At 37.5% G+C, this 245393-nt stretch overlaps 6 protein-coding genes and 1 non-coding gene across 23 annotated transcripts; 4 read left to right on the forward strand and 3 right to left on the reverse strand.

The window, feature by feature from the left end:
- The first annotated feature begins 88187 nt into the window (after positions 1-88187).
- TRNAT-UGU lies at positions 88188-88260 on the forward strand. The gene has a single exon. It is a non-coding gene; the product is annotated as a tRNA-Thr (tRNA).
- A 1055-nt stretch (positions 88261-89315) lies between these two features.
- Positions 89316-112187, reverse strand: HHIPL2 (HHIP like 2). 2 transcript variants are annotated; one of them, XM_039341576.1, is made up of 10 exons: positions 111742-112187; positions 106127-106779; positions 103335-103478; positions 102047-102378; positions 99426-99552; positions 97613-97758; positions 96275-96356; positions 92238-92320; positions 90363-90746; positions 89316-89640 (listed from the first exon to the last, which is right to left on the reverse strand). In XM_039341576.1, the coding sequence occupies exons 1-10, from the start codon at positions 112111-112113 to the stop codon at positions 89636-89638; spliced, it is 2328 nt and encodes a 775-aa protein (XP_039197510.1). In that variant the 5' UTR covers positions 112114-112187; the 3' UTR covers positions 89316-89635. The 2 variants fall into 2 exon arrangements, with proteins under 2 accessions (XP_039197510.1, XP_039197509.1); XM_039341575.1 differs by having other exon boundaries at positions 89316-90746.
- Positions 112188-115593: 3406 nt separating this feature from the next.
- Positions 115594-134712, reverse strand: TAF1A (TATA-box binding protein associated factor, RNA polymerase I subunit A). 7 transcript variants are annotated; one of them, XM_039341647.1, is made up of 13 exons: positions 134399-134712; positions 132084-132227; positions 129578-129747; positions 128121-128234; positions 127143-127341; positions 125492-125622; positions 123543-123701; positions 121749-121892; positions 120133-120199; positions 119000-119123; positions 117701-117861; positions 117528-117596; positions 115594-116609 (listed from the first exon to the last, which is right to left on the reverse strand). In XM_039341647.1, exons 2-13 carry the CDS (start codon positions 132217-132219, stop codon positions 116488-116490), a joined length of 1596 nt encoding a protein of 531 aa, XP_039197581.1. In that variant the 5' UTR covers positions 132220-132227; positions 134399-134712; the 3' UTR covers positions 115594-116487. The 7 variants fall into 7 exon arrangements, with proteins under 7 accessions (XP_039197581.1, XP_039197583.1, XP_039197582.1 ...); XM_039341649.1 differs by having other exon boundaries at positions 129578-129723; positions 134399-134700; XM_039341648.1 differs by lacking the exon at positions 134399-134712 and adding an exon at positions 134252-134386.
- A 2794-nt stretch (positions 134713-137506) lies between these two features.
- Positions 137507-170175, forward strand: MIA3 (MIA SH3 domain ER export factor 3). Of its 3 annotated transcripts, none has more exons than XM_039341644.1 (29): positions 137507-137822; positions 139762-139895; positions 142923-143009; positions 143740-146563; positions 147966-148238; positions 149488-149627; positions 152359-152490; positions 153389-153410; positions 154209-154297; positions 154564-154644; positions 154733-154822; positions 156005-156076; positions 156237-156341; positions 156953-157075; positions 157257-157359; positions 158217-158272; positions 158362-158452; positions 159366-159504; positions 162463-162564; positions 162649-162709; positions 162801-162836; positions 163008-163075; positions 163180-163277; positions 163373-163495; positions 166428-166496; positions 166590-166669; positions 166823-166894; positions 167471-167615; positions 168097-168416. In XM_039341644.1, exons 1-29 carry the CDS (start codon positions 137678-137680, stop codon positions 168414-168416), a joined length of 5880 nt encoding a protein of 1959 aa, XP_039197578.1. In that variant the 5' UTR covers positions 137507-137677. The 3 variants fall into 3 exon arrangements, with proteins under 3 accessions (XP_039197578.1, XP_039197577.1, XP_039197580.1); XM_039341643.1 differs by having other exon boundaries at positions 137509-137822; positions 163373-163504; positions 168097-170175; XM_039341646.1 differs by lacking the exon at positions 166823-166894 and having other exon boundaries at positions 137511-137822; positions 163373-163504; positions 168097-170175.
- Positions 170176-180376: 10201 nt separating this feature from the next.
- Positions 180377-204123, reverse strand: AIDA (axin interactor, dorsalization associated). Of its 5 annotated transcripts, none has more exons than XM_039341654.1 (12): positions 203817-204117; positions 195557-195626; positions 192908-192961; positions 190969-191023; positions 188584-188647; positions 187994-188100; positions 185504-185515; positions 184269-184391; positions 182351-182473; positions 181863-181980; positions 181428-181614; positions 180377-180831 (listed from the first exon to the last, which is right to left on the reverse strand). In XM_039341654.1, the coding sequence occupies exons 1-11, from the start codon at positions 203924-203926 to the stop codon at positions 181473-181475; spliced, it is 978 nt and encodes a 325-aa protein (XP_039197588.1). In that variant the 5' UTR covers positions 203927-204117; the 3' UTR covers positions 180377-180831; positions 181428-181472. The 5 variants fall into 5 exon arrangements, with proteins under 5 accessions (XP_039197588.1, XP_039197593.1, XP_039197590.1 ...); XM_039341659.1 differs by having other exon boundaries at positions 181428-181494; positions 203817-204115; XM_039341656.1 differs by lacking the exon at positions 185504-185515 and having other exon boundaries at positions 203817-204123.
- A 1027-nt stretch (positions 204124-205150) lies between these two features.
- BROX (BRO1 domain and CAAX motif containing) lies at positions 205151-228896 on the forward strand. 4 transcript variants are annotated; one of them, XM_039341660.1, is made up of 13 exons: positions 205151-205293; positions 213095-213225; positions 213318-213424; positions 216141-216237; positions 217173-217268; positions 218389-218461; positions 219060-219165; positions 220888-220977; positions 221327-221412; positions 222665-222746; positions 223421-223571; positions 225853-226012; positions 226230-228896. In XM_039341660.1, exons 2-13 carry the CDS (start codon positions 213125-213127, stop codon positions 226314-226316), a joined length of 1236 nt encoding a protein of 411 aa, XP_039197594.1. In that variant the 5' UTR covers positions 205151-205293; positions 213095-213124; the 3' UTR covers positions 226317-228896. The 4 variants fall into 4 exon arrangements, with proteins under 4 accessions (XP_039197594.1, XP_039197595.1, XP_039197597.1 ...); XM_039341661.1 differs by having other exon boundaries at positions 205157-205297; XM_039341663.1 differs by lacking the exon at positions 205151-205293 and adding an exon at positions 206310-206675.
- A 2906-nt stretch (positions 228897-231802) lies between these two features.
- Positions 231803-239754, forward strand: FAM177B (family with sequence similarity 177 member B). The gene is made up of 5 exons (XM_039341664.1): positions 231803-232165; positions 233592-233747; positions 234730-234796; positions 235128-235225; positions 239139-239754. Exons 1-5 carry the CDS (start codon positions 232136-232138, stop codon positions 239334-239336), a joined length of 549 nt encoding a protein of 182 aa, XP_039197598.1. The 5' UTR covers positions 231803-232135; the 3' UTR covers positions 239337-239754.
- Positions 239755-245393: the final 5639 nt, after the last annotated feature.

Consider the following 245393-nt stretch of genomic DNA (forward strand, 5'->3'; position numbering starts at 1 on the left):
GGGGTGCCATTGTCACAGGGCAAGGTGAGGTAGGGGCCAGGGCGGCTGCTGCCTGACATCATCACCCCCCGCACACAGAGGCCAGTGAGTGCATGGGGGCCAACAGTGTCTGTCAGCAGCCATAGCCTGCCGGTCCCTCGACCAGTGCACTCTGGGGTTCTGTGGCCCGTCGCCAGCAGTTCAGAGAAGCTACCTCTGAGCTGGATGGACGGCCTACAGCTGAGGAGGCAATGGAGTGGGTCGTGCCCGGGAAAAGGAGAGCATGCGAGGCCAGGAGGGATGGGATGGGGGGGAGGGAAACCAGCTGTGCTGGGATGCATCCAGCCATGTGGGACCTCGGTGAGTTAGCGGGTGGCTGGTTGAAGAGAGATGGTTGCCATCTCCGGGGCATGGCACACGTGCCCACAGAGAGGACTCTGAGTGCCGCCTCTGGCATGCGTGCCATAGGTTTGCCACCACTGCCCTATACCATTCCATACAAGTGGCTGTCCAATCTCTTCCTAAAAACATCTGGTGATGGAGCACTGACAACCTCTGAATTTAATTTTAATTTTTTAAAGTTTAATTTTAAAATTTCCTAAAAATCTGTTTTAAACACTTCCCCTCTTTAAGGTTATCACATCAAGGCTTCTTGTGTTCTACCATATATTTTAATAGCCTGTGGATCAATCTTAAATAGTTTTAAATTTTTCAGATTATCTGGATGAAAGCTGATACATTATATCAAAAAAGAAGCACGTTCATCTTGGTCTATTCATCTCCTTATCTCCTTGCAAAGTAAACCAATCAGCATGAAATTTAAACATCATTTAAACCGCTAACATTTAATCCCAGAGTTGATAAGAGATTACTTTGCTATTCGGGAGGAAGAAACAACCCAACTGGCTTTACTCATCTATCTTTCAGTATAGTTAAATTAGCCCAGTAGATACTTCTCAGCAATTTAGTCATTTAAAATGCATCTCTAAAGATGCAAAGAAATCCATCCTCACCTATCAGTCCAACCAAAACTAAATCCACAATTTTAAAATTAAAACAAAATCTTACACCAAAATGTTCTTCCAGTTAGATCAATATATTGATGTAAATTACTCTAGACTTACTAAGAGCTTCTTAGTCATTGCTCCCAGAATAACAAAGAACCAAAACAAACAAGATTATATTAGGATTGATATACTTTGATGTCATTTTATGCTGTTTAAAATGCTATGCAAAGCATTATGCTGGGATAACTTTGAATGACATTAGCCAATTTTCTAGCCAATCATCAACAGTCAGCAGGAAAAGAACCACAGTGGAACAAATATTGAACTCTTCTGAGCAGTTAAGAATAAGCAGCAAACTATCTGTCAATCTTGTATGTTTGCAAAGAGCATATTGGCTCAGTTGTGACTAGAGGAAGAAAAACAGTGGAGCAGTTATCCCAGCTAACTTAGAGATTATAAATTGGTAGAGCAGTCAGTTCAGGTTTTATCATAGTGAGTTTGTAAATTTCTAAATCTTCACAATTATCAGTGCATACTAATTTTAAAATGGCATGTCAAAAGAGCTATGCAATTTTAATCAGATTAGTGCATTCCAGATGAAAAACAATTTGCAACTTATATAATGACTACTAGGACAAAGCCACAATGTTGGCTGCCCATCATCCCCATCACTGTGGTATTCTTTCTTTTTCTTTTTTCTTTTTTCTTTTCCTTCTTTCTTTCCTTCTTTCTTTCTTTCGGGGAGGGAAGGCTGAAGATAGAAATGCCTTAAGTTGCTTAGATTTGTTTCTATATATGATTCCTGAAGTGATCATTGCCAGAGCATGTTTCAAGGGAAATCAGAGGCTTTTCAGCTATGCCCTTTACCTTTCCATAGTGATGAAGATAGTGTGGTGGTATATTGAAGTGCATGGAAGATAAGAGAGAAAACCATCCATACTGGGAAAAGGTCCTCCTCATCGTATTGCAACTCTTCATCCTATAAGGGAAAAACAAGTATTTAGTACTTTTATCATCCTTTTAAGATCTTGGTCATTTAATACTTCTTTTGAAGGCTCTACTCACCAACCCAACATGCACAAGAACTTTTCAAAGCATTAGAAACTTTACTATTAAACATCAGCAAATCTCTTCCTTTTGATAATTTCATTTTCACATTCTGCAGAGGAATGTGGTCAGATAACATTCTAAAAATGGTCCTAGCAAGTTGAGGCAGCTTAAATATGCAGTAAATGTAGCCTTTCCCTATCCAGCACCTCCATATGTGTTTGGATAAAGCTGTTCTATAATTTTTCTTCATCCATAATAAGTCACCACTACTGGAAAACTTCCCAGGTCTATTAGAGGTACAAAATTTCATTGTTTCCAAATCAAACTGAATTTGTCAGCATCTGGTTCCCATTTAAATTGTTGGCTTTAACAGCGCTGTGTTATTAATCTCAGTAATGTACAGCTGTGAATGTTTCAAAGCTGATTCAAAAGAGGTTTTTCACCATATCTGAGAGTATGAACACAGGACACAGCAACTCTTTAAAACAGCATATTTCTTTTCACACTTCTGAGTTACTATTTAAAGCTGCCACATCTTTGATTTTTTAAGTCAACCATATCTGTCTTCAGACTGGCATGGAAGCAGGAAAAAAAAGAAATTGCTTTTAAAAGATGTTGCTGTGCTTGTGCTTTCACAGAAATTGATACACCTTTTCTGAAACAGTTTTGGTACATGAACAACCGTAATATCTTTACTAATGAATAATATTGAAAAGTAAACTGTTTCCATACAAAGGAAAACACCTCATCTATATAAATCTATAATTTCATCCTAAAATATATATGAATTAGTTCCCATTTCAACTTTAAAGTCTTTTGCCATTTTTAAGAAGTTGGAAATATTTTTAAGTGAATACCGCATTAATAGTTGTACATTACTTTTTACAGTAGTGGACATGCATATAAAATGTTAATGCCTCATGAAACCTCTCAGGTTAGTAGATCCAACATTCTGATATGAAATTTTGTAACTTTAAGCTTTCTCACACAAGCTCTGGTGACAATAGTACTTTGGGGTGAAAGTTCATTAAATTTAAATGTCTCAAGAGATCTCATGCACTCTTATATAGCTTATGAAATTTCCATTTGTTCAACTATTTATATTTCAGGAAGCCATGAACCTCTTGAAACTGCTTTCAGTTATTACAAGCAATTGCTGTATCTAGTATTATTCAGTATTTGAGTTTTTTAAACTTATGTTGTGATTATGTTTATTGTTTGCCTCCCAGAATCATTGTGGAGGGGCAGCCTTATACATTGCAAAATAAATGAAATCTTGACAGTCAAAAACTTTCTCGGATTTCATGCTGAAGTCCTTTCTTATGGAGAGTAGAACTTGGCAATTTTTGCATTCAGATAATGGCCTCTACCACCAAGCTAAGCTCCACAAAGGCAGAATTCAGTAAATATAGTGGTGTGAAGTGAAGGGCAGTAAATTATTCCAATGCTCATTTCAAGTTGTTTAAAAATACATCATTAAAGTGCTTTCTTGTCCAGAAACTTGCTGGATAATATACTTCATTATTAAGACCTCTCAATGTATATATATTGCAGCTTCAAGCACAGCAGAACTGAGGAAAGTGCAAGAAATGTAGGCGCTTCATTCCTTTTTTTTTTCCTTTGAAAGAAGGAAACAAATGTTAACAAGAAGTTTAGCAATCCAACTAGAGCATGGAGGCATTAAAGGATAATTAACAAATGGATCCTTTCAAGCTAGGATATAGATAACTTATCTATTTTTAAAGTAAAAAATAGTAAATGTATTTTAAAGTATTTTAAAAAATACTTTAAAGTATTTTTAAAGTAAAATTAAAGTATTTTAAAAGTAAAATTAATTAATTAATAAAATAGAACTATAAACAGCCATCATGCACAAAGTGATTCTGGGCAGCATACAACAAAGGTTATAAAATAGTAAATCCTCCCATGCTTTTGTTTCCCAGCCAGGAAGAGTTGTGCCAAAATCACACTATTCCAAAGTTGGGATGTTATGCTAGTTAGAATGTTCAGTTGTTTCAGCCTAATTATACACCCATTTTCCACTCAGGTCACATCCATCTCCTTGATACCTGCTAGTGATCTCCCTCAAGGTAATCCAACCTAGCAGAAAAGCTAATTCAGAGACTGGGGATCAGACAGCAAAAGAGTTATGTGACTTAGGATGGATAGTTGATGTCCAATAAGGTATTACACAGTCCAAGCACCTTCGTATTTTTACCCCTCCAAGCTCCTCTACTTAACAATCGCATATTCACTAAAACTGAACCCTGTTTAATGCATTATTATGGCAACGCATAAACACTATTTCTCGGAGCATAAAATTATGCTTAGCATAGTGATTTCATATAGTTTCCAGAAATGATTAATATTAATTCTGCTGATATCCTTTTTTTAATCATGCTTTTTAAGAACAGAGTTGATTATAAAAGCATGAGAATTACTCAGCTGATCCCTCAGACATAATTTGTGACACCACCACTACCCTTAAACTTACCAAAGCTTTATTTTAGTTCCATTTGACAAGCAAACTTGCAAAATATTCCTATGGAAAGAGATGCAATTGACAGACATGAACACAACAAAATTCCATCATTTAATAATGAGTTCAGTTTCAGAGGAAAACACTGTTTTAGAATTGGGAGGGAGAGAGAACATTCCGCTCTTCACATTTCCACAACTGTAATATGCTCTTTCATGTACTATACTATATTCTTTTTCAATGGCAAAACATCTCAGATATTGTAACTTTTTATCTGATATTTACTTCACTCACAAGACTCCTTTCTTGATCAGGCTTCATCTGCATCTATCTGTTGTCAGCATAGCTCTCCTTTAACCCAAAATAAATACTGAGGACTTTTCATACCAGCCTTTTGAACAGAGTCAGACAGCGGTAGCAGCATCTGTTTAATTTCAATGTGTGTCAGTTGTTATGCATGGGAGTATATGGGGAAATGCCTGAACTTGCTTTACAAAATTTATTAATGAGGGACAAGCCATAGAGGGCAGAGCAAATGCTCCCTTACCTCCTGTTACCATCAGAAATGGGGTGATGTCTTCTGATTCCCATTCAGACACTTGTAGATTATTAATTACAGCACAACTGGGATGGGGTGCATATTTGGTGGTGTTTTGGGATTAATGCCATGTTAAAATCTACCTCAACAGTTTTCACCACCTGTAAAAAAAATACTTTATTTCCCCCACATACACACACACATACACACACACACACACACTTCAGCCTTATATTTAAGATGTTAGAGCATTACTTTCAAATCTGTTGTTGGTAGTGGGATAGGAATTTGTTGGAGTTGGTATAGGATACTACTACAGTGGATGCTGTTGTTTGTTCATATGAACGATTGAAATTTCTGCTCATATTGCTGCCCATTGCTCTGAAGCTCTCCTGGATGTCTATTTTTCCCCACACAATGAGTTCTCTCCTAATGCCTTCCCTTGGGGTTTAATTAAGATATGGGAAATCAGGCAAGCTGTACTCACTGGAGAGAAAATTGTACAAGAAAGTCACAGCTGTCACCTAAATCCTCTCAGAACATCTATTGACTAAATAGTAGAACACATTTTTCATGAGTGCTTCCCTCAAATTTACTTCTTCTCTAAAAGAAATTTCATCAACAGAATGGGATCTATCTTCACCAGAACTATTCCCTCATTATTAACTATTTATTGAGCATGATTAGTTCAAGACTTGGGCAAAAGTCTTCCTATGCAGCCTTGCAGGCAAAATTAGTCATGTCCATCTGATGGTCTGGGCCTGAGGGACACATTACTCCTTTCCTCTATTCAAAATAAGAGCAATATGATGATTTCCTCAGCTGCCATGAGCATAGTCACAAGGTTGAATCTAATTGATTATAATGCCCAGTGACATTTTTTCATTTATTCTCATATATCTGACTGGCTGGGATCATTCAGTGGTAAGTTCTACAAATGGTGGCCAAATATATGTATGTATATAAGAATATTACAAAAGGATATCTAAGATAGAGTGGTGAAATTTCTTCTAACAACTATTAAAATCCCATGTGTTCACTCACTGAACTATGAATGAATAAACTTTTGCCAGAGACTTATGTATCTCAAGCACGGTGTTATTATAAATCAAACCTCATATTAAATTTAATGTAGGGATTTGAATCCAATCAAGTATTTTCTCTAGGGAAAGGCTTCTTCCTATTTCATTTTCCAAAGAGTTGTCATTATCTCAGGCTATCAGAACAACACTAATTGTTATTTTACTCCAAACACAAAATTGAAATTGTATATCATTATTACTACTACGTTGTAATTCTTTGCCCATCATGCCTTATCTCTTGATATGAGAATGATATGGGAATTCATTTGCTCAAAAAAAATTGATAGTTTATTGTCATAATTTTTTTTAAATGAATGATTCCCAATATGTTATGTAGCAGCACATTACATCAAAATAATTAATGGCTATTTAATTTTAGTGTAACTAACTGGGATGCCATAGAAAGACAATGCATATTTGGCTCTAAATGGAAAAACAAATTGAATATTTTAACTCAATGTCATTTTCAATACTCTGCTTGTACTTTACTGTTCAAATGCAGGCAAAATAAGATAGCAAGCAGACTCATCAAATTTGAGACATGATTCATTTGCTTTGCTGGAATGATTTGTCAAATATGGTTTATTTCTCCATGCTGCATTAGTGGGAGGTCTTAATCTGAGAGTGTACTCATCAGCTTCTCTGATTACAATACCTGTTTTCAGTTCTAGGTTATACGGTAATTATGGGCTACATAACAATAGATTAAAATTGGTTGATATGTTCATTCAATAGAATGAAGACATGAAATGCACAGAATAGTAGCATTTGTCATATGAAACCATGGAATCATTCATAAATATTTAAACATTGCCAGTAATTCATCTTTTACTAATCTAAGTGTGCATGCAAATTTTCATCTTCTAATTTATGTTTTGGTTATGAAAAGCTTTCTATTAAGATATAACTTTTGAATGGATTTACACATTGATATCTTCTGGTGTTTTGTTTTGGAAGTATATCACTTTAAATTCCTTTATTGTTTTTCAAATTCTTTGCTATTCCCTGAAAAACTTTCTAGCATGCACCAGAGATTAATTTCTGACTGTCTCGACTGGAACATGACATGGTTAAACCTAATGCCAAATTCCTCAATTCCAGTTTGGTCCAATGAATTCTAGCCCAATGAATTCTGCCTAGACCTGGACTCTCAAAACAAACTAGCAGTGACATCATAAAGGAAAGGTTAAATTTTGCTCAGCACCTATCAGTTTACCATGTAAAAGATAAGCTCACAACATAGACAGGAGTTAAATAAGTTAGCTTTCATGAGGGCATGATGATACATGCAACCTGAAATTGAATGGGTGACAGTGCTATTACTAGGATGGGAAAGAAATTTTGTTGTTGTTGTTAGTTGCGAAGTCGTGTCCGACCCATTGTGACCCCATGGACAACGTTCCTTCAGGCCTTCCTGTCCTCGGGAAAGAAAGAAAAACATCCTTTTTCTCCTTCTTTCTGATTTACTTTCAAGTCTATTATCTTTGCATAATAAACCTTATTTTGGGACATGTCAACACATTTTTGAAAAGGTCAGTCACGTGATGGTCCAGTCATTGCAATCTTAGAAGCAACAGAGGTGAAATTGTTTTTTCTTGGAAATAATAATTAGTGGGCTTTCTTTGCAAAGAAACATATGTCAGAGGAAGGGGGACAGTGCTCTTGGTAATAAAGGGCTTCAATTAGACAGTGAATAGATTTTTCATACAACTTAAATCTTTCAGGGAGATATTTAAGAGCAGGTGACAGCTGGGGCCAAGTTGGCCTTTGCACAGTTCTATCTGATGCCCCAAATGCATGCTTTCCTGTGGCCTGAGCACTGATAAGCTTGCCTTGGCTTGCCCATGTGACACCTCTGCTTAGCAAGCTGCCCTGGTTGCCATTAGGCTTCCAGATGCCATTCTTGTTGATTATTACCTAGAAATCTATTAGTGGCATATGGCACAGTTATTTCAGGGATACCTTTGAGGATTACCTTCTCTCCCACACTTCTTACCAAGCCATCATGATCCAGCAGAGTGGGCATGCTCTGTGTCTCCTCAATTAATGTCATCTTTCAGTGTCCAGGAAGTGTGCCTCTCTGTAGCAGCATCTGCCCTCTCAGATAAGGTCCTCCCTTTGATCCATGTGGTCCCATCCTGATAGGATTCCAGAGAACCTCGCTTTGGGGTAGGGTAGATGGGACTATCCTGTTTGTGAAGTTTTATTTCACAATAACTATATACATCTACATATAAACACAAATATATACAAAATATAATATGCAATAACCATCTTGTATATTAATTTTCTAATTTGGTGTAATTTATTGTATTCTGTTGTTTTTATATTCTTTACTCTGTGAGCCTGCCAAAGTCAGTTGAGTCAGTATCAAAAATCAAATAAATAAATATCTGATAAAACCTCTGTCTCTCCCTCTCTCTCTCTCCCTCTCTCTGTCTCTCCCTCTCTCTCTTTCTCCCCCCCCCGTGTGTGTGTGTGTGTGTGTGTGTGTGTGTGTGTGTGTGTGTCCACAGCGAAATATCCACAGCTTTAATGGAAAAACTTTACAGGAAGAGAAAAAAGGGGAATGAAATATTGCTGATTCTCCCTGATCTTTTGGTGCCTATTGATATTATTAACCATGACATCCTTCTGGACACCTATATAAGTTGGGAGTTGAGAACATGGTCTAATGATGGTTTTGCTTCCTGCTCCCTACAGAGCTATATTCAGAGGGAAACACTAAGTTACCATGCCAAGGTCCCATGGAAATTTTAATAATAATAATAATAATAATAACAACAACAACAACAATAATAATAATAATAATAAAGTTGGAAGGGACCTTGGAAGTCATCTAGTTCAACCCCTGCTCAGGCAGGAAACCCTATACCATTTCAGACAAATGGCTGTCCAGTCTCTTCTTAAAAACTTCCAGTGTTGGAGCATTCACCACTTCTGGAGGCAGGTTGTTCCACTGGTTATTGTTCTAAATGTGGAATTCCACAGATTTCTATCTGGTTTCCAGTGCTATTAAACATTTATAGAGTCGTTTGGGGGCAGTCATAGAATATGATACCCAACTCTAGGACTATTCTGAATCAAGAGAGTCTGTACAGCATTCAGAGGTATGTCTGGATACAGAGTTGGTTGGATGAGGCTCAAAATCCTGTGATTGAATCCTAAACAAGTGGGGCATTTATAGATAAGCAGATTTCTTGTCCAGAAATTAGTGGAGCTAACCAGTGGTGGGATTCAAATATGTGAACAACTGGTTCTCTGTGCAGATGCTGTTTCTGGAAGTCCATTCTGGGCCTGGGCAACAAAAAATTAACTACCAGTTCTGCTGAAGTAGTGCGAACCGACTGAATCCCACCACTGGACCTAACTATCTTTCTCTTGATGGAGGCATTTTTTTCAAGTTTGGTTATTTTGTCAGCTGTGACTATTTCTTGGTGGAAAACTTCTGCTGGGACTGGAGTCCTTGTATTAAAAAATACATCAAATAGCTTTTATGTAGAGTTACAGCCTTCTAAAGACCTTCCTTGTCATCAGTTTTTAAAAAATCTTCGGTGATGAGATTTACATTATCAAATATCTAAAGAAATAAATATCTTATTGGATTTCTTAGAATCTTCCATCACTATTTGTAATGAAATCGATTCCTTCCTCTTACAATTCATCTGCGATGTAGCAATAATAGTAATATTTTTATAATATCACACATCCTTTGTTTATCTCATAAAGGCCCAAGTTTGACAAATCACTGAAAAACTGACACATAAACAATTATTTCTTGACGGGGTGGTGTTGAGTCAAACAGGGTGTGGGTGAATGTGCTTACTCTGAGTAATTTCAAGAGACAAATGTCTACATGTGTCATTTTCACAATCAAAGGGATGGAGTCATCCTAGATTTCTTTTTCACATAAGAAAACACAAAACTTTAAGCAGAGATAGTTACTATAAATATTAGAAGAACCCAACAGATGAGAGTCTGTTACTGCTTACGCATTAAAATATCCATATTTTATCAGCAGTTCAGTCTTCTAATTATATTCTAAAATATAGGTCACAGTAAATCCCCCATTGGGAGACCAGGGACTCTATTCTAGCACTTACTGTTGCCTGCTGCAGTTAAACCCTTCCATTAGGTATTCAAAAAACAAAATCAATCTAATCCTGGCTGAGGAAGCCCTTTTTAAGAAGAAATTGAAATTCTGATTAACTCAAGCAATTGATAAGAAAAAGGAAGTGAAGGAAGAAAACTATATCTGACAGATATCTGTTCCCTTATGAGCTCAAATCTTTGTGCTTCTAATCCAGAGTTTTGGGAATCAGCTACCCTAAGTAATTGATGTCAGAATAATAAAAGATAAAGAGTTCAACACTGAATCACAGGAAATGTGTTTTTTTCAATATTGAAATGCAGCAATTCTATCCCCAGTATATCTATTTTATCAGCTGCCAACAAGGAGCTTAGCAAAAATATTCAATATTAATATTATTTTTAGTAGCATAAGTTCTAATAAAAGTTGTTCTTAATTTATCTCCCATAATATTTCTAAGTTTATGGGCAAGGTTTGAAAATTCAGAAACTGTTCTGAAATGGCTTCTGATCATTGCTGTTCCCCATTTGCAAAGCTGCTTTGTTATTAGATGGCTGCTAGTAACCAAGAACAAATAAGTTGCAGAGAACTGAATACAAGGTTCTTATTACATCTTGGTCAAGAAGCTGATCACAAGACAGAGGCAGGGCTTGATCCCCAAATTGCATGGGTCTATATAACCCATACAAATCTCCCAAAAGCAAAACATACACAAAACATGGGCAACATCAATAAAATCTATATAAAAAAAAGACATGGCAACATCTGGTTTGCTCATGTTGTCTCCATGTCTTCTGCAGTCATTTTCTGATGCTGTTCCCAACCCTTCATGAGTGTTCCTCACAAGTAGACATTTCTTAACAATTTCATTAGTTAAAAATGGAGCTGGACCCATGCTTATTCTGAGATAATCTGAGAGGAATAAGGATATCCCCAAAGGTTACCAATAATATCTTAAGGCAGAATTTTCCAAACAGTTTCTCTCCAGCTGTGAACTTCAATTCCCATCATCTTCAGTATAGCCTTTGATGTTGCCAGATGAGTAGACTGAGACTTGAAATGCAGAATAACAATGAATTTGAGAAACTTCAATGGAACTAATAGGTTATCACATTCCAGTATACATTTTTTTGGAAAAAATAACAATATTCCACTGTTTATAATCTTATTGACAAAACTGTATAACATATATAATTCCCAACATTGCAAGAATGGTGGAAAAGATTCCTTTCTAACCAGATGGGAAACTATTACCCAACTATGTTTGCAATATTATATTTGGTGGACTGAGGATCATTATAAAACAGCCTCTTTTCATCTGAACAGTTATCCTATTTTCTTTATCACATAAATGTTTATTCAATATGATAAAGGAGTGAAAATGCCACAGACAAATAAACTAATCAATTTATTGTAGAAGAATGCAGAAAATATGATGTCATCCAAATTAGTGGGAGAAAATTGCATATTTATATATCCCTTTGGGAATAGTTATAATCTCCTCCAATGAATGAGGTTCAACATTTTTTGTTAAGGGATACTTATTTCACAGATTTTTTTTAAAAAAAAGAACATTCTAGGTTAAAAGTTCAATGATTGTTAATATCACTTGTGTCTATGCTCAGCAGCACAATCAAGAGAACTGGGGAGAAGCATGTAAAGATATTTTAAGAAGTATCTATCCCTATTTGTCCTTTGCCTCTAAATAATAAACATATCAAGGAAAAATCGCTTTAGTTTATAAAACAGCCAAGAACCAATTGATACACTTTGCTGCTTCCTTGTGAATATTGTTATGATCTTCTCTTCATAAATGTCCTGCTATGAACCCATTCCACTGAGCAATAACTGGCAGGAACCTAACACAATTCCCTTATGGAATAAATAAATGAATAGGCCATTATTTTCACCTCTCTGCATACTTTTCATTGTAAATGAAATAATTGAGGAGAAAACAGTTCCAATTTTTTTTTAATGCCATGCTTTTTTCAAGCTACAATGAAGAGAAATATAAACTATATTGATTTCTTAGCTAACCAACAGAAGCTCCAGTGTTTCCCACTATCATTTCTGCCAGTGCTTTTGAGAATGCTTTCTAGAATAAAGATGTCAAATAAAAATGAAGGCAAATATAACTGTCAAGCTATGAAGATTGCTTGCGCTAGGACAGCCATGCCGCTTCTAGCTTGCCAACAGTTCTGAGGTGGGAGAGAAATGTATGGAATGCACAGGAATCCGCTGGGAAGCAAGTTTGTGGAAGAGATGTTATGGTGAGCGGAGACTTTTTTTTCATAACAACGGCCTGAAGATTAATTGGATAATGTGACCTGAAGTGTCAGAGAGGGAAGGATTTACTCTGTTAACTATCTTTCTGGTGCCATAATACCAGAGCTGGTTTAGTGCCAAGGTTTCGGCTGGTTTTCCGTTCATTAGTGCTGGTATGCTGTGCTCAATAAAGTTTTGCATTAGAGATTGTAATGTCTCAAGTGTACTTACTTTGTTGGAATCATCAGCCGGAACCTTGACAATAACTAAACAGCTAAAAAGGGAGACACACAGTTAAGATATCTGTTGGTCATTGCAAAGTGAATGTTGTTGATGTAAGATGGATGGGGATGGATACAGACAGACAGACAGACAGATAGATAGAAAAAAAATTCTATGTGTGAAACATAAAGAGAATACTAAGCCACATGGGGGATTGGAAAGGAAGAGTAGGGTTCACAATAAGCACCTTTGAATGAAGGACAGGAAAGAAAAAGAGTAATAGAAATTAAATGAGTACTCATGAAACAATATGAGAGGGGGGGGAGGGGGAGAGGAAGAGGGAGAGGGAGAGGGAGAAGTAGGGAGGGAGTCACCTGGTACAAATCAGAAATAGGCAATATATAAATTAGTGAAAACTAATCTCACACTTTTCCAAGTCTAAAATTCTTCTTCCTAACTGAGCTGTGTGCTTTATGTGCATATGTGTTCATGCATGAATGTGCATTTCTATTCATTCTTTTTCAAAAGCTTGCTCTGGTATCACAACTACTGCAAAAAAAATATTTTAATGCATCGGTGTATATCGTTTCTGTCCATACTTTCCAATTAGCAGGCAGAAGAGGCAAAATGTTAGAAACTGGAAGATAATTAAAAATACACAGAAGAAAAAAAATACTTATGTTAAAAAATACCGTTCAATAAAATGATGTTCAGAATTAGGATCCTCTTCTGAAAGAAAGCAGCCTACATTGGCTTCCCCAGATGCACTGGGACTGCCTTTGGCAGCCCACATGTTAACTTGAAATCTTGGGAATGGCAGTCCCAGAACATCGGAAGGATGCCAAATTCAGATGCATTGGAAAGCAGAAGAAATGTGTATAATGAATAAACAAATATACAACAAGAAATAAAAAGTAGAACAGCATATTTTATTTAGTGTCAAAATTGTTTTCCGCCCAAGAATTTTTTTAAAGTTACAATGTGGAGAGTTGAAGAGCTCAGTTACTATCTTCCCAAACTTTCATCACAGTGTTTCTCAACCTTGGCAACTTTAAAATGTGTGGACTTCAACTCCCATGCTGGCTGGGGAATTCTAAGAGCTGATGTCCACATATCTTAAAATTGTCAAGGCTGAGAAACGTTGATCTAACATCTAGCTTTAGTTTCCTGTTTTTTCAGTGTTAATTTTAGTTAATTATGGTTCTAGAATTGGCTTTTTTGTTTGCTTACATGAACATTTATACATATTTTTGCATAAATGTTTGTGTATCTTTCCGTGTATCACCTGCAGTTTTATCAATAATTTTCTTAATATATTATCACTGCTTTCCAGATTGTAATCCATATAGGGCCCCAAACCAATGCAGGATTTTCCATCCCTCGAGCACTTCCAAAACTAACTCTCCAAACCCACAGGTAAAAACTAGGTACCCACTGGGATACCCCCATATCATCTGATAACCACTGGTAATACTTTGTTATAATACCATATTGAAGGTAGGTACAAGAATACATCACTACAGAAAAATCCAAATTAAGTAGGGGACCTGCTGTCCTTCAGAGTACAGAGTACAGAGTGCAGAGCACATAGAATCCGGCAGGCCACTGGACAAGGCCAGGTAGTGTAAAATGTAAGCCCTTACAAAAGGATCCTTCATTTTCCTGTCTCACAGATGATGATGAAAACCAGATGAGGGCCTTTCAGTAGGCCAACCAGCTCCTTTAGATGGAGTACAGCCGATAGAACTTCAGTCATGACTACTGTCCACTTACAATTTTGATGTACCTGAGATACCAATTAACACCATATCCTCCTACTGTTCCAGTGAAGAATGATTCCAACCAGGAAAACATTTGGATTTATCCATAATCCTGTTTTTTTATTGCCTTTTACACAAGAGGGCTCCTTTCTCAACATAGATAGCTTAGCACATTTGACTTGGCTGATTTCTGCCATTATTGTTCTACCCAGATTGGCCAGTTTCTACCAGGATGAAATAAAAAAGGCTTTTTACTGGGCCATCTTTCTGAATATGCTGGAATTTATAACTCAGGCAAAGTTACCATTTGTTCCTGCTGAATATATAAACCTAGGGGGCACAACGTACTTTTAAAGGGTAAGATGTACTTGCCCTTCAAATAGTATGTTGTGAGCTACACCAAAATATAAATAAATCAAGACAAAAAGCAAACTTAATTTAATTTGATTTTGTTTAAATTAAATTTAAACTAAATGCAATTAATAGGATTCCCTATGTAATCAATAACTTTCCATTTCCATGACATTAGAATTTACAATTTGGTGACAACTTTTCAAGAAGCTCTGGAGATTGCAGCCAAGACTTAGAAGTGAAAAGACTGTGTGGAACCCTGGGATTGCTGGATGTATAACCTATGTATAAGCTATCTCTCAATAATTTGAATTTGTATTAATAGAAGGAACACATGCGCACAATGGATATTATTCAATTAGGTTATTTAATCTGAAATCAATGAAACTGCATCTACAAAGCACCTGAGTGCAGGACAAGAAGCAATGGATGGAAACTACTCAAGGAGAGAAGCCACCTAGAACTAACAAGACATTTCCTGACAGTTAGAACAATTAACCAATGGAACAACTTGCCTCCAGAAATTGTGAATGCTCCAACACTGGAAGTTTTAAAGAAGAGATTGGATAACCATTTGTCTGAAATGTATAGGGTTTCCTGCCTGAGCAGGGGGTTGAACTAGATGACCTCCAAGGTCCCTTTCAACTCTTCTATTCTATTCTATTCTATTCTATTCTATTCTATTCTATTCTATTCAACTTTCTTTAACTCTGTACCACATATATGTATTGGCTATGTTGCCTACAATAACATACCTAGCATGTTTGAAACCTGGAATGGATCTTTTTTCTTTAACCCCCCCCCCCTTCCTTCACTGCCAAGAACCATTCTGGAGAGTACATGCCTTAGCTATAAGGCCAGCTGGTACAGGCTGGTATGGACTACCCCTCCTGCCCCCTATCTTGGTTTGCCACTGGCTGTTTGTGATGTAATGTATCTGGCCGGCCTCTGCTTCAGGAAAGCTAATGTTATCAGCTAATGTACATCACCTTAAAGCACAATTTCATATTGGATTTATGAACTTTATTCCATAGGTCCAGGTGCCACTTCTCATACATTAACTCCCTCTTCAGTGCGAGACAAAGAAGTTGTGTAAGTCCTGGTAGATATTTACAAATATATCTGCCCCTGAGTCAGTATTGCCAGAATAAATTAGCATTGAACAAAAGGACAGAAAACAAAGCACCAACCGCTGTAACCAAGAATCTTATAGCAAGGAAGTGCTCAAATTTAAGAACTTAGTATATTCAATTTTCAAGGATTTTTTTAAAGGTCTGACTCATTTGCCAAAGTGGCACACAATACTCTTAGCAGCCATTCTTTCAACTTTGGAGACAATTTTTGCAAATAAAGTATATAATGGGGAAATGTCTTTATTCCTTCATTCCCTTTGTTAGCTACAGTGGATTTTGTTTATCAGCCATTTTGTTTCATGTTTAATATATTATAGAGGTTAATAACACAGGCCTTCAGCATCAAAACAATTACCCAAGGCAAAGTTTACTACAGGGAATTGGGTCAGTATCCTAATTAAGGAACATTAGGGAATGGCCTACTGAAAAGACTGACAAAAAGATTAAGTCATTGGATTTTTCAGCTATATAGTGAGGCTCTGGGTGTCCTGTTAAAGTCAAGTCACTCACTGATTGTTCAAGAGTAGTAAAGAAATAATATTAGTATAATTTTATATATTATTATAAAGTAACACAACAGAGAAAGTTTTACAATACTGGACCATTAAACTTATCTATGTCGTGCAATTATGTGGGATGCTTGATTAATTCTGCACTGCAGATTCTAAGATTAGATAACCACCAAAATCCCTTCTGAGTTTATTATTCTAATGCTATATTTATTCTTCATTCATATCACACTTCAGCAGAGGGCAATTCATCACAACAATCTTTTGAAGGAGAGAAATCTTATATATAAAGGGCTTCATACAAATAAAGAACACAGTGAGTGCCAATTTGGCCTCTTCTTCCTAAGCTCTACATATTGAGCTGGATGTTTGAAGGGAAGATATACTGAGGACCAGCCAACAATCAATTTAGATGCTCTTCATCCTCTTCATTGCTTTCAATTTAGATATCTGTGTGCATTTCAGTTGTCACAAGGTTTCACAGCCCTACCTTTTAATCAAATTCTTGTATGTTCAGGTACTGCACTATGGGAAAAAAATCATTTATGTAGGAATGATAGTTCTTTCTATTAAGCCACCAGATAGCTGATGTCATCACTGCAGTGACCGGTGCCCCTGACAAATATCGTACTGGATGTCATGGTTCCGACAGATGAAACCTTTCAAAAGAACTTTTGTTTACCTTAAAGAATCTTTTAGCATTGTTTACCTTAAAGAATCTTTTATTCGAGCAACAAAGTATCGGCACTACATAGTTGAACCCAAAAACTAAATTCCCTTCCCTTGGATACAAAGTAACAAAGTACAGTTCCCTCCTCCAATAAACAGTCATAAATCCCATTCCCCAATTAGCTTGAAGTGCAGGCTTTCTCCCCAGCTCTCCAGCCCGCCAAAACACTATCAGCTCTGGGCCCAATGTCCTTGGGTTCCCACGGCTGAGTTATTATTGTTATGACTAGCTGGAATCTCATCCCTATTCCCCCTCCCAGCATCGACTAATTCTAAAAGCATAGAGAAAATGGCTGCATTTCCATCTGTTGTCAAAGCAAGAACATCCAATGTTAGCAGAGTTTTAGAATTAGTACTTTTTACTTCGTTACTTTGTATCCAGGGAAGGGGAATTTAGGTTTGGGTTCAACTATGTAGTGCCGATACTTTGTTTCTCTAATAAAAGATTCTTTAAAGTAAACAATGCCTTTAACTCCCTAGGAATTGTCAGGGGAGGGTTCTTCTAGAGAAGGCATAGTGAACTGAATATGTCTCTGCAAAAACAGAACCAGCAGCTGGGCAAATACCAAAAACCAAACAGTGAGTAATTTCTCCAGATAGGGATAGAATAGGAGAACATCCACACATTCTCCAGAGACTGCAAGTCAATGCTTTTGCATTTTTTGAGTGATAGAAGACAAAGAGTGATAGAAGACAAAGGGAATGGCCATTTTGCTTGCAACCACAGTACAGCCTTCTAAAGGACACTAAGTATGCAAGCCACAATTTCCAATCACTTTCAGAAATTGTCTATTTACAATCTTAAAGCTATTAGAGACCTTCAAAATGATAAGTTTGCAAAGTCCTCAGGTATATTTCTGAACAATTCTGAACAAAAGAAAAATTAATTACAAGCTTAAAATTTTTAATAATATTGAAATAATCAGCAAAACACTAGATAAGATTTTGATCTTTAAAAATTATAAATGAATTAAGGATCCAGTTAAATTTGGAATACTGATGTTTACCATAAAATTTTGTATTTAGGTATAAAAAATAGCTTGTCATGGGAACCAGAATTATTTTGGCTATCTTGATTCATAACAAGATAAGCAACTTTATGATTTTAGAAACTGGACACAGGAGAAATTAAAGACCCTAAATCAATGGAAAAAGTACAGCTCAGCTTTAAAAGTCAGTTAACAGGGATTTTAAAATGATATAAAACTTCATAACATTATTATTACAGGAGTTCTTCATTCCCACTTTTTGAACCTTACACATTAGACTGAAATAATCTGTCTGATAATCATAGTTAGAGACATACAGTTCCCAATTTTCTTCTAATAAAGGGAACATTTAATTACATGGTTGCCTGATTGTTTGGCATAATTGTTTTCTTCTATCCTATGGTTTCTTATATTTTGCTTCCAGTCAAGAAGTATATGAGCTGGTGACTGTATTTCTGTAATGGATGCATAAAATGACATATGTTTGATATTACTGGTTGGAAAGCAATTGTCTTTTCTGTATTTAGACAGATAAAACCTTTTTGTGAGAAACTTTGTGTCAGTTGAGATATGCAGTGAACTCAAATTTTGTTTCAAATGGGCTATGGGAGCTAATGCAATTTTAGCCCAGCAAAAATGAAGATACAGCTTACCAAAGTCATTGCTGGTAACTAAAGAAGCTAGAGTGATGCAGACCATAAACAGTTTGATATAAGCAGCTTAACCAGAGCCAGCAACACTTTAACAATAAACAGAAATATAGTGACTATTGCTGTATTTTTTCAGGACCACTGATAAAAATGACATCGCCATAACACAACTCTTGTCCCTGTCTTAAAGTAGTATATAAAACAATTTCCTTTCTACATCATTGTCATCATGTTAAGGGTTAACCAATCTAGTCCAGGGGTCCCTGACCCCTGGTCCATGGACCAGAACTGGGCCGCACCATGCCAGAAACGAGGCTGTGCTATTAAGCAAAGCCCCATCCATGAGATGCAGGCAGCACACAAAACCAGACCCCCTCCGGTCCATGGAAAAACCTCTCTCCATGGAACTAGTCCCTGGTGCCCAAAAGGTTGGGGGCCACTGATCTAGTCAACAAAAGGAACCAAAACTACGCTAATCACACACACCTTTTTCATGCAAACTGAACTAGAGTCAATCATTGTCATTACCTGTTATGTATTGATGTGAATTACTTAGAAACTGTTGGAAACGGCCATTCGGCTGAGTCTGTTTAAACTCCAGAATGTCTGTCTACATACTTATTAGCATGTGTTTACGCTGGAAAGACTGCTTTAATTCTATTGGCCGCCGTCTACCAGTGATCAGTATAAATAGAGGTTGAGCAGCGGTTAGTGCTGCTTCTGTATTAACCTAATAAAAGAATTGTTGTTTGCACCTGCTGCCTCGTCAATGCCTCACCGATCCAGAAACACAACATCACCCATACAAAGTGCCAGATAGCAAGTGATGGAGAAGGCCTCCAATAAAAACCCACAGAGAACTGCTTCTAATTGGAACTGACAATAACTGATTAGATGAATATGCAGGTTTCTGTTTATTTTACATAGTTATCACACATTTCAGCTACTAAGAAACCTTAAACAGAAGGCCAATAGGAATAAACCACAAAATCCCAAACATAATTATTGGGCATGAAATACAGTAATCACGCTTTTCTGATGCAGAATTGAAAAATTGTTTGGAAATATAAATCTCCTGAGAAATCACATAAAATATTGCGGATTTGGGCCTTTATCAATGTCTTTTTGAAATCATTTTATAATTGTCTACCCATTTATTTATGAGATCATTTTCAAAATAGAGCATTCCATGATTTGATTTGTAACTTAAAGCAAACCCAAAATCATTCCTTTTAATGTTACCAGCAAAGGCAGTAATGGTCACAGAGAGCATCACTGAGCCTCCCAACTAACAAGCTAAAGCAAAGCATTGTAAGTTGCAAGAATTAACCCCACCCACTACTAGCACTATGAATATGAATATAGTGCTAGTATAGTGCTTGATGTGAATATATTAAGTCATCTATGCACAAAGGGATTACAGTTGGAGAATGGTTGCACATAAAGAGGAACTTGGATGGAGCAGGCTCCTGCCATCCATCAAGTAGCTCTGTGTGCCTATTTCTGCATGTGCAAAGCAATCTTTACAACAAACATCAAACAGACAAGTTTCTCTGAGGAGTACAGTGATCAAAATCAAAATCCTCTCCCCTCATTCATTCTACATGTAGAGGAAATCCCAACTCTCTCTCCAGAAAAGTTTCATGGCCTGCCATAAATGTAGCAGCAGGCTTGAGCTACCTGACAGACCTAGAAGAAGAAGACCAGAGCAGCCAAAAGGTGCCTCCATGGTCACCAGTTTGACTGCATGGCATGGCCTTTCCTTTTATCATTTCTAGATAACCTGGCCAATTAAAAGAAGAGAAAACTGGTAGCCATGGTGGTAAGTCGGCCATTACTGACTGAGGCAATGTCTGACTCAGGCTGGCAATCTCATCTCTTCCTACTTTCCATCCTATTTCTCTGTTATAGGCTGCTTGAGAATGAAGAGGCAGCTCTTGTGCGGGTAGACCCCAAAATAGCTAGCTTGCCTTCCCCTTTGATATGCTCTAGATATCAACCTTGGCAAGTTTAAGACTTGTGGACTTCAACTCCCAGAATTCCTCAGCCAGCTTTGCTAAATTGTACTTTTTCAAATGTTGCTATTCCATTGCTGTCTGCAATTGTCAAATCAAAAGTACCAACTGTCAGACTGTTGAAATGTTTCATAGTGGAGTAATAATCTGTGGAAGTGAGAGAAACCCTCAACATCTTGAGATTGTGAGATGCAAACAGTTATGACAGTGGAGAGATAGGCTCTGGAGTTCTCCAGCTTGTTATGTTGTGTATAGGAGGAGATGTTCTTATGATCTCCCAGCTTGTCTTACTGTTAGGCAGAGGATGTCAACTATTAAAACTGTTAAAACAAGAGGCCATGAGTTCAAGACTCTCCTTTGCCATGAAAGCCAGCTGGCTGCTTTTAATATTTCTTTATCTTAACCACTCTTTCTTTGCCCCTTTCCCTTGTTTTCTCTTGCAAATATTTGGACCTGAATGTATTTTTCATATCTACCACAGTTCACCTATAGCATCAAAAAGGATATGCAAGATTATTCATAGTTTCTTTCTTAATATCTTACCAAATAAAGAGCTGTAATTTCAAATGAAAATAATGAAGCAAGATGTCTATGGAGCTTCTCAGTCATCCAAGTCATAGTTATCCCAAAGATGTTTTTTTTTTTTCATGAAGCAACTGGACTTCCTTGTTTTTTTCTTTGAAGACATTTCACTTCTCATCCAAGAAGCTTCTTCAGCTCTGACTGGATGGTGGGGAATGGAAAGATTTATACTCCTTGCAGACAGTTGTTCATTTGCATTCTTTTTAGCGAGTTGTTAATGCTACCTGGAGGCTTACCTCAGGGTCACCTGAGTGGTGCAAATGTGTGTGGAGCCTTCTTGGAACTGTTAAAAGGACTGTATTGTAGACTGGAGATAAATGTTGTTGTATATCTCCCCCTCTGTTGAGAGAGGGCTGTTCAATTTTGACATAGATGACCCCTCTTTCAAACCAGCAGTCCTCACTATCCAAAATGTGAACTTTGCTGTCTTCAAAAGAGTGGCCTTTGTCTTTTAAATGCAGATGGACTGGTGAATCTGGTCCTGATGGGTTTGTTCTCCTATGTTGTGCCTATGTTATCCTATGTGTTTATGAAGTTGTTTCGTTTACCCAATAAATAGATCTGCACATGGCTCACTGCACTGTACTGCATATACCACATTGCTCAGTTTGTGTCTGGGTGTTTTATCCTTGGGGTGGACAAGCTTTTGCCTTAGTGTATTTTGGGTTTGAAGTGTGCACCACTCAGGTGACCTCGGGGACACAGATAAGCCTCCAGGTAGCATTAACGACTCGCTAAAAGAATGTAAATGAACAGTTGACTGCAAGGAGTATAAATCTTTCCATTCCCCACCATCCAGTCAGAGCTGAAGAAGCTTCTGAGATGAGAAGTGAAATGTGTTCAAAGAAAAAAACAAGAAAGTTCAGTTGCCTTGTGAAAACAAACATCTTTGGGATAAGAAATGCAAGGCTTTTCTTAGGTTATATTATATTATTATACTATTATAATAATCATTATTTTTTCTATTTACAGCAGCCAAATGGAACCGACTTTCTGAATGTTTTTTTTGCATTACATGATGCCTTGTGCTGGATGTAAACCTAGACAATAACTTACGAATCAGTCAGTCCCACTTCAGTGAACAAGAGGCTTCAATTAAGGTATTCACTCAGGTAAGGACAGATCAGCAGCTGCTGCATTCTGTACATATGAACAATGCTCAAAATATTGAAACAAGTGCAATTTCTCTGACATTTTCCATAATTAACTGTAACTTAAATGGAATGAGACAGCAGGCTGCAATTGTATACTTTCAGAAAAGATTGGACTGAATAGAACTATAATTCTACTCTTGAAGTGTAGGGGATGGAGCCAGCTGTCAGAATGGGCGGCGGTGTGAATGGTCTCTCCACACCGCCAAACGCTCATCCTAGGTCTGTGGGGTTCATCCGAGCCGAAAGAAGCCTTGTGGGGGTGACGGAAGGTGTGGGCGATTTGCTGCTCTGCCATGGGTGGCGTCTGGCGAAGGGTAGCAGATAAACCCAGTACTGAGTGGATCAGGAAGAAGACGGCCCAAAATGGCTACTGAAGCTGGCAGCTGGACAGAGTAAGTGAGGAAATAGCAGAACGACGGTAAATTGGATTTGACTAAATTGACTTTTTCCCAAAGCTTTGTGAGCAGTTTTGGTAGACGCATCAAAAAAGAAAGCAGAAAGGGGAAGCCTGGAAAAAGAGAAGCTGAAGGAGTGGAAAGATAGTGGCGAGTGAAAGTGGCAGGAAGAACGCCCAGAAGTTACACATATTATTAATGTCTATAACTGCATAACCCAGAAACTGCTTTAAAAGTTGCACTTGGCCTACCCTATTATAAGCACTTTGTGAAATTGAGTTGAAAATTTTATTTTATCTACTAGCATTAGACAAGTGTTAAATGTACATAACAAAATTTATTATTTATTACTCTTTCAGTCTCCCTTTCATCTAAGCAACAGCTCCTCATGGATTTTGATCCACAGCTCTATGAGCCAGGTTTGCTTGAGAAGTGATATCTGTTTGTGAGTTACAGGACTGGGTGAACTGGGTCATTCAGGTCCTAGATCAATCTTCCATAATCTGGTGCCTCCTAGATTTATAGACTATAACCAACTGGCTTGGACTATCATCTAACATCCACAGGACATCTGTTGGCAAAGTCTGCTCATGCCCATTCACCTCTTCATAAAGACAATGGAATTATAGTGGAAGTCACATTCTTGAAAAGAGGACTGATGTTTTAAGGAAATCCTTAAGGAACACTTTATATTTGGAATGACTCAAAACTATATTACTCTTTACATAATTTCTTGGACTAGATTTAGAGAAAGAAAAGAGCATATGGCATGCTGGGACATAAGTGCCGCTTGGATAATAAGCCAACCTTTGAACACCTGTTACCTTCTTAAATTACAGTGATGCTATACAGAATGTAACCCACACAAGCATACCCACACACATGCACATAGCAGATTGCTGCTTTTCTCTTTCAGGATTGGTTTTAGTAAACCAAAACTAGATATTGTTATTATTTATAACAGAAACAGATTGAATTACATAGGGATACCTTTGATTTGTCAGAAACGTAGGCTATAACAGTACAGATTGAATTATGAATTGCCAAGATCAGATTCATATGAACTGCTACTTCCTTCATCTGATTGTATCACTCTCTCCAGAAACTCACAATTGGCTTCTAGGAGCACTTTAGACCATTTTCAAGATTCATTAACTCTTAAAACACTGCATTGATCTATTCTCAGAATATCCTTCACTTTCCCTCCTTCTGATTCCTTATTTTGCTCTAATCACTGTCTAATTCATGTCTTTGGCTGAACCATCCTATTGGAGAAGACGCTACAACAGACACATTTCTATACCCCTAAAATGCTTATTGGCTTCCATTTACTGGCAATCTCAATCTCAATGAATAATCACTGATTTTAATAATTAGTTAGATACTGTTACATATCTCTGCCTGTGATAAATCATAAATTACCTGACACACTGATAATTTTCTTTTCTGTATGTAAGAACTTTGTACATTCACAAACATTTAAGTCCCATATTTAAATATTGGCAATGCATTTAATGTGATTTTGGACAATCTATTGATTGACTCTAAAGGCCAGATTAGATGTGTTGTCAAATGCATCTCTGGGTGTATCTCTGTTTTAAGCAATTTAATGTTTTCTTCTTTTGTTATGTTTCTGATGCAATTGATTTTTTGAAGATATTGTTTGATTTGAGAGATTTTTCCAATTGTTTTGCCATATCAGAAGTTACTAGAACCTGGAGCTTACACTCTGTAATGAGTCTCAAACTCCATGTCTACTACTGAACACCTATATTAAAAGAATACATTCAGTATAAAATCATCATCCTCACCATTGCCGTCATCATTGTATATTTATATTTTATTCACATAAAAATAATGTAACGCCCAATATGACAATGATAGCTTTCTTTTATTTGTTGAAAACTCTTAAAAATCCATGTTTTTTATGTTTGTTTTATGTGACCACTTTCATGCCTCATGCAAACTCAGTGCTGATCAGTCTCAAAAAAGAAAAAAAAATGTTTGTAGGTTGAACTAAAAAGCCTTTTCCATCAAATTATTTCCAGGCCATATAACATGAGTGCAAAATGTGAAATGATCGCTCTAATGTGTAACTGGATTACATAACTAGCACCCTCCTGTATTTAACAAAAATTATTTGCCAGAAAATTAAATCAGCTGAAGAGTTTTCTTCTCTGAAGAAAAAACTCCTCCAGTTCTTTAGTAAGGAAACTGTCACTCTTAAAAATGAATGGTTTCCTCTTGGCATCAAGGACAAACTTTATAAAACAGAATCCTAAGAATTAAATATGGCCTTAAGTGTTTTTTTTTAAGCATCTCTTAAGGTTCTTATGGAATTGTAATTTTAAATACAACAAAGGGCTAAATTTTTAAACACACATTGATATGTAACATTAGCTTAACTTAAATTGAAATCGAATCCAATAATTTGCAGTCCTAGCAGTCCGGGGTGGGGGGAGTATCTGTTTCTTCTAAGGATATATCTTTTCCATCAGGTTCCTGTTGGTGGATCTTTGACTGCTTTTTTTAAAAACCACCTTATGTACATATTGTTCATTCTATATTGTTGATAAATTAGTTTCTTTTATATATAAATCAAAAGCTGTTCCTTTTTTCTTACCCTATATTCCAGTGTAAAACACATTGGAAGATATGTCTATTTTAGTTTTGAACATTGCTTTTGCTTCCTGTTAGGAAACAGATTAATAATAATAATAATAATAATAATAATAATAATAATAATAATAATAATAATACAAAGTTGGAAGGGACCTTGGAGGTCATCTAGTCCAACCCCCTGCTCAGGAAGGAAAACCTATACCATTTCAGACAAATGGCTGTCCAGTCTCTTCTTTAAAACTTCCAGTGTTGGAGCATTCACCATTTCTGGGGGCAGGTTGTTCCACTGGTTAATTGTTCTAACTGTCAGGAAGTTTCTCCATAATTCTAGGTTGCTTCTCTCCTTGATTAATTTCCATCTGTTGCTTCTTGTCCTGCCTTCAGGCACCTTGGAAAATAGCTTGACTCCCTCTTCTTTGTGGCAGCCCCTGAGATATTGGAATACTGCTATCATGTTCCCTCTCGTCCTTCTCTTCATTAAACTAGACATACCCAATTCCAGCAGCCTTTCCTTATATGCTTTAGCCTCCAGTCCTCTAATCATCTTTGTTGCTCTTCTCTGTATCCTTTCTAGAGTCTTTTTTTTACATCGTGAAGGTCTTCTCACGCTCAATAAATCAATTAAGCCTCTGATTTATTATTCCAATCATTCCAGTGGAGCATTCAGTTCCTTACAGTTTAACAGAGCTAAAGTCTTCTAGAACATCATGTGTTTAGTTTAGTAAACAGATGTCTACACATGCATAAAATATTTTGAAGACTGAAGACTAAATGTTTATAAATGAATCTGATCCAACTTGATATAATCTTCTCAGCTTGCTAAATACAATATTCACAGATGTATCTTTTTTTTAGATTCTGCTTTTTGATGAAGGAGGGAGGGAGGAAGGGAGAGAGAGAGAGAGAGAGAGAGAGAGAGAGAGAGAGAGAGAGAGAGAGAGAGAGAGAGAGAGAGAGAGAGAGAGAGATATGGATGTATCATATATGCAAAAAATCTTCTATGAACACACCAAAGCTGCTGCCCAGAAACACCAGCTATCTTTGTGACACAATCCAATCATCCAAACATGTTAGTTTTAAAAGGTAAAAAGGTAAGGGATAAATGCTCAGTTCCTAGTTACTATGTGGACATATCCATATAGCTTTCTTGGAAATTATACAAGTGATTTGTCATTACCTTTTTCCAGAATGCTTTCCCCCCCCCCCAATTCCCCAGTCTCACCTACAGTTCTCATATTCCCTGATGGAATGCCATCCAAGAAATGTTTAGGTCTGGCATTAGCTTTTTAAAGATCATTCAACATCAGCTAGCTAATTGCCTTATTATAAGAGATGAAAATATCTGCATTTCCTGAAAATGAAAATGATTAAACTTAGGTAGATATTTCTCTATATCATATTCTTCCCTTCCTCCAAATGTTTGATGGAAATTGAGATACTGATATGCAAATACATAAAGCTAACTATCTTAAAACTATTCCTGCTAACACGTGGCTTTACTCAATTTAGAAAAAGAAGCCTGAAACTGAACCAGAATATCCTGAGCATCTTGTTCATCATCATGGTAATGATATATTGTCAGTTGACTGCATGCTGGAGATAAAAAGAGGATTGTTCAATTCCAGTACATGTCCATCATTTGGAACAGCAATGGCCTCTTCCCAAATTAAACTTTTGGGTATTTGCATAGTATCAGCATTTGATTACTACTAAGGAAAGGGCCAGATTCTAGCCTCAGTGTCCCCTTACTTGTTTAAGGGCCTTTAGAATGCATTTAACGTGGTAGTTTAAAAAGAACTGAAAATAAAAAATGACCAAAGTATTATGGATCTTAAAATATATGAGTAATTAAAGCTGCCTTCAATTGTGAGCAAACCACAATGACAACAAAATGATGAAAAGTGTGTCCCAACATCACAGAACAAACATCGGCCTTCTGTGGTGGAGTTTTGACCAAAAAAAAACCAACAACACACCAAGCAGTCAGCACAAAAAAAAAAAGCAAGTCCAAGTTAAGATGCCAGATGTTCTGACTGATTTCAAACAGTTAACTTATGACAGGGCCCTCAAATGAAGGTCTTTATTATTAATTTAACAAATAAGCAGATTCATGTGGGACACCTGTGACATTTAGATATAAGCCCCTGCCTTGAATAGGACTGTTTCATTAATCCACTGGAAGCATTGGCTTGACTCACTGCACCACAATACCTCAGGCTTAAACTCAGAAGCAGGCTGACTTCATTCCACCAGCCACTTGAGTACAATAGGAAAAGAGGAAACCAATTTGAATAGGGCAAATGCTTAGATCTGGCACTTCAAAAGAAAAGTGCCACTCCTAAGCTTTATACAGTCCTAAATTCTACATCAAGTTTTGCTTTAAAGTTCAAAAGTAATAATTGACAAAATAACATTTATTATGTATCTGTGGAGATTTTCAATCAACCAGGTCATGGTTGTCCCAAAGGTGTTTTTTTCCAAAAGGGAACTGGACTTTCTTGATGTTTTCTTTGAAAACATTTCGCTTCTTATCCAAGAAACTTCTTCATTTCTAACTGACTGGTAGGGAATGGAATTATTTCTATTCTTTTCAGTCATCGGAAAAGTAGACCACAGCCTACTACTTGATAAGATAGAAAAATGTGGGTTAGACAGCATCACCATAGTTGGCTGATCGGCCGTACTCAGTGTGTGGTCCTCAATGGAACTGCATCTACATGGAGGAAAGTGTGTAGTGGGTGCCCCAGGGCTCTGTTCTGGGCACAGTACTCTTCAATATATTCATCAATTATTTGGATGAGGGGATAGATGGGAAATTCTTCAAATTTGCAGACGACACCAAGCTGACAGGAATAGCCAACACTCCAGAAGATAGGCTTAAGATACAGGAGGATCTTGACAGACTTGAACATTGGGCACTATCTAGCAAAATGAAATTTAGTGGTGAAAAAAGTAAGGTTCTACAGTTAGGGAAGAAAAATCAAATGCACAGATATAGTATAGGTGGTACCTGGCTCAATAGTAATAACTGTGAGAGGGATCTCGAAATCCTGGTGGACAATCACTTAAATATGAGTCAACAGTGTGCTGCAGCTGCCAAAAAAGCCAACACAATGCTAGGCTGCATTAACAGAGGGGTACAATCAATATCATGGGAAGTATTAATACCACTTTATAACACCTTGGTAAGGTCATACTTGGAATACTACATTCCGTTTTGGTCACCATGATGTAAAAAAGATGTTGAGACTCTAGAAAGAATACATAGAAGAGCAACAAAGATGATTAGAGGTCTGGAGGCTAAAACATTTAAAGAACGGTTGCAGAAATTGGGTATATCTAGTTTAATGAAGAGAAGGATTAGCGGTAACCTGATAGCAGTGTTCCAATATCTCAGGGGTTGCCACAAAGAAGAGGGAGTCAAGCTATTCTCCAAAGCACCTGAAGGCAGGACAAGGAGCAACAGATGGAAACTAACCAAAGAGAGAAGCAACCTAGAACTGACAGTTAGAACAATTAATCAGTGGAACAACCTCCAGAAGCTGTGAATGCTCCAACACTGGAAGTTTTTAAGAAGAGATTAGACAACCATTTGTGTGAAATGGTATAGGGTTTCCTGCCTGAGTAGGGGGTTGGACTAGAAGACCTCCAAGGTCCCGTCCAACTCTATTATTATTATTGTTGTTGTTGTTGTTGTTGTTGTTGTTGTTATTTAGCTCTTTGAGAGTTGTTGAAGCAACTTGAGGATTCATCTGTATCCTCAAAATCACCAGAATTGAGGAGGTATGGAACTTGTAAATCTCTTTTGTTTTATTTTTTACTTCTTTTCTTTTTTTTCCTCTTTCTTACTTTGTTGTGCTTTTAAATAGCTATCAAAATAACATAATTAAAGACAAATTTGTAGCAATCATGCTGCAAAGTACCATTGTAAATATCATTTTGTCAGCAGCAAAGCAAGCAAAAAAGTCAATCATAAGACTTAAGGAAAAAACTGATTCCTTAAAAGATTAACTTGCTATGAAAAGATTCGAGTGGGTCTACCTCTGACTTAATAAGATAAGAAATAAGGAAAGTATAAAGAATGGTGTGTGCCAAGAAAGAATTTGTACTATATAATGAGGTATTTCTTAAAGCTGCATTAAAATTCACCTTGCCCTTTATTCAGATTAAGAGTTTTATCAAATCCTCACACTGCTAGAATTTATATTAAGCTATAATGTTTGTGGCAAATGACTAGTTTGCTGCTGCAATGTTAAATCTTATCTGACACTGTGAAAAATTTTTTTTTCCTTCTTAAATGTCACAGATGAAACTACTTAAAGCATCTGTGAGTTAGATTGTAAAACAAGCAGCAGAGATTTGGCTCCCTGGGCCCAAACCAGTAGATCTCCTCTTCATGAACAATGATGGCAAAAATTCTGGGCCAGTTCATCCAGATTGCCAACTAGATTAAATGACCTGATATAAGGCAGCTTCTCACATGATAGGTAGTGGCAGCAAAGGAAATATCTCCTCACCCTCTCTCCTTGCTGTTTATTCCTTTAGTATACATCAAGGCTTGCGACCAAAGTCAAAAATAACAAAAAAAGCTTCTTTCAACATGTAAAAAACAAGAAAAAAGTGAAGGAAATGATTGGTCCATTAGTGGGTGGAAGTGGCAAGAAGGTGACAAGCAACAGGGAGAAAGCAGAACTATTTAACTCATTTTTTGCATCTGTCTTTACACAAAGGGAAAAAACAGACCAACCTATCAAAAATAGTGCCATAAAAAACAAAACAGAAACACAAGTTAAGATAGGCAAGAAAATGGTTAGGGAGCACCTGTCCAGCCTAGATGAGTTCAAATCGCCAGGACCAGATGGATTACACCCCAGAGTTCTCAAGGAACTGGCAGATGTGATATCAGAGCCACTGAACTATATTTTTCAAAGATCCTGGAACACAGGGGAACTACCAGAGGATTGGAAAAGAGCTGATGTAGTTCCCATCCTCAAAAAAGGAAAAAAAATGGATCCAGGAAATTACAGACCTATCAGCCTGACCTCAATACCTGGGAAGATCCTGGAAAAGATAATCAAACAACGAATCAACGAACACCTAGAGGCAAACAAAGTCATTACTAAAAGCCAACATGGGTTTGTCAAAAATAGATCATGCCAGACAAATCTTATTGCATTCTTTGACCAAGTGACAAAATTAGTGGATCAGAGGAATGCTGTGGACATAATTTACTTGGACTTCAGTAAGGCATTTGATAAAGTAGATCACAACCTACTACTTGACAAGATAGAAAAATGTGGGGTAGACAGAACCACCACCAGATGGATCCGTAGCTGGCTGACCGGCCGTACTCAGCGAGTGGTCCTCAATGGAACTGCATCTATATGGAGGGAACTGTGTAGTGGGGTGCCCCAGGGCTCTGTTCTGGGCCCAGTACTCTTCAACATCTTCATCAACGATTTGGATGAAGGGATAGATGGGGAACTCATCAAATTTGCAGACGACACCAAGCTGCAGGAATAGCCAACACTCCAGAAGACAGGCTTAGATACAGAAGGATCTGGACAGACTTGAACACTGGGCACTAACTAACAAAATGAAATTCAATGGTGAAAAAAGCAAGGTTCTACATTTAGGCAAGAAAAACCAAATGCACAAGAACAGCATAGGTGGCACCATGCTCAATAGTAGTAACTGTGAGAGGGACCTCGGAGTCCTAGTAGACAATCACTTAAATATGAGCCAGCAGTGTGCTGCAGCTGCCAAAAAGGCCAACACAGTGCTAGGCTGCATTAACAGAGGGATAGAATCAAGATCACGTGAAGTATTAATACCACTCTTCAATGCCTTGGTAAGGCCACACTTGGAATACTGCATCCAGTTTTGGTCACCACGATGTAAAAAAGATGTTGAGACTCTAGAAAGAGTACAGAGAAGAGCAACAAAGATGATTAGGGGACTGGAGGCTAAAACATATAAGGAACGGTTGCTAGAATTGGGTATGTCTAGTTTAACGAAGAGAAGGACAAGGGGGGACATGATAGCAGTATTCCAATATCTCAGGGGCTGCCATAAAGAAGAGGGAATTAAGCTATTTTCCAAAGCACCTGAAGGCAGGACAAGAAGCAACGGGTGGAAACTAATCAAGCAGAGAAGCAACCTAGAACTAAGGAGAAACTTCCTGACAGTTAGAACAATTAACCAGTGGAACAACCTGCCTCCAGAAGCGGTGAATGCTCTGACACTGGAACTTTTTAAGAAGAGACTGGACAGCCATTTGTCCGAAATGGTGTAGGGTTTCCTGCCTGAGCAGGGGGTTGGACTAGATGACCTCCAAGGTCTCTTCCAACTTTACTACTATTATTATTATTATCTCAAAGAGTCCTAAATGAGTGGACATAGCTACTCCTCACATCTTTCAGTGTACGTCAAGTTGTAAGTGACAAACTCAAATAAATTCATATCAAAATTAGCTCTATCTTGACCCAGATTAAAATGGCTTTCAGAGACCCTTGCCTGATGATGTTGATGTATTGGACTATATATTATTCTGAGACCTCTGGTTAGACTGTTCCTCTGAGGTAGAAGAACCTGACCTGTCACCAATACTGGATGGGGAGGGAAATCAATGCTGAGCTACTTTTGAAATTAAAGAGTATACTATTCTTTTATTCCAGCAATGAACTTTCTTAGCTAAGTTACCTTTATTTTAACATGATTCTCTGTCCACTAACATCTCATTGGCTCTTTTAGTAAGTGAATAAAGCCTAAACCTAGCAAATAGTGCACTCTAATCATTTTTCTATTACAACTCTGTTTAATCATTAGCTATGCCAGCTGTGATTGATGCAAGTTTGCCAAAAGCCCTGAAAGGCACCAGGCAGCCTACATAGGTGGTCCTCAACCTACAACAATTCATTTAGTGACCGTTCAAAGTTACAATGGCACTGAAAAATGAGTTATGACCATTTTTCAGACTTACATGGTCATAAATTGAGAATTACCTGTTATCAGGTCTAAATAGATGTTCTCGTCTATTCTTTACTGAGTACAGATACTGAGTACAGATATGTTCACAGACCTGGAACATATACATCAACAATTAAATAATTTCTGAAGAATTTTCTAGAGAGGGGAAAGGATAGCAACAACAGTAGACAATTACAAAAAATAAGAAAACTTTCATATTAAAACAGTAACTATAAGGGTAAGGAGGTACAGCTAAGTGTAGCCTTAATGAAGAGTCTTTGTCTATCACACTGAAAGTAAATTAATAAACTGCATGCAGTTTCACTGAACCCTTTTTATTCAAAGGCAATGTTTGCCACTAAAGCAAATTATATAGATTTTACAACCCATGAAGAACAATTAGAATGTCAGGAAAGACATTGGATTAGAGAAAAAATGAAAAAATTAAATTCTCATTCCAGGTGATTGACAAATTATCAAGAATAAATGATACTCCAAAAAAACAACAAATGAGAATCCAGTTTGGATGAGTTCCATTTGCTAAACCTGGAATGTTTTAGTTCAGGCAATAAAAAAAAAGTTATTGTATCAGTCAATCTATTGAAGCAAGCAAGACATTACTGAAGTTTTTAAAGCAGCCACATCTTTTACTGGCTGTTTCATAAAACTGTGTAATGGTTTTTCAAGAACAGAGAAATGCTGTGTTTATACTCCCATAAGTTCCAGAGCATTTTTTCTGGATAATTTTCAAAGCATGTATAGCTTTGAAATCAAGAGCCCATCACTGATTTTATCTTTAATGCCAGTTGATAAACAGGGATACAGACATACATAGGATAGGATGAGGAGGTAAGTAGGGTTACAGTAGAGTATGAGTGCTAATCTTTTTAAGCTCAATGTCACACTTGGTCTTTCAATGAATGTAGGAGGCCACACTCCAAAAAGTAGGCAAAAACAGGGCAAAAATGGAGCAAGGATAACTAAATTTTATTCCTTTTATTTTCAGTATAAACAGAATTAAAATTCAATTAAAAACATATAATACTTCTTTCTGTCATATCAAAATTATAATTTGGCAACTTTTTTTTTAGAGAACCTTTAGTCCCCAGTGCTGAAAATGCAGCCCTGAAACTGCATACAGTTTTGGTAAGGAATCAGGACAGGACATGTTTGATTAAAAACTTAGATACCATAATTCAAGATATTACCCCATGTCTAAATGCCCTTGTTAAAAAAAAAAGCCATGGATGCTTAGGCAAAGGGAGACAAGTGCACATGTACACGTGGTGATGATGAGGCAAACCATTGTATTTTGAGGAGTTGAGTGACATATTTTGATTTTTCCTTCACATTAAGTTTAAAAGTTTAGAACTCATTCTGAGCTAACCTGCCTGTTTTACACTCTTGCTTGCTGAATAAAGGGGAGGGGGCGGAAATCTTCACATAGCTGCAAGGTTTTTCTTATGTGTGAAAGTCTTAGACTTTCAGTTCCCATCCCAGAGTGAAGCAGACCATGAAATCATGGTGCCAGGTTTTAATACAAACCTTAGTATTGACCTTTAAACTGCACCAAATCTAGCACTGGATACTGTGGAAATTGGCCACCCTTGGGGTATCTCTATTGTCATTATTGAGGGGTTCCTGACAGCTTATAAAAGATTTGGGTATCATTTTGCCTAGATTGTATGCTTTTTATATCATGCTTTTAAATCTGTTTGTTGAGTTAGTAATTAAGTTTCAAACCTCTTTATTCACTGGTGTGCTCATTGTCTCTGAATCCAAAAGAACAACTTGCCTGGGCACCTGATCACTGCCCTGACTCTAGGCAAAATAGTACACTCACTTTGTTCCCACATATAAGAACAGTAGAAATTCTGAGACTTCTAGTTTTAATTCCATCTTTCATTGGTGGCCAAGATTTGCTTTTTTTCTGTTTTATAACTGAAGTATTCAAGAAGTGAGAAGTATTTTCTTTCCCACCAATCTTGTATTTCTCTATTTTACGTTATGTCTAGAATTCTTAGCTGCAGACATGAATCATGTATCCCATATTTGTGTAGCTTTCGTGGCTAAGCCATACCACGGGAAAACCTACCAACCCCTGCACAAATTTTCAGCTGAAAGTTTTCCCTCTTTTGTAATAGGTTTGTGGTCTTCCATTTGTGGGCAGAGTTCTCTTGACTCAGCGCTGGCAGCAGACAGAAACCCTAGATTAGAAAATAGCTCTTCAAGAGAAACCTCATAGTGTAATTGAAAACCCTTTATAGCTGCTTTGATTGATATTACAATCTTGTGCTAATCTGTACCAAAATCATATCACTTATGGGCAATGAACAATATTCAGGGAAATTGGGATGTTGCTAAGACACCCATTTATCAATAGAGAAAATGTGCAGCCATTAGCTTGCCTTGACTAGGAAATAAAGCAGCTAAGTAAGATTTAGCAAGGCAGGGTTGGGCTTTCCATTTCTGAGTTCAAACATAAAAAGTAGTTTCAGTGGCCCACAATTTCACCTCTGATTTGATGAGCATTTTAACTTTTCCCAGTGACCCCTAATTGAATAAGATACTTCTGCATGCTCACCAGTTTAATTTTGTACAATCTCTTGACACTGATAGGCCCACTCACTTTAAAGGGGGAATATGTCGGTAGTAATCTCCCAAGATGCCAAAGCAGCTGCCTGGAGGTTTTGCATACTCGTGCCAGACCTAGCCCCTACTAAAAATAGATGTGGTTCTTGATCAACTTCCTCTTCCCCCAACAAATCTCTGAATATGTTGACAAATATAATGCATGTGTGAAGGGATCGCCCCTAATTTTATTCTCCAATAACAGATGCTGAGCTGAAAACAGTAACCTATTTGGGTTGCTATATGCTTCTCAGAGTCACTTTCTGTGAGATGGCCAGCCATGTATATTTGATTAATAAAATACAATAAAATAAACCTTGCCAAATTTATGCAATGAACTATTCGATTAAATGGCAATTTCCCTCTGTGTCTCACTAATTCCAATCCAGCATCATAATCCCCCTACCAAACTGGCACACTTGATAGAATTAAACACTCCCAAATCCAGATAGACTCAGGTCTAGATATCCCAAGGAACTGACATAAAAGCATCAAATCTTCCAGTATATTTTATATATGAACCAGATATGATGCATCTCATGCCAGTAAATATTGTCTGGAGTCCCTTCTCTGCAATCTTAGCAACAGTTCAAAAGAAGCATCCTTATGCTGACCTTCCAGCAGGCTCTTAAAACTTGGTTTAATCATTGGGTAATTCCATGGAAGTATAGCTAAGTGGCTATATTATTTGTATATTTTGGAATGCATTTTTCCATTTTTGTTTATTTGTTTTATTAAAAAAAATTTTTTATAGAAAAATAATGATTTTGATGGTTTTGTTATTTTTATTGTGTGCACCACATTCATGAGATGGGTAGCTATATAAATTTAATAAATATGAAGGGGAAAAGCAGGCTGTATCCTACCTGGTGTTTTCTGGAATATGAATTTGAGCCAAGATATGTATAATCCTTTCATTATTCCAGGAGAGATATTTATCTTCCCAGGTTCCTGGAGAAAAGACTAAGAAATCAAAAACAGAAGATAGAATAGAAGCAATAGAAATCCTTATCCTGATAAAAATGCAAACAAAAAGGAGAGCACAGATTTCCTATAGAAAATGTGCTTTCTTGTTAGAAATGCAAGCTTAGAAATAATTGTAATACTTAAGATTGAAAATCAATATCTCATAATTACAGAATGCCAGAATAAAAAAATTAAATAGAATATAGAGCTCTGGTATCTAAAACTAAGTTTTCCAGGTGAATTAAGTCAAAACATAATCTTTTAAAATGTGAAGGAATAAGTAATTCCATGTTCATGTTCTTGAATTGTAGGAATGGCAGTACTATCAATATACTTTCTTTACGTTTAAAAGGGAAATGTATGAGTAAATAAAAGGAACACCCAATATCAGGAGTCATTGTAAAAATAGTCCTACATAAACTAGAACACCATGCATTTCAAAATTACACACCTATATTTTGGTGCTGCTACATGGATGACACATTTGGTGCTTCTATGTGGATGACATATTTGTCGTCATCAAAAGAAATGCACTGGAAGACTCTCATACTCTACTGAACTCCATTTTCCCAGACATACAATTCACAGTGGAGGAAGAAATGGCTAGACAGTTGCCACTATTAGATGTGCTTGTCAACAGACAGAAAGATAGAAGTCTAGAAACCACAGTATATCACAAGGCTACCAATAGTCCATGCATTTTGAGTTTCAACAGCAACCATCCATTGTCACACAAAAAGAGTAGTGTCAGAACACTATATGGCAAGGTGAGAACCCACTGTATTACTCAGCAAGCTAAACAACTGGAGAGCAGGTACCCACATGAACAATTCAGGCAGAATCAGTGGTGGGATTCAGCCAGTTCACACTACTTCGGCAGAACCGGTAGCTAATTTTTTGTTGCCCAGGCTCAGAATGGACTTCCGGATGTGGCATCCACACAGAGAAATGGTTGTTCACATATTTGAATCCCACCACTGGGCAGAATGGGTACCCACAAGCATTTTTACAAGATGCCTGCACAACACACAGGGGAGAGAAAGGAAGAAAGAAGATACAAGACCAACTATAATCTTGCCATACATCCAAAACATTCCAGAAGTAGTAGAACACAGCTTACAAGATCTGCAAGTGGGCATCACCCGTCACCAAGAGGCTACCATATAAAGACAAATCATGCATTACAAAGAGGTGGGAGAAACTTCTAATGCAATTTACTGGATTCCCTGCATGGATTGCCCTTGTGACTATGTAGGACAGATGGGGAGGAGGTAACCACCAGATTATTAGAATACAAGCGAGTGGTTAGATTAGGAGACCTGAAATCATTGGTACCCTCAAATTGCAATGAACAAGGACATGATTTAATTTTGCAGCTACTATGATTGTAGGCTGAGGAGGGACAAAAATAGCCAGAGAAATGATTGAAGCCTGGGAAAAGGGTCCCTTGTCAGTCAACAGGAATGCTGATTTATCACCAGTTTATCAGCTATTTAACAGCTAAGGGCACAACAGGTACAAGGAAACAATCAACAACCTATTAGTCAGCCATCAACACCTTAATTAACAACCAAGAGCTACAGGCAACCAGATATCATATAAATACAATGCATAGAATAGCCCAGGGCACTTATTCTGGAGAGAGAGAAGTTCCCTGAGGATGGGCTCCAGCACGAGCTCAAAAGCTTGGAAGAATAAACCTTTGGTCTCAGTGATCAATACATTCTGACAGGAATGTAATGTTAAAATGGATGGTAAATTGGTTTTTCTGGGAAAGATGACTTTCAATACTGAAATAAAGCATAGCAGTTAGAGAGATTATTCCCAGATGTTAAATAATATTGATCAATCATAAAAGTTTTAGAAAGCTATGAGCCTCGTATATTGTCAGCAAAGACATGGGTAACTGCAGGAACATTTGGATTACCTCTTATTTTATACTTTCATAAATGAAAGAAGGTGGGATATTTTAGAGTTTACAACAATCAATAAATTAATAATCAAATTCTGCAAGACCAACTGGTACGAGATATCCAGAAAGCAGGGGAAAGGAGTAATTTACTATGGAGTTGTAGATTAGGAAGCAGAATCCAAGTGAGTGAGAGGAAGAAGACTTTTATAAAGAGGCACAGTCTACCGGCAGCCAGCCAACAAAGCAACTTCACCAAGACAAAGGGATTTCCAGGGTAGGTTTGGAAAAAATCCCTCTAATTGCATAAGCTTAACTGGTTTGGAAGCAGGATTTACTGTGTTAAAACCTCCCAGCAAAATAGGGTATTAACAGAAGTAAGAAGTAGAGGCAATAACATGCTGGAGCAAGATTAGGAAATGACATGGTTCCCAAGGCTTTTTCTTAATGTCTTGTTTTACCTGACTTTCCTTTTTTAAAAGACTGCTTTAATTGATAAATAATAGGACTAGGAAAATTCAAAACAAAATCATCTACTGACCTCAAAAGGGTAATAGGATGTGAACAGAAAATTAAGGATGTCCTCCTTTCTGTCTAGGCGGCATGGTGGCTCAGCACTTATGACTCTGGGCTTGTCAGCTGGAAAGCCTGATAGCCCAGAATCGAGACCCAAGCACCACACAACAGGGTGAGCTCCCATCCTTGCCTCAGCTCCTTTTCAAAAGCATGCAGATGTGAGTAGATAATAAGTACTGCTTTGATGGGAAAATAACTGTGCTCCATGATGTCATGCTGGTCACATGATCATGGAAATGGTTTCAGACAGTGCTGGCTCAATGGCCTTGAAATGGAGATGAGCACACACACACCCCTCATTGGCAAAATCCACAGAGACCTCTTTACCTTTGTCTTTTCTGTCCTGCAGTTTGTCTGAGATTACTAATCAATGGTCACTATCTTTGGCCTTTCTTCCCAAGCACTTACTGCACAGAGTTCATACTCTTTGACTCTCTAGTGATAGTGTGTAGTTTAGTGGCATGCTAGGCTTTGCCTAACCACACGCTAATTTATTCTCTATTAAACCCCTTTCAACACTTGCTTGCCCCTTTGCTCAGATTCAATTCCCATTTCCATGAACCCATTTCAACCTCCAATGGTTTGGCCAGCAACTAGAAAGGAGGCCAGCTGGTTTCATTCCTTGTGTCTGAAAGGAGACATCATTAAAGAAAAATGTTTTTGTAGAGATGCTAGGCCCCTATATCCAGATAAGCACTGTTGTAGACAAGCTGTTTCTAGCATCACAGGGGATGAGGAAAGTGACCATTTCATAAGATTCTATACTGGCTTAGTGGGATTCCTTTAATTTTTTCTATTGCTAAAAATCATCACAATACATTTTCAAAACAATTGCATTAACAACTGAGAGCAAGCCAGGAGAATTTTGGGGGTTTTGCTTTCTTCCCCTTCTCCTTCTTTTAAATGTATCACAGTGGGTGTCTTATTTTCATTTTATTTGTAAGCCCAAACCAAACCATTGGTGCTCATGTCAATGATATTTATTTTAAATTCATGTATTGTCATATGAGATGTTACCGCACTGTAGTATTCATGTAGATGAAATGACAAAGAGGTCTAGTGATGTGATCCACCTTTTTCTATGGTACTTTATATGAACTCCATATTATCCTATCTCATCTAATATTGTATTACTTGCTTGCTTTTATAAGCAACTTTCAACTTTCTTTTAATTGTCCTCTAATAACCTTATCTTGCACTGACCTTCATGCACAAACACTTGCTGTCCTAAACTTCTGTTATTTATTTCAGCCTTATTGCTCTAATGAACAGCTGTATAATTTTCCAAAAGGGAGGATGAATTGATAGATGCCAAGAAAAGGCATCTCCTCTGGAATGTTATGGGCAGACATCTCTAGGGACTAAATTAGATCACACACACACACACACACACACACACACACACACACACACACCACTCAGGAAAAGGTATTTAAACCAAGAGAAGTCATAGTAGAATGGGAAATTCAGTGTAGAAAGGTGCTATATTCCAAGTGGCAGCAGAAAAGGCTCCATCTTTTTCAGAGATCCTATATGAAGAAAGTGCATTTAAGTATATATTCTATTGTAATGTATATTACTTTAATTTGTAGCTTATTACTTTAATAAGCTTCTGGGTCCTTTGCTCTATGTGTATGTTTACTATCTAACATTCTAAAAGAACTTATGGCACCAATCATTTAGACATATTATTGCAATATGTGGAATTTCTAAATATTTCTAATTTTTGGTAGTGAATCAAAAGTTGGAATTAAGATTGCCAGGAGAAATATCAACAACCTAAGATATGCAGATGATACCACTCTAAGGGCAGAAAGTGACATACCACTCTAATGGCAGAAAGTGAAGAGGAACTAAAGAGCCTCTTGATACGGGTGAAGGAGAGTGCAAAAGTTGACTTGAAACTCAACATTAAGAAAACCAAGATCATGGCATCCGCCCTCTCAATTCCTGGAAAATAGATGGGAAAGAAATGGAGGTAGTGACAGATTTTATCTTCCTGGGCTCCAAGATCACTGCAGATGGGGACTGCAGCCAAGAAATTAAAAGACGCTTGCTCCTGGGGAGGAAAGCTATGGCAAATCTAGACAGCATACTAAAAAGCAGAGACATCATCCTGCCAACAAAAGTACGTATAGAGAAGGCCATGGTTTTCCCATTTGCAATGTACGGTTGTGAAAGTTGGACCATAAGAAAGGCTGAGCGCCAAAGAATTGAGGCCTTTGAACTATGGTGCTGGAGAAGACTCCTGCAAGTCCCTTGGACTACAAGGCAATCAAACTGGTCAGTCCTAGAGGAGATCAATCCTGACTGCTCTTTAAAAGGCCAGATCCTGAAGTTGAAACTCAAATACTTTGGCCACCTAATGAAAAGGAAGGACTCACTGGAGAAGAGCCTAATGCTAGGAAAGATTGAGGGCAATAGAAGAAGGGGACGACAGAGAATGAGGTGGCTGGATGGAGTCACTGAAGCAGTAGGCGTGAGCTTAAATGGAGTCCAGAAGATGATAGAGGACAGGAAGGCCTGGAGGAACGTTGTCCATGGGGTCGTGATGGGTCGGACATGACTTCACAATTAACAACAAGAATAAGACACCTAACTTTCTGTATTCTACCAATGGCTCTAATTATTAGTTTACATATTGCACCTTCCTGGTGTTATTAGGTCAGAAAGAAAAAGCCTAATCAAATTCCAGAGAATCAACTATCTCAACTTGGAAGAATAAAGAGAAGAAAATTCAGCTATCTTGAGGAAAAAGCAAAAGATAGTTAAAATACATTAAGGTTTATTTTTTCCCATATTTTATGGCAGTAGACACTATTAGCACTAAGTTTACATATGATAATGGCTGTGGAGTTTTCAGTGACATCATTTTCATTCATTGGACCATCATTCAATAGTTCTATGTACACAGAAGATCCCAAATAAGTCTGAGGCATTTGGCCTTTAAAGCAGGGGTCTTCAAACTTGGCCCTTTTATAACTTGTGGATGTCAACTCCCAGAATTCCTTAGACAGCATGCCTAGCTGAGGAATTCTGGGAGTTGAAGTCCACAACTTCAACCCATAAAAGGGCCAAGTTTGAAGACCCCTGCTTTAAAGGATTCAATAGAAAAGCCTCTGCCACTCAGAGTGGATGATGCATAGCCAGAGGGACAAGCAAACCCAAACTAATATAAGGAAACTTTGTGTGTTGCTATTCTCATCTGTAAATGTGGCCATTGGAGCAATTTCTGAAAGTATTACTATCCTAGTTACTAGTAACCAGTTCTCATTTTCCATGATCTCATAATGTCAATTGTATTTATGCGATGAGTGGATTTATTTATAGCTCCATTTCATAAGTTCAGTTCAGATCTTTTATTATTATTATTATTTTGCATATGACAACACAATATGAATTGTGAGATAGAGAAGCAAGCATCTTATTTTATTTCCATTTTTTAATGGATGAGTATTGAAGAAACGTTTAGTTCTACAAACACTTGCAGCGAAAGCTGCCCTTTCTCAATTTTTATTTTATGAACAATTCAAGAAAGGCAGCTGGAATGTTGGTTTTCTGTTTTAAACACTACAGTATGGTGTTTTTTTTTAACAAGTCTATTATTTGATTGATTCCTAATCACTATTTCTGAGACAGTCTCCAAAAGAACAATCATGATTTTGGGAAATGCCAAATATCTATTTAAGACCATCAATATACATTGCCAGATGGAGTTGCTAGGAGAGTAATGAGGGTGGATGTGGGAGGAGGCTATTCACTTGACATTCATATAACAATACTTCTGAAGACTTCTTCCAATTTAATCAGAGACAAACAGAACAAAACTACATCATGATAAAAATATGGTACTTGAAAGTCAAAATACCAAAGAAAATATTAATGAACAGAACTCCTACTTACACCATAATCTAGTACATAACCTTCACTGCAATCAGCAGTGTTTTGTTAGCCCACAAGAGTATCAGTCTTGATTATTAAACTATTATAAAATGAACAAACCACAATATGACTAATAAATGACACAGCAGACACAATCATTTGCACCTGTTCTTTTCCCATTCAAATTCTACTTGTGCTTTTGTTTGAATGTACGAGAGCAATTCAGAAATAAACCTCCGTTTGGTTATCAATGACAGACAGAATGTAGATACAGAACTTTTATTATACACATTAGAAAACTACATTATATTACTTTTCAACATAATTATCATTCAGATTGAGACACTTGTTATAATGTCTTACAAGGTTTGAAATTCCTTAGTAGTAACCGCTCAGCACCAAATCTGAGCTATAGGAGGGGGTGATCAAAAACATCCCAATGGAACTGCTTCAAAAGTTCTTGAGCACATCTAGCGTTGTGCGGGTGAGCATTATCGTGAACCAACATCACACCGGAAGTGGTGCTATAGAAAATCCCACCAAATGTGAAGATGCGAAAGGAGTACTGCTAGTGAAGTTCATGGAGCATGGTTCGACCATCAATTCAGAAGTCTACTATGAAACATTGCGCAAACTCAGACGAGCCATCAGCATCAGGGCATGCTGATTTCTGGTGTGGTGTTGGTTCACAATAATACTTGCCCGAGAGATGGTTCTTGTTTGCAGTTGCCTCAGTGCATTCTTTGGCTTTTAAGGCAGTACAATAAGACCTTTTGTGAATAGGGGGAAACAAGGGATGGATATGTTTGTAAATAGATGAGTAGAATAAAAACCTACATATGAGAACCCATAAAAGAGCAAGTACTGTATTTTTCCATTTATAAGATGCATCCTTCTATAAGACGCCTCCCAATTTTCTAAACAAAAATTCAGAAATCAACATTTTAAATATTAAACAGAGTAAGATGTTCGCTTACTGGTACTTCTCAGTACCATCACACAAGGGAGGCGACTTCTTCCAATCAGATGGCGCTCTGCGGTCTTAGTCCCACCCACCCCCTCGGACGTCAATCACTGTACTGAGGCGGTTTCCCAGGGCCTCTTGTGGCTTCAGCCCGAGCTGCACCAGTAAAAAACGGGTCATAGAAGGTGGCTTCAGTGGGACCGGCAGCATCCTTGGGGCAGTGCAATCCTCCAGCACCAGGCGGCATCTCAGGCCGGCTTTTTCCCATCCAGGTGGCATCTCGGGCCAGCAATATCTTCCTGCACCCGGCGGCATGCCAGCGGCATGTAAAGAACCCATACAAGCATGCCGTGGGCTGCGGAGGTTACCATTATTTTTTCGTGTATAAGACGCTGCACTTGTATAAGAAGCACCTGATTTTTGAACTGGGTGTTTGCAGGAAAAAATAGCGTCTTATACACGGAAAAATACGGTAGAAATGTGAGAAAGATCATCTCAAGATCTTACTTTGAAGAAAACCTTAGAAACATCTCAGACACCTTTAGAAACATCTAAACATCTAGAAGATAGACACTGAAGATAACCTTAAATACACCTAAGCTCTTACTTTGAGGGGGACCTTAGAAATGACTAAGATACCTTTAAAAACACTCAAACATCTAGAAGATAGAAGCTGTTTAGAAAAGCTGAAAAGAAATGAACAATTGTGAGATAAAAGGAGTTACGTTGCCCATTGTCTATCATTTAGCAACCTTGCAAAACTTCTAAAAAAATTCACATTTTCTACAGTGTAAATTAAAACCCCTTTTATCAAGCAATCGATTTAGGACCTGAGAACATTGCTCTGTGAATCCTTAATAGCAGGCACCAGCACTTGTTCAGTAACACTGTAAATGCTCGTTGTCCCTGGCTGATGGTATTAAAGGCTTTCATTGCAAAACAGCTTGAATTTGAGGGCAACTGCAAAGGAATAAAAGGTTCAAATTCTTCCAAATGTTATTAAATGAACAATCTCATTTTATGGACTGGTTTGCTATAGGATACTTTCCCATTTTAGTTACTAAATTGTTCATAATAATTCACACACATAAAAAAAACGGACAGAGCTTTAATCACACCATTGTAGCCAATTTCATGGCCATCATCCTGACATATCTAGTCCTGCCTTGCAGATAACTCTGGCAAGAATACAACCAAACTCAATTTTCATCAACCATAAAGCAAATTAAAAACTTTATCTTGCTTTTTTTTAAAAAGAACAATCTCCCAGAAAGCTTTTGAAAGCTTGTTCATAGTCTTTTATCATTCCTAAAATAAATTCAGCAACAGCCCTGCAAAAATATTCAGAAGCAAAAGGCCATAAAGTTCTCCAGGCTTCAGAAAAATGACCAAGACAAGGGACATAAAAAGGCTTTTGCAGAAAAGTGAGACATTGCCTGTATTTTACCTGAACATCTTTTTTTTCCCTTGGTCTAAAGCTGTTTTGTGAGAATTTATTCAAAGGTTATTTTTACAATATATATTTTCCTTTTGACTGATAAAAATTCTAGCTTCCTTCATATTTATTTGTGATGGCCAGTCATCCATATGGAATATTAGTTTATAAATATTATGTTTCTTAAAACTTAGAACTAATATTAAGATATAAATAGCAGGAGAGGTATGTTATAGGTCCGGTATATTACAGAAGGTCATCTGATGGGACCCAGGAAGAGAGTATTTTCTGTTGTGGCGCATACCCTTTGGAACATCAATACACATATACCCCAGAATTTAGATTGGTGCCTCTTTCTGGCCATTAGGAAAAACTTAGTTTTGCCATCTTGCCTAGGGATCTGGTAATGGTGTGAGCCAGCTTAATTAGGGGTCCCCAGTCACCAGGCCATGGACCAGTACTGGTCCATGGCCTGTTAGGAACTGGGCCGCACATCTGGAGGTGAGCAGCAGGTAAGCAAGCAAAGCTTCATATGTATTTGCAGCCACTCCCCAGCACTAACATCACCACTTCAACTCCACTTTAGATCATCAGACATTACATTCTCATAGCAGTGCATAAACTGTGTATGTGAGGTATCTAGGCTGTGCGTTCTCCTCCCCCTCTCCAGTCTGTAGAAAAATTGTCTTCCACAAAACTAATCACTGGGGCCAAAAAGGTTGGCGATTGCTGTGCTAGATGGTTATATTGTTAATAAATTGGATTGTACTCTCTCAGTTTGTTTTTTATGGTTTTAATAGATTTTGTTTTTAATCTGTTTTAATTGCTTTTGTTGTATGATTTTGCATTTTTTTTGTTTTCTAACATTATGAGCCAAAAGCACATATGTGATATATGCAACTATATAAATTGAACAAATGAAGAAATAAAATGGATTCTAAATACTGCTCCACTATACTTTCTGCTGCTACTGTCCAATCAAGCATCCTGTCCAACCAAATGCATATTCCCAGCCAGAATCAGAATTAGCCCTCCCAATTAATTTGTCTTGGAAACCTGTAGTTCGCCATTTACATAAAGTAATTCTTTCATGAAGTAATATCGTAAGTACAGCTTTTCTGTGGCAGCTCCTAGTAATAATAACTTGCTTAATGCCTCCAGTTTTAGTCTTCTAGAAACTAGATGGAGTTGTTTCAGAGCGATAAGAGATGTCTAGAATGGATGTGTTTGCTATGCCTTTTTGTTTTCATGATTATTTATTAAATGTATGGTAATTTTACTTTTTAGCATAGATTTTTGTCCATCTGTTTGTTTCATTAGTATAACTTGCTACGAGTCCTGAGATTGAGATAAAGCCAATAAATTAAGAAGCTTCTTCATAAATGTTTTTTAAAAAGACTTGTAAACACTAATGGAAATTTTCCATGGAAATTTTATAGATCACATTGTCAGCCATTACTGTTGTTCACAACAAATTTCTTTTACATCTCTGATCAGAAGCAGCATTATTGATTTATATCCCTTCTTTCTATACCATATTCAGGGTAATCACAAGGTCTTAGGGAAGGACAAGTAAGATCAGCTTTTGTTCACTGACTTGCCTTGAAAAGAAACTTTAATCAATAGCCTACTGGGAAAATTATGCTCTATTCCTCAAAGATTTGCAGGCTCAAAGACCTTACATTATATTGAAAAGGAAGAAGTGAGCCAGGAAGTATATCAACATGCCTCTGGGTTGCAAGAATCCATTTAGCACTCTCTAACATTTTAACATTTTAAAGGAAATCTTCCTTAGAGAGTACATGTCAACAGCCTGTGGTAACAATATAGTGAATGGAATTGAAAGGAAAAGTGAACAGCACTAACCCCTTTCATCCAACTTTTCTTTACTACTCTACCTCTCTAGGTATTTTTCTTTCTGGTACAGTGCAGAGGACTGGCTGTTCTCTGCAAAAGCCTATACTTACCCCTTGCTGAGGCCTGTTAGAATTAGGCAAGTGTTCAAATGGTTGCCTACTCTTCTTGCAGAAGTAGAAATCAACAGGTGAAAAACAAACCAGGAGGTCTGGCACAGGGTTGACCAAAAAGCAAAACAGTGCATCAGACCACACCAGTGAGAAATATATAATAATAATAGTAGTAAAGTTGGAAGGGACCTTGGAGGTCATCTAGTCCAACCCCCTGCTCAGGCAGGAAACCCTGCACCATTTTGGACAAATGGCTGTCCAGTCTCTTCTTAAAAACTTCTAGTGTTGGAGCATTTACTGCTTCTGGAGGCAAGCTGTTCCACTGATTAATTGTTCTCACTGTCAGGAAGTTTCTCCTTAGTTCTAGGTTGCTTCTCTCCTTGATTAGTTTCCACCCGTTGCTTCTTGTCCTGCCTTCAGGTGCTTTGGAAAATAGCTTAATTCCCTCTTCTTTATGGCAGCCCCTGAGATATGGGAATACTGCTATCATGTCCCCCCTTGTCCTTCTCTTCGTTAAACTAGACATACCCAATTCTCGCAACCGTTCCTTATATGTTTTAGCCTCCAGTCCCCTAATCATCTTTGTTGCTCTTCTCTGTACTCTTTCTAGAGTCTCAACATCTTTTTTACATCGTGGTGATCAAAACTGGATGCAGTATTCCAAGTGTGGCCTTACCAAGGCATTGTGGAGTGGTATTAATACTTCACGTGATCTTGATTCTATCCCTCTGTTAATGCAGCCTAGCACTGTGTTGGCCTTTTTGCAGCTGCAGCACACTGCTGGCTCATATTTAGGTGATTGTCTACTAGGACTCCGAGGTCCCTCTCACAGTTACTACTATTGAGCATGGTGCCACCTATGCTGTACTTATGCATTTAGTTTTTCTTGCCTAAATGTAGAACCTTGCTTTTTCACCATTGAATTTCATTTTGTTAGTTAGTGCCCAGTGTTCAAGTCTGTCCAGATCTTTCTGTATCTTAAGCCTGTCTTCTGGAGTGTTGGCTATTCCTGCCAGCTTGGTGTCGTCTGCAAATTTGATGAGTCCCCATCTATCCCTTCGTCCAAATCGTTGATGAAGATGTTGAAGAGCACTGGGCCCAGAACAGAGCCCTGGGACACCCACTACACACTTCCCTCCATATAGATGCAGTTCCATTGAGACCACTCGCTGAGTACGGCCTGTCAGCCAGCTACGGATCCATCTGGTGGTGATTCTGTCTACCTCACATTTTTCTATCATATCAAGTAGTAGGTTGTGATCTACTTTATCAAATGCCTTACTGAAGTCCAAGTAAATTATGTCCACAGCATTCTTCTGATCCACTAATTTTGTCTCTTGGTCAAAGAAAGCAATAAGATTTGTCTGGCATGATCTATTTTTGACAAACCCATGTTGGCTTTTAGTAATGACTTTGTTTGCCTCTAGGTGTTCGTTGATTCGTTGTTTGATTATCTTTCCCAGGATCTTTCCAGGTATTGAGGTCAGGCTGATAGGTCTGTAATTTCCTGGATCCATTTTTTTTTCCTTTTTTGAGGATGGGAACTACATCAGCTCTTTTCCAGTCCTCTGGTAGTTCCCTTGTGTTCCAGGATCTTTGAAAAATATAGTTCAGTGGTTCCGATATCACATCTGCCAGTTCCTTGAGAATATAAGCAAACCAGAAGACATTCTACGTGTGTGTGTGTGTGTGTGTGTGTGTGTGAGAGAGAGAGAGAGAGAGAGAGAGAGAGAGAGAGAGAGAGAGAGAGAGAGAGAGAGAGAGAGAGAGAGAGAGAGAGAGAGAGAGAGAAAGTTAACATTGAAACTACAACACAAATTTGCCTTCACTTGGATAGCGTGACTTTTCCAGACAGCTTAATAAATTCACCACCCCATGCAGAATATGAGGAACTGAGTTTAGTTTCACAATATCTTCATGTGGTTTTCTTCTTCTGGGCTGGTTCATTGCTCATTTCCACTTTTGCAAATACCGGTTTAGACCAATATATTAATACTCTGTTTTGCTGAATTTAGCCCTTTATGTGTTGGTGGGGTAGGATGAAAAGAAATCATTCAGTTCCATTTCTGATTCTAAAAAGTTGCCTGTCACGTAGATTGTATTCTGCCATGGTTAACATTTGCAGTAGAAAAACAATGAGAAGATAAAGGCTTATTGGAAGATAGAAACAGCTTCGTTTTTGCAGCACTTCTTACATCAGAGACCATATCTGATCTGCCATTGTGTTAGCTCATCTTGCCTTGGAGTTTTGCAATGGGCACTGCTACAAGTAATAGCCAAATCAAGAAAAAAAACACAGGTGAAAGCAGGAACTTGAATCATTGAGGTATCAAAGAACTATACTGTGTTCTTCTTTTGCCAGAAGCTATACTTGCAGATTTGGGTCATTTTAGCATCATACGCTTGTCACTGAGTTTTATCTCTTCCTGTGGCTGCTTTTCAATTTTGCATTTTTTTTCTGTCATTACAGTAAGAAACACTTTAAATTTTGTTCTGATTTTATTATGACTTTTGTTCAGCTTTAATAACTTTTAACCTTCTCTGAGAAGTTTTGTTCACAGGAAATCCATTTGAAAAATGGAGAGATACAAAAATAAATGTTAGCAATCCTTTAAAAAATGATATGAACTATGGCTAGTATAGACTATGAGCTCTGACAAAGAAAATTAAAGAAGTATTCAATTCTGTATAATTATTGTCCAAGCTTTCAATTTGTTGATCTACCAAAAATAAATAAACCTGAAAGACACTGTTATCCCAGTTCTTTCCCTCTTTTATACCACTATACCTGAATGATAGTATCAGGAGATTCATTTACAATCTGCTATGGGATAATTTTAGTGGGATGGGGGCATTTTAAATAAATACATACGTGCATACACTCATTTGTACATCACTAAAACTAAGTTAAAGTTAAAGCTAAATTCCATGAGCTGAAAACCATATTCCTTGAGGACTTCACTGCAGCTAAAAATAATTAATGTGTCAGCCAGAGTTAATGGCTGAATGGCAAATTAGTTAAGGAAAAATGTGTGCAGAATTAAACTTATTTCTCATTCAGCACACAAGGTGATGAAGAAAGAAGGAGGGAGGGAGGAAGAAAAGGTTGAAAACCATTGTTGAAAATGTCATTTTATGGATTTTTCTGTAAATAAAGAAGAAATACTAATCAGTCTGTCATATGTTAGAAATTGATTGAACAGTTATTCCTGCTTTAAGATGACTTAAAAATCCAATATTCGTTATTTAGAAAGCAAAAACGTAAAAAAGGTTTTTTTTGTGTAGAGCTTCTATAGAGCTTTCGGTGTGATTTCAACAGGCAAACTCAAGTATACTTTTTTATCCTGATGACTAAAATATGCTTGCAAAGAATCTTGATTCACTGTATGTTCTAGTGCAGAGATTCTTAAATTTTTATGCCATGCATCCCTTTGAGACACTAATGAAACCTAAGGATTCTCACAGAAAAATGTATTTAAATCCATAAATAAAATACATTATTATACAAGGTGTATTGAATACGGTCAACTAGTTAAAAATTGGTTAAAAAATATAGTTTTAAAAAAACATCACTGTGATGGCTGTTCTTTAGCTTGAATAAGAAAATTAAATTGTGGAGTAGTCTTTGACAAAGCAGTACACATGTCATGTAGGTTATCAAATCAATTTCAGTATTTTTTTAATGGTTACAAGTGCTGAAAATCTTGATTTGCAAAGAGATGTTGTTGTAAATGGAATTAAAACATTTTTTGAGTCTACAGGCCATAAATTGCTTTGCCTACATTCATCATTAAACTGAAAAGCTAAATTTCAGTTAGAGGTTAGCAAAAATCCATCCAGGTTCATGAACTCCTTGAAAACTATCCACAGATCCCAGGTTAAGAACTTCTATTTAGAGAAAGAGAGAAGTAGTCTCTGAAAAAGTGACTAACTTGAGGTCTACTCCAAAGCACAACTCACTTCATCTATGATGACTTTGTTTCTGTAGGAAAGATACTTCCATTTAACTACAGTAAATCTTCACCTCTAGGCTGCCTGTAACTATTTTGTATAATTTAGTGTATTTGCTGATATGGTGGCTACAAATTTATAAAAAAAACAAATAATTAAAACAACATACAATCCTTTTATTCTGTATCCTGAAGAACATTAGAAGTCTACCATATGGAAAGTTTTTATTGTTCCCTCTTGCAAATTTGTAAAAATAACATAAAAATATGAGCCACCAATTATTATAAGATGCAGACCACACATCAGCACCAAGCATCTTTAGAGAACTGCCAAAACGTCAGGTAATTATGAAGATCCTTCATACATTCCTGCAGCAACTTTTAGGCTCTTGCTAGCAATTTGATTACTTGAAATGCCTCCAATGGAGCATCCCCTTCAGTGTTGTGTGGAAAATTAAATGCAATTTTTTGAGTGTCTCCTTTCCTTGATTTTTTTTTTGGGGGGGGGAAAGTTGATTCTAATAACCTGAAAAAAAATTATTTGTTTGTTAGCAACATTTTTGTAAGGTTTCTAGTCCTGCCTTAGGCAAAGAAATGGTTGCTCTCTCTCAGCCTAACTTCACCTCATAGGATTATTGTTGTTGGAAAAATGGGAGGTGGAAGGAATATTAGGTATATTTCCTGCCTTGAATTATTTATACTGTAATACATATAATATATAATAAAATATACTGTAATACATATAATACATAATAAAACAGTGCCCTAGTAGTGAAGACACTTGGAAGGTTGAAAGTTCAATCCTAGATAGTGGCAGATCTTTCTCTCTCAAACCGCAAAGAAAATATATCTGGTACGAACTCCACATGGTGTCAGGAAGGGCATCTGGCCAGTAAATGCTCTTCTCCATCCAGTCACCCCAACTCTACACCAAATTAAGAGATTACAGAATCATAAAAAGGAGTTTTTAATATATAATAAAATAAAAAATACAGGATAAAAATCTAAAAAACCAAGTGAAGTGGTTTATTTAAAAAAATCTAAAATAAATAACTTGTTAAGTAAACAAGTTATTTAAATAGTGTTTAGAAGGTCCCTAAAAATAGAACTTTTGGGAGAAGTTAGTAGCTGGGGAATATGTAAGCAAGTGAGCCTTTAAAAGTACCTAAAAGATGCCAGAAGAGAAGTCATCCAAAATCAGAAAGATCATCATGAAAGTCTGCCAAAAGGCAATTGCAAGCTGCTGCTTGCAGAACCTCCCCCAGAGATTCTAAGTGCCTGCAGGGTGATGCAACATGATTCTGGCAGCTTTGATCTTAAATGTTGCTCAGAAGATTTTATACTTTGTAACATCACTATTTTAAATCCAAAAGTAAGAGTGGCATCCAATTCAGCATAGCAGTCATGTTTGTGCTCTATGACCCCATGTTTGTGCAGTATTTTCCCCCAAATACACATATACCAGTTCATAACCTAGTGACTGTATTCTGCATCATATGTAATTTTTAAACCAATTCAAGAGCAGCCCCATATAGCCTGGGTTATAATAACCTTGTCCTGGGGTTACCGTGCATAGATCACAATGGCTAAGCTGTCCATATTTAGCAAAGGGTTTTAATGAAATACTAGCCTAAATTAATAATAAGCACACCTAGCCCCAGAGGTTATTTGGATCTTCAGTGATGGATCCAAAATGGATTCAGCAACATCTTTAAATTATGAAGGAATATAACTTCACTCAAAGCAGGCCTTTTTCCCCCTTGGTTCATCAGGAAGCACAAGGTCAGTTCTACCCCATAACCAGGCCAAAATCTATAGATCCAGATGGATCTGTATCTATTTCACTACCTAAGAAGAAGGTATATGTTACTGGCAAAAATTACTATAATCTATGATCTGCATGGTACTTTGGTCATACCACAGATTTTTTTAAGGGACACTGGACAACCTCATACATTTTGTTTGTACCCCAATGACTATAAGCTTCTCTATATGTATAGACGTATTTGTAGATAGTGGCTGAATGAAATTAGACTGGTCATTTTTCAGGAGATTTTGTGAGAAATTATAAAAAGCTAATCTATAGTAAATGGAGTAGTCAGGGCCAGGTTCTTCCTGCTCTTTTAATCATTCCTTGGATGATAGAGCATCAAATCTACTTCTGAAATCTTGAAGCAACCCATGTTTTCTAGTGTGCTCCAGGTACTGTACATTACTTTCAGTAGAAGACAATAGACATTGTGGAAGAACTTTCATTGAAATTATAGTGATAGAGTCAAGTCCACCTATTGCTGCATTCTTCCTTCTCTCCCAATAAGGAAACTGATGTTAAATGTGATCATGCATTTAATGTATCATGAAGTCTAACTGCTATTTTGCTAAAAAAAAAAAAAAAAAAAAAAAGCCTGATTTTTCTCCAGATATAGAAACTGAAGACAAACAAATGATTGTAGAATCATAGGTATATTCAGGCTTTGAAAGACTATGGCAATTTGATAACTGAAGGCTAAGAAACTCTTGATATCTGATTAGTCATTTGAGTAAAGTATGAATGTATTCATTACCATTGATTAGATTATAACTCTATATTTCCAGACATTCTTTTTCAGCAACACTTTTTAAATGTTCCTTTTTTAATGTTTTGGATGCAGGTCAACATGGAATGACAACATAAGCAGCTGGCCTTTTGAGGGGTTTTTCATATCCTGATTATTTATTGCTAAGTCAAATAATATAGTCAATTTACCAGAATAAAATCCCCTTTGCAGTGTCCTTGCTGCATTTTCACATGTAAAGCAGTTTAAAATAGGAATTGATTAACTTAATTTCTGGCACTCAAGATAAAAATAAATTGCTTTGACTTGTGGTACATTCAGTTATATCTGGTAAAACTGATGTTGTAATTACCTTGGCACAGCACTGTCACATAATCTGTATCTACATCCTTCCTAAATTACATGAACATCTTCTGAAATTAAAAGAAAGACTCTCCATATTTTTCTTTTTTTAAAACAGTGTTGCCTCTATAAGTTGATACTGTATGTTTCCAAAAATTATGGTTATATTTCATGCAATTCCTCCCCACAAGCTGCTAGTTATGGTGGTGGAGATGGGGGTGAGAGAAATGACCAAAGAATGTAAGGAATATATATTCCCAGCAGAGTCACTATGGAGGTCATCATTTCCAGCTAAAGTAAGCAAGCAGCTGTATTGGGCAGCAGCAATGGAGGAAGATGTTGGGTTCAGCATGAAACACTGCCTTACTGACAAAGTAAAGGTAGTGTTTCATGCTGAATGGGAGAATGCAAAGACAAAAGATTCCTGTATTTTATCCCAAGCCCTCAGAAATAAATAGATGAGATAAAAGGTTTGATATACAATACAATCTATAGCAGGGGTCTTCAAACTTGGCCCTTTTATGACTTGTGGACTTCAACTCTCAGAATTCCTCAGCCAGGCACGCTGGCTGAGGAATTCTGGGAGTTGAAGTCCACAAGCCATAAAAGCGCCAAGTTTGTAGACCCCTGATCTATAGAGAAAATGTAGACAATGAGCCCCTTAGGTCAAATTTGAAACTGCAAAACCAGAACAGTGAAAATGTGGAATATAAATAGTATGAAATATGGAATGTAAGAAGAAAGCTCGTTACTATAAACAGCAGTTCCATCTTGCAGGAATCCAATTTCAACTCATTCCTTCCTTTCCGGGTTCTATAAGTCAGGATTTCTACCATATCACTGGCTTGACTCAGAAATTTTTTTTTTTTCAAAATACAGTGAAAAAAAGTACTGCAAAATCAGAACACTATAAATGTACCTTCTGAACAGAATAATTCCAAAGTGACTAGCATCTATAAATTTAAATGGAACAAGTTTCATATACTTTTTCATGGTGGAATTAGCAATAGTGCTCATTCAATGCTAAATCATTGAATGTGGAAAGGTGTTGAAGAAAAGCATCCATTGCTTTAAGGTTTCTGTTCTAATAATAAACAAGGGCTGGCTCAATAGTAATCACTGTGAGAGGGATCTTGGAGTCCATGAATAATCACTTAAATATGAGCCAGCAGTATGCTGCAGCTGCCAAAAAAAAGCCAATGTAGTCCTAGTCTGCATAAACAGAGGGATAGAATCAAGATCACATGAAGTGTTAGTACCATTTTATAATGTCCTGGTATGATCACACTTCGAGTTGCATCCAGTTTTGGTCACCATGATATAAAAAAGATGTTGAGACTCTAGTCTAGAAAGAGTGCAGAGGAGAGCAAAAAGATGATTAGGGGATTGGAAGCTAAAACATATGAAGAATGACTGCAGGAATTGGGTATGTCTACTTTAATAAAAAAGGACTAGGGGTGACATGATAGCAGTGTTCCAATATCTAAGGGGCTGCCATAAAGGAGAGGGGGGGTCAACCTATTCTCCAAAGCACCTGAAGCCAGAACAAGAAGCAATGGATGGAAACTAATCAAGGAAAGAACCAACTTAGAACTAAGGAGAAATTTCCTGACAGAACAATTAATCAGTAAAACACCTTACCTCCGGAAGCTGTGGATGTTACAACACTGAAGGCTTTTACAAAGAAATGGGAAACCATTTGTCTGAAATGTTATAGGGCTTCCTGCTTGAGCAGGGTGCTGAATTAGAAGACCTCCAAGGTCTTCTGTTATTCTGTTAATGGGAAAACATGTCATTTCCCCATCCTTTTACCTTGAAAGATTAGAAAAACTGATTTGTTTGTTTTTAATTGTATCCAATGCATATGATCTTTCATTGTGAAAACTTCTAGGATTAGGGATATATTCATAATGTTAGAGATATTAAATCCTTGATTGAGAATCATGAAATACTGTTAACTGTCCCAGGATTTCCAGCTTACATAAAATGAGGGCAACGCTTCATTGTACAAATAGCATGATACCAGAAAACTCATAATGGCAGATGTATGTTTGTCTTATAAACATATGCAATCTTTTATTGTCTTCAAAGCTGTACACATTTTGAAATTAATAGTATAATCCAAATACTTCATTCAAAGTATAGCCCCCTTTCAACATACAAATCAACCATTCTGAAAATGATGATCAGTGGGAGGATGGCAGGTAAAATGACCTTCCATATACTTACCATTTATCTCTTATTTCTCTATGTAATTTATGTTTGGTTTTCAACACAAATGAGTATTGGTAATGTGCCAAATGCATTGACTTTTAATTAAGCATTCCATACCCTGCTGTTCAATACCACTGTTGACAGAACAGAGAAGAAAATATATCAACAATAATTAGCAACTGGTGTAACAGAGCAGCAATAAATTGACTAGAAAAAAACATCTAAAACATCCAAATGAAAAACAAAACTCTCAGGCTTCAGAAAACAAGATCTCTCATCAAAAACAGAACTACTAAACTCACAGCTAAGCCAGTCTTGCTGGGGAACAGGTTTGAAAGCTGGGATACAACTAGAGAAGGCAGTCATCAAATGTAGCAGTGAGACCCAAAGAAAAGTTTCTGAAGAGTTCAGTATATCCATATCATGAATGTTCTTGTCCCCAATTGCTCACAACTGTACTCAGCATGCAGATGTCTTCACTTGCTGTCTGTCGGGAATCCTCTTGAGTTGACTAATACGCCTGCCCTTTGACCCAGCAGGGCAGTTCTTCAAACAAGGGGTTCCCATGATAGTTTATACTATAGCGGTTTTCCCTACTCCAGCACTTTCCAGATTGCAGTTCTCCAATTTTGTACCCTCCAGAGATATTGGGATACAGAATTTTTGAGCAGCAAATTCTAAAGACCGTGCTAGGTGAGGATTCTGGAGATACATTCCAACATGTCTGGAGGGTGGAAAGTTGAAAAAGGCTGCCTTGAAACAATGTCATGGCAACTGTCTTTTTTCTACAATGTGCTACTTTCAGTCCTACATGCAAATATTTTTATCTGATGGTCATCGCCCACGTGGTTGATTCCATCCCCCTAATTTGTTACCACAGCAGCATTATAAAAAGATATTAACAGTGATTCTTGAGCTACATACTAGGTAACATATGCAGAGGTTTAAGGTAAATCTGTAGCCCTAAGCAGGTATAGTCAATTGCCTATGAAGGTGAATCATGAAGACTTGAATCATGAGCAAGGGTTAAGCTTCCCCACACTTACCTATATGCATCTGACCTGCCTTGATTCTTGCTCTCTGTGACCTTCACACAGTCAGTTGAGGAGAGATTGAAAAAGGACTACACTCACATCTGCCTGAATTAAATCATCAACTGTGCCTGTGATCTGGGACACTGCTTTCTGAAAATCAGGGAATATAGAAAACACCTATTTAGATCTGAATTTCAGAATCAGAATAGATCTGGAAGGGACTTTCAAGGTCTTCAAGTCCATGCTCAAACAGGATACTTTATACTATTCCAGACAAGTCACTGTCCAGAGTCTTCTTTAAAAAATCCAGTGATTAAGCACCCACAACTTCTGAGTTCTCACACTAGGAAGTTTCTCTTTAATTCTAGGTTGCTTCTCTCCTTGATAGTTTTCATCCATTGTTTCTTATCCTGCCCTCTGATGCTTTGGAAAATAAGTTGACCCCCTCCTCTTTGCGGCAACCTCTCAAATACTGAAATACTGCTATCATACCCCCCCCCCAGTCCTTCTTTTCTCTAGACTAGCCAAACCCAAATCCTACAACCGTTCTTCATGTTTTTGTCTCCAGGCCTTTAATCACCTTAATTGCTCTTTTTTTGCTCTTTTTCCAATATTTCAACATCTTTTTTGTAATGTGGTGACCAAAACTGGATGCAGTATTCCAGGTGTGGTCTTACTAAAGCTTTATAAAGCAGTACTAAAGCAGTACACAGATTTTGGTTCTGTGTCTCTGTTTATGCAACCAAGGATTGTATTAGCTTTTTTTGGCTGCTGCCGCACACATTTGCATGAACTTACCTTCAATAGAATATTTTGAAAGTACATCATACTAGAAGATGGTCTTGCAGTCAATACTTCAGTAATTTGACAGGTTTGTATGGGAGAAAGCAGTCTTAATTAGCCAAGTCATTAAACAAGGTGAAGATGTATGAATCAATCTAAATACATTCATATTATTCATATCAGAGGTATTGACATAGTCTTTCATTCTGTCAATTTCTGTTTGCTTTCAACCAAATTTGTGTTTGTTATTGTAAGCAATTTTCCTGAAGCTCACACATTTTTGAATGCAACTTTCCAAAATGTAATGCTTTAAAATTGCAAATTTTTCTACTACATGTTTTTTTAATATACAGCTGATCATTAGCATATCCCCGAATTGAATGCAGTTTTCTCAAATATGCTCTTTTGGATGTTAGTAGATTCTGTGCAATATAACTTATTTGATGTACAACAGGCTCTGATTTGCAATTCTTTGATATCAATGACATGCAGATATATTTTCTTTATCTCCCTGAAATATATGATATGTGCAAAAGTTCTGATATATGTAGAAGTTTGAATCTTAATGCCACAGATTGGACCATTCCAGTTATAGGGACATGAGTATCCTGTAGACATGTTTTGTCTGCAAGGAAAAATGTGAGCTTTCTAATAAGGTGACCAACCGTCCTCCTTTAGGGAGGACAGTCCTCCTTTTGTGAGTTCTGTCCTCCCTCAAAAAGTGTCCTCCTTCATGTCCTCCTTTTCGATATCTGAAGACTAATCTGCAGGGCTTTTTTTTTTCCTCATAGAACGCTCAGAACGGCATTCTGGCACCTTTTTTGATGGTTTTTTTTTCAACTTTTGCATGAGCTGTGCTTCTCCCCTTATTGGCTTTCGAAAGCCAATAGGAATTGCTGCTGAGCGTGCTAAAACACCTGGCCGGCAAACTTTGCACATGCAAGTTGTCTGCAGCGAAGGCGAATTGGCAGGAACTTTGCACCCCTCCCTGCTACCCAACTACACCATCTCCTAGGTAGTCCCAAAGATACCTGGAGGAGACTGGAGCAGCGATGCTACGGTAACTTTCTCTTGACCTTCGGCCCTGCTAAGACAATAATGGCTGCGGGCGCAAGAGGCAGGGGCAGCGGGGCTGCTGCGGGCGGGGGTGTGAGGGGCAGCAGTGGTTGGCTGCCCCCATGCTGTGGGAGCCATGGGGCCTGCTCTACACGGGGCTGCACAGGGTGGGTGATGGTGTTGGCAGGGTGGCTGCAGGTGGGGCATGTTGACGGCGGGTTATCCCCCCCCCGGGGCTGGAGCCAGTGCAGCTGGTGCTTTGGGAGCCATGGGACCCGTTCTACATGGCGGGGCAGCAGTGCTGGCAGGGCGGCTGCAGGTGGGGGCGCAGCATATAAGCATAATTACAATATAAAATGTTATTGTTCCAAATGTTTTTATTATGCATTTATCATATTATAGTGTATTCTGTATTATCGTTGCAATTAATAAAATGTTTCTTTTATTTACAATATTTTTTTCTTCAATTTATTTGTGTCCTCCTTTTCATTGTAAAAAAGTTGGTCACCTTATTTCTAAGCACACCTACTTTAAAAGGCCTGAAGATTTTGAATGGGATGACTTACTTAAAATAAGTCAAATTCACCAAAACAAAGGGCCAAAATTAATGACAGGGCAGAGTTTTGGCCTGTTTTAAAGTAGGAAATGTGGAAAACATGATACAATAATCCAAAAACTGGTTTTAAATTGAAAAGGAGAAAACACAGAAAACCTTAAGAAATCATACTGTACAAACCCAATAAAAAATAAGATTTGCATCATTTTTTCAGTACTGTGGCCTTGACTAACCAACAAATGTACAGTAAAGATGATCTTCAATCACCAAAAATGTACTAACATCTGAAATAACCATTTTATAATAACATAAGCAAGAACTGAACCAATCTTATTTAAACAATTGATTGATTAATTAATTAAAGGGGACATATATAATATATAATGACAATGTTGCAAAAACTGGGAACATGTAATAATTAGATACTTAAGGAAGTCAGTTGTAAAAGAAGTGTTTGATTGATTATACAGTATGCTAGAGCAAGCCTTCCCTAAAAATATTGCTTTAAATAATAGAGTTTCATGATACTGTTCTGGGAAGCCACTCAGGAAGAGAACAAAATAGTCTACCTCTATTATATCAATCTTTATACAACATTCAAATGGTAGAACACAATCAATCATAAATCCCTTCTCCTTAATAGGCTCAATAAGGCAATTAAGTAAGTCTTTTCTTGATGGTTGTTGTTGTTGTTGTTGTTAGTTGCGAAGTCGTGTCCAACCCATCGCGACCCCATGGACAACGTTCCTCCAGGTCTTCCTGTCCTCTACCATCTTCTGGAGTCCATTTAAGTTCACACCTACTGCTTCAGTGACTCCATCCAGCCATCTCATTCTCTGTCGTCCCCTTCTTCTATTGCCCTCAATCTTTCCCAGCATTAGGCCCTTCTCCAGTGAGTCCTTCCTTCTCATTAGGTGGCCAAAGTATTTGAGTTTCAACTTCAGGATCTGGCCTTCTAAAGAGCAGTCGGGGTTGATCTCTTTTTCTTGATGGTAGCCAGGACATTTCCAGCATTTTTTTATTCCCAAAACTCTCTGAAGAAATTTGAAGGTGACTGAGGAGTCAGTTTGATGTAGTAGTTAAGGCATCAGGCTAGAGACTATGAGTTCTAGTCTTGCCTTTGGCGTGAAGCCAATTGGGTGACCTTGGGCCAGTCATTTTGTCTCAGCCCTAGGAGCAGCAAGGGGGTTAAAAAGTGGATAAGATACCAGGATAAAAACCGGGAGAATATGAGTGCTGCACCTGCCTTAGGCACAAAGCCACACCTTTCTAAAGGTACCCCTTCTCAACAAGTAACTGGGCAGAGTACATCATAGAACACACACAAAAAAATGCAATTTAAACAGGTATGTGTGTGTGTGTACACACACATTTTATATGTATGTATGTATGTATGTATGTATGTATGTATGTTTTTGTAGATTTTCATGGGTATAGGTATGCAGGTCTTGGCGTATTCAGGTCTTTTCCCATGTAAGATTGAGAGTGTCTTGGCGACGTTTCGACGAGGTCCCATTCGTCATCTTCAGACTGGGGTCTTCAGCTTCATGCTTGTGCAAGCAAAGTGTGATCGGAACTGCCATCTTTCTATAAATATTGGTGTGGGGTGTAGAGTGCTGGCTTAGTTGCTGTAAGAGGGTTGGTTGGCTGTGTTGGAGTTATTGTTTGTGGATTGTTCGGCTGTTTCATAACATCTTGAGTAGCTGAGATGCTGGCTGTGTGCCCATTAGTCTTTTGTGTTGTAACAACCTGGGTAATGGGTTGTGTGATGACATCCTGAGATCTAGTGTAGTGATATCCTGAGTTCTGTGTTGCACCATCCTGGGTGGTGGGCTATGTTGTAACATCCTGAGCTTTAGCATTGTAATGTCCTGAGTTCTGTGGTGTGATGTCCAGGGCATAAGGCTGTGAAGTAACATACCGGGCTTTGGTTTGGCTCTGAGTTTGCGGTCTAGCTCTGTGTTCATGGCGTGTGTCCATTTGCTTTGTGTAGGGGTCGGAGGGAGATGTAGCAGCTGGTGATGTCATCATAGTTTGGCTTCTGGATGGTGGTTGCATTTCGTCTGAGGGATGGGTTTGGCTTGGGTTTGGTGAGGGTGGTGGTGTACTGTGTTGTTCTGGGTCCTTTGTCAGTTTTCGTGGCTAGGACTCATTTGTTGATTAGGGCTAGTTTCCAGATGTCTGGTAGGTGGGAGGTATCGTCGCGTTTATTCATGTTGTGGGGGTGTTTTTCTATTTCGATGGCTTCCATAATCATCAGAGTTAGAATAGAAGGAGATCGGAAAGGCAGCTCATATAGCCTCCTGCCTCTGCGCCCGGCTCCTTGAGTGTGTCATCGACCCATTGATTGTATTAATCCCTATCATGCAGAGTTGTTCTTCATCAGGCAAACTGTCCTTGGCTCCACTAGTTGTTTTATAGTCCTCAAGTGCTCTTTTAGAGCATGTGCAAGCACTTGGAGGGCAGCTGTCAATCCGTCCCTGCGCCCAGTCTCCCTCCCTCCTAGGGCCATTATCCTCCCCACCCCCAAGGCCCTGGGAGGGAAGGAGACTGGGCGCAGGGACATATGAGCAACCATGGGCATGAATTTGACCTCAATAGTGCACAGCCCATATCCAGGGACACTACCAAGGGAGGCCGCCTACTCAAAGAAGCCTGGCTTTCTGATGGCTACTCTATCAATTGCCATATAGAACTTTACCCAGCATACCAGACATTCAAGGTATGGAAACAACAACATCGGAATCCACAACAAAAGCAATTGGCACACCCCTCATGAAATCAGAGGGAAGGAAGAATGGAGGAGATAGTCCATCTATGTGATAGGGAACCTACAAGAGGAACAAGAAACACCCCCCTAGATACCCCAGATATGTGTGTTTTAACTCACCCCATGAAAAGGGGAAATAATGATGGGGCTGAACAACAAGGATGGCTGGATGATAACCCACGGGACACCTACTCCACAACCCCCACTAATATGAGGGGAGAAATGAGTCACTCCACTGACGTGCATAAGAAAGGAAAGCATAGATCAATGATAGAAAGCCATATTGTGGGACCTTGTATGTGCGCAAAAAGGGCAAAAGAACCTATGAACAGCGAAGGAGGACTGAGGAATTTAGTATGTGATCAAATGACAAAAAACTTTACGAGGAGGGGGACAACTAGAAGTGGTACAGCATACTCACGGACACCCATGGAGGAGGGCAGCGTCCCAGGTTGGAAGAACACATGCAGGAATGCAGCAACAGGGATTGAGCTGATAGGGGTCTGGATCCGTTTAATACACCCCCACCCCCACCCTCAAATGTATACAAGCACAGTCAAGGAAAGTCAGACAGATCCCGAAATAGAACTGGAAAGGACGACAGACGCGAGAGCAAGTGAGCAGAAACAGTTAACTCACGCTAGCAGACAGAGAACAGTTGGATCCAAGAAAAAGGAAATGGCAACCTTGGAGGGGCTTTAACATAGTAAGAGACGTGGGCTTTTTAAGAAACCAGGCAGAGAGAATGGACGAACCGGTCACTGGGTCAAGGAGCCGAGCGCAGAGCCACCCGGCAGCATAAAAAGGACTCCCAGCAATCTTGCATTATGTTCTGATGATGTCGGTAGTATATATAAAAAATAGAAGTGTTCTTAAGGATGGTAACACAGCCAAGAAATAGGACCTTAACACACAAGGGAGTCACAAGGGCACACAACAAAGTCTTCACAGCTTTACAAATTGTGCCAAGACAAGACAGGGTGTGTTTTGTTTTATTTTATTTACTGTAGGACCTGAAGACCATTTACCTTCTTTTGCCTATCAGCATCTATAGCTGTTTACCAAATATTTGATAAAGAAAAGAAATTGGAAACCATGTATTCATAAATTTGGAATTAAGACAATAAATAACTATGCTACTGAGCGTTTTCTACAGAATAGAAAGCTTTATGCCTCCTGAGGAACATGTTGCTTAGTAGAAGTAATTCAGGAGAGAGAGAGAAAGTTCACCTTCAGCTATTAGTACATGAAAGTTTCCTGACGTAGAACTAGGCTACTGACATCATGATCAATTGCACAGCTGGCCACTCTCTATATATGAACCATCTGTTCTGTAATGCAGCCTTACATCTGCCAAACATCACCATCTGCTCACAACAGGATTCCCGTTCACCATGTGTGTGTACAGCAAATGTAAAATAAATTAAGGGTATAGCAAATGTGAAATAAATGTAGTTAGCAGAGTTGTGCAAAATGGAAGTATAACTTTGCCTTAAGTATTTATTAGATACTATAAATCATACATATTTTATATTTTCTTCCATTCGATTGTATCCAGTTCTGGAAGAGTGCCTGAAGTTTTCCTGGCAAGGTTTTTCAAAAGTGGTTAGCCATTGATTCCTTCCTATGGCTGAGAGAAAATGACTGGCCCAAGATCGCCCAGTTGGCTTCATGTCCGAAGCAGGCTAGAACTTCCAGTCTCCTGATTTCTAGCCTGATGCTTTAACCTCTACACCAAACTGGCTCCTAAGTCACCTTCAAATTACTTCTGAGAGTATCTATTTATTATCTAAGTAATTATTAGGTACCATAAATTATATATGGACTGTTAAATAAAAATAGTTTGAAATCCCACCTCAAATCTTCTCTTACCAATAAGAGTTTGGATAATGAAGCAGCAAGAAATCAAGTCCCTTCTTAGTCATAAAGTTAATGTATAATCATGAATCTCTCGGCATAATCCACAGAAGACTTTGACCAGCAGGATGAAATGGGAGAAGTCTGTATAGTCCATCCTGAATTCCTAGGAAGAAGAGCAGATTCTTAGGTAACAAATTCACTAAAAGAACTATGGATCTTTTGAATAGTAGGAAACCACAACTGTCATTGATTAGGAATCAGAAAAATAAAGTTACATATCTTTAAATAGAACTTTCAAGGAGGTTCCAGAGTCAGTAAATAATGTCCTAAAAATGTTTATGGATTTAATTTTCATAAATTTGTTGAGTCACTATAGCCAAAACTGGCCTTTGGTTCACTGAAAGCTTTTTCATGTAGCAGACTTCACTGAACAGATAGGGAAATTCTTTTTATTAATTCCTGCTTTCTCCTGCAACCACTTCTGCCACTTTCCTAATGCTCTCACACATTCTCTAAAGAAGATTTAAAATTGAGAAGAGGAGACAATTAATAGATAACTATTCTAACAAATAGAAAACCATTCAGGAAAAATCCACCCCCTTCTTTCCATTCCACTCAGACAAACAGCCTTCCATGAATAGAAGGAGACTGCTGGATTTTTAACAGCATTTTGATAGGCTTTTAACACTGCTTCCTTCTGATCTAATCCAAGAGGACTACTACATTGCTAACCATTCCATTTGTGAATAATTTTCTCTGAACTTTAAAGTCAACCAGTGGCTTCTCCACATTGTCCTCACAATCTGCAAATTTCAAATGTTTTCAGCACAGTGATACTGCTATGAAGTTCTAGAATTTGCAGAGAGCACCATAGGTCAAGCATTCAGCCAACAGCTGAAGACAGATAAGCTAGCCAATCAGTGCTCTTTCTTTCTGTATCAAACTAGATAATTGCTGAGTGTGCTACTCTTAAAGCTTTTAGTACAGCAACAAACAGCTTTTCTACTTTATTCACAAAAAAAGAAAAGCAAATGTGTTTCTAGTATTGCAGACACATTTACACAATTTGTGTATTTGTCCATAAAATGACATTCTTTTGAGTTCTTCTGAAGAGTTCCCAACAAATCCTGAAAATGTTGTACGGCATCAAGCTGTGGTGGCGCAGCGGTTAGAATGCAGTATGGCAGGCTAATTCTGCTGACTGCCGGATGCCAGCAGTTTGGCAATTCGATTCGGCATTCCATCCTTCCAAGGTCGGTAAAATGAAGACCCAGATTGTTGGGGGCAATATGCTGACTCTGTGAACTGCTTAGAGAGGGCTGTAAAGCACTGTGAAGTGGTATATAAGTCTAAGTGCTATTGCTATCAAACTCTTATTAAAATACATGCAAATAAAATTGCATGTAAGGGTTTTTCTCAGGAAAAGAACATACTGACAAACATGGGATGAATTGCTTGGAGAGTGAGTTTTACCCATCTCTGAAGCAAGGAAGCATAATGGGGTTTCTAAGGATAGGGAAAGGACAGAGATTTTGGAAATTGACAGATTTAAGGACAATGTCTTTTGATTACTAAGAGTTCTGTAAACCAAAAACTAAAAAGCAAGTGGATGAGTCTTCAATTTCTTTACTTTCCTTCAACATCTCCAAAGGAAAGAGATTCTAAAATAAATTTAAATTTTAGAAAATAAGAGTCACTTTCTCAGAGGAAATCCGTTATAATATTAGAAAAAAGTACACTAAAATTCATTATCATATTAGGGCCTTGTAAGCCTGAAAATATTACTTAGCCTCTCGATTAGCTAGATTATTATTCATCAGATAGGTGTTTGTAGGTCATTTAAGGACAAACTTAGCAGTAGTCTTGGACCTAGTTTATTTACCTGTTTGGAATTTGATTTATGAATAAGGAAATTGAAATTGAAAATTGAAATAGTAGTAATAACTAGTAATAGTTCTATCTATACACATTCTAGTGAACAATTCAATAGGCAATAGAATCAAAACAAGCAATAACATTAATAATAAGAAAGTACCTAGGAGTCCTAGAACAGCACTGATTTAACTTTTGCCAGAAAGCAAAGAGATTTGGGGCTACCCATACTTCCATGAGAAAAGTTTTCTAAAGAATGATGGTTGCCGTCAAGAAGACCTGTCACCAGGTCCACCCTCCATATATCTCACAAACAGAGGTAACCTTAACAGATTCTTTCAAAATGTCCATACTGAAAAGGCAAATTCTATTTTGGGAAGATACTTCTTGACTGAATATGTATACTTTTTTCATATTACCATGTTATGCAACCTATATATAATTGCATATTTCCACTTTCTAAAGATAGACTATAAATTACATTTCTTTTTATTTCCCAACTTTTCCTCAAGAAGCTCTAAATAATATAGCTAGCTTTCTCCCACAGTGCTTCAGATGCCTTAAAACAGCAATTCCCTGTCCCCAGATAAAATGTTATTGGCACAGAGATATATCCACATTGCTTACAGATAGAAGAATCCAGCTACAATATCATGTGATCAGCAGAACCTCATCTCACTCCACTATTGGGACTGTGTCTTTTATCAAACAGGAAAGTAGTGCATGAATGTAGCTTTGTGAAATATGCTGTAATAATCATACCCGTTAAAACAGTCTATCCTTATTTCAGTGACCTTAAAAGTAAGATAGGGTGTAAACATTAGAAAAAGAAAGCTCCATGCTCTGGTCAAAGTCAGAAGATTGAAATAAAAGGCTTCATTTCAATTCTTGATGTGTTTCATTTGTCAAGCATATTTGGTACAATCTAATTTTTCTTATTGGGGTGTCGTATTTTCTATGCTGGAGAAACAGTATGGCTCTTACATTGGGCTCTTTAATTAAATAGAAGGTATAAAATCACACCTACATGCTCAGATAGAGTTCTACAATGCACTCAAATCCAATCCCTTAAAGTCACATTCTTCAAAAAAAAGTTTCTCATTATCACTTATCAACCTGAAAGTACTCAGAGTTGTCTTTTGACAATAAAAGCTAGTGATTCCCAAGTACATAGATAGGACAACTATGAAATTTGTCACAATCAGTAAAATTTGTATTAAATGGACAATTTCATAGGCCAAAAGAAGATCTTGGCAAAACAAATTTTGCAGCTGGCTGTTTTTTAAAATCTGTGCTGAGTTGCTGAGAGACTTCCCCATGCTTTCTAGCATCCCTCATTAGACAGAGAACAAATAACCCAATCCAGCATTTTAATAGTCAACTCTCAGTACTAATGGATCTATTATTAGTTGCCTTGCATGGAGCAAGAAAAACATTGGCTTTTGTCTAAAAAGAAACATGCTTATCTCTTTTTCCCTATTAATATGTTTTATAGTGATCCATCAAAATAAACAGTGTCCTTCAACTTTGGGGGGGGGGGGTTCCAGAATGATGTTTTATTGCCTGGAGAGTTAAAAACATAACCAAACAGTTAAAGTATTAACAGCCATAATATTCACAGATATATTCATATAAATGCAACATGATCCTTCCATTTATGAGTTATTTATATTATATTCTCTAAAGTTAAAAAATAATTCTTCTGGGCTTCTGGTTTTGTAGTAGTAGTGCAGTAGCCAAGGGATCGTGGGGCTCTGCACCCTATGGCCAATTTCTGCCTGTTAGGGGATCCTAAATGGGCCTGATGTTGCTGTATAGAGGCAACAAAGAAGAAAGTCCCGCTGATTGTGGAGAGACAGCGGTTGGTCCGATCGGTTTGGAAAAAACCCTTCAGAAACCAGCAGGAGAAAGGCTAGCTTAACTTCAGAGACCAGCCCAAGCTACAAGCTGCCGAAGCCCAAAAGCACTACTTTAAGCTGACTGTAAACAACATGTTTGGAACTTGGTAAGAATGGTGATTTTGTCTCTTCTGCTTGAAAATTGATTTCCTGGGGAAAAAAAGAAAAACCCCAAGAAGCAAAAAGCCTCCAAAAGTGAGAAGAGGGGGGATCTTTGCCCCAATCTTCTACAGATGAAAGCAGTGAATTAAACTTTTCAGGAAAAACAGAAATATACTGAAATGAAATGAATATAAGACATAATTTGTATAGGTTTGAAATCAGTGGAATCTGTTAAAATTTTCCTTTTAAATCATGAAAATAGAAGTAAACAATTGTCTATTACTGACTGATGCTGACATCTAGTGGTGGATGACAGCAGTTGCTTTATTACAGAGATTGTCAAAGCCCAGGAAAAGATAACTTGGTTTTGATGAAAGAAAATATTTTGGGATATCTACAAAGTGAGAATTATAAACTCTAAAAAAAAAAAGAATTGACCTTTCTGGATTACAAATAATAACTCAACTGTGACTCTAAAGCTGTCTGCAGAGAAAGGAAAACCCTGATTTTTAGCTATCATTGAAAACCATAGATCTGCAGAAAGAATATACCAAGAAAAAACAAATACTTTCCAGAAGGAGATCTATGCTATGTTGCAATTAATACAAACAACAATGATCTCAAACCTTGAGGAAATTAAAAATAACTTTGAAAATATAAATGAACACATCTCCAATTTAACTTTATAGCACAAAAATTCTCAGAAAATTAAAACAGAATGAGCAGAAAAAACAGACAATTGGATATAAGACAGAGAAGAGAGATTTCAAGATGGAACTTAACAATAGAAGAAAGTATGACTTAACCCAGATGGAAAAAAAACTTACAGGAAATACTGGATATGGAAAAGATAACCTATACCCTAAAACAGGGGTGTCAAACTGCCATCCCATGGGCTGGATGCATTACAATGAAACCACATCCACCCCATTGCTGGCAATGGGGGGAAAGCTCTGATACATCACATGATGTCACGTGAGTTGCGAGTTTGACATGTCTGCCCTAAGATTACAAAATAAGTTTGAGGACAAAAAAAAAAAGATTTGACAACATGGATTCTGCCAGGAGAACTATGAAAACTTGAGAGACAAAAAATGATAAATAAAATCAAGAAAGAAAGAAAGTAAGTAAAAGATTCTCAATGAATACGAAGGGGTGAAACCTTCTTATAAAAACATCTTACCTATTTTTGCCTTTTGTACCTGCAACAACACTTTTAAGATTATGGAAAGATTATTTGATTCAGCAAAGCATATTGATCAGAAAAATGTTTGGCAAAAAAAAAAAAGGCTAAAGTGAGAATTAAGAAATTAGATGATGGGATTTACCAGAGGGAATATTTAGAAATTAAACATTTGTTTGAATATGGTTAAAGAAATAGAAAGATTTTGGATATAAATGAAGATTAGTTTAAGAGGAATGAACCCCTGAAGTAACATAATATTTTTTCTTTCTTTTTTCCTTTGTGTTTTGTTTTTTGACATGAGAAATATAAAAATGTTGGGATGGTTTATATAAAAGAAATGTTTTCTCTGCTTTTTTTTCTTTTTTTAAGATATGAGAAATGTAAAAGTGTTGGAATGGCCTGTATGAGAAAAAAGACTTAAATGCTTAAGTATAACTAATTTTGAGAAAATCTTTTGAGAAAATCTTTTGAGAAAATCAGTAAGAATGCTTTGAATATTGTGGGGAAAACAAATTTAAATAAGAATTCTGTAAACAGGATCTGTGACGAAGCAATTAGAAGGGGCGTTGTCTTACCTGAACACCTTTTCTCAGCATGATGATGGAGAATCCACTAGTGGGTTGTCTTAATCTTCCTGCTCCAATAAGACTAAGTCTGGAAAGTTGCCATGCCTCTGCTATGCAAGAACCCCCCAGTTTGCAACAAAGGTGAACCACAGACATTAGTCCAATGTGTGTGCTCATCCTATACAGAACCTATGACCAAACATACTACATGGGAGGGTGTGGATTCTCCATCATCATGCTGAGAAAAGGCATTCAGATAAGACAACGCCCCTTCTCCAGCATGATTGGATGGAGAATCCACTAGTGGGACATACCAAAGCCCTGTTGTCCCTAAGGGGGGGGAGAAGTTTGGGCCTGAGTTCTACTGGTAGATACCACTTGATGTAGTACCCTCCATCCGAATGAAGTATCCAAAGAGGCAAATTTGTCAATCCTATAATTCTTGACAAATGAGGACAGCGAAGACCACATCACCGCTCTGCATATCTCCCCTATAGGCGCCTGGGTATCCCAGGCCACAGATGTAGCTGCACTGCGGGTGGAATGAGCAGTGATATAACTGGGGACGGTCAGTGATTGGGACCAATAGGCTTGAGAAATGCAAGCCTGGATCCACCTGCCTACAGTCGATGAGGAAACCTTCTGACCCATGGATGAGGGCTGAAAGGAAATGAACAGTGCCTCGGATTTACAGAAGGCAGAAGTCCTCTTGATGTAACACCACAGGGCCCTGTGAACGTCCAGAGTATGCCACTGTTTTTCTAGATCGTGAGTCAGGTTAGGGCAGAAGTTAGGAAGCACTACTTCTTGGGACCTATGGTAAAGGAGTTAACCTTAGGAACAAAGGAAGGGTCCAGATGTAGAATCACCCTGTCTGCATGAAAAATGCACAGGTCCTCTCTGACAGAGAGGGCAGCCAGCTCTGAAATTTGTCTGGCCAACGTGACCGCTACAAGAAAGGCCACCTTCATAGATAACAGTTTCAGGGAACATGTGGTAATGGGCTCAAAGGCTGATGATGTGACGGCCTGTAAGACCTGGGGTAAGTCTTAGGAGGGGTAATGGCAGACCATTGGAGGCCTGGCATTGGTAGCCTCCTTTAGAAAGGAACGCACTGTGGGGTGTTGTGCCAAGGAAATGGAATTATCACACACTATCACCGTAGAGAGTGCTGAAACCTTTCTGCAGATGGTGTTTGGTGATAACCCCTTGTCCAACCCATCCATCAGGAATTCCAGGACAACCGGAATAGTGATGTCCAAAAGAACCACTCTGTGATCTGAGCACCAGGTACAGAAATTCCTCCATGTGACATCGTAAATCCTATTTGTGGAGGGACACCTGGAATGCTGGATCATTGCTATCACCCTTGCCGAATATAAGCCTCTGGTCAAGGCCCGCCGTTCAAATGCCAGGCAGTTAGTTGGAGCCACTGGGGATCCGGATGCTGAAGTACTCCCTGGCTGAGGCCGATGCGATCCGAGAGAATCCTCCACGGTTGAGAGATGGAAAGCTCCCTCAGGTCGGCAAACCATGGACACCTCGGCCAGTGTGGGGCAATCAGGACAACCTCCGCCTGTTCGTGTAGGATCTTGCAGATCGTCACCAGGAGCAGAGGAAGGGGAGGAAAGGCGTACAATAGCTCCCTGTGCCAGGGGCTGCAGAGGGCATCCGTCCCCTCTGCTCCCCAAGACGGGAACCTGGAAAAAAATCTTGGGAGTTGAGAGTTGGTTGGAGAGGCAAAAAGGTCTAATGCCGGATGGCCAAACCTGTCCGCGTCATCTTCAGGCACCTCGCTCTGTACAACATTCTCCCTTGGAGCCTCGTAGGGCCGACATAAGACAGGGTCATCAGGAGGGCTCGTGCTGAGGCTTCCCAACCTGGCGGCGATCAGCTGCTTCAATTTGGGTCATTGGAAGGGCTCACGCTGAAGCTAGCCCTCCGTCGTCAGGCAGAGCCTGCAGAGAACCCTGAAATTGGGAAGGGGACCACCCTCAGCCCCAATCCCTGCGGTCCTTTTGCAAAGTAAATAATATAAAGTAATATCCAGTATAGGTTCTATCATTATTGTGAAATAAATTAAGAAGGAAACTCCACTAGGGATGGTACAACCTGCAGCTAATCCTGGAAGGAAGCACGAAACACGCATCTGATGAGCAAGAGACTAAGTTATAAACTGGGGGGTTCTTGCACAGCAGAGGCATGGCAACTTTCCAGACTTAGTCTTATTGGAGCAGGAAGATTAAGACAACCCACTAGTGGATTCTCCATCCAATCATGCTGGAGAAAAGAAATTATATTAAGATTGGAAAAAGAGAATATTATTGGAAGAAGAGAAAATCAAGCAAAGCCATTATATGGACTATAGAATTATAGAAATTAATTGTTATTGTTTTTTAAATACTAACCCAGACAACACGCTCTTTACCAAATATTAAGGTGATTATGTTAAAAATCAATAAAACATATTTGAAATAATAATAATAATTCTTCCTCTCTCTTCCTTCCTCACTTCCTTTTCTCTCTCTCTCTCTCTCTCCCCCACACAGACACTCATAAACATTGATGTAGTAGCATATACAATGGGCATTCTGGACTGATTCTGGACTGGTTCTGAATTGGTCCAGAACCCCCATAGTATCTTGTTGAAAGATGCCTGTCTTCTCCATTCAGCATGAACAATCCCCAGATGATAACTTCTCAGATAATTTGTCATGATGGAACTCCAGGAACCATTTTGTTATTTTCCTGTTTCTAAACTGAAAATAAAGTGGCTCTGAAATCCCTTTCAGAAGATTTCGTGGCTTTCATTACAACGAAGGGGATTTTGGTTAGGCAGCATTACCTCAAAAAGAACACAATGGAGCAGGTACTCCCTCTTCTGGGCATCTAAAGAAAATTTGATCAGCACACATTTAAAGACTGGCTGAAATTACATTCACTTTTCTTTCAGGTATCTTATACTGTTAGAAAAATCTTGGAATTCCATATATTTTTGTTAAATTAATTGATATTTTGTTTTTCCTTGATAACTGCTGTGCAAAGGAGTATGGATTTGAAAACTGACATTGTTTATTCCAAAAAGAAAATATTATAATAAGTATAGGTCAGGGATCTGCAACGTGGACAGCTTTAAGATTTGTGGACTTCAGCTCCCTGAATTCCTCAGCCAGCTATAGTATAGCTGGTATAGGTAGTCCTCAACATACAACCACAACTGAGCCCAAAAATTTCTGTTGTTAAGTGAGTAATTTGTTAAGTGAGTTTTGACTCATTTTACAACCTTTCTTGCCAAAGTTGTTTAACGAATCACTGCAGCTAATAAGTCAATAACCTGGTTGTTAAGTGAATCTGGCTTCCCTGTTGACTTTGTCAGAAAGTCGCAAAACGTGATCACATGACTATAGGACACTGCAATGGTCATAAGTATGAACTAGTTGCCAATCATCTGAATTTCGATCACATGATCATAGGGATGCTGCAAAGGTCGTAACTGTGAAAAATGGGCATAAGTCACATAAGTAACTTTGACTGGTCACTAAATGAACTGTTGTAAATCAAGGACTACATGTGTAGATTTATACACATGTACCAATCTGAGTAATTCTGTCAACTTTAGAATTAATTAAGCCACTGAAAGTAATTAAATATAACTTGATTATTACAATGAGTATATTCTAAAGTCAACCAAGTCTTATTTCAATCTTCTATTTTTTTCAAAACTGTGACAATGGTACTAAAATGTCTTAACCAGAATTACCTAAATATTTCTTAAATTTCTTTCTGATTAAGAGAGAGAGTTATATGAAAAATAACTCTTAGCGTGCCTGGCTGAGGAATTCTGGGAGTTGAAGTCCACAAGTCATAAAAGGGCCAAGTTTGAAGATCCCTGTTCTAGTCCAACACCCTGCTTACTTTGTGCATCTCTGTTCATTTAAAGAGCAAAAGGCTTGATAAATAAGCAAACTTCCGCTGAAAGAAATGTTCAGATGACTTTCCTCCCTCCATGATTCATCCAGAATTTGCAACGGCCAGAAGAGGATTCTGTGTACATGAGGTATGTGAGAAACACAAGCCTCTTCCAGCTTTAGCAAGCTCTGGCTGAAGCTTGCAAAGCAATGCAAAATGCCTCATCCAGTCACATCTCCTTTTCCCTCTTGACAAACAGAATCATGTGGCATGAAGTTCTTTGTGCTGGATGTTGACATGTTTTGACTGAGCATACAAGAGTTACTCAGAGAGGGAACTGTAACTCTGGTGAAATTGGTTTTATAACTATAATAGAAAGATCCATTTACTATTTGGGGGTTACTTTATCTGTTTCTAATGTAAAATTGTACAAGAATAATTATGAAAAGTTGTGGATCAGGGTTCAGAAAGATTTGAAGAATTGGGATAAGTTACAGCTATCTCTTATGGGTAGAATTGCAGTGATTAAAATGAATGTCCTATCAAATTTTTTTTTTTTGTTTCAAATGCTACCTATTTTAAAGAATGAGCTTAATTTAAATGAATGGCAGAAAGGCATTAATAAATTTATTTGGGCAGGGAAAAAACCAAGCTTAAAATTATGCAAGATTTTTGTGAGAGGGGTGGACTCAAGGTGCCGAATTTGAAATTATATTATGATTCTGTGGACTTAACATTGATTAGTGATTGGGTAAACTTAACAAATGTAGAAATACTCCATCTGGAGGGTTGGGATTTACTTTTTGGATGGCATGCCTATTTAATTTTTAATAAAAAAGTGGATCGAGTTTTTAAATCACATATTATGAGGATCTCTTTACTTCGGGTTTGGAGGAAGTATTATAAGAGTGATTTTAAAATACCTTTATGGGCTATACCTTGGCATGCGATAGAGGGGATAAGGAGAGGAGTTAAAATGGATAGGGTTTCTTTTTTTTTTTTTTTTTTTTATTAAAAGTTTTATAAATTTTACAAAAAAGAAAAAAGAATACAAAACAAGAGACAACATATACAAAAAAAAATAAAACTAAACAATACATATATATAAAAAAAAGAAAAAAAAAACCCCACCCCTCCCAAAACCCCCCCCTCCCTTCCCCCCCCCCGAGCTTCCCAGAGCAGAATATAGGCTTAAGAAGTAAAAATAAAAATTAAATTAAGAACTTTATATTTATATATATAAAAAGATTATCTATAATATATATGAAAATAAAACTTATGAAAAAACTATATAATATTTTTGTATACCCAATCTAAATTGTATAAATTTTATCCATTTGTCCCAAACAGCAAGAAACTTCTCTTGCGTTTGTTGCTTTAAGAAAGCCGAAATCTTTGCCATTTCCGCCAGATAAGCTACTTTAAGAAACCATTCCTGCAATGTAGGCAAAGATTCCTTCTTCCAATATTGTCCTACTAACAGCCTAGCGGCTGTAATCAAATTTAACATCAATACAACCTCCTTTGTATCACAATCTGTAACAATACCTAACAAAAATAATTGCGGAGTAAATTTTACCCTCCTTCTAAAAATTCTCTGGATATTCCACCATATTTTGATCCAAAATGCTTTTATCTCTCTGCATGACCACCAAATATGATAATAGGAAGCCTCCTTATAACCACATCTCCAACATTTGGGTTGCACGTCAGGGTACATATAAGACATTTTTTGTGGATCAAGGTGCCATCTATAAAACATTTTATAAAAATTCTCCCTTAAGTTCTGTGCTTGTGTAAATTTGACATTTCTCACCCAAATATTTTCCCAGGTGTCCAATGAGACTGGCTCACCAAAATTCTGCGCCCATCTTATCATACAATCTTTAATTAGTTCCGTTTCTGAATCCAATTCAACTAAAACCGCATAAATTCTCTTAATGTGGGTTTGTCTTGAATCCTTCACTTGCTTAATAAGATTTTCATCTTCTCTAAGAAAACCCACCTTACAATCCATCTTCCATCTGTCTAGTAATTGCCTATATTGGAACCAAGAATAAATAAAGTTTTCTTGTGCTAACTCTTCCCGTGATTTTAATTGCCAGTTTTGTCCATCCCATTTAAGTAACTGTCTGTAAGACACCATATCCATTTTAACCCCTCTTTTTATTGCTTCTATCGCATGCCAAGGTATAGCCCATAATGGTACTTTGAAATCACTTTTATAATATTTTCTCCAAATCCTAAGTAAAGAAATTCTTAAGATATGAGATTTAAAAGCCCAATCCATTTTTTTATTGAATATTAAATAGGCATGCCACCCATAAAGTAAATCCCATCCCTCTAGATAAAGTATCTCAGAATTTGTCAAATTTACCCAATCACTGATTAGTGTTAAAACCACCGCGTCATAATATAATTTCAAATTTGGTACCTTAAGTCCACCCCTCTCACGGAAGTCTTGCATAATTTTAAACTTAACCCTTGGCTTTTTCCCTGCCCAGATAAATTTATTAAGACCCTTCTGCCACTCATTTAAATTAATCTCATTTTTCAAAATTGGTAACATTTGAAACAGAAAAAGAAACTTGGGTAAAATATTCATTTTTATCACTGCAATTCTTCCCATGAGGGATAATTGCAACTTTTCCCAGTTCTTCAAGTCCTTCTGTACCCTGACCCACAACCTTTCATAATTATTTTTAAATAATTTTACATTAGAAACAGACAACATCACCCCCAAATATTTTACCTTATTAACAATCTCAAAACCCGTCAGGTTAGTCAAAATCTGCTTCTCCTGACTAGACATATTTTTAGGTAAAATTTTGGTCTTATTTACATTAATCTTAAAACCCGAGACCAAGCCATAATGATGAATCAACTGTAATAAGTTTACTACAGAATAATCAGGTTGCGACAAAGTAACAACCAAGTCATCCGCAAAAGCTCTTAACTTATATTCTTTTTTATTAACATATATTCCTTTAATTTCCTGAGACTCTCGAATTTTGATCAATAATATTTCCAATGTTAAAACAAACAACAATGGCGATAAAGGACACCCCTGTCTAGTACCTTTCTCTATTGTGAAAACCTCCGACAAACCTCCATTAACAATAAGTTGTGCTGTTTGTTTTTGATATATTACCTTAAGGGCTTGTAATATGTTTTCACCAAAATTCATTTCTTCCATTACTCTTAGCATAAAATGCCAATTCAATTGGTCAAATGCTTTTTCAGCATCTAAAAATATGAGCCCTGCAGGAACTTGGTTGTTCTTATCTAAGTATTCTAATAGATTAATAATTTGTCTAACATTGTTTTTCATATACCTTCCTGTTATAAACCCTGATTGATCTTTATGCACAAGATGATGCACCACCCTCATAAGCCTATTTACCAAAATTTTTACAAATATCTTATAATCCACGTTTAAAAGAGATATAGGCCTATAATTTTTTGGTAAAGTAAGATCTTGGTCCTCCTTTGGAATCAATGATATAAAGGCACTACGCCATGAAGGAGGAATCTCTAAACCCTGTAAGATACCATTAAAAAGATCATTTAATGGTTGGATCATCTCCTCCATTAAAGCTTTATAATAAACAGCTGTTAACCCATCCGTACCCGGTGCTTTCCCTAATTTCAATTGTTGAATTGCTGAGGCAATTTCCTCCTTAGTAATTAAGCCATTAATTTCATATTTCTGATCCTCAGTCAGTTTAGGAAAACTTGCCTCAGCTAAATATTTATTTATATCTAACAATTGTACATTAGTAGATTTATATAAGTTTTGATAATAATCCAAAAAAGATTTTTTAATTAATTCCTTCTGAGAAACTAGTTTACCCTTGTAATTTATTTTCTCTATTATTCTCTGTCTCTGTTTCTTTCTTAATTGATAAGCCAACCATCTCCCCGGCTTATTAGCATTACAAAATGTATTTTGTTTCATAAATAATAAGTTGGTTGCAGCTTGATCTGCTATCAACATATTAAATTGTGACCTTAATAACTTTACAGATTCTTTAGTACTTTCATCAGAAGGATTTAGAATCAAAGCCCTTTCTTTTAATTTAATTTCATCTTCAAGTTCTCTACGTTTCTGAATCTGATTTCGCTTATAAAAATTATTCATTTTTATCAAAACACCGCGCATAAATGCTTTACCTGCATCCCATACCATTGACATTGAAGTCCCCTTGTACATATTCAAAGCAAAATAGTCCTTTAAACACTCCTTTAATTTTTGAACATTCTTCTCTTGTCTAAACAAATTTTCATTAACTCTCCAGGATCTTCTTTCCTCTTTCTCTTGAATCAGCTCCATCCAAACTGGACTATGATCCGTCAGTGATCTAGGAAAAATCTTAACATTCTTTACTTTATTATACAAGTCCGTGGTAATCAAGAAAAAGTCAATTCTTGAAAAAGATTGGTGTCTATCAGAAAAAAAAGTAAAGTCTCTCTCCTCTTGGTTACGTTCCCGCCAATAATCCCTTAATTCCCAGTCTTCTTTCATATCAAAAAAGGCTTTAGGTAGCCTTGCTTGTTTAAGAAAAGGAGAGGAACCTTTCTTGTCCCTTTGTGTATCTAAGACACCATTCCAATCACCCATTAATACCACTGATCTATAATCAAGCAATGTTATTTTTTGATGTAACTGCTTATAAAATTGTTCCTGTTGTTGATTTGGAGCGTAAAGTCCAACTATAAGTATTTTCTTACCATAAATACCAAGTTCAATCATCACATATCTCCCCTGGGGATCTGATTCTACCAGACAAGCTGGTAGGTTTTGTTTAACATATATAACAACTCCCCCTTTCTTCCCAGGAGCAGAAGATATAAAATGAGATCCCAAACGAGCATTAACTAAATATTTCTGATCTTTAAGTAAAATATGAGTTTCCTGTAAGCAAATAACATCATTAGTATGTTGCTTCAAATAATAAAAGATTTTTTTGCGTTTCTGAGGAGAATTCAATCCATTAACATTCCAGGTCAAAAACTTTGCCATCTCCCTTGGCACGCAGCCTGGAGAAGACACCATCAAACTCTGAAAGAGCTGCGTGTGTTGCATAACTCTTGGGTCTTGCTCCTCCCACCGGCGGTGATGCACTTCCAGGAGAACTCTCTTTAGGCTCTTTTTTACGTTGCTCCTTCTCTTTACGCTTATAGGCTGCACGGGTCATCCTCTGCTCTTTAACCTCCGTCTGGCGTTGCTTTACAGCTTCTATCATCCCAGCGGAAACCAAATCTAATGCCTCAGATTGCTGCTCAACTTCCTTGCCACTCAGAGATTTCCGACCAGATGAGGTTGAGCCTGCACCCAGGACCGAAGTATAAAAGTCTCTAGCTTTGTCAACTGTGTTCAATCTGTAGCGTGTTCCAGCATGGCTCAAAACAATACCCATCGGAATTTCCCATCTAAATGGCATCGATCTAGCTTTAAGCTCATTGGTTAAAAAAGCAAAGTCTTTCCTGCTTCTTAAAATTTTGGATGGGATTTCCTTTAGAATGATGACATCTTGGGCAGCAATCTGAAATCTTTTATTGTAAAAAGCTTGTATAATCTCATTCCGCAGGGACTTCTTTGTAAAATAAATCACCACATCTCTAGGCAAGTTCTTCTGCTTAGCAATCCAGGAGTTGAGCCTATAAATTTTTTCCACTTCTCTCTGTAATTCTCCTTTATCCATATCCAAGGCCAGCGCCAGATCAGTAAGGACCACCTCCACCAGATCTTGATTCACATCTTCCTTGAGGCCTCTGATCCTCAGGGCATACTCCATTTGTCTGTACTGAAACATCAAAATATCTTCTTGTGAGGAGTCCACCTTCCTTTCCACATCTTGAATTTTGTCATCCAAAGAGTCAACTTTGTCTTCCACTTCCTCAAGCCTTGCATCGAGCTTAACCACCACAGTAGCCAAACCTGAAACAGCTGCCAGTATATCTTGTCGTAATTCATTATTGTTTTCTTGCAATTTAGTCTTTATCCCCGTTATCTCTTCTTTGAGATCAGATTTAATTTCTGATTTAATCTGTGAGACAAATTGATTCATTTCCTCTCTCATTTGAACTACAATCTCTCCCATTATGCCTCTAACCTCTTGTGCTGAAAGTCCAGATAGAGGAGGGGAGGGTGGTGGCTGAGCCGGTGGTACATGTTTAGATTGTTGTTGTAGCTGTGCAGTGGAAGTTATAGGAGAAGAAATAACCTTGGGTATTGAGGAAGGCTGCTGCCTCTTTGAAGCCATTTTAAAAAGCACAATTGTCACTTCCCTTTCCCCTCCAGCCAGGAAGGGAGGAGGGAAAAAAAAGAAAAAAATTTTTAAAAAGAGACAAACTATAGTCCTTGAAAGTCCAGAGTAAATCCAAAGAATAAAAAATAAAAGAGCAAACAATTCAAAAGAAAAAATTCTAAGCCAAAAGCAAAAGTAAAAGCAAAAACCAGTCCTTAAAAAGGGAAAGTAAAACAAAAGAGAAAGGAAAAAAAAACTCCGACACTTTCAAAGCGCCATCTTAAATCCTTTCACTAATATAACAAAAAAAGGAGGAATAATAGTAGAAATCAAAAAATAAAAAAAATAAACACCTAAATTATAACAAAAAATCCTTTAAACTGCTCCGTCCGTTTAAAAATTACTCACCAGAATGCTATAAACACGGAGATAGAAGCGGCGGTTTCTTTTGCTTCCTAGGAAGCAAAAACAGCTGGGAGGCGGAGATCAGCAGGAGCTCCGAGGGAACACTCCTTTCACCCCCTCTAGAAACAAATCCAGAGGGGGTTCAGGGGTTCTACCTCTATCCCTGCACTCTCTGTCCCTTCCCTTTGCCCGGGAAGGGATTTCCGAGCCGCGGGCCAGCTGATGCACGCTGCGCTCCGCGGCTCTGACACTTCCCCAGCTGGACGGCTAAAAGCTAGCCGCCATCGCCGTCGCCTCACACCGGAAGCTCAAAATGGATAGGGTTTCTTACACACAATTACTTAGATGGGATGGTCAACATGAAAATATTACCTATTCATGGTTTCAATATAGACAATTAGTGGACAGATGAAAGATGGATTGTAATATGGGCTGGCTTAGAGAAGATGAAAATCTTTTTAAACAAGTAAAGGATCAAAGACAAACTCACATTAAGAGGATCTACGGGGTTCTAGTGGAATTGGATTCAGAATCTGAATTAATCAAAGATTGTATGATTAAATGGGCACAAAATTTTGGTGAACCAATCCCACTGGATACCTGGGAAATTATCTGGGTGAGGAATGTTAAATTTACACAAGCCCAGAACTTAAGGGAGAATTTTTATAAAATGTTTTATAGATGGCACCTTGATCCACAAAAAATGTCTCTTATGTACCCTGATTTACAGCCTAAATGTTGGAGATGTGGCTGTTTGGACGTCACCTATTATCATATTTGGTGGTCGTGCAAAAATATAAAAGCTTTTTGGATTAAGATATGGTGGAATATTCAAAGAATTTTTAGAAGGAGGGTAAAATTTACTCCGCAATTATTTTTGTTAGGTATTGTTACTGATTGTGATGCTAAGGAGGTTATATTGATGTTAAATTTGATTACAGCCGCAAGGCTGTTAGTAGGGCAATATTGGAAGAAGGAATCTTTGCCTACCTTGCAAGAGTGGTTTTTTAAAGTTTCCTATCTGGCGGAAATGGCAAAGATTTCGGCTTTTTTAAAGGAGCAATCGCAAGAGAAATTCTTTGTTGTATGGGAAAAATGGATAAATTTTATACAACATAAATTGGATATAAAAAAAATATCATTTAGCTTTTTTATAACTTGTATATAATTTTTGATATTTTATGGATTGTTTTCTCTTTTTTTCTTTTTTTTCTTTTTCCTATTTTTTTTCCTCTTTCTTTCTTTCTTCTTTTCTTTTTTCCTTTTTAAGTACTTTTTCTTTTTAATGTTTATGTTACTTATATTTTATTATTAACTATTTTATAAGTTGTTAAAACTTGTTTAGGTTTCTTAAAATTTTATTTAAGCCTATATTCAGCTCTGGGAAGCTCGGGGGGGGGATGGAGGGGGTGGTTTGGGAGGGGTTGGGTGAGGGTTGTTTTGTTTTTTTGTTTTTTATTGTTCTTTTTTTGTTATTTGTAAAAACTTTTAAAAATTCTCAATAAAAAAAAGAAAAAAAAAAGAAAGATCCATTTACAGGAAATGTAACAGTGATAGCTAAAGCATGATACTTAGCTAGCTCTATCCAACCATAAAAGTATAAAATCATACACTCTATGCATGGAGAGAAAGTGATCTCTGATTAGAAATTTTACAGAAATAAACAAAGATAGATAAAAGGTACACAGAGTTAGCCCTATACATGGGGACATAAAATAATGCTCTCTACTGTATTTTTAGACACCATGGAAACATTCCTGAAAATTAATCAGTTGTAGTCTAAATATGGTAAGGGGAGAAATGATTGAGCAGTGCTAATGTTGGTGACAATATTTGTATAGAATATTATCTGCAGAGAATCACATATAATCTCTTAATATTTGAATGGTGGGAGATTTAAGGTGATCAAAAGAGCATTTTTTCACTCTGGGTAGAATTAAATAGTAGATTTTGATGAAGTGGGATCAATGCTTTTGAACTTTGGTGTTGACTTCCGAGAATACCATGGACAGCTGAGAAAATAAAAAGGATCATCTAACAAATCAACCCCCTTTTATGGATTACTGCCTTGTCGTGGCGAAGGGGCTTGCGTAACTCAATGAAGCTATAAGCTATGCCGTGCAGGGCCACCCAAGACGGACAGGTTATAGCAGAGAGTTCTGACAAAATGTGATCCACTGGAGAAGGAAATGGCAAACCACTCCAGTATCTTTGCCATGAAAACCCCATGGACAGTACTAAAAGGAAAAAAGATATGACGCTGGAAGATGAGCCCCTCAGGTCGGAAGGTGTCCAATATGCTACTGGGGAAGAGCAGAGGGCTAGTACTAGTAGCGCCAGAAAGAATGAAGCGACTGGGCCAAAGCCGAAAGGACGCTCAGCTGTGGATATATCTGGTGGTGAAAGGAAAGTCCGATGCTGTAAAGATCTTTTCTCCATAGGAACCTGGAATGTAAGATCCATGAATCAAGGCAAGCTAGACGTAGTCAAAAAAGAGATGACAAGAATGAACATTGACATCTTAGGAATCAGCGAACTAAAATGGACAGGAATGGGTGAATTTAACTCAGATGACTATCAGGTATACTACTGTGGGCAAGAATCCCTCAGAAGAAATGGAGTAGCCTTCATAGTCAATAAAAGAATAGGAAAAGCAATACTGGGATACAATCCCCAAAATGACAGAATGATCTCAATTCGAATCCAAGGCAAACCATTCAATATCACAGTAGTCCAAATCTATGCCCCAACCACTGGTGCTGAAGAGGATGAAATTGACCGGTTCTATGAAGCCCTACAGCACCTTATAGAATTAACACCAAAAAATGATGTCCTTATCATCATGGGGGATTGGAATGCTAAGGTAGGAAGCCAAAAGATAACCGGAATAACAGGCAAGTTTGGCCTTGGAGTACAAAATGAAGCAGGGCACAGGCTAATAGAATTTTGTCAAGAGAATACGATGGTCATAACAAACACTCTTTTCCAACAACCCAAGAGACGGTTCTACACATGGACATCACCAGACGGTCAACATAGAAATCAGATTGACTATGTGCTCTGCAGCCAAAGATGGAGAAGCTCTATACAGTCAGTAAAAACAAGACCAGGAGCTGACTGTGGCTCAGATCATGAGCTTCTCGTTGCAAAATTTAGGCTTAAATTGAAAAAAGTAGGGAAAAGCACTAGGCCACTCAGGTATGAACTAAATCATATTCCTGATGAATATACAGTAGAGGTGACAAATAGATTTAAGGAATTAGATCTGATAGACAGAGTGCCTGAAGAACTATGGATGGAAGTTCGCAACATTGTACAAGAGGTAGCAACTAAAACCATCCCAAAGAAAAAGAAATGCAAGAAAGCAAAATGGCTGTCTGAGGAAGCTTTGCAAATAGCTGAGGAAAGAAGGGAAGCGAAAGGCAAAGGAGAAAGAGAAAGATACACCCAATTGAATGCAGAATTCCAGAGAATAGCTAGAAGAGATAAGAATGCCTTCTTAAATGAACAGTGCAAAGAAATAGAAGAAAACAACAGAATAGGGAGGACCAGAGATCTCTTCAAGAAAATTGGAGATATGAAGGGAACGTTTCATGCAAAGATGGGCATGATAAAGGACCAAAATGGCAGAGACCTAACAGAGGCAGAAGAGATTAAGAAGAGATGGCAAAACTACACAGAAGAACTATACAAGAATGAGCTTAACATCCCAGATAACCACAATGAGATGGTCACTGACCTCGAACCAGACATCCTAGAATGTGAAGTGAAATGGGCCTTAGAAAATCTGAGCAACAACAAAGCTAGTGGAGGTGACAGTATTCCAGCTGAGCTATTCAAAATCTTAAAAGACGATGCAGTAAAAGTGCTACACTCAATTTGCCAGCAAATTTGGAAAACTCAACAGTGGCCACAGGATTGGAAAAGGTCAGTTTACATTCCAATTCCAAAGAAAGGCAATGCCAAAGAATGTTCAAACTATCGCACCATTGCACTCATTTCACATGCTAGTAAAGTTATGCTTAAAATCCTACAAGCTAGACTCCAGCAGTATGTGGATCGAGAACTACCAGAAGTACAGGCAGGATTTCGAAGAGGCAGAGGAACTAGAGATCAAATTGCCAACATACGCTGGATCATGGAGAAAGCTAGGGAGTTCCAGAAAAACATCTACTTCTGCTTCATTGACTATGCAAAAGCCTTTGATTGTGTGGATCACAACAAATTGTGGCAAGTTCTTAAAGAGATGGGAGTACCAGACCATCTCATTTGTCTCTTGAGAAACCTATATGCGGGTCAAGAAGCAACAGTGAGAACCGAACACGGAACCACTGATTGGTTCAAAATTGGAAAAGGAGTCCGGCAAGGCTGTATACTGTCGCCCTGCCTATTTAACTTATATGCAGAGCACATCATGAGAAAGGCAGGGCTAGATGAATCAAAAGTTGGAATTAAGATTGCCGGGAGAAATATCAACAACCTAAGATATGCAGATGATACCACTCTAATGGCAGAAAGTGAAGAGGAACTAAAGAGCCTCTTGATGCGGGTAAAGAAGGAGAGTGCAAAAGTTGGCTTGAAACTCAACATTAAGAAAACCAAAATCATGGCATCCGGCCCTCTCAATTCCTGGCAAATAGATGGGGAAGAAATGGAGGTAGTGACAGATTTTATTTTTCTGGGCTCCAAGATCACCTCAGATGGGGACTGCAGCCAAGAAATTAAAAGACGCTTGCTCCTGGGGAGGAAAGCTATGGCAAATCTAGACAGCATACTAAAAAGCAGAGACATCACCCTGCCAACAAAAGTGCGTATAGTCCAGGCCATGGTTTTCCCAGTTGCAATGTATGGCTGTGAAAGTTGGACCATAAGAAAGGCTGAGCGCAAAAGAATTGAGGCCTTTGAACTATGGTGCTGGAGAAGACTCCTGCGAGTCCCTTGGACTGCAAGGCGTTCAAACCGGTCAGTCCTAGAAGAGATCAACCCCGACTGCTCTTTAGAAGGCCAGATCCTGAAGTTGAAACTCAAATACTTTGGCCACCTAATGAGAAGGAAGGACTCACTGGAGAAGGGCCTAATGCTGGGAAAGATTGAGGGCAATAGAAGAAGGGGACGACAGAGAATGAGATGGCTGGATGGAGTCACTGAAGCAGTAGGTGTGAACTTAAATGGACTCCAGAAGATGGTAGAGGACAGGAAGACCTGGAGGAACATTGTCCATGGGGTCGCGATGGGTCGGACACGACTTCGCAACTAACAACAACAAAACAAATCAACCCAGAATTCTCAGTTCAGTCTCCAATAACGAAGCTCAAATTATCATATTTTGGACACTAAAAGTCAACCCCATCTTGAATCAAAAGGGTACTGCAGGGGAAAATGGTCAGGAATACTTTTCATGCCATAGAAACTAGAAACAATGGATCTACATGTATTTCATTTAATGCAGTATAAAGAGAATTTTTCTGATAATAAGATCTGTCCAACAGTGGGACAGTCTGTCTATGGAGACTGTGGATTCTTCATTTCTAGAGGTTAAAGGTGAAGATGGACTATGACATCTCTAGGATGGTTCACCTAATTTTCCTGCACATTGCAGAGAATTGGTGTAAGTGTGTGGAATGATCCTCGTGGCTCCCACAATTTCAGTTCCATAGTTCTATAATTCCAAGATTCTATTATCCATCCATCCAATCACATTTCTCACCTAGGTGACCCTCTGTAGTTTATGCCCTACTGATAGGTTACCCCTAGCCAGTTGTTTGACCAATGCAAGAATAGAAAGCTAGGTGTACTTGCGCTACTCTTGTTACATTGTTATGATCAAAACACGAAAATTTTTAAAATGCATTCCAAAGTGTTCAAAACAATTAACTTTGGGAGATTATATCCCAAATATATAGGAGGTGTATAACTCAGCAAAATAAAAACCAGAAGTACTGAACAATGCAAACTAGTTAAATCCTCCAATAAATCAGATGAGATGTTTATGGAGTTTGTGAAATATTAGGGGCTTTCCCTTGCTGATCTGCTTAGCATATTTAATGTTCTAATTTGCTCTGTTTCTATGACATTTTGGCTCCACCTAGGGGTTTTGAGTGGGGTAGTCAATCTTTCTCAGAGAAAACTGAAATTGATTAATTATTCTGATTATTACAGCTTAGTTGGTACTTAAAGCCTAGGAGTGAGCAATCTGTGACTTACAGACCTCAAGAGATCTCCAGCTGTAGGAGAAATCAAGGATCTATACCCAGATCTCTTCCTTTCATGTTGGTAAAGTTGAGCACTAATCAACCCAGATGATCACAGTGGTGCTTGATTGCACCATGGTGGACACCATCTTTATTTTATTTTTTTTACCACACCCTGCCATGTCCCCTGTTAATTGACATATTTAAGAGGGATAATTTCCCACTTTTATGAAATAATTCTTTCTAAAGAAGCATAACTTATGCCTCCTCTCTTGTTAATGTCTTTGCTGTGTCATGACTACACCCACTGCAGCCTCAGAGAGAATATGTAAAGGCAAGTTGGGTAAAGTTGAAGTCCACACATCTTAAAAGTTGCTAAGGTTGAGAAACACTATTCTAGGAATATCTGAGGTGAGTTGAAGTCATATATTGTATTCGCCTGTAAGGGGAAATCAGGCAAAAGATGATTTTTCCCAACTCATTTTCTCCTGTCCCCTCCCCCCACCCTTGGCAATGGGTTAGGGAGGCACTGGAAGCAGAGAAGCTGCCAGAACTTTCTGCAACTTTCTCTGCTTCTTCTCCACATCACATTATTAAGGTCTTCAGCATCTTACGATATCTGAGAACAGGTATATGCATTAGTAAATATTCAATTGATCTCTGCTGTTATTGAAATCATCCTCATCATGGTCTTTGGGAAGGGCTTAGACTGCCAAACTCAGTCTAAACATGTGGCTGACTGTGCACCGAACATTAATAATAACTGAAGGCTTCATTTTAGCAACTCAAGAACAAGCTTTGTTAACTAACTGCATGAAAGTGAAAATTCAACATGTAACAAAAACAGCAAATGTTGCCTTTGTAATAATTGACACAATTGACCATTTGATCAGTAGCTGCAGCAAAATTTTACAAAGTGACTACAAACAGCAGCATGACGGAGTTACCAGAATTATTTATTGGAAACTTTGCCCGAGGCTTAGATTTCAATGTAGTGAAACCTACCGGCACCATCACATTGGGAAGGTTTTGGGAAATGACCTGGTTAAGATCTTGTGGGACTTTAAAATCTAAAAAGAGAGGCATCCTGTTTGTGATATGCCTGATATTGACAAGAGGAAAGTCTGGTTCATTCCAGATGATGCTAGGATTAAGAAAAAGCAATTGGAAAAAATAAAAAAAATTGATACCTGCAGATTGAGCTTGAACACTTATGAAAAAGAAATCCGTTGTTACACCAACAGTGATTGGAGTCCTCAGAGCGATACTTCAAGGGCGTCTCAATATGTGGAAATATTGAATTTATCACACCTGAATACACGCACACACACAAATCCTGCTTGGAACTGCTTATAACATTCTTAGACATTGCCTTAGTAATTCTTATGTCCTTGGTTAGGACTTGAATTATTAAGTTTCCACTCGTCTTAGACTATGAATCTAACTGTAGATTGCCCATACATAATAATAAAGTGTCATAAATAGCTCTGATATTATGTACTTCTATGTTTTTATCTTCCAGAAATACAGACCTAGTCGTTCTTGGTTTCCTGCTGAGTATTTATTCCTGTTTTTAATGAAATGGTTTCATGTTACAGCACATAAAAGGCCGGAAGTCCTCTTGTCTCTGTAAACTTTATTATCCAGCACGGTCTCAAATCTCTGGCTGAAAAGTGGAATTAATTCAATCTTCACAATATCATCGATTTAGAGAAATCGATGGAATGAGTGAACATATTTGAAGAACAGTACTGTACCATTCATCTAGATAAGCCAAGATGATAGGTGGCTCCATAGCTCAGTGGTTAGAGCACTGGTCTTGTAAACCAGGGGTCGTGAGTTCGATCCTCGCTGGGGCCTTAGCATTTTTCTTAAACATTTATTCAGTGTTGTTTTTTCAAAGTGTTCTGTGTGCAATTTAACACAACACGTTCAATATAGAAATTTAAGGTCGATGACAGCTTTATTGTCCACAAACATGCTCAATTTCTGATTGCAAAATACTGACAATCGAAGAGATTTTTTTCAAATAGCTTAATTGGTGCGGGTGAAATCAAAACATTTTGATTTATTCTATATTTTGAAATCGGGCGCTGCCTGGAACGACTGTTCGTGCGCAAAAATGATGCTTAATCAGCTAGGATCCCAAGTGAATGTTAGGTCCGAAGAACAATAAGAAGTGAGCGAGTTGTATAAAATATGTGGTGTAAGTTGTCTTTCCACATTAGGACCAGCAGGTGGGGCTGCTGATCAAGGAATATGGTGAAAAAGGCAATGGCAGCCGAGAAAGATTTATGTGGAACAAGAAAAAAAAAATCAGCCTCCTGAGCACACAGTTGGAATGCTTAGCCTACCATCCCCTATTCCCGTGACGCCCAGACAGGATTTGGATGTCTATTCATTAGTCAGATTTATATTCCGCCCGAATCCCTGAGTCCAATTTCTCTTACAGGCTGTTATGGAAAAAGTGAAGTATGGTGGGTTCAGAAAGCAACTGGGTCTGAAGTCAGCTATCCGGGGCTCCTGGTGGTTTTATATCGGAGGCTTCCTGCTCCCCATCCAGTGGGTGCTTCATCGCTATAGGTTTTTTGGAGGAGACTGGACAAGTCAGTTGTTTGAGGTGGTGGGGGGGTCTCCTGCTTGGGTGGGAGGGTTGGACTGGATGACCTCCAAGGCCCCTCCCAATTCTGTTATTCTATGATTCTATGGTCACACAAGGACTGCAACAACATGGGGGACAGGAGGTGTTTCAGCTCAGACTGACAGACAACTGTGCTCTCTTTATTTCTCCCGCTGCATTTCTTTTATGGGGTTATTTGAGGTTACTACACCAACACCAACACACATACACCCCTTTCACAAATTAGCAGATAGTCTGAGCAACATTAGACTGGTTAATAAGGCTCAATACCTGAACAGGGAATTCTCTATTAGCATATAGAAGCAATCTGCCTTCTCAAAGCAAAGTCTCCTCCATGGATGTTGTGTTGTGATTCCCATATATTAGCAATGTAACCAAGATTGGGGGAGTTTTGCTATAACACATCTGAGAGGCACCAGCATGGAGAAGGTGAGAGAGATGAAATCCAGAGCATTGTAACTATGGAAACCAACAGGGACATGCATTTTAGAGATGGAGAAGATTTTGATGTATAAAATTTCCTCTGATTAACATCTATATTCTTGCAATAGTCTCACAGAAACCACAAACACTTCCTTTTTTTGTTGTTGTTGTTCAGTCTGTATTTAATAGAATACAAAGAGAGAGAGAAAAAACCTTTTAAAAACTCTTGGACTGTATGCTATCGCTCATTTTAAAAATTCAATTTTTGGGTTGGCATCATTGAAATTTAAAAGATTGAGTAGCATTTGGTCATTTTGATTTCTGTTGTAAAAATGCAAACATTTTAGGAGAAAAATCAGAAGATTTCATTCTTGAGATACAACCAGCTTTCCTCATTTGCTCAGCCCTTCCTCCTTTGCCAAAAACGAGCTCTTAAACTGCAGCTCCCTGTATTCTTAGGGATGCTTTTTCCAAGGAAGTCATCAAGGGTCTGTTTTTTTTCAGAAAAAGGGAGCAAATCCATTCTCTCATGATACAGTTATATTTTTGGTGGACTGTAGTAAGTGCTCACTAGAGTGCCTGCTCAAATTCATTAAGCTATTCTCAGAGAAAGACCTGTCCAGAGCAGTAAACTGGAAAACATCTGGGATGGTTAAACTCCCAGTTGTAAACATTTAAACAATTAAGCGTTTAAATGTATGTAGCATATCTGGCGTGGTCAGTAGCTGAAAAGCTGTGTAGATTCAGGTTTAAAATGTTTTGTATAAAATCTATATGCTAGTCTGATTCACTTTCTTGAAAGTAAAATGAGTCACTTGGCAATCCCACCCAGATTCCCTTCTCTTGATTCTTGGAAGCATTTTGGATGTTCAAACAGTACTTCTTGCACTGATCCTACCTTTCTTCTTTCCTTTCTTCAGTGTTTTCTCCTTAGCTGCTGACTTCAGCTTTGGAGATGGTGACGGTTTCTTCAGGGCTCCAGATAACTGTGATCTTCTCTTCTGGTGGGGCTGAGTTCTTGCTCCAGAGATAACTGGTGCTTTCTCCTTTTGTGTTCGCCCACCAAATTTGGCTTGGGAACCCCGGCCTTTGGGTTGCTGTGCTGTTGGCGGCTTTTTACCAGACCGTGTAGGAGTTGCTGAGCCATGAGTCAAAGATTTTCTATGAGATGCAGGCTTCTTCCGTTTCTGCCCAGAAGAAGCCGGGGGACATTCTGTAGAACGGACAACTGTTTTGGAAGACTGGGTTGCAAGGCGCTCTTTGATCAGTTCAGGCACAGTCTCTGAGAAAATATGGTTTAAAAGGTCATAACTCACCTTAGCAGATTGACCAGTTACAAATGCTGCCTAAAAGCAAGCAATACACCCCTCCCATATTTTTCCCTTACTTGCAAAAGTAGTGGAAGGTAAGATCATGTTTTCATTCAACCATAGGCATTATATTTGAAAGGTTGATCTGGGTAGCAGATTAAAGAAACTTATGAACTTATAAACATCTTTAAATGCCGTGCCCATATCTGTAGATATTTGGGGGTAAAAGTGCAACTTTACGGGAGGAAATCAGCAAACAGTATTGCCTAAATCAAGCATTTAATGTGGACAAATAGTCTACAAAGCCATGATTTCCTGTGACCCTCAAACTCATTATTTTGGCCCCAAATTCAGCAATATAGTTGCTGAAAATCAATGACATATTTCCAGAGAAGACTATAGTGTAAGCTCCAACATAGGTCTTACATAATTAAAACAAAAGTCCAGAAAGGAAATAAGACATATCAGCCATACCAACATGTGATGTGACCACAGATATTTGCATCACCAGATAATCTTTCCAACAGGAGGGAGAAAGCTGTTTAGTTCTTTATTATATTTATCAGTTAAGGTAAGACTTAAGAACATTAAAATGCAGTGCCACTAATGACAATGTTATCACTTTTTTAAAAAAAAGAGCTGATGGGACGGAAAGTGTTTGTCATTCTGAGAACAGTATCTCCTTGTATCAAAACCAAAACCTACAACTAAATAATGAACAAACCTAAGGAAAGAATAACATAGGACACCAAGGTTTTGGGAGAGACCTTTGGAGGTCTTCTAGTCCAACTCCCTGCTCGAGCAGGAAGCCTTATACCTTTCCTGACAAATGATTGTGCAATCTCTTCTTAAAAACCTCCCACGTTGGAGCACCCACAATTTTTGGAGGCAAGTCATCCCACTGATTGTTTTCACTGTCAGAAAATTTCTTTTTAGAGTTGAGGGAAATGTATTTAATTATTTAGATTCTCAAACTCAAAAGCTCCAGACGTTACTCCAGTTCTGGTTTCCAGGAATTACTTGCGAAGATGCTCAGTTCCCTTTGCTTTGTTGGATCTGATTAGAGATCAGTAACTTTGCCCATCATCTCGGCTCTCCTCTGTCCTTTCCAGTGTTTTTTTCCCATTTGGGAAGAAAAGCTGCATCTACCCTGAACTATTTTTCCTTACTTCCAATGATATATCTACCACAAATTAAGAAGCACTACCAAATCATGCTATCGTGTTATCAGTAAATAAGCACACGAATCATTGACCAACTATATTGTCTGGACAAGGGATCATGTGAAAGAAATGGCAATAGAACAGAAACAATGTACAATTTCTTGCTGAAGAACTGACTTCTTGGGACCTGGAAAAAAGTGTTGAAAGCTGAATAAATCTTTCCTTTCAGTATGTCTGAATATTTGTACTATTACATAGTGAAAATAAACAGTAGAGCAAACCCAAATCTTATTGACTTACTTGCAGTTGGAACAAATGGGATCCGCTTGCTCTTTGTTTTCACTGGAACTGGCTTCTGTTTACATTTTCCTGGTGGAGCTCTCCTAAAACACAAATTTGATCACAAAAAAATACATCTGGGCATCACAATGTGGATAAAGAGTTTCGATTTTTTTATCCTAGGGGGCTACCTAATTTTTGAGTAATTCAAAGGTGTGCAGTCGATGCAGATTTTTTTGATCTTTCCAAACAGGAAAATTATTAAATGCAAAGAAGGTAATAACTGTATTCAATGAATTTAATTTAAATGCAAAAAAGACATTTTGTAGTTTTTGCTATTAAAGTTATTATTCCTTTTGAATATGGGGCCCAAAGGATAGTATCAAAAAAGTCAGGCATACCTAAAAAGGGTGGACTTCAATAGTGCAGTTGCCATTTTGACCCTTTTCTAGATGCCCTGTTTTGAATCCTGATGTTAATCCTTTCCTTGACAGAATAATGGCTTTAATTAAGGATGTTTGTTGATATATTTTCTAATTAAAATGGACATTATTCCTCATTTAGATAATCTACCAATGAGATCATAGCTGTTTTTGTATATTTTCCATGCTCTGCTAATTAACTGTGACTTTAAACCCAGACAGATAGGTTGGCCAAAAGGAAGACAAACCATATTACAGCAGTAACTATATTAATCCAGCCACAAAATGTATTAAGAATTTGAAAATTGGGGGATTTTTTGTCAGAAAAAAATAGTTACAGGAAAAAAGGGAAGGTAGACCCGTGGCTGGTATACTGTATAAACATGATTGAAAAAGTTCCTGAGTAAAATAAACCTCCTTTGAGATCTGCCTATTTTGAAAAAAACAAGTGCCCCCAGAAGTGGCTAGAAAGAGCTGTCACATGACATCTCACCATCAAAGAGTGGGTTTCCATAGTTACAATGCATAGTACTTCTTGACAATCATGGTTGACACACATCTCTTAAAGGAAACCAGGCCTTGAGGCTAACCCTTGGCCTACATGGGATGATGGAAGGGATAAATCAACTTCTGAAGGACCACATCTCTCTCTCCCAGGTTTAAATCCTATATTTGGCCTCCTCGACATTATAGTAGCCCATACCTGTTACCATTGTATGTCCCAACTTTACTGAGAACATAAGAGAATACACTTACTATCAATTAAATGTACGGATATGTGCAACAGATGCCAATTGCATAGAATGAACAATGTTGATCCCTTCTTCTTTCAAAGGTTTTAGTCAAAAGGTTTTCACATACCCTAAAATACATGTATGCATACATACAATTCCTATCCAAACAACTCAAAGTTATGGCATATTTAAAAGCAAAACTAAGGTAGAATAATGTAGAATAATGTGGAATAATAATAATAATAATGAAAAATCACTAAAATAATGATGTGTCTGCATAATTACTGGAGTAATGCTGTGTTAGCAATATGTGACTAACCAAATGTGCATTGCATTCAGATACAATGTATGTAGCAGATTCTCCATTGTGTGCCCGTGAGAAATGAATCTAATGTATTACAGTGTAGATTTCTATGTGTGTTCCTTTGTTCCTGAGAAATGAAAAGTATAAAACTGTAGTTTGAACCCGCCCTCAGGGTTCAGAATTGCTGGTCTTCATTGCTTCTGAACCTGCGCAATAAATCTCTCTGCTAAACCCTCTGGAATTCGTAAAAGTCCTTTTGTTTTCCACAAGAAAACCAGTAGCTTCAACTATAGACTCAGCATGCTAGTTTTGCTTTGTACATACAGGTAGTCCTCTTTTAGTGACCAAAATTGTGACCAGCAACTCAGTGTATTCTCTTATGTTCTCAGTAAAGTTGGGACATACAATGGTAACAGGTATGGGCTACTATAATGTCGAGGAGGCCAAGCAAGGTAGTCGCTAAGTGAAATCCTGGCTGAGTTTATTATTTTACTTCAGCTTTTCTTTGCTGTACAGATCCTCAAAGGCTGTAAATGTGAGGATTGGTTATAAAGTTAACGTTGTAACTGCAAATGTTCATTAAACAATGATTGCCTGTAATCATCTGAAATCGATAGCTCAAATGCCAGTCCTGAAATTTCCTATGTAAATACTTCCCTTTTTCAAAGAATACTGTAAATTACATTTCCTATGTTCATTTTTTCCTATCCTTTCATAAAACTAGCAGCAGATCATTTTTTTTCTGCTTTTTTTCCCCTGCTGCTGTTTTTCTTACTGCGGCTTGCTCTTGTGGAGAATATATCCAATGCTTTCACTTCAAGTCTATCAATAGAGTTTTCATGTTTGTCCTAAACTTGTTCCTCAGTTGCAGACAAATTCTACGGTAATTCTCCATTTTAAAATAAATATACGCCTAATTTACATGGAATGGAAAGATATATTTTTGCCTGCTTTCCATGCTGTCAGTCCCGCAGAGTCTCCTGAAGGCCAACTTTCCTTGATGACCAGTTTTGCTTACCACAGCCTTCCCTAAACTGGCACTTGGTGAGATATGTTGGACTATAACTTGCTTCAGATGAGAATTAGAGTCCAACACATCTGGAGGGCATTGGCTGGGATAAAACTATCCTCTAAAATAAGAACAAGACAGAACAGAAAGAACTGGAACAACATGATAGCTTCCAGTGATGAAAACAAGATGCACAGAGAGATGAACTAAACAGATTTTGGAGGACAGGCCCAGGCTTATCACCTTGCCTCTTTTAAAGCACTGATTACTTGAACCATCATCATCATTAAGGTAACCAACTTTTTTACAATGAAAAGGAGGACACAAATAAATTGAAGAAAAAATATTGTAAATAAAATTGCGCTCAGCAGCAATTCCTATTGGCTTTCGAAAGGCAATAGGGGGAGTAGCACAGCTCATATAAAAGTTGAAAAAAAACCATAAAAAAAAGGTGCCAGAACGCCGTTCTGAACGTTCTATGAGAAAAAAAAAGCCCTGCAGATTAGTCTTCAAATATCGAAAAGGAGGACATGTAGGAGGACACTTTTCGAGGGAGGACAGAACTTACAAAAGGAGGACTGTCCTCCCTAAAGGAGGACGGTTGGTCACCTTATCATCATTATTATTACTATTACTATTATTTCCATGTTAATGGAAATATAAACACTCCTCTGGATTGGTAGGAGGAGAGATGCCGAGTCAATTAATGCAGCCTTAAGTGCTTCTTTGAGACAACTAACCAACATCAACAGTATGGGATGACTCATATGTCATACTAATATAATTTCTTTGCTTTTGGGTTAGAATGACAAATGGACCAGGATGGTGAAAAAGCAGAATGTTGAACATATATTGATGTGACCCATAATTTTTAAATAGGGTGCTTTTTAAAATATTACAGATTTCACCACATACCCTCACACACATGAACTGATGCTCATTTGACTTCTGAGCAGAGAAAATAAAGCTTTTGTTGTGGGTCTATACAAATTATTTGTTCAGGCCCTTTAAACAAGCTATTTTTGAGATCATTGAAACAATCTTTCAGGTTGTTAGAGTATAAATTAGAGTTTATAACTAAACACGTTTCATCTGTTTTCACATTTTTAGTCTTAGACGGCTTTTTCTGACAGGTTTTGTTTTACAGAGAAGCAGCTGTAGTAACAGGAAGCTTCAGTGCGGGACTAATACAGACAGTGCTCTCTAATCTAGCGTTTCTCAACCTTGGCCATTTTAAAATGTGTGGACTCCAACTCCCAGAATTTCCCAGCCAGCTGCTGAAGTCCACACATCTTTATTGAGAAATACTGTATGGCTTTAATCTCTTCCATTCCCTACTCTGTGAGGGGAGAAAAGGCTTTCCCAGCTGCAAAGGAAAAAAAAACATACAAATAAAAGTTGTGCACTCCTTCATTAAGAAAGAAAGAGTAACTTATCAATAATGTAAATTCATCCACAGATATCATTCATGAAACTGAAGTCAGATGGATTCATGAGAGTGTCTAAGCAATTACAGATGCTTTCTTTCTTCTTTTTTCTTTTAAAGTAGCTCAAGAAAAAAGTTTCAACATCTTGGAAGAGGTACCAACCTTGCTGGATCCACAAATTTGTAAATACAGCCACGTGGTGCATAGGCACTTGGATAAGATGTAGCCATAAAATAAAGTTCACCTGGAGAAAACAGAAGGAAGGATGTGTACTAGTAATGGGACTACTTTGGACAAGACTGAATTGGTTGTTGGGATGTAATTTCTCCTTTGGCTGGCTCACGTTATAGGCATATCAAGGCTGAAGGTAGCTGAGTACTATAGCCATCCAGTGTCTTTCTTTCCAACTCCTGTTCTTGCAGTTTCTGGCAGATATAAAGCTGGAAGGTTTTAAGTTATTGGTAAAATAATAAATATAGTTGATTTGGCTTTATTGATTGCTAGTCAGCCATGTCTGCCCACCTCTACTTTAATACAAGCAAGAACAAAGCTCTATTTTGTGTAGAACTATGCAGCATGAATGACCAGACATTTTTCTTGGCATCTGCTCCTCACTTTAAATTTTTAAAGATACTTTTAATTTTTAAAAGCATATTTTAATGGGAAAGTGGCATACAGTATCAGCCTCAAGTGTAATCTTTGGTTCTAGGTTGAGCTATGTGCCTCACATTAGCCCACTGGCATCCTTAGGAAGTAAATTAGATGGCAGCTGAAGCTCAAGACTTTGGGACTATGCCTATTTGATGGGAAACAAGACATAGGTAAATTAGCATATTAAAAATATATCTGTGAGACCCAAAGGCTTGGCAGGAGCAACCTAACAGGTTGCATTCTGATAAATGGTTTTGGGGGACTGGTCACAATAGTAATTTTGCAAATATTCCTGCAATAGCCATTTTGTGAGAGCATCCACAGCAAGTTCTAAACCTTTCAAGCATGACCATCTATTCAAAAATGTTGTCTGTGACCAAAGATATGCTTTGGAAAGTCACCACAAATGCAGAACAAGTTTAATTAGTTAATTACATGCAATATATACAATATGTGTAGACTGCCCCCAAACAATTAAAACATGTTGGCAGTAAAGAAAGCAAGAATAAAACAGAAAGCATGGTAAATAAAAATTAAATAAAAAGATGCATACATACCCAATAAATTCAAGCCAAAGGTTTAGTAAAATAATACTGTTTTAACTCCTTTGTCAAATCTGCTCCAGAGCATGGACATTATTATAGAAAAGGCCTATCCTCTATCTTCCACCCATAAATCTGTCATGGCAGGTAGGATTCCCAGCAGATCATCTCTATTGCTTCGGACCAGATGGCAGATTCAATTTTGGCAAGATAGTGACTGAGGTATCCCTGTACTAATCATATACTTCTTTGAATTAGATCCTCTATTTTCTAAGATTTGGAAAATAAGATTTAAGAAACAGGTTACCTGCTTCATCCTCTGCAAAAGAGATTATAAATTTGCTGTAGGAACTAATGAGCCCTGGAAAAGCACAGGCTTTCATGCTACCAATGCAAATATCTTGTTTCTTCCATGTATTTGTTCTCTCATCTTCCCGCAAAGCCATAAGTCGACTGAATGGGGAAAGAAAGTTAAACCTTATTTTTATTTTGCAATCCCGTGATAGTTTGAAGTTTTAAAAAATAATGGTGGTACATACAATATCTACAAAATGAGGGTCCCTTCTTAATTCAAGCAGAAATGAATTTAAACCTTGGTGATCCTGAGCCACACACCCTACTGCATTCACTTAGGAAAGGCCATAGGTCCGTGTTGGAGCATCTGCTTTCATGAAAAAGATCCCAGGTTCAACCCGCAGCCTCTCTAAAAAAAACCCAAAAGGTCTTTAAAACTTTCATCTAAAAGCTTAAACTTGTTTAGAACTTCAGTGTAACAAAACTGAGTTACAAGGATCAATATTGTGACTCAATATAAGTCACTTCCTATATTTCTCTATTACCCAGTATAGGGATTGTAGAAAAGGTTATTCTTGTTATTAGCATAATGACCGCCATTTTGCTTCTGTACACTGTGCTTGTTTTAGGGATGCCATTTTGTGAAGGCAGGAAGATCACGTATACAGACCCAGAGACAGGGGAAAAAGCAGGAAAGTAATGAAAGATGATTGATCAACATTCTGTGTGCCAATAAGTGTCACTTTGTGATTGGTTGTTATCTGTATATAAACAGAAGTGCCTAACTGACCACTGTGTGACACTTCTGAACGCAGCCACCAGTGCTTTCAGACAGTGTTCCACCCAGCAACTTCTATTGGCCAAATAAGGTTCTGTTTGACCTGGAAGCCTCCGTTTGAGTCTCCTGATTTGCCCCCCTTGGAACCTCAAGTTCTTTGGGTAGCTACTGATCCTTACACCAGAAATTGGGAATTTGTGACCCTTCAGACGCTATTAGAGAATACTCCCATTAGCCTTGACTACTGAACATACTAATTAGATATGATGTGAGTTAGATGTGATGGGCAATAAGTTGCCATCTATTGCTCTATTCCATTTAAGTAACTTCTATGTATTTTCCCTATCAGAACTGACTCTATGATGTAGATTTTTAGATGTAGATCCATGATTTTGTACCCGTGGGAAGGACATTCATTTTCTGATGATTCTCTCTGTCTTGAAGGAATGGTTACCTGAATGTCTGTAACTGAGACATAGCACTGCCTGATGAGAACTGTCAGAAACTAGGTGATAAAACTTTATGTACACAGTGACAGCAGTTAGAACAGGAAGAAGACCTTTAGAAAGATGATGTTGAACTTCGCTACCATGGTCACTTCCTGTACTTTGATGTTTTGCTAGTCACTGGCTTTTACCTAATGGTAACTATCATCAAATATATAATCCCAGATACATATTTGGGCTGAATGTGCTAAAGATCTATAGCTTGGACAGCCATCTTTTCAGACTGTCTGTAATGGATAGTTTGAAGTAAATGCTGATAAACAACCGCTTGAAATTTGATGGGAATTGCAGAATTTAATAAGCATAATTATCTCACCTCAACAGTGAGATAGATGTTATATACATTTAATTAATTAATAAATAATTTTCATAATGGGCAACACTGAGAACAGTCAAAAAGAAACAAATGTTTTGCATACTCAGGCAAGATAAATAGAATTTTATCTGATCATAACGTTTATTTGTGACCAATAAACTTTGTCCTTCGTGTATTACACATGTTAGTGTATTTAAAAGTAAAAGGAAATAACTGTCCTCCTTACCCACTCATAAAGTCACCAAAGATGTAAAGGCCATTGAGGTTTGGAGACTCACACCCTCGATAAACATATCCACCAGTGACTGATTTTCCTACAGAACGTCCATAAGAAAATATTGGAAGTACATCCTCTGTTAAAAAAAAAATAGAAGTTACTCAACTAAAATTGTCTGATGATCTAAAAAGAAGCGAACAAATGTATAATAACAACAATAACAACAGTAGTAGTAGTAGTGGTAGTAGTAATAGTAGTAATAATAATAGTAACAACTTCTAGTTGAACCGCCTGCTCTGGCAGGAAACCCTATACCATTTCAGACAAATGGTATCTAGTCTCTTCTTAAGAACTTCCAGTGTTGGAGTATTCACAACTTCTGGAGGCAGGTTAATCCACTGATTAATTGTTCTAACTGTCAGGAAATTTCTCCTTAGTTCTAGGTTGCTTCTCTCTTTGATTAGTTTCCATCCATTGCTTCTTGTGCTGCCTTCAGGTGCTTTGGAGAATAGCTTGACTCCCTCTTCTTTGTGGCAGCCCCTGAGATATTGGAACACCGCTATCATGTCACCCCTCGTCCTTCTCTTCATTAAACTAGACATACCTAATTCCAGAAACCGTTCCTTATATGTTTTAGCCTCCAGTCCCCTAATCATCTTTGTTGCTCTTCTCTGCACTCATTCTAGAGTCCCAACATATTTTTTACATTGTGGTGACCAAAACTGGATGCAGTATTCCAAGTGTGGCCTTACCAAGGCACTGTAAAATGGTATTAACCACGTGATCTTGATTCTATCCCTCTGTTAAAGCAGCCTAGCACTGTGTTGACTTTTTTGATAGCTACAGCACACTGCTGGCTCATATTTAAGTGATTGTCCACTAGGACTTTGAAATCACTCTCACAGTTACTACTATTGAGCACCTATACTATACCTGTGAATTTGGTTATTCTTGCTTAAATGTAGAACCTTACCTTTTTCTCCATTGAATTTCATTTTGTTAGATAGCACTCAATGTTCACGTCTGTCAAGATCCTTCTGTATCTTGATCAAGAGCAATGTCAGTGTTAACCTCTGATTAGTATCTACTAATAAGAATCTAAATTTCCATTGGGTCAATCCTTAAATAGCTAAACCAGCACCACTTCTGCAGAGGAAGATGAACCTCAAGATTTATAGCTATACAAAACAAATCCAAGTTAAGAAAGGTTTATTGGGAGAATAGTATCTCAGAAACAGGGCAGTGGTCCTTTCAGGGTACACAATTAATAGTAGCGTAAAGCAGGGGTCCCCAATCCCCGATCTGTGGACCAGTACTGGGCCATGGCATGCCAGCAACAGGTCTGAACAAACAAGGAAAGCCCCATCCATAGGATGCAGGCAGCACACAAAACCACATCCCCTCCACTCCGCGGAAAAACCTCTCTCCATGTAACCAGTCCTTGGTGCCCAAAAGGTTGGGAACCTCTGGCATAGAGCACATTTCTCTGAGCAGTAAGCATGCATACAGGTATTGTTTTCTACTATGTGTTGCTCAGAGAAAATTTATTTGCCTGATATTATTCCTGATTAAGTACACTAAGTGTTCTTAATGCACTTGTCATTTGACCCAACTATAACTGCAACATAGTATGTAAACAGTCTTACAAATAATAGGCCTGTCCAAATATCTATTTAAAGATTATTTGTTTGCTCATTTATTTTAAGAGGTAAACAAAACATTGTAATGTTTATAGGCAGGGTTTTCCACTTGATTGACATATATAGAAGTAACACATTCATTTAGAAACTCAGTAAAGATCTTAGCTGCAGAGAAAGTCTAGGGAAGGCCAAATCCCCAAACCAACATATGGTTACAAGCTGCATGATCCACCTTTTGGTAGAAAGGCGGAACTGGTGGCACAACTCCACAACACATCCTGAGGATGCCTGCATCTCTTAGGAAATGGATAGCTTAATGTAGACTTTTGATCTGATAGACTGTTCCCACTATATGCTCCATGCCAGGTTTTTTTAGCAACACATAAACATGCTAACTAGGTTTTTTTTATAATTTGGAGAACACATAGTCCCACCCACTTTCTAATATTCTGGTGCTATATCTTGCATTCTATGAGTCTTTGTGTCAAGCAAATACTGGCAAGTTTGGGGATATTGCTACTTGTTATTTGGATCAGGCTGGCAGAAATAGGGCCATGCATTGGTGAAGGTTAGCCTTTTCTGCAACACTTTTAAATGTAGGTGGTGCCATGATTGCCTATGTGGAGTTACGTATGTCTATTTTTGATTAGTTATTTCTTTTGTCTGTTTTCAGCAATAGGTTGAGCCTTGCCTTCATTTTCTTCTAAGAAAACAGGTTCAGCAGAATGTAAGAAGCAGGCAAGGGGGGGAAGGAGAACTGTAAAATAATGAAAGTGGTTTCACACATCCCTTTTATATGTATATCGTGATGTTATATGCATGCATGAAAGGTTTCATGCCGTAACACTGCTTTTATTGTTTTAATGTAAGTAGTAAGCTGCTATAGATGCCTACACATTGGTGTACATTTTATTGGAAGCCCTGATATGTTGTAATAGAATAGAATAACCTTATTGTCATTATGTAACTCACAATGAAATTAATACTTACCTAAGGAGGAATTTTGACACAGTTTTGTGTCGTAGCACTCAAATCCTTCCTTGGCTCTCCAACCATAGTTCCCTCCTTTAATAATTATATCCACTTCTTCAAATCTGTTCTGGCCAACGTCTCCACAAAAAATTCGTCCCTTTCCCTTCTGACTGAGTGGATCTCCACGATCCACAGAGCAGCGCCACATGTTCCTCACACCATATGCATAGACTTCAGGGCGAGCTTTGGGATCCGAGGAAAATGGATTGTCATTGGGAATGCGGTAGGGCTTCCCCTGGGGACCTCTTCCATCCACATCAATCCGTAAAACTTTCCCTAACAAGCTACTCCTAAGACAAAACCAAGACATAAAAAGGCACTGTTCAAGGCATGGACAAACAACTTAAGTCTACAAAAAGTTAAAAATGGATAAGCAGTTTGGTTTGGTTTAAACTACTATAGATGAAATAATATAATATACTACTCAGCAAATAATACAGTAGTTGTGAAGAGTAGTTGTCAATAGAGATTTATTCTGGTTTGGGAAGCAGAGAAAATCTTGGTTTATTTTTTATTTCATCATGGAACTCCTCAACTTCTGAATGAAATCTTAAGCCAAGGCTTCATCTCCACATACAGAATACTAATATTTACAATATACTATTTAAATGTGAGCAGTATATTAAGAAATCTAATTGGTTTGTCTGTTTGTTTACCATGCATTGAATATACAGTATGTTCTGATAAATATTTTCCACTGTTATAGGAGACTATTAGCATATGCCAGTAACTTTATTTAATAGCTTATATTAATAAATTGCAAAATTACTTGAAAGGCGCACACTTGCCATTTTATGGATAATATTTAAAACAGTTTTATTAAATAGTTTTAAAAACTGATAGATTTTTCCCCCTTTGGTTTTAAAAACTGATAGAAAGATTTTTCCCCCTTTGGTTCAATTATATCTGATTTTTGGAGACTGTCTGAACAAACCCCTGAAGTTTTCTTGGCAAAGTTTTTCAGAAGGCTTTTGCTATTGCCTCCTTCCTAGGGCTGAGAGAAAGTGACTGGCCCAAGGTCATGCATCTGGCTTTGTGCCCAAGGCAGGACTAAAATTCACAGTCTCCCAGTTTTTAACCTGATGGGTTAACTAATACACTAAACTGGCTCTCAATATTAAAAGTAAAGTTCAATAAAAATTAATTTACAATAGTTACAACAATTAACTTTATTGAACTGTTTATATTAACAAACTTCCCATATAACCATTCACATTTAAATGCAATCAAAGGTGAATATATTTACTTGTTTTGAGCATTTCCAAATTTACCAAAAGGGTCCCCAGCTTTCCCTCCATCTCCAGTAAACAGATACAAGTAACCATCTAGCCCAAACAGGATCTCTCCGCCATTATGATTTGCAGCTGGTTGTTCAATCTCTAAGAGATTCCTAAAGAAGAAAAGAGAAACAATATGCAAGGGGAAGAAGAAAAAACAGATAAAGTTGGATGCCTTAGATGACTTTCAAGGATTCTTTGCAAGTAGATTATTTATTCAAGCATTATCTACAACAGCTTATCAACTTAGTGCTTTTGTTTAACTTTTCTTACACTAAACAAAGAAAGGATATTAGCATTCTTTTGCTGATCAGAGGCACATGATAAAATCTGGGTCAGGACACAATGTCTATCAGCATCTATGCTTCCATGATTGTAGACAGATTGTAATTTTCAAGAAAAGTGTTACCATATTTTCCAGCGTATAAGACAACTGGGCGTATAAGACGACCCCCCCCCCCAACTTTTGAGAAGATTTTCATGGTTTAGCAAGTCGTCTTATACGCCGGAAAATATATATTACTTTCTAATAAAAGTAATGTAAGTCCTAAACACATTAGCATTTCATTATATTTCATCACTTGTTCCTGATCTGCTGAAGACAAATGTAGCTGGGTAACATCCCATAATAAGCACGGGGGTGCACTTGTGAAACTTTGCAGTATATGAGGAACTGCCTCACCCCAATGGGACTAGCTGGCCCCTCTCGTTCCAGTGGAAGCAGCCTAATTTGGATCTCACTGGCCAAAGAATTTCTGTTGCTGGGCTCCAGAGAAGATTTCTGCTGTGCCCCGCCCCAGAATATTCTACCATCAGAGGTGAGATTCCCCCCCCCCAGAGACACAAGAACACAATCCTGGCCTTCTGGCAGAGCCAGAAGTTCCAGTTGACGGTGAAGCCAAAGGTGGGCTGGGGCCCCTGGTGCTGGATGCCCTGCAGCGGGGATGGCCTGATGGAATTGTCGGAGGCTGAGACTGCCATTTTGTAGAGGCCACTGAACACCCCCATGTTACCGATGCTGTTGATCTCCATGGTGAAGTTGAGGTCATTCTTCCAGGTGCCGATCCAGGAGGACTAAAGGAGAGTGGGAGGGGGGAGGAAAGCGGGTCACAGAGCTAGCCAAGCCCAGCTGTCCAACAGGTAGAGACTTTGGATCTATTTTCTCCGTGACATCTGAAAGCACCCTCTAGTCTCACTTGCCCGACCCCCAAGACTGCCCACATTGGGTGTGGCTGGCAAAGGCGGCGCATCCTAAAGTCCGTTGGTGGAGGCGCCTGCCAGACCGCTTCTAGGACGACACCCCATGGGCGGATCGCTCTGTCATCTGCGCAGCGAGAGCACCAGCCATAGCAGCAGGTTGCCAAAGAAGTGGCCGAGCACGGAGGAGGAAATGCTGAGCATCCGTCCATCAGGGGCCCAGGGCTTCTGGCGCTCAGCGCAATGGCACCGGGTGTGGTCAACCCCAAGGAAGTGGCACCCTCTGCGCAGCCCGCCGGCTCCCACCAGCTGCTCCTGCTGCCCACCTGAGCAGAGGCTGGTGGCAGGGGGGTTTCCCTGGGGGAGAAAAAGCCCCGCTCGCACCACCTCCCTCCACCGCACTAGACTGGGAGGGGCAGGATCCCCGCCCAAGGGGCAGACACTTCTGCAAAATTGCTGGCCTTCTGCACGTGCTGAGCAGCACTTCAGCAGCAAGGGGGCGGGGCTACTTCTTCTCGGGAAGCCCACACCACTGACCCAACATGGGCATTCTTACTCGGCTGGCTCTCTGCCAGCAGCTCCTCTCCCACCATTGGTCCGCCAACACTCCAACCTCGCCCCTTCCTCCTGGCTGTTTCTCGGAGGGACACTTTACTAGGGCTATTTGGCTATGTGGGACACTTAAACTCTCATCCGAACAGCCAATCCCCGTGCCAAGGGGTGAGGAGCATGGGGCACAGGATACGGGGGAGCTTGCTTTGATGTACCATATTTTCTGGCATATAAGATGACTGGGTATATAAGACGACCCCCAACTTTTGAGAAGATTTTCATGGTTTAGAAAGTCGTTTGATATGCCGGAAAATACAGTATTGTTTTTTTATATATTTTGAATCCAAACTGTTAGTCTGCACAACTCTGGATGCAATAGCAGTCTTGCTGCTGCTTCTGGAGTATGATTGAAACTCTGAATGGTCTTCTGTATAAGCCATTATTATCTCAGAATGGATTCATGACTCTCCCTGTCTTTGAAAAGGGAATATTCAAGCATGGTTTCAGGATTAAAAATAACATGGTTTCGTGAACCCCTTTTTTTTTTTGACCCCTCTGTGCCTTCATGAACAGCCCTAGTTCTGAATCTGACATTGGTTGATCAGCTTCTAAATCAGGACCCTAAAACATCAGTCATGCCATACCTCAATAAAAACAACAGAAAAACCTGTTTATGAATCAGAGTTTTAGTGAGATTCAGAGTCACAAAGAGTTAAAAACCACTGCTCTGAAATGATGTGGGCTAAAGAGTGATGTGCACCATAGATAGATGTGTTCTTGGCTTAATACCACAATGTTACTTCTCTTGCTTAGCAGCAGAAAAATAGATGACATGCATTTGTAGGATTTGTATAAGTGGTTCTTAATTTGATTTATTTATTTTGAAATGGGTTATCCATGGTCTTAGTATTCTGTTTTGGTCTATCCTGTCTTATAAGATTTTATGTAAATGAAATGAGCAAATATATCCTCCAGACCCGGAAGAAAGCAAGTTGAGGAAAGGAGTTATTACCTTTCTGTGGTTACATCCGCCTTGTTGACATCCGATGTGGAGACCATCAGTTCACTAATCCTGATTTTTTCCACCTTTTTCTTGTCCTGGTAGGAGTAATAGATGTAGAATTTCCCATTTTCTTTGTATTGGGGATGGAAAGCCATCCCAAGGAAGCCCCTCTCATCCCCAACCCAGGGGGTAGTCAGCACCAATTGCTTAATGTCTAAAAAAGGTTCTTCTAATCTACTTCCATCTGGGAGGTAAACCCACACAAGGCCCACTTGTTCAGCTGCAAACATTCGATGGCTATTGTCATTGGCATGCACCATGAGCACTGGATTCCTTAGCCCATTGGCCACTTCTTTGAGGCACAGTTGAAGGCAACCTTTCTTGTCTGCCACCACAGCACCCAAGTTATCATTTAGATCAGTGTTCTTCAGTACATCAGGGAAGCAATAGTCTTTGTCCTGAATGTTTAAGATGTTGCAGAAATGGGTCCTGTTCTTCTCACACCATTTTTGAATGTGCCTGTCATCTGTAAGCAGTGTGATTGCCGACCGGCAATTGAGATGGAATTCTGAGCAGTAGTCAAAACAAAGGCCAGGGAGGTTTCGAAGGGGCGTCTGGGGGTTCTCAGCATCATAGAGATGGGCTGCATAGGGTGAGCATTCCTGTTAAAGATTAAAACATTATGTTATTCTCTGAAATGCTATGGAATGGATTGTGACTGTTTGCATCTGCTCAATCATTTTAATCTGCTAAACTCAAATTTGAATAAATAGTTATAAAGACATTTCATATCGGCAGGGCTTCATGTTCTTAAGAAACACAATTATCTAAACATATTTCTAAATTTTTCCTGCAGGATGGAGGAATAAATAATAAATTGGATCCAACACAGTAGAATAGTCATTAACCCATTGATTGCAACGTGGGTGATTAAATCTGGACTTCTCTGTTGTGCATTCAGATTAAGAATGTGTTATTTGAGCCCAGTACTTATATTCAGCAGACAGTCAAACATGAGGTGCTGGGCAATATTGCAGGTGTGTGTGTGTGTGTGTGTGTGTGTGTGTGTGTAGGGAAGGAGATAATGTGAGGAAATATCATGAAAAATTAACTTAAAATTGATTGCTTGGAAAGCATTTGTTACTATAGCTTCAAATATTAAGATAATAATTTGAAGAGAAAGATTAAAATAAAAATAACTATGCTATATTTATCCTAGGTGGGCTAAAAGTGAAAAAAATAAATTAAATTAAATTTGGACCTCTAATGTGGGCACAGTACCTGAGATTTCCAGAAAAGGTCATGTATTATTTGAAGAGTTTGGGGCAAATGAATTGCAGTTGCATTTACCTCACATATTTTATATTTTCACAGCCCTTTTTGAAATTACCTAAAAACCATCTTATTAAACCAGTTAAAGTCAAGCTTTTATTCCAATTTACCATGTTTAAATTATGATTTGTGGTAACAGTGCTCTTTCCCATCAATCGCTATCTGATATCTTTAATGGGAAATGTCAGCAGCATTTTCCATGCAAAGCAAATTATCTGGGTTCCTGAAGAGATTGGGCTGAGACAACAAATGAGCAATCAAGGTCAGCAGGCCTGAGCCAAGAGATCTAAGAAAGCTTTTTACCCTAAACATTTTCGAATTATACAGATCAGGCAAATGCCCAATCTGTAGAGGAGATTGGTGGGTATGGGTCTTCCATTCTTTTAAATCATGTTACTTGTAGGATAATACACACAATTTGAAAATTTTAAATAAGTGAAACCTACAAAGTTGCTACTTATTTAGCAAAAATGTAACTGAACAAATTAATACCCATTTTCCCACAATTTCCTTAGGTTTATGATCTATTGCTTAAACTCCAAATCTTGTCCCTGCTTTGTTTCTATATCAAAGAATACAAGTAACATCCACTGTGACTAAGTACGCCTAATGTTAAGACAGTTCATTGGGTTCACATAAGAATTAAATTGCCTTAACAATAAAAAAAAAAACTCAGCCCCTCTGCTGCTTTTCATTTTTCCATGTGAGATGGTAATCGAAGGGATGTTCTGATTACTATTCTTATTTTCCCTCAACAAGAACTGGGCATATGAAAATTTCATTCCCACATTTTCCACTGTATAATGATTCCATTTGATCATTTGAAAAAGTTGCTTCCACTACATAATCTTTAATTTAGAATTAGTGGTCACAGCGTGTAAATGCTACAGTAATTCTAGATCAGAGGTCCCCAACCTTTTGGGCACCAGGGACCAGTTCCATGGAGAGAGGTTTTTCCGCGGACCAGAGAGAGCATGGTTTTGTGTGCTGCCTGCATCCCGTGGATGGGCCTTTGTTTCTTTGTGCGAACCGTTTGCTGGCATGCCGCAGCCTGGTACTGGTCCATAGACCGGGGGTTGGGGACCCCTGTTCTAAATAGCTGCTGTAAAACGCTTTCTGCTTGTGTGAGCATCTATTTATTTTCCTTCCTTTCTTTCTTCCTGAGAACCACTTATATTAGATGATACAGATGGTGTTAAGTATGCTGCATCTTATTCCTTTCCTACAAAAGAATGTCTTCAAATCAGATTCCCACATAGCTGCAGATTTTTTTTAATCAATCAAAGCTTTAGAGAACAATCCTAATCTGTTGGTTTGAATTCAGAATGAACAAAAAAAATCACCCCTGCTTATGCAGAAATGTTCTGCTGAAAGGTTAGGAGAATTGCTTTTATACATGCTGGTGGTGATGTTTCTGCCAGTAGGACCCCAACCAGGGATTTTCAGGGATATACAAAGGTAGATCAAAGAAATCCAGATGAAGTTTCAGGGCTGGACCCTCCAAGTATCCCATTCTGAGGCTAACCCCAGTTAATTTTTCCATTCTTGAATTCAAGAGTCAGATAGAATTTCAAAGACGCAAAACTCTCTTGTGGATCATCTTCCATTTTACTCTCATTCACTTCACTCAAGAAGGATTTAAAACAGAATACTTTAATCTTTGGGATTTCTCTTTGAGAAAAAAGATTAAAAATCATTTTTCCTTGCAGACATTAATGACATTAGTCTGCAGCTTTCAGGAATTATAGTGACTGGCTGAAAATTTGGGGAGTTGACTTGGAAGTCCAACAGATTTGGAGCTGCCTAATTAGAAAGGGCTGCTGTGCCATGACGTAACAAGAATGATAAAAAATCTAAAATGGCATGATTCACAGCACAACCATGAATAAGGCTGCTTAGACTACTGACATCAGAGTTTTGTATTAGGAAAATTAATCAGGGATTCCAACAGTGACATAATTAAAATGTATTTTATTTAAAGTGCAGATTTTTAATGCAAACTCATCAGCTATAAGATGATATTAATGAAACTTGGTACAGATGGGCAATAAGATTTAGCTTAATCCTTTTCTCTCCAACTGTGGCTGCTTAGAACATTTCTCTTCTGAAGTTGGTCTTTGCACTGAAATGAAAACCACTATGTCATCCATTTTTTGTGTGTTAAAAAAAAGGGGGGGGGGTTCCTGCTCTTTGCAATAACATATCCCCTGAGATCAGCTCCCATCCTTTTGACCTTCCACAAGGTCAGACCTGGCTGTTCCAGATGGCTCCAGAGCCCTATGGGGGGGGGGGAGTATCACACTGGAGGTGGTTGATTAATTAAGAGCCAATCCCACCTCCCCCCACCATCCATTCCCCTCCTCCCTGTCTTGTAACTGTGATTTTATTTTGTTGGCATTTTCATTTGATCTCTAATGATTTTACTGCTTTTATGCCATGAGCTACCTAGAATCGAATTTAACAAATAAATAATAAATGTATTTATACATTAATTGCAAAATTGCATTGAGCATCACAATAACGTAGGGTCCAGCAGTTGTACGATTGCATTCAAAATGGAATCCTGAAAACAATTCTATACTGACTTAACAACATTAGGATATATCCAACATGTATAGGTCATTGATGAAGGAATGGCAAGCCCGAAGAATATTTTTTGTTTTGCTTTTTTGTTTTGTTTTTGCTGCTCAGTGCTGGCATATGGTAAATCACAACCACTTGGCTTTAGACAGAAGAAACCCCTTCCTACCCATAAATCAATGAATACTGTAGGCAGGAGGCCAGGAAGGGTTCCACGGGACAGTCATTGTTCTCCTCACACCAGTGGAATGGCTATTTTGGCAAGGCAAAGAGCAGGCTGGGAGACAGGGAAAGGTGGGGAGGGAGCAGAGTGGAAGGTGGCTGTTCCAACAGTTGTTCTAGAGCAAGGGTGGGGAACCTTGGCTCTTTTATGACTGGCTCAGAAATTCTGGGAGTTGGAGTTCAGAAGTCATAAAAGAGCCAAGGTTCCCTACCCCTGTTCTAGAGGCATGAATCCAGCTGTTTGATCTAAGACTGTCTTCAGGAGCATGGCTATTGCTGGTCATTAAGAGTGCAGTCTACACATCCCCTTTATAGCAACCAGAAACCAAAATACTAAGGTCTGTGGGTTGATTTGATTCATTTGCCAACTGCCTACCTCAGGCTGCATTTGAAAAGCCACAAAAAGGTCTTTTGGCTTTGAACATGAAATAATCACCTTAATCCTTTAACAGAATGCAATATTTATCTTTTTTATTTCATCACCAGGATATGCCATTCCATAATCTTCTTCCTGAGCTCATAGCTGTCTTGCAGGGGAGGCTTAAGCTTGATAGACAGACCAATTATGCAAGAGGTGATTATATTATTATTCTTTAAACTGATTTGAGAACATTTTTGCTTCTGGTGGAGTGCTTTATATAGATAGAGATATATAATTTATCATACTGCTGTCACTGTCCAAACAGGCTTACCCCAAATCAGTACTCTATGAAATTTGAAAAATTTGTTTATCATGGAATAAAATGGTGTTAGTGTTCAATCATAAGCACTGATTTTCTTTTCAAGCTGCCTTTGCGTTTTTGGAGAGAAGAGCAAATGAACATTACTCTCTCCAGCTACAGTTTCTTACTTGGAACTGTGAATTCATCAGAAGGCAAATTTCTACCCTTGAGTCATCCTTAAATTATTGGCTTAGTCGTGTAACAGAATCTTTCAATTATAATATGGTTATCTATCTATCTATCTATCTATCTATCTATGTATGTATCTATCTATCCAGTGCTTTTTTTGTAAAAAAAAAAAAAAAAAAGGTGCCGGAACTCACACACGTCATACAACCCACCTTGCCTACCCTACAAGGTTTCATCCAAAAAAGGTGCCAGAACTCTGTTCTGGGCGTTCTATGACAAAAAAGCCCTGTATCTATCTATCTATCTATCTATCTATCTATCTATCTATCTATCTATCTATCTATCTATCTATCTATCTATCTGTCTGTCTAAATTATATAGTTGTCCATCTCACAAACAAGTTATTCTGAGAGATATACAACAAAACTAACACAACAATTTCCACGCAAAGCAAATTTGCAGAATTTATGCTCATTCAGTAGGCTCACCCTACTTACAGCAGAAAAATGCTCCTGGGAACCTTAAATGCAAATTCTTAAATTACCATTCCCACCATTTCTCAGAAAGGCCAAAACAGCTGACAATCATATCCGTCATAAGGGCACATGAGGAAGATGAAGCTACTCACCAACACCTTACCTGGCACAAAATATCTTTGATGAATCCTCCACAAAGTTTTTGGGCTTGGGGATCAATATAATCCATGATGTTCCAGTATTTGGCAGCAATATGGTTGTCCTTCTCTTGCTCGCAACAGCCAAATGTTTCATAGGCAGAGCAAAACTCCAGATGGAAAGGAGGCTGGAAAGGAGGACCATAATCCAGGCACTGGGGATGTCCCAGGAGAACTGCAGCATGGTGCAAAAGGAGTATGGAGATGCAAATGAGGAAATAAGATGCATGGAGAGAAATCCTGGAACTGTGGAGGCTTAAAGTAGTTTTCTCCCCTGAAGGTTTCCTGGGGTCATGTGAATCTGATATGTGTCCAGCTGGATAATTGGGTTTATTCATCTTCTAAGCTGTGATACATCAGCATGGAGCCCAATGTTTGCTCAGGTTTGCTTCCAGGCATGCAGGCGCACACATCCACCCTAATCCCTCCCTGTCTCATTAAGTTTGTTAATAGTGAGCTGAGAAGCAACCTTCCAAGTCCGCCTCCTTGCAGTTCCACGCCCCCCTCCTTCCTTTTTCACGAACTTATCTGCTCCCTTGAATACCATAGATTTCATTCAAGAACACATCCAGACTGAGATGATAAGAGGCAGATAGGCAGACAGACCGAAGAATGACAGCCGCTGCAACTGTACAGGGATGTCTGGTGTATGGTTACGGGGGGGGAGGGGGAAGGATCTGTTTTTTCCAGTTCCAAATGGTTCCCAAACTTCAGCCAAATAGCCGAGAAGGAAGATGAATCATGCCCATCAGTTACATTCTCATTCCAATTTATTTCAGCTTAGCCAGACTAAATTATAAAGAAACACGATTCCCCCTCCACCTCTGATCCTACACATGTTGAAACCAAAATTGGATTTTTAATCACTTGTTAAGGAATTGCTTCTCACTGCAACAATTTTAGATTGATAGAATATATTTCAACCTCACAATAATATATTTTAAATGACTGAGAGGAACAGACTTCACACACACACACACACACACACACACACACACACACACACACATGTACACACAAAGTACTTTGTATGCTAGAGATGCTCGTCAAGCAAAGGGACCACAGGATTTTTTTTCTGCTGAGCTATGGCATCACATGAACAAAAGATCATGTGTTCCCTACTGACCTAGCCATATCTGGTTTTTGTCTGATTTTAGAAAACTGTTGACTCTGGAAAAAATGGTTGCACTATATCAGTGATGGCGAACCTTTTAGAGATCAAGTACCCAAACTGCAACCCAAAACACACTTATTTATCACCGGGTGTCAGGTGGGTGTGGCCCACTGGGTGGACATGGCTGTGGTGCTCATGGCAGACTGGGTGGGTGTGGCCAAGGTGAGCGTGATCACCTCGATGTTGCTCGTGGGGATGGACGCCTGTGGGGGCCTGGCAGAGCTGGGGGAAATCCAGGTGGTCTCTGGCAGGTTGGGCAGTGGGCAGGAGGCTCGTCCTGCGGGATGAGGCAAAGCAAGGCGAGGCAGGGCGGGGGAGCCATTGTTGTAGGGCAAGGAAAGCAGGGGCCGGGGTGGCTGCTGCCTGACACCATTGGCCCCTGCACACAGAGGCCAGCGAGCGCATGGGTGCTGGGATGCATCCAGCCACATGGACCTCGGCAAGTTAGCAGGCAGCTGGTTGAAGAGGGACAGTTGCCATCTCCGGAGCATGGTGTGCATGCTCACAGAGAGAGCTCTGAGTGCCGCCTCTGGCACACGTGCACTATATCTTCTGTATATAAAGTGCTCTGCTCCTGAGCTCTGCTCCTGTCTAAATTAGCAGTTCAAGAATTCTGTATATGGCAGACTGAAATTTTATCTCATTTCTGGTTGCTGTGAGGTGCCAGACTGAGTCTGATTTCAAATTAAGTAATTAACTGGCAGCTTACTCTTCCCCCAAAAGATTTAAACCAGTTATTAATCTTCTGTCCTTTTTTATTTCATCAACTTTTTACTCTGCTTTATTAGATAGTACTGTACTTGCTATATTTTACTTTCCTTTTTTGCCCTTGGGCCTAAATACTGTATACTATTTTTGTTGTTACTTATGGGTTGGATTTACAAAACATTGTAAACTGCACAGGAGCAAATTAATTTGCTCTGTGAATCCACTAGGCCAGGGGTCTGCAACCTTGACAACTTTAAGACTTGTGGACTTCAGCTCCCAGAATTCTTCAGACAGCATAGCTGGCTGAGGAATTCTGGGAGCTGAAGTCCACAAATCTTAAAAGTTGTCAAGATTGCAGACCCCCTACACTAGGCTGATCAAGGAAAGAGCCAGTTGTAACTCAAAACTGTATGGGGATAATTATGAATCAAACTACCCTCCCTCGTTTGCCTTCTGTGACCCCAAAACCCCACTCTATCATATGGCAATATCCAAGTTCTACCAAGTCAGCCTTTCAATGAAACATGATAGAGTGGAACAATTAAAAAAATTAATGCCATAGTCTGCCAGCCACAGAAATGGCCTCCCAAGTTCCACCATCATGAAAAATGATGGTCAAAGTTATTCTTTGCATATCTTTTTTTTATTATTAAAAATTTTTAAGATTTTACAATAAAAACCCCTTCCCCAATCCCTCCCAACCCACCCCAAAACCCTCCCCCATTCTTCCCAGAGCTGAATACAGGCTTAACTAGAACTTAAAAGAAAAAAAGTTTTAAGCCCAAATCTTTGCATATCTGTTACCTTTTTCCAATACACTAAAGCAATATTGTATTAATGTCCTTGCCTGAAGCCACAAGAAAATAGGAGTCGTGTGCAGTCAAGAAGTGATCTGGCAAAATTAGGCTTTTGCATCTAATTAGGCTTTTCCATCTATATAGGCTCCTTTTGCATCTAATTAGGCTCCTTTGCATCTAATATAGATATCAGAAAATGGAAAGAACTTTGCAGCTTGCTTAGAAACGCTGGGAGTTACCAGAAGTGGCTGAAGGCAATTCAGTTCTACCGTTGCCCAATAAGTTTGTTGAGAGTTGTGGATTCATTTACAAAACTGTACTAGAAGAAATATACATTGGCCAATAAGAATAAAGACTGACGTCATCCTTCTGTAGCAGCTGTCTTACTCATTTTCATGTTTTTTTATCACTCATTGAAGGGCAGAAGCTGCCTTGTCCACGTCTAGACATTCTCTGCAGGATATCTTTGTGAGTTGCTTTGTCTAGTCACATATCAGACAATGACACAGTTCCAAGGACTAGAGGTTGGGCTGGATGGATGAATACTCTTTTAAAACATATCATAGATATATGTCCATGATATTCCTTTCTTTCAGGTTAACCTTATACAGAATGTTCTTTAAAGAACCTGTTCTTTGGTGTTTCAAACCAGCTTACAGTTTCAATTCTCTAAAATATAAATAAATGTATGCATTGATAATCAGTCAACTTACACAATGGCTTACACTGTGTAGTTATTTAAGGCACTAACTTCACCATTTTCCAAGGTTAGTCCTGCCCGCCTCTTGAGCTTGGTCCTCATATACTACAACATGCTATCCATGAACCAGGAAGCCTTCAGAAATATATGCCTTCAGGAAGCATCAAAGAGCACCATGTGCCTGTTCAAAAATTATATATAAACACTAGCCACATCCATATTTAACGTATTTTGAGTTGTGGTGCCACAAGATGGGCAGACATATAAACATTTTAAATAAGTTTCAAGTGTTGTACTGCATGTGCAATTTTGGAAATGTAAATTATTATGTCTATTTCCTCTAAAGTCTCAATTTTTAAAAGTCTAAAATCTAAAGCCTCGATTTTTATTTTAACATAAACATAAATAAAAAAGTAAAGAAGTTCATTCATGAAACAGATTTATTACAGAAGCATATTTTTATTGTAAAAAAAATACAACTCTTCTACATATACATACAAGTAGTCCTTGACCTAGGACAGTAATGGAGCCTGCCCATTACAGTCGTAAGAGGGGATGGCCATTAAGCGAAACAGTCTTGCTTAACAATCCCCATCCCTGCTCTCCCTGATGCCCTTCAACAAATGTGGGTTGTTAAGTGGAGCATGGGGTGCCTTCTGGATGGGGAAGGCCCATCACTCAGCTGGATCCATAAAGGAAGCAGACAAGCAGCAAAGCCAAAAACAGCTCAGCGGGGGGGGGGGGGAAAGAGCCCAGTTAGATTAAGGCCCAGCGCCATGTTCCAATGCCAGAGAAGCTTCCAAACAAGCCTCTGTGCATGCCTGATAAAGCCACCTTTGGGAAGATAATCCTGAAGCTACCACTTTTGCATGCAGGCAGCTGGCTTCGCCAAAGCCTCCCAAGAGCCAGGAGAGCTTTGCAGTCTCCCAACAGCCAACTGACCAGGGCAGAATGCTCTGAAAGCAGCCACCATTTCCACAAGAAACTGTCAGTTTATGGAAAATGGCAGGTGCTTCCAGGAGGCATGGGGAGTAGACCAAGCACTGTGGGGTCCCAGGGGGTCAGGCCATTGGGGGGGGGAGAGAGGTGGGGGATGCTGCAACATCCCTGTTGCCAGTTGTAAGGGGTGCTGCAGCAGCCATATTTCAAAATAGATCATATGTAGCTTTTTTGGGGAGGGGAGTGTTGTAACTTCAAATAGCCCTTAGGTGACCGATCACATCTCAAGAATTACCTGAATTTTACAATAATTGCTTGTCAGGATGACTTGTGTATACAGGACATCCAAATCATCTAACACCCTTGAAAAATCAAGAGATTTGACACTAAGTAATCACGTAGCAGCCAATCTTAAACTGACCCAGTTGTGTTTCTTCACAAATGTCTTCAACTGTCGGAACTTTTTCTTCTGAACTTTGCAAGCTTCTTTTGTGACATATTTAAAGTACTTGCAGTCTAAAAATATATAAAAATTGAAATGGCATTAGCACAAATGTGACACAACAATGGTATTAAAATAACTTGTGACCCAAGTAGGGCTCTTCTAAACACAATTAGTCAATTCAACTGGACATATTTTGTTAACTCTAGGAAATGAAACATCAGAAAAGGCACTTGGAGATGAATAGCAAATCCAGACAAATACAGGTATTACTTTGTGGCAAGGAAAGCAGCCAAACATAACTATTTTTCTGCTCTTACTGCCTCTGCAGCCCTGTTCAAGGTGACCAAGTTCTTCCTGGAGAGGGAAAGACCAGAGAAATATCTGCAGGGCCATCTTGAAGACCACTTGAGGCAACTGCTATATGAAGTCATTCGGATTTGCTCTGAGCCAGACCCAGTTGGGTAGGTCCTCTGAAGTGGCTCAATTTTCTGAGGACAATTTGCACCTGTTGGTCCTGAGACATTACCAAGAGCAATTTAAGCATGGTCACCTGTCTATTAAATCAACCTCATTTTCACCCTGCCTCCAACTTTTCCTTTTAGGGAAAGCTATTGAGAAGATGGTCAGGCTGCAGCTTCACAAAGCCCTGAAGGATATGACTTATCAGACACCAGAATTAGTGTGAAATTTGCCAGGTTTTTTTTTTTGACTTGGCTCTTGCTTCAACAGCAAGTGGCAGCAGTGGCAGGGAGGGCTTTTGCACACCTCCATTTTGTGTGCCAATTGCACTTGTTCCTAGATTGGAAAGCCGAGCTCATGGTCACTGACTCCTTAGTCACCTCCCAGTTAGATTGCTTCAATATGTTTTATATGAGGTTGCCCTTGAAGATTACTCAGAAGTACAATTGGCTAGAATACAGTGGCCCAGATAGTTATGATGCCTGTGTACCACTGCTACTTTGACAGCGGCACTAGTTTTCACTTCTCACCTGGACGCAATTGAGTGCGCTGAGAATCACCTATAAAGCTCTTCATGGCATAGTTATGGACTATGCACACTTTATGGGGAAAGAGGAATAGTTTTTTTAACACTATTTAAATAGTATTTGAAATCATCATTAACATAAAATAAAATATTATTTATAGGGAAAGAAAACCTTACCTTTTCCCAGCAGTATTCCAGCTACCAGAACTTTTTCACAAGTGAGCTTTTGGTTTTCCTGCCAGTTACTTTTTGCCAAATAAAGACTGAAATGAAAAGCCGGCCACCAGTCCTTTCGAATATCCCACTCCTTTTTGAGCCAGTGAAATTGCTTATCAGAGCTGAAAAACATTTAAAGAAAACCCAGTAGTATCTGCATTAGATCACAACCTGAATAGATAGATCTCAAATATTAGTAGGGGAATTTCCTACTTTATTACAGGCAGTCCTCAAGTTACAACCACAACTGAGTCCAAAGTTTCCATTGCTAAGTGTTAAGTGAGTTTTGCCCCACTTACTGCAACAGTTGTTAAGGGAATCACTGCAGCTATTAAATGAATCTGGCTTCTGCCTTGACTTTGCTTATCAGAAGGTCACAAAAGGTGATCACATAACCCCAGGACGTTGCAACCATCATAAATACATCCCAGTTGCCAAGCGTCCAATTTGCTCAACATGACAATGGGGATATTGCAATGCCTGTTAAGTGCGAAAAATGGTCACAAGTCACTTTTTTCAGTGCCGTTGTAACTTTGAACAGTCACTAAGTGAATAGTTAACTCAAGGCCCACCTGTAAAAAATTGCAAAGATCGGGTACAAAGCATACATTGCTTCAAAAAATTTAGTCTGGGTCATATAGGGCCATTTCTGTTTTCCATACAATTATGAACGTACTCACGCTAAAAATTAACTCAAATCTAGCTTAAATTCAAAAGGACAGGCAAAGCAAGATGAATGTTAGCCAGGAAATCCAAGTAAACACAGCTTTGTTCTAATCAGATATCACTTTGGGCAAGTATAGCTTTGTCCTGTATTTAATCAGTTAGAATCTTTCAATGGAGTCCAGCAATAAAAACTCTTATGTAACTGATTTTTCAAAAATTCAGCACATTACTATGCAATTGCATTGAGTTCAATATAGTTATTTTTTTACTTTGATTTTTAATGTTTTGACCTGGTACGGATGGGTCATCTAAAGTCTAGAATTTAAGGGAAAAGAACCCTTCCCAAATGTGCATTTTATTAAAATTACCTAATGCTCACTTAAGGAGATTGCTAAATTTTCTTGAACATTTCCAACTCTGGATTTCAGATTCTATTTTTTAAGAATATCTTATTTCCATCTGAAAAGATCCCCCATTTTATGCAGAGGGCTAGACCTCTTCCCCAAGAAAATTAAAGTACATTAGATTTTTACAATACATATAGCACAAATATTTATATGGCTATAATCATATTGCAAGACCCGATAGACTTACTTTTGCAGAATTTCTACTGTCTGTTTTGCTAAATAACTCCAAGCTTTTACGTTTTCCTTCCATCCAGCAAAATCCAAGGCTCCAAAAATAACTTTCAGCTGTAACTTACGTTTTTTCCTTTTTTCTGAAATTAGAATAGATTCCATTATTTTTATAATATTCTAATATAAGCAAAAGAGATAAAAGTTCTCATTTTCCAGTTGGTGAGACTTGGTTTTTCAATTTCTGAAACCAAGCACAATAATCCACTAACAGCTGTAGTATTAGCAACTAATTGTATTGGATATAATCTCTTCAATTTGCAATGATAAGATACTATATATGAACCTTCCCCAACCAGACACCATTCTAAAGTCAGCCACTAATTCCTAGCTTTTAACCAAGGTAGTTGGAAATTATAGGAGATTGAAAAGGACTCAATATAAAGTGAATTAAAAAGTATGTGATAAAAACTAGTTTTTAAAATTAGCTTAAAAGCCAATGATATATATTATTCAATAATAGCAGGCCCCAGCTAAAACAAGGCCTTTGCTGGATATTATTAGAGGGCCAGAAACAGAGGGACCCATCACAAGATATGGGCAGGTTCATAGGAGTTCAGGTATCAAGCCTTTTAGTATGAAAACCAATAAGATAAAGTGAGCCAGGAAAAAAAGGAAACAGTAATTAGCACAATATCAGAATAATTTAATCAGTGTGCTTGGCTTTCATGAACATCCAGGCACTATCATCTATAGCAGGGGTTCTCAACCTTGGCAACTTTAAGACTTGTGGACTTCAATTCCCAGAGCAACTCAGCCAGCTTTGTGGCTGAGGAATTCTGGGAGTTGAAGTCCACAAGTCTTAAAGTTGCCAAGGTTGAGAACCCCTGATCTATAGCGATGTTTTCAAAACAAAGGCAGTTCTACACAGAATGCCTTGCAATAATTTAGTCAGGCTGTAACCAATGCAGGTAGAACACGGTTGTTCTGCTTTCCTCCAAGAGATAAGTCCAAGATAGTAAAAGGAACTCTTGGTCGTAAACTTTTATTTGCATTAGGATTTGCTTGAAACTTTTTCTTTTAATTATGGCTCAAGGGAGGAACAGAGCAACTAATCTGAGTTCAATGCTGGGATACCTTAAAAAGACTCACTCGATTTTCTAAGCAAGTTGTAAAATTCCAGCATTAGTTCATGGGAAGGAACAAGCTCATGCAGGATCTAGGAAGAAACAGGCAAATGGGTGAATGTTGGAAAGCAAAACTAGGCACTTTTACATCTCAATGGTTTTACAGAAGATACCTGCAGACGTTTATACCAGAGGACAGAATTAGACTGCCAGTTTCACCTCAGAGTGAAAGGCACATTACAGGTAGTCCTCAACTTATCACCAATCCTTAACCAGTCTTAATTTGAAGATACAACAGGCTTGAGAAAAGCTATTTATAGCCCAATCTCAAAGTTAACATTCCCCCCCACACACACAAACAGAATCAAATTTTTGCATTTTGGGCACATGGGTGAAATGATGAGATTGCATTTATGACCAGTGCAGCATCCCATGACTGCAATCTGTTACTTTTTTTTTTTTGCCATTTTCCAGCAGAAAATGATGTGATTTGCTTAATGACCATCTTAAAAAGGTTGAGTCTGCTTATGTAGTACATCAACTTACAACTGCAACAACTTATGACTGAAATCCCAGGCTCCATTGTCGTTGTAAATCAAGGATTATCTGTGTATCAGGTGTAAAGTACATGCCACGCTAAAGAGTTTGAAATACGTATTCTGGCATCAAAAAATTATATTTTATTAAGCAAAAAAGGTGCATAGAAACTGAAGTCAGCCCATTAATCTATTCCAGTTATTGCAAAGATTACTGGCACTGCATTCTTACTATAATAATAGTGTCAAATTTATATGACAAATATTTTAGGGTTGTCGTGCAATTATTGCATTTAATTTGTTTTCTAAAAAGTACTTGTTTGAGCATTTTACACTTGAAAAACACAGTATAAGGGAATATATCAGCACAGAAGACGGTGATTATCTACATCTAAAAGACTGTGCAATATTTTAATTACAAATACGAAAGGTGGTTTGGAAAGCCCAGGGGTACATGTTTGCAACTTCTTAAAGCAGCCCTGCCTTCTCCCAGCATCATTGCTCAAGCCTAGGAAAAAAATATATTTGGTTGAAGAAATTGCAAATAGACATTACATTTGCCCCTCTCCACACTCCCAAGTTCCTATTTACTGTAAAGACACTGTATTCCCTTGAGCAAATTGTGCATTAGCAGTTCTGCGATAAAACAGGATAACATTCTTAAAAAAAACAATCTGGGTTTGGAGAATTTCTGTTGCTGCGTATAGGTAGTTTTCAAATTATGACCATTCATTTAGTGAACATCTGAAATTATGATGGTGCTGAAAACAATGGCCTGTGATGGTCCCTGCTGTCACATGATCTTTGCAACTGGTATGTATTTATGAAGTCTGCAGCATCCCAGGGACACGTGATTGCTATTTACAATCTTCCCAGTCTGCTTCCAACAAGGTCAATTGGGGAGGAGGGAGCCAAATTTGCTTAACGATTATGTGATTCATTTAATGGTCATAAAATCAGTCATAGTTAATGGCCCCATCACTTAGCAATATGGTCCCACTTGTGATCATAAGTCATAATTCAAGGACTACCTCTACGTTATTGTGCCACCCTGATGGTGTTGTTCCAGCTTAAGTTAAGAATGTAGGAACTTAGATCAACATACATGAAGTTGTTGGGTAAGATCACTTGTCACCATGGCTTGAGACATCATCAATATGCTGGTCATATTCAGCTCTACATCTCTAGACATTGTAACCCGAGTGATGCTGTCTCTGCCTTCTTGCAATGCCTGGAGGCTGTTAAGGATCTGGTTGGGGACAGCAGACTTCAAATGAACCCTGGCAAGACAGAGTGGTTTTGGGTACAAGAAGCCTCAGGATCCGAGTATTTGTCATCCTTCATTCTGGATGGGGTTGCACTGCCCTGCTCACACCTAGTTTGCAACCTAGGGGTTCTCCTGGCCTCACATTTCCTGCTCGTGACTAAGAGAGCTTACACACAGTCCCAATCTGTGCACTAGCTATGACTTTACCTGGATCATGGCTCCCTGCACTCAGTTACTAAAGTCCTGGTCATCTGTCATATGGACTACTACAATGCTCTCTGCATGGGGCTACCATTGAAATCTATTTGGAAGATTCAACTGGTGCAAAGTGTAGCAGCAAGAGCAGCCTTTGTGGCCCCTATGACGACCTATATTACACCACTGCTCCATGAACTTCACGGTCTGCTTCTAAGTGCAGTTCAAGGTGTTGGTTATGACCTTTGAAGCCCTTAATGGCATAGGTCCAGACTACCTAATGAACCACCTTGTCCTGCTAGGACAAGCCCATCCTACTTGTGCCAGCAAAGAGGGCCTACTTGGATCCAGTCAGTCAAAAAACTATGCCTGTCAGGATGCAGAAAAAGAGCCTTCTCTGCTGCAGCTCCTACCTTTTGGAACATCTCACCCTCTAAGTAAGGTCTGCCCCCACCCTCCTGTCCTTCTGCAAGAGCCTGAAAACCTGGTTCTGCTGATTGGCCCAGGGTCCAAACGGGGAAGTTCCACTCTGAAGGAGGCTGCTGGGTTGATGGCAGACTCCACCTCCCCCCTCTTGTTTTCTGCTGTCCACCCATCCATCTTTTTTTGGTTTTCATATTAATGTATTCTCATTGTGTTCTTTCTCATTGTTTCATTGTTCTATTATCTTATTTCTGTACTGTTTACACTCTTTTCATTTCTTCCTTTTTTACTGTTATAAGCCACCTAGAGTAGCCCCATGGCCAGACAGGCAATCAATCAATCAATAAATAAATAAATTTCTCAACTTGAAACCAGAAATCCAGCTGTAAATCACTGCAGTTGTTAAGTCGAGACACCCACACCACCAGACCTATATAAATTTTTTTACATTTTTCACAGTAGTTGTTAAGTGAATCACACAATCCTTAAAGGAATAATACAATCATTAAATGTATCCATTTTTCCAAAGGGGTGTTTTTTTGTCAGAAATCACCCAAAAAAGAACCCCACTGAAAATTGTGACAAATCACAAATCACGTTCCTATGGCCACATGATGCTGCAACTGATCATATATGCAAGTCGGCTACCAAGCACCATAAATGCAATTACATGACTTTGTCTCTCTGTGTGTGTATGTGTGTGTGTATGTCTGTGTGTATGTGTTTTTGTGTGTGATATTTTACAACAGCCAGAAGTGCTTTATGGGTCATAAAGCACCATTCCAAGGCTGTTGTAACTCCAAAGGATCATAAAATGATCAGGGGTAAGCTGAGGACTACCTCTAGTTGTTAAATTCTGTTGATTTTGGCAAGCTATTTGGTACACTATATTAGACATATTCAACTTTCAAGAAAACATTCATTAGCCAGTTTGTGTTCTTCATTATTCACAGATAAAAGAGAGTAAGAACAGAATCATAAACAAACAGAATAGTAAAACTCCAGAATTCTTGCCTGCAGTGCAGAGATCTGGGTTTTCCTGGATTCCCCCCTTCTCTTTAGAAAGTGGTAGTAGTAGACATGGGCATTAGGGTTGGAAGGAAACTTGGAATTATACGCATAGTCACTTAACACTTCCCGTGCTTCTTCGTACTCCTCGTAATGTTCCAGCAACTAAAAGAACATAAATGTTCAGCTATTCATTTAAAACAAATACAAGGTTACAAAGTAGTACCAAACTGTTTTGCAACAAAATGAGATTAAAGTAAAAGTAATTTAACAGTGCAATTGTTTTTTAAACTGCATTAAGGCAAGGTGCAAAAACATATGGCTCCAGGTGCAGTTCGGGGGGGGGGAAGTGTATGTGTCCCTTGAGGCTTCCTGACAAGCTTTTCTCTCCCCCAAGTGCCCATTGAAGCTTTTGCTTGCTAATATTACTAAGATGGTACAGGGACTGGAAACCAGGTCCTAGGAAGAACAGTTAAAGGAATCGGCATAAGAAAAGACTGAGCTGAGATCATGACAGCCCTCTTTGGATAACTAAAGAGCTGCCATATGAAGGAGGGAGTGAACTTGTTCTTTGTTGCTCTGGAGGGCTTGACCATGCTCAGTGGATTAAAACTACAGGAAAAGTAATTCAGATTCTGAGAGAAAATTACTGATTGGTTCAAGCAATGAAACAGATTGCTTCCTGAAACTATATATTCCTTCTCAGCAAAGATCTTTAAACAGGGGCTGGATAGCCATCTGTCCAAAATGCTTTAGCAAATTTTGCACAGTGAGTTAGACGTAATGATCTCTGAGCTCTCTTCCAACTCCTGATTGCACTACCAGCTACCTGTATCCCCACTTGCTGCTTCTCCAATACTTTTCCAATTTCCTGCTCACAAAAACTTCCCAGTATTTCTCTACCCTCTCCCATTTAGTTTTTCTGTTTTTTCATTATCCAACAGACTTCCCCACTTCCCTTTCCTTTTTCTTCTGCTGCCTTCCTTGCTTCTTTTTACAATTTTTATCTCACCATTGAAAATTGATGCCATAGGGCCATCTATTGTCAACTACCTGAACTGCAGCATCAAGGAAGATTTTGCTACAATGATAAATATGGAAAACGGATCATCTGTGTATGCGTGATGAGAAAAGTACGTATCATGGCACATATTATGTAATAAGCAGTTTGGACAGAAGAATCACCAGCCTCTGTTTGAAGGCCTTCATTGAAGGAGAACATGTCATTCCATAAGGCAACTGTTCCACTGTTCCACTGAGTCACATGTCCACATATCATCAGGAAATATTTCCTAAAATCTAGTTTCTTAATAGTACAATCCGCAGGTTCTGGTCCAGCCCATGACTGATTGGTTCCACAAAAATATGTGGAATCATAAACTTTGGTTTATAGATCAAATGGCTGGTTCCCACAATATGTTAAGCTAGAAACAAACAAATCACATTATGGCTTAGTGTAACATGTAAACCTAGTCACTCTCAGCCATAGTCCACTCTCAGCCATAGAAGCTCATGGAGTAATTCTGAACCAGTCATTTTCTTTTAGTTCAACCTACCTCACCGAGTGGTTGTTATGAGGGGAATGGGAGGAAGGAGCACTATATATGCTGCCTCAAGCTCCTGAACAAAAGGTAAGATATAAATCAAACAAATGAATATGTATCAGGGTTGTTTTGTGTGTTTTTACAACATTTGAACTAAATATATAATTTTGTAATGTTGGACATGTGCCCATGAAACTAAGCATAAGACAATACCAGCCATCCAATAACTATTTTATGATTAACTATACAGATAGCTGTGTGATGGTAGAGCTTATAGCACTTTCACAAATTTCTGAATCTCTGCAAAAGCCTCTACCACTGAGTTACTTAATGACTCTCTAAAGCTGCCCCATCTGACAGCCATCCAGATTATGTGACACAGAAAGTTTGTTGTACAAAAGGTGCTCTTACATCCACATAACAAATTACGAAAGGATCCCAAACACCAGGAATTCTGATTATTTCTCTGAGGCTGACTTTAGCCTGCTGGTACAAGCCATGCATTTCCTGTTGAAGAGAAGTTTGTGTACAGCTGTCTTCATCTGTGAAAGGCAAGACATCCATCTCATAAATTCAATTTGAAACAGATGACATCATGATTTTAGCCTCAATTTTAAAATCAACTTCTCAAAAACCCTCCAGGAAGAAAAGCTTAAAAAAAAAGAGATAGTCAAAGAATATAGTAATTCAAATTGAACACACGAAAGAAAATGTCATATTTGCAATACAACAGCTGCCATTTCAGATCTCCTGAATATTTTTTATAGTAAAGAAGTCAAACAATAAAAGGAATGGTGAAGGAGAATGATAAAAAACATTCCATTTCATAGCTGGCAAAATATTTCATCAATGCTTCGCCATAATAATATACTTGGTAAGTTATGATCAGTATCTCTTTTATGAAACTCAAAAGTAGCATCCCAAGGTAATCAGTTCAGAACCAAATATATCTATATATCTTTTGGAGATGGCAGAATGTTTCTTTGAAATACACAACTCAGATGTGTTTACCTTCTCCCACTACTGTTATATGTAACAATGTGGAGTCCTTAGTTCTCTCTGAGCTTTGTTGTTTGCTTACAGACATTTTATTACCTAACTAGGTAACATTATCATTGCTAGTTTGGGAAGGGAGTTGTTCTTTATTTATATAGAGTAACTTGCCTTGTGAGTATCAGTGGGGGAGTGATTTTCCTTTTGGTAGTTCCTTGGTCAGAGTATTGTTTTCTGCCTGATCTTTTGTCTTATGCTGATCCCTACCAATCTGAATGTTGGCTGTGGGTAAGAATATGTTCTGGTCTTTTGATTTCCTTAGCTTTTTATTGTCTCTTCTGGATGGTGTATAAATATGGTTTATCTCTCTGTGTCCACTAATGGGTGATTTGTTCAAGTGCCAAGTTTCCAGGAATTCACTAGCTAGCATTGTTAGACTTAGTTTGGTCTAGGATGCTCACAGTTTCCCAGTTCTCAACCTTAATACTTACTGTGGTAAAATATCATAGGTGAACTGAGCAACTAGCATTTCCCTATTTCATTTTGTGCCTTTGCAAAATCACTAACAGATTATTATGATTTCTCCTTACACTTTCCTTTGTAAAAATTTAGCTTATCAACAAAACCATATTGACAGCATTTTTGACAGTCCTGATTATGGCTCCAAATCATAATTAAATACTATGATTATCCAAGGCCAATAATTCTGATAGAGCTTATCAGCAAACAAACTAATATTAGCCAGATGAGAAAGCCATTTGATCTGAGTTCTCCAGGGTCAGTTTTTTTAAAAATTGCAATACAGGAGGAACAACATATACAGTAATCCTTAGCCATCCCCATTGTTAAGGAAGGTACCAAATGAATTTCAAAACCTTCTACATACTTCATCAGGTACTAATTCCATGAAATTCTCTAGAACTTCCTTCCTAGCAAACATGCCAGAGAAGACTCAGCCAAAGCCTTGTCTCACCTTTCATATTTCATGAATGGAATTGAAAAATTCACGGACAACTATAACAGTTACTGCTGCATGCTGCCACTGTGGCATCTACAGGCACATACTCACCCAGCTCCAAAAGCTCTGTCTTCTTTTTTAACCACATATAATAGCCTATCAATCCCTTATAAGCTTGAACGAGTTTCAGCTCTTTTTCCTGAGCAACAGTTTCTTCTCCATATCGCCAACTTTCAGCCAAGATCAAATTCTGATAGGCTTCATCCAGAAATCCACTGCACAAAAGGTGGAAGGCATGCTCTAAAGAAATCTGTAATTTGAGCTTTGTTTACTAGGTTGAACAGAAGCAGCAACTTTGGATACCAATACACATAAACAAAGCAGCAGTTCCCAATAACTTCAGATATGAGTTGTGTCTTTAGAACTATTCTGTTTTAAAACAAGGAACCACTTTCAACTGCAGATGTGTATGGGTACGCTAGACAGTCAACTCTATAAGAAATCAAAGATTCCTACTATAGAAATAATCACACTTTTTTGCTGATACATGAGAGTGGTTTTTCCAGGTTGTGGAACAAATAAGCTTATGGTATTCAGTTAGAATCAATTATGGAACTACTCAGTTTTTAAATAGTTCCAAAGCCATAATTAAAATACAATTCTGTGTCGTTAAAATTTAAAGCCATATATTTTATCAAAAATATCACACAAGAAGTGTAATGTAGAGATCTATACTAAAATTTTATGATAACAGTATATTTTCTTTTTTAATATATTTTTAGCAAAGAAATTTTAACAAGGTAAAATAATACAAATATTAGAAAGTAAAATAAGAAAATAAAACAGGGAAGGAAGGAAGGAAGGAAGGAAGGAAGGAAGGAAGGAAGGAAGGAAGGAAGGAAGGAAGGAAGGAAGGAATTGTGGCTTCTAACTATTTTGACAATGTGGTTATAAATGTATTTTATATTTGACCTTTCTAAGATTACATCATATTCTTAAAGGAATCAGTAGGAATTCTCATAATAAAACATGTTTTCAATATTAAAATATTGCATTAAAGTTATTTTTACTTAAAAGTTTTTTTCTTACCTTTAAATATCTTTTGACTCCTAAATTTTTCATCCGATCTGCAAAATGATTGATCTCTTCTATATTACTTTGCGGATGCTGCTGCAGGATTTCAGTTCCTATTCTCCAGATCTCCTAATGAGGTAGAAAATACATTACGAGCAAATCATAAAACCACAGTACTAAAAGCAAATGCACTGTGACTACTGGTGCACCCTTATAAATTATTTACAACAAAATCACTAACATGATGTCCATGAGCAAGGACATGCACAGGGGGCAAAGTCAAGAAAGTCAACATGGCAAAGTCAATCCTGTGGTCAAGGTTGCCATTTTGATTTTCTTGATCAAAGTCCCAATACCTATGAACACTATATTTCCAATATTCACTTCCCCATGAGCTGTGCCATAAGATAGGCAGGTAGACAGACAGATAGAGAGATCTGACATTCTACAGATCAAAACACCAGCCTCTATCATCTTTATTTACATAGAATACAGGACCCCATATAGACCCAACATATATTACAGAAAATAAAAAAGGTAGGTGACTGTAAGATAGGGCTTTAAGAAAGTTGCTTAGGTATCCAGAAAAATGTGGTTGCCCTCGGGGGGGCGGGGGGGTGTGGCCAGGGTGGGTGCAGCCTACTGGGTGGGTGTGGATAGAGTGGTGTGGCCTACTGGGTGGGCATGGCCAGCTCTACATCATTCGTGTCAAGGGTGCCTCGGGGGGCCTGGGCAGGAGTGGGACAGATCTGAGGGTCTCTGGCAGAAAGGGGTGGGACCAGGGCAGAGCCCATCAAGCCGGATATATGAAGTAGGCGAGGGCCATTTGCTGGCCACTTCCAGGCGATGGTGCATTTCTTCATTCCTCACAAAAGGTGACACCTCTCCAGCATGCACCCAAGGGGGTGGGGCCGACGCGGCAGGGGCTGGTTCCTCACTGTTTCCAGACGGCCTTGTGGAGCTAAGACTGAATGCATTTCAGCATAGATGGCCACCACAAAATTGTACATTGGCTCCCGGCTGGCCTGGGCCAGGGCCAAGACAGCAGGGGCCGTTCCCTCACTGTTTCCAGGATGGTTTCGTGGGCCACGTGAAACCAGTTCGTGGGCCGCATCCGGCCCCCGGGCCTTGTGTTTGACATGCCTGCCTTATGTCAACTAAATAAGTATTTCATGATTGGCTGCATTGTTTGTAACTTTTTTGTGAACAGACAATCCCATTATAACTTACTCTGACATTTTGTGAGAGCACTCACTACATACATTCAAATTTTCAAAGGTTCCTACGGCCTAAAAAAGGTTTGAATCCCACATTTATGAAAAAATGTCCCATGTCATACATCTAAATGCACGACACAATGCATAAATGAGACATTTTTATCCTGTTCTTAATTATATTATATAGAGGCACATGCTAAAGAAATGATATATTTCCAATCATTTCAAAGATATTCTATTAATTAATTTACTTACCTCTTGAGCTGTCACCCTTTTTTCTGCAGTTGTATTTTCCAGCATTTCCAAGTAGCTTATCATTAATTCTGCAGCCCTCTGCCACTGACTTTGTAAGAGAGCATCTTGGATACAGCATAAACAATCCTCTTTCACCTTCTGAAATTCTGAAGATTTCACAGCCATGTTTGCTTCAACCAACATGAGAAAACATTATTTGTTTTATAAATAATGCATACCTAAAGCATTTATGGAGCTACGTTTGCCATTTACAGAGAAAATGTGAATTTATATTCATGTCTGGAATGTGAACTCCAAGAATATATTGTGCATCAATTTGGCATTATCTTATCTCAGAAATTTTGTCAGTATCCTGAAGCATCAAATTCATGGATTTTCCTGGCATAGGTTAGGATGTGTCACATCAACTGAAAAGCATTATGAATTTTAGCTTTTTTTCTGGTGATTGCACAAATGTTATTAACATAAACAATCCTTCCTACAATGGAATTAAAATAAAAAGGCATATTTCTTATTGGAAGAATATTAAGAACATCTGGGTGACCTGCCCTGAATCCCAATTTTTTTTGAGCACAATCCAAGATGCTGATTATCATCTTTAAAGTGCCAGATCATTTTATTTATTTATTTATTAAAAAGATTTATAAGACCACCCAACTCACTCACTTTGACTCCAGGAGACTTACAAAGACCAGACCCCAAATACAAAACAATACATTCCTACCTTCCTGGCAACAACATTCAGACAAATCACTTAATGGGCTCCAAGTCATCCTGAGATCCATAGGGTGGCTGCCAAAACCATATCTTCAGGGACTTTCAAAAGAGTATCAAGGTGGGGGCAATCTTATCTCCATGGGGATGATGTTCCTTAGGAAGGGAGCCACCACAGAAAAGTCCCCTCATCTTAGTCCCTCTAGATGGACCTAACATACCTTGTCTCCTCACTCTGGTGGATCAAGTAGATCAACTGGATCTACTGGGAAAAGATGGTCCATCAAATAACCTGGCCCCAAGCCATATAGGGCTTTAAAAGTAATAACAGGCACCCTGAATTGGATGCAGAAGCAAAGTGGCAACCGAAGCAGCTCCCACAAGAGGAATCCAGATTTGCACTAAACCACCATGTTTTGAACCAACTGAAGCTTCCAGATACTTTTCAAGGGCAGCCCCATGTGGAGCGCATTACAGTAGAAAAACCCAGAGGTGGCTATGACATAGGTAACTGTGTGCAGAGCCTATTTTTCAATTATACAAAAATCAATTTTAAGGTAAACAGTGTACAGTGTATAAAAGCACAGTATCTTGATAATCAATCGTCATCTGAAAGTACAAAATAATACTGCAATCAGTTAACTTTAGACAGATCATGTGATTGGTCTTTGACTCAGCTAAAAAATTCTGAATTCCATATCCTTTCAAGTTCAGTGCTCTTCTCTTCAAAGACTTTCAAGTAAGCTACTTACAGTTTAATTGCTTCTAGAACTTCTTTTACTGGCTTCAAAAGAGGATCCCTTTTATTAAATACATCTAAGGCTACAGATGCCACTTTAACTTTCCACTAATTCTCCGGTCTATCCTCTTTTCCATGTACCCCACTGCTCCAAGAACTCACATTTTGTCCCAAAGCAACAAGGGAATTTGGGGAAACAGAACAAATGGAAGAATCTGATCAATAGGTAACAGATGAAGCTTTACTAGATACATTAGCCAGTTTGGCCTAGCAGTTAAGTCACCAGACTAGAAAGCAGGGGACTGTGAGTTCTAGTCCCGTCTTAGTCATGAAAGCCAGCTGGGTTACCTTGGGCCAGTCAGTCTCTCTTTCAACCTACCTCATAAGGATGGTTGTTATTGTGGGGAAAATACGCGGAGGAAGGTGTGTTGGATAAGTTTGTTGCCGTGAGTTATTTGTAAAAATAATAAAGATGGGATGCAAATAAATAAAAATTATATGCTAAGTCTGGCCACAGAATTGCAGGAAGAAACTGTAAGTTACTAATATGTGATTTTCGACTACCAGTCTGTATCCTATTAAGTATCCTATGTCACTATCACATTAATAACAGTAATAGTTAACTAGCAACTGTACACCCCCCCCAAATTCAGCAAATGAATAAATAAAAATATGTACTATAGCAGAGCACGCTGGTAAAGGCCACCCAATTGAATTTGCTTTGCAAAAAGGAAAAAATAAAGTATCAGGGCAACAGCTAGGTTGGAACTCATCTTTCTAATTGCTAGTTTTTCTATAAACGAGAATTCCATGTTAGGTTAATGTTCAACATACCATTCCTCAACTGTATTTCAAAGTGGCACCCAAAAGATATATTATGCAATTTTTTTGAAGAAAACAATTGGTTATAACAAGTTCATAGCAAAAGATAAAGGTAACACTACCATATACTGCAGGCTGATGAAGGTGTATATGGGAGAAGGAGAGAGAATGACCCCAGGATTTTGCTGCTTTCCTTCATCTCTACTTTCCATCATGTCAGTAAAAACTTACTTGGATGGTTGAAATGTTTTGGCAATAAAGGCAAATAAATTTCTGGGACCAGAGCATTGGCTGCAGATTCATCCTCTGTTTCTCCTGTGGACAGAGACCTTCTTTCTTGTCTCAGTTCTTCAACAAAGTTATCCATTTCTATGACTATATTTAGAAGAAAACCCGTTACTTGTACAATAGTGTAAAGCTTATAAATAAATCAAACCTAATAATCTGCAAAACACAGTAAAGAGGAAAATATACATTATATGGTTTAGAAAAAAATCAGCAACATTAATAGTTTTAAATGTGTTTAACAGGTCTCTTCACCTGAACTGGCTCCCAGAAATAGTTTTTTTCATGAAATATACACTTACATACATCAGCATTTAACCATTAAGAAAAATGCCACATATTTCAAATAAAGCAATATCAGGAAACCTTATTAACTAAGAATCAAAAATACTTAGGACAATAGTTGGGTTATATTAATTATAATCATATAATCATTAATAAAAACAGTAAATGAGCACCAAACTCCAGCAAATACCTAGGTCTGAAATTTTGGGCCATTCTCAAAGAAGTCTTTTGAAGCTTCAATATCTCTTAAAGGTGGATCAAACAGAGAGACCTGCTATGGGATGTTTATTCTTGATTTGTTCCCTCTAGAAATAGATTTACAATATAAACAGCCTCTTCAATCCACCAATGATCTGGATAACTACATAATAAAGTTGATATATTAGATAAGTGGTTCTCAACCTGGGGGTCGGGACCCCATTTGGGGTCGAACGACCATTTCACGGGGGTCGCCAAACAACGCAGTCTGCCATTTTTTTCCTCTTTTCCTTAGCTGTGCTACTCCCTTTTATTCTATTGGCTTTTGAAAGCCAATAGAATAGACTCTCTTGAATAGAGTCTAATTCTATTGGCTTTCAAAAGCCAATAGGAATTGTCCAGGCTGTCTCTGCCCTGCTGAGCCCGCCAAAAGTCCCAGTCTGCAAACGGTGCTGCACCAGTTGAGTAGTCCTCGACTTACGACCAATTGAGTAGTCCTCGACTTACGACTGGTTGGGGGGGGGTCGCGGCATTAAAAAGGTTGAGAACCACTGAATTAGATGGAGACAAATCTACTCTAAATGATTCAGATAGTACTAACTTTATGACTTGAATATTACAATCTATTCTCCGTGGCTTTGAAGACATCCAGATTATATCCAATACGTTAGCATGAGAGCCTGTTCAAGATGCCTCATTATCCATGTTGAATCAGTTTCATTGACTACCAAAAATCATTCAAGCACAACTGAAGGTGCTCACAGTAGTCTATAAAATTTTACATAGATTAGATGCAAGATACCTGCAAGGCTATGAATTCATGGACAAACTACTGTGCTCTCAGATAATCAATGGACTTTTATGAATAAATTGAATATAAGCAACCAATCTGGCTTTCTTTGTGGTAGGAACCATATTGTAGAATAAATTGCCATTGGGATTGAAACAATCGCCCTCCTTGGAACAATTCAAGAACTTCAAAATATTTGTTTTCCCTGGGCTTTCAATATTACTGTATTCACTTTTGTGTGTTTTGCAGAGAAACCCGGAAGGAGGGGGCAAATGATGTAATGTGCCCTGCAGCTTTGTAAGCCACCTTTCTAAACATGTGTGAAGTCTTTTGTTTGCACATATGAAAAGGATGCAGCTTGAATCCTCAAATGCAAGGCTCCTTTCATCATTTTGATAAAAGCATTGGTCCTATAGAAATCATTAAGTGTGCCTTACATAAATAATTTCATGTATCTTTTTCCTACATCTTGCAACACCTTCAGAACTCTTAGGGAAGTGGGTGGCACTTAAAAATTTCTACATTATTACAAGTACAAAATTACATTGAACAGAGAGTGCTTCCCAAGTACAAGATAATGTGACTGAAAGGAGTTAAGAGCCCACCTTGTTTCACAGAACCTGTAATTGAAAGGCATAAGATTCACAGGCTTATGGAGAGAGAAAAAGTGTCTTTCCAATATCACCCAGCAACCCCAGAGCCGCAAAACAGGAAACTCAATTGGCCTTTGCAGGACACATTTTCTAAGCATTTGTTTTACGAGCGGAAGGAAAACGACAATACGAAATAACAACTGAGTTATAAAGTTATTGTGAAGGGTGTGTTTTATGGCGTCGCTTACCTAATGGTCAATGAATTCGTTGGTTACGCTGTAATACCCATACACATTACACACCCTTCGTAAGACAAATTGTTTCCTTCCCTTTTCTTATTTTTAACAGCCGATGAAAGCGCAAAATCTGAGAATTCTCAGGATAGCGCTACCTACCAGAACAGGAAGCTTCCTTTCTTCCCACCTCCCTTCGTTCCGGTTCCGAGAATATGCGCGTTACATTCTATACGACAACGCCTTTTCTTTCACTTCCGATGCTTTGCTGCAGCGAACGCCATCTTTTATTTGGGCGTCAGGAAAAACGATTTTCTGCGTGATACTCTCCGCCTTTCAAAGTATCAAATTCACCTGCACATGCGTGAATCCTTTCCCTTTGGTGTCTAATTGGTGTCTAATTACCGGTGTCCTTTCATCGCCTTGGAATCCCTGGACGCGTTTTTATGCTCGCAAACTGAGCCTTGTTAAAGATAATACCAGTTCATCATTTACGTATTTTTCAGTGATTCTGGTGGTCTCTCGGTACATAACAGAATTGGAACCTAGATAAATTGAAGAAAAAGCAAGATCTAATAGGTTGACAAATAGTTTGGTTTTTTTCCCAGGCTTTTTTCTTAGGTTGTCTTTCACCACTGTGCAGTACTGTCTTATATTATGGACTGTAGTTATTTTAATACTGTATTAAAATATTTACACCTAGGCTAATATAAGTGCACCACTTCAGATTCATTTCCAGAAAATGCTTTTTGTAGAGAGGCCTTTTTAGATGGTTAAGCCTAGTGAAGCAGGGTCAGGCCATCACCCAGAAATCCCAGGGCTGAAGGCTAAATTAAGAATATTTTGAAAGAAGGCAATGGTTAATGTATGCTGGTGTCAAGAAAAGTATGTGAAGCTAAACTTGTTTCAAGCAATATACTGTAATACAGACAGAATTACTATCTCCCTTCAGCTGTGATCCTTAAAAATCCACATTCTCCAGTTCCTTTGGGACTAGAATATTAACTAGTTTTTTCTACTAATATTTAACCATTCATTTATATCTAATCACTGTGCACGAAAAAATTTCTTCCATCTATGCTTAAATGTTAATTGGCTCAGCATGTTCAGTGTTAACTCGCTGTTTTTCTCTCCTCAGACTATTCTAGCTTTACATATTACATGTACTTGGGGAAAACAGGATTGTATGATTGCATGCATTCTTTCACAGAGTATGGTTTCCCTACTTATAAACTGAATTTTATTTTATTGTGATCCAAAGTAATCCAGTGAGTTTCCACTTGAACTTTGGTATTCTTAGTCCTATGGCAAAATCCTAATCATTATCTACATTAAAAGTCAAACTAGCTTACAGCTGTATAGTAAAGCTTATTCTCTGATAACTTGGTGAACTATAAAGAACAAAAGTAGCCATAGAGGAATTTCATGGATGTGTGCCAAAGTCTGCAAAGGAACTTGCATGCCAGGGACTTTTCAGTATACTTACAAAGTAAAATGGATTTGGGACTCAGAACCAGAAACTTTGTAAATAATTCTTTGTCTAATCAAGACCCAGCAATGATATCTCTGGATTCTAAAGCACTCCAAGGGCCTTATTATGTAACTTACTGACACTAACTGTGGATTTGTGTTCTGTATCATGTTTCCACTTCTGTACCATTTATCCAGATGAATGAAGAACCTGATGTACAGCAAATATTCCGCTTTGTATGGCACAAAAACCCAGTTGTAGGTCAAAGATCCTGGTTATCAACAAAAAAGTAAGCCAGCTGAAAGAAAATTACTTTTATACTATATTTAGACATTACATTTAAGGAATGGAATAGTAGGCAATTTTCAGAATGTTCAGGTTCACACTGAGGATTCCCTGGAATGAAATAAAATAAAACAATAAATGTGATGTTTTATATATTAGTTAATAATTAAAATTATTTATAGTAACTGCAGATAAGAAAATAGCAATGATCAGAAGGATACAGTGGATAGCACACAGTCATAAAGTGTGTATTTGGCACCAGGAACTCTGTCTGCTTTACACATTTTGTTATTTTAAAGGGCTCCTCTGCCAACCATCCAAAGGTGAACACAATTGCATTTCATAGGTAACAGGCTCTCTGCTTCTTTCATGGGAGGACACAAATCCAACAAACCTTGGCTTTCTTATGTCAGATTCTTGGATGAATATATTTTCCTGTTCAACACTAATTCTTGTGTACTTTTCCACTCAACCATATCTTCAGAGGTCACCTGCTTAATCCTTTCAAGAAACTAATAAAAGACAGTAAGCCAGAGGAGAAGGCTTTATTTGTCTTGCAGCCTACTGTCTTAGACAATGTGCAGAAAAGTTATTCTTCAGAGGTTAAAAAAATGGATTTCTCTCTTTTCTTTTAGTCTAAGTCAGTGTTTCTCAACCTTGCCAACTTTAAGACTTGTGGACCTCAACTCCCAGAATTCAATCTAAATTGTTTTACCACTTGTATCTGAAAAATGATCTCCCACTCCCTTTTCATTTTTCTTTTGGGAGAGATCCCTCAGATATAAAATCCATGTTTTGAGACTTTAACTGAGGGAAACAAACAAATCCAAATAAATTGTGGGACTCTGGCTTGTTACCCAGGGCTCAGTAAGTTAAGACCTAAGCTCACAACTATTTGACAAGTGAAAAATCATGAATCTGGTAGCACCTTTTCTGACTAAAACAACTGTGAGCTGCAGTTCACTAATCGAATGCATACAGGGGCAAAACTGATATAGGATTTGAAATGATCTGGGGAAAAGAAATGGGAACAGGTTGGCAGATGCACCTTACATGTGAGATACATTATAACTGAATAAATTAGTAATTGCAACATGTTAAGTTCTACATCAGTCTAACACCTTTAGGCAGCTGATGAAGTGAGCTGCAATTCACAAAAGCTTGTCTTTTAGTAAAATTTGTTAGTCGAACTATTAACAGACTTCCAATTTTGCGGGGACTGTAACATAGCTCTCCTCCTATAAATGTGTGATGAAAGTCAATGAGACAACTTTTCTTTAATAATAGAGGATGGGGAAAAAATTGCTTGTAAGCCATATCAGAGGAAGCCTTGCCTCACTTATTTATATGGAATATATAGAGTATGTTTATGTGTCTGTCTGTCTCTCTAGCTAGCTATCTGGAATACCAATAGCAGCAGAATTTGGGGATGAACAGTTGAATGCCTCTTAGCAAGCCAGGTACAGCGTTCCTTCCTCTGGGCTTTGGTGGGCGGCTGAGGATGCTCGGAAGGGGAAGCCGGGGCGTGGTGCGCCTCCATCCCCTCCGCCTTTGGGAGAGAGACCGAGTCGGCTCCAGCTTCTGCTGCTCCTCCTCTTCTCCATATCCTTCTCTCGGGCGGCTCTGCTGACGTGTCTGCTTTACTTCCCCCCTCCACCAGCTCGGCAGCCCTCGTCAACTAAAACATGGCTGCGGCGCGGCGGCGTCTTCCCCGAGCGCTCCCGCTCATCGCAATGCTGCTTTGCATCCCGGTGGCTCCCAGTCACGCCAGTCGAGAACCGGGCGGCCGGTTTTCCGAATACAAGCGCTGCGCCGATCCCGAATGTAGCAGTAAGTAGAAGCGAGGATGGCATCCGCCGGGTCCCTGCGACTGCCGAGCCGCAGCAGATCTGAAGCAGGCTGGACCTGTGGCATCCTCAAGGCCACGTCAAGCAGTGCCGCGATGGGCTGCTTCCTTCCTCGCGGGCGCTGGGGAGGGGAGACTGTAGCCTCTGCTTCCTTTCGTAGAGCCGCGCTTTGCCTCCAAAGTTGGGGCTATGGGGGAACCGGGGAGGGAGGCGATAGCTGCGGGCATCCCTCCTCTCGCCTTGCCTGGTTGAGAAGAGCGAAAGACGCCTTTTGCTGAGCATTCCTGGCTTTTCCTGTGCTACTTATTGGAGTCAATGATGAAAGCAATCAAGTCTTGTTTGGGCCGCTATAAAACTTAAAGCAATTAGGGTTTGTTTGTTTGGGTTTATTTGATAACTGCAGGATTTATAGCCGACTTAAAACAAAAATCGCTTGGAATTAAACCTGAGAAATCTCGTACTGTATTACTTTTGAGAGACTCTTGACAGGTTATCATCTGAGATACTGTGATGTGATAGAAGAAGACTTTTGTTAACCAAATGTTAAAGACTTTTGAGGCTCCATTGCCATTTTATTAATGGTATTTTTATGCCACTCTACTCTGGGTGGCTCAGAGTGACATTCAACAGAAATAAAAATTAAAAGCATTGGAACCGTGATGCAATATACAGTATATTGCAAATATACTGTATACAAGCTTTCTTTTTTTTTCCTTTTGGAAGCTGTGGAATACACAATTATTACATGTAGAAGCAAGCAAGTTGTTGGGGGGAGGGAGACCACCATTAAGCAGGCCCTGGTGCAGAGCTTTCTTTTACTAGTAGACCAAACCAGGAAATAAAGTTCATAGAAAGGTTATAACTATTATGGAAAGTGGTTATAATATCAGAATCTTGCAAGTCTAATTGTGTTGAACCTTCTCCTCATCCAATAAATAAGGGAAGCATCTGCTTGTTTCCGAATGTCATCTTATTCTCTTGATTTAAAACATGTTTAACTCCTTTTTTTTGCCCAGGTAATGGTTCCTGTATATTTTCCTTGAGGATGTCTTGCCAATATGGCAGACCAGTACTCCTCCAGGCAGAATTTTTTCAGAAATGGGGCCCTCAGCAGGGTTTCTTTCCCAGAGTTTACAGAATATGCAGGTTCACTTTGAAGCAGGTAGTCTTGGAGATAGCCATGCCTTGAAGTGTAAGGCTTAGAACTAGCATCCTGAATTGTACCAGGATGCTGACTGGCAGCAAGCCAATTGTGTTAGTGCTGCCCTACATGAACCTCGGGGCATGAATGTGCAATTTTAACATTGGATAAGGGTGTAAACTTCTAATATAACCTGTTTGCCTTAATGCTCCCCCCCAGCATTGCTTCAGTGTGTTACATGTACATTTAATAAACATGAATATTTTGTGCCTTTTTTGTAAACAAACCTGCAAATTCTGCAAGTCATTTTAATGAGAAGCAATTTCAGTATCTGATTCTCATTTCTGTGTTCCTTTTCTGTCTCTGTCATGAAATTGCTGAAAGTAACAAGTACATAAAAATATGTTCTTTGAAAATAAAAAGTAAGTGGGTGGTTCTTTAATTGCACAGCTGAATCTGTTATTCATTTGATCTGATGTTAACAGATAACGTATCTAATATTTCAAGTTCCTTTTAGTCTGGATGGAACTTAATTGTGGGTTCATTTAAGTTGCAACTGTGGCTTATTGACTTAAATAGGGATTTTGTCATAAACTTCAACAAATCCTGGACTTGGTTTCATTGTGCTAGTAGGAAATAATGAAAACATAATTTCACTACATTACTATGGTGCTTTTCATTCTTAGGCTACATGGCATTCTTTTGTGAACATGATGGACTATTTGTCAATGACAGAGTTCCTTTACTTTTCTCTTATTTTTGTCTCTCTTTCTTTCAACAGTGTTAATGTGTCGAGGAAAAGCAGTCAAGGATTTTAAAGGTCCAGATTGTCGTTTTGTAGATTTTAAAGAAGGTGAATCGATATATGTTTATTATAAATTAATTGGAAGAACAAATGAACTTTGGGCTGGAAGTGTAAGTTTTCTTTCTGTTTTTACAAACATTGGGGAACATGGTATTTTAATTAATGTTCAATTAGAAACTCAATTGTGTTCACCAACTTTTTTAAAAAAAATTCTTATAATACCAAAAAAAGTTGCTAAGAAATATTTGGAGAACTGCAACTAATTCAAGGCTTCGTTTGTTAGTATTGTAAGGACCCATTCCTTGATTTCTCTGCCTATTAAGACATGATATGAATAGTTCAAAATAGTTAAGGCATGATACAAAGTTTGAATTGGATAAAGGAAACAGTTAGAAATAGCTTGGTTTTGGGATCCCATGTGGAGGTTTTTTCTAGGACTTTGAAAAATCAAGGATGCTGATTGTTTCAAAGTATGACCTTGCTTCTGCTTAGCATTTTTTGTATAAATATAAAGCAAACCAGGAAGTCTGTTACCTGTGAGTGGATTGTAAACAAATTGGGATAGTGTAATGGTATGTGGGAATGACTTAAGGGGGGTGGACATGCTGCCTACAGAACAGATAAGAGAGGCCACATCTGTATAATGAACTATGAAAAAGATTCAGAAGGGACCCCCTCAGATTGCAAAGGAGACAACAGGAAATTTGTACTTTCAGACTTTAAAAATTCTATTAATAATAGCTTTACAATAAAGTAGAATTAATTCCTCTGGTCATATTTCCTGTTTGGTCTACCGAGGAAAACTGACATCAGTGTTGAAATTTCCTGCTGTTTCTTTCACAACCTGAGAACTTGGGGGAGATCCCTTCTGAGCCTTTTTCTCTGCCCATTATGCAGCCTGGGCTATGGTCTCTCATACATGATTTTCCCTAAGCATTGTTCCCAAGGTCATCCTCACATACCATTACAGATAGTAACCAATTATGCTTTAATGTTTTGGCTTGTTCTAAAATAACCACCATTTCAAAGTTGGGATAAAATGGTAAATTCTTGATTAGAGGTATTATGGTTTGAGGGAAAGATTGAAGAACATAATCGCAGAGACAGATGTCTCATTTATGTCTTGATTTATGGAATGAATATGATTATCCAAACATAGTCTCTATGGCATTTTCCAAATTAGATAATTAGTTAACAGTTTCCTTTTCCTTCACCCATGCAGATCAATGGACTTGAATCTGATTCTGTATGGATAAATTTCCCTTTCAGGAAAATATCTCTAATCCCTCTGTGACCAAATATCAATTTATCTGAAGAAACATCTAATTAGGAAAAAGAAAATGCCATTGCCAATTCACTCTATTTAATTGTATTTCTGTGAATTATTTAAAATAATAATTGTAATAACATGGTCTGGCATGGCAAACTATATGAGAGAGAATTTTTAAACATCAACCTGCTGTGACATTGAAGAACATCTTATTAGCAAGTTTAATTTTAACAATTCAAGCATCTGTACTTAATTTCAGTTGAAAAAGTTGATTATAGTAACATTTCAAATATTATTAAAATAAGCTTGAGGATGTAAGTGTAATGATAAGTAAGTTGTAATGATAAGCTTCTTTTCCCCAATAATTTCTTAAAGGCATTGTTATCATCCATGTCAAATGCTAAAGACTTTTAAAAGATTACTCTGTGACTCATATAGATGACTTCAGTCCCACCTGTGGCATGCATGCCACCTGTTGAGAATGATTGTGCTATTGGACACAATTCTCTGTTGCAAACATGGTATAGTTATAGCCTAAGTGATATTTAAAATAATACTAGTTAACTCAAATTGCTGTGATAATCTGTGGATTTTCTTCGGTACACATAATTTTTAACTCTAGTATGGTCGGTTTGTTTGTTTCTGGATTAGCATGATAAGTTGTTATCTTAGGCTGGTGCTGGAATTCCTTTCAGAGATGCTACTTTAGTTCAAAATGATTCATCTTATATTAAGTGCTTTTTTTTGCAAGTGAGGGTCAAGGAGATATTAGTAGGCTACTTTTTCTTACTAATAAGTCACTGGTGAATAGATCCATAGAGGCAGCTATATTAGATGAGGGGATTCACTGTATCACTAAAAAGATTATTTTCCTGTGCCAAAGAAGTCCTACTGCTCTTAGTGCTATCTATATACTATTAAAACTCTTGTTTCTGTAACCTTTCACTGGGCAAAACAGGACATTATAGGGCAACAATTTTTAAACTAAGGTACTTCAGATTGGCTAATTTACAGAATGCATCCAAAATCCAGGATCTGGGACTCCAGTAGAATTGAAATTTGTCATAAAATATTTTATGACATAAAAGTTATTGTATAGCATTTTATGCCATATGTCATAAAACATTTCCTGTGGTCAATTGCTGATGTTTGATTCTTCCTATAATAAAAGCTATTACCAGAAAAGGACAACATTCAGGAATCACACTCTAACTACACCTAGTATCTGTAGAGAGTGTGTTTACTTTTAATGTGCTCTGCCAGCATCTAATTGCCAAGGTTATCTAATCTCAGTGGCAATTCTCCACTGTTAATATTGTCTTCCTGATAACAGTTATAAAATCTAGAGCGGTATTTCCCAACCTTAGCCATTTTAAGGCATGGGGACTTAAAACTCCCAGAATTCCTGAGTCAGCATGCTAGCTAGGGATTCTGGGAGTTGAAGTTCACACATCTTAAATGGCCAAGTTTGAAAACACTGACCTAGAGAATATAGTATGAGCATAAGCCTTTTTATAAATTTATTGAGAAAAAACTCTAGCTCTCTGTGAAATGAATTTAGGATTACAGCTAGTCCTCGACTTATGACTGGTTGCTTAGCAACCATTCAAAGTTACGATGGACCTTGAAAAGGGATTTACAATCCAGATTTGAGGTTCAACATCTGTATCCTCCCATTGTCACATGACAGCATTTTAGGTGCTCAGCAACCTGCCCATATTTATGGTGTCTGTAGCATTCCATAGTTACATAACTACAATTTATTACAATTTATTGCCTTTGTAGCAATGTACACTTGACTCCAATTTATAAATTTGCATATGAAGTTTTCTTCTTACATTGTTCTTTACTTTATTTTTGTAAATAGGTTGGAAATGAATTTGGATATTTTCCCAAGGATTTACTTGAAATAAATCATATTTATACTCATGATGAGCTAGAATTACCAACAGATGTAAGTTATTTAAATTTGTGTGTTGTTTTCCAGTTACATGCCATAATAGAATTGTATGCAGACAATTGATGCAGAGAAGAATAATTGATGGGGAAAGTAGGAAACTGCTCATCAAGTATTCATCTCTGTTTAGGTTAATCATTAACTGGGTGCAATTAGTTTTGTCAACTATTGGAGAGGAAGGGTAAAGAGAATTCTATTAATTTATGAAGTTTGCACAAAATGCAACCCTCTGATTCAACAACTGTCAGTCCTTTTTTTTTTCATCAGATATATATGAAACCATACAGCAGATTCAGTAAACTTTATTTTTTTACCTTACTGGACATAGAAAAGAAGGGTGTTGTTAGGCTCCTACTATATCTGATTACCAGATTTTGTGATTTATATTTATATTAAATGGCGTCATTGCCTGCTTCAGTATAAACCAGTGCAGTCCAGTTCCATCATGTACATAGGATTGTATCTATAGCTTGAAGATAGATAAGTTCTGATATAGTCTAATTCAATATAGCTCATGTTCTGTGCAACCTAACACAATGCATAGTTATGAAATCCCGAATAAATTTGATGGCCTTTACTCATAGGTAAATATGAGAGGATTGCAGCACAGACCTTATTTATGTTTTAAAGGGTTTCTGACTGCTAGTATGATTATTTAGACACTAGGGACAATTTATGTAAATTGTAGTTAAATAGTTAAAAATTGAGATTTTTTTGTTCCTTTCAGGAAACAGATTTTGTTTGCTTTGATGGAGGCAAAGATGATTTTGACAATTATGATGTTAACAAACTTTTAAAACTATCAGAAAACATGGAAAATAAAGAACCAGAGTTGGAAACAGCAAAGGAAGAAGTGATTAATTGGACAGTGCCTGCTGATCCAGAGATTGATCGTGGTTTTAAAATAAGTGTAAAAGGCAATGAAGACTATGGTGAACACAGCAGGTTTCTCCAAAAAAAGAATGAGAATATAGAAGAAGCTCTTGATTCCAAGGGGGAGAGCCTTGCTGTAAGTCAGGAGGCAGACGTTTCTCAGGGAGACAAAAATGCACATCAGCCTTCAGAAGAAATGCTGCAGGAAACATTAAAAGTGCCAAAACATGAAAGTGCCAAAAATCATAACTCTCAGGGTGAAACTAAACAATCAGATTATGTAGATAAAAATGATGCTGCTTATACACTTTTACACCATGAAGGATCAGAAGATTTGAAAACAACATTTGGCTCAACTGCAGATGCCTTTGTGTCTGATGATGAAACAACAAGCCTTGTTACATCACGGGATGATGATAGCTTCACGGAAGAACTGGACGTTGATTCTTATGATATTGAGAAGCAGCAAGAACCAGAGGCACAATCAGAAGAAATTACTTCATTATCATTTGTAGAAGAAGAAATCACATTTTCAAAAGACCCAGAAGCTGAAAAGCTGACGTCTGATGATGTATTTGAATCAGAAACCAGCAATGATAGTGATGATGACAATGATGATGCAGATGATGGTAATAATGATTATGATAATACTGAGGAAACTGCTGCAAAACTGCAGCATGAAATAAAAGATGATTCTGCACGTTTAGGGAATAATTTTCTTGCAGATGTCAGTGAGGATGAAAGAATAGTTGATAAAACTGATGGTGATCAAACAGGAGTAGAAAGAGGAGAAGAAGAAGCTTTATTTAGAAAACAGCAAAATATTGAGCATGTGTTAACCCATTCACATACTTCATCGGAAGATGATCCTTTAACATTAGAACATGATTTTGTTAAAGAACAGATACATGATATAAATATCAGAGACCTTACAGGAGAAATAGATACAACTCAGTACTATGAAGAAAAGAATGAAAAACGTGAAGAGCGAACAAGTGAAGAACAACTGCCAAGCTCTTCTACACATAGTTTGGGTACATTTCCTCATGACTTAGAAGACCAGCAAGCTAAGGCATCTATGAAAACAACAGAAGAAATATTAAGCCCACCTCTAGATATCAAAGTTGATCCAGAAGGTCTTTCTCTAAATAAAATAATGAAAGTTAATGAAAGAGGGGAAGAAAAAAGTGAGGACAATAGCTTGGAAAAAATGAGCAAAATAGATGAGAAAGATAATCAGCAAGTGAACATAGTACTAGATTTGTCAGAAGACCTAATGAATAAGTCTCTAAGTGATTTGGATGATGGAAAAACTAAGTATGACACAAAGAAAGATAAAGCAGATTTTGAATTAAACAAGACTTTCAGTAGTAAAAAGCACTCAAATGTCTCTGCAAAGAGAAATATTTCCAATGAGAAAACTATGGAAATGCCTATTGAACAGCCTCAACAAGGAAATGCAATGCAGGATTTAAATAGTGAAAAGAATGATGTTACCAGTGTCAAGAAAATGTTTGAGAAAAAAACTGTTATAGAAAAATCTAAGAGAATTACCCAACATAGAAATCTTACTCAACATAATGTTAATTACATGGAAGCTGATTATTTAAATACAGAAAAATCACTCACAGAAGAATTCCTATCTATAGATCTAGAAGCTGAAGATGATGATTTCATAGAAGAAATAGAAGAGGAGTTACTACAAGATGAAAATGCTGAAAGTGCAAAAGTATCCAAGGAGCGACTTATAGATGACCAGAGTTTCAAATTAGATACTGATATTCCAAGTCCTCCGCTGCAAATGCCAAATAATGCTATTTTAAAAACTGCTAATCCTGTTGACGAAACCAGAGAAGAAGCAATGATACTTGATCAGGCTAAGGAAGAAGTTGTTGGAGAAGAAATTAACGAGGCCAGTGATGAGGCAGTGCAACTAAATTATAATTCTCAGCAGAGTAAAATGAAGGGAAATGAAGACAATGAGAAGATTAAGTCAATATTATTGTCTGAAATTAAAATGTCTCCACGTGAGAAAAAAACTATATACGATAAACTAATACCAAGCAACTTAAATGTTTCTGAACCAGAAGACAGAGATTATGATTTCAGTCAAAGAAATGAACACCTCCCTACAGATTTTTCAGAAAAAGGTCTTAAACTGCCAAAAAACTCAGAAAACCAATTTCAGAACTTATATGATTCCAGAGATATGATGGAAAACACAAAAGAACTTAGAGAGCCAGAATACAGTGAGTCTGTGACCCAGCTCCTTATAATGAAAGAGTTTCTTGATGAAAAACGTATTGCACGTTTAAAAAAGTATCTTGGACAACAGCATCTTTTCAAAATAGAGCATTTATTTCATGACATGGAATTAGAGTTGATGCTTGCTCAAAAACACAGTGATAATCAAGAGGATACTGAAAAAGCTTTGGATCAGATCCTTGAATCTTCAGAATCTAATATTCTGGATATTCTGAGCAAAATTTTAGATTCAAGGGAGCTGGAAAATAAAGAGGAGATTAAAGGAACAGATTCGTTTGATGAAGAAGCTGCTTTAATGGATGATATTCAAGAGCTAATGTATTCATTAAGGCAAAAGTACTCTCCAGTTAGCCAGAGTGTTCCACTTGCATCTGTTCCAAAATCAAGGATGGACGTCCCTGATCCAATTAAAGGTAAGATTTAAGGTTGCAGTTCCATAATGCTTAGTTGGAAATAAACTCCATTCCCTTTTTAACGTATTTTGGATTGTGCTCATGATTTAGTGAAAGAGCTAAAAAAGAGCCAGATTCCCTTGTGCTATAAGCAAATTTGATAGTAATCTCAGAATAAATAATTAATTTTTTATATCCCTTGATTAGATAAAATGTTACGGATGGTGTTTAATAAAGTTGTTGGGTTTTATATCTGATTAAATTACAACAATGATATGACAAATCAATTTCTTTCAAATTTAAATAACAGAAAATTAGCTCATTTAAGCTGATTTTTTTACAGTTTGAATTGAGGGCTTGGTGCAAATGTCTTTATTTCAGTGCAAATTCTAGTAAGATAAAAAAATATTTTCAATTTTTATACTTTATAATCGTTTTTCAGACCTAATCCTAACCCTAACCCTAACCCTGAGGGATCGAGACATATTTTGCTACTCAAATTAATATATTCAGTCGCTCAGGTGAAACTATTTTTAAAGATATGAAGTAACTATATTTAAGCACAGCTCTGTAATTGTTTACATGTTGAGTAATATCCCAACATAATCATTCTTGGAGTTTAAATTAACGGAACACATTAATCCCAATTATTTCAGGGCTACCAGGACTGCTACTAGCATAAAAGGTGCCATTATGCAGAACTCCACTTAGCTCCCCATCTTTTTTTAAAAAAATATTCAAAATGTATTAAATATTGCACTTGCTTCCAGCTCCATTCATATGCAGTTGCCTGCTGGTCCCTTCCCTCATGTGGCAACCTTGTGTGGTGCACAGTTTGCACCTGGATTGCAATGGTCCTGAGGGCTACTTTAAGCTTATGTAAGTTGGAGGATCTATTATATACTTTTACAAAAGGAACAACACTCCTAGCAATAAATTGTGCCTTACTCTGGAACTCAGTATTATATTTTCATAAAAATAGATGTTCAAGCGAATGTCCAAGCAAATTTTGAAAACAACAACAATAATAATGTGGATAAAATCCTTGTAGAAGTTTATAAATTCTGAGTTTTATTTTGTTCCCAAAATTTCAGAATATTTAATTAATATTTTAGAAATTTGGAATATAATCTTAATGGAAAGTATAAGAAATGTGTTATAGCTGAATAAGGTCTGGTCACCACCTGCTTCAAAGACTACTTAGAAATTTGCTGCCATGAGTTTTAAGATAAAAAAAGGCAGGAGAAACAGAAAATGTAAACAATAAAAAGAACCCACAACTTCTGCACATTTCTTGCAGGAAAAGGTACTTTTAATATCTATGTGTGTATTCTGCTTAACTTCAAATGCTAAGTTAGAGATAACTAAAATACATTTGCAAGAAAAAGCTTATAACTAACATAGAAATCTCTATTTACTGTAGCTAATGAAAAACAAACAGAATATGACAGACATACTATGGAAACCCTGGTGGAGGACACAGATCAAAAGTCTGTACAAGACTCAGAACAGGTATTTGAAAAAGAAGAAACTGTTCACATGGATCAATCAAAAGAGGAAGAGAACATTTTGACAGACACTGGAATGGTGGTTAATATGGAAAACAAGGATGTTCCTGAGGGTGACAAAAACTTGCCAGATGTGGATGATGTCTTTGGATCAGTTGCATCGGGAGCTAAAAAGGATTTCATTACAGGTAACTTTCAGGATAGCTTGTTTCTTTATACAAAAATATAATATAAAAATATCTGCAAGATTATAATTCAGGAAACAACTATTTTTAAAGATATATTCATTATGAGAGAGACATCCTCTTCTGTATGTACATTTTTAAAGAGACAAATGCTTAGAGCATGGGCGTCAAAGTCGATTGCGTCACGTGATGTATTGTGGCATATCACAATGTTTTTTGCTTTGTGGAGCCATGGTGGGCATGGCCTACGCATGATGCATCCAGCCAACAGACCACCAGTTTGACATCCCTAAGCTTAGAGTGATAAAAGTTGCTACTATGAACCAGGTTATATCAAAGTCATAGAGCTGTTCGATTTCAATTTAGCAGATTATGACAACCTAGTTAGTGTGGTTTATTAGCCATGTTTTATGGCTTAGGATATGGTACAAACCTATGAATATAATGATTATAGTTAAATAAATAATAGCTAGGGACAAGTACAAACTCAGGAGTGAAATCAAAGCATTTTTTTCTGTAAATAGTGCTAGATGTCCATTGTACTTGCCTCATGATAGTGGAACAAGAAACATTTATTTTCAGGTTAATTGACTGGTTATGTGCCATCAACTTACTGTCAACTCCTAGCAACCATATAGTTAGATTTTCTCCCTGACAATCTCTCCCTGACCTGGTCTTCCAGGGATGCAATGACAGCCTTGCTGTTGGTCATCCTCTTCTCTTTCTTTCCAGCTTTCCCAGCATCAGGGCCTTTTCTAGAGCGTTTGTCTTTGTATAATGTCCAAAGTAGGATAATTTGATTCTAATAGTTCAACTGAATATAAATTTAGATACAATTCTAATTAAAAATGATTTAATGAGTCACTCAAATCTATTAAAAAGTCAGTTCAATGAGTTATGGGCAATCATTCTTTTGAACTTAGTAAATTACAATTTCTAGAATTCCTCACCATCTATTCTGATTAAACTGTAAAACTGAAATGTACAGTTCAGGATACAGTAAAATAACAGCTATGCAAGCTTCAGAATACAAACAGTGAAAATACAACTTCAAAATAGGTAGCCTATTTTTTATATTGTATGTGTCTGATGAACTAAACTTATTTTATGAAAACATTTATAAACCACAAGGTTTTGGTTGGCTTCTACATACTAACATGATTACTATTACAAGTTGTGTCAAGATGCTCCCAAATTATTGTTTAATAAAAATAATTTCATTAAAAGATTCAAAATCTTTGTTTAATCTAAGGTCAAATTAATGCTAAGGATGATGCAATGCAAGAAGATAGTAATCTATCAGAAGGAAATTCTGCTGCTCCAAATATTCTTTCTATCTTGGATGATGTAGTCCTGTCAGCCAAAGAAAATATGCAACCCATCACAGAAATTGTAAGTATTTTATCTTACTTGACATATAGTAGTTGTAAAAGCCAAAATTTCCCATATGCTTTAATAGAATTTATTTCCCTGGTTAAGACATCAGGGTAAAAACCTGGAGACTCTTGAATTTTATTCCTGCCTTAGGCACAAAGGCAGCTGGGTGAGTCTTGGGCCAATCACTTTCTCTGAGTCTAAGCCGTATTGGAAGGATGCAATAGCAAACCATTTCTGAAAAACCTTGTCAAAAAAACTTAAGGAACTTGTCCAGGCAGTCTCCAACAATCAAAAATTGAATGGAAAGGGGGGGGGGGAACCCAGTCATCTGGTCATCCTCTTCTCTTTCCTTCCAGCTTTCCTAGTATCAGGCCTTTTCTAGAGTGTTAGAGAATTAAAATGCACACAATATTTGCAGCCTAGTCTGTACACTGTTCAAATAGTAAAAGTGGCACTTCCTTTGAAGAAAAGTATAAACATGTAGGGGGAGAAAAGCAAAGTATAGTGTGGTATTTTTTAGTTTTAAAATCTAGTAGGAAATTGTTATGTAAAACAACTTGATATTTTCTTTAAAATTCAGTTTTGGAGCTTGCTTGTGGGTCTTTCTGTATAGCTTACTGGGTTTTTAAGCGCATACTTGAGAACGTCCATGTAGCTTTGCCTTCTCACATTGGGGTCAATAGATCTGAGCTTAGAACACTGGAACCCGGAGATTATCTGGAACCTAGAATCAGCATTGTAAGTTCCATTTCCTCATTTTGCTGGCTACGTAATAAGCAAAATATATGTTTTTCAGGAGTTCAGAAGAGCCCACATAATGTATTATGGTTCTTCTTCTATAAAAGAGATCCTTCCTGTCACCACAGCTTACAAAAACAGAAGCCTCCACCCACCCCCAACTCTTTTAGCAAATGCTAGTTTAACTAGCGAGCTTAAACGCTCCTCCTGCCCCTTCTTCCGGTCCGAAGCCGGCTGAGCTTCTCTGCTTCCGGGACCTACAACCGTGACTCGCGGGCACAGGCCGATGACGTCGAGGGGTCGCAGTGGGGTCACGGTGAGGTGACGTGTCCCTGTGGAAACAGAAGCCGGGAAGGTAGGGGTGCTCTTGCACCAACGGGAGAGGAGGAGAGCGAGAGGCTCGTCGCAGGCTGCTTTCTCCATGGCATCCGTTGTTCCTTCCAGCAACAGTAGCGCCGCTCTGCTCCAGGGGCCGCTCTCCCGGGGCTATGCTTCCTTTAGGGACCGTCTTTTGTGGGTGAGGAAAGGAAGTAGGAGTGATCGACAGGGACCGAAGGGTCTTTGCTCTGGGAGGAGCGGGGTTGCCTGCCAAATATCCTCAGCTACGGGGGCGAGGGACGAGGGGGGCATATTGAACGGGGCGGCTGGGCCTGGTGAAGACAGCTGTTGTCAGGATAGTGAACTGAAAACAACCGCGCTTTCGGCGAAGAAATAAGCGAAAGTCGAGTCGGGCTGCTGGGAAAAGACAGGCTTCTTGTCTTCGAAATAAATAGTAATTTATTTATTCAAAAAAACTGCCAGAACAAATACATAGTAATTTAAAAAAAAAGACTGCCAGAACAAAATGCTGGCTTCGTACTTTGATAGATTGTGCCATTAAGTCGCTTTCCACTTCTAGCTACTAGGTAGCCAGATGTACTTTATACTTTAGGGATAGATTTGTGGCTGTAGGTGGCCCTGGGTAAATTGAAGTGCTAAGTGCTAAGCAGAGGTGGGATTTGTTTTGGGGGGGGGGGAAGAGTTTGTATTCTTACTTGTTTTTTTTCAAATGCTGAAGGGAGTAAAAGTTGTTAGTTACGCATGAATTTCTGTGTTGGTAATTTAGTTCTAATTTTTAATGTTGGTGGAACTATGCAAACTTGATATAATTGTAGCTTGACTTCAGATAAGGAAAACGTAAACACATAACCATCTGGATCATAAAATGTTTGTAGCATAAGTATAGGAAGCTGTCAGAGATTGCAACTTTTTTAAGAGTACACATATCCATCTGAAAGCATAGAATGTAAGCATGGGAAGTTCAGGAAAAAATACTTTAAATTAGTTCCATCTGTGTTTTTGTACATTATGTATAGCATTAACATTACTTAAATGTAAGTTTGGCTGCAGCAGTGTCTTATATTTCTGTTTTAGTCTTAAAACTGGTAAACTAATTAGCTGTGGTGCTTTTTAGTAGCATCTTACCATGGAGCAAAAAGAAAATATTACAACAAATCTTTTTTTTCAAGATTATGGATGGGGGAAATAAGGCAAACATGAGCTATGCTTACAAACCTACTTACTAGACTATGTGCACATTTTTAAAACATAGTGTATTATATAACAAAGATGAAACAATACATTCAAACTCTATGACGTGTTAGATTCTAAATGTGAATCATCAGGAATAAAAAAACTAGAATGTAATTGACCTTAACTTATTACCATTAGCTTCTGATCTTCTGACTATAATTATAATAATAAAAATGGTAAAAAATGTAAACTAGAATTGTTCTAAACAAATTCAGAGTTGGAGAAAATTCCTTGTGTTGTTTGTTGAAACTTGTTATTCAACAGAGCATTGTGAATACACTTGACTCTGGCTTTATGGCTTTTGGGAATAAACATAATGGAAAGTTATGGAATTAATTTGAGTGAACCTTCTTAAATGAAATGTTCATAGTAGTATCCTGCTATTTCTAAACATATATTTAAATTATTTTAAATGTAGAGACTTACTTTTTTTTAGCTGGTTTCAACACTACCTGAAAACATGCAGCCTGGCCCTGACTTCCATGGATTTCCTTGGGAGCCCATTATCATGACTGCCTTTGCTGGAATTGCTACACTTGCTATTTTCTTCTGGAGAACCTGTCTATCTGTAAGTAAATTTTCAGAACTGCCTGTTTATAAGTAAACTAAAGCAAGTAAATAGAGTAGATAATTAACTTCAGCAGTGAATTATAAATCTTTGCATATCAGTTGATGCCTTGTTTTATCACTAGAAGCAAAACATAAATATATTCAAAATGTGCTATTAATAAAATACTTAGGTCATCTTTTTCATTCATCTGAAAAATGTGTTGTTGACATTTGTCTGCTAGCTTTGGTGTTGCTTTTATGATTAAATTTGAAATAGTAATTAGAAAGGTATATTTAATTCATTCATTTTTGATAATTTGGGCATTGGTCTGAATTTTCAGGATAAACTGATTTGGGTGAGTGTATTATCTGTGGAAACCAATTGTTGTAAGGAAGAGAATAACACTGAGGTTGTAAAATCATAACAGTAAATTGTGGCTATTTATAAGACATTAATGTGAAAGAGGATATCTGTTTGCATGCTGCTGTTAAAGTGCTCAGCTTGAAATTACAATATAGGCAGTGACAAATTGTTTGAGAGGCAACTAAACTTCAATTTGAGAGAGCAAAATTTGGGCAATCATTTAATCTTTATCTTGTTTATTATATAATTTGAATAATTCTCTAATTAAGCTTTGAAATTATGTGTGTATGTGAAAAAATGTTGACTGAATTGTTCCTATATAAGAATTGAGTAATCAAACCTGTGACTTGTTTTTCTAGTAAGACATTGAACTTGAAACTTTAATTAGAATCAGCTTAGATGTGTTATGTCACTTGATGCTTGCGCTAGAAGCAGTTTATTTTTTACTTGTCTTGGAAGCAGTGTATTTGGTCAGCACTTGATTTTTATTGTTGAAATTCTATTAATAAAATGACTATTTTTATAACATTTTTATTCTTTTGGTTCTTTGTAGGTTAAGAGTAGAATGTATCAAGGTAAAAAAATTTGCCCTTAAAAATTGTACTGTGATTAATTTGGGGGGAATTGCTTGCTTAATATTGCTTGCTTATAAGTAATAGAATATGCTGTACTGTCATGTGTACTTGATGTTATTTGGGCATGATGAACTTCTGTTTCAGTGTTGTAGGTCAATGACAGAGAAAATGTAGGATTTCAAAACATCTTAACTCTTTCTCAATTCTCTATTTCTCAAATAGCACTGTCCTGTTTATTTGTATTATATTGATTTTCTGCACTGTATTAATATCACTTGGAGAAAACTCTTTTTCTTCTGTAGAGTTTTTGGACCGCTGAGCTGAGAATAGGAGACTTAAGAAACATTAATGTAATTTCAGCATTTTAACTACTGAATATTTATTATTTCCAAAATTCAATTTTTTCCTCTCTGCCTCAGTCTTTCCAAATAAATTCCTAAATACACTATCTTCACTACCTTACTATAATTTTGGCCAATTTGTTCTCACAGTGAGAAGTACCTTCCTTTTGACTCTGAAAGAAAGCCATCACAGGAATGTTTATCAGTTTGAAACATTACTGTATTACTCATTTGTAGAATTTTCCCCATCAATATTTTTCATCTAAAAATACCAAACAGATTTGTACATTTAAATGATATGCTTCATAGTGGGAAATTGCCTGTTGTTTTCCAGTGATGAAATTACTGCTGTGGGAGAGGAGTATACGGGAAATTCATGGGTCAGCTTTTGAGGTATAATAGCAAATATTCCAGTTCTGCAACAAATTGTTCTACATTTGTCTTTTTTCTCTCTTAGTGACAGAAACACAGCTAGCAGAAAAAATTAAGACTCTTCTGAAAGAAAAGACAGAAATATTAGAAAAGTTGTCAGAATATGATCAAAAGGTATGTATGCATTCATATCTTTGAATTGTGACATGAGACAAATACCTGGAATAAGTATAAATGTCTTTCTGTGTGCATTTATTTACTTTTGATTAATCTAAAATTTATCATAATTTGTAATACTGAGCAGGTAAGTAAACTGTCCTAAAAACCTTAAATGTTAAAAGAATAAAATAAAAATAGTAGAGACTGTCAAGTAACAAAGAAAAGTTGGGATTATAGGCCATTATTTGTTATTTACTACATTATTTCCGCATTGTGATTAGATAAAGGAAAGGGTAAAACAAGCTGTGGAGGAAGGCCAGAAAGAAAATACAAGTCTTGCAGAGGAAATTGCAAAGCTTAAGGTATGTAGGAATGATGATTTTTGTTGTGTGTGTAGGTGTTAAAGAATTGGAATTCAATTCAGTTCAATTGATATCACATATGTTACAGGACACAAATAACTTTCTGGATAACAGAATGAAAAATGTAAACACCATGCTAGAAGAGGAGAAAAAACACAGTTTGAAGAAACAGAAAGAAGTAAGTAATTTATTTGCCACAGAGAGTTTAATCAGTCTTGGAATCCATTAGGGAGAACAAGGTCCCAACTCTTGTTTTTGCTCCTGCTTCTACTCTATCCTGAGATCTAATATTCAGATATTTACTCAATTCATATATATTATTGTAATTTTACTGATTTTACAGTCTGCTTTTGTACTGTAGTATATTTTTTTGATATGCTTTGTAGAGGATAGTATAATTTTCTAAACGTTTCTTTTTTGTTCTTTGCAGATTATTGATTTGTTATAAGAATATCATACACATTTTGTTAAAGCATAATATATATTATGTTTACATACTGTATTTTAATATGCAAAGTGTTTATTGGAATTTATGTAAATCATTTTAATAGTCCTGTCAAGTAGGCAGTATTATTTCTGCTTGGCAGGTACTGTGAGAGAGAGTAAGAAAACAGAGCCATTCTTGTTTGAAGCTAGTAAAAAATAATACAGGTAGTGCTCAACTTGCAACAGTTTGTTTATTGACCGTTTATTGACGGCACTGAAAAATGTGACTTATGACTATTTTTCACAATTACGTCTTTTGAAGCATCCCCATGATCATGTGATCAAAATTCAGTTGCTTGGCAACTGATTCATAACCTTTATGATCTTTGCTGTGTTTCAAGGTCATGGGATCACCTTTTGCGACCTTCTCACAAGCAAAGTCAATGGGGAAGCCGATTCACTAAACAACTGGGTTACTAACTTATCAATTGCAGTGATTCGTTTAACAACTATGGCAAGAAAGGTTGTAAAATGGGGCAAAACTCACTTAACAAATGTCTTAACAACAGAAATTTTGGGCTCAATTATGGTCATAAGTTGGGGACTATCTGTATCCAATGCTCTATATTAACTATGTTATCATTTTTTACACTGAAACTAGTCAGTTCTTAGGCATAACTAAGAGCCTTTTTTAAGCCTTTCGTTGAATTAAGGATGCTCTTTCTAAAATGATCTATATTGGGGATTTATAACCATTTTGATTGTCTGATTTAATCTAGTACATAATTGGGAATTTGGCTGGTATTAATCCGAAAGATTGCTTAACTCTTCCCAAAAATATGTGCGTAAAAATCTTGACAAATCTGTTATTGTATTAACTGAATTTGACTTTATGTACAATGTACGTGATAGTTTTTTATTTCTATTTGCATAGATTATGGAAGCACATAAGTCTTTGGAGAAACTCCAAGAAGTCATTACCTTGCATTCTGTAGAGCTCTCTGAGGTAAAGCATCTGGATTTTCAACTTAAAGCAGCTTTTATGACTATTAAAAGCAATATCTATAAACTTAAAGTTTGGGCAGATAAAATTCTTGCGGAATCAGTGCTTGGTAATGTGAATTTTTTTAAAGATTTGTATCTCAGATGTCGAATTATTGATACAGGTTCAGATAGCTCTTAATGAAGCTAAATTAAGTGAAGAAAAAGTGAAATCTGAACTGCATCGCATGCAAGAAGAAAATACGAGACTGAGGAAGAGTAAGGAGCAAGTGAGTTGTGCTTACTCAATTATTCCTAATAAATTACCTTTTTGAATATTCTAGCCTGTGTGTTAGGTTTGCTGATGACTTGAATGTTATATATTTCATTGAGAATACCAGTAATGCCATAAGGCAATTAAGAAAAGGTGAGCCTTGGATGGTAATTGAGACGTGTCGAGGAAGCAAACTATGGATATAGGGAAATGCTGTACAGACATTATGTCCAAGTAACTAAAGGCTATTGCAGTTGAGGGCAAGCCTCTGTGGAGAATTGCAGTTAAAGGAAGACATGGTTTTCTAATGCCAGCTTGATATTTCTTCGGAATTATATTTTAAGAATGCTTTTGCTGTCAAATACCCAAACTGGCCATTATATCCATTATTTTCCTCTGCTTAGTTTATTGTATGGTGTATTGTTTATATTCACAAATGTTAAACAAGTGCACATGAGTGTATGCACACCTTCAAATACGAGTGAAAGAAAAGCATTTCAAATCTGATTTTTGTTTTAAGCCATGTGAATATTTAGATGCCTGCAGTAGTTCACTGAGCACTTCATGTGAACCATGTAGGATTGTTTTGAAAGATACATTTTGATAAATTTTAACTTATATTTTTAGCTGCTGCAAGAAGCAGAGGGCTGGAGCGAAAGGCATGGTGAGCTCAGTGAACAGATAAAATTATATCAGAAGTCTCAGAAAGACACTGAAGAAGCACTTGCCTATAAAGAAAATGAAAATGAGGTAAATTCAGCCTAGCTATCCAGTAGTTTATTTATGATTGTATCATTATATATATATATATATATATATATATATATATATATATATATATATATATATATATATATATATATATATATATATATATATGTATATATATATCAATATTCTATTTCTTTTGGGTTTTTTTCTGCTTCTTTAGGTTTTGACAAACTGTATTATGCAGCTGAAACAACTTGATGCAGATTCTGAGTTAGAAGATAAGAAACAGGAAGGAAATGACCTGGCCAATGGAGAGATCTCAGGTATCTAAAACTCAGAAGATAGATTTCTTACGTGGTACTAGCACAAAGCCCAATTCTGAACAATAGTTAATTGAGCAATAGTTAAAATAATAGTGGAGCCTACCACTATATGAACAAATCTTATATTGATTATAGTGGTTTTAATTAAAGGGGAAAACATGTTTTGTCTCTCAAAACAATATAATTTCTGCCTTGACTTGAGTTCCTTACACTAACTGGCTCTGATAATCATCATTCCAAACAACCTTGGTTCAAAATAATGTTTACAAATTGTTAAACAACTATTTTTCTCTTTGACAAATATGACTGTAGAAATGATGATTCTTGGATAGTAGCATGGCTTATTCTCAGAATTCCAGATTTCCCTACCATCCCCAGAAGAATGAGGACTCAAATAGAGAGCATGTTGTATTAGCAATAGCACTTAGATTGTATCATATACTTTATTATATATTTAGTTTTTTTTATTATACTGTACTACCCTGGTCATAAGAACTTGGGGGGGCCTATAAAGATAAAAGCAAAATGATAATAAAATCACTAACAATTAATGAATTATTAGATAACTGCGCTTCTGACATTCTAGTTTGCAATATAATTTGCAAGATAACTAGCTGAATTTCTATTGCCATACTCCTTTCTTACCTTAGTAGCAATGTTTAATTTGTATGATGATTTTATATATGTGTGTGTTTGTGTGTATAATATGTGATATGTGTATATACATATATAAATATATGTATATAAAATAAATTATTGGATCAAAATGAAACTTTATAAGAAATTATCTGTGATCTCTCTTTTGAAAATATTATTTGCATGTTAAACACAATGAAATAATGTCTTTCTTTCCTTAGATTCCAGGAATGAAAAGATGAAGGCTCAGATTAAACAAATGATGGATGTTTCAAGGGTATACAACACATTGATTTACCTAATCAATATGACCCATGTTTATATTATAGCATAGTTCATCACTTCCTATTCATTAACCTTTTGCAGGTTAAAACAACATTATCTATCATTGAAGAAGAAAGAGATCACTTGCGTTCCAAACTAAATGATGAAGTAGCAGCAAGACATGAATTAGAAGGTGTGTTCAGCAAATAAGAGTTTAAAATTATCATTTTAAATAAAGTATTATGCTTCATTCTGGAGACAAACAATGTCTATCCTGATTTTAGATTTTGGTTTTACTTCTTAACAGTTCATAATTTTTTTATGACAATAGAAGTTATAGCTGTTAGGTTAGCTATCTCTTAGTTTTGACTTCATATCCAGTAACCCAGAAAAATGCAATTCTTACCGCAGAGCAGTTCTGAGTGAGCCTTGATTATTTGTTTCGGGTCCTGCATTTTGATTCCACAGAGGGAGTGCAAAAAATAGGGAGGGCAACAGATTGTCTATCTTCTTTTTTTTTCCAAATTCTAAGGTTTTCAAGTATTGCCCTGCCTGCTATCCTGAAACTAGAATGTATTCTGTGCCTTTGAGTCAGTTTTTGACACCTGGCAACTGCCTAGACTAGATTCTGCAGTTTCCTTGGCAAGGTTTTTCAGAAGTGGTTAGCTATTGCCTCCTTCCTAAGACTGAGAGTAGTAATTGGCCCAAGGTCACTCAGCTGGCTTTGTGCCTGAGGCAGGATTGGAATTCAACCTATTTCTAGCCTTATACCTTAATCACTATGCCAAACTGGTTCTTCAAACAAGAATATGGGCCTAGTAAAAAGAAGGGCTGTGCATAAGTCAATTTTATATTTTTGATCTACTTTTAAGATGTGTATATGTATATTCTGACTAATATAAGCCTCATGTTGCCTCTCTGTTCTCTTCCTCATTTCCCTGATCCATACTTCACTTCTGAGGACTGCTATCTTTTTTTAAAAAAAAATCTGCTCCTAAATGGCTTCATTCTTGGAATAGTGTTTTGTGTTGCTACATCAGACCACATAAAAAGTGTTAAAAGCTTATAAAGAATGAAGTAATACTATGTAATTTATTTTATTGCAGAGCAAATCAAGAAGCTGGAGCATGATTCATGTTCCACACAGACAGTAAAATCTCAGCTAGAAAGTGAATGTAAAATGCTCCACCAGAAAATAGAGATTCTCAATGAACTTTATCAGCAGAAAGAAATGGCACTTCAAAAGTAAGTATTTTTAAATCACCATAGGGACTATAATATAATATAATTAAACTGTGATTCCCTCAATCTAGCGATCAACTCCTAGCCTCTACTACAGCAATTTTCAACTGGTGGCATGAGTGATAATGTTAATGCATACCTGCTAGCAGTCCTGGAAAAATGGAGGCAACCTCACATGGCAATTGTTAAGAAAGCAAGCACACTCTCATATTTAAATATTTACTTATCCATTGAAAAACTTCTTTATGTTTGGTATCCTGCAGAATAAACTGTTTCTAAAATTAATACATTCAATAGAACGCTTACATATTCACATTACAAAAGGACAATTAGCAGTATCAAGAGAAAGGAAACCTAATGAAGTAGTAAGAAAGAATTGCTAGGTGTGCCTTCAAGATGTTTCATTAGGGAAATCGTATCCTGTATATGAAACCCAAAACTTGTCCATACCTTTATTATGTTTAAACAGGGTTGGGTTTTTTGGCTAGTGGGTTTCTTTAAGCACTGTGCTTTTACCATTTCTTCAGTGACAATCACAGCTCTGAAGTTTTGTTACAGAAGTTTCAGATTTCTAAAGTAAGATGAGGTGTTTTCTTTTTTTTTAAACAAGTTTTATTGGTTTTTTAATTTTTACATCAAAATGCTTAAGAAACAACGTGGTGGTAGGGGAATCAATCATCCAACAACAAATTCATACATATATAACTCAGGTTAATTCATCAAAAGTTCCCTCCCTATTTCCCTTGTATTAATATAACATATTCAAATTAATATGTTTCTGAATAGAATTCAATCAATCAAAGCAGTCATCAATAACATTTCATCTATAAAGATCCAAATCCTGTTTTAAGCGTTACTAATTTACTATTACCATATTCCATTTTAGCCTTAAATAAACATATTATTAACACTTCGGGTATCCCTTATTCCAACAATAACATTCTTGTTGTTTCCAGATATATTCTATTTCTTAATCTAATAAGTCATTTATTAATATCCTTTCTTCTCTTGTCACAAATCCCTCTTATTATTCTTCCATTATGAAATAGTTATCCTACCTAAATAAAAATATTATTCCAAGAAATACATTTCTACTCTATTTTAAATATATATTCTATCAATCAATCTATATCTATTAAAAAACCTTTTTAACCCATTAGGTAAAGTTTACATCCCCTCCAGGTAGTTATCACATCTAAAACAATTATTACAGAAGATATCTTCTTATTGAATTCACATATTTCATTAATTATTCAATCAATCAGGGTCTCTTCAGCCATTTTAATCCATTAAGTGAAATTTTAAGTCACATTTTTAAATCTAATTCTGGCTTTCTTTCTGTGCCAAACCAGTTTCCATCGTAAAGCATCTGTGTCATTAAATCTCAATATTTGGGTAGGGGTATTTATTGACACTTCAGTCTGGTCAAAGTTCTCTTCCCCTTTTTCCAATATCAGCTGAGTAGTGTAATCAATTGTATTCCATTTGTAATTACTAGTTGGTTATCCACATTGTCACGGTTTTCAGTAACTTGTGTCAGGATATCAATTCCTGTTGTTTTAGCCTCATCTGTGTTAATTGCTTCCTTTTCTGTTTCTTGACTTGTGGCATAATCAATTGGAGTCTGAAAGCCAGTTTGAAATTTTAGGGCAAAAGTTTTTCTAAAGTTGATTTGTTCAGTAGATTCCATGAACTGTTCCTTCTCTAGTGTTCCTTGGCCTATAGATTGATCTATTAGAATTTGAAATTCAATTTGTGGTTCTGAAATTTCATCTTTAATTTTTCTTCAAGATTTCATGTACTCCATAGCTTCCCAAAAAATTTCCAATATAAGGTCATAATCAAGCTGTGGGTAAACTTCCTCCATTTCAGTGGTGAAATAGTCTTTTAATCTTTTGGTGGAGGCTGTATTTGCTAAAAGTCAACAAGTATCCACCTCCACAATAGTAATCAAACTCACCACCCAGCTGTTACAAGTCCTTTATCTTTTCCCTTTTATTATCATTTGAAGGTCAAATCCATCTTCAAACACCAGAAGGAAATACACTTGCAATAACAATTTCTGCCACAAGATGACCTCAGTAGACTGTAAGATCCTTTTTTTTCCCCACTTACTAAAATTTTATCTCATTAGGAAAATAAAAAAAAAAGACAGGTATCTCCAGCATCATAAGTAAAGTAATAATAATGTTCTGTAATAGAATTTTTTCCAGGACCCCTAGGTATCCAAAAAGTTGAATAGTCAATAAAAGTTAGCTGTTTTATTTCTTTTGTTCCAGAGCTCTTTTTCCCAAGTAGACAGACACCGCTCTCTTAAAGCAGGGAAGTAGTTCAAAGGCTTTTTACAGGAAAGATAGTTAGGGCAAAGAGAGGAAAGGAAAGGTCTCACCAAGATCCTCCACGGTGGTTCTTTATCGCTTAGCTGTTCTTCTGACTTTTGGCTGGAGCGGCAAAGTGATCGGCCATTTTATTGGCCGATCTTTTCTCCGTCAGCCCTAAGGAGCTAGTTCGGACCGCGGAAGGAGCTGCCGCCCTTCTGCAGTCAGACGAGGGCCTCCTCAACGGTAGTCGCCCTTCCAGGGTGACTTTTCGACCCTATTGAGGGTCTACCTGTGGAGGGAAACGGCCGGCGAAGAGAGAAGTCTTTGCGCACGACTGCCTGCACCGCAACCCGGAACTGGAAGTTTTCTTAAGGGATGTATTGGCGTTTTAAATGAGCTTGGTTTCTCATGCTTATGTCCTTTTGCTGGAAAGTAAAGTGCCAGCATATTTGATAATACTAAATGGAGAAGAGCACGCTCTTACTCCTTCCTTAACAAGAGGCAGTGCTCTTGTATCTCTTTCTTCAAGATTACTTTGACCATCTTCCTACCGCCTCTCTTCAGGTTACTTGCTTTTTGGTATTAGCAGTTGAACATAACTTAATTGTATTTCATTATGCCACTTTTTATTTTGTCCTAGGAAATTGACACAAGAGGAGTATGAACGTCAAGAGAAAGAGCAAAAGCTCTCTGCTGCAGATGAAAAGGCAGTCCTGGCTGTTGAAGAAGTGAAAATCTACAAGTAATTCTGATATATAAATACGTCGACTTTTGATTTTGAGGGAAAGCATTGTGATTAGAAATAACTTTTCATCTTCTTTGACAGGCAGAGAATTCAGGAAATGGAGGAAGAATTGCAAAAAACAGAGCGGTCTTATAAAAATCAGGTCTGGAGTTATTTCAAGGCATTCTGAAAAAGAAAACTTTATATTATAAGGTGATCTGCAAATTAAAACATTTTTTCTTTCATATTTTAAGATTGCTGCTCATGAGAAGAAGGCCCATGACAATTGGGTAAGGCTGTGTTTTCTTTTAAGAACAGCATTTCAGCTTTGAATATTTTGTTGCATTACACTTATTTACTATAGCCTCTTGATATTCCTGAAAGCTGTTCTAGTAGGCTTTGATTTCAAGTGATATTTGACTAACAGTTTCTGATTTATGTACTTCTATCTTTTTTTACAGCTCATAGCACGTTCTGCAGAGAGGGCATTGGTTGAAGAAAAAAGGGAATCTGCCAGCTTGAGACAAAAGTAAGCATGTTTTATACATGTGATCACTGTTTCTAAGAGACAACATTAAGAGTTATTTTTTTAAGTGAGTGGATTGCATTAAGAATGTTGTTTTTTCTTATTAGAATAATAGAGGTGAATCAAAAAATAGCTTCCCTTCAGAGACCAATAATTGTGAAACCGACTGCAGGCCGGCCAGACCATCAGACTTTACCTCGCAGAGGTATAGTTGTTTCCCATGTCTTTAAACTTACCATTTTAGAAGAGGAAATAGATACTTTGCCATATTTCCTGTGTATTATTTCTATTTCATAACAGGTCCAATAAGTCGAGATGGCTCTTTTGGCCCCTCGCCTGTGAGTGGGGGAGCTCCTTCCCCACCACTGATGATGGAACCACCTGGACGACCTCCTTCTGCCAACCCAAGAGATGGATCAAGAGGTGAATTTAGTAAGCAATCTTTTTTTAATAATTATTCTGCAGCAAGAAATTAATATTTATCTATCTTCTAAACAAGCATACATAATTTAATATTTACTATTTATATATTTATCTTTTTACTATTAGTAAGCAGCCCAGAGTTGCCTTATCATTGAGATGGGCAGGATTTAAATTTAATAAATAAATAAATAAATTTCTCTGGGTTAACAATAGCACAGGTAGTCTTCATTTTAAAACTGCCACTGGGACAGAAAACTCACTCATTAAGTGACATAGTTAGTAAGTGGGAAAATGACATGCCTGCGACTGTGTTTACAATTTTATTTCAGCTTTCCTTTGTGGCATCAGAAGGATATGACCCTAAGCAGCTGGGTAAGCTGGCAGGGAAGGTTTCTGAAACTTAACTCATGAGAAAATCTTATAGTCCTTCTCTCTCACTCCCTCGCCCTTTGGAATGCTCCCCCAGAAGAAAATTGTATTTATATTCATTGGAGAGGAAGGGATTACAACAAAATAAGCAGCACACAAAGGGGAATACACATGGAAAAGAATGCACTACTGCGTTTTTCCAAAAATAAGACTTATCCTGAAAATAAGCCCCAGCTTGATTTTTATATGTGCGCCCAATATAAGCCCTACTGCAGAAATAAGCCCAAGGTTTGGGGTGAGGCACATGCGTAAAAATCAAGCTGGGGTGGGGGAGTGGAGCTGCCCCACGTGCCCTGCACCCGCTTACCTTAGGACTATGATAGCCAGGTCTCCCAAGCCCCAACACTTGTTGCACCGCTGCCTGAATTCTGTGGCCGCTTGCGGCCAAATGCCACATGGCATATTGTGCCACTGCCACAACTTGCTGTAGAAGACCATAAGGCTCGTTGCACTGCTGCTGCCGCTCGCAATTAGAAGCCACACAATGTATCACGCTAATTGCACCGCTGCTGCTGCTCGCAGCTGAAGGCCGCAGGGCTCATTCTGTCAATCTCCCTGCCGCCACTACTCGTGGCTGAAGGCCATGAGAACTATCTCACTGATCGTGCTGCTGCTGCTTGCAGAAGGAGGCCGCATGGCGATCGTGCCAGTCGCATGCCAGTGCCATCGATCGTGGCGGCAGCATGATCGGCATTCTGAGCCTCATAGCTTCCTGCCGCAAGTGGTGCCAGCGGCATAATCAGCACAACGAGCCATGTGGCCTTCTGTAAGAGGCGGCCGTGGCACATTGTGCCACGTGGCGTGAGACCGCAAGCAGCCACAGAAGAACTCAGGCAGTGGTGCAAGAGCTGTCTGGACGTGGGAGGCCTGGCTGCGGCAGTCCTAAGGTAAGCGGGTCAGACATCCCCTGAAAATAAGTCCTGGTGCCTCTTTTGGAGGCAAAAAAAATATAAGACCAGGTCTTATTTTCAGGGAAAGACGGGTAATGCCAGATATTTGTTTATCACCCAGACCAAGATCTTTAATATGCACATTGGTCACAAAGTTACTTTTCATCACTGTGATAACTGTGAACACGGACTGTCACTTGCACAGTGGGATTTGCTTTTTTTTTCTTTTCCCTTTATTCCTCTTGAGGATAACCCCACTCATTTGAAATAGACTTGGGTAATTTTGGTGGAAACAAACCTTGTTCCACCAATGATATTTGTTCAGTTGGATAGACCTGGTTAATATTTCTTTCATTTCTATTACTGTCGCTCTCCATTATGTTAACATCACCTTTGTATCTTGGAGGAGCTCATGTCTGGTTAACCCTCTGCGCTTCAGTTACTAAAGATTGCATTTTGGCAATGTCTATTTTTCACCATCTTAATCACCTGAAAAATATTAAACATTCTTCCCAGTAATCAAAAAGCTGCTCATCTTTGGCTTAGCACAACATATGGATCTACCCAGTGGTGGGATTCAAATATGTGAACAACCGGTTCTCTGTGTTCCGGAAGTTCTCCGGTTCTCTGCTTCCAGAAGTTCATTCTGGGCCTGAGCAACAAAAAATTAGCTACCGGTTCTGCCAAAGTGGTACGAACTGGCTGAATCCCACCACTGGATCTACCCAGTATGGCAGATGCTTTTCTTGAATTTTTAAATCCACTAACTAAATCAAGTGGTTCTTATGTTTCTACCTCAAGTTAAGTCAAGATAAGAACTAGGGAGGAAGTACTTAGAATCATTATAACTTTAAGAAAACCAAGCATGATAATTTTTTATTTGAATTTATGTGAGAAAGAAATTTGCCTACGAGTCTTCCAATGCTAAATCATAAAAGACCTTTATAGGAATACTTTGCTAAACCCTACTTGGGAAACTTCCTGCCCCAAAGTTTAGATTATTTCTCTGTCATAGTATGTCGATTAACTTATTGATTTTTAGTTCAGATCCTTTGCTTTTTGTTGCTAAACTTTATCAAGCACTTATGTACTAGTGCTGAATTCCTTTTATAACCCGTCATATGTTTTAATTTGAATATCTCTTGTATGAAAGGAAAAATACACACTTCTGTATATTTACTTAAATGTATACTCTACATTTTCTTTTTGATCTCAACTAGTGTGCATAATGCTGTCTTTTTTTTCATATAGCAATCTTATAAGTGATTTGGACAGAAAGATGATTAGCATAAAATCACTGCATTTTCAGAACTCATGTTGAATTCAAGCCTAATCTTTTCAATCCTAGACTAATACTTACTTCCTAAATCACACTAGTTTAAAAATAGATGTATCACTTTTTATAAGGCAGATATAAGATATAAAGAAACGTAGAGTGGACTCGTGTTTTCCAGGTTGCTTTGGACACCCTTTGTTATTTCTATAAGTTCAGTTAGCGTGAAGAATAGTCAGAATTGGGAGGTTGTTGTCTAAAGTATCTAGAGGGCACTGTATTGCATAGCCGTTAGTTGGCAAAATAATAATCTCTACCAAACTGCATTGTAATCCTTCAGATACTATGACTGATGGCCCTCCGGTCCAAAAAAGGCATTCCGAGCAATCAGGAAGGATATCTGCTCCAGGTAAGAATGGCAAGAGAGTCCATCTACATTTTGAAAGTGTAGCATCTTTTTTCAAGCAATATTAAATGTGTCATTTTCCCCCCCTCCTTCTAGACCTTGGTCCTCCTGTAACAACACTGATCAACTGTGGACCAAGAACATCTTCTCCTTCAACTGCAGTTGTTGATGGAATAGTAAGTGGAGGGGGGGTTGCTATTTCTTTGGGTGAACTGACATGCTGTACGGAATCTTTGTTTTGTTACCTTATATATGCCATATCATCCCTCACTTATGTATCAATTTCTATTTGTCTGTCACTCATCTTTACATTGCTGGGGGGAAAAAAGCAAAATCTTACCAAAGAGCTTGAAGTCCCCCATGTTTCTGCTGCCCCACCTTCCTCCAGTGAAGCAACTGCAGTGAGTACCAAGAGGCTGGGACTGGTGCCTTTCTCCTGCATTTGATGGGGAGGATGTAAAAAGCATGGTGCTTCATGACTCAGCATGAGAGATGCGGTGCAGAACTCACTCTGGGTTGCAGCTCTTTTTCTTGGCTTTGCATTTTGCTAAAGCTACATGCATTGTAACAGCATTTGGAAAAAAACATATTTTAGTTGCTTTAAGGAAAATATAATCCAGTTGCTTCATACATGGTGGCGCTTGACACCTAAGGCTTTTCTAACCCCTGAGGTCCTCTGATCATTTCCTTCTGTAGATGGTGTGGGATTTGCTGGTATTATAAAGGAATGCACTTAGAAGAGTGTCTAGTTCAGATCTGGAGGGCCATTTTGAGAATGCTTTTATAGGATAATACCTCTTGGATGCCTGAAGATGAGAATATTCCTGAAAAAAGAAAATTTCCATAAAACACAGTGAGCTAAATTTGGAAATTTGAGGTCTTTTCAGCAACAATATTTCTTAAAGTACTTTTAATCTATAGTTCTCTAATGTCATGAATAATGCCTTATAGACAACTAACACTGCAGTCTTCTACAGGTTAACCTTGGTTCTAAAGGCCCACCGCCTTTCCTGGGACCTCCCATGATGACATCCCCAGCAGTTGGGCCTTTGCCACCTCCTATTCGATTTGGACCACCACCCCGCCTGCCCTATGGACCTCGGCCTCTTCCTCTTCCTTTGGGTACGGACTGTATTGTACATTGTGCTTTTTTTCAGATTATTTAGCTTTATTGCTGAATACCTTTCATATCAGAGTTTGCTAAAAATGCACTTTAAAAGAAATTCCATTCTTAGTATTCCAAGAAATGTTATTTTGTACAGAATATGAAGTTGCGTTATATATGGAACTTGCAAGGGTTGGATGATAATAGTAATACCAATTTGAGTATTATAGGCTTCTTTGATGGCATGTTCAGTCTTGTGCTAAGTATAATTGATTTTTAGCAAAAAAAAAAAAAAGAGGAAAATGCTTGGGAGTGTTAAAAGGCTATAAAGAGCACCGATTCTTTATCCTTACAACTCAGAGATCTTTTGCAGCCTATTTTGAATATTTATGTGCAGCCATAAAGATTTAGAAGCATGCTTTCCTAAAATGAAAGTGATGACAAATGGTAACTTGATTTTGAACTGCCCAGTTTCATTTTTTTCCCCCCCCCTTTCAGTTCGTGGACCTCCTCTACCGCCACCTATTCCTAGAGATTATCCACCTGGTCCTCCATTTGGAATGCGAGATTTTCCTCCTGTTCCACTGCCACATCCTGAACAGAGAGGATATATCCGTGGGCCACCTCCTTTCCGGCCACCTCCCCCCAGAGATTATCCTCCAGGTCCACGACTACCTCCACCAGGTTTAAGGGATTATTCTCCTCCTGTTAGAGACTTGCCACCTACAAGGCCCAATGACTACCAAGAAAGCCCTCCCTGTTCTCAGTCTCCGTCTAGCTCACAAGACTCTGCACATCTTCCTGAACAGAAACCATGACTTCAGATTTCTGGACTGATTTTGATCACGTTTCATGGGGTGAGGATTTCAGTGGCTTCAGCAGGACTCTTCCTTCTAAATTTGGTTTCAGTGTAGCTTTCTTTTTCTTTCTTTCTTTTTTTTTACAAAAAATAATTTCTATAGTAATGTGCATTTTGATAACCTTTAAATCGGACTTGTTCATCCTCTTTGGATGTACTTAGAATGTTTCTGTGATAAGCCTGAAGCCTGCTTTTACAGCTGTGACCAACTCGCAGCTCTCAACGTGCAATATATAAGAAATACCTGTATAGTTAGTTTTTAAATAATGTAACCTATGTACAGTAAATGATGTTGTTAAATGATTTAAAAATTATAATCTGAACATTTCCTGTGGAAATAGCTTCAGTAAGAAATGCTACCATTCATATATAGCCTACAGTCACTGTAGACAAATGGTTTACATAAAGAGAGATTCCAACTCATACTTTTTAAAGCATCTGGCGTAAAAGTACCAGAAGAAACCTACATGCTATATTGGAAGGACAAATCTACTAATAAAGCAAGATTCTTTTTTTGCTATATACAAAATCATTTTTAATGGCTTAACAAGTTGAAAGTAGTTATAAAGAGTAAATATCCCAGAGTAAACATTGTTCCAATTCAGTGGATTCTGTAGTAAGGAAGAATCAAGTTTAAATATACACGACAGAGTCCTCTGCTGCTTTAGGAAACACTACATCAAATATATACAAAGTCTGTTAATTTCAGCATAATTTACAGTGAAGTGTAGCAATTAGTTTGCTGTTTTGTCCCAGCTAAAGGCTCAGGTAGAATTATGTCATTTTTATACGAAATAATTGGGCAATTTATTTTAAATAATTATTGAATCAAAGGATGCTGGAAACTGTTTTCTAACTTAAGAATACTTTTTCATTATATCTGTCTTTAAAAATTCCTATCCTGTTGTATAAGGGCAGATGCATTTTCTAGGAGTAGTATTGAATCATGCAGTGTGAAAGATAAGACAATCTTCATTTCACAGAATGTCTGAATCAAACCCTTTCTGCTTGTATGCTTCTTTTGATTTATACACACATCTATGTATAATGATGCATATACATCTGTGCCTGCATACATATACATATTCTACTTATATCTACTCATAATACTATTTCCAGATTGTATCAGTAGAAAAGATAGCCTAACTACAATTCAAAAACTAATTGTAAGTCCACCTACTCAGTGATAAAACCTACAGTGGAGAAATTTTCAGGTGACAATTCTGTTAAGAGCTAAATGTTGTTGGAAGCTTGGAACAGAGCCCAAAGTATACATGCCTTTTTCTCAACCAGCAACTGCCAAGACAAGTGATGGTTTATAGACAGTAAGCCAAGAAATGCAAATTGTTAGTCCTTATAGAATTACGCTATGGGATTTTTTAGCCTAAGAAAGACTAAACCATGATTTGAAGATTAAGCAGAAGTTCAACAGACATTATTTATCTTGAAACAAAACTTTCACTTCCTTTTTAATGCAATGGTAATTGAGTATATCGAATAATCTTGAAAGGGCCCTTCTAGAACAGAGCATCTCTTCCTTGAATATAGATATTCTGCCCTGTAACTTAAGAATGTTGACTTTTGAAAGATTTCTTAGAACTTCCTAATTTAATAGAAAGGCTTGATTATTTTGTAAGGTGGCATTTTATCTTTGGAAATGCATTATTACTATTGCAGGCACTTTGAGATATTGAAATAAATATGGAATGAAATAGCTATGCAAATTTTCATATACACATGTATTTGAGTCAGGAGTATCAGAAGAAAAACACTAACATTTTTTTTTCTGATAGCACTTTCTCCCCCTCTCTTGCCTCTATTTTTAGATTTGGTTTCATATTTTCTTTCATACATAGAGGAAGACACAATAGGATAAGGTATTCTTGATTTGATATTAGGATATTCAGGGAAAGTGACCACATAAAGTTGGGGAGAGTTGATTTTAAGAGAAACAAATGCTGGTGTATAATTGTATAATTGTGTATCTCTAACTCAGAAATCAATGGAAAAAGAACTTGAGACAGTGGGAGTTAACATCAATGAAGCCCTGCCAGAGAAGGCCATTAGCACATCTGATACAACATTTGAGAAATTCACAAGCCCAAACTGAAGGCCATCAGCCTTCTGCTATCATATTGGCTACCAATCAGGATGTTGAGCATGCTGTTTGTGGCTTAGGAAATAATATACGGCTATTAGTGTTGTAGCCCTCATGATCCTTCATGAGTTTAGGCAATCCCCTTTTAAAACCATTGAAATTACCTGCAATTACTATAACTGTAACAAGGGAATTTACAGAGTGTGGAAAAAATGTTTTATGTCATTTCTGAATTTCCTTGAATTTAGTTTCATTGGATGTCTTTGAATTCTAGCATTGTTAGAGAAATGACCTTGTGTCTCCACACTATCTATGCAGTGTTTCTCAACCTTGACAACTTTAAAATGTATGGACTTCCCTAGCCAGTAATATCTGAGCATCTCAAAGTTGCCAAGGTTCAAAAATTCTGGGAGTTGAAGTCCAGGCATCTTAAAGTTGCCAGGGTTAAAAAACTATTGACCCTCCCTATGTCTTCCCTTTATTCCAAGTGGAAGAGTCTTACACTCTGCAGTCTATTCTTGTGGGGAGTTGCTATAGTTCCCTAACGACTACTATGTATGCTTCATTTTGTAACAAAAGTTTTATACAAAAATATGGTTTCACCATAGATATTTTTTAAGGGCATCATTATATTTGCAAGTTTTAATTACAATTTTATTTTATTTTTATTTATTTTTCAATTCCCTTTTAATTCAAAGTATAGATTTTTAAAAACAGCAGCTGCCAATTTTCGTCTACCGGTAGCTTAATAATAATAATAATAATAATAATAATAATAATAATAATAATAATAATAATAATAATAATAATAATAATAATAATAGACATGACCGAGTTGCTAAATTAATCCACTGGGCATTGTGTAAAAAATACAACTTGCCTGTGTCTGAAAAGTCATGGGAACATAGGGTGGAAGAAGTTGTTGAGAATGAGAGGGTGAAGATTTTGTGAGACTTTTGAATACGGACAGATCGCCATTTGGAACACAATACGCCTGATATCACAGTTGTAGAGAAATGAAGCGTACAGCTGATTGATATCGCTGTACCAGGAGATGCCAGAGTCAAAGAAAAAGAACTGGAAAAAATTATGAAATATTGCGACCTGGCCATCAAAACTGCGCGATTATGGATGAAACGCGTAACAGTGGTACCCATTGTCCTTGGGGCACTGGGAACTATGTCCCAAAACTTTGCAAGAAACTGCAGCTTCCTGAAATAATTCCAGCAATATTACAAAAAACTGCACTACTCGGAACATCTTATATTTTAAGGAGATACCTGGTTGACACTTAGGATGCTGGTAGCAACCCGTGTCAACCATCAGCGCCAGCCAATTTGAATGTTCAGTTGACTGAGGTTCATATTGAATGAATAAAAGATAATAAAGTTGGAAGGGACCTTGAAGGTCATCTAGTCCAACCCCCTGCTCAGGCAGGAAACCCTATATCATTTCAGACAAATGGCTGTCCAGTCTCTTCTTAAAAACTTCCAGTGTTGGAGCATTCACAACTTCTGGAGGTAGGTTGTTCCACTGGTTAATTGTTCTAACTGTCAGGAAGTTTCTCCTTAGTTCTAGGTTACTTCTCTCCTTGATTAGTTTCCACCCGTTGCTTCTTGTGCTGCCTTCAGGTGCTTTGGAGAATAGCTTGACTCCCTCTTCTTTGTGGCAACCCCTGAGATATTGGAACACTGCTATCATGTCACCCCTCATCCTTCTCTTCATTAAACTAGACATACCCAATTCCAGCAACCGTTCCTTATACTACGTATGTTTTAGCCTCCAGTCCCCTAATTATCTTTGTTGTTCTTCTCTGTACTCTAGAAATCTAGAGTCCCAACATCTTTTTTACATTGTGGTGACCAAAACTGGATGTAATATTCCAAGTGTGGCCTAACAAGGCATTGTAAAGTGGTATTAACACTTCACGTGATCTTGATTCTATTCCTCCGTTAATGCAGCCTAGCATTGTGTCAACTTTTTTAGCAGCTGCAGCACACTGCTGGCTCATATATAAGTGATTGTCCACTAGGACTCCAAGATCCCTCTCACAGTTATTACTATTGAGTGAGGTACCACCTATATTATACCTGTACATTTGGTTTTTCTTGCCTAAATGTAGAACCTTACTTTTTTCACCATTGAATTTCATTTTGTTAGATAGCACCCAGTGTTCAAGTCTGTCCAGATCCTCCTGTATCTTAAGCCTATCTTCTGGAGTGTTGGCTATTCCTGCCAGCTTGATGTCGTCTGCAAATTTGATGAGTTCCCCATCTATCCCCTCGTCCAAATCGTTGATGAAGATGTTGAAGAGCACTGGGCCTAGAACAGAGCCCTGGGGTACCCCACTACACACTTCCATGTAGATGCAGTTCCATTGAGGACCACACACTGAATAGGGCTGGTCAGCCAGCTACAAATCCATCTGGTGGTGATGCTGTCTAACCCACCTACAGCTGTTCGCTATAACTCCAGGATCCTTTCTCTGGTCCGGACTCTGCTACCTGAGATCTTTCAAATGCATATTTGCAAATGAAGGTTAATGGTACATAACTTGATTTTACTATTTTGAAGCTCATTTGCCCAATTTGGAGCTCTTTTAGTGCTTTTTACAATCCATTTTGGATTGTACCATCCTGAATAGCTGATACCATCAACAAATGTGCCCACTTCACTGATAAGCCTTAACTCCAATTCATCTATATATATACTGAAGTTGAATACTTAATGTCACAGAGCCCCCAAACAAACCAGAATAAAAGCAGTAAAATAAAGTATAGTAAAATAAGAAAAGAACGTGAACAGAGAGTAGAAGTAAGATACCGTAAAATCAGGTAAGAATGATACAGAACTCCAAAATTACAAAATACTCTTTTCTACACAGAATACCCCTAAATCAATCCAGAATTCATTTTCTATTAGCAAAGCACACATTTTGAAGGCTGCAAATGCAAACTTAGCAATGGCTTATTTTATCTGGGGTCTTTGTTTACCAGAAGGTGATTTATTGCAAATTCTGCTCATCCAGAAAATTACTAACAATGAAAGACACTAAGAATTCATTATGCATATCTCTACAGAAGTCATAAGAAGTTAACACATGGCCCACAGATGCAGTATTTCTAGATAGGCAGGGACAAGTCCTTGGGTTTTCTGAAAGTTGCCCTTCAATGTAGTTGTTGGTGGGATATCAAAGAGCCTCATTTATAATCTAGTTAAAATGTTGATCTGATTGAAAGTAAAATTTACTATCCCTCAACTGCATTCTATGTAGTGCTTTGTATTCCATTGCAATTCTCTTATCTTTTTGTCTAAAAACAGCCGTGGCCTGTTTTTGTCCCAGCAACAATAGTGCCTCTGACATAAAACCAGTCTCAGAACTGTCTCCAATGTCTTTTTCTTTTTCCAGATGGAATGAAAGTTTTTTTAGCAAGATCAAAATGTCAAACGTTTAAGTTAATGGAGATCATTCTTTTGCCAGTATATGAAAATTCTTAACCACCCTTTTGTCTGAAGCCTCCATTAGGGATACATATTGCTACTTGGAACAACTTCCATAAGTAATTAAGTTTTTTCTCTTACAAGTTTAGTGTAATTGATTCCTGGTAACAGACACATAGCACTGTTGGAATTAACCAACTGCCTTTAAGAAAAGAAAAAGGGTTGCTGCTGAGTTCTGAGTATTCAACAAAATTTGGGTGGTATTATCACCCACATGATCACCTCACTTAACAACCACATTTTCTGCTTCCTGCATTGTGGTCATTAATCGGAACATAGGGTGCCGAAGGGGTGGGGGAGGCCCTGTGAGGCCTAACACAGGCCCAGACTTGCCCTGCAGCACCTCCCCAGCTTACCTGTGACTTGCCCAGGCCTACCTCACCAATGCAATACCCTGTGCTCTGGGGTCCCACAGGCGTTTGGCCTGCTTCCTGACTTGCTACATCCCATACCCTCCCGGTTTGGGGGGGGGGTGAGAATAGACAGGAAAAACTGCTGCTGCATCCCAGTCATAAGATGGAAAAATTGACAAGTGCCCAATTTTGTTTATGTGACTGTGGGGTACTTCAGTGGTCATAACTTCAGGCACGGGTCTTAAGTCCTTTTATCAAGTGCCACAAAATGTTTGTTGAATGAATAGTCATAAGTCAAGGACTACCTGTATTTTAAGTGGGTGAAATCCAAAAGCCCTTTCAGAGTTGTGATCAGTTTGACCAACCTCTGCAATTAGGGCAAGAGTTTGTTCTACTATTGTTAAACATTGGATTTCTCTCATCTTAGCCTTTTCACCTATGTGAAGATGGCCTATTCTATTTATGATGTGAGTACGTATTTATTAATACAGTTTGCTAGACAAAAGCTAGCATAATTACATTGTCCATTTTTAAATGAACTAACAGTGTCTCTAATGGTGGGAAATCACTTTTTGGAAGTTATCTAAAGTTACTAAGAGGATATTTTATTGCAAAACTAGGCCACAATGATCTGACCCTTTATCTAAAGTTACTTTAGATAAAGGGTCAGATCATTGTGGCCTAGTTTTGCAATAAAATATCCTCTTAGAACAGTGGTTCTCAACCTTTTTAATGCCACGACCCCCAACCAGTCGTAAGTTGAGGACTACCCAACTGGTCGTAAGTCGAGGACTTTCCCTGCCCAGGAGCACCGTGCATGCGTGGTGCCGCCCTCTGCGCCGGCCGAGGCGTAGCTGGCAAGCGGCAGAGACGGCGCAGGCCGACCACCAGCTGGGCCACCAGCTGGCCCAGCCCAAGGGAGGTAAGGCACCCGCCGGGCCCCACGCGTGCCAGCAACCCTCCCTGCACCCGCTGGCCTCCCACCTCCCACCCCTGGCCCTCTTTTATTTACATTTTTAGTAGTTGCTCAGCAGGGAGGGGTGGAAACTTCCAGACAGCTCGCCTTCGCTGCAGACAACTTGCAGCACCGTTTGCAGACTGGGGCTTTTGGCGGGCTCAGCAGGGCAGAGACAGCCTGGACAACTCCTATTGGCTTTTGAAAGCCAATAGAATTAGACTCTATTCAAGAGAGTCTATTCTATTGGCTTTCAAAAGCCAATAGAATAAAAGGGAGTAGCACAGCTAAGGAAAAGGGGAAAAAATGGCGGACTGCGTTGTTTGGCGACCCCCGTGAAATGGTCGTTCGACCCCAAATGGGGTCCCGACCCACAGGTTGAGAACCGCTGTCTTAGAATAACCTAAGATTGAGGATGATTGGTTATCACTTCACCATATAATTTTCTAAGCTTTACCACATTAGTTTGCTTTGAGAGTTTATCCTTTGTTTTGATAAGAACTCAACAGAACAGTGATTGAGTCAATCTCTGTCAAATCATTGTGCTATAAAGGCATTGTCAATTCTCATTGACCACATAAATAGATTACTCTTAGTGAAGTTAGGTAAACGTGTATCAGCAAAAAAGAATAAGATGGCCAACCTCAAACTTGATCAACTTCCTGGCAAAGCATCTATATTCACTCAGCGAAGTTGAGTAATCTCCATGAAGTGTGAGAACTCCTATCAAAAAGATAAAGTCAAAATTAGATATAAATCTTGTAAGATCTGGATCTCTTAACATAGCTTTTCATCTGACAGCATTCTAGGATAGCACGGAAAGACAGTAAAATAAAAGTAATAGTTTCCTGTAATCTGCAAATGATCTGCCTCTTTTCCTAGTAATGATTTTTCTTCTTAGCATCAGCTGGCCCTTGTTACAATATTATATTCTTGTGGAGAGTATTTCATTTGATATGAAATTGATATATCCAATAATTTGTCTGGGTGGGGGCTCCCTAATTTCAGAGGAAGCCTTTGAAATCTATATGTTTTATTGGCTCCTGGTCCTTCTTTGGCAGCCTTCATTACTAGTGCCAGCCAGGTTTCTCTTGATACTCCAGTATGCCATCCCTTGCTGGTCTATCCCAGACTAAATCCCTTTGGATCAGTTCAGGATAGACTCGGTATTTGCAAGCAGTTGACAAAGTGGTTAAATCTCTCTTGTAATTGCCCCAAAAGACTGCCATTCCCATGATCTCAGAAGAAGAAGAAGGGACTTCTAGCTCTAGATCCCCTTCTGATATATTATTCTTTCCTGCAAGCTCGACCTAAACTAAAGCGGTAAATTATTCTTTTTCCTGTCATCGTGAACAGAGGATTTGTTTATGCCAAACCTGATTTCTTTGGACTTAATCTCAGTGAGATCAATGATATAAGATTGGTAATAAGGAGGTTTTTTTTAGTGTTTCCAGTTTGTAATTTGTTTCCTTGCTAGTTTAGGGAGGGCAATAAAGGAGCTAGTCTCTCATCCTCACCAGGATTTTGACATTCAGTTCCCTCCCTTTTCAGAGAATGTTTGCTTAAAATTGGCCTTGATGACATTGAGCAGATTTCTGTTCCTCTGTCTAATTTAATCTCTGTGTCATACTTAACATTTTGTTTTGGATCACAAAAAATTCCTTCTCCTTTCAAGGTAAAAGTGATGATTCCAGTAAAAATAGCCTCAAAAATTCTTAATTGATGTTATATGGAATTCTCTCAATACTTGCATGTGCAATATGATTGAGGGAAAGGTGGTTTTTGTACATTTATTCATTATTCTATCCCCAGAATAATAAGATAGTAATTATTCTATAATCCCCATGTCATCAGAGTAAATTTGATATTGTATCAGCTGTCACAGAGAATTTAGTAATCATTTATGTGAACATCATTTTTTCTCTTAATGTTGATCCTTGCGTTGCCCTGGCATCAAATTTGTTTTTACTGCTTGACATTGGGTTTTGCTGATTATAACGTGTTGTTATAGAAATGGCTAGTACATATTAGTAAGTAAAAATAAAATGTCAAGGCTATAATGTTGCTATCTTATTCTACTGCGTTAAAAGGAGTCAGAATTCAATGTTTTTCTTTTTTCCCCTTTCCCCTACATTTTTTTCTCTTCTTTTTCCTCCTGCATTTTCCCATTTTAATTTTTTTATTTTATATCTTGATAAACTTAATAAAATTATTAAAAATATAGTTTTTCTATACAAATTAATGATTCCAGAACCATTTTTCTGGGGAACTTACTTTGAACATCTCACCAATGCAAGAATTGCCCATTTCTGCTCACTGTCTGTTTTTAACAGTTGCCAATCTACGCAAGCGCCCTTCTTTTTCTTCAATGGTTTCTGAGTTTGCAAAGGAGTCTTTAGTGAGGGACTGTATCCAAGGCTGTTTTAACAGTCCAAATGTATCATATTTTTAGAATAGTGATCCAACATGCATCATTGTGTAAGACATTTTCATTCTTTTTCATCAAAGACATGTCCCATGTTTACTTAGTTTCCTTGTAGTACTATTAAATCATTTGCTATTTAGCTGATCATAAAAAGTTCCTAAGAAGTTAGTAGTAACAACACAGTTCCAAAGAAATCCAACAAGATGAAAATAAAAATGAACAAAAAAAGCCAGTGCTGCTGCAAAAAAGTTTGTCAGAGAGGTCACAATGAGGAATACGTATTAAGTAGCCTGGAACTGTAGTTAGTATTAAGAAAGTAACATGCAACATGAACTGACGTTGTTTGAAAGGATACTAAAAACAGCGGCAAATGGCTTCTTCAGAAAGATTAAACATAAAGATTCACTTGGTCAATGAAGATGACCTAATACAAAGGTGCTATTGCCAATTTTTATTTTGGCTCATTCTTCCTCAAGAACAAGCTACACAAAGCAAATGCAAAAGTAGGTTGAAGGGACATAGTGGAAGCCTGAGATAAAGAAAAATGGTATTTGAATGTTGATATCTGTCCAGATTGCATTTTAGAATACTGAAGGAACTTGCGGACAGTTTGGCCAAATTATCATGTATTTGAGAAATACTGAGAACATGTGAAGGTCACAGCCGAGGGAGGGCAAATGCCCTTGGAACTAAAGTACAGGGTAATTAATCTGCCATTTCTACCCAGTAAAGCTATATAGCTGATTTTAAAAAGTGATTAACATGTTATTGCCTTGAAAAAAATGTCAGCAGATTACTGACCAGATCATTTTTTTAAAAAAATCTCACTTCCTTAATATGATATGGACATTTTGTAGATACAGTTATCCTGTTTGCAAGGTTCAGTCTCAGGGTCTTTACTCTTAAACATGTTATCAATTACTTGGATGAGAACAGGATGAGAGTCCGCCATCTCATTTGCACACAATATAAATTTGGATGGAATAGCTATGACTATAGAAAAAATTCAAAATGATCCTGATAAAGAAATGAAAATAACCAAAAAGTAGAGACCCAATAGAAAAAGCAGTTAGATGGAGAGGTTAGGATGGAGGACACTTAGCTAGTATCAATACTCTGGAAAAGAATTTGGAATCGATTTCATTTTGGGAAAGTTTAGCTTTATGAAAACAAAGGAGATGTGATGGCAGTACATCGTCCGCTTCTATATTCTAGAGTGGCGTTTGTAAACTTTGTAAAGTAATGGATTTAACTTATGGGAATACATTTCTGGTGAATGTTAAAAAAAAATCAAATAGAGCTGTCTGATGGAAGAACCAGATACTGCCATGATAAGTTCAAATAGCAGCAGTATAGTCATTTATGGATGCCTTAATTTGGATTCTTGCATGGAACAGAAATTTGAAATTGGTGGTTTAAATCAGCGTTTCCAACTTCAGCAAGTTTAAGATTTGTGGGTATCTTAAACTTCCCAATATTGCTACTAAGCATGCTGACTCAGGAATTCTGGGAGTTGAAGTCTACGCTTATTAATCTTGCCAATGTTGGGAAACATTGGTTTGTAGTAAATGATATCTTACAGTTACGAATCATCCGTCTCCTACATTCCAGTACATGTAGAGTTAATTATAACCATGAAAGATACAGCCTTAAAATGGTGACATATTAGATATTAATATCCAGAAGTAATATGCATAATTCATGACATTTGTACATCCCCCTTATGTAGATAGCATCTTTAGGCACATAATGTAGTGTAAACGTAGAAACTGGAAGCAGTGTTCAGCTTTTTTCTTAGAGCAATTTAGGATGGATTCATTTTTTTTTATAATCACCCAGTTTGTCTTAAAAAAAAATTAAACCATTAGTTGCAGCCTGTTCCCAATAGTAAAATTCTATAGCTGTTGAAATTATCTGGAACAAGCGTACAGGTAGTCCTTGGGTTATGACCATTCATTCAACTACTGTTCTAAGTTATGATGGAACTGAGTGAATGAATGGCACTTACTATATGATGAACCTTTGGAGTTCTGGTCATTGCAATGCCCCCCTGGTCACATGACTGTGATCCAGGTTCCTGGCTCACAATTATGATGTTACAGTGAGCCAGGGTCACGTGGTCATAATTTCTTATGTTCCTGCTGGCTTCCCACAAGCAAAGTCAGTGGGAAAGCTGGCAGGAAGTTGGAAGTCAAGATCACATGAGGTCGTCCCTTTAATGACAACAACCAGGACGACTTGGATTGCCATTGTTAAGCAATATAGTAATGTAACATTGCACAACTATACGACCAAGTCATTTAGCAATGGCAGTTCCGGCCCCAATTGCCGTTGTAAGCTGAGGACCAACTGTAATGCATTTACTAACTTTCAGAACAACCATAACTGGTAGTTTTATAACAGGTAGTTCCCAATCTTGAGAAAAATATGTTTTTTTAAAAAAACAAAAACAAAAACGGATGCAACGTGGAGGGTGGGAGTGTCTTTTCACCAAGATATTTTATATAAGTAAACTCAGATGGTAATAGTTCTTTACAAATGTAATGCACTTATGAAAATGATACAAACAAAATACAGTAGAAGTGTAAAAGTTTTTTGATACTGGCATATCTTTATTGCTGTATCGGGTTTGGCAGACGGGGATTCCTCAACTGCTTTAATTAAGGGTTCTGATATAACTGTAGAAATCAAGTTACAGAACTGAACTTAATAACCGGCCCATTTATGAAAAACTTGCAACACACTTTGGAACATCTGAATTAAAAATATACATTCCAAAGAAACTGGGCTTGGATGCAGAGTGTGGCTACTTGACCCACTGCTGTGCAGCACTGAGGGTCATTTGTGACCACAAGGTAAATGCATCCATTCTTCCTTCTCCTGAAAGACAAGTGCTACATATGCAGCTACTATGAATTTATGGCAAGTGGTTCAGTTCACAAAAGTCACTCTTTGTGCAGTGTTTGATGAAGGTGAAGATAAAGTGGCTTCTTGGTCAACAACTGAAGTTTCTTCCTCTTAAAATCAGTGGGTTTTTTGTACCTATAATGATAAAAAGAGTAGATATCAGAATTGATCTTAGTGCTGTTTAGGAACTTACCCCAGATTATTCTTTTCTTACTTAAAGGGATTTTGTACAATTTGAAAAGCCAAGTTAAACAAATAGCTACAACTCTTAATTCTAATTTCTACCTCCACAATAATTGTCCCATTTAAATTCAGTGGTACTTGTTTGATATAAAACTGTCTCAGAATTTATTCTAGATTAATTATTGAGATAATCATTTAATCATTCTTTCACTTTTCTCTCTACTGGTTTTCTTCTAAATTAAGCCAAAGTAGTTAAAGTGGTTTCAGAATCACAAACACCTACTCTAATATATCTATTCTGAATATTACATTTTGGGGGGGGGGACCCTTCAGATCTTTTAAACATGCACACTTTTATTTGGGTTCAAAGCTAAGGTATTCCTCAGCCATCATAAAATAACATACAAATCAAACATTGTGGAAACTTAGCATTTCTCTTCGTACTCAGGAAGAAAATTAATGAAGTGCATTATTTCCAAGCATAACTTTCAACCATAATTTATATAATTGCAGATATGGATGCCTATTTTATGCAAAATTTTACTTACATTTAGAGATATGCATGGAATTTTTGTTTTTGGGCAGTCCATGTCTCAACTAAAACTCAAATTTTGGCTGTACATGGAATAAAACAGAAATGTTTTGTTCTGAATATGAACTGAAATACACAGCTCTGGGGAAATACAACAGTATGTAAGGGATTTTCTTGGCAATGGCACATGTAGATAGCAGCAGCTGGAGTGGAGAGAGAAGATATGGAGAAGATTGAAGGCAGGTGGATGGACCCATGCACTACTGATGATCAGAGAAGATGATGCATACTCATTCTATCATACTTGCACCATAAAATCATCCCTATTTGTTTTGCACCAAAGCCCGGGACCACCAAAACGTTCCAGATTTTGCTTCTGACTGAACTGAAAGAGTTTAGCAGAAATTCTGGATTGCATTGTTTGTTGTGGTTGATGCACACACTTACTTACAGTTCTATAACAATTGGTCCAGCTTTAATTTCATCCATCTCCATAAAGGCAAAGCACTTTGTGCTGGTGAACCTTTTCTTGGGTTTATAGTGTTTAAATTCAAAGAAAATAGCTGCACCTGAAAGGCAGAAGAGAAAAAAAAAATCTGAAACACTTTTCAAATTACATCACTGTACTTCTTTATAGGCTAACATAGTTAATACAAAGTTGTTAGAACTACCTTGAGGAAAAACAATCCTCATTGAAGATTCTGTACCTTTGCAAAGAATCAACCTAAGAAGTTTGAAGCCACTATCATTTGATCTGCTCCCATCCTAAATCATAAATAACATCTTTAAAAATTTTTTGAGTAGTTTGGTTAAGGCACTATGGGGTAACTAATTTTTCTGGGGACAGCATATCTGCTCCTCTCCAAGTTATTGATCTAAATTATACCTTGTTCTATTGATCATAGTTCAACATGATTTTCAAGCCTTCATGCAACAAACCTTTTGTTAATTTTTCAACATGTTTCTGAATTTCAATGTCCACATTAAAATGAATGTAAGTGTCCTCCTTTCTTGAAGCAACAGGGGTGTCTTGCACAGGTGTAAGATCTATCCCATTGAGATCTGTCCAAGAATAAAATTTAAGCATTAAGTAGGGGGAAAACAGTTGTGACATTTGGTATATTGAACAAGGAGTACTTTGATCTGTTCCCCCAGGGTCATTATAATTCATGATCTAAAAGTCTAAGGAAAAGATTGTTTCTTTTTGTAAACATTCAAACAATATCTTTACACAAGATTTTTTACAGGACTGTCACTTCCAAAAACATGGCGGTAATCGTGAGTAACCAATACTGAGGTGTGGTTATGGTAAAGTAACCTTGCTTATTTGGCCTTCCCAGTGCACATTTTCTGAGAAAGGTGACACATGCTTTCCAAAGTGATGACATATTAGGTATTAATAGAAAGTTGATCCGTGTGTCCAGTTTAGGGGAACATTTATTGAACAGAAACAAAAGACTTAGGGCAACACCAATTTTAACCAAGGCTCTCTGAAGAAAGAGTGGATGGAAACCATTTAATACACATAGTCCATAACTTGCAACGTCAATTGGGACTAGAATTTCCAGTTCTAAGCAATGTGGCCTACAAAGTAATTTCTTATCAAGGGCTTTTTGAAAAAAGTATGATGGAAACCTTTCAATACAGATAGCCTTCGACTTACAATGGCAGTTCAAACCAGAATTTCCAACATTAAGCAATGTGGGTTATAAAGTGCAATGGCAATGCTTAGTAACGACAATCTCTGAAGTCCCAGATTCCATGGTCATTAGGAGAGGCACTTTCCTCCCAGCTTTCCACAAACAAAATCAGACAGGAAAGGGTACAAGGTTGGCAGACAAAAAAGTGGATGCTACCAAGTGGAGAAGGAAATGAAGCACTACTGAGAAGGGTGCATGAGGGTGTGAGGGGTGTGTGGGAGGTGATGCCCAATCAGGCAGGGTACAAATGGGTATGTGAGAAGTGCCACACAAGTTGAGGAAAGTGCTAAGGAGTGCAATAGAGGTGCAGTGCAAGTGTGGGGACAGTCTGTGTGAGACATGCAGAAGTGTACAAGAGATTTGGTGCAAGCTGAGTGCATGAGAGGCAGATTGGGGAAGGTGCGCAAGAAGTGCCATGTGGTTGGGAAGGATGTGTGGTTCTGGCATGAGTGTAGAGGAATTGTTGAAGGGTGTTGAGTGGGAGGGAGAAGATGCACGGAAGGGCTAGGGGAGAGTGCACAGGTGGGAGACACTTACCCAGCAACTTCCCCTTTGACTTTCTGGGCAAGCCAGTAGGGAACATTGCCAATGGTGATCACATGATTGCATAGTGCTTGGCAACTGATCATAAATGCAAATGGGTTGTCAAGCATCCAGATCATGATCACGTGACTGTGGGTGTGCTGGGACAGCCAAAACTCTTAACTACTCACCATAACCAACATTCATTCAGCACCACTATAATAAGGAATGTACACTAACTGCATGGTAATAGATTGAGGACTAACTGTACCCTTTCACTATCCACCAGAAGTTAATCCATAAAAAATTATTTTAAATTAGCTGATATGAAAATGGCAGATTAAATTTCAAGAACTCTGCATGCTAAATCAAAGTGACTCATTAGAAAATTAAAAAAATACAGTTTTCATATGTTAAGGCTTGCAAGGAATCAGGATAAGGCAGTTCTGAAAAGCAGCATATTGAAGAGTTTCCATGGGGCGAAAGAGAAATCCAATATGACAAATGTGAATATTTTAAACTCTAAATGCTGATTACATAGTGGTATATTTTGCCAATTCAATTCTAGCTAATATTGGATAAAAAAGGATCAAAATTACATGCCTAGGCAAATCAATTAAGAAAAATATACCTACCTTTCACACTAACTGTGATATAGGGATCAATGCACTGCCCAGCATCTTTAAGACCAATTTTTTCTATTTTGATAGTTAGTAATGTCATCCCGGGCTCAGATGGTAATCTGGGTAATAAAGTACCTGAGGAAAAAGCAGAACAGAATAATAGTCATTTAGCATACTTTCATTCTCTCTTGCTATTAATTCTGTCAACAAATGATAGCTGATACTAACATCATAAGATACAATATCTGGAATAATTTATTAATATGACCTGATTTTAAATTACAGCATCTTGGGAAAAGTAGGATCCTTTTCATAGTTCAACAAGCAGAGAATTGAGGAACTATCATCTATTAAATCCTCTGCACAAATAATTTGTCAACTGTATTGCACGAGCAAATAAACACAGAAACATATGCTTCATGAGAAGACAAGTAGTTAACAGTTCGGATAGAACCAAGACTAGACATAAGGCTTTTCTTTTTGAATATTAGTCTAAAACCACTTGCTAAATACTAACTTGGGGAGAAATCAAAGCCAAATGCAGAAATATTGTCAAAGTCAAAGTCTATAGCACACCAAGATCCAGAGATAAGCAACTTAATTACCTTCCAGATATTTTAGACTTGTGGCATAGGTGAAGACATTGAAACTTAGTATGTTTAAAGTTTACTGTAAACAATAAATGCAGCAAAATTCCGGTGCCCATTCTTTATTGAAGGGGACATTTGATTTTTTTTTTTTATGATGTAACCCAGGTTCTTTAGTAGCATCACTGCTGGAATATAAGACATAAAAGCCAAAATTGGTCTTCTAGATGATAAGTCTACAATCCATTGCCATTGGTTATGATGGCTGGGGCACTGGAATGAAAGTCCAAAACATCACTGCTCACTCTTGAAGTGAACAATATGTCACATACAGGAGTAGAAATCTGCATAAACTATTATAGTGTATTAAAGTAAACTTATATTTCTGATAGAAAAAACTTTCTACAATCTCCACACATGCCAACTGATTTTTTAAAAGATGGATTTTCTCCATATCAAAAGCAATTCAGAAACCTATACAATTTGATTCTGTGCATATAGGATGGACATTCATCATGTACCATTTATTTGGGGAAAAATAGAGCTAGATGGCAGATTTTAGCATAAAAGAGTTTTCATATTTACAATGTTAAATAATAAAACAACAGCAATATGATTATCTTAATAACAGCAACTATTAACATTAGAACATTATCATACCTTCATTGGCTCCTGGATTAGATGAATGATGTAGCACATGGTTACACAATGGAGCCATGCAAGTAGAAGATAAGACAAGACCATGAATGATTAGGCGGCAAAATAATGCAATATGGGATCCGTGAAAAGAAATAGACGTACAATGGAAGTTACAATGTCAGCAAAACAGTCTAGTATCATATGTGTAAGCTATTTCAAACTTCATCTGCACATTTTTAAATGGCATCATCTCAGCACTATAGTATTTCAACCATTAGAAAATTCTATTTATCCACTTTAGTCGGCATCCAAATGTCAGGATTGTACCCAATTATTCTTATCTGGAGAACTGAATGATGTGTGTGGGTTCATGGCAAAGTCTACTCAGGTAATATATGAATATATCCCCAAAACAGGATTTCTTGGGACTTAAGCTTGTGTTGGAAGTTTAGCTATTTCAGACATGGCAATGAACATACTGTAGAAAACAGTTAACTATCATCTATTGTAATAAAAGGGATTATTGCGCTAAATCTAGTATTACATAAAAAGACTTTCAACAGAACTAGTATAAAGTTTATCTACTCTTCCTCTTTTAGCTTCATAAGATCTTAAAGATCTCACCAATTCTCTAGAATACATTTGGTCAGTGGAAAGCAAATTGCAAGGGTGTTGACTTCCACTAGTGCTGTTTCACTGTCGGATTGATCTATGTCACTTCCTAAAAAATATTTACTGTTGTTCAAAATTGGTCCAATTTTAGTGCTTTCATCTCCCTCCCGCCAAGATTTTAAATCAAGTTTGAAAATCTCCAGCTAGTGGCCACATGTGACCAAAAGAAATATGCAGTTCCTGGCCACATCAGGCTTTTACTTCAAGCCTCTATTTTGTATCAGCAACTGATTGCAAATAGCAGTTTTTCCTTTCCAGAGCTTTTATAAAATTATTAAAATGCACAACTGGGGCTATTTTTAAATCATGATTGTTGCATGGAGTATGTTTTTGGGTAAAGTGGGGGAATTGTAGAAGAAAGATCATCTTTTCACGAATACAGAGCCCCTCTCTTAAAAAAAAAAAATCACCCATGTTTTTTTGCCTTATCTATGCTAACATGTAGCCCTGATCAACTTTCTTGCAATCAATTTGGCACTTAAGCCAAATTATCAGAGATTTGGATCCAAAGAGGAAAAAGTACTTTGGAGTGAGTGTAGGGTGCATTCATTGCACCTGTCAGTATCCTGCAGAGAAGCCATGCACATTAGCCATGCTTAAATCATATCCTTTCATTTTTTATACTCAGTAAAGATCTATAATCAATAAACTTATTTAATCACTGGCTAATAATAATTATGAAGCACCAATTTCCATAGAGACTACGCATTGGTAAAATGGTAAACTTCAAACCATATCTGAATTTTAGGGCTGACAAAATATTAGTATAGATTTTCATAAAGCAGGTTTTTCTAAGAAAACTCCATGATTTCTGCTTTGCTCTCTGTCCTTCACCTTACCTCCAGATGATAAAGGACAATAGATAACGATAATGGCATCTCATACAATCTTAGCACACAGGCATTCTACCGTGTTTCCCCAAAAGTAAGACCTCCCCCCAAAATAAGCCCTAGCTTGATTTTGGGGGGGGGGCTAATATAAGCCCTATCCCAAAAATAAGCCATAGTTTGGGGGCAAGGTAGATGCCTAAAAATCAAGCTAGGGCAGGAGTGGGGGGTGGAGCTTCCCCATGCGCTCCGCACCCGCTTACCATTGCAGCCAGGCCTCCCATGAATCAACACCACCTCGCTGGTCCACTTCCAGAAAGGCCTCTGCTGCCAAGAACTGAGTTACAGATTCAATCCTCTGTCAATATGGGGCTCCATTCTCAGCTGCAGAGGCATTTCTTTCAGCCGCAGAAGTGGCCTGGCTGGCTGGGCTGTCGGTGCCGCCACGGCAAGGTGAGACTGTGGAAAAGACCCCCCCCCAAAAAATAAGACCTGGCATCTATTTTGGAGGCAAAAAAAATAAATAAGTCTGGGTCTTATTTTGGGGGAAACACGGTAGCAGTGGCATGCTGAGCTTCTCTTTACTCAGAAAGAGGTTTAGCTAACAAATATACAGTTGCAGATTTTCCCCCCAAATAACTCTTGCATATGGTTGGAGAGACAACAAGATGAACAGAGGCCTGGAAAAGAAAAACGTATAAGAAACAATTTGAAGATGCTGGGTATCTTTAACCTGGAAACAGAAGACTTTATAGAGATTTAACAGCTACGTTCAAATATCTGCAGAAGATGGGGCAAAACTATTCCTGAACACAAAACTAGAAACAATGGATTTAAAGTACAAGAAATAGATTTTAATTGGACAACAGATAAAAAAATTCTAACAGTAGGAGGTAGCTGCAGCTCCAGTCAGTGATTGGATTAGATTACCTTTAAGGCCTCTTCCAGTCCTTGCATTTTCTGTTTCTAAAACTGTAATTCCAACATTCTCATTCTCAATTTGGCCTCTTACCTGGGACTCTGGCAGGAAATGCATCTGGAGATCCTGCTCCAGCTCCACCTTCCTCCTCATCTTCTTCAAATTCTAAATCTTCCTCTTCACCAGGTGCTAAGATTTTCCTTTTTAAAAAGAGAAACACCATACTGCAACTGAGAACTGAGATAGATAGGAATCACCAGTATATCTTAATCTAAGACTGGGAATATTTATGGCCTCCTATTCAAATATTAGAAGCTTAAAATTGAATTTCAGAATTTTTACATTCCACAAACCTATATTATGCAATTTTTAATATAACTTTATTTTTTATTGAACATAAAGACAAAAACTAACAAATATAATTAGTCAGAAAGATGGCTAGAGAGAGAGAGAAAGAATAAAGAGAAAGACAGGATAGGAGTGCAGAAAACAAATTATAGAAAAACAGTATAAAAACAAAGTGACTTCTAACTTCTTCTACAAAAGATATAAATAAAACTTGAAATTCAACTTTTAATATAGAGCTATAGGATTCAGTGATTGGTAAAAACTATTGATGCTTTAAAAAATGGAAATTTTGCAATTTCTGACACTGGTTCTTTCTGCATGCAATTCTTCCATACCTTGGTGGAACGGGCTGAACATCAAAAGGAAATTCTTTATTATAGGTAAGAATACTCTTTAAGACTGTAAGAAAAGACAGTAATAATTACCATCAACATTCTGTATAATTATATAAAAAGAGTAGGGCTTAATCCTTGTAGCCACAATAAGAAAGCTGTAAATCCTTATTATATTTTCCATACATTAACACAAATTACTTAAATTAGCAAATGTTAAATATGAGACTTCTATATGAGCCGTAGTGGTGCAGTGGTTAGAATGCAGTGTTGCAGGTTAATTCTGCTGACTGCTAGCACATCAATTCTGACTGGCTCAAGATTGACTCAGCCTTCTATCCTTCCAAGGCCAGTAAAATGAGGACACAGATTGTTGGGGGCATATGCTGACTCTGTAAACTGCTTAGAAAGGGCTATAAAGTCGTGTGAAGTGTTATATAAGTCTAAGTGCTATTGCTATTAAGTAAACATGATTAGAAAAACATTAAAATTTGTTTTTTCTTTACAAGACAGAGATGTCTGTCCTAAAAGGGTAAATTTAATCTAGTCAATATCTATGACCAATATTATGCAGGAACAAATTAATTCATATGTAATTAAGAAATTCAGAGAATTACAGTTCTCATATATATTAAGTACATTTGTAGACACTAAGTATATAATGACTGTGTGTGTGTATCAAATGATATATTAAGACCATTCACCTAAAAAACCCCAAAGCTACATAATGTCACAGCAATAGTATATATCCAATGCATCAAACACACTAAGATCAACAAGGAAGAAATTATGGTCTCCTTCGTTGTCACCGCCCTCTTCACCTTGATTGACATTGACATTGACCTGGCTAAACAAATCATACACCAGCTACTCACCAAACACCATACCCACAAAGCGGATGCCATTACAAAACACTCCATGTCCACAGAAACCATCATGAAACTCCTGGATCTATGCTTCAACATATACTTCAGGTTCAATGGGAAAATGTACAAGCAAGTACCCCAATGGGATCTCCCATATCAGGCCTCATAGCAGAAGCAGTCATGCAATGACTCAAATCCATAGCTCTACCCACCATCCAACCAAAATTCTGGACACGTTATGTCGATGACACCTCTGTCATCATCAAACACTCCCAAATTGAAGAAACACATCACCTACTTAACAACATATTCCCTGGGATCAAATTTACATGTGAAGAGGAAAAAGACAACAGACTCCCATTCCTTGACATTGACGTAAGGAGACTGGACAATGGAGAACCGTCTACCGCAAACCTATGCACATGGACCAGATCCTCAACTTCGCAAGCAACCACACCATCACACACAAAAGAAGCTGTGTCCTGACCCTCTTCAGAAGGGCCAGGACACACTGCAGCACCACACCACTAAGAAAAGCAGAAGAAAAACGGCTGTTTGACGTCTTTCTCTGTAATGGCTATCCAAAAAACTCCGTATTCCAACACACAGCACCCAAACTACCATACACCACATAGCCGATTGCCATGAAATAATGAACCCTACCATACAAAAAAAGGTGTCAGAAATGACAGCCAGAATTCTCCAACCCCTAGGAAAAGTGATAGCCCACAAACCCACAGCCACATTCTGCCAGGAATTATCCAGAACCAAACACAAGACACAGAAGGATGAAAGAAACAACGTAATTTACAAAATCAACTGTAACGATTGCAACCACTTCTATGTGGGAGAAACATCATGTCAATTAAAAAACAGGATCCACACCTCTGAAGATGTTACCTAGCCTGGTAATGAAATGTTCGGAAACCAAACTTCAAGTTCGGAGAACGAACCTTCACCCTCAATAGTACATATGCTTGGAAAAATAAATCATGTTTCTATTGACAAAATAAATGCCACATCTTTTGCTTTTCCAGCTGGAACAACCTCTGCCAACAAGAGAAAAACAGATATTCTCAAATGCCAATAATTAAGCAACTGATAGTACTTCCTATATCTGCCAATAAAGCTCAGGCAATAATCCCCCAAGCAATTTGTGGCAATCCTTTTGCCAATTGGTCCATACTGATAGCAATGTCCCAATCTCTTTTACTAAAAACTCAATCATCACAGCAGAAATTACTGGGGAAGACTATATTTTGAAAACTCCTTCCCAGGGTAAAATGGAGTAGCCACAGGAACTTTTAAGACTTTACTAATGTAAAAAAGATACTATATAGATTGAGTTTCATAAAGTATAAAGTAATTATTTGCAAGGGAAAGGCACTCTGTTGTATAAAACCTGAAGTTATACAGATTGGTAAAATCCATTTTTCTGGTGGGGGAATTTCTTTAATACTTTTTCCATTGTAACTATTATACCACCATTTCTTAGTGTAATTAAAAACACGGAAATACTTACTTGGTTCTAGTTTCTTCAGATCTTCCAGCTTAAATTCTTCCTGGGATTGGGTAGACTACAAGAAAAACAATATTTAACATGTGCAGTTATTATTCATTGCTATATTGTAGTGAATTACAACAGTTAAACAGTGGCAGTTTTGTAGACCTCAGGGATAAAATGTGAGACTATAAACAATTAAAAATTCCATCATCATAATTGAGTATAAAACATTACACACAGAGATTGCCTATTAACCTAATCAAGGGGACATCATGGTTCAGAGACCCTCAACATGAACTTGGTTTGAACTAAGGAGGCCATTCCAAAAGATCACCTGCCTCCAAACCTCATTTCCTTTCACTGCCCTAAAATGGGGAATCACTAGCAGCTTTTTTCAAATGCAATGGAAGAATGTGGTCCTGCTGATAAACTGGTCCCATGTCAGAGGCCCATAGCACAGTATAGTGGGCTCCCACTGGAGAAGGCACAAGTTGCCTCATTGTGGACCAACTACCACTTCCAAGTTATCTTTAAAGGCAGTGTCACATAGAGCACATTGCAGTAGTTTTAACAGGGGGTGACAAGTATATGAGTCACTGTAGCAATGTCCTCCTGCCCCAAATAGGGCTACAACTGATACAACAGCCAAAACTGGGCAAAGACTTCCCTGGTTACGACTTCTATCTGCTGTTCCAGCAGAAACCACAAGTTCAGGAGGACCCATTTAGAGGTACTACTGAAGCAGATAGAGAGTCTTGATGGACAAAGAGTAATCCTGAATCTCAAAGCCTCCAGAAGGACAGTACTTAATTACCAGCCTGATCTGGGATAATGATGTAAAGCCGAATATCTTCAGTCCATTGATGATGCTGGGTCCCAAACCATTAGATAATAATAATGATGATGATAATAATAATAATATAACATAAGAAGAAGAAGAAGAAGAAGAAGAAGAAGAAGAAGAAGAAGAAGAAGAAGAAGAAGAAGAAGAAGAAGAAGAAGAAGAAGAAGAAGAAGAAGAAGAAGAAGAAGAAGAAGAAGAAGAAGAAGAAGAAGAAGAAGAAGAAGAAGAAGACGAAGAAGAAGAAGAAGAAGAAGAAGAAGAAGAAGAAGAAGAAGAAGAAGAAGTTGGAAGGGACTTTGGAGGTCATCGAGTCCAACCCCCTGCTCAGGCAGGAAACCCTACACCATTTCGGACAAATGGCTGTCCAGTCTCTTCTTAAAAACTTCCAGTGTCGGAGCATTCACCACTTCTGGAGGCAGGTTATAGTGATAACATACTATATAAATGTTAAACGGAAGGAGGGGGGGAAGTGACCCCTATAGCATTCCACAAGAGAACAGCCACAGACTCCTCTCCTCCCCTTCCCAATGACTGGAATCATCTATTATGAAAGGAACAGAATAATTGCAAAACACTGCTCCAGTTATACTTTCTGGAATTGGGATATGTTAGTATATACTGTTAATACTGCAATAAATAAATAATGAACGAAAGGAAAGGAAAAATGAAGCCAGATTTCATATTCATTTTTGACCAGCTTCAAAATACACCTATGGTAACAAAAAAAACCCCAAAACATTATTCTCTGGTGGATACAACTGAGAACAGTATTTTTGTGAATATTACATACGGTACTTGATGGAAGATGGGAAGAAGATGACCATTATAAACTTTCAAGTTGTTTGAATGAAAAGATTAGAGAAACCAGTATAAACTAGCATTTTATATTGTTCCAAAGTCAATATAAGATTTTTAAGATTCCTATTATAAACCATTGTTTAATTTTTCTATTCTCTTGGACCAAGACATTGTAATAAATCACACACAACAGAAAGATGAGTGAGAATAGAATACATGCCCGAGTCAGATTTTTACAAAGCGTGTTTTTTAAGCTTTTAATATTTAATAAAATCCATAAAGAAACCAGAAATCACAGGTAAAACAGAATTATACCTGCAAAGCTGCACTCCTGAGTTCCAAGCATGTTGCAATCTTGGCTAAAGTTTTCTGCAACACAGGAAAGACAGATTAATTTGACGTTGCTGTATTAATATTTTTATATGAAAAGTAAACAAAAATAACTGTCAAGTATATGTGCTGAGGGAGCAGCAACTCAATAGGTAGAACAGAAACAAGAAAATCAAGTCCTTGACATAGGGTCTAGAGGCAGCAAACAGAAAAATCAAAACTGCACACCCAAAAGCTGCTTATTACATTAAAGTTTCCTATAGGTTCCCATACACAGGCATAAATATGTTCATTTTTTTAATGCAATTGCAGCACTGTGATATAAAAGGTCTGGAAATAGAATGACACACAATTAGTAGACTCCATTATGGAGACATACATATTCATACATTACTGCAAATATATACGAAAGCAGAAACTCACATTTATTGTACAGTAAGGATGAAGATACTATTTTTCCTCTATCATATTCTCACCCGCTTACCCCTTACAATGAAGCAGAGGTAAATGAGCTTTCAGCCTACTTTCCTTTTCCAATTTAGCAAGTATGCTTAAGAGGTTGTATCTTTGCCTTTTAAAAAAAATTACTGCTCCTTGAATTTGGCAACTATCCTTTGTTGTGAACCAGAAAGTTTTAGGATATATTAAAAGGCACTTGAGAGTTGAAGAATGAAAGTATTCTGAACAGATTTTCTTGAATGTTTTAGAGATAATTTTTTAAAGTAAAAGCCTCTTCTGAATTGTGGCAAGATACCAAAAAGTATTATTCACAACTGTTTCTCAGGAACCGCACCCAACACAAATATTAAAAAAATTAAAACACTACAGCTAGACTCAGCTACAGTAATGTTTTTCTAAGTGATCCTATCCCCAACAAGGCACTTTACTGTTCATCAATGAAAGTATCTCATTAAACACATTAAATTGACAAAGTGAATCTTTATACCCACTTTATATTTTTCAAAAAAAAAAAAAGCTTAAAAATTCCTTGATCACTAGATTTGTTAGCCATCACCAAACAAACACATTTCTGATTTCATGCAGAATTTTGTAGCTCCAATGAAATTCTATCTTTTCAGAAACTTAAATAAGTTTTTAAGAATAATCTTCTAAAATAAAAATACTTTCTATACAACTGAGTTTTTATGATTTCATATGGCCAGAAAAAGAAAAAAAACCTTTTTTTAGGTGCCAAAAACACAAGATGTCAAAATTTAGCATGGGGAAGGAAGGAAGGAAGGAAGGAAAGAAGGAAGGAAGGAGGGAAAGAGAGAGAGAAAGAGAGAGATCATACTTAATTTATCCAAATGTCAGAAGTTTTGCTACTCTAAAGAATAAGGAGAATTTTCTGGTCAGCCCAACATATACATCAGAGATTATATCTTAACATTAACACAAGAGCTATTGCCTCCAACTATTCTGTAAAACAACTCCCATTCCCCCTAAAAAAGAACAAATCCATGCCTTTGTAGGATGTACTTTGGCAAGGCAGGGAAATCCTCTTCCCATGCCTCATCATATACTTTTTACACGAAGGATTCATTACTTAATGGCAGAGATCCAACAAAGCCGGAGAATAAATAAAAGGTGCTTTCCATCCATGTTACAGAGAATGGGAAGAGGAGGGGAGAAAAAAATGTCCACCTTCCAGCTACAGCTTCCCAATCAATAATGTCCTCAAAGCCTCCACATTCACAGGTTTAGATTTGGGTGGAGTAGGAGTTCATAGGATGAAGAACAGGCCTGAGTAAAATTTAGCCCTAATTTGGAATTTAAATTAAATTAGGTAATCTAGGCTTTCAATTAATTTTAGTCCTGATTCGGAGTTTTGGGGCAGCGCTGATCCCAGGGATGGGATAAAGGAGGAGAATCCACGAAAGGGAAAAAGGAAAGATACAACCTGTCCAGAAGTCTGACAAGGGAGCCAACCACAATCATGTCCTACTGGGCTGAAGACTAAGTCGTGTCTGGGAAATAGAGGACCCAGCAGGAGGCGTGGCTGCTTTATCAGACTTAGTCTAATTGGGCAGGAAGACAGTCTAAACCCATTCGTGGATTCTCCATCCATCATGCTGGAGAAGAAAGATGCTTTTGAGAAAAAAGCTGGGGTGTTGAATTCCTGATAGAAAAAAACTGTGGAGAAGAAATAATGTGTTTCTGGTAGCCTGTCCTCTGAAATATTTGGCTTTCAGCTTTCAGGACAAGAAACAAGTTGATATAGAACAGGTATTTCAGAACACAGTTGTCTACATTATAATTTTTTTTTCACATATTCACATTTAACTATGCTAATGTAGTATCTAATGTAGTGGAGGCATGTATAACTAGTATACAGGAAAAATATTTAATAAGATAACATGTATACTCTATTATGATAACTTTCTTAGATAATTTATATTACATATGAATGTAATAAAATAGGTATTGTTTCTTTGCAAGCTATTTTATTTCTTTAAAGAACTGAAGTATTAAGTTTGCTATTTGAACTTGGTGTATACAGATAAGTGCTACAAAAGCCCAGCTCTTGTAAACCATAGCCCATACAAGCAAATTATCTCAATGACTGCAAGAAACAAATGAAACATTCCTGCTAAAAATAGATTCACCAGGAAATGAACATACACCATTATGTACCTTTTGATCTTCTGAGAATTCTGAATTGTTGGGCTGAGATTGTGCCTCTTTCTGTAGATGTCTTGCTAATCTGGAGAGAGATAAAGAAAACAAATAATTTAAGGGCTTTAAGGAGTCTCTAATTATAAAAGTACTCACAATGAGATATAAATTGAATAGTACGTTAAGCAAATTATAGGAGAATGTACTTTGTGATCCCAAGAAGCCTATAAAATAAAGAAGATATATAAACCAAAATATCTATTTTCTATAAGAGTTTTAATCTTTAGTGATCTAATAGTCCTTTTGTTTATGCATGGAAAATGGAGCATATTCATTCATATTGACTATGAGGGAGATTCTGTCCTGGCGACCTTGCCTCCTTGCCCTCACCCCAAAGTAAAAATAAATAAACTACTGCAGCCTATGGCAATCCAAATTTTCCACATCTTTTCCAATTTTCTCAAAACAAACAAAAATAAAAGAAAACAAAAGCCAAAAACACCAGCATATTTATAGCATCCACTATCTTTGTAAATCTGTATCACATCTTCTATAAATTTAAATCCATCCCATATATTTTAAAAAAGAAAATTTTCTGCATTAAAGTACATATAGATGATAAAATCAACAATAATGCTTTCATTATTTTATCTAGAAACTGCTTCCCCCCAATCTATGCATCTATGTGATATTGCTGCAAAACTTCCAAGGAAACAACACATTTGTAACTTTGTAATAGTATTCTTTCATGTAACAGGCAATGCTGATCCTAGACTGCTTTATACAGAGGTGCCAGAAACACATCTGGACAAGGAAATAAACATCTATACTTCCAGAGTTTTCAAGTCATTTACTCCCAATATCAACAAATTGCATTATCCAAAAAAATCTCTGTGTCTTCCAAACTGGAACCTTTACAAATGTATTGAGATACCTGAAAAACTACTGGGTGAGAGGAATATGAAGCAACCAGCGGCATAACTAGATGTGATCTTTCAAACCTAATGTTTAACATGCATAGACTGGTTGTTTGAGGTTCACCAAAACACTTAAACAAATATAACAAATATAACTTCAGCCCCTTACCTGAAGCTTAATAGTATTTTAATATATAAAAATATATTTGCTACATAAAAACTGATAGATCAGTTGAAAATGCTTTTCTCTTAGAGATCCAGGTAAGAGCAACACACATCACATATCCTTTTACATTTGGCTTTCCAGCTGATTTCCCTTAGTGCAAATAGTGAAGTAGTGCATCCACTGGTTTCAACAGAATTTGCTTCTAAATATACATTTGGCATAAACATCTTAAGGTAATCTAGAGCTTTGTGCTTTCTTCAAGAACTATATAAGCAAGAATTCAATCTATTCTGTGGGGTTTTAGGGCACTTTTCCTTTTTCATCATATAATTAACCATTTTATTTCCCTATTGCCACTTGTTTGATGCATCACTGAAGTAATCTCTATTTGCTTGCCTCCTGGAATAAGCTTCATCTCTCCAAGTTTTAAAGACTAGAAAAAACAAAGATTGATATCCATTAGCTAATCACAAAGAACCACTTTGGTGTAGTGGTTAAGACATCGGGCTAGAAACCAATTGATCATGAGGCACAAAATCAGCTGCATCACCACTCTTTCATCCCTAGGAAGTAGGTGAAAGCAAGCTACCTCTGAAAAATCTTGCCACAAAACCTGCAATAACTAATCCAGGCAGTCACCAGGAGTCAAGACTAACCTGACCGTACACACACACAAACAATAACCACAGACAAATATTCACTTGTTTGTATGTTCAATGACTTTAATACCTAGTAATGAGACCTTCAACAGTTACATGTATTACGACTGTCCAAACAGAACATCAATAAAGGCAATATTTCATAAAAGATAGCTATCCACCATTACTGAAATTTACTAACATGAGTTTTATATATGCAGAACTATGAATTATATGATGTTTTGACCAAACAACATTATTGCCTTACATCTTCTATAATCCTCTTTAACACAAATGGATGGCGAAACAAAAAAACTGATGAAGACTTCTCTAAAGACAGAGATTTGAAAAACTATTGCTACAGTATTCCATGTTGACCACATTCCTAAATTTTATAATAATATTCCTTCTAAACTTCATGTACAGCAAGAAAGGTAACTGGTAGGATTAATACTAAAGTTATAAGTCAAGAAGACCCATAACAATAATGACATACTTTATAATTATAACAAATAATTGTTTGCTGCTTACTGACATCATTCTAGGCAGCTTACAATAAATGACAAAGAACACAATATGTTTTAAATGTCCCAACAAGCTCAGAATACTAAAAGATGGGAAACTACTTGATAAGTCACCAGGTATATTTAGGGAATAAACTCATATCACAGTACATTACATAGATAAAATAAATGAAGGAAGAATAGAAAGAACTTGAAAAAATCCTGTTAGGCAACACACCATAATTATTTCAGTTATATAATCTACACAAACACAAGTTATAAAAGTATCTAGGAAACATGAATATTTGTTATACACATTAGTTTCTGAGCTGCCTCTAAACAAGAGATAAAATATTGCAGGAGATGCTGGGATGTACTAAAACTATCTTTTAGTCACATAGATAATTATGATTTCAATAAAATAGCATTACTTTGCTAGTACAAATTAGATGTACATACCTTTAAGATAATAATAAAATGTGCTTCTTGAAGAAATTACACACCTGGTTTACATCAATACCGACAGATATTATAAACCAGAAAGAAAAAAAAGCAGCCAATTCAGGTTGCCAAACCCAATTCCATAATCAATGTAATACATTTTGCATAATCGGAAATGATCTCTATTCAACACATTTATTAGTAGACAATACTAGAAATAGAAATAACAGCTTCATACTTTGCTTTCAGATAAACTTAGAAACAAAAATACATTTTTCAAAAAATAGATTTTTAATAGGAAACATTTTTGTCCTCAATGATAACATAGAAAATGCAATATGAATACAAAATCTTAACAAGTTTAAGGAAGTTGACAAAGTATAGAATAAGTAAACATAAGAGTTATCTATACAAGGGGTTTCCATTAGCAGCTGTCCTAAAGAATTGAAACCATGGAAGTAACCATCTCAATTTCTGTTCATATCCTCTCTTAACTTCAAGAACAGGCATTCAGGATTCCAAACACCATCCTTAAAATAGCAGTGATAGTTAGCGATCACTTAATTTGGAACATAAAAATGAACAATTGGGAAAAAATTATAATTTTGAGAGAGAAAACATGTCCTCCTTCCACAATACATTTTTAGTGCAGAAATTTCCACAGAGAATAGGATATTCATACACATTTTTTTTACCAATCCCAAGCATATTTTATTGCATTTAGATGGCAGTGTCATTCCCACTAAGCAAGTAACCCTTTTAATTTCAATGGGATCCACTTTATAGGAAAAAATCCTATAAAGATATAAAATGCAATGCTAAGTAATGTAAAAGTGCCTTTATTTTATTTCAATATTATTTACAGTTATACCAAAAAGTTTAAAAAAATAAACAGCAAGCAATGGCAGCCAAGAAACAGATTTTTTTTTTTAGTTCCCAATAGCTACATAATGGGGGGGGGGGGGAATCTATCCAAAAGAGTTCTTAATCATTTCAATTTAGACATTTTCTCCATAAACTCAGTCATGAAAAAAACATATCTATATATAGAAAGCAAAGATTATTTTTTTCAGAAACTATTTTCAACTTTCTTATACAGAAAACTCTCTCTGGCCTAATAGAAAAGTCTTTGAGTTATAGATTGACAGTATTCAAGTGTTGTAATATTTTAATATTATATAGAATGTTGCAATTGTAATTCTAAGGGAAATGCTAATACAAATATGTTAAATGTGTATTTCAATCATATATCAATTATACAGAAATTGGGAAACAATTCAGAAAATGTACTTTAGAGTACGAGCATATAATGCCAGTCTGCAACATTTTATAGCAGGGGTGTCTTTTCTTGGGTTTATATAGTTATACTCTGCACCTGCTACATGATCACAGAAAATGATGTACCTACTTTAAAGAACTGTAGGAAGATGCTACATTCATACTCCATAAACATTCCAAATATTTTATGGAACCAAATCTGAAGCACCGTCACCCATTTTTTTCATCACTTTTTCAAAAAAGGTTATAAACTTTTCCACTAAAAAAGTCCCCCTTCCTACCCAAACTCTACTTTGTTAGCGATCCTTGAGAAAAATCACTAATCTTTTTTTTTAAGATGTGAAATTGATGCTGAAAGATGGCAATTTGTGCAAGGCCATACAATGAATCAAACTGCAAAAGTACAACTTGGATCTAGCTTAAATTCCACTTCTGCCCATTTGATTGCACTTCTTGGAAATGGCTAGATTTACAACTTCAAGCTTATCATTTCCAAATTTCACTTTTCTTTCACAAATGTGTATATTCATATCAACTAAAACTATCGTATATGCCGGCATATTAGGCGACCCAGCGTATAAGATGACCCCCGTCTTTATAGCCGGGCCGCATTCCTAGAACGTCGTCTTATACGTTGGAAACTACCAGTATTTCTGGTGTATAAGACGACTCGACGTATAAGACGACCCCCGTCTTTGGCGCAGATTTCAGCGCTCGCGGAAGTCGTCTTATACGCTGGCATTTACGGTAGTTTTGAAAATAATTTTGCATGAAGTTCAAAGGAAAATGATCTTATGCTCACATTTTTAAGTTACTAATGGTGAAACACTGTTGAGGGTCCTAGCACTGTACTCAACGAGTAGACCTCAACAGCACTATATCCACATGGAGAGAAGTAAGCAGTGGGGTAATACAAGGTTCCGTCTTAGGCCCAGTACTCTTCAATATCTTCATCAATGACTTAGATAAGGGAATTGAAGGGGAACTCATCAAATTTGCAGATGACACTAAACTGGTAGGAGTAGCCAACAACCCAGAAGACAAACTCAGGATCCAAAAAGATCTTGACAAACTTAAACAATGGGTCCTATTCAACAAAATGAGTTTCAATGTGGAGAAAAGCAAAGTTTTACATTTAGGTAGGAAAAATCAAAGGTACAAGTAGAGATTTGGGAAGTCCTGGCTTAAAAACAGTTACTGTGAAAGGGACCTTGCAGTCCTAGTGGACGACCACTTAACCATGAACCTGTAATGTGCAGCAGCAGCCAAAAAAGCTAATATAATCGTGGGTTGTATAAACAGAGGCATAGAATCAAGATCACGTGAGGTATTAGTACAGCTTTATAAAACCCTAGTAAGACCACACCTGGAATACTGCAGCTAATTTTGGTCACCATATCACAAAAAAGATGTTGAGAGTTTGGAAAAAAATTCAGACAAAAGCAACTAAGATGATTAAAGGCCTGAAGACTAAAACATATGAAGAACGGCTACAGGACTTGGGTTTGACTAGTCCAGGGATGTCAAACTGCCAGCCCATGGGCCAGTTTCATCATACAGAAATTGCATCCACCCCATTGTCAGCAATGCAAAAAGAGTTGCAATACGTCACAACATGTCACGTGACGAGTTTGACACCCCTGGGCTAGTCTAAAGAAAAGAAGAAATAAGGGAGACATGATAGCAGTATTCCAGTATTTGAGGGGCTGCCACCAAGAAGGGGTCACGTTATTCATCAAAGCACCAGAGTGCAGGACAAGAAACAATGGTTGGAAACTGATCAAAGAGAGAAGCAACCTGGAATTAAGGAGAAACTTTCTGACAGTGAGGACAATTAACCAGTGGAATAACTTGCCCCCAGAAATCGTGGGCCCTCCATCATTGGAGATTTTTTAAAAGAGGCTAGACAGTGACGTCTGAGATGGTATAGGTCAGGGATAGGCAATCTTGGCTCTTTTATGACTCGTGGACTTCAACTCCCAGAATTCCTGAGCCAGCATGGCTGGCTCAGGAATTCTGGAAGTTGAAGTCCACGAGTCATAAAAGAGCCAAGGTTGCCCACCCCTGGTATAGGTTCTCCTGCTTGAGCAGGGGGCAGGATTAGAAGGCCTCCAAGGTCCCTTCCAGCTCTATTCTATTAAATCTATTCAATCATAACTAGGCTTTCTAAGGGCACAGCCTTTAATAATAATGAGAATTGTTATTTTTGCTGTGATCACCATTTGCAACCTTCTGACAAGCATAGTCAATGGGGAAACCAGATTCATTTTACAACTGTGTTACTAACTTAACTGCAGTGATTTACTTAACAAATGTGCAAGAAAGATTGTAAAATGGGGCAAAATTCAATTAACAAATGTCTCACTTAGCAACAGAAATTTTGGACTCAATTATGGTCATAAGTTGAGGACTACCTATATTATGTTTCTTCTGTTTTTATATTGAAAACTACTTATTTGCCATCTTTTTTCAGAAAATGCATGCAAATTAACATGTGATCTCTAAGATCACCTTTATAAAACAATAGTGTCACTCTTTGATAAGGCAATATAGTTTAAGAAAATGTAATGGGCACCATACTTTAAATCTAAATATCATACAGATGCTAAGTATCAGATGTGATAATGACCAGCAGTTACAAGCAGTTTAAAAAAGATTGGATAAATTCAGAGATATTCAGCTTTCAATGCCTGCAGTCATATATACCACCAAAATAAAAATGCTTTAAATTCCAGTTAGAGATCAACAGTAAAAAAGAGAAATTACTAACTGGCTGATTAGCCATATTATGACACTATAAAATGGAAACCTAGGCCTTGATCCATAAAGCTCTTAGAAATGCATAAAATTATAGATCAAGACTTCAAAATGTTGCACATTCCAACTGGATAGGCAAGGGAAATGCTATGAACATTTAAGCATTCAGTAACCTCCCTCCCAGCGTAATCTTTCTACAGTTTAATTAAAGCAACAAATGACATTTTTTGTTTCCTAACTGCTTAAGTTATTGTTAATCTATAAAAGTTAAATATAAATGTCTGATATTTTATTAGACACATGCAATATAATTTTACACTTCTGGGTTATAAGTGCACTCACTAAGCTTTAGTCAGACCTAGGTACATGATGTTATAGCATAACATATGTTAGTCTTGTAGGTCTTGGAATAGCTTCAGCAAACAAAAAATAATATACAAGTTCTCCTTAATTGCCATTTAGGGAGGGACACTTTTGTGTTGGGAATAAAATAAATCTGTATATTCTGAAATCAAAAAAGTTAATGGATATCAGCTACTCAATATGATATACAATGGTCAGAAGCCAAAGAAATGTTAATTTCCTCCCAAGAGCCAAGTTCTTTCTCTCAGCTAGATTCCTTCCCCAGCCATGAGTTTCTGAAGCCATGGGAGTTTTCAAAAGCAACAATTGGCCAGACAATAGATTAATTGCTTCCTAACAAGCTATTAGTATTACAAAATATCCTCATGTGGCAATTCAATAAAAAAATAGCCAAATACTATATGGAAACCTAGCAGGTTTATCAGGAATGGGACTAGAGCTGCCAAATACACAATTTTAAATCATTGAAAGAGAAGCAATTAATCACAAAATTTCTTTTTCCATTTGTACTACATCATACACCTGGTAGTGAAAGAGATGACCCTGAAAAAGAATCCCAAGGTTCAGATTAATGATCTAGAAACAACAGGTGGCTTCCAAGGCCAAAACTTCCGTCAGATATCCCAAAGCTGCCCAACCTAAAAAACGTTCAGAGCTTGGGGGAGCCGCATAAAAATTAGCAGAATCATTTTATTTGCATTTATCTTAAAAAAAAAAAAACAGTACATTTCAAAGCAATCGATGCAGATCGACAGCAAGAGCCTCAGCATCTTACATTTAGACACAGGCATGGGGCAGTGATGGAAGCGAGGCTGGTCAGGAGGGTTTTCCCAATTCTGTAGCCTCGACGCAGAGCCCCTTCTTCGTCCCCAGACCCTTCGCGCCAGACAAAGCCTTCTAGCGCGAAGTATTTACGACCAGAGAGACCCTCGCACAACCTCCTCTCCCTTTGCCGCCTTCCTGAAGCAGCCCTTCGCCCCTGATCGCCTGCCGTTGCCCTTCGCCCCACCCAGAGGCTTTGTAGCGCCTCCCTGCCCTCCAGGTCACCCCCTTGGGGCTCCGCCCAGACCCGCCAGACGCACCCAGCCCCACGGGTGCCTGAACCCCAACTTCTCGCCCCACCCAGAGGCTCTGCCCCCTCCCGCAGCTCCCTTTCAGCCAGCCCGACCCTTTTGAAGCTGCTGCTGCCCCCGCCGCCGCTCACCCCCCACTCACATCTGATACTCGTCGATCGCTTCCACCAGCTGCCCCCAGGAGTCGAAGTCGGTCCCTTTTCTGAAGCTGGCGCCCCAGCGCTGCAGAAGGCTCCGAGTCGCTTCCGACATGGTCCCAGCTGCTAGGACTCCATCGTCATCCGCGGTCGCGCCGCGGAATGGGAGCCGGGGAGCAAGGAGAGGAGGGCTCTCGCCGGGCAACGGCCGCTCGCTCCAGTCCAGCAACACCACCGCTCATCCCCCGACCAAGCCCATTTGCCTTCTCATCCAAACCTGGCAGTCGCTTCTAACGAGTCCCGCCCACCAGCATGATCGGTTGTACCTAAGCCGCCGCCTTCTCTTTGCCCTGCGCAGCGGAACTGGGGACCCTATTGAGTCCTGACTGCGCGTGCGTGGATCTAAATTGTTGTAAACTTGCAAAGGCCTCATTGGAGAAGGAGCTTTTTGGTTACTTTTGAGATTCTATTCCAGCGGGCGTCCGCTGGCAAAGAATGACAAGCCGCTTCAGCGGAAAACTGCAGAACTTTCTAAAAGTCCCAAGGCAGCAGAAAACATTACCCTGTTAAAAAAATGTGGCTTTAAATGTGAATGTATGTGCATTATGATCTTGAAAGAGGAATATATTCTGCACACTTAACTTCGCAACTAACAACAACATTGTTACTTCCTGTATTTACCTAAACTTTGAAAAAAAGCTTATGCAAATTCGAAGTTTGCATCCGGATGGGGAAATCAAACCTCAAATATTCTTGGAGTATAGGTGCCTCGACTCACACGTCAGGAAAATATTTACGATTTTATGCGCACTAGCTTTTACGACGTTCCTTGCCAATAGCCTTTTGATGCGTTACTCCTGGTAAACGCATCAAGAGGTGCTTTCAAACTTTCTTGATGTTCCTTTGCCGCCGCCTTACATCATCACAAGCCAGACAAATCAGATCGCCATCCCTTTCGGCGGCCCTCTGGCTTCGCAAGCTCACCGCACTTTCTCCTTCATGCCTCAAACTGAGCAGGAAAAGGGGGGGATGATTAGTCACCATACTTCTGTATCTATACACATGTAACAGATGCAAAGAGGGTAGTTGCCCGATTTCCATCATTTTCCAGCTCTTTATGTACGGACTTTCAGTCGGTAAAAAGAAAAGGGAGACCCTGAGAGTCGACTAATCCCACTCGCTCTGCTTTGTCGAGCAACTGGGCTGCATAGAAAGCCATAGCACTCCTTCGGGGGCATTCATGCCTTTAGCGAGCCGAGATCTGCCCGGCCCGATTTCGATGCTACCATTACGTGAAGCGCTTCCGCCCGGTTAGCGAGACCTTGCCAGGTCCAGGAAGGCCACGTGACTTTCCACTATTGGTGCCTAGGGAGTCGGGTGGGTTTTTCTTGGTTTATTATTGCCGAGGTCACCCTACAGAAGTTATCCTTTAACTCCTCTACAATTTTTGGATCTCTGGCATAGAGTAGAGAATCTTCCGAGGTGGGTGAGTGGTAGGAAGCTTCTATTTATTATATCGTAGGCGCTTGTATTTTGTTTCCTCTCTTTACCGCACCTGAACGCTGGCTGTGATGAATCATAGCGGCTTCCTTCTCCTCTCTGATTGTTTCCAAGGTCCAGCCTTGCACAGACAGTTGGTCATGGAATTAAATGCATTCAGTATAGTGATTACCTTTTATTCTTTTGTGAAATATGCTCAGTTGAGAGTTAATTCCGAAACGATTGGCTGTTGTTTTCCTACCTCCTTGCATTCCCAAGCTTTATTTCGTTTATTCTTATGTATACACGATCAGTTGGATATTTCTGGGCCAGTTAAGGAAAAAAACGTGTTTAAATAGTTACTACTTCTTGAATGAATCGTTCCCCTTTTCCTCTTAAGATTTCTTAGCCTTATTTTACTATTACACAAATAGTAACCTCCAGTCACAGCGCAATTTCGAGAATTGAATAGAATTAAACTAACCACTTCCGCCTGTGTTGCAAAACTTTAACCTTAAACGATTTGTGAATATCGTATTGTTTTAACTCAAGACTAGTTTGTTTTTTCGGATAAAGTTGTGGAAGCTCTGTAAAGACAAGCCCTTTAGGAAAATAGAAGAGAAATAGGCTTGATGTCGTTATAAGCAGAGGTGGAGGAAATGTGAACACTTTTAAAATAAGCAGAGGTGGAGGAAATGTGAACACTTTAAAATGTTCACGCAGTCTTAATTGACGAAATTAGGATGGTTTTTCAGGGAGGGGATATGAACATAGTAGAATCTCAATGCGTCAAGCTAAACAGCCCGCAGAGTGTGTGAGAAAATAGAGGATTATTCCCGGGCAGGCTCCTCGGGATGTTTACATCGCAGTTTGTACTTAAAGCAGAGAACAATGAGCCTTACCAGCTATGAGTGGGCGTGGCCTCTGCTCTGTTAACTCAGCGGCTCCTCCTTCGCTATAATCAGTGAGACTACTTAGAGGTGCAAACATTATGAGGAAAGAGCCTCACTTTGAGGCTTAAGGAAATCCCGTTAAGGCCTCAGCAAATGGGGCGCGGTTTTAAACGGTGAATGAAACCCCCAAAAACCGGTATTGCATATCCGATGGAAAGCCCATTCGGATTAGCATATTGCTTCCTATTATAGTCAGTTGTGCTTCGGAGAGTTCAGCTGGGAATTGCTACAAACCGGCATCAATGTGCTCACTGTACCGCAACATCCTTCAAATATATAGACTCCAAGGCCTGTCGATCCCTCTCAGTGAGATGGGATTACTGATCCGAAGGACAGGGAGCACCAGGTTTCCAACAGCCGAACACAGCTCGAACGAACACTTGGCAAAGTAATTGATAATAGCTGGAGAAAAAGAGACCGGATTTAATCGAGGTGATCCCCCAAACCGAATAGCTTGTAATTTAAAAATCACCATACTGACTTCAGGAAATGGGTTTAGGCGCGCATTTCCCAGTCGAAAAGAAGGTTGGAAGGGGCGAATCTCTTCCCTGCAGTGAAGCCGGTGCCAGGGCTTACTTTTCAGCAGAGCCACTGAGAGGCGGACTCGGGCCTTGCCGCCTTCCTTTCATAGCTCTGGGGGTGCGGCTCCTCCTCCTTGAACTGATTTCCGTAGATCTGTACGGTAGTGGCTACTGTTGACAAGAGTCCGCTGGAAACAGAGAAGGTAAAATAGAGCAGTCCCTCTCTAAGGAGAGAAGGCGGAGAGAAAGTATGTGCTGGGAGAGGCTTGGATTTATACTGGCTATGGGGCAGTTCGCTTTGCTGTCTGCTAGGAAGGAAGCACAATTACTGTAGAGCCGGAGAAGGCCAGCGTGTTGCAATGAAGGGCAGAATTTCTGAGCACTGATGCAAGCTCTTTTTAATGGTTCCGTTTTTGTTTTGTTTTTTTAAAAGCAAAAGTTCAATACAGGTAGCCCTCGGCTTATAACCATTTGGTTAGTGACCATTCTAAGTTAGTGGCACTGAAAAAAGTGATTTATGACCAGTTTTCACCATTACGACCATTGCAGCATCCCCATGGCCACATGATCAACATTTGGATGCTTGGCAACTGGCATGTTTTGCAGTGTCCTGGGGTTATGTGGATTACCTTTTGCTACCTTCTGACAAGCAAAGTTAATGGGGAAATCAGATTCACTTAACAATGTTACTCACTTAACTGAAGTGATTCACTTAACTGTGGCAAGAAATATCGTAAAATGGAGCAAAATTCACTTAACTGTCTTGCTTAGCAAAAGAAATGTTGGGCTCAGTTGTGGATATAAGTCGAGGACTATCTATATATGAAAAAGTATTTATCTTGCCTCTTCCTTTCTACAGAGTTTTAGATGAACATTTTGGCTGTTACTGTGTTTAAGCCGAAACATGGGAAAATCTTGATTCATTACTATGACTACATGTAACGGAGGCAGGATAAATAAGGAAAACTTTTGTCTTGCTCATTGTTCAAGTTTCTGTCCAGGATTAATAAGCAATGTGAGAATTTTCTTATGTAATACTTGAGAAAGAAGGTGGTCTTTTTTACTATGTTGCATTAGGAAAATATCTAAGGTTACGCAGTACAGGTAGTCCTCGACTTACAACCATTCATTTAGTGACCGTTCAAAATTACAATGCAGTGTCCTGAGGTCACATGTTCACCTTTTGCTACTTTTTGACAAGCAAAATCAATGGGAAAGCCAGATTCATTTGGTAAGCATTTTACTCACTTAACAACTGTAGCAAGAAAAGTAGTAAAATTGGGCAAAGTTCACTTAACAACCATCTTGTTTAGCGCAGAAATTTTGGACTCAGTTGTAGTTGTAAGTCAAGGACTTGTGTATGTCTTACCCTGGAGTTGCAAAGAATCCATTCCCTTCTTAAGAAGTCTTCCAATTTGATATAGTATAATAATACACAAATCAGTCATTCTTGAAGGACTTTTTAATCTGCAGAGGTTTAAAGGATTACTGAATAGAAATTACACTCTGCTTTGATATCAGACTTTAACCATGTTTCTTCAAGATTAGATCAAGTTGGTGTCCTAAAAGATAAAGATGAGCTAATTTAGGAGGGTAACACTAGCAGCTACGAAGTCCCAATGGCAATTCCCAAAACAATCCTGTGAATTCTGAAAACAAACAGGACATGATACTGTGCCAAAAACTTTTCTCCATTCTGTATTAGATGTTGCCAGTTGCCAAGCACTCAAATTGTGATGACATGACCACAGGTGGTACAGTGGTTATTACTTCAAAGATGGGTAGCAAGTTACTTTTTCAGGGGTGGTTGTAGTTCCAGAGTGTCATTGCAGGAAGGGTTGTAAGTCAAGGACTGCTATAATTATCTTTAGTTCTTTCTGGTTGCTTCTAGTAACCAGCCTTCGGGGTCTCTTCTTATCATTTTTTCTTTAATCCACAACATTTTTCCAGGGAAAGATTTCTTATGCTTAAATTCAAATGATTCATATAATTTTAATAGGATTTTAAACAAATCACAGGAAATATTTTTACAGTATAATAATTTCATCTTATTTCTAGTCAGTCTGCTTCCTTAGTTTGTTTAAAAACTTTCCAAAATCAGTTCAATTCCAAATAAAGTTTTTAAATATACATAAAACTTCTTTCGCGAAGGATTGAAAGAAAATCATCCAGTATAATAAAAACATGTCTTTCTGGAGATTCTTAATACCAAAAAGCAATATACAAGCCATATTCAATGGCTAAGAAACAGTTAAGAAAGGAAGTAGGCAAATCCAGTGTCTGTTTAGAATATTCCAAACTGCAGCTTGGGCAAAGCTGACTCTTCCAACTTCAGAGCTCTAAAACCTGCTGGAGACCACTGTTTTACAGTCTTGTCATAGGGAGCATTTGTAGGAAGCACTATAGGCGATCCCAGATTATTGCCATAATCCTTGTTTAAACCCCCTCACAAAATAGCTAAATCAGCTGCTCAGTTATTGAAGAGCTTAAACAAATTAACCAGAAAGGTAACTGGATAAATGGAAATAAAGAATGCATTTGGGGAATCAAATCAAGCAGGGACTAAAGTCTATTTGGAGCAATATTCTGTGGCAATGAAAATAAGAATGCCTTATTTTAGATCTGCACTGTGACTAGATAGAACAGTGGTTCTCAACCTTTTTAATGTCGCGACCCCCCAACCGGTCGTAAGTCGAGGACTACTCAACCGGTCGTAAGTCAAGGACTACTCAACTGGTGCAGCACCATTTGCAGAATGGGACTTTTGGTGGGCTCAGCAGGGCAGAGACAGCCTGGACAATTCCTATTGGCTTTTGAAAGCCAATAGAATTAAACTCTATTCAAGAGAGTCTATTCTATTGGCTTTCAAAAGCCAATAGAATAAAAGGGAGTAGCACAGCTAAGGAAAAGGGGGAAAAAAATGGCGGACTGCGTTGTTTGGCGACCCCCGTGAAATGGTCGTTCGACCCCAAATGGGGTCCCGACCCACAGGTTGAGAACCATTGATATAGAACATGCCAACATTGTTTTTCTGCACTATGTAGCTTTTCTGCAATAGAATGATGCGAGTGGAGATACGTAGCAGTTGAGGGTTGTTCTGGCAAATTTGCTGTGTTCTTTGCAGCTAAAAGCAAATTCACTCAACCTAGAGTTCATTGTTGTTGTTTGTTGCCTCTTGTTCAATCTGTCTTACAGAGGGGGACTCCGTTCATTTTATTCTCTTGAGAACCATCTATGCTGAGCCTAGAGATTGATTGGTTCCAAACTCTGTGGACTGTGCATTTGAGTCTGAATCCCTTGTGTTCCAGTTCAACATTGTAGTACAGTATACTGGCTCCTTATGTTCTCTTGGAGCAGAAACTGATGATGTAACCATGACAACTGCTTCTGCAGTTCTGAATTCTCATCAGTTTTTGGATCTCAAGGATGCAGAAAGTATATCTGAAGAAGTGAGGGCCAACCTCTCTTTCCTCAATTCTCTTGGCCTGTCCTGGCTTATTAAAATGTTCAGAAAGAACTGGTTCCATGTTTACGGAGGTAATTCATGCTTGGAGAAGCAGTGATATGTCTGTCATTAACAAAATGTTTCTTCAATCTAGAAGAGTTGAACAAATATCAAGGATTTTCAAGGAAGAAAGAAGGGAAAAGAACTTTGTCTCACATGTATATGAAATTATTTTTTCTTTAAAAAACAATTTTATTGAAGTTTTAGTAAATATAAACTAATACAAAGTAAACTAGAAGAAAAAAAGCAAAAAGTTCAAAATCTTCAGAAAGAAGAGAAAAGAAAAAAGCAACAAAGATAATAAAAAAGTGGCTTCCAATTTTCATCATGCCAAGCATAAGCTAATATGCTAGCTTTTTACTCTCTTTTAAAGTTACAAATAAAAAAAAACCTCTTCTTCCCTTAGCCTAATTTGTATACAATGCAGAAACCATCCTCTTCCATCTTCATCTTTCACAATCCTCGTTCAGCAAAAAGTCCATTAGGAGATATCAGAAATAGCAATAGTTTATCTCTGATCAAATAGTCCAACTTTATATTTTCTTTTTGCTCTGCACAGTCCTTTTACATCATTTCTGTGGCATTGCAGGATTTGATCTTTCACCACCTGTCTTTAAGGAAGACAACATTAAACTTTTCTACAACTTTAAAAGGAGTCTTCAAAGCTTTCACCAGCCTAATGTGTAACTCCCATAAAAAGACATCATCCAGGATTGTTTGTCACAGCTGTTCAATCTCTATATAACATTAAAACTTTTAAACTTTAAACATAAAGAAGATGTGAGGGTCTGGATGGGGGTGAACAGGCTTAGACTCAACCCTGACAAGACCGAGTGGCTCTGGGTCTTGCCTCCCAAAGGCCAACTGGATGGTCCATCTTTAGTCCTGGGGGGGGGCAAATTTACCTCCCTCAGTGCAGGCACGCAACTTGGGTGTCCTCTTGGACTCACAGCTAAATCTGGAACAACATCTATCGGCTGTGGCCAGGGGGACCTTTGCACAGGTTCGCCTAGTGCACCAGTTGCGGCCTTATTTGGACCGGGAGGCTTTACTCACAGTCACTCATGCCTTTGTCACCTCAAGACTGGATTACTGTAACGCGCTCTACATGGGGCTACCCTTGAAGAGCGTTCGGAGGCTGCAGTTGGTTCAGAACGCAGCCGCGAGAGCGATTGTGGGCGCGCCAAGGTACGCCCACGTGTCACCTATCCTCCGAGAGCTGCACTGGCTTCCTGTGGGTCTCCGGACGCAATTCAAGGTGTTGGTTATCACCTTCAAAGCCCTTCATGGCATAGGGCCAGGTTACTTACAGGACCGCATTCTGCCGCACAGCTCCAAGAGACCGGTGAGGTCCCATAGATTGGGCCTCCTTCAGGTCCCGTCGGCCAGACAATGTCGGCTGGCGGGCCCTCGGGGAAGGGCTTTTTCTGTGGTGGCTCCGACCTGGTGGAATCAACTTCCCCCCAAGGTTCGAACTACTCCCACCCTGCCGGCCTTTAAGAAGGCCGTTAAAACCCTCCTGTTCCGGCAGGCCTGGGGCTGATGTCCCCTGGGGGCCGGGATATGATCGGACTCGCGGTATGACTGTTTTATTTTATTGTTTTATCATTGTTTTAACTTTGTACGCCGCCCTGAGTCCTTTGGGATTGGGCAGCATATAAATATTTGAAAATAAAATAAATAAATAAATAAATAAATAAAATAAAAACTAACACAAATGAATATAAAGAAAAAAAAGGAAAGAAGAAAACAGTGGAAGAAAGAAAAAAGTTGAAAAAGAGAAAAGAGAAAGATAAAAAGAAGTGGCTTCCAAAATTCTTCACATAATGTTCTTATGAAAGGTTCCACCAGTGCTGACAGCAGTGATGTCATCTACTGGTGTTTATAAAAACAAACATGTCAAACATAGTCATATTAAAAAAAAACTATACACACAACTGCACAGCATTTAAGAACTTCATTGTTCTTCATGAATGACATTTTCTCTCCCCCGTCACATATCTGCATACATTTCTGACAACACAAAAACTGTATTTTGAAACAGTTTTTGTTCATAATCATAAGACATTTTACAATATTAAGGGATGCAAAGGCTCTGTGTAAAACAGCTTAAAAGCCATTATTTTACTTCTTTTCAGCAGGCTATAAGGAAGAGGCAACAACCGGCTGTTAATCATGTGAAAATAATGTGGCCCATAGCAGGAGTGGCCTATACCCTGATCATATACACAGTCCCATTCATCTTTGAAAAACTGAATGAAAATTAACACTTCCTGAAGAGAAGCAAATGCTTTCAACCTCTGGTCATTATTAGGAGCACCTACAATGACCCTCAAAATTCTATTGCATTTACTGTACTTTAATTTTGATTTTTTTTAAAAAAAAGTTTTAGGTTTTAATTGTTTTTTATGTTTATTGCTAATATTAATACTAAACAAGATGCAACAATTATAATGCTGCCTAGAGTCACGCATCTGAGAAAGGCAGTTATATAAATTGAATGAATTTTATTTTTATTTTAATTAATTATTTTAATTTTATTAATTATTCTTAAAACAAGTGATTTTCTTCCACGGTTGTCATGAGTTAAGACACTATAGAATATCAGTGTTGTACATCACATCTAATATAATATTTCATATAGGACAACACTTTGCGTGTTTATTCAAACATCTGGTTAGGTTTATTTTCTTTCTGTCTCTTTCTGTAACATAAATATATGTATATGTGTGTGTCAATATCTTTCCATAGAAAACTGAAATGTATTAAATAAACAGATTTTAAGTGTTATGTTATATAAAATCAGTATTTTTTCTCTATTTTAGTCTTGCTGTAATCTAACGTTTAAGAAGAGAATGACTCATTGGTTCCATCGAAACCCTTTAAAGGGTACAGCTCCTGTTTCATTCAATTACTATGGAGTAGCCACAACTCCAGCTGCGACAAAAATCTGCAAGTAAGTGTAAGAACATATAGAAATGTGAGTTAATGTGAGAAAACAATGCACATCTGAGAAGTATCTTTTGTTTTATTTCTCCTTTAATATAGTGATTTAAGGTTATCAAGAGCACGGCTTCTGGAACTTTTTACTGATTTAAGTTGTAATCCAGATATGATGAAAAATGCAACTGATTCCTATTTTTCACTCTTGAAAGGTAAAAAAAAATTCAATTATTTGGGAAGGTGAAGTTGTTCTGACTGTGCTGTTAAATTTTAGTCACACAATTGCCAAAATCTGACAATGGTGAAGTGAAACCTGCTACTGTCAAGTGTGAAAGCACAAAAACTAGAGTGTAAAACTAGAGTGCAATTCCTAAAAAAAATGCTTCACAGATTTTTTTGAAAATAAGAAAAACTCTTCACCCACTGACAAAGAGGAAGAAAATAGAAAATCCCCAACCAAGCCCATGCCATTGATGTTGCACTGCACATTTCCGCAGCTACCTTATTTTCAGACATTACCTCCATATTAACTATAGTCCTTGTTTTCCAAAAAGTTGCATTTCCTTTTGTAGAAATTTCATGAAATAGTTGTGTAGAAATAGGGCATTGATGCAGATTATCAGTGATCCAAAGTCTGCTTTTGTGGTTGATCAAAGATGCTCAGGCTATATTTACCACAGAGGCATTATGTGAGCAGAGAGCTTATTCTTTTAATTCTCAAGTTAGACATTTTTCCTGATTTCAGAAATGGGACTGGCCTCCAAATTCTGGTATTACTTTAATTCTCATAGTGACAATTATCTAGCTCCAGTCCAAGACATTTTGATGACTACAGAACACAAGGAAGATGAAAGTGTCTCTGATTTGCAGAAAGCTGTAGAAGGATAAAAAAAGAGGGAATATTCCCTATTGTTCCATTATTGTTCCATTATTGTTTTCTACAAATCGGCAATGTCTTCATTAATTTGTTCAGCCTTAAAGCAATTACCAAGCCCAAAAAAGCTTTGAAAGGAGAGAAATAACAGACATTTCCCTGCTTTCTTCTGTTTTTCTCCAAATTAATGCAAAACAGCGACACTTCTTCATACCCACGCATGGAATAAAGAACTACAGACTTGCCTTATTTCTCAGAGGCTTCTGTGGGGGTGGGCAAAATTCTCTGATTGCAGCACTGCTAATCTTTTTCATGACTGGATGCCAGGCATAATTGATGGCCAAGTACAGCTTTACCCTTATGAATACATTGTGGAAGATAATGAGTGAAGAAGATCTTGGGGTTTTCAGTGATATGCTGCCTTATTGTTTGAGCTTGAGCATTATAGATTATTTGAGAAATTGCAATAGTCTGCTATATTTTAATAATCTAAGCACGTGGTTGATAAAACAAATCAGTTAAGTTGGAGGGATGAAATAGCAAACTCTGGTTAGCATTGTCTAAAAAAATCCACATGAGTGCAGTAATTCATATATCACTGTCCCCCCCAAAAAACTCATTTTTCAAGCCAGCCACAGAACACTGTGCTTTTTTACCATTTTCAGTCCTTCGTTTAGATAGAAGGTAGTTGTAATCTTATAAATGTGAAGACAGAGCTGAGCATGTTTATATGCCCTTACCTACTGTACTTTTAAGCAGTGTTTCTCAACTACAGCAACTTTTAAGAAGTGTGGACTTTAAACTCCCAGAATTCCCTAATCAGCATGCTGGCAGTTGAATTCTGGGATTTGAAGTCCATGCTGTTGCTGAGGTTGAGAAACACTGCTTTAAACAACATCAGTGGAGAGTTGCTCCTATTTTTATCAAGGTCTCTTCCGTTGAGAACTTTCCCCATTTCCAGCCCATTGAGATTATATTGCTAATTTTTATGTGTTTCTTTCCCCTTTCTTCTTTTTTTAACAAACAGATTTTAGTTTTTAAAACCATGAATGCTATCTGCCACAAGATATTTCAGTGCCACGTTCCTGTTCAGGGTACCATGCCATGCCTTTTTCTTCTACAGCCATTGTCTCCATGTACAGTGCAGTGCTCATTTCCTATTAGTCTGTCAGGGAATTCCCTTGATTTTTTTTGCACATGTACAAATTGTGAAATTTACTAAAATATCTTTATTTAATTGATTTATCTGGCTACCTGTCTTGCAAATGCAACTTTGGGTGGCTAACAGCCTATTAAAACATTTTTTTAAAAATAGCAGAAGGATAACAGCCTTTAATGTTTGCCAAGGAAAAGTCAATAGTAATAGTTTACAGGCTGTCTAACCAACCGACCCCTATGGTAGAGCACATTGAGATTTTCCAAAAGACAAATGGGGTCTAGATAATGCAATTTTTAGCTACTTAAAGATTATCTTTTGGAAAATAAATTTGCAGTTAGTATGTATAGAGTATATGTTCTTTTGTTATAATATATAAACTGAATGTCTTCCTTGTGATGAGGCTTCACCATTTGTTCCCCCTGTTTTTCAGAAGCCATTGGGGGGCCCCTCTTGAATGATATAGGATAATGCAAGACCCCTCACATGAGCAGAAGGCTTTCCATTTGTATTAATTTCTTTTGACATGAGGAGGCATCATTTTCTTCTTTTTTTTTCCTTTTCCCCCCTATACATAGTGAATTGTCTTACTTGGCTCATTTCCTAGCATTTTTTGTCTGGTGTTGCTCTGAAAATGGAATGTCAATTACTTTGAATTTAACTAAAGAAATTATAGAATTGACCTCCAAGTATAGTATAAAACTGATCCCCAATCTGCCAAGTGAAAAGGAACTCTGAGGCTAATTTTAAATACCAGGCATTTTAAATATTTAAAAAATTATATTAACAGTCACATTATCAATAAAAATATAGGAAAAAAATGAAAGTAAATGATTATTTAAAGTGCATTTTGATTTGTAGGGGATGTGCTATTTTAATACTGGCATTATTTTAACAGGTTTTATAGATGCACTGGATAACTCTTCACAGGATAGTAAACTGAGATACATTCAGAATTTTAAATGGACCGACACGTTGCAAGGACAAATACCAAGGTATACATATAGTATGATTTTCAAATCTTAAGGTAGTTTTTAGTACAAAGAGTAAATAACTTAACGGATTACCATAATGATGTTATGGATTTTTTAAAAAAATGCTCTTACATTCATACCTTGAAAGAGCCATTTTATGAAAGAACATATTTCATCAGAGGGATCATTTGAAATCTTGGTTTGCAATATCTCCATGTGTGATTTGTGTTATGACTTCATCTTTTTTCATTGTCTAATGGACTATACTGTACACACAAATACAACAGATTAATAAAAATATTGCCCATATTACTGGCAAGATAATGACACTTAGAAGTGAGTATATGTTTTGTAATCTTTTATGTGGTTAGTTCTTAACATTATATCTCCTTGGGATTTGTATAATTAAAAACAAGCCCTTGTGTGACAGTATATGCTTAGATAAATTAATCTTAGTCAAGATGAAATTTATTTTTTCAGTGTTATTATATTGGGTCAAGCAAAGTTTCCACTTCTATAAAAAAAATCCTGTTGTCTGTAATTTAATAGTAGTGCTCAAATAAATATTTTAAAAGAATGATGGTAACTTGATTGACTGCTACTTCGGTATTTTCATTCTGAAGGGAAGAATTGTAAAAACACCATACTCTGAACATTCCTGACCAGACTAAAACAAAACATGAATTGTTTCAGTCAGAACAATTCCACTTTTCAAGCTATTAAAGTTCTGTGTGAACATTTCAATACTTTGGAAGTTTGTTCCCATGATTTGGGGTAGGAAGGAATGAAAAAGAATTAAGCAAGTCTCTTTAAACTCGATGTGACATTCCTGAAAATATATTTTGTAGCATTGTGCCTTATGTCTAAAAGATAAATGGAAGTGTTGCAATGTTTTATACTTCAGAGAAGTGTTATAAACTGTGCAAAAGACAATTTCCCCCCCTTTCTTCCCTTAGTGCCCAGCAAGATGCTGTGTTTGAATTAATTTCTATGGGATTTAATGTGGCCTTGTGGTACACTAAATATGCATCAAGATTAGCTGGGAAAGAAGAGTAAGTATTTTCACTTTAATTAGACTAATGTCAGAAAGTTAAAAACATACCTTAAGCCCATTTGAAATTGGTGGGTTTGGTTTTGCTAAACTGTTCATAGGATCGGAGCCTAAATTGCTGTTTAGAATAAAACCATTTCAATCTATAGTCTTCAACTTTCTTATTGTGAAACTGTATGGGTCCCAGCCATATGTTTAGAAATGTAAACCAAGTTGAATTGCAATATCGGACTGTTAAAGAGAGAAAAAAAAATTCTGTCTAATTATTTGGGAATATTCTCCTTATGTAATGTCCTACATGAATGACATCTTCTTTTCTATATATGTCCAGAAAGGTGATTTTCTTGTCCTAAGGATCAACAGTTGATTTATGTAGAAAACTGATTATGTATTTGAGAAGTTCAGTCTACAAAATTCATCCAAAATATGAAATCAAAAGAAAAAAACTAATATAGTAACAGTAGCACCTGATATCACAATTAATGACGGAACATGATATGGTTCCATTAATAGTGTATATGATGAGTGTATGCTTCTCTCTTAGTTGGCTATTTTATTTTTATTTTTTTGTAAAATACCTTTCAGAAGCCTTGATTTGAGTGAATTCTGATTAGCTATAGGATCTTTAAAGCCCAGACTAGTTGCAGGAACTTGGCTAGTATCACTGTCTTAGTTTTTAGATGCCAAATAAACCATTTGAATTAGTAATGAATACCTTATGCAGTGATTTAATTAATTTGATTAAATACTGAATATCTTATCCAGTAAAACATTAGCCAGAGTGATATTTGCTAAAAGTTACTCCAATTAAAGTACAAGAGTATTGTGATAATCAGATTTTTATTCAGCAGTGTGCATCATAGTTCTGCATCTTATAGTACAGAGTAGTGGGTTAGATGGACCAAAGAGGCTGATATTTGTTCCCTGCACTACTTAATTTTTTTGATTCCTTAGAAATATTGTATATTATTTGCTGAGCAAACATAAAATAAAGGAAACAATACTTGGCTAAGCAATATTATTAAGCAAAAGAACTTGGCTAGCAGTAATATTAAGAAGTTTGATGGATGATATGTAAAATTCCTGAAGCATTTCAATACTAATGAATTGCTAATGTTTAGCATAACAGAAGATGAAGCAAAAGATGTCCACCGCAGTATGAAAATAGCAGCTGGGATTTTCAAACATTTAAAGGTAAAATACATATTTTTCCAGAAAAGTTGCATTTTCTTTGACTTCAATGCAAGATTAAAATGGCATTTTAAAGCTGGCACAGAAGCATGAATGAAAAAAGAAAGGCAGCATTAATGAATAATGGATAGAAATGTATAGTGCATATGTGGATTCTGAAATACTTCTTCCAAAACATTTCTGAAGCATGCACAATTCATTACTTCTCTTATTATAGTAGCTCATTAGGATCCACATATTATTTTAAAAGACTTATTTAATTTATAGGGTTAGAAATAGTTCCAGATGTTCAGGCAGAACCCACAGACTACCTTCTTAGGATTGTTCCACTGCAAAATTTACATGGGAGATGCACATATTTCCCATTATTCCTTGCGTAAATAGAAAGTTTAAAAAAATTGTTCCTTAAAGTGTTCCAATGAAGGAGATTTTAAAATATTAGATGCCATTCTTAAATTAATAGATGTCTGGTAGAATGGTTGCAGTTTTCATATGGGTATGCTTGATAGTTACTAAGTTCTCATAAATCTTTAGATGCTTCATTAGTTAATTAAATGCAGCCACTGTTTCCAATCCTAAAGTGCATTTTTTTTTTCTTTAGGAAAGCTATATTCCTAAATTGATCACTCCTGTAGAAAAAGGAAGGGATTTTGAAGCTCGACTAATAGATTCCTATATTATCCAATGTCAAGCTGAAGCACAAGAAGGTATTTATGCAATATTACTAATTTTGCATCTGAGAAATGTTGGGGGCTTCCTCTCTAAGGATTTTAAAACAATTTGCTCTGCTGGAGAGCTGAATGGTAGAACATAGTCCGACATAATGTATTACATTGTCCCTTATTCCTTTCAAAAGCAGCATCCACAGAATTATTAATGAAAAGCAGGATGTAATAAATTGCCTAATAACAAGCACCTCATGAATTTTAGGGGGAAAAAATCCTAAAGTGCAAGCCTGCCCGCCTATAATAATAACATAATACTTGTCCGGCACAAGTGGCAAAAGTATCTCTAATGATCTTAAAAATCTAAAAAGGTCTCTGGCAGTGATGTGGTGCATTAGGAATTATGCTCTAATTTTTAAGTGCCAGAAGCAGAACTTCGGCTCAATAACTAATTGATAACCATGCATTTGCTTTGACCGAGATTAACCTGTGTATAGGTGCTTTACTGTGTACCTCACCTTATACACCTGTTGCAGTTTCCCAAATAAGTACAAGCACATAGTCCCACACAGTAAACAGAAAAAGTTATTTATTTAGGATGGGATGGATGGGATAGTGTCATAGAAAATGGCATATACAGGTAGTCCTCAATTTATGGCCATAATTGAGCACAAGATTTCTGTTGTTAAGTGAGACAGTTAAGTGAGTTTTGCCCCATTTTACGACCTTTCTTGCCGCAATTGTTAAGTGAATCACTGCAGTTGTTAAGTGACTCTGGCTTCCCCATTGATTTGCTTGTGAAAAGGTTGCAAAAGTTGATCACATGACTTTGGAACACAGCAATGGCCATAGGTATGAGCCAGTTGCCAAGCATCTAAAATTTTCATCACATGATTATGGGGTACTGCAATGGTCATAAGCGTGAAAAATGGTCATAAGTCACTTTTTTCAGTTCATAACTTTGAACGGTCACTACATGAACTATTATAAGTTTAGGGCTACCTGTACTACTTATGATTTAGACGTCTTTCCATTTTTTAATTACTCAGTGTTCACCAAAGTATTAAAAAGAAATCTGGAATCCATAGCACTGGATAGGGGCAAGAGTTTCAGTGGCCTCTTCCATTTCCCTACTCCATCAGTCAGTGAAGTCACACAGCATCATCATTGATTTTAGTGCCTAGACATTCCCTGTGAGCATTTAAGAACATCTGTTGTCCCAATAAAACCATCACCTGTCCAAAAAATATGCTTTAAGACCGAACTTCACCAGATGGGAATTTCTGTCACGAGGTTACTATAATCATCCCCCTCTTCCAAATATCCATCCCTTATCATTGTACCAGAACAAATTGAAGTCCTACCTTGCATGCTGGCATAGTGGCAACCTGCAACAGAGCCAGGTCTGCCATCAAGATTGTAAATTCCCTGCCTTTCCATTCCCCTCCTACTATCAGTCTACCATAGGGATTTCTTATTCATACGTATGTACAATGAACATGAAAATGGAATCAGTTATAATTTCACACACACCAAAAAATGTGCCTACACAACAATCTCATTGAATATAAATTCAAGGATGGAGACTCAGTTCTCACATAGGCTAATATCCCAACTCAGTTCTCAAAATATTATAAGTAAGAAAAAAGAGAAAGAAATATATATTGCATTCTGAGCAGGTTTTACATGTTTAGAGATGCATAAATTAGAGAAATAAATGGGATGCAAGGTGATGTTTACAGTAGTTTCTCATTTCTGTCTTAGTGACAATTGCCAGAGCTATTGAGCTGAAACACAATCCTGGTCTAATAGCAGCCTTGGCCTATGAAACAGCCAATTTCTATCAAAAAGCAGGTATTTAATTAAAAGTTGGTGAATATTTGATGCAATTTTAAGGCACAGAATCTTATCTGTGGACAGAGCACCAAGGAAGTACAATGGATAAAAAATGAAATCTGTATCCAGGTAAACTTGTTTGATTATTGTTTACTTTTCTTTTTATGGTGACTGAAGGCAAGAAATCAGCATAAATCTTTCACTTTTAAGGCTTGGAATATATCTCTGATTCATGGACAAATGTATCTCTACAGACAATATTTTGGTTTTAATCAGGGCTTTAATATTGAATGAATCTCTTAGCAGATATTGCAAATAGATAAATTAATGAATAGATTACTGTTTTAAAAATATTATCTTTCCCTAGATCAAATGTTATCTAGTCTGGATCCAGCATATACAATGAAGTGGAGAAAATACCTTCAGTTGAAGTCATGCTTCTATATGGCTTACGTGAGTATTCAGAGTTTTAAAAACAAATTTAAAACCATTTTCAAAGGGCTATAAAATTGTTATATAAAATAACAATCTATATTATTCAAGCAATATTTTGTAAGTCTTTTGGAGTTCATGTATTTATAAATCAAAGGCAGCTCAACTCAGAATGATTCTGAAACCATAAAATCCAAAACAATAAAACAATGGTGATAGCAGTATTCTTAGCATTTTAATACAGTTGCGTTCAGAAGGCATTCCGTCCCCTAAACCAGAGCTTGTGGGGAAAAGCCAGGCCTTCAAAACTACTTTAAAAGACAGCAGGATCCAAGCTAGTGTTATCTTCAGGAAGCTGCTGTTTTTCCAGAAGTCAAGTCCTAAGGCAGCGAAAGCATGCATCCTGGAACCCATCAAATGATACGTTTTAAAGATAGAGCCTGGAGCTTTCACATCTGTTGGATCTTATTGGACAAATAGTGGAAGACATGTCATCCATGTATTACGTCTTCCCTTCTTAATTTATTATACATACAAACTTTTCCTGATCTTGGGATTAAGAGTGAAATGATATGTAGTAGACTTTTGATTTAATGGACTTCAGGATAGTGGACTTTGGATTTGATTGATCTGCAAATCTGCATATCTGAATTTTATCTAAATTTCAGGCAAGCAGACTTTTTTCCAAATAGTGAACCAAGCCAGCTGTTTGGTAAATCAATGTTTGTTGCTTTCTTTGAAAGAATATTCTGTGTTATCTGTAAAGTACACTTTCTCATATATATTCTGTTTGAAAAATCCCAATTAATGGTAAATTCAACAGTAAATGGTAAATTTAAACCATTTGAAGTAATGCACATTTCTTTGCCTCATGTCTGTTCAGCAGAGGGAGCAGTATATTGTCTCAAATAAAACATGGCAGAGTATAATTACCCATTATTATGCATATTTTTTATTTTGCACTGTACTGGAATGTCTGAGAACATAGAGCAAGTACTTGTCTTTTTTAATGGATTGTTCTTAACTGCCATATATCAAAATCCTTCTGCTACTGTAAGTGTGTTGGTGAACATGTTTAGCTGGAACAGCCTGCCTTTATTACGCCAAGTACCATAGTAGTAAGAACTCTAGAAACAGCTAATTGCTCTCTCTTAGCTCTATGCCTTCCAAATCTTGAAGTTCACTCTTCTGCCCTCACTGCTAAGGTAAGTAAGAAATTAACGTAATTCCCAGAGCATGCCAAGAATATTAAAGAAAGTCTTGCTTCCCCCAGGCCTATTGCTACCATGGTCAGACTCTCTTGGCCAGCGATAAATGTGGAGAATCTATTAGGTCTCTACAAGAAGCAGAAAAATGTGAGTGCTTTTTCATAGTTTATAGAATAAACTGCATTTCTCAACATTAAAACTAGTAAATACTCAAGAAATCATACATTTGAATAATCAAAGCCTAACTTTAATTCTTGAGAGGTGTAAGGATTACTGTGGTAGAATTGCTTATGACAGTCTAATCTGCAGGGAGAAGATCATATCCTGTTTTTTTTTTTAAAAAAAAATCATATTAGAGCTATATATCATGGTTCCGAGACTTACAACAATTCATTTAGTGACCATTCAGAGTTACAAAAAGTAACTTATGATTGTTTTTCACACTTAACAACAGTTGCAGCATTCCCATGGTCAAGTGATCAAAATTCAGACACTTGGCAACTGATTCCTATTTATGATGGTTGCTGTGTCCTGAGGTCATGTGATCAACTTTTGCGACCTTTTGACAAGCAAAGTCAACGGGGAAGGCAGGTTCACTGAACAGCCGCGTTACTAACTTAACAACTGCATTGATTCACTTAACAACTGTGGCAAGAACGGTTGTAAAATGGGGCAAAATTCACTTTAAAATGTTTCACTTAGCAACGGAAATGTTGAGCTCAGTTGTGGTCGTAAGTCGAGGATTGCTTGTAATGCACTTTATTAAAACTTGTATAAAAAAGCAGTAAGAACGGGGACTGACTCTTTGCTTTCTTGGAAAGTTTATGCCAAGGCAGAAAAGCTATGCAAAGAATATGGTGAAACCAAAGGGCCAGGGACTACAGCGAAACCATCTGGACATCTCTTCTTTATAAAATTAGGAACTGTAGTGAAAAATGCCTTAGAAAAATCTCAGCGAGAAAATGGATTCATGTAAGTATATTTTTTCAAACAAATACATTTTAGTCTGTGGTTTTTGTAAAGTGCATTTAATAAATTGATAGACCACTTAACTTTACCGTGCTTGTGGATGGGAAACAATATCATACAATATAAAAATAGACATTCAGGAAAAAAAACCTCACAAACTCTAGGAGACCAATTATTTTGGGAAATAACATTCACTCTAGCCCAGTGTTTCTCAACCTTGACAATTTTAAGGCATGTGGACTTCAACTCCCAGAATTCCACAGCCAGCAATGCTGGCTGTGGAATTCTGGGAGTTGAAGTCCACATGCCTTAAAATTGTCAAGGTTGAGAAACACTGCGTCTAGCCCAAATCCTGGGGAAAGAACCAGGTTTTAAGGGCTCTCTTAAATAAGATCAGAGTGGAGGTCATTCTAGAGCAGCGGTCCCCAACCTTTCCAGCTTGGCCTGGTACGGGGGGGGCAGGAGGATAGTTCCATGCAAATGATAGGCATGCGCACATAGCCCCATTTGTCTGAGCGCAAGCGCCAACCACTTATGCAAGTGGAGCACACGCACTCGCCTGCTGCTTGCACGGCCCGTTTCCAAATAGGCCATGGCCCGATAGTGGGCTGTGACCTGGGTTTTGGGGAGCCCTGTTCTAGAGGATAGGTGCTGAGAGAGAATTGTCATTGCTAATAAGTGGGACTGGAGAATAACAATTCTGTCTGATTGAATAGTATGGGCAGAAACTATAGAAAACAAATAGTGTCTCATATAATCAGATTCTGTGCCATGAAGGACTTTATAGGTAATAACGAGCACTTAGATTGTACCTAGAAGCCTACTGGTACCCACTGCAGCTCATGAAACAACTATATTATGGGGGCATCCAACGAGATGCCCATAACTGCCCCTGCCACTGAGTTCTGGATTACCTGCAGCTTCCAAGTGGTCCTGAAGGCAATCTCCTTGCAAAAGTGGGATAGCACCTTCAAGAGTTTTCTCAAACCAACTGGGTTTTATGATAGAATTACCACATTGTCTGCATAAAGCTGTACAGATACCTGCCTGCTTATTGCTTTTAGGGAATTACGTTCTTTATTTAAGTACCCCATTATTGGACTGTCTCAACAAATTATTTTAGAGGGACTGTAGGAGGAAACCTGAGGTCTAGTCGTGAAAGCCAGTTGGGCAGCCCTGAACTAGTCACTCTTTCTCAGCCTTAGGAAGGAGGCAAATGGCAGACCACTTCTGAAAATGCCACAGGAAAACTGCATGGAGTTGTGTGGGATGTCAGCAGGAACCAAGCATGACTCAAAGACAATGTTCCCCTCACTCTGAGAATATGTCTTAAGGGAATGCTGTTCTTTTCTTTCATTAGAATTAAGGATTTAGCCAAAGGTGGTATTGCTGATTGCAAACTGATGAGTGAGAGATTTGCTTCAAGTCTATTGCCTTGTAATGGTGCAGACTCACAGTAAACATTTGCAGATGCCACTGGAAAGTGGCACCTTCCTGGCCCAGATGCAGAATTTTGTTGAGGTTTGCTATTGGCTTCAGGGTACCGCCTCAACAAATTGGTCTTGGGAAGCTTGCAGAACGTAGTTTTTCTCAAACCAGGCACTAGCTTCATTGACAACTGCAACAAACCACCATTACAAAGTGATGACAATATGCATCATAATGTCAGAATGCAAATGCAATGATACGATAATATCTGATATATCTGATGTACAGTTGTATTATGATGCCCATACATCCTTTTTCCTTCTTGCATGCCAATTCTTCCCAGCTTTTCTCCCTTTAAAAAAAAAAAATAACATGCGACTTCTTCACTGAAGTGTGTGTGTCTCTGTGTAAGTGAGTGAGTGAGTGAGTGAGAGAGAGAAAGACTTGCATTATTAATCACTTCTAAAAATATGAGACAGTTCTATCATGAGCAGAATACTTTTTAATCTACAGTTAACATTATTGAAACCATAATGTACAATGGAAAGGGAATTAGATTTTCTAACACTGACTGGCCACAATGAAGTAATTTGGGGAATCAATTTTCGATTCAGCCAGTTGGACTGCTAAAACTCTTCTTTGTCTTGGATTCTGTTTTGACATGTTTGTACATGTGGTTATAAAAATAATCTTCAGTGTGTTTAGCACCTGTCATATTTGTGAAAATGGAGTGCAGATTGTGAATTCCATGGAGTTAAGTTATGTAAGCTACATGTAGCATTAGTAGGTGCTAAACTATATGGAATTACATTGAAAAGAACTAGGACTGCTAACATCCAATTTGGTTTTCTTTTAGTTACTTCCAGAAGATTCCTCCAGAGGTTCCCCAACTTGAGCTGAAAGCAAACTATGGTCTAGTTGAGCCAATTGCTTTTGAATTTCCAGCTGTGCATGCTCAGTGGTCCCCAGAATCCCTTGCTGCATTTGATCTCACCAAAAGGCCAAAGGAGGACAGTGTAAGAACACATACAGGTTACTTTTTTCACCAGTGTTCTCTGTAATGTTCGGTTTTTATATTGGTTCTTACTCAGGAGAAGAGAAATGCTGGGGATAGAGAGGAAAATGAGAACATCTTGTGAAGGGTGGGGGTTTTACCTTTTCTCAAGGGCAATATGTTGCCAAATTTTTAAAAAGTCTTTATCATCATTTTTTCTACTTTACTTTTATTAATAGGCTAAACCAAAGCCAGAGGAAGAAGTGAAACCTCTAAAAGAACCAGATATAAAGCCTCAAAAAGACACCGGATGCCAGATCTCATAAGATCCTCAGTTGCAAAGAACTACTCCTTGTGACTTCTGTTCTGTAAACTTTAGGGTTATTGTTGCCTATCCTGTGTGCTAGTTCTTCTGGCTGCCTTTACTGTAACAAATACATTCCTTTTCAACTTTGTATGTGTGTATGTGCGTGCGCGCACACACACACGTATGCGCATACACACATGCATACATACGTACACACATCTTTTCATTGGCTGGGTTGAATGGCTTTCTTTCAGAAAAAGAAATTGAAGAGATTAAAGCTAGATTGAAAAAAGTTTGGGACCATAGTGGAAATTAACATTTAGATGAGTAGGCATTAGATTCTGGAACAAATAAAGGTGAATGCAAGGGATGAGGTTGAGGCTCTGCGTGGGTTTTTTTAAGGTTTGCACAACAATGAAGCAAACAAGACAATAATGTATTACTTTGTTTTAAAGACAAATTATTCATGCCTCGAATTATTTAGAATAAACCACATTACAAGCAAGAGAAAAATACATTTGAGCACAGGAAATTTCTAGACAGTATAAATTAAGTCCCTGTAGGAAGGAATATAGATTGCTGCCATTTTTGCACTTCAAATTTTACAAAGGAAATCATAGCAAAAGTGATTTCAGGTCTAATAGTTGATTTTATGTGGTCACTCTCTGGGGAGTTACTTTTAAGTACTGCTCTGTCAAACCAGTAAGCATATTTTCCTAAATAAAGGAGGCTTTCCATAATAAATTCTATTGATTAAACATTTAGATCTATGACACAAGGTAATAACTGAATATGTGAAAAAAGCCCTGAGTAAAAAGTATTAAAGCATGCTAAAAATAGAGAAATTGGTGCACAAGGGTGAGTTTTATTGATGTAATTGAAAAGTTAGTTACCAGAAGATTCAAAAAGATGATACCAAGAACAAGTCTCATTTGGGAATAAAAACTGAAATTTTATCTCTGCTTATGTCACTTGGTTTCCACCTCTGTTCACGTGTGAGAGATTTGTCCTGTAAGACTTCAGTAATATTGTTTCATAGTATACAGAACTACAAACAAGGCTGTTTTGAATATTTTTGTGCAGTTACATTACTATATATCTTCCTTCTATATATACTAACTTGCAATATGCAGATTGTTGGCAACAGTTGTGTATTTGCTGCCAGCAGAAAACATTGCTGTTTTTCAGTCTCTGACATTTAAAAAAATCAATAATAGGTAAGTTATAGCTAACATGTTTAAGGACTTTTCACATGGAATTTGATTTCATAAATTTTTAATTTCAAAGTGGAGAATTCCAGTTAATGTGTACTTGGTATAATTGACATCAAATCTGGTAATTTATATATTGGATTTGTTTACGTTTATGGTAACTTCTATAAACTTCTCTGACTTGTTTTTTTTTTTTTGGACCTATATTTGAAGACAGTGGACATATTTAATGTAGTTTAGGGATATCACCTAGCACCTATGGGAATCCTTCTAATACCAAAATGTTTAGGCATTTATTTTGCCCCATTTGTGTTTATTCATTAAATTGATGTGTTTGTCCTATTGCAATCCTATGTTTTGACTGTCACCAAAAATCAAGTCAATATTTTCCTGCTTACTTGAAATAAACAAGATAAATCAGTCACAAGAAAATATTTGAATTATGAACATAAATATGTTCTGTATATATTTTACTAGATATGTAAAGATCTTGAGGATATCCAAGCACTTCTCAATAGTGATAAAATGGATCTGAGCTACACAATGTATAGTACGGAATTGTAGTCTTGATAAACCTAATTAGTAATACATTGTATGATGCATTTCATTTACAGTTATTGTACTTTTTGAGAGTTTTTATTTATTCAGTTCCACATATTTGCGCAGCCATGTTTTGTTTCTTTAACAGTTGGATAAAAGGTTACAATATTATCAGTTTCACTATAAATACCTTTAAAAAAAGGTTTGCAACAATTAAAAAAGTATTACAAAATATAAATGATCTAATCTGCAGACATCAGATTTTTTTTAATGTATTTATTTTTTGAGGGAAGGATTCAGAAAGTCATCTTGCTGTGGTAAAAACATTTTGTTGCATCACTGTTAAGGTTTCCCAGGAAATTATTGGTTAACAATATGGTAAATAACAGATACTGTCAGAATTGCTAAATTTTAAAAAGCGTGGACCTAATCAATAATTAGGATGGAAACAGGGAAGCTTACAAAAAATTGGAAGTTGAAGTATGTTTATTTTTAAAAGGCTTCCTAACACATCTACAATTAGAATGTAATATTTGTGACAATTCAACTATTTTAAATTATTTTCGTTGCGTGTGCATGCATACACACATGGGCACACAAATCCAGACATATCTTCCCACACACAATTCTGTCTTTTTCTGAAAACTCCCCAGTTATATTATGTTTAGAATATGAATAAATTAATTTTAATGCTTGGCCATTGCAGTATGCAGACAAATGCATCTTCACATGCTATTTGATTGTTGTTGCATTTTGTCCTGATCCTGGCCTTTAGGCTTTAATTATATCAATAAATATAAATTAAAGTACTCCTTGTTTGATTTTTCAAAATAAAATATTTACCATTATTTCGACTCCTATATATTATAGAAAATATGATTTTGAATGAGACATAACATTGTACACTCTTAAGATATATGTATGTGTATATATAGGTTTACTTTCATCAAATGTACTAAATGATCAAATTATTTACTATCAATATGTTTCTTGTTTAATATTTTCAAATTGTTTCTTTTTATGTTTGCATACTTTTTAAATGAATTAGAGCTGGGTTTTCTATCTATACAAGATGGAAATTGGACATACTGTTTTATGTGTTGAGTTGCTTTGTTTTACACCTTTCTGGTTAAGAAATATATGAACAAAGTTTAACACAGGCTTAAAACAGTTTTATAGAAACTGTAAGCCTGATCACACTGCATACATAATAAAATGGCTTGTTGATTTTTTTCCATCACCCAATTGATTTGTGCATAACAACATTAGCACTTAAATTTATATACCTCTCCATAGTGCTTTACAGCACTCTCTGAGCAGTTTACAATGTCAGCATATTACCCCCAACAATCTGGGTCCTCATTTTAGAGATCTCAGAAGGATGGAAGGCTGAGTCAACCTTGAGCCAATCAGGATCAAACTTCTGGCTGTGAGCAGAGTTAGCCTGCAATACTGCATTCTAACCTCTGCCACCAGGGCTCCTAAAATGGGTTTACAATTCACATATTCCTGCTTTATAACCCAGGGTGCGTGGTTTTGTGTGCTGCCTGCATCCTGTGGATGGGGCTTTGCTTGTCCATGCAGACCAGTTGCTGGCATGTTGCGGCCCAGTACTGGTCCACGGACCAGGGGTTCAGGACCCCTGTTCTAACTGATGCCTTAACCACTATACCAAACTGGCTCTCTAGTCACTGTTATTGAAATGAATACAATTCTTGGTATAGTTCAAAACCTTATTGGATTCAAAGGAGCTGGTCTAGAAGGAGGTAATATAAGGTACAACTTTTCAACTCCTAATTTTTTTTCTCTTGCATGTCTTTGTCATGTTAATGTGACGTATACCTGTAAAAATCAGGTACAAAATACTATCACAACTCAGTGTTGAAGCACTTATAAACAGAATGTACATTTTGTGAGACTTTTTAGAAGTAAAGCAAGAGTTTAGTCAAGTGGAAATATCTATAAAAGCTGCTTTCATCTCTTGACCACGCAGAGTTGCTGAGAGTTGGGAGGGATATAAATTTAATAAAGTAATATTATCATCATCATCATTGCCAGAATTCCATTGCAGAAGAATGAGCAGCTCCATCCCATCCCTTGGTATTATTTCCATAGGCCTCTATTCTGTAAGTGTCTATGGGAGATTCTCAGTCATCCAGGTCATGGTTGTCCCAAAGATCCTTTTTCAAGAGGCAACTGGAATTTCCTGTTTTTCTTTGAAGATGTTTCGCTTGTCATCCAAAAAGTTACTTCAGCTCTGACTAGATAGTGGGGAACGTAAGGATTTACATTCTTTGTAGACAGCTGGTCCTTTGCATCCTTTTAGAGAGTCGTTGAGGCCACTTGGGGGTTTGTCTGTGTCCTCAGAGTAACCTGAGTAGTGCAGATAGGTGTGAAGCCTTCTTGGAACTGCTGAAAGGACTGTTGTTGTGGAGCTGTACTTTCTGCAGGATGTTTTCTGCCCTGTGTCCCTTCACAGTTGAACAGAGGCGCAGGCTGTTGTGGGTGAGTCTGTGTTGTCTGCATCTCAAACTGAAGCGCAAATGGTTCCTGTAGTCTGCAATTTTTCTGGTAATCCATTCACTTAGAGCTGAAGAAGCTTTTTGAATGAGAAGCGAAAAGAAAAACAAGAAAGTCCAGTTGCCTCTTGAAACCTTTGGGACCTCTGTTTTGTAATTTCTGATGCTGCAGAACTGATGTATTCTTTTCACATAAACTCTTCTCATTGGACTTGATTTGCAATGCTAAATCATTATTTTTTCATTTTCAATCTTCATGTATTTGCAGTGGGTAAGCAATTCATAGTCATTATTACTATTGAAGGGCTGTAGAAGGGAGAAAGAATTAATTGGAGGGCTATTGAAAAATCAAACAAAATAAATGTATACTTTGTTTTAGTTTCTCCACAGGGCACTGTTGCACTGTGAGATTTGTTTATTAAAACCCTATGTTTTGGGGCACAAGCTGCTATTATTATTGTTATTACAGCATAAGCTTTCATGGATCAAAGTCATAATGTGAAGAAAAGAAGAAACAAATGATGTTAGAGAGAGACAGAGTATAGACAGTTAAAGAATGGTTTAGAACTTAAGGTTTTTTTATTTCATGACACATGTCTGGAAATAAATGCAAAGAGATTGGTAGAAAAACTTCAACAAGTCCATCTTTGTTTGCAGCTGGATCCAAAATTCTTACCTTTGCAGTGGGGTACCTTTTCAATCACTGCCCTCTATTGAAAATATAAAAAAGGAAATATATATGAAGATGCATGTGTCTTATTCTCAATTTGCACACACCAAACAGTAACACGTTTTTTTCCTAGGGTATTTGCAGAGAAGGGTCCAAAAAATCAATGTGGCAATCCCAACCATGATTGAAGCCCTGCTACTTTTTAATGTGTATATAAAAAAAGATGGGGGTGCCATATTGTTTTTTTTTTTTTTAAATGCCTCCCCAGCATCTTTGTTTTCTTATGTTGTTCCCTCACTCACCTTAAGAAGTTAGCATGCAGCGAGTTAGGTCACGATGTCTTAAAAGACATGGCAATGCTATAAAGCAGCCCCTAGATGGCATAGCGTCTACAGTTCCAGGTAATGTTGCTTTTCAACATAGGTGCGGTATTTGTTTGTGGCTGATTAGATCTGTTGGAAAAGAATTGTACTCCCGGAACTTCTAAACCACAAAAGCATTTGACTTAAAAAGGCTGTGGCAGTGGGGCTGGGGGGGGGGGGGAAATGGATCTCAGAAAAGAAGGTGCTGAAGATAGCTCCCCAAAATGGGAATGTATTGATTGTAATCATATGTGTAGTCATTCTCTAAAGTCTCATTTTACATTCCTTTGGCTTTCTAGTTATCACTATAAATATTTAGATTTGGTAATTAAATTACGGAAGAGGAGAAAGTCCAGCCCACATTTCAAACTTGGCCAACCCTTGTTGACAAAGGGATAGCCTGGTCTACTATACTGCTTTTTTTTCAGCTGGCCTCCTTTGAAATGTTCTTTTTTCCCAAAAATTTTCTGCATGGATACCGAGTGATGTGTTACACATCTTCTATCTCAGCATTATTTTAATCAGATATTATTTCCATGATGGACAATACCCAAAAAACTCTAAAGGTGAGTTCTTGTTCTGCTCTTTTGAATCTTGATTGCTTTAAAGTCGATAGAGGAGGAAATTCTTTGTGTTTTTCAAAGACTTTACAATCTTTGTTGCAACAATGACTTGAAAGATAATGCTGAAGAATACATTTGTAGTTTGGGGAAACCTGTTATTATACAAACAAAAATGCATAAAATTATTAAAATGTGTGCTGATGTGCAATCTTCCTTCTTAATGGAATTGAAAATTCACTGCTAATAATTAACCATTGTTTTGAAACAAGCTGAATATAGCTGAAGGATGGATTTAGAGATGAAGAATCAAGCATGCTTCATTTTCTCTTGTTTCCTTTGGCCTTCAGTCATAAGGAAAGTTAACTGGAATGCTTAGGACTGTTTCTGTGTACTGTGTATGGGTCATATCATGATGGGTAGCAACAAATAAGCACATATTAATCATAAGGACACTATTTGGCTTATGAGTATCTTAATAATCCTTGGCATAAGCTTTTTCAACATTGTGCAAAGAACAAAATTTACTCTTGATTTTTGGGGGGTGGGTGGGTGAGAAATGAGAGAGCAATGGAAGTTTTATGTCTGTGTGTTGATTTACCAGCTCATCTGGAATGAAAAGTAAAAGTACATATAGCTACCCCTCCTTATTTTCAAGCATTATTGTACATAATATAACAAATCAATGCCAAAATAGTAAATCTGATTTTTGGCTCACATTAAAATGGGTAGTTTCATCTTCTAAGGGTCATAATGGTTGATGATATTATTGTACCAAAGGTTCTAACTTATTTCAAAGGAGTATCTCTTTGTCAGAGGACTGAAAGAACAAATGAATACACATAAAACGTATCTCCAGGAACAACACATATAAACACACCCTAAAAGAATGAGGGAAAACAGCATGAAGAAATTGGGATTTATGATATAATAAAGCGTATATTTTGTTCATGCCAATTTCTTTCTTATTTCTCACCAAATTTGTTGATGTATTTCCTTTTCTTGTGGCTCAAATGTTCTCAACCCAATATTTACAAAATTTAGATCAGACTTTCCTCACTTGCTTCAGAGATTTTGGTTTACTTTTAGAAGCCTTCAAATGAAATTTTCAAAGTTGAACACGTCTGTTTTTATTCTGTGAGGTCCTTGGTGGTCTCTGAGCTTGGTTGCTTTTCTTTTTCTTTTCTTTTTGGAAGACGTTTCATTACCTAACTAGGAGATAGGATAACATCACTGATGATGTTACCTAGTTTGGTAATGAAACATCTGCAGGAAAATAATCAAGATCAAAGAGCCACAAGGACCCCAAGTTCAACCCTGAGCTACAAATATTATGTTTTTATTCTATTTTTAGAAGATGAAATTAAAAATCAGAGTTTTCATCTTTTCCTAAAATTGTTTTGCCTGAGTTGATTTTCCTTTTGATGAACAGGAGGAAGTGAATGACACAAAGGAACTGGGAGATAATACTGAAAAGGAAAATAAATCTCCTGGAAAGATCATTTATTTTGCAAATGGTGAAACAATGGAAGAATGCAGTTCAGAAGAAGATGTTGTGGAAAGCAATCAGAAGCCATTACTTGACACTGTGAGTTGTTGTTGATGATGATGATGGTGATTAGTAGTAGTAGTAGTAGTAGTAGTAGTAGTAGTAGTAGTAGTAGTAGTAACTATTTGTATGGCTGCTGGGATATTAGTACAACTATGGATCCTCCTCTTTTTTATCACTGAAAATCAACAGCAACACAATTGCTGATCATTTCAGCAGCAATCACCTAGAAAATAAGCTTTTCCTGTAATCTGGTATTTGTTACTGTCATTTGAAGAAGTTAGTTTTTTATGTATTTTTTAGAAAGGAAAGAAAGAAAAGAAAGGAGCAGACCAACCCCAATAACACAAATGCTAAGAATTTTTAATGAAGTAAATGAGATGAACTTCAGAAATATTTTAGAATCAGCTTGTGGACCTTTCACATATCGTTTCTAAGTCCTCACTAGATGATAAATGATGTATGTGTTTTCAAATGTGTGGAAAAAAAACTGTATACCAAAGTATATTGTCTGCAAAAATCTTTATGTCTTCCTGCTGGATTTCTTGGCTGCTGATAAAGGTGATATATTTTACTCATGTAATATTAAATATTAATTCATAGCCTGAATGTTTTGTTTTGGTCCCGCTTACCTTTTATTAGAAGCTCTACTATTTTATAGACATTCTATTTCATGGGCACAAGGAGGCTATTGTTTATTCGTGAAAAAGAACAAAAAGGGAAGATAAGCTAGAGAAATAATGTTGGTAGGATGAGAGGAGGGGAAGGAATTGCCCTATTACTTTTTTTTCAGGATTTTTTTCAGAAAAGTGATGCTTTTCTTTATATAATGTAAGAATGAAATTTCAGCAAAAGTGACCACTTGATTGTAGTTTTGATACAGCAATAACCTCCTCTTTCTCTTTTTGCAATTGAAACCTATGATCTTGCTCTGAAATGCATCCTCACAGTATGATTGCTTTGTAGCAGCTATGGATGAGTCTCTGTATTGTTACCAACAGACCTCTGGCTTTATTCACAGGCCAATCTCTCTTGGGGTAATTACCTACGAAGTTGGGTACATCAAATTGTAGCCACAGCATTTTTTGGTAAGTATATTGTTGGGGGAGTGGGTTTAAGTGTAAGTGGTAGGCTGGTAAGATAAGAATTTTTAGTACATCATCAGCAATTCCTGAGAAAACCTATGTTCTTACACCTTTATAAAGAAATTAATAATGGATTTGTGCCCCAGCCATAGAATTTATTTTCTTCTTCCAACAACCAGAATTAAACTGCATGTGATAGGAAAGAATTTGTGGATTAATACTGGCCACTGTCTACTACTAGATGCTCTGATTATACCCATACACATTTGCATATCTGCACACACAAAAATCTATGACTTGTTCAAATTACTTTTTTCCCCAATATCCTTAACAGCTTGTGAATTTCTTGGTGGGAAATTTGTCACATTCCTTGGACTCAATGACTCTAAATATCAGTATGCAGTGGATGAATACTACAGGACACAAAATAAGGTAAATATAACAAATGCAATGTGAGGGCATGAAGCAATTTGTTGACCACCAAGATTTGGGGATTAAATTTTAAGTTGTATTACACCCAAAATATGAAGTATTGGGGCTCCCAAAATCCTGGAATGAAACAGAAGGGATGATGTAATGAATATTAATTTTAGCTCTATTAAGAGGCTGACCCACCTAAATAATATTAATGCTTGAGATAAAAATAAACTCCAAGCATTGCCTCAATGTTAAATGCTGTCTGTTACTACTTTAATATCATATGTAATCTGAATGGTGTATATGAATTTTGCTTCATAGTAAAATAAGTCTTATGAAAGTGATACTAGGCCCTATAACAAATGTGCAGAAATATGCTGAATTGCTTTTGCTTTGTGCAAATGTTGCCAGTAACCTTTTAACATTTTTATGTTGGGCATTTCCCCAAATTATGAGTCAGTAGCCTTGTTTTAAAAAATCCTAAAGGTATTCTATATACTGTATCTGTTTATATATGATACCAGTCTACTATTTAAAAATGAAAAACAAACTGCATCATTGTAGACAATCAACTGCCCTCTCATATATTTTACACCAAATTCCATAAGCTCAACAATTTTGCATCTATTATTGGAACATCAGGATGGGTCCAAAGTGCCTTATCTCTGAATTACATATTAAAAACAAATGTGTCTCGTTTCTTTAAAAAATGAAAAACCAAATTCAAGTGCTGATGAGAAGTATAGCTGATGAATTTCTCTCAGCCTAGTAGTATCCCCCCCCCCCAAAAAAAAGAAAGTAGAATTATGGGAAGTGGAATAACAAGTAGTAGAAGAAAATGAGCCACCTCATTTCTTATATTGGGAAAATTCCAACTCCTTAATACAACGCTTCCCAAGGTTTTTCCTTCATTACCCAAAATGCTTTATCAGGAAGTCCAGATAAAACAATTTAAGTCAAATTTAAATGTCCCTATTGTAATTTAATAATGGGTTTGTAGGTCATTATTTGAAGAAAAAATCACTTCTACCCAATTTGGGGTAATTTGCTCCCTCCTTACTAAATACCATCTAATGCTTGTCACAATTATAAAATGCAGTTTTCCAAGGCTTTTGGGGGGGGGTATAGAAAAGTTAGACATTTACTTATTTTATTTATATCCCAAGGTTTTTTATGTATAAACAACTCAAGATGTGAATATACCTAATAGCCCTTCTTCCTCCTATTTTGCCACAACAACAACCCTGTGAGATGAGTTGAGCTGACAGAGCGTGACTGACCCTAAATCACCCAACCAGTTTTTTATGTCTAAGGCAGGACTAGAATTTACAGTTTCCTGGTTTCTAACCTGGTGCCTTAAGCACTAGACCAAACTGGCTAATATCATATCAAACTGATATGAGTTTATTTTGTTTTCTTATGGAACTTTGTAGGCTTCGTGTTCCATTAAAAATGATGGTTGCTAGGCTTTACATGTTCATAAAGAGCCGATCATCTTGCCTATCCACCTGTTGCTGAAACATTTTGGATAGATAACTATCCACCTCAGTTTGAAGACATACCATTTCCTGAGGGAACCTGTTGCACTTCCCACAAAAAATTCCTCCTAATGTTGATGTTCCTTCAACTTTAGCCCATTGGTTTGGGTTAAGCACTCTGGATCACTGGAAAAGTTTAAGTTCCTCCTGTAGTGTAGATAACACTGTTAATTGTCTGAACATAACTATCATACTCCCGTTCAATTTTCTCTTTTTCATATTAAATATTCATTCCTCATAGTATCCAGTCCTGTCACTAACTTGATAGCTCTCCTCTGAACTCACTGAAATTTGAAAATATTCCATTTTCACTGCAGTACCTAGAACTGGACACAGAATCTTAAGTTGTGCCTGCCCAAGTCTTAAGTGGACAGTTACTTTTCATGATCTGACTTTTATGTTCCCACCAATAATTACAAAAACAGTTTGCCTTTTGAAGACTTTGTTGTCTTCAAAAGAGTGACCTTTGACTTTCAGATGCAGATGGACTGCTGAATCTTGTCCTGATGGGTTTGTTCTCCTGTGCTGTGCCATGCATTTGTGGAGTGACTGTTTTGTTTCCCCAATGTACAGATCTGTATAGGTCTCACGGCATATATCACATTGCTCAGTTTGTGTCTGGATGTTCTATTCTTGGAGTGGACAAGCTTCTGCCTTAATGTATTCTTGGGTTTAAACTGTCCATATTCTGGACAGAGGGGATCACTAATTTGAAAGAGGGGTCAAAGAGGCCATCTATGTTAAAACTGGACAGCCCTCTCTCAACAGAGTGGGAGGGAAGGATCATTCTAGCTGTCTGACTAGAAAAAGCAGAGAAAATAAACGAGGGGTTTTGCCCTAAATGATAATATAGTTTCATTTTAAAAATAGATTTGCTAGAATTCTTGTTATCCTATTTCCCATCTAATAAATGTGAAAGCTATTATATTCTCATTCTTGGATTAACAGTTTCCCATCCAGTTTTCAAGGGAAAAAAAGCCTGATATTAATAAAACTGTGTAATATATGCTTCCTGTTGTCCTTAAACTACTCAACAATCACTGAATTCAAATCTGAGTTTAAATTCTAGAATTATAAGAGAATCACTGCAGATTTTAAGTGCTTCATGCAGTATTTATGCCCAGGTCCTCCCAAATGCTGACCATTGGCATCAGTGTGCTTGCAGACATTTTTCCTTATGATTGGGAAGCTCCCTAGTGCACCTGATTTTTTTTATTGTTTTTTTATAATTGTTTGGAAATTCCATGGCCCTGAAAAGATCGGGAAGGAAGAAGCAAGTAGAAAAAATGGCTTATCTTTAAAAAATGCATTCAAATATTTATTCCTTTAAGTAATCATTAGTAATCTGGTATTTTGCAAAGTACTGCATAATCATGATTCATGGCCCAGAATGTTGATCCTTGTAAACTACACTGTACCTTGTGAAACAACTTTTCCTTTAATAACTTTCAAAGAATTCAGAGCAAAATTACTGCTTAACTGATCATGTTGAGAAACCTGTTTGCTCCATAAAGCTGGTATTTTATTGGAGCTACTTAAAATCTGATCATGTGATAGCTAGAACCATATGCCACAAATGCAGTTAGCTTAGACTATGAAATTTAGGAAGAGTAAAGTAAAACCTGGCTTTAAAAAAAAACAGTGAACGTGGATCCTTGTATATCATAACATAGAAACTTTGGCTATGTTAATAATAAAACCCAGAAGTATTTGTACAATCAGGCAATAACAATGGCCCTTTTTCCACAGATGGCAGATAGCGGGAAAATCCATCCTATTGTACCAAGTGGGATAACCGACATTGATTGTTCTATTTTTTTTTTTTTAAAGAGCTTCTATATTAATTCTAATAATCTAATAGAAGATCATTCCACCCCCCCAACACACCCATTAGATCAACCCCCATAGAATAGCCATGGTCAGGGGAAAAAAAAATCATATAATTAAGGTGACTTATGAAAAGTAGACCTTTGATGGAGAACACTAATGCAGACATACCAAAAAAGGTGTGTTCTTTCTATAATGCTCATACAGTATTATTAAGGCATTCTGTATGCTTCATTTTGAAGGAACAATCTCGGTGCTTATACTTTTTTGAGTGCATTGTCCATCCTATTCCACTAAGTTCAAGTCTTTCCATATTAATTAGACTATGGATTGATTTAGTTATCTATGCATGAATCAAAAGCATATACAGTTTCATTTTAAATCAGCATTGTCTAATAAAACACATAATATAAATTCTACAAAAGCATCCTATTAAAAATATATCTGAAAAGAAAAGTAATGGGAAACCTGTGGTTATAAGTCATTTTTGCCTTCCTCCATCAAGACTTTCTAGAATATATTTTGTTTTTACAATGCATAATTTATTATCTGGGCTGTTTCAGAAAAATGAAAGTGATGAAGATGGTGAGGAGATGTCAGAAATGAAGGAGACAACCACATCAAATGAAAAGTACCACCTAGAAATGAAGCAGCTAAGATATGGGTCTATTAATTGCAACAACATTCCTTTCCTTCCTCAGAAAGACACTGTTGCAAATGTAAATGAACTTGAAGAAAGTGGGCTGCAAAATCTAAAATAAATCAAAATTATGGGATATAAAATGTGCATTGTTACTTTTGGCTGGATCAAAATATCTAATCCTCAGGTACATGTATTGAGAGGTTAAATCAGTTCTCTTGGTGAATTATTTGATCTGTATGGATTAAAATGGACTGTTTTACACTACACTACCGTATACATCAACATTACTACTGTTATTGTTTCTGGATTGTACTTGGTTAAATTTTGTTTTTCGTTTTATTACTCAGAGTTATGTTATGGGCTGAGTAGAAATATAAATTGTTTAAATAAATAATATATAAACCAATCTTTTGGGGGAAATCAAGAAAAAATACCATAGGAGGCTCTATAGTATAAGCTAATACTAATATAACAATCAAACAGTGAAACACCTTAACTTTAATGGTCTGTTTATGAATTAAACTGCATTTGATTTAGGTTGTAATAGTTCAATCATTACATCTTCATCATTATTAATATACATCTTTCATGGGCATCTCTAGGCTAAGATGGGCAATACACCAAATAAATAATAAAAGGAACTAATGTTTATTGAAAACTCCAGTAATGATTGGCAAGATTCCCCAAAAGATTTTCCCAACTGCTGGTCCTAAAGCATTTTGTTCTCAAACAAAAGGAATTGTGATCTAGGCTCTGCTCACATTCCAATGGGCAAAGTGGATTCTGTGTGAGCTTCATGCATTCCAGAATTTATTTATAGGCAGTCCTCAACTTATGGCTGCAACTGGGACTGGAATTTTAGTTATAACTCATGACTGTCATAAATCAAGGAACCCACACTTTATGATTTTATGACTGTTTTCAAGATGTTAAGTAAACCATGCAGGCATGTCCAAATTCATTCTTCTGATTGGGTACTTTTTGCCAAAAACTGACAAAAAAAATCACAAATTACTATCACATGACTGAGGAACACTGCAACCAGCTGCAAATGTGAACTAGTTGCCATGAGCCCAAAAATGCAGTCATGGGATCTTAGAGAGGGCATGCGTGCGACAATTTATGATGGCCAGAGAAGTGCCTTATGGAGAAGTGATTTCTGATGCTCCCTGCCAACTTCCCACAAGCAAAATCAATGAGAAAACTGGCAGGAAGGTGGAAATCATTCCCACTCTACTACTGCACCCAATTAGTTGGTGGCAAAGTCCAACGGGGGAGTGGTGATTGGCTGCTTTGGAACAGAGGTTGAAATTTGAAATCTCTTAATGGCAGCAGGCAGCAAAGGAAGGATGAGAGAGTGACTCAGATCCATGCTGGTGAGGTAAGGTTGGCTGGACCACACTGGTGGTTGACGGGTGAGCCCTCTTCCTCTCTGGACAGAGGGGGCCTTCAAAGACACACTGGGATGGGGAAGAGATGCAGTTTTATTTGCAATCCGCAGCTCCCTGTCCCAGTTTTGTTCTTTTTACAGCTACAGATTAGAGCAACTGTTTTCAATCTAGTAACCTTTAGATCTGTTGGACTTTTAACTTTTATTATGCCCAGCTAAAACAGACATCCTGTCTTGGAATTACAGACTTGGTTGTCCAGTGTATCAATAGACAACCAAGATGAGGCAGGCTAGATTAGACTTTTATCAACAAAAAATTAAAGGTTCTGAAAGTCTCTAAAGATATGCAGAAATAAAGAAAAGCATTCAAATAACAGCATTACTGGATATTTGTGGAAAAGTTCTTAAAGGCATTGTCCATCAAATTTAAAGCAATGATTATATCTTTCGCCTCAAGATGGCACTAAATAACAAGCTCCAACTTCTGGCGCACAGGCATGATAAAAAGCAAAGGCAGATACAGCTGATATATGGCGGGGCAAATCTCTAAAACATGACTTGGGCAATACTTTTGATAGGATGCTCTGCATATTTGATAGAATAAGCACAGTGGCAACTTTAAGATGTTTGGACTTCAAGTCTCAGAATTCCCCAGCCAGCAAGCTTTTGGGGATTCAAAGGATTCAGGCTCCCCCCCCCCCATTGTTTTAGAATCCTAGGAGAAACTTGATGCAGTTTCACTTTGGGGAGGGGAAGACTAGCCTATTTGCTCTGTTATCCTCATGACTGAGTCTTACTCTACAATGGAAATCCTTAATGTGTAGGAACAACTGGACTTTTGAGTACTATTCTAATTCTGTGAATGTTACCACACTTAGCTAATAAAGAATTCTGAAGAATTAAGAACACTTTCAGTAGGCCTGAGACATTTTGCTTGGTCCTAAAGGAGAATGCTATTGAGTGAATGGAATATTTTGGTATTTTTATAACAAGGTGCTTAGTTCTCACTAATGCCATTTTCACTTATTCCAAAATGTTTGCAAACTTGGATGGCGTACAACAGGAGTCCCCAACCTGTGGGCCATGGCCCACTACCGGGCCATGGTCTATTTGCAAGCGGGCTGCATGAGTGGCAGGCTGGCGCACGTGCATTCCCACTTTGTGAGTGGTGCCTCAAAGCTTCTCTCTTGTATGAGTGGAGCTGCGCAGGCACACGTCCTGGCCCACCACTCATAGGGCCCAGTTCCCCTCCCCCCCCAGCCAAGCCACCAAGCTGCAAACGTTGGGGACCTCTGGCATACAATTCAACCTGAAAATGGCTCATTTCTTCTTTTTGTCCTGTGTTAAAAGCACACAGCATGTTTCCTCTCAATAGATTTGGTCCCGCAGTTGCTTTCAACTAGTACTAGTCCAATAACTGTCATGCAGGCCACAAATACATGAGCTACACTAGTCCCCTTCCTTACAGCATGGAGGCTGAAGTTATCCAAACTTCAGAAACTCTAACAGTAGCTCCAATGTGACGTTCAGTAGCTCAGGGAAAGATACCCACATTGAGACATTGTTATCAGCAATGCTTCTCAATGGAAGATCATTCAAGATGGTTTCATCCTCTGGGGAAGATCTCCTTGAGCTTAGAAAGTAATAGCAATTATTTTGTACAAGGAAGGAAGCATGTCTGACAGCCAAAAAGAGTGGAATAGATCTAGACTAGTCGCCAACAGCAGGTGGAGTGGTAATGGTGGATGAAGATATAAAGTAGATGGGGATAACTGGGGAATAACTGTCAGGACTGTTTTTGTTTTTAAAATTTGCAAATTAATTTGCAAATTATACAAATCACTAACTTTTAGTAAACATGTCACCAAAATTCACACATGTAGTTGGAGAAATCTACAGGTGCCACAAAAAAAAAAAAGAGGCTGCACTAATGCCAAGCACCTGTAAATCCTAATAAATGCAATGAGATTTATTTCTGAAAAGGTAACAAAACGAAGACAATTAACTGAACTGGTTATTCTCGTTTCAGCAAAATCATTTTTCTAATGTTATGTACAGAATAAAGCTTAGATTTAAGGGTTGAATGAATATATTAGACTAATTGTGTGTAAAATGTAAATGGCTAAATGGTTGTCTCTGATCAATCAAGCAGAAAATATATTTTAAATACACATTCTGAAATATTTTCCTTTTTTTACTCAAAGTTTTATTAGTTTACAATATACGATACAATGGAAATACAAAAGTAAATAGTAGAAAAGATTGGGAAGGGAAAAGGGAGTAGAGAAGTGAAATAAGGGGGGGGGGGAGAAAAAAAGGCATTGACTTCCGACTTCCTTTGATGCAATAGGGTATCAACTTCAAACCTCAACTTTTTACTTTTATAAAATAATATAAATTAGCCATTTTAATAACATCAAACAATAACATTCTTAAATATTTTCCAAAGAGCAAGCTCTGTTTTTGTGAGTCATTGCTCTTTACATGTATCAGAAAACATCCCTGCTAAGTTGAATAGAAGAAGCCAATGTGTTTTACAGGTTCATTGCAAGTTCCAAGATAGACAGACATCAGACTGCCTTGGTCAAAAGTCAGTTCCATGTGTATAAAGGGGTAGGGACCAGGTGTGGCTTAGAAAGCTGCCTTATATTCAAGCACATAACCTGTCAAACTAGCCTTGTCTTTAATCTGCTTCAATTTTGTATCTTGTAAATGTAGTACACATCAGTAATGATCTTCCCTACTCAGATTATTGTCAGCCCTTCGAGGTACCGGTAGTCTAGACAAGAATCACCAACCATGAGTATTAACACTACCTTTACTGTAAGGTTACAGTAAGAGAAATTTGCAAATCTGAAAATACTGTATCTCTTGCCTCTCTTAGTTTTACTTTCCTGAAAACTAGGGATGGGTCCCTTCTGAAATGCTTTTTCCACCCAAATCCCTCCTTTGGACTCAGATTTCATTTATCAGGCTATTATCTAAGCTGGGGCTCTTCATCTGTCTCCCAAAATCATTCCCACATACCTTTACAGATACCAACATGCATACTTGAATGTTAGTTTACAGACTGATAGTAGCATCACTGAAGTTTCATTCCACATTCCACAAAAATACAAAAGCCATATAGGCAATTATTAAGAAAGGATCTACCATTTTTGTAATACCCTTAACTGAATTATTGCTGGTCGTATTTAGAATACTGCATCAAGATCTGGTCATTGCATTTTAAAATAAATACAAGAGCTGGATAAGGTGCAGGAAAAAAGCATATAAAAAGGCAAATGAGCAACAGTTCCATGAGGGAAGCTTATGAAATTTGGGGCTGAAATATAAACAAGAAAAGACTTGCTAGCTATATAAAACTATACCTGGCATTCAATAAGCAGCTACAAAGAATATTTTCCTGCAAAATACTGGATTGTGGGGTCAACTTAATAAAATCAGAGAACTATCATGTAACCTTAACCAAAAATTTGTACACTTCTTTTAATTATTAAGAACGTTTTTCATAAAACAAAAGACAAAGCAAAAGAAAAGGAAATAAAAAGGAAATAAAAAGTGCAAGAAAAGAGGGAAAAATCCAAAACTATATTTAAGAAGTATATAAATGACTTCCAACTTTCTTTTCAACAGATAATTGAATCTTGTCCCTCCTCCCTCTTAAATGTAAAAGAACAATACACTTCTCTTTGCAATGGTCATTTTTCACTGACAGGCAGCTTCAGGAGGAATGCACATGGAACAATGAGGGAGGAAGCCCCCCCCCAATCTAGACAGACAGATCAAATAAGATGAATAGTGGAGATTCAAGACAGGGAAAAGTATGTCTTCATGTAGTACACAATTTGTGGAACTTGTTCTCCCGCCCTATAGCAACGACCAAAACTTGGATAATTTTAAAAGGAGACTGAATATTAATGGAATATAAGACTGATTATTGATCATTAGCTAGCAAACATTATGGTTATTACTTCAATATCAGAGATAGCAAGTCTCAATATCAGGTAAGTGTGAGTGAGAAAGTTGTTGTGAATGTGTTCTGCTGATGGGCTTCCCATCATCACCTGACTGCTATGTTGGAAACACAACACTGTTAAAAATAGCCCTTGGGCTGATCTAGCACTACTTTCCTTACATTCCTCCTCTATGCACATACCCAGGGGACTCAAAGAGATAAAAATGAATGAAAATAGACCAAATATATTTTAGAAGTTTATAAACTGCCTAATGGTCAAATCTTAATAGCATATTTCATCCAGCCAGAATCTTTTGATAATAAAATATTAGATAGATGATAGATAGATAGATAGATAGACAGACAGACAGACAGACAGACAACCTTTATTGTGGGCACAATGGCACACATTAAAAATGAAATTTAGTTGTTTGCTCTCAAAGTGTACACATACATAACATACATTTAAACATACTATATACAACATATGTATAGATCCACAGCCTTACATATAAGTAACATCTTGAATACATAATGGAAGGAGGAAGCTTTAGAATTCACAAGGTTAATACTGTATGGAACAAAACTGTGACTGAATCTGGATGTTCTGCTTTGGATACCACGAAGCCTCCTCCCAGAAGGTAACAAAGAAAACAGGTCGTGAAGAGGATGGGTAGAGTCCTAGACAATCTTGCAGACCCTGCTCAAGCAACGCTTATATGCTATGTCCTGGATGAAAGGGAGGGAACTGCCAATAATCTTTTCAAAGTTCTGCTTTATATTAGCTCTGTGATAGCTTAACCTCCCAACAAGTTAAAATAAAAGCT

This window comes from Crotalus tigris, unplaced genomic scaffold (assembly GCF_016545835.1).
Source record: "Crotalus tigris isolate CLP2741 ecotype Arizona unplaced genomic scaffold, ASM1654583v1 scf7180000017771.5222438, whole genome shotgun sequence".
Taxonomy (NCBI): domain Eukaryota; kingdom Metazoa; phylum Chordata; class Lepidosauria; order Squamata; family Viperidae; genus Crotalus; species Crotalus tigris.

What these genes read in the sequence shown, in the direction of transcription:
- BROX (XM_039341660.1), top strand. Translation starts at nt 213,125, where the DNA reads ATGACTCATTGGTTCCATCGAAACCCTTTAAAGGGTACAGCTCCTGTT. An exon ending in TTGCAAGGACAAATACCAAG is followed by an intron (nt 216,238 to 217,172) that starts GTATACATATAG and finishes TTCTTCCCTTAG; the next exon opens with TGCCCAGCAAGATGCTGTGT. An exon ending in CATGCTTCTATATGGCTTAC is followed by an intron (nt 221,413 to 222,664) that starts GTGAGTATTCAG and finishes TGCTTCCCCCAG; the next exon opens with GCCTATTGCTACCATGGTCA.
- FAM177B (XM_039341664.1), top strand. Translation starts at nt 232,136, where the DNA reads ATGATGGACAATACCCAAAAAACTCTAAAG. An exon ending in ATACCCAAAAAACTCTAAAG is followed by an intron (nt 232,166 to 233,591) that starts GTGAGTTCTTGT and finishes TTTGATGAACAG; the next exon opens with GAGGAAGTGAATGACACAAA. An exon ending in ACTACAGGACACAAAATAAG is followed by an intron (nt 235,226 to 239,138) that starts GTAAATATAACA and finishes GGGCTGTTTCAG; the next exon opens with AAAAATGAAAGTGATGAAGA.
- AIDA (XM_039341654.1), bottom strand. Translation starts at nt 203,926, where the DNA reads ATGTCGGAAGCGACTCGGAGCCTTCTGCAGCGCTGGGGCGCCAGCTTC. An exon ending in TCAGGAGTGCAGCTTTGCAG is followed by an intron (nt 191,024 to 192,907) that starts GTATAATTCTGT and finishes TTTTTCTTGTAG; the next exon opens with TCTACCCAATCCCAGGAAGA. An exon ending in GGACCAATTGTTATAGAACT is followed by an intron (nt 181,615 to 181,862) that starts GTAAGTAAGTGT and finishes TCTCCACTCCAG; the next exon opens with CTGCTGCTATCTACATGTGC.
- MIA3 (XM_039341643.1), top strand. Translation starts at nt 137,678, where the DNA reads ATGGCTGCGGCGCGGCGGCGTCTTCCCCGAGCGCTCCCGCTCATCGCA. An exon ending in ATTCTGTAGAGCTCTCTGAG is followed by an intron (nt 156,077 to 156,236) that starts GTAAAGCATCTG and finishes TTATTGATACAG; the next exon opens with GTTCAGATAGCTCTTAATGA. An exon ending in AAAGAAATGGCACTTCAAAA is followed by an intron (nt 159,505 to 162,462) that starts GTAAGTATTTTT and finishes ATTTTGTCCTAG; the next exon opens with GAAATTGACACAAGAGGAGT.
- HHIPL2 (XM_039341575.1), bottom strand. Translation starts at nt 112,113, where the DNA reads ATGAATAAACCCAATTATCCAGCTGGACACATATCAGATTCACATGAC. An exon ending in TCAAAGATATTTTGTGCCAG is followed by an intron (nt 106,780 to 111,741) that starts GTAAGGTGTTGG and finishes AATCTTTAACAG; the next exon opens with GAATGCTCACCCTATGCAGC. An exon ending in GTGTCAAAATTCCTCCTTAG is followed by an intron (nt 99,553 to 102,046) that starts GTAAGTATTAAT and finishes TTTTTTTAACAG; the next exon opens with AGGATGTACTTCCAATATTT.
- TAF1A (XM_039341647.1), bottom strand. Translation starts at nt 132,219, where the DNA reads ATGGATAACTTTGTTGAAGAACTGAGACAAGAAAGAAGGTCTCTGTCC. An exon ending in GAGTCAAAAGATATTTAAAG is followed by an intron (nt 127,342 to 128,120) that starts GTAAGAAAAAAA and finishes CTCAAATTACAG; the next exon opens with ATTTCTTTAGAGCATGCCTT. An exon ending in CAACTTGCTTAGAAAATCGA is followed by an intron (nt 119,124 to 120,132) that starts GTGAGTCTTTTT and finishes TTCTAATTTCAG; the next exon opens with AAAAAAGGAAAAAACGTAAG.